At 40.3% G+C, this 214,998-nt stretch overlaps 2 protein-coding genes and 1 long non-coding RNA gene across 3 annotated transcripts in view; 1 reads left to right on the top strand and 2 right to left on the bottom strand.

The window, feature by feature from the left end:
* Positions 1–16,679: 16,679 nt before the first annotated feature.
* Positions 16,680–98,346, top strand: LOC141418925 (solute carrier family 5 member 4). Its single transcript, XM_074061441.1, has 15 exons — positions 16,680–16,841; positions 17,759–17,830; positions 19,399–19,503; positions 22,020–22,079; positions 26,791–26,895; positions 45,919–46,024; positions 46,510–46,590; positions 48,578–48,798; positions 74,347–74,482; positions 76,297–76,404; positions 77,035–77,185; positions 81,256–81,424; positions 83,132–83,347; positions 91,821–91,923; positions 98,008–98,346. Exons 1-15 carry the CDS (start codon positions 16,683–16,685, stop codon positions 98,220–98,222), a joined length of 2,007 nt encoding a protein of 668 aa, XP_073917542.1. The 5' UTR covers positions 16,680–16,682; the 3' UTR covers positions 98,223–98,346.
* Positions 98,347–116,596: 18,250 nt separating this feature from the next.
* Slc5a1 (solute carrier family 5 member 1) lies at positions 116,597–183,722 on the bottom strand. Its single transcript, XM_074061379.1, has 15 exons — positions 183,169–183,722; positions 176,799–176,870; positions 153,807–153,911; positions 152,649–152,708; positions 151,333–151,437; positions 140,610–140,715; positions 139,381–139,461; positions 137,931–138,151; positions 137,579–137,714; positions 135,501–135,608; positions 130,075–130,225; positions 126,569–126,737; positions 122,999–123,214; positions 121,406–121,514; positions 116,597–118,256 (listed from the first exon to the last, which is right to left on the bottom strand). Exons 1-15 carry the CDS (start codon positions 183,301–183,303, stop codon positions 118,039–118,041), a joined length of 1,992 nt encoding a protein of 663 aa, XP_073917480.1. The 5' UTR covers positions 183,304–183,722; the 3' UTR covers positions 116,597–118,038.
* Positions 183,723–206,753: 23,031 nt separating this feature from the next.
* Positions 206,754–214,998, bottom strand: part of LOC141418809 (uncharacterized) — an 8,381-nt gene continuing 136 nt past the window's right edge. The window contains exons 2-4 of the long non-coding RNA XR_012443457.1: positions 213,040–213,247; positions 208,089–208,172; positions 206,754–207,158 (exon numbers count right to left, since the gene is read on the bottom strand). This is a non-coding gene — a long non-coding RNA (uncharacterized lncRNA). The remainder of the gene's footprint in view (positions 207,159–208,088; positions 208,173–213,039; positions 213,248–214,998) is intronic.

Here is a 214,998-nt window from a genome sequence, read left to right as displayed (position 1 = left end):
ACCCATCAGAATAACAGTGGATTTCTCCATACAAACTAAAAGCAAGGAGAGCATGGAATGGTATATTCCAAACCCTGAAAGAAAACAACTGTCAACCTAGATTACTGAGTCCAGAAAAACTAACCTTCCATGAAGAGCAAAAATTTTCCATGACAAAAACTGAAGTAATTTCTGACCACCAAACCAGCATGGCCAAATATACTTAAAGGAATTCTACACAGAGAACAGGAAGTTAAACACAACCTGGAAAACAAAGGGGGGACCCCACTAGACAAGTCAATTAGCAAATGAGGAATAAGAAAAAAATAAGCATCACAAAAAACAAAGTGATAGGAAATACTGCATACATTTCAATATTAACACTGAATTCAATCATCTTGATTCTCCAACAGAAAGACAGAATAACAAGTTGGATTAAAAAGCTACACTTGAACGTTTGCTTCCTGCAAGAAAAGCATCTCACTGACAAAGAAAAAATATTGTCTTAGAGTGAGAGGGTTGATAAACATTTTTAAACAAATGGACTCTAAAAGCAGGCAGGAGTCACTATACTCATATCTTATAAAGTAGACTTCAAATCAAAATTAGAAGAGAAAAGAAGAAAGGAAGGTCACTTCATATTAATAAAAGGAACAATCTTTCAAGATTAAATAACAATTACTGATTGCTGGCTCCAAGATGGCGACTAGAGGGAGGAAGCAGATAGTACGAGCTAAAATCTGCTGAGATGCTGGAGACACATCTGGCAGGCAAAACTCCAGCACCCCCAAACCCTCAGCCTGCACATAGCTTCCCCATGCCATGATATACAGAGAAACCCGGAGGGCTCCCACACCACCAGATGTCATGTCCTAACCTTCTTTGGAGACACAGACCAACAGGTGAGCAAATAAGCAGCATGCAGTATTCCCACAGCCACCCCTGGGATAAACCAGCATAGCCCCCTGGACAGTCTGACCCCCATCCTGGGAAAAAAACTGAATAAAAAACAAGGAACTGAAAAAGACACATACCAAAAAGGGCAGGGAGACTTGAGCACTCTGGAGAAAGGGGGCGGGGCAGGCACCTGCATGAATTTTAAATTAATAAGTCTGCCAGAGAAGGTGGGATTGGCAGCTTCTCCCAGCGAGCTTTGGGTGGACCAGGCTTGCAACAGTGCCTAAAATGTAGGACGCCCTGCTGGACAGTGGGGGAAAGTCAGTTCCCCAGGCAAATGTTAAACAAAAAAGGCCTGCAACAGTAGCAGGCTGGTAGAACCCTACACCTGAGAAAAGGGGAGGGGAAGGTGCCCTGGAGAACTCTAACTAAACAAAGCCTGCTGGAGTAGGTGGGTGTGATGGCTCCCCACAGCGAATTTCAATAAATAAAGCCTGCAGCAGCAACCAGCAGGCAGTAGGTGGCAGGTGAGATGCATCTGAAACAGGGCAGATAGCAGTTCAAAAAGCTGTCTCCTGACCCAACCACAGTGCTACTGCTTAAATACCAACACCAGGACTGGATGCTGAAGGAATAACACTAAAACTATTAAGACTGAAACTTTACTGCACCTGAACCTGGGATTTTTTTCTCTTTTTTCTCTTTCTTTCTTCTTTTTTCTTTTTTCTGTCTCTCTAATGCTTGTTTAGTCCACTGTTGATTACTACACTATGTCTCCCTGTTAATTTCTTTGGCTGTCTAATGTTTTTTCTTTTTTCTTTTTTTTTCTTTGCTGTCTTTCTTCTCTTACCCTTCCATTCTATATATCATTATTTTTACTATTATAAGCTAGCTAATACTAAATTACACACTGTACAGGGACAGTAACAGCTCCAAGTGGAATGATGGGAAGACAGAAAAAGGATGGAAACAACATTCCCCCCAATAACAAATTAGTACAAGAACCAAAGGAAATGAATAAAACTGATACCCAGATCCAGACTCCAACAAAACAAAGAGAAACTATGCCAAAGAACCGAACAAAGCCCACAAGAACAATCTGAAAGAAGAAATCATGCAAGTAATCAATGAGAATTTCATAGACTTGATACTGGATATGATCAACCAAAATGTACAGGAGACAAGAAATTCCAAGACAATAAAAATAAAGAATATGACAAAGCACAAGAACAAATAAAAGAAACCATATAAGCCCTGTATAAACACAAAAGTGAAACAAAGAACACCATAAATAGAGAGATAAATGAACTCAGGATGAAAATCGACAGTATTAAAGAGGAAGTGACTCAAGATATGGAAAACCTCAGAAAAAATATGAAAAAGAAATACAAAACACAATGGAAGGCCACTCCAGCAGCCTAGAACAAGCAGAAGACAGAATCTCAAAACTCAAAGATAAAATGGTAATTAAAGGAAAAACTAAACTACTACTTAGACAATTCAAGACTTGTGAAAGGAATATGCAAGAACTCACCAACTCTATCAAAAGACCAATCTGAGAATCTTGGGCATTGAAGAAGGAGAAGAGGTGCAAGCAAAAGGAATTCATAATATATTCAACAAAATAATAACAGAATATTTCCCAAATCTAGAGAAAACTATGCCCACTCAGGTACAGGAAGCCTCCAGGACACCAAACAGACTTGACCAAAATAGATCTACACCATGACATATTATTGTTAAAACAACAGCACAGAGACTAGAGAAAGAATATTGAAGTCTGTAAGAGAGAAAAAACAAATAACATACAAAGGTAAACCCATCAAAATCACAGGAGACTTCTCAACAGAAGCATTAAAAGCAAGAAGATAATGGAATGAGGTCTTCCAAGCACTGAATGAAAATAACTTCAATCCTGGGATACTCTATCCAGCAAAACTATCATTCAAAATAGATGGAACAATAAAGTCTTCTATGATAAGCAGAAACTAAAACAATATATGACCACCAAGCCACCACTACAAAAGATTCTTCAAGGAATTCTGCACACAGAAAGTGAAAGCAAACAAAACTGTGAAAGGTCAGGCAGCACCAAACCACAGGAGAAGAAAAGGCAAGAAAGTAAAGAGCAACATTGATTCAGCTACACACAATCAAACACTTAATCAACACAGACAACTATGTGACAGGGATCACCACGTATTTATCAATACTAATACTGAATGTTAATAGACTAAATTCCCCCATAAAAAGACACCGATTGGAACTGGATTAAAAAGGAAGACCCAACAATCTGCTGTCTACAGGAGACCCACCTATCGACAGAAATAAGCACTGGCTGAGAGTGAAAGGCTGGAAGAAGATTTACCAAGCCAATAGTCCCTGAAAACAGGCAGGGGGTAGCAATACTTATTTTGGACAAAGCAGACTTCAAACTTACATTGATAAAACGAGAAAAGAAGGACACTCCACACTAATAAAAGGGGAAACACACCAAAAGGAAATAACAATTATCAACCTATATACACCCAACATCAACACACCCAATTTCATCATACATACTCTGAAGGACCTAAAAACATATATAAACACCAACACAGTGATAGTGGGAGATGTTAATACTCCCCTATCATCAATAGATAGGTCATCCGAACAAAATATCAATAAAGAAATCCAAGAATTCAATCACACCATAGATCAAGTGGATGTAGCTGATGTCTACAGAATATCTCAACCAACTTCTGCACAACATACATTCTTCTCAGAACCTTCTCCAAAATTGATCGTAAACCACTTGATCATCTCAATAGATGCAGAAAAAGCCTTTGATAAGATCCAACACCATTTCATGATAAAAGCTCTAAGAAAACTAGGAATAGAAGGAAAGTTCCTCAACATTATAAAAGATATATATGACAAACCTACAGCCAGCATTATACTTCATGGAGAAAAACGAAAACCATTCCCTCTAAAATCAGGAACGAGACAAGGATGCCCACTATCTCCACTCCTGTTCAACATAGTACTGGAATTCCTAGCCAAAGCAATTAGGCAAGAAGAAGGAATAAAAGGAATACAAATAAGTAAAGAAACTGTCAAAATATCCCTATTTGCAGACAACATGATCCTATACCTTAAAGACCCAAAAAACTCTACTCAGAAGCTTCTAGACATCATCAATAGCTACAGCAAGGTAGCAGGATATAAAATCTACATAGAAAATTCATTAGCATTTCTATACACTAACAATGAGCAAACGGAAATAGAATGTATGAAAACAATTCCATTTACAATAGCCTCAAAAAAAATCAAATACCTAGGTGTAAACCTAACAAAGATGTGAAAGAACTCTACAAGGAAAACTATACACTTCTGAAGAAAGAGATTGAGGAAGACTATAGAAAGTGGAGAGCTCTCCCATGCTCATGGATTGGTAGAATCAACATAGTAAAAATGTCTATACTCCCAAAAGTAATCTACATGTTTAATGCAATTCCCATCAAAATTCCAATGACATTCATTAAAGAGATTGAAAAATCTACCGTGAAATTTATATGGAAACACAAGAGGCCACGAATAGCCAAGGCAATACTCAGTCAAAGAACAATGCTGGAGGTATCACAATACCTGACTTCAAACTATATTACAAAGCAATAACAATAAAAACAGCATGGTACTGGCACAAAAACAACATGAAGACCAGTGGAACAGAATAGAGGACCCAGATATGAAGCCACACAACTATAACCAACCTGTCTTTGACAAAGGAGCTACAAATATACGATGGAGAAATAGCAGCCTCTTCAACAAAAACTGCTGGGAAAACTGGTTAGCAGTCTGCAAAAAACTGAAACTAGATCCATGTATATCACCCTATACCAACATTAACTCAAAATGGATCAAGGATCTTAATATCAGACCACAAACTCTAAATTTGATACAGGAAAGAGTAGGAAATACTCTGGAATTAATAGGTATAGGCAAGAACTTTCTCAATGGAACCCCAGCAGCACAGCAACTAAGAGATAGCATAGATAAATGGGACCTCATAAAGCTAAAAAGCTTCTGTTCATCAAAAGAAATGGTCTCTAAACTGAAGAGAACACCCACAGAGTGGGAGAAAATAGTTGCCAGCTACACATCAGACAAAGGACTGATAACCAGAATACATAGGGAACTTAAAAAACTAAATTCTCCCCAAACTAATGAACCAATAAAGAAATGGGCAAGTGAACTAAACAGAACTTTCTCAAAAGAAGAAATTCAAATGGCCAGAAAACACATGAAAAAATGCTCACCATCTCTAGCAATAAAGGAAATGCAAATTAAAACCACGCTAAGATTCCACCTCACCTCTGTTAGAATAGCCATCATCAGCAACACCACGAACAACAGGTGTTGGTGAGGATGCGGGGAAAAGGGAAACCTCTTACACTGTTGGTGGGAATGTAAACTAGTACAACTACTCTGGAAAAAAAATTTGGAGGCTACTTAAAAAGCTAGACATCAATCTACCATTTGATCCAGCAATACCACTCTTGGGGATATACCCAAAAGACTGTGACATAGGTTACTCCAGAGGCACCTGCACACCCATGTTCATTGTGGCACTATTCACAATAGCCAAGTTATAGAAACAGCCAAGATGCCCCACCACTGACGAATGGATTAAGAAAATGTGATATCTATACACAATGGAATTTTATGCAGCCATGAAGAAGAATGAAATATTATCATTCACAGGTAAATGGATGGAATTGGAGAACATCATTCTGAGTGAGGTTAGCCTGGCCCAAAAGACCAAAAATCGTATGTTCTCCCTCATATGTGGACATTATATCAAGGGCAAACACAACAATGGGATTGGACTTTGAGCACATGATAAAAGCTTTAGCACACAAGGGAGGGGTGAGGATAGGTAAGACACCTAAAAAACTAGCTAGCATTTGTTGCCCTTAACACAGAGAAACTAAAGCAGATACCTTAAAAGCAACTGTGGCCAATAGGAAAAGAGGACCAGCATCTAGAGAAAAGTTTAGATCAAAAAGAATTAACCTAGAAGGTAACACACATGCACAGGAAATTAATGTGAGTCAATGCCCTGTATAGCTATCCTTATCTCAACCAGAAAAAACTCTTGTTCCTTCCTATTATTGCTTATACTCTCTCTACAACAAAATTAGAAATAAGGGCAAAATAGTTTCTGCCGGGTATTGAGGGGTTGGGGGGAGAGGGAAGGGGCAGAGTGGGTGGTAAGGGAGGGGGTAGGAGCAGGGGGGAGAAATGACCCAAGCCTTGTATGCACATATGAATAATAAAACAATAAAAAAATAGAAATAATCCCATGCGTTTTATCTGACCACAATGCATTGAAACTAGAAATCAACAACAAAAACAGCAGTAAAAAACATGTAAGCAATTGAAAGCTGAACAACACATTGCTCAACACATTGAGCATCAATGAATGGGTCATTGATGAAATAAAAGAAGAAATTAAAAGGTTCCTGGAAATTAATTATAATGAAAACATGACCTACCAGAACATATGGGACACAGCAAAGGTAGTCCTGAGAGGAAAGTTTATAGCCATGAGGGCATATATTAAAAGGTCAGAGGGATCTCAAATCAATGACCTAATACTAAAGCTCAAACTCCTTGAAAAACGAGAACAAGAAAATCCCAAAATAAGCAGAAGGAAAGAAATAATTAAAATAAGAGCTGAAATTAATGAAATAGAAACAAAAAAAACTATACAAAGAATTAATGAAACAAAAAGCTGGTTCTTTGAAAAAATAAACCAGATTGACAGACCCCTGACAAACCTGACTAAAATGAGGAGAGAAAAAACCCAAATCAGTAAAATCAGAAAAACAAAAGAGGAGATAACAATAATCACCATGGAAATCATGGGAGACTACTTAGAGCCTATACTCTAATAAATTTGAAAATCTTGAAGAAATGGACAGATTTCTAGAAGCTTAAAACCACCCAAAACTGAACCAAGAAGATACTAATCACCTGAATAGATCTATAACACAAAAAGAAATTGAAGCAGCAATCAAGAGCCTCCCAAAAAGGAGAAGTCCAGGACCTAATGGATTCACTGCTGAATTCTATCAGACATTTAAAGAAGAACTAACAACAACCCTCCTTAAAAAGTTCCATGAAATTGAAGGCAAGGAGCCTTGCCTAACTTATTTTATGAAGCCAATATTACTCTCATCCCAAAATTAGATAAAAACAACTCCAAAAAGGAGAACTACAGGCCAATTTCCCTAATGAATATCAACACAAAAATCCTTAATAAACTAATGGCAAACCAAATCCAACAACACATTACCATGACCAAGTCGGCTTCATCCCTGAGATGCAGGGGTGTTTCAACATACACAAATCTACAAATGTAATACAGCACATCAATAGAAGCAAAGACAAAAACCACTTGATCATCTCAATAGATGCAGAAAAAACCTTTGACAAGATCCAACACCACTTCATGATAAAATCTCTAAGAAAACTACAAATAGAAGGAAAGTATCTCAACATTGTAAATGCTATATATGACAAACCTACAGCCAATATCATACTTAACAGTGAAAAAATGAAACCATTCCCCCTAAAATCAGGAATGACACAAGGGTGCCCACTATCCCCACTCCTATTCAACATAGTCCTGGAATTTCTAGCCAGAGAAATTAGGCAAGAAGAAGGAATAAAAGGCATATAAATAGGTAAAGAAAATGTCAAAATATCCTTATTTGCAGACAATATAATCCTATACCTTAAAGACTCAAAAACTCCTAAATACCATAAACACCTACAGCAAGGTGACAGGATACAAAATCAACTTACAAAAATCATTAGCTTAATATCAGACCCCAAACTCTTAAGTTGATACAAGAAAGAGTAGGAAATACTCTGGAGTTAGTAGGTATAGGCAAGAACTTTCTCAATGAAACCCCAGCAGAACAGCAACTAAGAGATAGCATAGATAAATGGGACCTCATAAAACTAAAAAGCTTCTGTTCATCAAAAGAAATGGTCTCTAAACTGAAGAGAACACCCACAGAGTGGGAGAAAATATTTGCCAACTATACATCAGACAAAGGACTGATAACCAGAATATACAGGGAACTTAAAAAACTAAATTCTCCCCAAACTAATGAACCAATAAAGAAATGGGCATGTGAACTAAACAGAACTTTCTCAAAAGAAGAAATACAAATGGCCAGAAAACACATGAAAAAATGCTCACCATCTCTAGCAATAAAGGAAATGCAAATTAAAACCACGCTAAGATTCCACCTCACCCCTGTTAGAATAGCCATCATCAGCAACACCACCAACAACAGGTGTTGGCGAGGATGCGGGGAAAAAGGAACCCTCTTACACTGTTGGTGGGAATGTAGACTAGTACAACCACTCTGGAAAAAAATTTGGAGGCTACTTAAAAAGCTGGACATCGATCTACCATTTGATCCAGCAATACCACTCTTGGGGATATACCCAAAAGACTGTGACATAGGTTACTCCAGAGGCACCTGCACATCCATGTTTATTGCGGCACTATTCACAATAGCCAAGTTATGGAAACAGCCAAGATGCCCCACCACTGATGAATGGATTAAGAAAATGTGGTATCTATACACAATGGAATTTTATGCAGCCATGAAGAAGAATGAAATGTTATCATTCTCTGGTAAATGGATGGAATTGGAGAACATCATTCTGAGTGAGGTTAGCCTGGCCCAAAAGACCAAAAATCGTATGATCTCCCTCATATGTGGACATTATATCAAGAGCAAACACAACAATGGGATTGGACTTTGAGCACATGATAAAAGCGAGAGCACACAAGGGAGGGGTGAGGAAAGGTAAGACACCTAAAAAATTAGCTAGCATTTGTTGCCCTTAACGCAAAGAAACTAAAGCAGATACCTTAAAGCAACTGAGGCCAATAGGAAAAGGGGACCAGGTACTAGAGAAAAGGTTAGATCAAAAAGAATTAACCTAGAAGGTAACACCCACGCACAGGAAATCAATGTGAGTCAATGCCCTGTATAGCTATCCTTATCTCAACCAGCAAAAACCCTTGTCCCTTCCTATTATTGCTTATACTCTCTTTACAACAAAATTAGAGATAAGGGCAAAATAGTTTCTGCTGGGTATTGGGGGGGGAGAGGGAGGGGGCGGAGTGGGTGGTAAGGGAGGGGGTGGGGGCAGGGGGAGAAATGAACCAAGCCTTGTATGCACATATGAATAATAAAAGAAAAATGAAAAAAAAAATCATTAGCTTTTCTATACACCAACAACAAACAATATATGGAGACAATTCCATTCACAGTAGCCTCAAAAAATCAAATACCTAGGAGTAAATTTAACAAAGGATGTGAATGACCTCTACAAGGAGAATTACAAACTCCTGAAGAAAGAGATCAAGGAAGACTACAGAGGATGGAAAGATCTCCCATGCTCATGGATCAGTAGACTCAACATAGTAAAAATGGCTATACTACCGAAAGCAATCTACATGTTTAATGCAATTCCCATCAAAACCCCAATGACCTTCATCAAAGAGATTGAAAAATCTACCCTAAAGTTCATTTGGAAACACAAAAGACCATGAATAACCAAAGCAATACTCAGCAAAAAGAGCACCAGTGAAGGTATCGCAACCACTGACTTCAAACTATATTGCAAAGGAATAGCAATAAAAACATCATGGTACTGGCACAAAAACAGACATGAAGACCAGTGGTACAGAACAGAGGACCCGAATATAATCCACACAACTATACCCACCTTATTTTTGACAAATTGCCAAAAATATATGATGGAGAAAAGACAGCCTCTTCAACAAATGTTGCAGGGAAAAGTGGTTATCAGTCTGCAAGAAACTGAAACTAGATCCATGTTTATCACCCTGTACTAGTATCAACTCAAAATGGATCAAGGACCTAAATATCAGACCTGAAACTCTGAAGTTACTACAGGTAAGAGCAGGAAACACTCTGGAACTAATAGGTATAGGTATGGACTTCCTCAATAGAACACCAGCAGCCCAACAACTAGAGAAAGAATGGACAAATGGGACTTCATAAAATTAAAAAGCTTCTGCACAACAAAAGAAATGGTCTCTAAACTAAAGAGATCACCCAGAGTGGGAGAAAATATTTGCCAGCCATACATCAGACAAGGGACTGATAACCAGAATATACAGGGAACTTAAGAAACTAAACTCCCAAAATTAATGAACCAATTAAAAAATGGGCAACTAAACTAAATAGAATTTTCTTTCTCAAAAGAAGAAATTCAAATGGCAAAAAGGCACATGAAAAAATGCTCACCATCTCTGGCCATAAAGGAAATGCAAATAAAATCCACACTAAGATTCCACCTCACTCCCATTAGAATAGCCATCATCAAAAACACCACCAACAACAAGTGTTGGCGAGGATGTGGGAAAAAAGGAACCCTAGTTCACTGCTGGTGGGAATGCAAGCTGGTGCAGCCACTCTGGAAAAAAATTTGGAGACTTCTTAAAGATCTAAACATAAACCTTCCATATGATACAGCAATACCACCCCTGGGGATATACCCAAAGGAATGTGACACAGGTTACTCCAGAGGCACCTGCACACCCATGTTTATTGCAGCACTATTCATAATAGCCAAGTATGGAAACAATCAAGATGCTGCACTATTGATGAATGGATCAAGAAAATGTACTTGTACACAATGGAATTTTACTCAGCCATGAAGAAGAATTAAATCTTATCAATTACAGGTAAATGGATGAAACTAGAGAACATCCTCCTGAGCGAGATCAGCCAGACTCAGAAGGCCAAAAATCAAATGTTCTCCCTCATATGCAGACTTAAGATCCAGGGAAAATGCAGCAATGTTGTTGGACTTGGATCACATGACAAGGGGAAAGCACATACGGGAGATGTAGGAATAGGTAGAAAACACAAAACATGAAAGCATTTAATGTCCCCACTCCAGAGGAACTAATACAGAAATCTTAAAGTGACAGAGGTATCACAAGAAGGGGAGCAGTAACCAGTGTAAAGATCAGTTAGAGATGAATCAACTTGGGTCATAACACATGTGTACACGAAAGCAATGCTACGAATATTTCTGTATAGCTATCCTTAACTCAATTACTAAAAACACTTTGTCTTCCTTATTATTCTTATGTCTTTTCTTCAACAAAACTAGTGATAAAGGTATAACAGGACCTGCCTGGAACTGAGGGGGTGAAGGGGGAGAGGGGCAGGAAGGAGGGAAGGGGAGAGAAATGACCCAAACAATGTATGCACATGTGACTAAATAAATAATTTCAAAAAGCCACCACTACAAAAGATTCTTCAAGGGATTCTGCACACAGAAAGTGAAAGCCAACAAAACCATGAAAGGACAGGCAGAACCAAACCACAGGAGAAGAAAAGGCAAGAAAGTAGAGAGTAACATCGATTTAGCTGCACACAATCAAACCTTCAAACAACTAAGACAACTAAATGACAGGAATCACCACACACCTATCAATATTAACACTCAATGTTAACAGACTTAATTCCCTCATTAAAAGACACCATTTGACAAACTGGATTAAAAAAGGAAGATCCAACAATTTGTTGCCTACAGGAGACCCATCTCACTGACAGAAACAAGCATTGGCTTAGGAAGAAAGGCTGGAAGAAGATTTACCAAGCCAATGGTCCCTGAAAACAGGCAGGGGTAGCAATACTTATCTCTGACAAAGTAGACTTCAAACCTACATTGATTAAATGAGATAAAGAAGGACATTCCATACTAATAAAAGGGGAAATACACCAAAAGGAAAACAATTATCACCCTACATGTACCCAATGTCAACGCACCCAATTTCATTAAACATACGCTGAAGGACCTAAAAACATATATAAAACTCCAACACAGTGGTAGTGGGAGACTTAAATACCTCCCCCATCACCAATAGATAGGTCATCCAACAAAAAATCAATAAAGAAATCTTAGATCTAAATCATACCATAGAGCAAATGGACCTAGTCAATACCTACAGAGCACTTCATCCAACTTCTACCCAATATGCATTCTTCTCAGCAGCCCATGGAACCTTCTCAAAATAGATCATATCCTAGGACACAAAGCAAGCCTCAGCAAATATAAGAAAACAGAAATAATACCATGCATTCTATCTGATCATAATGCATTAAAACTAGAACTCAACAACAAAGGTAATAGCAAAAAACATGCAAACAGTTGGAAATGGAACAACATATTACTCAATGATGAATGAAAATAAAAGAGGAAATTAAAAAGTTCCTGGAAGTCAATGAAAATGAAAACACAACCTACTGGAACCTATGGGACACAGCAAAGGCAGTCCTAAGAGGAAAGTTTATAGCCATGAGTGCATATATTAAAAAGACTGAAAGATCTCACATCAATGACCTAATGCTACATCTCAAACTCCTAGAAAAACAAGAACAAGCAAATTCCAAAACAAACAGAAGGAGAGAAATAATAAAAATAAGAGGTAAATTCAATGAAATAGAAACAAAAAAACTATACAAAGAATTAATGAAACAAAAAACTGGTTCTTTGACAAAATAAACAAGATTGACAGACCCCTAATAAACCTGACTAAAATGAGCAGAGAAAAAACCCAAATCAGTAGAATCAGGAATGCAAAAGGGGAGATAACAACAAACACCATGGAAGTCCAGGAAATCATCAGAGACTACTTTGAGAACCTATATTCAAATAAATTTGAAAATCTTGAAGAAATGGACAGATTTCTAGATTCTTATGATAATCCAAAACTGAACCAAGAGGACCTTAATCACCTGAATAGATCTATAACACAACATGAAATTGAAACAGCAATAAAGAGTCTCCCAAAAAAGAAAAGTCCTAGACCTGATGGATTCTCTGCTGAATTCTATCAAACATTTAGAAAAGAACTGATACCAACCCTCCTTAAACTGTTCCATGAAATAGAAGGGGAAGGAACACTGCCTAACTTATTATATGAAGCCAGTATTGCATTCATTCCAAAATCAGACTAGGGCAAAACAACAAAAAGTGAGTTGTTAATAACTTAGTTGCAAAAATTCTCAATAAAATACTAGCAAACCGATTCAACTACATATCAAAAAGATGCCAGGTGCTGATGGCTCACACCTATAATCCTAGCTACTCAGGAAACAGAAATCAGGAGGATTGAGATTAGAATCCAGTCCAGGGAAATAGTTTGGAGATGCTATCTCAAAAATACCCAACAGAAAAGGGGGCTGGCAGAGTGACTCAAGTGGTAGAGTGATTACCTAGCAAGCCAGAAGCCCTGAGTTCAAATACCAGTGCCACCAAAACAAAAAACCATTACACATGGTGATCAAGTCTGTTTCACTCCAAGGATTCAGGGATGGTTTGACATATGCAAATCAATAAATGTAATACAGCACATAAACAGAAGCAAGAACAAAATCACATATTTATCTCAATAGATGTAGGAAAAGCCTTCAAAAAAATTCAACATCCTTTCTTGATAAAAGCTCTGATGAAACTAGAAATAGAAGGAATGTACCTCAACATACTAAAAGCTATATTTGACAAACCTATAGTCACCATCATACTAAATGGGGAAAAACTGGAACCATTTTCTCTAAAGTCAAGAAGGAGGCAAGTGTGTCCACTTTCTCCCCTCTTATTCAACACAGTTTTGAAATTCCTAGCTGGAGTAATAAGACAAGAAGAAGAAATAAAAATTCAAATAAGAAAGGAAGGAGTCAAACTATCCCTATTTGCAGATGATATGATCTTATACCTAAAAGAACCCCAAAAACTCCACCAAAATTCTCCTAGACATAATAAATCCTTTCTGCAAAATAACAGGATACAAAAACAATATATAAAAATCAGTATTAGCTTTTCTACACACCAATAATGAACAGACTCATAAAGAATTTAGGAAAACATTTACATTTACAATAGCTTCCAAAAAATAAGATACCAAGGAATAAATGTTACAGAAGAAGTGAAAGACTTCTACAATGATAACTATAAACTATTGAAGAAAGAAACTGAAGAAGACATCAGAAGATGGAAAGATCTCCCATGCTCATGGATTGGCAGAAATAATATTGTGAAAATGGCTGTACTACCAAAAGCAATCTATATGTTTAATGCAATCACCATCAAAATCCCAAGGACACTCATCACAGAGATTGAAAAATCAACCCTAAAGCTCATATGGAAGCACAAAGACCACAAATACCCAAGGAAATGCTGAACAAAAAGAGAAATGAAGTCAGGTATCATAATATCTGACTTCAAACTACACTACAGAGCCATAGCAAAAAAAAGCATGGTATTGGCACAAAAACAGACACAAAGACTAATGGAACAGAATAGAAGACCGATGCAGCTATACCCACCTGATTTTTGACAAAGGCACCCAAAATGTATGATGGGGGAAAAGGCCTCTTCAACAAATGTTGCCTAGAAAACTGGGTATCTGCATGTAGAAAAATGAAACTAGATCCATAGCTTTCACGCTATACTATTATCAATTCAAAGTGGATCAAGGACCTTAATATAAGGCCAAAAACTCTGAAACTAGTGCAGGAAAGAGTAGAGAACACATTGGAACATATAGGCATAGGTAATAAGTTCCTAAATAGAACTCCAACGGCTCAACAGCTAAGAGAAAAATTTGACAAACAGGACTACATGAAACTAAAAGGCTTCTGCATAGAAAATGAAATGGTCATCAGATTGAGGAGACAGCCCACAGAACGGGAGAAAACCTTTTCCAGCTATACTCTTTTTGGTGGTACTGAATTTGAACTTAGGGCCTCCCATTTGCTAACGAGGAGCTTTACCACTCGAGTCACTACACCAGCCCTTATTTTTGTGTTGGACATTTTCGAGATAGAATCTCATGAAGTATTTACCCAGGACTGTCTCCACACCACAATCTTCCTAATCTCTGTCTCTTGATTAGTTAAGATTATAGGTGTGAGCAATCAGCCCAACTATACTGCTGACAAGTGATTAAATAGCCAGAATATACAGGGAACTCAAAAAAACTAAACTCCCAAGGAACCAATGGCCCAATGGAGAAATGGGCAAATGAACTGAACAGAGCTTTTTCAGAGAAACAAGAACAAATGACCAAAAAACACATGAAGAAATGTTCAATATCCCTGGCTATAAAGTAAATGCAAATCAAAACCACGTTAAGATTGTACCTCACTTCTGTTAAAATATCCATCTTCAAGAATAAAATAATAAATGTTGGAGAGGATGCAGAGGAAAGGGAACACTCTCACACACTGTTTTTTTTTTATTTCTTTTATTCATGCGCATACAATGTTTGGGTCATTTCTCCCCGCTTCCCCCCACCACCTCCCTTGCCCCCACTCCCTCCTTCTCACCCCCACCCCCTCCCTCATACACCGTTAATGGGAATGTAAATGAGTATAACCACTGTGGAAAACAGTATTGTAAGTCAGGTTACAATAAAGACACTTGCACACCCATGTTTATTGCAGCATTATTCAAAATAGACAAGTTATGAAAACAGCCCAGATGCCCTAAAACTGATGAATGGAATAAGAAAATGTGGTATTTATATACAATGGAGTTTTATTCCATTGTATATAGAATGAATGAAATTTTGTCATTTTCAGGTAAATGGATGGAACTGAAGAACATCATCTTAAGTGGAGCTAACCAGGTTCTGAAGGCCAAAAGTCAAATGTTTTCTCTCATATGTAGAAGACAGAGCCAATATAAATATAAGCATTATCATATACACATATAAATATATACAGAACATGTTTCCAAAAGAGGAGCTATTAGAAGAGACTAAGGGAGGAAGAAAAGAAAAAAGAATGGTAGAGTGAATAGTAATGAAACATCACATCTGTGAAGGAACAAGATTTTTAAAAATAGCACTAAAAACTGTTAAACAATACAGGATAAGGGGGAAAGGTAGAGAAGAGTAGTGGAGGGGTTAGACTGATTTAAACATAATGCATTTATAGGTAAAACACCAATGCAAAATCCCCACTGAACAATGAACAAACCCTTGAGCAATGAAGACAGGAATGTAAAGCAGGTCATGTTAAGTGGAGGGCACTGGTGGAAGGGGGAGAGTAAACAAAGAGGGTAAAGGAGGGTGAATATGACTGATGCGCTTTCTATACAAGTAGGACTTTGGAACATTGAAACCTGTTGGAATCACTTAAAGAAGGGGAATGAGGTAGGAGGGTGGAAGGCTGAAACAAATCAGGGCATAATACATGTACAAATGGAAATGTCACAATGAAAACCCCTGTATAACACCATATACTAATAAAAATGTTTTTCACAATGAATCCTCCCTTATAGAGAATGTATCCTAATAAAAATCAAATAAAAAAAGAATCCTACCTATTGTTTAAGGAACTATTATCCCGTGTCTCACCTGGCTCTTTCCTGGTCTCTCCACCTCTACACTTCTCCCATCTTTGCCTCCCTTCCTCTCTCTCTGGTCCTTACTTGAACTGGACAAATCTCCTTAGATTTCTACTCAGTGGTCATCCCACATTCTACCTTAAATTCTCACCCTCTCCCTGATTTTTGTGCTCTCCTGAAGCCAACACTGACCACTGGAGGGATGGAGTCTTGGGGCCTGGATTCACAGGAGAGGTTTAAAGTTCGACATACCAAGGAGCTGGCTCTGATATCTTGCTCCACCTTCCCCAGACTAATCATTAACCAAGTTCTTATATAAAGAAGGAGCCATCCTCAGGATGGGGACAGCACCACCTGCAGCCATGACCAGCACATTAAGCCCCAGCACCACCAATGGGACCCCAGAGCTGCCTGCATTGTCAGAGCGCATCAAAAATGCTGCTGACATCTCTGTCATTGTCATCTATTTTGTGGTGGTGATTGCTGTTGGGCTGTGGGTATGTGGGATCCCAGTGGACTTTCAGGGTGGGTACGAGGGTTGGGAGAAAGTTTTCTTTGGGTGGGAGAGGTGTGGCATGACAGACTGAGATGACATTACCAATTTTCACAAATGTCATTCTCTTTATCTGAACCATTTTCTTGTGTGTGACATAAATAATGCTTGTACTAAGTGAATTTGTTCTCCTAGCAACCTCACCATTTGAAAAGACAGGACTAGGAGCTACACTTGTTCTGTTTGGCATCTCCAGCACCTGGTATAATAAACAAAAATGTCATTTATTTCTTCCCATTGTTGTTTACTCACTTTCTGACTAAATGAGTTGAGTTCTTAAATAAGGCATACATTCTATTCGTTTCTTCTTTTTTAGTTTCAGCATGCAAATTTTCTTCCAAGGACAGCTTTAATCATTGTTTCCATAGATGGAAGTAAATAATGATTTTATGGAATATTACTTATTGAAGTCCTTCCAACCCTGAGATGTTACAAAACTGTCTTTGAAGTTCATTAAAATTTTATGCTGGGCATGAACCTAAACGGAGGAATATTGAGGAGGGAGGGAAAAGAGAGAGGGGAAAAATGAGAAGGTAATGGGAGATTGACGTACATTGTACATCTGGAAATGACATAATGGAATCCATTATTTTGTACAGTAAAAAAATGATGAGGAAGGAGTCAGGGGGTAAACTTGTTCAAAATACACTATTTGCAATATGGAATTTTCAGATGGAACCTCCTTGTACCATTAATGAATCCTAAATTTTAAAAATTAATACTCAATCACAATATCTAGGAAAACATGTCTCAGTAGGAGTACTAAAAAACTCACCAATGTCAGCACCCTGACCAAGTGGCCGAGAAAATTTGGGTGCGTCTGCTGTTGTCTGAACTTCATGTGTCTCCCTCTCTGCTCAGGCGATGCTGAAAACCAACCGAGGCACGGTTGGAGGCTTCTTCCTGGCTGGTCGAAATATAGCCTGGTGGCCGGTAAGTAGGCCAGAGTTTCCTGTAAAGAAATGTCCTGTGTGTTAAGTGTGAACAAAGGAAACACTGGAGATGTTGATTGTACCTGATGTACCTTGGTTGCTCACTTGCTGGGGGCTCTTTTGTAAATCCTTCATGATGGTGACCTTGATTTCAAAAAACTACAGAGTATCATGGATTGAGGGCAGGGTTAGTCTCACGTTTACAGACTCCCTAACTGAGCTCTACTCATGTGCTTTTCCTCAATAATCATGAGGATTTGGCCTTGGCTTCTTAACTCGCTCCACATGCTTGAGCTAATTGTGATTCCTCTTGTCTGGATCAGACTCTACTCTCTGCTCTCCTCCTTCCACGTTCAGCTTAGTTCCAGACCATAGCCATGCCCTGAGTGCCTCCCTAACTCTGATGCACTTATTGATGGCTAATTGTGTTTTCTGTAAGTATTAATGACGACCCTCCTGACTGTTGCCCTGTGGATATTCTCCTTTCTGATTTGTGATGTGTGGTCAACTATATTTCCATCATGGTAGTCTGTATCTTCTTCTTCTATGAACCTACAAAGCATCAGGATTTTGTTGGGAATAAGGGTGTATTTACCTTCTGGTTCATCTAAATGAAGTGAAATGGAGGTTGGAAAACAACCTGGCCAGGATGAATGGAGCAGACCAGTTGCAAGCTCAAAGTGGATTTTTATTTGGGGCATCCAATTAGACACTGCCTTCTGAGAACTATTTGTGAAACACACAAGTCTCAACCAATCCCAAAGCCACAAACTGTCTCCATCCCTCTCTTGGCCCCAAATATCTGAATAGAAAAAATGGTTTTACAGTGGGCTGTACAAGTAGATACAGATGAAATGCTGCAGGGCCTCACAGTCCAATTCTGTTCCCTCAGGACTGACTCTCATCCATGCCCATTCAGCAGAGTCTTAAGAACAGCAGGCAATGTGATAGAAAGGGAGATGGATGACAACAGGGTCCTATGGTTGGGAGCATAGAAAAGAATTTCCCTCCTCTTGACCCTTGTTTCTGATTCAAGGGTCAAGAGCTGAAAGGAGGTATGGCAGTTTGGGGCCAAAGATAGTCTCAACTCAGAGAATAGGTAAAAACACTAATGTTCCCCTAAGGCAAGTTCAAGTTTTTTCTGTAAATGGCCAAATTGTAAGTATTTTGGTGTTTATAGCCCAGAGAGTTTATTTCAACAACACAGCCCTATGACTTTAGCACCAAAAAAAAATGTTTATTGTCAATATGCAAAACCAATGAGCACAGCTGAGTTCCAATAAAAGTATTATATGCACTGAAATTTAAAGTTCATTTAGCTATACATTTTCACATTCCACAAAATATCATCCTTCTTTAGATTTTTTTAACCATTCAAAAACCTGAAAACTGCTCTTGGCTTATGGACCATACAAAAACTGATGACCGGCTAGATTTAGCCCATAAACCATAACTTGCTGACCCCTGCTCTGCTAAAGAGGGTTGTACCACCTCAAATATATCCATTTTCAAGAAGTCTGATTTGGACCTTTTAATTCTAACCATAGTCTCTTCTCTCTTTCTTTCCAGATTGGAGCCTCTCTCTTTGCCAGTAACATCAGCAGTGGCCATTTCGTGGGCCTGGCAGGGACAGGAGCAGCCTCGGGAATTGCAGTTGCAGCATTTGAGTCACATGTAAGAGACCTCAGGACTTTTTTTCTTTAAATCAAACACACATCCAGATATTTTAATCAAGCATATCCTAGGTTTTTCTGGGAGTCTGTGTCAGTCGTGTTCTTTGATTCTTATTTTCCCTTAGTCTACTTTTTGTTTGACTTTCAGCACCTCTGTATCCCCATCCTAACTGGATCATTCCAGTTACTATTATTACTGACTAGTGAGCATTTTCTCACGCTGTGATTTCTACCTGAGGTGTCATTTCTGCATGACTCAATCCTTGCTTTCACTTAACCTCTTTGACCATTTGAGCTCTCACCTTTACTCTCCTCTCTGAGCTACAAAACTATGTGCCCAGCCCTGAACTAGAAGCTCCACATGTGAGAAGCTCATGTTCTCTGGGAATACAAGCATGCACTAACAATAGGGTAGAAAGTACAAGGAAAGAAGTATCCACCAAGTATTGAGAGAGCTCAGAGGAGGCACATCCATCATAGAATGACGGGTAGGGATTGGCACACGTCAAGGGCGCCCGCGACCTGCGTGGGTGTGCTGCGGGAATCTAACCGAGAGAGGTGGGGAATGAGAAATAAGACACACAGACACACAGACATACAACCAAAAAGTGGGATCGGGAGGGCTACACGTTTCTGGTGGGAAACCAGAGCACCTACCTGAGCCAGAGTGTTTATTTTATAGGTCAGTACAAGGAAAGGACTCAGGTAAAAATCAAGCTTCAACAATTCTTTGATCTAAGGTAAAAGGAATGAGGTCTGGTGGGCTAATTTTCCTAAGGCTATACAAGCTTAATTACAACACATCTGTCCTGGAATCATCAAGGCACGCAGGACACCTTATCTAAGGTATTGATTAATCTGGCATCAGGGAGTCTCCAAAGAGTTCTGGTACTTTATCTACTTTTGCATCAGGGGGCTGGTATGAGGACACAGCAGGTTGTTTTCTTCAAGGAGATGCAGGAACAAAGGTCAAGACACCAGGTGCTGGGAGAAATATGGTAGGAGAGGCTTTGCAATCTCCTACTATGGGGAGACTGTGCAAGCTCCATTATTTCCCAGTCCAGGGTTCATGCCTGGTCCTCAACAAAGGGAACTTCCTGGTACTGATGCAGAAGGATAAGTAGAAATTGTCCAAGTGGGCTTGACCTAGAAAGTGACAGGAGGATAAGGAGTGAATTATTTAAGAGATAGTAGGCAGAATCTACAAGACCGTGACTGAGTTCCTAATTGTTCTACTATTATTTCCCCAGTATAATCTATATTGCCTTAATCAATGTCTAAGTTCTTTATGGACAGGGAATATGTCCTCTCTTGTACTCACACCACCTTATCACCTTTCACATGGCTGGGCATGTACTGAGAGTGTCATAAATAGTTCTTGAGTAGCCTGAGTTTTTCTGTTCTTTTATCTTTCCTAATGTTTTCATGTACATGTGTGTGCATTGCAATCAGAGGAAGATGTTTGTGTGGAAGAAAGTCGGATCACAGTGAGTTTAAACAGACCACCCCTAAATGGACTCAGGAAGTAACTGGCCTTGAGTCATCACAAAAGCTTTTTCCCTTCCCTTGTTGAAGATTGTTTTACTTCAGAAGTGTCAAGGACTCCTATACGCATCCAGCCAGAGGCCAGATATGTCCTATGGCCTGAGATTTGAACATGAACTTCAGAACTTCAGAATGCAGAGGTATGGATAGAAGCATGGACAGAATGACCTATAGCCTAATTAGTGTCATATCAGGATGCAGATAACCCTGCTGCTCTGCTTTTTGCCTTTGACCTTGGACGTCCTTAATCTCTACAAGGCTCAAGTTCCACCACAATAATACCTGTGCAGACTGTACCTGCCTCACTAGTTGTTACAGGGACAACATAAGTGATAAATGTGGAGGCTTTGTGTAACACTTGCATTTTAATACTGGATTATTTTATTATCATTATTATATTTGGCAAGACTTAAAGAGAGTGGAAACCTCTCTTTTTAATTTTACAGTGGGGTTTATTGTGATACTTCCATACAGGCATATAATGTATTCTGACCACATTCATACTCTGTGCTATTATGTCTTATCATCTTCCTCCCTATTTTTTATAATTTTAATGTTTCATTATTCTGTTTCCATACATGCATAAAAAGTACTTTGAGCATATTCACCAGCCATCACCCAAAATATTCTTCCCGTTCCTTTCTCATTGTCACCCATATATAATCTCTACCAATCAAGATTATTCCTTTTGGCAAAGGCTATATGATCTTACAGTAGTCCAACTGGAGTCACATCACTGTTGCCTTTTGACCATATCTTATCATAAATGTTTGGTCACATACTAAGCCCCAGAAAATAGTAGCTTCTGAATCATAGAAAGAGAGGAAAGCAAACCACAGTTTCTGGGGATCATAATTGTTGAATGAAACAGGAACTAACAAAACCTTTTTTTCTTTTCAGACTCAAAGGTCATGAAATGAGAAGGGCCACAAGTCAAACCCCTTTAACTTTACACTCCTTTGTTTCTTATAGGCCTTACTGCTACTGCTGTTTCTGGGGTGGTTCTTTGTCCCCATCTACATTAAGGCAGGGGTGAGTATCCACAGATATTCTGGGAAAATCCTTTAAGTGTATCTACCAGGCATTCATTTGTCCCACTCATCCTTTCTGTTCAATCAAGAAGCCTAGTTATTCAGCCCTCACCAATCCTATTGAAAAGAATATACAGGTGAAAAAGATAAAATCCCTTTCCCTTTCCCTATTGGAATTACCAGTGTATAATATGACTGCCACCAGGTGAGAAATTAGTAGTGACCCTGTATAAGGACCACTATGGTAAAGGTTAACCTGGCATAGAAACCCCGAGTCTGGTGTCATCCATTTGTCTTAAGAAAAGTTTCTCAGAGGTAATTTGACTTAAATCTTGAGAAATGAAGCTTGCTTTATAGATAGAGAAGTTGAATCATGCAGGGCCAGAAAAAAAATATATAGGGAAACTGAAAATCCTCATTTGTAATGTTTGGTAATCAGGTAAAATTATGATTAAAATAGAGAGTATATGGGGAAGGGGTTGTGGGAAGTAGAGATAAGTTCTTCAGGTGTACGTAAGATTCAATTATGAAAGGTTTATGTATATCCTAAATTTTAAAAGTGTGTCCTAAGGCTTGGGAGCATCGTGGCTCATGCCTGTAATCCCAGCTATGGAGATACAGGAAGATCAAGGTCTGAGGTCAACCACGGGAAAGTTAGCAAGACCCTGTATGAAAAACAAAGAAAAAAAAGGAAAAGGACTAGAAGCATGGCTTAAGTGGTGAAACACTTACCCACCAAGCACTAGGCCCTGAGTGCAATCCCCCATACCTAAAAAATTTTTTTTAAAAATTTCCTATACCCTCCTGGAAATGGGAAGTGTAGGGACTTCCAGGTGGTCAAGAATCATAATCTGATTTACAGGAGGGGGGGTTGGAGGTTTTTTGGAGGACAACAGACTTGAGACAAAGTTCACAGAATCCCTTGTTAGGTTCTAGAATGAAAACCAGAAGGAAAGGGAGATGATGTCTCTTGGTTGTCAGTGACAGGTGTGATTAGAGGTGAACACAGTGGAAAGGGAAGGCATTATGAGCAGCTCAAAGACTTTAAGCTTGATGTCTTGGATGCATGAGGACTCCATTAATGGAGCAGGGAACTCCAAAGGGCAGACAGATGACCAATGACAGAAGAACAATGAGCTAACATTGGAACTGGGTGCCTATAAGACACTAACATGGAGATACCCTGCAGGAAGTAGGAGAGTGAGGTGTACAGTTTGGTCAGGAGGGAGTTGTGGGCTGGAATTTTCAATGGAGATGTCTTTTTTTTTTCAGTAACATTATTTGAGCATCCAAGCTGTGCCAGTCACTGCACACAACATCATAGATGCCTTTGTGAGTGAGAAGCCATGGATCCATCACTTTAAAGATGGGAAACAAATAAATTTGACATCTCATGTGGAAGTGCTGTCCCATGCCATCCCAGGTGGCAATAGAAGAACTCCTAATCTAGTCAGGAATGCATCCCTAAGAAAGTGCCGTCTAAGTAGAGACTTGAGGAATGGGAAATGGTTAGCCAGTTTGGTAAAGATATACTATTCACTACCAAGAGTAGGGAATAGTATAAGCAAAACCCAGGATGAGAGAGTGAAGGACCCCGTGAACACCTGGAGTGGTTTAAAGGGGATGATATATAGGGATTGGGCTTGAAGCTGGAGGTTGTCAACAGCGATGGGGTTGAAGAAATGGACAAGAAGGTGATAAACCAAGTTAGTAGATGGCTGTGATCTATTCATGAGCCTGTCAATCTGAAATCTTATATTTTTCTTAATTCTTAATTAAGGTTCTTAATGGCTTTTAGTCCACTTTGTATTGCTATAATAAAATGCCTTTATTTTCTTTATAAAGAAAGCGGTCTATTTAGCTCACAATTCTGAAGGTTCAGAAGCACCAACAGCTGCTTAGCTCTAGCAAGGTCCCTTTTGGTGTATGGCACTACAGGGAAGTGACATATGCCCAAGAGAGAGGTCTCATGGCAATGAGAGAAAGCCAAAATGCTTGTAACAACCCACTCTCATAGTTTAATCCAATCTTGCAAGAGCAAGAACACACTCCCAGGAGAGTTAACTCACTTCCTCAAGAAAAACCTAATCACCCTCTCTTAAAGGACACACCATCACAATACCATGACACTACAGACCAAGCTTCCAGAAGTGCCCCTTTGGGAGACAAATAATATCCAAACCATCACAGGCTCATTTTTTCTTTATTGGTCTTTAGCGCCATACAACTGAGTTAATCTCACCCTTCATCACATAGCATAATGTTATTTGAAATCTGCCCAATGAAGACTAATTTTTTAAGAATATTTTGCTTTCCTTTCCCTTCTCTGCTTCCATTTACCTTCTTCTGACAAGACTCCACTTGAATGTGTGAGGTTACATTAAATAGTTAATTCTCCTTGAAACATATGGTGGTATTTTATGTATACATGCATATATAGATAAATTTTTAATTTACATAAATGCTATTTGGCTATAGAATTTATTCTGGGTGCTTTTCCCCCTGTTTGTATTTGTCTTTTAAAACTCCTCACTTACACATGTATATCCAGTTTTTTTTTCTGGATTCTGCTCATTCAGTCCCCTATTGATGGACACCTGGGTTCCCTGCCGCTCCCTAGCACTGCAAAAGGCAACATAAGGAAATTTTGGAGGAATGATAGAAACGAATTCTCCTGAATTTAAGTTTCTTAAGTGAATAATTTAAAAGCTAAATAAAAGTACTGTCGTGGCGAACAATCTTACCCTTTTATTTTTATAGAACTATATAAGAGTTTCTGTAATTCAGAGTTTCTTAACATCACCACTATTGACAATTTGAGTTAGAAATTCTTTGTTGTGAGATGCTGGTATGTGCATTGTAGGATGTTAGGCAACACCCCAGATATTGGGAGCACTAGTTACTTTTCAAATGTTGCCTGGTGAGGGATAAAATCACTCCCTATTAGAAACCATTGCTCCAGCATCATTTGTTCCAGGATTTCTGGGTTTGCATTTATATAAATGCACTAAGTGATGCCAGATTGCTATTGAGAATAGCCATACCCAGTTTCAATCTTGCCAATCATTGTTTCCACATCTTCATGATACTTTCTTGCAATGTAATTTTGTTGTTATAGTTTTGTTTTGTTTTGTTTTGTTTTTGTAGTTTTGAGACAAGGTCTCAATCTGTAACTCAGGCTGGCCTTGAATTTGTGATCTTTCTGCCTCTGCCTCCCAAATGCTAGGATTACAGGCATGTACCAACACTCCTGGCCCTTCTTTATAATTTTTGCAATCCCAACAGTTGTAGTATTTTTTAATTAAGGGCAGGATATACTATAGTTATCATGGCTCTACTTCAATCCAAATGTTCCCAACCAACTAGGGCACTATTCTGTCTCTCTGATCCTAGTTCCCACATTTATTCCTATTGGTGCTGGTGCTTAGACTATGGGTTGCTATGTCAGAGAGTAATTCCCGGGATGAGGGTGCTCAGAGGACAATCTTTCTGGCTATTACACAGAAGGTCACATTTGGATCATCCAGGGTCCCTTGTAGTTCCAGACTTGAACAAGTTCTACTGAAAGATTCTATCCTTGGTTCAATGACTCGTGACACAGACCTGTATATGTGTTCTTAGACATGACTTTCTATCTGTCCAGGTTTATTCACAATTGCTGGTCTATCAAGAGTTCCCCATCTTATTTTTTCGAAGAGAAATATAAATATTTATTAGCATCTTTTTATAGTGGAGACTAAACCATGAGCATAATCTACTCTGAAGAAATCAGAAAACCTTACTTCTTATATCATACGTTCCACAGCCAACCTCTTATTTCAGTAATGAAGACCACAGGTTTTCCTCTAAATAGAGAGTGAATGAAATGGTCTTCTTTTCAATAGGTGATTATATAAATACATATCCAAGTGTATTTTAGAATTTTTCAATTATTAATTCATTATGTGACTATAATTGTGGCTTGTTATTTACCAGGAATGCTATTTACTAGATCACAACATTACTGGCAAAAATAATTTTAAAAGTATTTGTTAAGTGTCTACCAGACATTTGGTTTGTAGGCATTTTTCATGCACCTTCACATCAAACCCACACTTTGAATGGGTGAAATACCATAGCAAAACCCCTTTGAACAGCAAATATACACTTCAAATGAAGAACAGGTATATTAAACAGGTTCTTTAGGGGGTGGATACTCTTCAGGGGAAGGTGAATGGAGAGAGTAAAGGGTAGTGAATATGGCCTATACACTTTATATACTTGTATGAAAATAGAACCATCAAACCTATTGCTGTTAAAATTGTTTTAAGTAGGGGGAAGGGAGATGAAGATGAATGAATTGTGGGTGAATCTGACCAAATTACATTGAAATCATATATGGACATATCACAATGAAACCATGCTATAAAACTAATATGTACTAATAAATATGTTTTTAAACCCCACTTTGGGAAAAGGGAAATTCAGAGACTGGAATTCTCCAAAGGTCACAATATGTAGGAAATATCAGAGCTACGAAGAGATTCCAAGATTGTCATTCTGCCTGTGGTCATTCCAGCCTTGCCACTCTACCAAGGAACCATGCCTTTCTCACATATTTACTCCCAGGGCGCCATATGCAATGCTTGACTGCCCATATGCATTAGTAAATGTTGGATAATCTGAATTGCTGGGCTCTGAAGGTGAATTCCTGTTGATGTCTGTCTCTGCAGGTGATGACCATGCCGGAATATCTCAAGAAGCGGTTTGGTGGAAAGCGACTCCAGATCTACCTCTCCATCATCTCCCTCTTCATCTGTGTGGCTTTGGGAATTTCAGTGAGTTCAGTGTTTTCTGGTATTATAGCTTCAAGAGGTTTTCTGAAGGGGTCAGAGTGCTAAGATCAGCATGTGTAGTCTGTCAATAGAATTAACATGTGGATTTCTTAAACTCCCTGAGGTCTATCAAATCCTAAAAGAGAAAGGGGGAGCTTTGAAGACCCTGAATTCATAGTAGACTTTCAAGTCATGGGAACCTTCAAAGTGTAAATTCACCCTCTGAGAGTCTTAAGGATATGAAAACATAGATACACGGAAGGGACAAAATGTCTCAATCATTCAAGTAATTATTATTACTTGAGTAAAGAGGAGGATTTTTCATGCCTTCTGCCTTTCCCACCACATATTAACTTACTTACACTTTCAGTATAGATTTTACTTACACAGATTCATACTCAGTCCAGATTTATATTTTCATTTTTAGTTTGATTATCAAGCCCTGAACCAAAAGGAAAATACTTTTTATTATTGTTCTGACTAGTCTTAAATTTGTCCTGTTTTATCTAACTGCCCCTGTAAAAAAGGTGACATAACATAAATAATTGCTAAAATAATTATTCCTTGGCGATAGTCAGTAATGAAAGAAGATAGGAATTTGAAGTTTCAGCAGCACATAAAGAAAATAGGGAAAGAGTAACTCATTTATCTTCACGAACTAGTGACTAATAAAATAATCTCCCCAAGTTTACAGTCCAGGCAGGTGTCTCAGTGTTCATGAGAGAAATCTGACCCTATGGCTCTTCTATTGAGCTGAGTCTTTGTTACACATAAACCAGCTAGCTGCTTAGATTAGATGCCATCAGCTTCCCTAACGCAATGTGAGCATTTTCCAGCACTACTGCAAATTGTTAGGCTCAGAATTAGGGTAATAAAGATTCTTGAGTGATGAGAGATCACCATAGAGCTAAGGAGATAAGCATTCTACACATGAAACAATTAGTCCCTTATGATGAGGCATGCAAATATAGTAAGACCCAGTCTGAAATAGAGTATATGCACAAGTGTGGCAGATGTTCTATGCAAACCCAGAAAAAGGGCTGGTACCTTCTGGATGGAATTAGAGGTGATGTTCATGAAGGAATCACTTAAACAGTCCCCAGGACAGGAAGGCTAGAAGAAGCAGAGGATTCCCTGGGTATCATGGGCTTTGTGCTCACATGTTTCCTGCCCCTCGCCCCCACAAGTGAATAGATTTTGCTAATCTAACTCTGACATCTACAGTTTCATGGTTCTAAAGAGCATAAATGTGCACTGAAGCAGGATGACAGCAGTTAAAGAAGCCACAGGAGTGGTGGCTTCATGGTGGTGGGGGACAGATGGAACATTGGCAAACTGGACGGCGGTGCAAGGAAACCAGGAAAATGTTTATGTTACCATGTAGGGTCTGTGGTCAGCTGGGAAAATAACACAGTAAGAGTCCATTCTTGCCTACAAGGTTTTGTTTTGCATAATATTAATAATGATTAAACTTAGATATGATTGTACACTTTTACACTCCGGTAACTGAATCTGTACTGGTTACTTATTAAGCAGATCATTACCAGGAAAGATTATTTTGTTCATGGGTTTTTAACCTCCAATAATACATATATTAAGAATTGGTTGTAAAACAAAATAAAAGTGGTTGTAGGCACAGTCTCTTAATCCTTACATGTTTCAGTTTATAGTACCTAAAAATACTGATATTCTTTTGCAAGTTGTAAAATCAAAAAATGAACATTGTTACAAACTACTTTCTTATCTATAACCTTCATTCTCATAGTAACAATTGTCCCTACAAAGTTCCCTATTATAATTCCCCCTTATCAGAAATATTGTGTCTTATTGTGAATGTAATTAATGCCAGTGAATTATACACTTAAATAGTTAAAATGGCAAATTCCGTGCCATCTATATTTTACAATAAAAAATCATTTACAATGTACAACATACATAGAATTTCAAAACCATTTGTTGAATGTCTTTGTACTACTATGTAATGGAAACAAAAAAATCAATGAATTTGTAATAAGATAATGTGTATTTTGTTTGTATACTAATGGATGGGACAACAAAAGTTAAAATGCTGTGATTCAATAATCTCCCCCTATGTAGATCAGTATGGATGAATACAGACAGATCCAGAAACGTATGAGTACAAACTTTCAAGGCAATGCTCTTTTTTTCTGAAATAGTGAATGATTTTTTTGTACATACCAATTTTCTCCAGTTTTAATGATAGTTACAATCCCAGAAAACCCCAATATGTAATGAAATTGCAAAAAGTACTTAATATAAGTAAAACTGAGTTGGATTCTAGAATAAGACAATCAATAACAGGTTTTTCACCAACACAAATTATCTGGAGGGAGGGAGAATAAAGAGCCAAGTCTTGTTTCAAAGCTTAGGATCAAAAAACAACTGCCTTCTGCTACACTCTTTCCCAATCCCAAGATCCACAAAGAAAAAAAAAAAACCTATTCCTGATTTTCCTGTGACTCTTAGAATTTGCTTTTGTTTTCCTAAAAGGCATGATTAACATGCTATTTCCCGGGGGGGGTTATTTTTATATGGATCCTAGAGGGATCTAAGTTGAAGGAGACAGATCAAAGTGGGGCCACCACAAGTTTGTGTGGAAAAAAAGACCAGGGAAACTGGGATCCAGGAAAAGCTAGGAGCATGGTCTTGCCCCTAGGTGGTGCCTCTGAAGGAGATGTTCTGTGCACACCCAGAAAAGGGGCTGGTCCCTTCTGGGTGGACTTGGAGGTAGTCTTCATGAAGGAGTCACTATACCTTCCTCTCTGAGTATTTTACCCTGGTCCTCTCAGTGAATGTTCCAACAATCCAATTATTTTTTTCCTTTTCAGTCACTTGTCCCCTCCTTGTTAGCAGAAATCTTCACTTCCTACATTTTTTTGAGACAGTGTCTCTCTAAGTTTTGTGGGCTGGCATGGAACTCACCATGTAGCCTAGGTTGGTCTTGAACTCACTATGTAGCTCATGCTGCCCTTGAACTCAAGATCCTCCTGCCTCAGCTTCCTGAGTTCTGAAATCACAAGCATGCACCACCATGTCAAGATCACTTCCTACTTTGTCTAGGAAATTTAAGCATGAATCACTCATTCCCCTTACTCAAAAAATCTCTTCACCCCACCACTCTGAGGACAAAATGTCTTCCTTTTAGTCACAGTCTTACTCCTCGTCTTCAGCCCGCCCTGATCCTGTCTCTTCTCCATGTTTACAGCTACCTGTTTCACTATTACTCCCACCATCTTTTACTTCCTCCATTCCATTAACTGCGACCCCTACCAGCATACACGAGTATCTTCCTTCCTTCAAATAACCATTGCTTTATTTTGTCTATCTAGTATTCTATTTTCAGCATTTCTGCCAACAGTTATGAAAAGTCATCTGCACAAACCGTCGTGTAGACATTTCTCATTTTCCGTTCACTCATTACCAGTCCTAGTAACTGATCCTCTAAGGGCTTCCAAGGCGTTCATAGTGGGATTACAGAGATGACATGTGAGCTACAGTAAACATTAGTGAGAGATCACCAAAGAAGAGTTAAGTCGGGCAGTGCAAGCTCAGTGTTGGGGCGTGGGTAGGGATTAGGTATGAACCACCTTACACACACAGGCACCCAAAGAAGTTCTTGCACATGGGCTCATTTAGATGTAGATGTGGGATGAAGGTCGGGCTAATCCAGATATGGGAATGACTTGGGCAAAGTCCCAGACTTAAAACTAAGCATGCTCTTTTGTTTTCAATTCTTAATCGAGTCAAAGCTGTCAGGTAGAGGGTGTCATGTTGTACGTGTCAATGTGGTTGCGCTGTTCACCAGAGATTTTACCTGTAGGCACTCTTTGTTCATAAGTACCTGGAAATTAGCACAAAGTAAGAAATCAGCATTTGGTAAACTGCCACCAGTGTTGGAATTTTAGCCCTACATAAATGTACAGAGAGACCCTGAGGTTGGTTTGGCCCAAACCTTTCGTTTTATAACTGATCAATCTAGCATTGTTATTGAAAATTACTGTCCTGCCTTTACATCATGAGTTAGTGACAAAGATATCACAGAACCCAGTTTTCCTGCCTGTAAGTATAGACTTCTTTATTTTTGCGGGTGGAGTATATACAGCATAAAAGTGTTCATAACATAAAGAAACAGGTCAGTGAATGATCACAAAATGATTACCCACATAATCAAAAGCCTCTTTTGTGATTCTCCCTTCTTCCCCCATATATTACTACCATCCTAATGTCTACTTTGCCTATTGAATTTTATATAAATGTAACCATGAGTGTACATTCTTTTGTTTCTTGCCTCTTTTGGTCAGCATTATATCTGGAAACTTCATTTTGCCGCAATTACTCATTTTCGTGACTGTAGAATATTATATTATATAACCATACCAAGTTTGTTTATTCATTCAGTGGGTGATTAACAAGAATATGGTTCTTTTTTGGCTATTTTGGATAATGTTACTATGAACATTTTGTGTCTCTTAGTGCCTTGGATCATGCATTTCTGTATGCTAAAGGAGCTTTATTGCTTGGTCATATGGAACCCATCTGTTTGACATTAATAGATAATACTGATCATGTCTTCAACATGTTTAAATTTATACTCCCACTAGCATGTTATAGTTCATCTTCCTTGTAGGACAGTCAACATTTGGTGTTGTCTGCTTTCTTTTAAACTTTGGCCATTCCTGTGAGTGAGTAACAATTTTTTGTGGCTCTAATGTGCATTTTTCATTTCTAATGGGGTTGAGCACCTTGACAGGTATTTATTGACCATTTGGTTATATTCTTGAGAAGGGTCTTTCAAGTATTTCTTTTTTCATTTTCATGTCATGCTCATTTTTTCTCTTTTTCTGCCATTCTTTTTTATTATTATTATTGTTGTGCTGGGAACACATTGCAACATTTACAAGAGTTCTTACACTATATCAAACATATCATAGTTAAATTTATGACTTTCATCATTCTCCTTTATTCCCACTCCCCCCATTCCTGTAATAGTTCCAAAAGGTCTCATTTTTCCATTTTCATGCGTGTGCACAGTATTTGCACCATTTTCATTTTTATTGAGTAAGTTTGTTCCTTTTTTATTCTTTGGTAGGTGGTTTTTACACATTTTGGGTATGGGCCCTTTGTGGGTTATATATGTTACAAATATCTTCTCCCAATAAGTAGCTTTCCTTTGAATGAACAGAAATTCTTAATTTAGATGTAGCCCATTCCAGCAATCCTTTATTTTATGTTTGGTGCTTTTCATATAAGAAATCTTTCCCTATCCTAACAGTAAAAAGAAATTCTACCCTAATAACCTCTGTTTTCTGTTCTTCCTTCTTTCTTTCTCTTATTCCCTTCCCTGTTCTTCCCAACAGGCCACTTACTTCCCCTTAATCTCCTTCTTTCTCTTCTCTTCCTCCTTCTCTCTCTCTCTCTCTCTCTCTCTCTCTCTCTCTCTCTCTCTCTCTCTCTCTCTGTCTCTGTCTCTCTCTCTCCCTCATACATGTTAACCCTTTGAGGTTTTTACACATATCACTACACTTTCACCCAAAATAATTAATGCAAAATTTCCTCTCATTTTAGCATTCATTTATGTTCTGCCTGATGTAATGATTTTTACCTGATCCTGATCCAGTCTTTACTATGGTCATTACAAATTATGGTTTTTCAAATTGAGCATACCTTTATATTCTTATTCCTAAAATTAGGGACAGTTTCTTGCAAAGCCACAATAGGATTATCTAGGAAAATCAACATTGGTGAAATAGTTTTATCTAATCAAATATTTAATTCCAGCTTTGTTATTGAACTAGTAAATATCCTTTTAGAATCTTTTTTTTTTGTTCTCTAACACACAATGTAATCCAGCATTAGGTATTACATTTAATACAAAATGTACTCCATTATTCTGGAATATTACTATCCCCTCTTCTTGTCCTTGATGACATGGATTTTTGTGGAGGGAGGTACTGATGGTTGAACTTAGGGCTTTGTGCTTGCTAAGCAGGTGCTCTGCCACTTGAGCCATGCCTCCGGTCCTCTTATTCGGGTTGTTTTTAAGACAGGGTCTTGCCTTTTGTCCAGGCTGGCCTGGACCATGGCCTTTCTTTTTTTTTTCTTTTATTATTCATATGTGCATACAAGGCTTGGGTCATTTCTCCCCCCTGCTCCTACCCCCTCCCTTACCACCCTCTCCATCCCCTCCCTCTCCCCCCCCCCACCCCCTCAATACCCAGGAGAATCTATTTTGCCCTTATTTCTCATTTTGTTGTAGAGAGAGTATAAGCAATAATAGGAAGGAACAAGGGTTTTTGCTGGTTGAGATAAGGATAGCTATACAGGGCATTGACTCACATTGATTTCCTGTGCGTGGGTGTTACCTTCTAGGTTAATTCTTTTTGATCTAACCTTTTCTCTAGTTCCTGGTCCCCTTTTCCTATTGGCCTCAGTTGCTTTTAAGCTATCTGCTTTAGTTTCTCTGCATTAAGGGCAACAAATGCTAGCTACTTTTTTAGGTGTCTTACCTATCCTCACCCCTCCCTTGTGTGCTCTCGCTTTTATCATGTGCTCAAAGTCCAATCCCCTTGTTGTGTTTGCCCTTGGTCTAATGTCCACATATGAGGGAGAACATACGATTTTTGGTCTTTCGGGCCAGGCTAACCTCACTGAGAATGATGTTCTCCAATTCCATCCATTTACCAGTGAATGATAACCTTTTGTTCTTCTTCATGTCTGCATAAAATTCCATTGTGTATAGATACCACATTTTCTTAATCCATTCGTCAGTGGTGGGGCATCTTGGCTGTTTCCATAACTTGGATATTATGAATAGTGCCGCAATAAACATGGGTGTGCAGGTGCCTCTGGAGTAACCTGTGTCACAGTCTTTTGGGTATATCCCCAAGAGTGGTATTGCTGGATCAAGTGGTAGATCAATGTCTAGCTTTTTAAGTAGCCTCCAAATTTTTTTCCAGAGTGGTTGTACTAGTTTACATTCCCACCAACAGTGTAAGAGGGTTCCTTTTTCCCCGCATCCTCACCAACACCTATTGGTGGTGGTGTTGCTGATGATGGCTATTCTAACAGGGGTGAGGTGGAATCTTAGCATGGTTTTAATTTGCATTTCCTTTATTGCTAGACATGGTGAGCATTTTTTCATGTGTTTTCTGGCCATTTGAATTTCTTCTTTTGAGAAAGTTCTGTTTAGTTCACTTGCCCATTTATTTATTGGTTCATTAGTTTTGGGAGAATTTTGTTTTTTAAGTTCCCTATATATTCTGGTTATCAGTCCTTTGTCTGATGTATAGTTGGCAAATATTTTCTCCCACTCTGTGGGTGTTCTTTTCAGTTTAGAAACCATTTCTTTTGATGAACAGAAGCTTTTTAGTTTTATGAAGTCCCTTTTATCTATGCTATCTCTTAGTTGCTGTGCTGCTAGAGTTGCATTGAGAAAGTTCTTGCCTATACCTACTAACTCCAGAGTATTTCCTACTCTTTCCTGTATCAACTTTAGAGTTTGTGGTCTGATATTAAGATCCTTGATCCATTTTGAGTTAATCTTGGTATAGGGTGATATACATGGATCTAGTTTCAGTTTTTTGCAGACTGCTAACCAGTTTTCCCAGCAGTTTTTGTTGAAGAGGCTGCTATTTCTCCATCGTATATTTTTAGCTCCTTTGTCAAAGACAAGTTGGTTATAGTTGTGTGGCTTCATATCTGGGTCCTCTATTCTGTTCCACTAGTCTTCATGTCTGTTTTTGTGCCAGTACCATGCTGTTTTTATTGCTACTGCTTTGTAATATAGTTTGAAATCAGGTATCGTGATAACTCCTGCATTGTTCTTTTGACTGAGTATTGCCTTGGCTGTTCATGGCCTCTTGTGTTTCCAGATAAATTTCATGGTAGATTTTTCGATCTCTTTAATGAACGTCATTGGAATTTTGATGGGAATTTCATTAAACATATAGATTACTTTTGGGAGTATAGACATTTTTACTATGTTGATTCTACCAATCCATGAGCATGGGAGATCTCTCCACTTTCTAAAGTCTTCCTCAATCTCTTTCTTCAGAAGTGTATAGTTTTCCTTGTAGAGGCCATTAACATCTTTTGTTACGTTTACACCTAGGTATTTGATTTTTTTTGAGGCTATTGTAAATGGAATTGTTTTCATACATTCTTTTTCCGTTTGCTCATTGTTAGTGTATAGAAACGCTAATGATTTTTCTATGTTGATTTTATATCCTGCTACCTTGCTATAGCTATTGATGATGTCTAGAAGCTTCTGAGTAGAGTTTTTTGGGTCTTTAAGGTATAGGATCATGTTGTCTGCAAATAGGGATATTTTGACAGTTTCTTTACCTATTGTATTCCTCTTATTCCTTCTTCTTGCCTAATTTCTCTGGCTAGGAATTCCAATACTATGTTGAATAGGAGTGGAGATAGTGGGCATCCTTGTCTGGTTCCTGATTTTAGAGGGAATGGTTTTAGTTTTTCTCCGTTAAGTATAATGCTGGCTGTAGGTTTGTCACATATAGCTTTTATAATGTTGAGGAACTTTCCTTCTATTCCTAGTTTTCTTAGAGCTTTTATCATGAAATGGTGTTGGATCTTATCAAAGGCTTTTTCTGCATCTATTGAGATGATCAAGTGGTTTTTGTCTTTGCTTCTGTTAATGTGGTTTATTACGTTTATTGATTTTCGTATGTTGAACCACCCCTGCATTCCTGAGATGAAGCCTACTAGTTCGAGGTGAATAATCTTTTTGATGTGTTGTTGAATTCGGTTTGCCATTATTTTGTTGAGGATTTTTGCATCAATGTTCCTTAAGGAGATTGGCCTATAGTTCTCCTTTTTGGAGGTGTCTTTGCCTGGTTTTGGGATAAGTGTAATACTGGCTTCATAAAATGTGTTTGGCAGTTTTCCTTCCCTTTCTATTTCATGGAACAGTTTAAGGAGGGTTGGTGTCAGTTCTTCTTTAAAGGTCTGATAGAATTCAGCAGAGAATCCATCAGGTCCTGGACTTTTCTTTTTGGGAAGACTCTTGATTGCTGCTTCAATTTCATTTTCTGTTATAGATCTATTCAGGTGATTAATTTCCTCTTGGTTCAGTTTTGGATGATCATATGTATCTAGAAATCTGTCCATTTCTTTTAGATTTTCAAATTTATTTGAATATAGGTTCTCAAAGTAGTCTCTGATGATTTCCTGGACTTCCATGGTGTTTGTTATCTCCCCTTTTGCATTCCTGATTCTACTAATTTGGGTTTTTTCTCTCCTCATTTTAGTCAGGTTTGCCAGGGGTCTATCGATCTTGTTTATTTTTTCAAAGAACCAACTTTTTGTTTCATTAATTCTTTGTATGTTTTTTTTGGTTTCTATTTCATTGATTTCAGCTCTTATTTTTATTATTTCTCTCCTTCTATTTGTTTTGGGATTTGCTTGTTCTTGTTTTTCTAGGAGTTTGAGATGTATCATTAGGTCATTGATTTGGGATCTTTCAGTCTTTTTAATATATGCACTCATGGCTATAAACTTTCATCTCAGGATTGCCTTAGTTGTGTCCCATAGGTTCTGGTAGGTTGTGTTTTCATTTTCATTGACTTCCAGGAACTTTTTAATTTCCTCTTTTATTTCATCAATGATCCATTCTTCATTAAGTAATGAGTTATTTAGTTTCCAGCTGTTTGCATGTTTTTTGTCTTTACTTTTGTTGTTAAGTTCTACTTTTACTGAATTGTGATCAGATAGTATGCACGGTATAATTTCTGTTTTCTTATATTTGCTGAGGCTTGCTTTGTGCCCTAGGATATGATCTGTTTTGGAGAAGGTTCCATGGGCTGCTGAGAAGAATGTATATTGTGTAGAGGTTGGATGAAATGTTCTGTAGACATCTACTAAGTCCATTTGATCTATTGCATATTTTAGATCTTGGATTTCTTTATTGATTTTTTGTTTGGATGACCTATCTATTGATGATAATGGGGTGTTAAAGTCTCCCACAACCACTGTGATGGCGTTTATATGTGCTTTTAGGTCTTTCAGGGTATGTTTGATGAAATTGGGTGCATTGACATTGGGTGCATATAGGTTGATAATTATTATTTCCTTTTGGTCTATTTCCCCTTTTATTAGTATGGAATGTGCTTCTTTATCTCGTTTGATCAATGTAGGTTTGAAGTCTACTTTGTCAGAGATAAGTATTGCTACTCCTGCCTGTTTTCGGGGGCCATTGGCTTGGTAAATCTTCTTTCAGCCTTTCATCCTTAGCCTATGCTTATTTCTGTCGGTGAGATGGGTCTCCTGTAAGCAACAAATTGTTGGATCTTCCTTTTTAATCCATTTCATTAAGTGGTGCCTTTTGATGGGGGAATTAAGTCCGTTAACATTAAGCGTTAGTACTGATAGGTATGTGGTGATTCCTGTCTCTCATTTAGTTGTCTTAGTTGTTTGAAGGTTTGATTGTGTGTACCTAAGTTGAGGTTACTCTCTACTGCCTTGCTTTTTCTTTTCCTTTGGTTTGGTGCTGCCTGTCTTTTCATGGTTAAGTTGGGTTTCACTTTCTGTGTGCAGAATCCCTTGAAGAATCCTTTGTAGTGGTCGCTTTGTGGTCACATATTGTTTTAGTTTCTGCTTATCATGGAAGACTTTTTTTGCTCCATCTATTTTGAATAGTAGTTTTGCTGGGTAGAGTATCCTTGGGTTGAAGTTATTTTCATTCAGTGCCCGGAAGATCTCACCCCACGCTCTTCTTTCTTTTAATGTTTCTGTTGAGAAGTCTGCTGTGATTTTGATGGGTTTACCTTTGTATGTTATTTGTTTTTTCTCTCTTACAGCCTTCAATATTCTTTCCCTAGTTTCTGAACTTGTTGTTTTAATGATGATATGTCGTGGGGTAGTTCTATTTTGATCTGGTCTGTTTGGTGCCCTGGAGGCCTCTTGCATCTGTATGGGAATATCTTTCTCTAGATTTGGGAAATTTTCCATTATTATTTTGTTGAATAGATTACGCATTCCCTTCACTTGCACCTCTTCTCCTTCTTTGGTGCCCAAGATTCTCAAGTTTGGTCTTTTGATGGAGTCGGTGAGTTCTTGCATTTTCTTTTCACAAGCCTTGAGTTGTTTAATTAATAGTTCGGTTTTTCCTTTAATTACCATTTCATCTTCATGTTCTGAGATTCTGTCTTCTGTTTGCTCTATTCTGCTGGATTGGCCTTCCATTTTGTTTTGGAGTTCTGTTTCATTCTTTTTTCTGAGGCTTTCCATATCCTGAGTGGTTTCCTCTTTAATGTTGTCTATTTTTGTCCTGAGTTCATTTATCTGTTTATTCATCGTGTTCTCTCTTTTACTTTGGTGTTTATACAGCGCTTCTATGGTTTCCTTTATTTCTTCTTTTGCTTTTTCAAATTCTGTATTTTTGTTGTCTTGGAATTTCTTGAGTGTCTCCTGTACATTTTGGTTGACCCTATCCAGTATCATCTCTATAAAATTCTCATTGAGTACTTGTAGTATGTCTTCTTTTAAATTATTCTTGTGGGCTTCATTGGGTCCTTTGGCATAGTTTATCTTCATTTTGTTGAAGTCTGGATCTGAGTTTCTGTTCTCTTCATTCCCCTCTGGTTCCTGTACTAATTTTTTACTGTGGGGAAACTGGTTTCCCTGTTTTTTCTGTCTTCTCTTCATTGTCTTTGGTGTTGTTACTGTCCCTGTACTGTGTGCAATTAAGTATTTTCTAGCTTGTAATAATAACAATGGTAATATTTAGAATGGAAGGGTGAGCTGAGATGGAAAGCAAGAAGTTAAAGAAATGGGAAAAACAAATACACAGACTGGAGGGAGAAAACAGAACAAGGTATCAGACAAGAAGATTTCAAAGGTATAAACAGGGAGCTTTAGTGTACTAATTGACAGTAAGCTGAACAGACATTAGAGAGACAGAGTGAGGATTGAAAATCAAAAATTTAAAAAAGGTAAGAATAAAAATAAAAAATAAGTAAATGAAAGAAAAATCTATTTATAAAAATGTATTAAAATAAAAAGAAAAAATAGAAAATTTTAAAAAACCAAAAAACCTCCAAGTTCAAATGCAAAGAAGTTTCAGTCTTAATAATTTGGGTGTCTTCTCCGTCTCCAGTCATGTAGATGGTGCCTCAGATGTTGTTCTGTAGTTGTCTCATCAAAGGGGACGCATAAAGTAGAATAAAACTACACTCACACACACACACACACACACACACACACACACACACACACACACTCACACACACACACACACAAAAAACCCCACCAAGTGTCCCAAGTTCAAATGCAATACAGTTTCAGTAAGTTTTTCAGCTTGCAGGTGTAATTCGGTTGTTCTCTCATCAAAGGTAGGGAGAAAAAGAAAGAAAAGAGTCTGGAGGCAGTTCTGAGAATGGTATCTGCAGCTGTGGCTTGCCTGCTTGCTACTGTCAACCTGCTGTTGCTGGAGGCATTATTTATGCAGATCTCTGGGGTGAGCTTAGCACTCACCTGGCCGTGCAGGCTTTGTTTGCTCAGATTTCTCCTGTGCATGAGCCTCTGCTACAGGCTTTCCCCTTTCCAAGCACTGGGAAAGGTGACACTGCACCCGCATTCTCAGTCCTGCGTGTTTATTTACAGTTCATGTGGGAGGTGGGTCTTCCCCCCCTCTCCTGTGGAGTTTTCCTCCCACCTCCACTTTCACAAGCTTTCCTGCTCCTGATTACTGGGCGGTGCTGCTGCTCCTGCCGGCTGCCATGTTTGTTTACAGCTCATGTGGGAAGTGGGTCTTCCCTCCTCTCCTGTGGAGTTTTCCTCCCTCTGCCACTCTCACAAGTTTCCCAGCTCCTGGTTACTGGGCACGCCCCACCCCCGCTCCCGCCAGAGGCTCTCCGGCCCGCCGGGCTTGTTTATTTACAGTCCTGGGAAGGATTCCCTTTCCCCAATCTTCGGTGCTCAGTGCACCCCACCCTCTTTCCTGTGTGTCTTTATTGCTCTTATTGCTTATTACTCAGTTTCTCTTTTTTCCCCTGGTGGGGGTCGGTCTGTACAGGGGCTATGCTGCTCTGGCCCAGGCTTGTCTGTGGGAGTACCTCGGTACTGCGAAGCTCACCTGGTCCGTATCTTCCCAAGCTGACTGGCGGCCCGGGGGCCCTCCTGGTTTCTCCGTTTAACATGAAGTAGAGATTCTCTGTGCTGGTTGGAAGTGTGGAGGGGTCAAAGTTATTCTCTTCTCAGTGATTATGCTTGCAAAGTGTGTCTCCAGCGTCTCTCCAAGTTTTCACCATGGTATTTCTATTTTACACTTCCTGTTGTAGTTGGACCACTATACCCATCTTTTTTCTGTTGAGATGGGTTTTCACAATCTTTTCATCCAGGCTGTTCTCAAACCATACTACTCTCTTTTTTTTAAATATTTTTATTGTGCTATGTGAGAGTACATTATGGCAATTTAAAAAGTTCTTACAACATATCATATATATCATACTTGAATATATATATTCACCCCTTCCACCATTCTCCTTTATCCCTCCTTCCCCCCCACTAAATTCACTATATTTAAAAGCTTTTTTGGTCTATACTTTTTTTTTATTCATATGTGCATACAAGGCTTGGTTCATTTCTCCCCCCTGCCCCCACCCCCTTCCTTACCACCCACTCCGCCCCCTCCCTCTCCCCCCCACCCCCTCAATACCTGGCAGAAACCATTTTGCCCTTATTTCTAATTTTGTTGTAGAGAGAGTATAAACCATAATAGGAAGGAACAAGGGTTTTTGCTGGTTGAGATAAGGATATCTATACAGGGCATTGACTCACATTAATTTCCTGTGCGTGTGTGTTGCCTTCTAGGTTAATTCTTTTTGATCTCACCTTTTTTCTAGTTCCTGGTCCCCTTTTCCTATTGGCCTCAGTTGCTTTTAAGGTATCTGCTTTAGTTTCTCTGCCTTAAGGGCAACAAATGTTAGCTAATTTTTTTAGGTGTCTTACCTATCCTCATCCCTCCCTTGTGTGCTAAAGCTTTTATCATGTGCTCATAGTCCAATCCCCTTGTTGTGTTTGCCCTTGATCTAATGTCCACATGTGAGGGAGAACATATGATCAAACCATACTATTCTCAATCTCAGCCTCCCAAATAGCTCAGATTAGAGGCATATGACACCAGCTCCTGGCAACACTGACATTTTTGAAGACCTGAGCTTTTCCTTTAACCTTCTTAATACAACAGTCTTTGTTTCTGGACTTGTCTTATGTTTCTGGTCTCATAGCTAGATTCAGGTTATATATCCTAGAATAATTCACATGGGATACTCAAATTATCCCATCTGGAGGCATTCACTGACCATCCATTCTCAATGGTGATATTAATTTTGATCAGTTGGCCAAAGGTTGTCCCAAATTCTCCACTGTATAATGAGTGGGATTTTCCTGGTAACTAATAAGGAGTCCATGGTAAAATACTTTCAGCTGCTCCAATATCCTGTTCCTCTGAAAAACTTCCCACCAGGTTTAGCATTCTTGGATGATTCTCAGTTTTCATTACAGTGATTAACAAGTAATGGCTTCCCAATTTCAGAACTCCCTCCATATTTACCAGCCGGCATTCCTCTACTGAGGGTGACATCCCCTCCCCTTCCATCTACCTATGTATCTATGATTAATATGAACTCATAAATTGCTATGTTTCCCTGGATTGCATAGGATTATTATATGTAATCATTTTGATGCTCATATTATATCAGAATTGACCAATGGGAGGGTCTCAAACTGTCTAAATAATGTGACATGTCTCCATAATTTTGTTAAGCTATTCCTTAAATTCTGGCATAATAAAATGTTCCAGACTCATCTTGTACTATCCCTGTGCCAATCCTGGAATTGTCCATTTTTAAGGAAGAACATTGTCTCCATTAATTAGAGAAAGGATTCAGAAACACAAATCTGAATTCTAAGGATGCTCATTGGGTTGTCTTTGTTTCTTGACTTTTCCAGAAGATATAATTGGAGAGCCTGTTAAATACATATATGCACACTCATACAAAAACATGCATAAAGATTTTGTGAAACTATACGTATAGATATTTTATGTCAGCAACTAATACTAATGCCTCCAAATACAATCACTTCTATAGGATAATTAATTTCTTTCCCAAGTTCTATATTTGTATGTTCCTTACCTTACAATTGAAAATCCTGACTCCCCAAGCCATAACACATATATTTGTTTGTTTAATCCTATGATATACTTAAATTAGTTTCAGAATTGTCTCACCCATACTGATAGAATAAATCAACCAAAAAAATCAGAATTTATTTATATTTTTTCTTTTGCTCCACCACAAGACTAACATAAATAGTTAAATATGGCATCCCTATTTTGCTCCATTTTTATTTCACTTCTAGAAATTACTCCTCACAGTAGATGCCTGTTCTGAAAGAGAGTCTTGATAGTTAGTTTTGAGAGTTCATTTGACCTCAATATTCTGGCTTCTTTCAGAACTTTAAAAAAAACTAGTGTAGTGGTTCACACCTATAGGCTTGGCTACTACTCTGGAATCACATGAGGAGTTCAAAGTCAACCTGAGCAACACAAGACATTATGGCCAAAAAAAAAGAGAACTTACAACAAATGTTTACACTCACCACTATTCATTAGAGCAAAACCTCTTTCAGTTTCAGCCGTAGATCTAAAACTAACCTACCGTTCCTCCCAGTGAGCACCTGCTGGGTATTTGGTGAAATCCAATTCTAAGGTCCTTCTGCAAAATTTTTGTTTCTCTCTACTTCCTGTCAGATCTTGATGGCATGTGAGTGTTGTGACCAAGGTTAATTTGTTCCCATGTCTTGCATGGAAAGATCTTGTCACCTAATATTTTGGTTTTGATATACTTGTTCTGTCTAATGTAGAGATTTAAAGTTCACAAACTATGCTACCACAACCATCTTTCCAGAATAATTTCTCTTGGGCTGAGAGTGTGGCTCAAGTAGTACAGCACTTGCCCAAAATTATTTCTGTATATGTCCAAGTGTGTTTAATATGATTTATTAAGTGAAATCCCATGACAGCAACATAACAAAGTAAAAAAGTATTTAACAGTTTGTGCCTTGGAGTCATAGTGCACAAAATTAAATTCAGTGTTTAATGCTTGCTATCTGGGTGATCTCAGAAAAATCCAGTTTGAGCCTCAGTTTCCTGAGATTCAAAGTGATCTTAATAACAATATCTACTTTATAAGCAGTTTAGGAAACTAGAGAACAGTTGGGATAAATTTTTTGTGTCTGTTTGTTTTGCATATTTTAACGTGTTCCATAATGATATTTTTGTACACATATAGAACATACTTTGACCATGTTCACCTCCCATTTCCTTTTCTTGTACCCCCTCCCATGTATCACTGGTCCCCTTCCTCTTCCAAAATTGTCTCCTTTGAACATTGATGTCTTCTTATGTTTTTTTTTATCTAGATTCCACATATTTGAGAAAACATGCTAGATTTGCCTTTCTGAGTTTCTGAGTCTGGTTTAATTCACTTAACATGATTATCTCCAGTTCCATCCATTTTCCAGCAAATGACAAAATTCTATTCTTCTTAATGACTGAGTAGAATTCCATTATAATATATACATTTTTTCTTTATTCATTCATCCATTAATGGCCACAAAGGCTGCTTCTATAATTTGACTATTGCGAATAGTGCTATGATAAACATGGGTATACAAATATCTCTAAAACAAGCTGATTTTAACTGTCTGGGGTATATATTCAGAAGAATGAATTCTCTTTGGGTTCATTCAGCTCTTTATTTGCATTGTCTTTTTATTCTTTCAGGGTTTATACATGTGCTCTTTAATTCCATTGACCTTTCTTATCATTGTTCTTTTGAGTTTGTTGTTTGAGATTTCATCTGCTTACTATTGTTCAGGCCATTTATTGTAGCATTGTTGACTTTTGGAGGAGACACATTGTCTTGTTTTTTCATATTGCTTGGCCAAGTTTTAGTTTCTCATGTCCTTTCCATTGATGCGTTTTCAATGTTTAGGCAAGACTATCTTTTGGTGTATTTTCTTGTCACTGGACTGGGAGATATGGCTCAGTAGTCAAACATTCAACCACAGTGGTCAGGACACTGGGTCTAACTTCTAGCTTAGCTTCAGAAGTATTCACAGTTGACAGACATGTACCATCAGGATACAGCAATCTAATAAAGCAATCTAATAAAGAACAACTGCCATCACTGCTCCATATCATCAGAAGAATAAAGTAAGAAATATATTACTTAGTGAACTAGGAAGACCTTAGTTAGTAAGGGTAGTAATGGGAAGAAGACAGGATGGATGATGTTAATGAATAGTACAAGATGTGTTGTAAGGCTGGAAGGGAAGGCAGCTAACGTTAATACAGGGGGCAGTAAGAAAGAGGCATGAGATAGGTAGAAAGTAAAAGATGTGTTGAAAAATAAAGGAGAAAGAGAATAGAAAAAGACAAACAAACATACAGAAAAGACCAGACAATATAACTTATTATAAATACCTGCTTAAAATAAAGACAACCAAAAAGGATTGTGGACAAAGGAATAGTGAGAGAAGAAAAATAAATGAGAAAACTACAGAAAGAGAAAGTAGAGATGGGCAGGGAGATAAGAAAATGAGGGAGAAAGTATAATTAAAATTGCATATTAAAAGATGGATGTTTTCAAACTCCAACACCACCCAGAAAAGGTGCATGTTATAGCTCATAGATAATAACATTAAAAAGTGGAAAGGAGACAAAGCAGAACTTAAAAGAACGTGATAGAGAACAAAAATGCACAAAAAAAATCAAAAAGACAAAAACAGAGTCAGTATTTTCTTTGTTGTGCTCCAGATCAGCTGTTTTGTTTTGTTTTTTAAGTCTGAACTGGTTGGTCCGGTAAGGGCTAGCCTGGTTTGGAGCCCTAGCTCAGTGCAAGAGTGGCCACTCAGAGTTCTGAGCTGGTTCCCCACATAGAAAAAGTAGATTTGAATTTCTGATTACAAGTTCCCAGGATGGTTTTGGAGTCAGGGCTATTAACCTCCCAGTACACCAAACACTCCCCACTTAACATATGGTTTCCTCTGTCAACCAGGCTCCTGACAACACACAGTCCATTGTTTTCTAGACTGGTGCCATTTGGTTCCAGGTCAGACTAGATTGCTGTGCTGTGCAGTGCTCTGGGTTTGCTGTCTTTCTTCATGGTCATACTGCATAGGTTAGTGCCAAGATTTTCTAGATGAAGCTGTGACTAGTGGCAGGGCTACTTCTCCTCAGGACTCTTTTGCTTTGCAGAGACTTCTGTAATGTGCTTTCCACCACATGGCCAGCCTGGTTAGGCCATAGATCTCTGCTACTTGTGGCTTCCCTCACCAGACTATCTCCCTACTACTTTTGGAGTCTATGCTGGGTCTACACCACCAGATCTTCACCTGCTAGCAAGCTCATGGAGTGCTGGTGGGATAAAATCTACTGTACCACCAGCACTGACTTCTTTAGCGGTTCTGCAGGGATTTTGGTGTGGGAATAGCTGCTTAATAAGGACTGTCTATGAGGAGAGATGCTGGGTGATGTCACTCATCTGCCATTTGTTGCCCCTCTAATTGTACTAATTTTTTAAAGTATAATATCATGGTAAAAAGCCTCATTGGAAAATAAGAAAGTTAATTTTAAGAAAATAGTTTTTATTCCATCATGGTCAAGGGGGCTTCACATGAGCAATTTCTCATCCCCTCTAAGCCTCATGGTACAGAAAAGGTTCTCAAGTCATGTCAACTCATTTAATAAGAGCCTCAGTTGAACAATGAGCTAATTACATGGAGATACAGAAGAGAGAGTGAAAACTGTTGTTTGAGGCTCCATGGAAGATCTTGCTATGGGAATATTTATGTGGAGTCTTCAAGGATGACTATGTGTCTATCAGGAAAAGAAGATTGTGGTGCATGTATGTGTAGAAGAAGAGAAAGCAAAGGCCCAAAATGCATGTCTCTTCCCCATCCTGATTGTTCCCTTTCTAGGCAGACATATTTTCTGGAGCCATATTCATAAAGCTGGCTTTGGGATTAGACCTGTACCTGGCCATGTTCATCCTCTTGGCTATCACCTCTGTGTATACCATCACTGGTAAGTTTACCCAATCATGCTGTCTTCTAATAATCCAGCCCACATAACACATAAATATAAGTAATCATGACTAAATCTAGTATTCAGTCAATGAAACTATCAAATGTTCCAACACTAGGGCCAAAAATGGTTTTGCTAGGTAACTAATGGTCGTGCACAGACAACTGTGCTAAATGGGGGGAATTGAAGGACTGTTAAGAGAAACTTTCATATTAATATTTGCCCTTTCTCCTACTTAGTATTTCTGAACTCATATAATGATGAAATCCACTACAACAGAACCTTTGAATCAGAACAAGGCAAGAGAAATAAGAGAGCCAATGAAAGACACAAATGTTGAGGAAATAATGATTCCAGGAGCTTTTGATATTTTTTTTTCTCCTGAGTTATTTAGATGGCTTGTGAGGAAGGAAAATCCAGACATGACAGCAGATAGATAAGTGTGCTTGGATAAAATGTCCTCATCCTTTTCCTTCTCTCCACAGGGGGCTTGGCCTCAGTGATTTACACAGACACCCTCCAGGCTATCATCATGGTGATTGGCTCTTTTATCCTCATGGCATTTGGTAAGTGGGGGCAGCTTGCACAGAGTTCTGGATGCTTGTTTCTGTCTGACTCCTCTTTAGTTCCTTCTCACAATTCTATTAAGTCATGTACATAATTCTTATCATTGAAATATCTTCCTGCCTTTATTCTTAATTTATTACCTTAGCATAAGGAAATGGGACAGAGTTTTATTTCCTTAAAAAAATATTGCTTAGGTAAATTATCTTGTTTAAAATTAATTTCTCTGTGTTCATAATGGACAAAATCAATACCATCTGGTTATAATTTTGCAGAAATATTGGCGCATTGGAGTCAAAGCACAAAAACCTTTGATTTATATAGATTTTTACAAAATGAAGAATTACTTATTAGGAAAAATTTAGATAACTGGATTTACCTAATTATGACTTTTGGGATGAAAAATCTATTAAAATAGTTTATTTAATCAATTGTTAGAATACACAGCATAGGTTGGATTTCCCTTAGTGACTCTCATTTACATTATCAGTTCATTCTCTTAAGTCATGCTGACAAGCAATATTGATAGATCTAATTAACAGCTTGTAAATTTTCATTTTCTTTTACTATGTTATTTATTTATCTTTGCATCAATAACCCATGGATGCAATAAAAGGACATAGGGTGGGAATAAATATCTCTTCCCTGTCCTGTAGCCACTATGTTCCATCCACTTAAGCTGCACTAAATACAGAAATCCTGAATACACATGCACCTAATCACCAAGCTTGACGTCATGAAGTAAAACTGAGTGATTTATAAACCCACAATGATAGTTGGTGATCTGAACACAATAGGATGCCATTAGCCACATGTGCCTATCAAATTAGATTCAATTCCGTTGCCTGGCCAATATCACTTCCAATATAAGGCCATATTGGACAGCACAAATTCAAACAACTCCATCACTGCAGAAAATTTCCATCGCACAGTGCTGCTCTAGAAGTAACTTCTAGAAACAACTCCTTGTGTGCGTTATTATTAGCTACCCAGAACTTCCATGCTCTTCTTGTTCATTGTTCTTTGGTTTCTGACCTTAATGGTGCACTCCCTCAAGGGTCTCTCTAAGCCTCACTTCTCCTATCCTTAGGATGAGGAGGGGGACTCTCTTATCTCTTATAGTCCCCCACATGTTTTGTTGTAAACCATATTTACCTGTAAACACAAATCCCTTGTATTGTCTATATCTTCCACTGGTCTTGTACACTCATTTTTGCACACAATCCCCAATACAATGTTTACCATATTGTATGTGCTTAAATTAAGTAATAGAGAAGTAAAGGAATGTCAACTCAACTCTGTAACTGTATGATATTCCAGTGAACCTACACTAAGAGGCCCCACATATCTGAGCTTATCTTTTTAAGATCAACTATAATTCTTGTGTACATATGACTAGCCATTCCAGTGGGCTAATCTCACTATTTTCCCTCATCACATCTAGCCTACTTCCTCCCATTTGTCTTCCTTATCTTTCCAATTTTTTTGTATCATAGTTGAATACAGTGTGGCACCATAAACTAGATTTTGAGTAAGGTCAGAACAGCCAGACTCTAGTCAGGAAGAGGAGCCATTGATTCCTGTTCCTCTCAAGAGTTGGGGTTTTAGCAATCCTAATTCCATTAGGATTGCTCAATTTGCTCACCATCAGGTTCCTCCCTGTTCTGGTTAGTCATGAAAAACAACATTATCAGTCTTTTAGCTAAAGTTTTATTTTTACCATAAAGCTAACCACTGAACCAAAAACTTTAAAGTACCATTTTTTTAAAAAAGTTAAAGAATATTTCCTTTATTTTTGCTATCATGACTGATGCCAAAGGAATTCAATAGAAAGACATGTATCATCGGAAAAGGTAACCAAAGGTTTGTCCAAACTAATGGGAACTTCTTGTGTATCACAAATTTCTTATTCACAATAAAGAATTCACCATAAACATTGACTGTCTTTGATTTCTGTAAGAGATTTCATTTTATGTGATGCCTTTTCAGCATTTTCTGAAGTTGGAGGCTATGAGAGCTTTACCGAGAAATACATGAACGCCATCCCATCAGTAGTGGAGGGGGACAACCTGACAATCAGCCCCAGCTGCTACACTCCTCAGGCAGACTCCTTCCACATTTTCCGAGATGCTGTCACTGGAGATATTCCATGGCCAGGAACCCTGTTTGGAATGACCATTACAGCTTTGTGGTACTGGTGCACAGATCAGGTGAGACAGAGAGAGAGAGAGAGAGAGAGGAATTTATATTGTTCTTTCTCACTTCATACAAAACCATCCAGTTTCTATTTCATACACACAAATATTTAAAGAGGCAAACACTTCTACAAGGCTTGTTATCAAAAATATCCACTTGGTACCCCAGTCTCTACCTATTTCATGTCCCTCAGAAGCAAACACTTTTGGCTTCTTCAGTTAAGTATTTTCGTATTTATTTCTATTCTCTGAATCCTTGTATTCAGTGTATGATCAACACAAGTGAACATCACCTTGGATCTCACTAAAATCAGCATTCTCAAAACCTGTTTATATACATTCAAACAGAATTTGCTCATTAACTTGATCCCAAAGTGATTCAAGTAACCTGTTGTGTTGCTCCCTCTTGGTTTTCAAAATTCAAGATCTTTCTTGTGGTTCCCCATGATGACAGATGAGGATCAGGTATATCAACTTTCCATCGTAAATTCACACAAGAATACTTGTGAGAGTACTTGGAGAGATGAGCACTCAGTGCCACCATTTTTGTGCCAATGTGACTATAATTCATCATTAAGCCACATGATATCCCCCAATTGACTGACTTTTCTTTATCTTCCTCATTTCCATGAAATTCTTTATTTTTATTATTCCTTTGTTGGAAGAATATCTTGCAAAGATTTTCTCCCATTCTGTAGGTTGTCTCATCACTCAGATAATTGTTTCCTTTGATGTGCAGAAGCTTTTTAATTTGATGCAATCCCATTTATCAATTCATTTTTTGCAGTGCTGGGGATGAAATCCAGGGCCTTCTGTATGCTAGGCAAGCACTGTACCACTGAGGTTCATTCCCAGCCTCCATTTGTCAATTCTTTTTTTCCCTTTATTCTTGTGCTGGGTGGGAATACATTGTGGCATTTACAAAAGTTCTTACAATATGTCAAATATATCATACTTGAATTCAAACCTTCTATTGCTCTTTATCCCCTCTGCCCCGATTCCTGGAATAGTTTCAACAGGTATCAATTTTGCATTTACATACATGTGTACACATTTTTGCACTGTATTCACCATCCAACCACCTTTCCCCACCACTTCCCCCCTCCTACTAGTACCAGCCCTCATCTCCTGGGCAGGACGTGTTCTGCCCTCCTGTTCTCTGATTTTGTAGATGAAAAAATGACATTTTTGCTTGTTTGGGTAAAGGTAGCTACACAGGGAGTTTCCTTGTGATATTTCCATATATATATGTACTATAACCCCAAATGGTTTGTCTACTCTAATTTTCTTCATTCTACATCAGTCCCTTTCTTATGGTGATTTCAGCCAGTTTAAGATTTCTATGTTCATTTCTGTACAGAGAGTATGTCAACTATACTCAAGCTCTTAGTTTCCTTCTTTTACACTACTCCTCCCATATGTAACCTCCCCTTAGTGTGACCAGTATTTCATGATATTGCTGCATTTGTAGTAGGTCTGTATTCCTCATGAGATAAAACATGCTTTTTTTGGCTTTCTGAGCCCGGTTAACTTCACTTAAGATGATGTTCTCCAATTCCATCCATTTACCTGCAAATGACAAAATTTCATCCTTCTCTATGGCTGAGTAAAATTCCATTGTGAATAAATACCACATTTTCTTAATCCCTTTGTCAGTAGCGGGGCATCTTGGCTGTTTCCATAACTTGGCTATTGTGAATAGTGCCGCAATAAACATGGGTGTACAGGTGCCTTTGTTGTAAGCTGAGTTACATTCCTATGGGAATATCCCTAGGAGTGGTATTGCTGGATCATATGGGAGATCTATTTTTCATTTTCTAAGAAGACTCCATATTGTTTTCCAAAGTGGTTATACTAGCTTGCATTCCCACCAGAAGTGTACAAGGGTTCCTTTTTTCCTTGCATCCTCTCCAACATTTGTTGTTGGTGGTATTGTTGATGGCAGCCATTCTAACAGGAGTAACATGGAATCTTAATGTGGTTTTTCATTTGCATTTTCTTTATGGCCAGGGATGGCTAACACTTTTCATGTGTTTTTGGCCATTTGGAGTTTTTCCTTTGAAAAGGCTCTGTTTAGTTCATTTGCCCATTTCTTCATTGGGTCATTGATTTTGGGGGGAATTTAGTTTTTTGAGCTCCGTACATATTCTGGTTATCAGTCGCTTGTCTGATAGCTGGCAAAGATTTTTTTCCCATTCTGGGAGTGGCCTCTTCAATTTAGAAATCATTTCTTATGTTTTGCAGAAGCTTTTTGATTTCATGTAGTTCCATTTATTAGTCCTTTCTCTTAGTTGCTGAGCCTCCTGAGTTCTACCTGAGGAAGTCTTTGTCTATGCCTGTTGCTTTTAGTATATTCCCTGATCTTTCCTGTACTAACTTCAAAGTTTCAGGTTTGATATTAATGTCCTTAATCCACTTTGAGTTGATACTTATACTTGTACAGGGTAACAAACATGGATCTAGTTTCAGTTTTCTGCAGGCAGATATCCAGTTTTCCCAGCAACACTTGTTGAAGAGGCCATCTTTTCAACATCATATGTTTTAGGGGCCTTTGTCAAAAATTAGGTAGGCATACTCTGTGAATTGATATCTAAGTCTCCTATTCTGTTCCACTAATCTTCATATCTGTTTTTGTGCCTGTTTTTACTGCTATGGTTCTGTAATGTAGTTTGAAGTCAGGTATTGTGATACCTCTAGCATTGCATTTTTTGCTCAGTATTGCCTTCGTTATTTGTGGTCTTTTGTGCTTCCAGATGAAATTTAGGGTAGATTCTTCAATCTTTGTGATAAATGTTATTGAGATTTTGATGGGAATTGCATTGAACATGTAGATTACTTTTGGTATTTTTGCCATTTTTACTATGTTGATTCTACCAGTGCATGAGCATGGGAGATCTTTCTATCTTCTGTACACTTCTTTGATTTCTTTCTCCAGTGGTTTGTAGTTTTCCTTGTACAGATCATTCACATCCTTTATTAAGTTTGTTCCTAGGTATTTGGTTTTCTTGAGGCTATTAGAAGTGGAATTTTTTCCTATATTTTTTCTCAATCTGTTCATTGTTAGTATACAGAGAAGCTACAGGTTTTTATAAATTGATTTTGTGTCCTGCTAATATGCTGAAGCTGTTTATGGTGTCTAGAAGATGTTTGCTGAAGTTTTTCAGGTCTTTTATGGATAAAATCATGTCATCTGTGAATAGGATAGTTTGACTTCTCCCTACCTATTTGTATTCCTTTAATTTCTTCTTCCTGCGCTATTACTCTGGTGAGGAATTCCAAGACTATGTTGAGTAAGAGTAAAGACAGTGGAAACCCTTGTCTCATTCCTGACTTTAGGGGAAATGGTTTTAGTTTATCCCCATTACATATAATATTGGCTATGGGCTTGTCATATATAGCCTTTATAATGTTGAGGTACATTACATCTATTCCTAGGTTCATCAGAGTTTTTATCATCTATTGAAATGATCAAGTGGCTTTTGTCTTTGCTTCTATTGATGTGCTGTATTACATTTATTGATTTGCGTATGTTGAACCACCCTGCATCCCTGGGATGAGCCAACTTGGTCATGGCATATGATCTTTCTGATATGCTGCTGGATTTGGTTTGCCATTATTTTATTGAACATTTTTGCATTGATGTTCATTAAGGAGATTAGCCTGTGATGCTTTTTTTGGATGTGTCTTTGTCCAGCTTTGAGATAAGAGTAATACTGGCTTCATAGAATGAGTTAGGCAATGTTCCTTCCCTTTCTATTTTGTGGAAAAGTTTAAGGAGAGTTGGTATTAGTTCTTCTTTAAAGGTCTGATAGAATTCAGCAGAGAATACATCAAGTCCCAGACTTTTCTTTCTTGGGCAATTCTTCACTGCTGCTTCAATTTTATTGCATGTTACAGCTCTGTTTAGGTAATTAATATCCTCTTTGTTCAGTTTTGAATGGTCATATATATCAAGAAATTTGTCCATTTCTTCTAGATTTTGTAATTTATTTGAATATAGATTGTCATAGTAGTCTTGGTGTTTGTTGTTATCACCCTCTTTTTGTTTCCGATTTTATTAATTTGGAAATTTCCCTCTTCATTTTAGTCAGATTTGCCAGGGGCTTGTCAATCTTCTTAATTTTTTTTCAAAGAACCAGCATTTGTTTCATTGTTTCTTTGTATGGTTTGGGTTTTTTTGTTTTTTGTTTTGTTTTGTTGGTCTTATTTCATTGATTTTAACCCTTATTTTTATTATTTCTTCTCGCTTGAGTTTAGCTTGTTGTTGTTTTTCTAGGAGTCTGAGATGCAGCATTAGATTTTCATTTGAGCTCTGTCTATGTTTTTAGTATACATACTCATGGCTATAAACTTTCCTCTAACGACTGCCTTCACTGACCCTTGAGTTGTTTTTGTATATTCTCTTCAAACCCCTCCATGAGTTCCTCTTTGATTCCCTTTTCGAAATCCCCTTATCAACATTGTACTGGGGTCAGCAACTGGGTATTCATTTCCTTCATTTCCCACTAAATCCTCTATTGAATTGTTAGTCATTTGAGGGATTATATTCCCCTGCCTTCTTCATGTCCCCATATTTGTATTTTGTTTTATGCTCCTGTGTTATTGATTGGCTCATTGGGAATTTTAATCTCCTGTTACCTTTCCCTTGACTTAATTACTATCCTGTAACTAGCTTAGTTGTTAGCTAGGTTGATGTGCTATTTCTGTTCCCTGACCTGGAGGTATAAATTAGCAATAACAAATTCACAGATTCAATGCCAGATCAGTTATTTACATACATAGAGAGAACCCATTGGTGATATTCTAAATAAACAGTGGGAATTGAAAGGATAATGATTGTTTGGTAGAGATAGATACTTAAGTAATTCAAAAGATGGTGTTGGGGATGTATAGAGGGGTAGATGGTGTCAGGGAGGAGGGTTGTGAGGTGTGGAGGCTGTAGGGTATTAGGACCCTAATGTATGTTAAGGTATAGTTCAGTTGTTGTGGGGGATGGTGCTTGGGTCAGGGATTGCAGAGAGTTAGGATACATGGAGGTAATTGTAGAGTTGGTACAGTACTATCTTAGCAAGTTGTGAGTGTGGAGGAGCAAGGGGCAGTGGGGTGAAAGGTATGGGGGAGACAAAGAGGGAAAGGTGAAGACAAAAGGAGAGAATGGAAGGAAAAGATAGAGAAAATAGTTGGGGGAGTAAAAGGAAAGTGGACCAAGAGAGTGCTAAGAAAATTGATATTTGGACAGAGAGGATGAGGGAGATCAGTAACAATGGATTGTAGCTTAAAAAAAGAAAGAGAGAATGAAGAGAATAAGAACAAAGATAAGAAAATAGTAGTACTAAAATTAAAAATACTAAATAAAAAAGAGGGGGAAAAGAAAATCAGTTCACTGAAAGCTCTGGGATTACTTTATTAGCATCAAATCCAAGTATTGAGATAGGTCATCCAAACAAAAACTCAATAAAGAAATCCTAGATCTAAATAATACCATAGATCAAATGGACCTAGCCAATGTCTATAGAATATTTCATCCAACTTCTGCACAATATACATTCTTCTCAGCAGCCCATGGAACCTTTTCCAAAATTGATCATATCTTAGGGCACAAAGCAAGCCTCAACAAATATAAGAAAATAGAAATTATACCATGCATTTTATCTGATTACAATGCATTAAAACTATAACTCAACAACAAAAATAATAGCAAAAAGCATGCAAACAGTTGGAAGCTGAACAACATATTGCTCAATGATCAATGGGTCATCAATGAAATAAAAGAGGAAATTAAAAAGTTCCTGGAAGTTAATGAAAGTGAAAATACAACCTACTGGAACCTATGGGACACAGCAAAGGCAGTCCTGAGAGGAAAGTTTATAGCCATAAGTGCATATATTAAAAGGACAGAGAAATCTCAAATCAATGACTTAATACTAAAGCTCAAACTCCTAGAAAAACAAGAACAAGCAAATCCCAAAACAAGAAGGAGAGAAATAATAAAAATAAGAGCTGAAGTCAATGAAATAGAAACAAAAAACCATACAAAGAATTAATGAAACAAAAAGCTGGTTCTTTGAAAAAAATAAACAAAAATGACAGCCCCCTGGCAACCCTGACTAAAATGAAGAGAGAAAAAACCCAAATCAGTAAAATCAGAAATGCAAGAGGAGAGATAACAACAAACACCATGGAAGTCCAGGAGATCATCAGAGACTACTTTGAGAACCTATATTCTTTTTTTTTTTTCATTTTTCTTTTATTAGTCATATGTGCATACAAGGCTTGGTTCATTTCTCCCCCCTGCCCCCACCCCCTCCCTTACCACCCACTCCACCCCCTCCCGCTCCCCCCCTCAATACCCAGCAGAAACTATTTTGCCCTTATCTCTAATTTTGTTGTAGAGAGAGTATAAGCAATAATAGGAAGGAACAAGGGGTTTTGCTGGTTGAGATAAGGATATCTATACAGGGCATTGACTCACATTGATTTCCTGTGCGTGGGTGTTACCTTCTAGGTTAAGAGAACCTATATTCTAATAAATTTGAAAATCTTGAAGAAATGGACAGATTTCTAGACACTTATGATCATCCAAAATTGAACCAAGAGGACATTAATCACCTGAATAGATCTATAACACAAAATGAAATTAAAGCAGCAATAAATAACCTCCCAAAAAACAAAAGTCCAGGACCTGATGGATACTCTGCTGAATTCCATCAGACCTTTAAAGAAGAACTAACACCAACCTTCCTTAAACTGTTCCATGAAATTTAAAGGGAAGGAACACTGCCTAACTCATTCTGTTAAGCCAGTATTAACTCATCCCAAAACCAGACAAAGACACCACCAAAAAGGAGAACTATAGGCCCATCTCCTTAATGAACATCAATGCAAAAATACTCAATAAAATAATGGCAAATTGAATTCAGCAACACATCAGAGAGATCATTCACCATAACCAAGTCAGCTTCATCCCAGGAATTCAGGGGTAGTTCAATGTACACAAATCTATAAATGTAATACAGCACATTAATAGAAGCAAAGACAAAAACAACTTGATCATCTCAACAGATGGAGAAAAAGCATTTGATAAGATTCAACACCACTTCATGATAAAAGCTATAAGAAAACTAGGAATAGAAGGGATGTACCTGAACATTGTAAAGTTTATATATGACAAACCTACAGCCAACATCATACTTAATGGTGAAAAACTGAAACCATTTCCCCTAAAATCAGAAACAAGACAAGGGTGCCCACTATCCCACTCCTATTCAACATAGTACTAGAATTCTTAGCCATAGCAATTAGGCAAGAAGAAGAAATAAAAGGAATACAAATAGGTAAAGAAAACGTAAAAATATCCCTATTTGCAGATGACATGATCCTATACCTTAAAAACCCAAAAAACTCTACCCAAAAACTCCGAGACACCATCAACAGCTACAGTAAGGTGGTAGGATATAAAATCAACTTACAAAAATCATTAGCTTTTCTATACACCAACAATGAACAAATTGAAAAAGAATATATGGAAACAATTGCATTTATAATAGCCTCAAAAAAATCAAATTCCTAGGAGTAAACTTAACAAAGGATGTGAACAACTTCTACAAAGAGAACTACAAACCCCTGAAGAACAAGATTGAGGAAGACTACAGAAAGTGGAGAGATCTCCCATGCTCATGGATTGGTAGAATCAACATAGTAAAAATGGCTATACTACCAAAAGTAATCTACATGTTTAATGCAATTCCCATCAAAATTCCAATGACATTCATCACAGAGATTGAAAAATCTACCCTGAAATTCATTTGGAAACACAAGAGACCATGAATAGCCAAGGCAATACTCAGCAAAAAGAGCAATGCTGGAGGTATCACAATACTTAACTTCAAACTATTTTACAAAGCAATAATGATAAAAACAGCATGGTACTGGCATAAAAACAGACATGAAGACAAGTGGGACAGAATAGAGGACCCAGATATGAAGCCACACAACTATACCCACCTTATTTTTGACAAACGTGCTAAAATATACGATGAAGAAAAGACAGCCTCTTCAACAAATGTTGTTCGGAAAAGTGGTTAGCCATCTGCAAAAAACTGAAACTAGATCCGTGTTTATCACCCTGTACTAGTATCAACTCAAAATGAATCAAAGACCTTAATATCAGACCCCAAACTCTAAAGTTGGTACAGGAAAGACTAGGAAACACTTTGAAAGTAATAGATACAGGCAATGACTTCCTCAATAGATCCCCGGCGGCTCAGCAATTAAGAGCAAGTGTAGACAAATGGGACTTCATAAGACTAAAAAGTTTCTGCACAACAAAAGAAATGGTCTCTAAACTGAAGAGACACCCACAGAGTGGGAGAAAATATTTGCCAGCTGTACATCAGAAAAAGGACTGATAACCAGAATATATAGGGAACACAAAAAACTAAACTCTCCCAAAATTAATGAACCAATAAAGAAATGGGCAACTGAATTAAACAGAACTTTTTCAAAAGAAGAAACTCAAATGGCCAAAAAACACATAAAAAATTCTCACCATCTCTAGCCATAAAGGAAATGCAAATCAAAACCACACTAAGATTCCACCTCACCCCTGTTAGAATAGCCATCATTAGAAACACCAACAACAGGTGTTGGCGAGGAAGTGGGAAAATAAGAACCTTTGAACACTGCTGGTGGGAATGCAAACTAGTGCAACCACTCTGGAAAAAAATTTGGGAGCTTCTTAAAAATCTAAACGTAGATCTGCCATATTGTCCCGTCCTGCAGGACACATCAGCGTGGGTAGCGAACCTAGAAGGGGAAGAATGAAGGGACAAGAGACACAAAGGAGACAGCAAGACAGGAGTTCTGATCAAGTTGCAAAATTTTATTGTTCACACAGGGGTATTTATGTGCTGAGGGAGTGAGGGGTATGACGAGGTGCAGGCTGGTTGGCTGGTTCTGCTATAGGGTGCCCGTTCGCGCCGGCGGCAAGGTAAACTCCCGGAAGAGAAGCAGGGATGGCGCCATCTTGTGCTGGAGATGGAGAAGTTGGGACAAACAACCGCAAAATGTTCCAGGGCAAGATCAAGACAGAATGGCTCACAAAGGGAGCCTTGTCTCCGACATTTCCCCCTTATTCTTATACAAACATGACCAGAATATGTCGGTTTATTGAGAGGGGATGACAGAGGCCCAGTTCCTCAGGGTGGAGATCATTTTTGCTTTGTAAGCAAGCGTCCTTGCTAAGTTCTCAAGAGAATCTCCTCGGCATGTTTTCTGAGGAGGCGGATTTTTTAGGAGCATGCCAACCGCCATGCACCAGGGCATGTCATACAGAGGTCTTGGGTCTGGGGATCCTATGATCCACCCTCCTGCAGTCTTACCTGCACCCTCGTTTAGAAAAGCCTTTATGATCACTCTCCCTGGGTGCTGCCTCCCCCAAGCAGAGGGGCCCAGTGGAGGAGGGCCCAATGGGCGATGAGTGGTCAAGAATGTTATATAAGAGGGGGTGGCAGAGAGAAAATTTGGAAACCCAGATGGAGCATTTAGCGAGTTTCTATTGAAAGGAAGGTCTCGGGAGCACGGTCTTCCATATCCAGGCGATGATAATGAACCTGTATAGGCTTAGAGGCTAAGGTGTTAATTTGTTCTTTAATGAATTGTATCAGCCTGTTTATAATGCAGGGCCCCATGATCACAATTAAAAGTAGACCTAGCAAGGGGCCTAATAGTGGAAGAAGGTAGGGTAGAATTCCATTAAGCCCAGTCCAGAGGGGGTTTTCAAATAGCTCCCTTCGTCTCTTTTCTAAATCTTCTTGAAGCTGTTTAATTTTGGTGCGTACTATGCCTGATTTATTGGCATAAAAGCAGCATCTTTCCCCTAAGGCCAAGCAGATACCTCCCTGGTTGGCTGTTAGCAGATCTAAGCCTCGCCTGTTCTGAAGGACCACTTCTGCCAGGGAGTCTATTTGGTCCTGTAAATCCTTAATGGTTCCAGATAGAGTTTGTACATCATCTATAAGTTGTTGAGATAGGCGACGGTAAGAGTGTATAGCCGTGCCTAAGCCAGCTGTACCTGTGCCTATAGCTGCTGTTATTCCAAGGCTGGCAAGGAGCGGTAAGGCTTGTATTGCCTGTTTATGTCTTTTAATTAAGGTGTCTAAGCTAGGAATGGGCAGTGGTTCATCTCCTGAGACAACAGTAATATCTGGGAGTAATAAGGCAACAACACAGCCACCAGTCCAATTTGCTGGAAGCCTGGGGAAGGCTGAGTTTCCTCCACACAAAAAAACTGTACCGTTGGGGGGACAAAGAGCTGGGGTGGGTGAGGAATAATTTAGAACTGATGAGCAATTTCCAAAAGAACTAACCCCAACGTCAATATCATAAGAATTATTTTGCATCCTGCCTTGAAGGCATACTGTAGGTGCATCCATAGGCTGTACTTTAAAGGGAAGTCCAGATTGGCAGGTATCCTGATTATTTACGGTGGAGTTAACAGGTATTGCCATGGGCATTATTGCTCCTGTGGTCATGCAAAGCCAGCAATCCTTAGCAAGGGTGGGGTTGGAAGTGTTAAGCAAGGAGAAGGTACTTCCCAAAATATCTAATGTATTGGGATCTAAATCTGGAATCTGAGATTTAGGCAACATTAAGGGGTGATATGTGAGTTCGGGGATTTGGGGTTTTAAAAGCTCGATTATTTGAAGATGTTTGACAGCATCCGTGGGTCCTCCACCATCAGAGACCCCTGTAGGAGGGCGGGAAGCCGTCTGCATAGCATTTTGCCCAATTTTAACAAGTTTTAAAGTACCATTATCAAAGGGTGCACTTTTGAGAATGTCATTAATCAAGTTCCAATAAGAAAAGGCGGTCACAGGGACCTTTTCGGGGACAAAAGATTCATAATAGTCTTTTAAACAGTCTCTGACCCGGAGCCATCTTTTACCATCAATGGTTCCTTCGAGAGGAAACCAAGGACATAAATCTCCTATGTAACAAAATAATGACCTCAAGTCTTTTTTCTTAACACGCACCCCTCGTGTCTTGAGGGCCTCCTTGAGGCCTGAAAGAAACAAATCATGTGACGACACTGCTTGTCCCAGGGTGGGTCACTCACCGTTCGCCGTCCTCACTCTCCTCCTGGATCTGTCTCTCGGTTGCGTTTGCCGAGGCGATCACGAACTCTGCTTAGGCCCAAGCCTTCCCGGAGGACGGTGTTCTCCCCGCAATCAAAGGAATAGTTACAGCCACGTTGGGCACCAGATGTCCCGTCCTGCAGGACACATCAGCGTGGGTAGCGAACCTAGAAGGGGAAGAATGAAGGGACAAGAGACACGAAGGAGACAGCAAGACAGGAGTTCTGATCAAGCTACAAAATTTTATTGTTCACACAGGGGTATTTATGTGCTGAGGGAGTGAGGGGTATGACGAGGTGCAGGCTGGTTGGCTGGTTCTGCTATAGGGTGCCTGTTCGCACCGGCGGCAAGGTAAACTCCCGGAAGAGAAGCAGGGACGGCGCCATCTTGTGCTGGAGATGGAGAAGTTGGGACAAACAACCACAAAATGTTCCAGGGCAAGGTCAAGACAGAATGGCTCACAAAAGGAGCCTTGTCTCCGACACCATATGATCCAGCAATCCCACTCCTGGGGATATACCCAAAGGAATGTGACACAGGTTACTCCAGAGGCACCTGCACACCCATGTTTATTGCAGCACTATTCACAATAGCCAAGTTATGGAAACAGCTAGGATGCCCCACTACTGACGAATGGATTAAGAAAATGTGGTATCTATACACAATGGAATTTTATGCAGCCACAAAGAATAACAAAATGTTATCATTCACTGGTAAATGGATGGAATTGGAGAACATCATCCTGAGCGAGCTTAGCCAGGCTAAGAAGACCAAAAATCATATGTTCTCCTGCATATGTGGACTTTAGATCTAAGGCAAACACAGCAATGTGATTGGACTTTGGTCCCATGATAAGGCGAGACCATATACGGGGATAGGTAAGAAACCCAAAAAACGTGATAGTATTTGATGTCCTCAATGCAGAGGAACTAATGCAGAAATTTTAAAGCCACAGAGGTCAATAGGAGAAGGGGATCAGGAACTAGAGAAAAGGTCAGTTCAAGAAGAATCAACTTAGAATGTAACACATTTGTACATGGAAGCAATGCTAGGAATCTCCCTGTATAGCTATCCTTATCTCAACTAGCAAAAATGCTTTGTCTTCCTTATTATTGTTTATACTCTCTCTTCAATGAAATAAAGATAAGGGCCAAACAGTTTCTGTCTGGAAGTGAGGGGGTAGGTGGGGAGAGAGAGGAGACTGGGGAGAAGAGAGAGAGGATGGGGGTAGGGTGGAGAAATGGCCCAAACATTGTATGCACATATGAATAAACAAAACAAATAAATGAATAAAGATATGCTGCTTTCAACAACAACAACAACAAAATCCAAGTATTGGCTCTTTTGACTGGGGTCTTCTCAGTGTCCCTGTCCCTCAAACTAAACTCAAAGTTGTTATGCTGGACTGTGTTGCAAGATTGATGTTGTCTCTCTTTGTTGGACAGCTTTGGGGTGAGTTGGCTTGGGGTGGTTGAACCCAGTGTTTACTTAGTGTGATATGCTGTCTGGTGCAGGCAGGATCTCTGCAGTGGTCTCACCAGGAGTCACTGGTCCCTCCAATGATCACTCACTATCAGATTCTCCAAGGTGGTGGGATATGTTTCTATTTTCACCAGGAGACAGCTGTGTTACCTTATAGCTGCTTTGGCTCTGGAAGCTCAGCCCTTCCCCCAATAAGGTAGGGGAACTCAGCATTGCCCCCATCCATAGTCCCCAAGTTAAGCTCAGTGATCCGCCCTTCCCCCACTCTTAGAGTTTGGCCAGGCATAACGCTCCACCAAGCCAGGCAGAGGTGAATTACATATTCACCATCTATGGCATTCAGTTTAGATGGGCGGAGAGGGGGAGGGGTGCAATCTGCCCATAAGCTGTTCTGGACTATGTGGTTCATTCCCTCCAGGGCGGGTTGTGAGTGTCGTTCACCTGTCAGGGTTGCAGATTCACTCTGACAGAGTTGGATCCAGGCCGGCAGGGTGTGTGTAGGCTGTGTCTGCATGATACAGGTCCAGTACATTGCGGAATCCAGTTCAGTTTGTTCCACAGTCTTCTGCTTTTTCCAAGAAAAACAAAAAGGGAAAACCAGCCAGTGGCTTTGCCCAAGGCAGACCAGCGGCTGTGCTGGTCCCAGCCTGCACCAGGACTTCCCTGGCTATTGTGTGCTACTGAAAGCAGTTTTAAGGGTCAGGCATTGAACTTTATGTTCACTCTGTGTTTGTGGTAATTTAGTTGGCTAAAAAGAATCAGAATTATCCAAATGTAGCTACCACAGTTCTGAAGTGTTTTTCTGAAATCAAGGAGCTCATGGTTTCTGCTTCCCTCTACTAGCCACCATCTTGGATCCCTCCATTTGTCAATTCTTGCTCCTATTTCCTGAGCTATTCGAGTACTATTCAAGAAATACACTGATATGATTTCCTTATATCTTCCTCTAGCAACTTCAAAGTTTCAGGTCTGATATTGAGCTCTTTGATCCATTTGCACTGATTTTTGTATAGGGTGAGAGACAAGGGTCTAATTTCAGTCTTGTACATATGGACTTCCTGTTTTCCCAGCACCATTTATTGAAGAATCTGCCTTTTCTCCAACAAATGTTCTTGGCATCTTTGTCAAGAATAAAATAGTTGTAACTGCATGGGCTTACTTCTGAGTTTTCTATTCTGTGTGTTGTTTTTTTGTGTCACTACCACACTGGTTTTGTTCCTATGGATCTATAATATAGTTTGAAATCAAGTATTGTGACATCTCCATCATTAGTCTCTTTGCTAGGATTGCTTTGGCTATTTGAGGTCTTTTGTGCTTCCATATGATTTTTATGGGTTTTTTTCTATTTCTGTGAAGAATATCATTGGAATTTTCATGAGTATTACATTGAATCTTTCAATAGTAGAGCCGTTTTTACACTATTAACTCTGCTGATCCATGAACATGGGAGCTCTTTCCATTTTTTATTCTCTTTCATTGGTGTTTTATAATTTTCATTGTAGATGACTTTCACCTCTTTGATTAGAGCTATTCCTAAGTATTTCATTTTGTTGAGGCTATTGTGAATGGAATAGTTTCCACGATTTCTTTTTCAGAAAGCTCATTTTGGTGAAAGCTATTAATTTTTGTATGTTGACTATGTACCCTGATACTTTGCTGGAAGTTTTTATCAGGTCTGAAAGTTTTCTGGTGGAATCTTTGTGGCCTTTTCAGTTTACAGTCATATCATCTTCAAATAAGAATAATTTGACTTCTTGCTTTACTACTTATATATCTTTTATTTCTTTCTCTTGCTTTATTGCTTTGGATAAGAATTCAAGAAGTATATTAAATAAGAGCAGAGAGAATAGACATTCGTGTCTCATTCCTGATTTTAGGGGAAATACTTTCAGCTTTTCCAAGTTTAGAACAATGTTAACTTCAGTTTGTCATGTATAACCTTTGTTATGTTGAGGTAAGTTCCTTCTTTTCCAAGTTTCTTCAGGGCTTTTATCATGAACAGAGATTAAATTTTTCTCAGGCTTTTTCTTCGTCTATTGAGAGAGTTATGTGATTTTTTACCCCAATTCTATTTATATGCTGTATTACATTTATTGATTTTTGTATATTGAACCATCCTTTCATTCCTAAAATGAAGCCAACGTGATGTTGGTGTTTGATCTTTTTAATGTGTTGTTGAATTTGGTTTGCAAGTTTTTATTAAGAATTTTTGCATCTATGTTAATCAAGGAACTTTCTTATAATTTTCTTTTTTATGTCTTGTTCAGGTTTGATATCAAGGTGATACTGGCATCATAGAATGGGTTTGGTAATGTTCCTTCCCTTTCTGTTTTATGGAATAGTTTGAGAAGTATTGGTGTTAGCTCTTCATCAAAGGCATGGTAGAACTTAGCAATAATCCATCTGGTCTTGGGCTCTTCTTTATAGGAAGACTATTATTATTTCACTCTCATTGCTCATTATAGGTCTCTATAAGCTATTTACATCCTCTTGGTTCAATTTTGGTAGGTCACATATTTCAACAAATCCACTCATTTCTTCTAATGATCATCTGAATTTTATTGCATCTGTTTTAATGTCCCCCTTTTCAAAATCTATAATTTTATTAATTTGAGTCTTCTCCCTCTTTCTTTTGATTGGGTTGACTAAAGTTTTACCAATCCATCTCAATCTTTTCAAAGAACTGACTCTTTGTTTCATTTGTTCTTCATATTGTCCTTTTAGTCTCTATTTCATTGCTTTCTGCCCCATATTTTAATTTTTTTCTGTCTAGTAGTTTAGGCATTTGCTTGATCTTGTTTTTCTAAAAGTTTAAGAAGCATCATTAGGCTATTTATTTGAAATCTCACTGATTTTTTAGGTGGTCCTGGGGTTTATATGCTGGATCTCATGCTTGCTAGGCAGGTGCTATGCCACTTGAACCACACCCCTGCCCCCCCACCCACTACTCCCGCTTCCAGGCAAAACCTGTTCCACTCTCTTGTTCTCTGATTTTGTTGAAGAGAAAACATAAGAGATAATAAGAAAGACATAGCATTTTTGCTAGTTTGAGATAAAGATAGCTAAACAGAGAGATTCCTAGCATTGCTTCCATGCACATGTGTACAGCAACCCACATTGGTTCATCTCTACCAGACCTCTTCACTACTTCCTAGTCCCCTTCCCATAGTGGCCTCTGCCAGTTTAAGATTACTTTATTCACTCCTCTACAGTGGGCATATCAACCACATTCAAGTTTTAGGTTTCCTTCCCTTTCCCTATTCCTTCCATGTGTGTTCTCCCCTCAGTGTGTGACCCATGTCCAATAATATTACTGCATTTGTTTTAGGTCTATAATCTGCATATGAGGAAGAACATATGATTTTTGGCCTCTGAGCCTGGCTAATTTTGCTTAAGGTGATGTTCACCAGTTCCATACATTTACTTGTGAATGACAAAATTTCATTCTTCTTTGTAGCTGAGTAAAATTCATTTGTGTATAAATGCCACATTTTCTTAATCCATCCATCAGTACTGGGGCACCTTGGCTATTTCTGTAGCTTGGCTATCGTGAATAGTGCCACAATAAACATGGGTGTGCAGGTGCCTTTATAGCAACCTGAGTCACATTCCTTTGGGTATATCACTACGAATGGTATTGATGGATCATAAGGCAGATCTATGCTTAGTTTTTTTAAGAAGCCTCCATATTGTTTTCCAAAGTATTGTGCTAGCTTACATTCCTAGGGATCCTTTGTCTCCACATCCTTGCCAACATTTTTTGGTGGTGGTGTTTTTGATGGTAGCTATTCTAACAGGAGTGAATAGTCCTTGCCTATACCTAATGCTTCCAGAGTATTCCCTGATTTTTCCTGTACTAACTGCAAGGTTTTGGGTCTTAATCCACTTTAAGTAATACTAGGACAGGGTGACAAACATGGATCTAGTTTCAGTTTTCTGCAGGCAGATAACCACTTCTCCCAGCAACATTTGTTGAAGAGGCTGTCTTTTTCTACATCACATATTTCTGGCGCTTTTGTCAAAAAGAAGGTGGGCATAGCTGTGTGGATTCATATCTGGACCTTCTACTCTGTTCCACTGGTCTTCATATCTGTTTTTGTGCCAGTACCATGCTGTTTTTATTGCTATGGCTCTGTAGTATAGTTTGAAGCCAGGTATCAAGATACCTCCAGTGTTGTTCATTTTGCTCAGTATTGCCTCGGCTGTTCACAGTCTTTTGTGTTTCCAAATGAACTTTAGGGTAGATTTTTCAATCTCTGTGATGAATGCCATCAGAATTTTGATGGGAATTTCATTGAACATGTAGATTACTTTTGGTAGTAAAGTCATTTTTACTATGTTGATTCTGCCAATCGATGAGCATGGGAGATCTTTCCACCTTCTGTAGTCTTCTTCTCTTTCTTTGTAGTTCTCCTTGTAGAGGTCTTTTACATCCTTTGTTAAGTTTATTCCTAGGAATTTGGTTTTTTTTCCCTGAGGCTATTGTAAATGGAATTGTTTTCCTATATTCTTTCTCAATTTATTCATTATTGGTGTATAGAGGCTACTGATTTTTTTAAGTTGATTTTGTATCCTGCTACATTGCTGAAGTTGTTTATGGTGTCTAGGATTTTTTTTGGCTGGAGTGTTTTTGGCCTTTGAGGTATAGGATCATGTTGTCTGTAAATAGAATACTTTGACTATTTCTTTACCTATTTGTATTCCTTTGATTTCTTCTGCCTTATTGCTCTAGCAAGGAATTTCAGGACTGTGTAGGATTGGAGTGGGGAGAATGGGCATCTTTGTCTCATTCCTGACTTTAGGGGAAATAGTTCAATTTTTCCCCATTAAGTATGATGTTGGCTAAAGGTTTGTCATATATAACCTTTATAATGTTGAAGTACATTCCTTCTATTCCTAGATTTTTTAGAGCTTTCATCATGAAATGGTGCTGAATCTTATCAAATGCTTTTTCTCCATCTGTTGAGATGATCAAGTGGGGGTTTTGTCTTTGCTTCTATTAAGGTACTGTATTACATTTATTGATTTGCATGTGTTGAACCATTCCTGCATCCTGATATGAAGCTGATTTTGTCATGGCAAATGTTCTGAAATGTTGTTGGATTCAGTTTGCCATTATTTTATTGAGGATATTTGCAGCAACATTCATTAAGGAGATTGGCCTGTAGTTCTCCATTTTGGAGGCGTCCTTGTCCAGTTTGGGGATCAGTGTAAACTGGCTTCATAGAATGAAGCCAGTGTGTGTTCCTTTCTTTTCGTGGAAAAGTTTAAGGAGTGTTGATATTAGTTCTTTAACAGTCTGGTAGAGTGCAGCAGAGAATCCATCAAGTCCTGGAATTTTATTTTTAGGGAGACTCTTCATTGCTGTTTCAATTTCATTACGTGTTATAGATCTGTTTAGGTGGTTAACATCCTCTCAGTTCAGTTTTGAATGGTCATAAGTATATAGAAATTTGCCCATTTCTTCAAGATTTTCAAATTTATTGGAATATAGGTTCTAAGAGTAATCTCTGATGATTCCCTGGATTTCCTTGGTGTTTGTTTTATCTCCCCTTTTTCATTTCTGATTTTACTGATTTGGGTCTTTTCCCTCCTCATTTTAGCCATTTTGCCAGGGGCTTGTCAATCTTGTTTGTTTTTCCAAAGAACCAGCATTTTGTTCTGTTGATTCATTATATTTTTTGGTCTCCATTTCATTAATATCAGCCCTTATTTTTATTATTTCTCTGTTCTGCTTGCTTTGGGTTTTAGTTGTTCTTGTTTTCTGAGGAGTTTGAGATGTAGCATTAGGTCATTTATTTGCAATCTGTCTGTTCTTTTAATATATGCAGTCATGGCTATAAACTTTCCTCTTAGGACTGATTTTGCTGTGTCCCATAGTTTCTGGTAGGTGGTGATTTCATTTTCATTAACTTCCAGGAACCTTTTGATTTTTCTCTCTTATTTCATCTATGATCATTGATTGTTGAGTAATGTGTTATTCAGCCTCCAATTATTTGCATATTATCTGCTGTTGTTTTTCTTGTTGAGTTCTACTTCTGTTGCATTGTGAGCAGATAGAATGCAGGGGGTTATTTCTGTTTTCTTAAATTTGCTGAGGCTTGCTTTGTGCCTCCCATTTGGGAGAAGGTTCCATGGGCTGCTGAGAAGAATGTACATTGTGCTGGTGTTGGGTGAAATATTCTGTAGACATCAACTAGGTCCATTTGATATATGGTGTCATTTAGTTCTAGGATTTCTTTGTTGATTTTTTGTTTGGATGACCTGTCTATTGGTGACAGATTGGTGGTAAAATCTTCCACTACCACTGTGTTGAAGTCTATATGAGCTTTTAAGTCCTTTAGCATATGTTTAATGAAATTGTCTGCACTGACATTGGGTGCATACAGGTTGATAATTGATATTTCCTTTTGATGTATTGCCCCTTTTATTGACATGAAGTGTCCTTCTTTGTCTCGCTTAACCAATGTAAGTTTGATGTCTACTTTGTCTCATATAAGTATTTCTACTCCTGCTTGTTTCGGGGGCCCATTGGCTTGGTAAATCTTCTTCCAGTCTTTCAGCCTTAGCCAGTATTTATTTCTGTCAATAAGATGGGTCTCTTGTAAACAACAGATTGCTGAATCTTCCTTTTTAATCCAGTTTGCCAAACAATGTCTTTTGACGGAGAAGTTAAGTCCATTGACTTTCAGCGTTAATATTAATAAGAATATGGTGATTCCTCCCATTTAGTTATTTTTGTTGTTTAAGGGTTTGTGTGCAGCCAAATCAGTGCTACTGTCTGATTCCTTGTCTTTTCTTCTCCTGTGGTTTGATACTTCCCATCCTCTTGTGGTTTTGTTTGTTTTCATCTTCTGTGTACAGAATTCCTTGTGGAATCTTCTGTAGTGGTGGCTTTGTGGTCATTTATTGTTTTAGTTTCTGTTTATAGTGAAGATTTTTATTGCCCCATCAATTTTGAATGATAGCTTTGCTGGGCTAAAAAAGCAAGTCCTTCTTTCTTTTAAGGTTTCCATTGAGAAATCTGCTGTTATTTTGATGGGTTAACCTTTATACATTATTTTGGTTTTTTGCTCTTACAGCCTTCAATATTCTTTCTCTATTCTCTGTGCTTTTTGTTGTAATGATAATATGCTGGGGGAGTTTCTATTTTGGTCAAGTCTGTTTGATGTTCTGGAGGCTTCCTGTTCCTGAATGGGCAAAACTTTCTCAAGAATTGGGAATTTTTCTGTTATTATTTTTTTGAATATATTACATATCCCTTTGACTTGCACCTCTTTTTCTTCAATACCTATAATTCTCAGATTTGGTCTTTTGATGGAGTCACTGGGTTCCTGCATATTCCTTTCACAGCTCTTGAATTGTTTGACTAAGATTTCTTCTGTGTTTTCTTTAATTTCTATTTTATATTTGAGCTCTGAGATTCTTTCACTTGTTCTAATCTGCTGGAGTTACCTTCCACTGTTTATTTTGTTTGACTAATTGGACTTTTCATTTCCAGGATTTCTGTTTGATTCTTTTTTCTAAGGCTTTCCATATTTTTGTTCAACTCCTCTTTTAAATGTTGTGTTGTCATCTTTAATTCATATATCTCTCTATTTATTGTGTCCTTTGTTTCACTTTGGTATTTGCTGAGGTCTGCTCTGAGTTCATTTATTTGTTTCTGTGTCTTCTTATGTTCTTTATTTTTGGTGTCTTGAAATCTCTTGAGTGTATCTTGTACATTCTGGTTAACCATGTCTAGAATCTTCTCCAGGAATTTCTCAGTGATTTCTTCCAAGATTTCCTCTTTAAGGGTTTTTTTTGTGGGCATCATTGGGCTCCTCAGTGATATTTATCATTGTTTCATTGGTGTCAGGAACTGGGTATCCATTTTCTTCATTTCCCATTGAACCCTGTACTGAATTATATTTTTTTGTTTATTTATTCACATGTACATACATTGTTTGGGTTATTTCTCCACCCTACCTCCCCACCCCCTCAGTTTCAGGCAGTAAAGATCAGTTAGAGTTTAATCAACATGGGTTGTAACACATGGGTACATGAAAGCAATAGTAGGAACCTTTCTGTATAATTATCCTTAACTAGCAAAAACACTTTGTCTTTCTTATGCACATGTCTTTTCTTCAACAAAATCAGTAATAAGGGCACAACAGGACCTGCCTGAATTATTTTTTTGAGGAGAGTGTTTTCCATGTCTTCTTCTTCCCATCACTCCACTTGGTGCTGTGCAACTATGTTCTTGAAAGGCTAGTTGTTGTTTTTAATTGCTTATTTTCTTTCCCTTGATTTAATTTTTTTAGTTGTAACTGACTTGGTTGTTAGCTAGGTTGATGTAGTCTTTCTATCTCTGGCCTGGATGTGTAATTTAACAATAACAATTTCACAGGCTTAATACCAGATCAGTTATTTCCATATTATTATAGAAAACCCCTTGGCGATGATATCTATAAGCAGTGGGAGTTGGGGGAGTAATGGCTATTAGGCTAGATATTGAAATTTGGGTAATTGGTAAAGGTGGCACTCAAAAGGGGAGTGGGAAACAGGGCAGGTGGATGGGGGAATATGTATGGGGTCTGCTGGGTTTTGTGGCCCTTGTGCATGTTGGGTGTATTTCTGTTGTAGTAGTGGAGGGTGTTTGTGTCAGGGATTGCAGAGGGTCAGGGTTGTATACAGTTGGTATAGGCCAGTCAGCAGGTGGTGAGTGTGTAGGAAGGAGGGGTACTGTGTTGATAGGTTGGAGGCAGGTAGGAAGGGAAACTGAAGATGGGGGAAAGAGTGAATGAGAAGGGACAGAAAGAATAGTTGGGAGGGAGAACAATTAATTGCAGCACAGGAAAAGGAGGGAAAGTGAAGGGGATAAGAGTAGGAATAAGAAAATAGTGATGATAAAGTTAATAATACAGAAAAAAAAACACACACACACACACACCAGGTACAGGAACAACAAAAAGTTCAAGTCTTTTAGTAAAAGTTCTGGAGTTATTCCTTAGGCATCCAATCCTGGTATTGCTGTCCAAGCAGGAGCTCTGAAGTGGTCTCACCAGGTGACTGGCTTATGAGTAGTATTTGGTTCCTTCTGTCCACAGAGTTAGTTGCAATTGGGAGGTGAGGTAAGTCTGCCAGTTGGTGCAGGGTTGTGAGAGCTGTTGTTGTTTTCACTAGGCAGCAGCCATGTTGCCCTTCAGCTGAAAATCTGTTTGGCCAGCTTCTCTCCCAACAAAATGGGGCAATTCAGTTTTGAATACTGCCTTCTGTTCTACAAGTTCAGCTCTGGGTTCCACCACCTGCCCTGCTTTGAGGTGCTCACTTGTCACCCTGCTCCAGCCTTTGTGCCTCTCTGGACCTCTGCTAGGTGCTAGTGGCTCCTCCAGAGAGATTGGCTTGTCACCCCACTCCCACCCATTCTCAGCCTTTTCTTTTTTTTTTTTTTTTTTTTTTCGCTTTTCCTGCATTCATTCACTGAGAGTTCAGCTCCTTGCCCCACTCCTGTTCTCTGGGGCAGGTTCAGCATTCCACTCCCACATCCCCTGTTGATGTTAGATTACAGTTTTCTGTTTATACTTTTCAGTTTTGTTGGGAGGTTCAGTCTGCCTGAGGGCTGCACTGGATTATGTTCCCGGATGGTGGGTAGGGGAGTTGCACATGGTGCATGATGGTCACCTGTTTTTCTGTAGATTCATGCAAGCAGCTTTGAAACTGGCTGGTGGGGAGAAATGGTGTGGTGTAGAAGACTTTCCATGGGTTAGGGGCCCAGGATGTTGCAGAATTTGATTCTGATTAATTCTCTGTCTTCTGCTTTTTGGAAGAAAAAGAAAAAAGAGAACGGACCAAGGGGCTTTTTCCCAGGGCAGGATACACCTTCCTGGCTGTCCTGTGTGGGATTTTTGCAACTATTAGGAGCAATTAAAGGCTGATTGCAGGGTCAGTCTTTGAATTTTATGTGCACCTAATGTGATGGTGGTTATTATTTTGACTGGAAGCAATCAGAATTACCCAAGTGTAGCTCTGATGTCTCAAGGTGGTTTCTGGAGTCACAGAGCTTAGGATTTCTGATTCCCTACCTTAACTGCCATCTTCCTGTCCTGGAAGCTCATTGTCTCAGGATTGATCAGGTGGAGCCCGGTTGGCCATTATCTCAGTCCTTGCTGTCCAAGGGTTCTGGAGAAGTTGTCACTGTCATCACTTGAGGAGAGCAATCTGGTTCCCCTGAGATGATTTTTCCTGCCCCAGGGTGCTGGCAATTACTCTAGTTCCAGGTGACTGCCCTCATTTTGGGGGCAGTCTGTCCTGCGAGGCCCACTGTTTCTTAGGGGTAGTTTCAGTTCCTTGTCATAAGATGTTATTGATCAGAACCCAAGATGATTATAAAGTGACTGGCTTAGAACAAAGATAGATATAAAATAGATGCAGGATGCCAAGTTTTTCTCCTGTTTTTAGGTAATTCATGAGCCCAAGCAAGGAGTCAGTGGTTTTTTTAGCAAAAGTAGTTTAAATATTTGTTACAATAGAAGTTAAATTTATTGTGAATTTTCATGTTTGAAAGTGTTCTCACTCTTACCATTTTTCTTCTGAACCCCACTATTAATGATACACCCAGTGTTATTCTTGATCCTTTGGATATGACTTCTTTTTCTCTCTAGCACCTTGCATTTCCTTTGTCCTCAGGCTTTTGAAAATTTACCACAATATACTGTTGTGTGAGTCTATTTTTGTCCCTTACAATAGGTAACTATGAGCCTGTTTAATCTGATAATTTATGCCTTGGATAATCTGGGAGGATTCTTTCTTTGATTGCTTCCAATTTGCTTTCATTGTTACTGTTTGGTTTGGTTTGGTTTTTACAAATAGTCTCAAATTGAGTGTAGTGGCACACAACTGTAATTCCAGTACTTGGGGAGCTGAGGTAGGTGTACCATGAGCTCAAGGCTAGTCTAGGCCACATAGAGAGATCCTGCCTCAAATAAAAAACAAACAAACAAAAAGACAGGGTCTCACTATATAACTCCAGCTGGCCTTGAACTCATGTTGCTCCTGCCTCCAGTTCCCAAGAGCTGGGATTACAGGTGTATGCCATCAGGCTCAGCTCTTGTGTTCATATCTTTTCTCCTCATTTTCCATCTCTTGGCCTTTTTGCTCTATTTTCTAGGTAGAATTCCTCAACTTTGTCTTCCAGTTTTTTTTTTATTTGTAAATTTGATGATGTTTTCATATTCTGTATAATCCTTTTTCTAGCATCCAGATTAGCTTTTTTTTTTCATTTTTCTTTTATTAGTCATATGTGCATACAAGGCTTGGTTCATTTCTCCCCCCTGCCCCCACCCCCTCCCTTACCACCCACTCCACCCCCTCCCGCTCCCCCCCTCAATACCCAGCAGAAACTATTTTGCCCTTATCTCTAATTTTGTTGTAGAGAGAGTATAAGCAATAATAGGAAGGAACAAGGGTTTTTGCTGGTTGAGATAAGGATAGCTATACAGGGCATTGACTCACATTGATTTCCTGTGCGTGGGTGTTACCTTCTAGGTTAATTCCTTTTGAGCTAACCTTTTCTCTAGTACCTGTTCCCCTTTTCCCATTGGCCTCAGTTGCTTTAAGATATCTGCTTTAGTTTCTCTGCGTTAAGGGCAACAAATGCTAGCTAGTTTTTTAGGTGTCTTACCTATCCTCACCCCTCCCTTTGTGATTTTTGAAGGTTTCTTCTTTCTGAATAATTTCTATTAATGTCAAGCTAATAATTTCACAATTTTTAGCCCATTTAAAATCAGTGGTCACATTTTTATTTTTCTTTATAAAATGAACTGGTTTTCTCAACACACCAATTCTACCAAAGAGTGCATCATTTCACCGTTGGCTTATGAAATTTTAGTATTTATACTGCATCTCTGATTCCATGGTTGCCTCCTACATGTGACCTTACACCCACCATAAAATCTGATACCTGCCTTTGCTAACTAGACTCCCTTCCTCTCCTGTGAATTATGTTGTCCCTCCAACCCTCTACTTCTAGTCCTCTGTCTAAAATTACTGTTTGCTTACCCCTGCACTAAGTGATATCAATGCCATTCCTAGTAGATAACTTCTCCAAAGAGAACGAAGCAGGGGAAATCATTCTTACTTTCTGACAAACCTTGGAAAGAAAAATATCAAAAGTTTATGGCATTGTGAGAGGCTGGGGATATAACTTAGTGGCAGAGTGCCTTCCTACCATCACAAGACCCTGGGCTTGATCCCCAGCACCACAAAAAAGAAAGAAAAGAAACATATAAGACAATATGGCATTATGTTAGAAATCCCTCTGCTAGAAAGTTCTTATCTAAGAGATTACATTGTTTGTGTAAGAATTATAAAATTATATGCATTCTTTTCCCCTTGACTATCATATTTGATTAACAACTAATGAAGTTTTCAAAACATTCTGAAGAAATCTAGATGAATGTCTTGGTGACCTATTCTGATGGATGCCTGACTATGTTTCCATAGCAACTGACCTAATAAGCAAAGGAGGTGATCCCTCATAGCAGTAGGAAGATTGTAATGACTCCTACTGTATTAAAAGCACAATTTAAACACACAATCTGGTAGCATCAGTAACAACAGATTTGTACCTGGAGGAACACACTCCTATTATTGCATTGCAGTGTGGGAACTGTAAATATATTTTAAATGTAGCTAATATGTATTGACTTCTAGGTACCAAGGGTCTTACATATGTCACCAATGTCCTGCAAGAAATGGCCCTACTTTACAGATGAGAAATCTGAGACTAACAGAGGTGAAATATAATACAAAAGGAGTAGTCATTCAAATCCTGATCTTACTCCAAGGACATTATTTTGCACTAGTCACATCACTTCTTATTATAATTAAACCCTGAAAAGAGATGCTCACCCTCTTTGAAATCATTTTCTGGTTGTTTCACCATTATGTAATGCTGTCCTGGCAGGTTATTGTGCAGCGCTGCCTGTCTGGCAAGAACATGAGTCACGTGAAGGCTGCCTGCATCATGTGCGGCTACCTGAAGATGCTGCCCATGTTCCTTATGGTGATGCCAGGGATGATCAGCCGTGTTCTCTATCCAGGCAAGCCATGAATCCATATCTTCCTTATTTATGCTTGAATTTTGAGAAGTATTTTCAAGTTTTTTTTTTTTTTGTCTTTTCTTTTTTGGTGCTGGGATCGAACCCAGGGCCTCACGCATGCTAGGCAAGCGCTGTACCACCGAGCTACATCCCAGCCCGTATTTTCAAGTTTTAATAAAACTTGATAAAATAGAAAAACCATTCTGGATGGAAATAAAAGAATTCCAGGCTGAGAGAACAGCTTGTGCAGAGGTCGAAGGCAAGAAAATTTGGCATATTTGATGCTATTTTCTTATCCCTTCTATGGTGTTTGTCTGTCTCTTGGCGGTCATTTGAAACTGTGAATCCTTTTTTTTTTTTCATTGCTACTTTAATTTAAGGAAGTCTAGAGAATATGATAGAAGGGCACTGGAGAATAAAGTAGAATTTTGCAAGTGTGAGTTGGGTGAACTGTGAAGGTTGAGTGTGGTGACATCTTTGACCAAGAAGGTGTCAGAGATCACTGACCCCTTGGGCTCTCTGAGACAGCTGGAAAACTGAATAGATTTCTTTCTGCTTTGGAATTTAGAGGTGTACATTAATTTCTGAGCCAACTGAGAGCAACTACTAATGTTGAAAATCTTCCTTAAAAATCAACTTTATTCTTTTGTTCCCTAAGTGCTATTTTAAGTTGAAATGTGCAAATGTGGTTTAAAGTGATATCTCTGTTGCAAGCAGCTGGATGGATGCTCTGAGACAGAAGATTAAGCCAACAATTTTAATAAATTTCTGCAAACTATAAAAAGAACCAACTGTATTTCTTTATTGTGCAAGTGAAGAAAATATAAGTAAATCTTTCTTGGATGATTAATCAAATTCATTTTTACTAGGACAATGTATCACATCTCACTGAATCCACTCTGTTTTCACAGTGGAGCATCAGTTTATTTCACTGAAATCTGGTGAAGATGAATTTCAAAGTTACTGCTGTCACTTCCTGTACAGTATTGTCTATAACAATAAAGAATAAATAAATATGCAATATTCAAGAATAGCCAAAAAATCATGTATACCTCCTTTATAGAAAACTGCATGAAAGAGGCTGAATATGATCTCAAAATTCAAAAACTGGAAAAATGCTGAGATTATTATGCTAAACTGTCAAAAGAAGCATACAAAATAATATCTCAGCAATTGCCATACTCATACCAAAAAAATCTATTGAAAATTATTAGAAAGGAATTACTTTAGAAAACTAATGTGCTAAGGTGTTATTATTCTTGATGACTATCATTTTTCTGGCCTGTTGTCATAATATTGTTTAAGCAACTACAAAGAAAGAAACCATCGAGGTATTCTGAAACTGCCCCTCAAAGGTGACATCATTCCTGATGTGACAGTCACACTGATATACCATCACTAGTGACACTTCTTGGCAGATGTAGGTGAAAACAGTACGTTGAATATGATAAGACACGACTGTCACTGTTGTTTTGTCTATGGAGTTCTGTGTTCTTGGGAGTATTTGTGTTTTTGTCATTTTTCTAGAGAGTGGGATTGGCTTCTTATATTTGCTCTAAAGCTTTAGTGGGTCCATATCCTAAGGGAGACTTCTGCCCCATGGATCAGTGCATGGAGAACTATGGGAATGAGATATTTAGGTCATGATCTGGTCAAAGAGAGACCAGATCTGTAACATCAAACTCAATCTCCAATTTCCAAGCAAATGTCTTTCAGTCCACCTATGATCTTACACCCAACCTCTGTTTCTAGTGGCTGTAGGTTGTTCCTGGTTGAGCCCTAATCACTGAACTCACCTCCACATATCTCCTCAGATATGGTGGCCTGTGTCGTACCTTCTGAATGTGTGAAACACTGTGGTGTTGATGTTGGATGTACTAACTATGCCTACCCAACAATGGTTTTGGAACTGATGCCTGCTGGTAAGTAAATGTCCATGCTCAGACAGCCTTGGAGGCCAGGTGTGTAGATCTACATTCATGAGACAGAAAATAAGCCACACATCTGAAATAACTAAATTATTATGTTGGTAAGGGGAGATCACTGCTATGGTGAACAGAAGCAGAGCAAGATGTAGATATTGGAACTGACCAGGTGGAAACTCACATGCACGTGGTCCTTCTCTGTTTTACCAAGTTCAGGGCCATTACTAATGGTCAGAGGGACATGGAGCATGGTTCAAAACTCTTGACTTTGCCCACCAAAGACTTCTTCAACAGAACCATTGATTGGTTTCTTCCTCTCCTAATCCCTGAGTCAAGACAGCCTCCACAAAGAATGATAGTTATGACATTGTTTCCTCTCTTCTTAAAAGTAGTTCCAGCAGATATCCTCTAAATTCATATTTGGGATTAAAATTCTGTACTGTCTTATCCTCAGATCACCAGGAAATATGCAAGAAACTCTATATGCTATTGTGTATTGATAGATATATGGTTGATCAGTGTTCCGGATAACACTTTTATCTTTGAATGGCTCTCTGGTTTAGTCTGGCCTAGATACACCATAACATCCAGCTCCTAACCAGTGCCTGCACCCTTTTTCTGCTCCAGGACTGCGAGGCCTGATGCTGTCAGTCATGTTGGCCTCTCTCATGAGCTCCATGACCTCCATCTTCAACAGCGCCAGCTCCCTCTTCACCATAGACCTCTATACAAAAATGCGGAAACGGGCATCAGAGAAAGAACTCCTGATAGCCGGAAGGTGAGGGAATCCTAATTTCTAACCAGAATTCCTCTAGCAAAGGAAGAGGAACCAGAATTACTCTGGAAAAAAGAGTTAAGCGTGAAGTAGACTTCCCATGTCTTTGACTTCAGCAAAAGTAATCTCAGAGTTCCACAATGGGAGAAGGGACATTAGAGGACATTTAATTCAACTTATCTCTTTCCACATCCAAAAACTACAAGTTAACTTACAAGTATGAGGCCATTCTTTTAAATTAAATAGTTGGTTTGACAGACTTTCAAATTACTATAATTTGAAACTTTGAATTTGAAACTTCTCACACTACCCTTTCCACTCAGATCTTCACAAATTATTAAACACCTACCTACTCTTATCAGAGTGCATGATAGGTTCGTGTTTTATCTCTAGAAGTTTTCATGAAGGTGACAGTAGATTAAGTCTTCCACACACTAACACAGATGAACTTATCAACTGTAGTCATGAAGAATTGGCCCATGTTAAAAAAAAATCAACTCAGAGAAGGAAATAATTCAAGAGATTTCTTAGAGAGTTATGTCAACCCAGGTGAACTTGAGTAGCCTAGGAAACTTGAAAGCACCAGGTGGAAAGAAGAAGAAAAATAGATTTTCAAAAGACTTCATTTTTCCTTTTCAAAATTTTCAAGTAGAGCCTATATTAACCAGGCATTCTGTAAAATGAGCTAAAGATTAAAGTACAACACATATACAGAAGACATTTAAAAGCCTAAGTGTACAGCTCAGTGATATGTCACAAAATGAGCACACATGTCATCAGTGACCAAATTAATGAAAAGTTGTCAGCACCCAGAACCTCCCTGGAATGATGACTTTTTTTCTTTTTATTTTTTTTTACATTCATGTCCCATCATCATCGTTATTACTATAATCATCATTTTAAGTCTAGATTCCACAAATGAGTGAAAACATGTAATATTTGGCTTTTGGGGCTTGGCTTATCTTGCTCAACATGACAGCATCCAGTTTCACCCATTTTCCTGCAAATGACTTAATTTCTTTTCTCTTTATGGCTGAGTAATGTTACATGGTATATGTATATGCAATGTTTTCTTTTTCCATTCATTGGTTGTCAGGCACCTCAGCTGACTCCATAGTTTGGCTATTGAGAACAGAGCTACATGAAACATAAGTGTGCAGGTTATATATTGATCTATACTCCTTCAGGTACATAACCAAGAGGAGTATGCAAGGCCATAAGGTAGGTCTGTTTAAAATTTTTTGAGGGCCCTCCATACTGTTTTCCATAGTGGCTGAACTAGTTTACATTACAATAGTATATGAGGGCTTCTTTTTTTCCCCCATATCCTCACCAGCATTTGTTTTTAGTTTCTTGATGGCTGCCATTCTGACTTGGGGTGAGATGGAATCTTGGTGTAGCCTTGCACATGCTAGGCAAGTCCCCTACCACTTGAATTCTGTCCCCCTCCCCGCCCCTCATCACTACCCTTTTGTTTGTGTTTTGTTTTTCAAATAGGGTCTTGATAACTTTGCTTGGGCTGGCCTCAAATTTGTCATCCTCCTTGCCTCTGCCTCCCAAGTACCTTAGATGACAAGTGTACACCACCACATTCAACTTAACCACTCTGAATTCTAATGTTATTAGTTTAGTCTTCCAGTTTCAGAATATTATAAATAGAATAACTAAGTACATGTTCTTTGATAATGGGTCTCTTTTGCTCGTGTTATTTTTGTGACAGTCAGTCATGTTGAGTGTATAAGTATAATTCATTTCATTTACTTCCTGCATAGTATTCCATTAGAGTAACATAACTAAATGTGTGTATTCTACTGTCCATCCCCGTCTTGCTTTGCTCTGTCTCTTGCTATGCATATTACTATCTGTTAGATTGCTATTTTGTGCATAGCCTCCATTCATTCTCAGTCTTTCCAAATTTAGTGGTTGTGATAAGAAGAAACATGGGGGAAAGTCTTGAAAAATAAGAAATTGATTATGGCTCTTGAAAAGTTCATCAGATTGATGGTGCTGATTCTAAAAGTGGGTATTGTGGTAAGATAATGAAGGCATCATTTCTCTCTCTACACTCTTTAATTACATTTTTACAAAGAATTTCATTTTGATAATTAAAATGTATTATTATTTACTTGTGGCATAGAACTTCAAGTTCATTTCAAGGCCTCACCATTAGGGAGAAGAGAAGCTGGGATCCCTTTCTTCTCCCCTTAGGATGGAGCCATCCACCAAGGCTTGCTCAGTATGTGAGAATAACATGTGGACCAAGTCCTCTGTGATTCCAGGCCAGAAGCAGTCTCATGCAGTACAAGTGCACTGTCTGTTGCATAGATGGTTGTTCATAGATGGTTGCTCCCAGCTTTCTCGTGAAATTTGTGTAAAGAGAAACTGGCCGTGTTTTTAAAGATTTTACTTTGCTGGTAACATTAACAATAGCTTTAGTAAATTAAACACTTGGGAGGGAAACCCAAAATGCCTCACCTGTCCAGATCTTGCTGTAGGAGCATTTCTATGCTAGAAAAAAGGGCTGGCTGACACTGAGGAAATTCAAGATATAGTTGTCCCCTTATATGATCTTGGACACAAATCCTCTTTAAGTCTTAATGACAAATTGATGACTGTTTCTTTTCCTCTCTTACTGAATGTCAACCATCTCCCAAAACACAAATCTGGGGGGAAACATATGCAGTTTTTTTTAATTTCTGCTGCATGAAATTTATGCCCTTCTAGGGAAGATAATAAATGTATGCTCTATCAGGTGAGAAGTCCTAAGAGGAAAAATAAAGCAAGATGAAAGGATGGCAGCAACTTAATATAGGTGCTCAGGAGATCCTCCTGAGGAGGTAGCATTTGATCAGAGCCCTGAAGGAAGTGTGAAAGTGAGCCTCAGGGCTCTGTAGGGAAGAAATAGTAAGTGCATTTCTTGGAGGTCATGGGTGTGGTTTTTGTTGACAGCAAAGGGTAAGGTTCACACATGAGAGCAAGTGAAAAAGTAAAAAGAAACAAGCTTAGAAAGGCAGACAGAAGCAAGGTTCTATAGGCACATTTGATCCATAAAAAGACTGGGTTTTATTCTTTTGTGTTTTGACGGTACTGGGGTTAGAACTCATGGCTTCACACTTGCAAGGCAGGTGCTCTACTGCTTCAGTCACTGGATTTTATTCTACATGTGCTAGAAAACTGCCGAAGTAATATGGGAGTTATATTATCTTCTTTCCAATGAAGATAACAATAATGATAGCGGGTGTGATTTATTGAATCCTTACTGTTTTAGGCAGCGTGCTAAGATTTATCACATCTCCTTGTTGGAGAGATTTTTGTGCAGTTTAATTGAAACATCTGTGCCTCAGTCTCCCATCTAAAAGCTTATTCCTCCCTCACCATCACTTCCATTATTTCAGATGATGTTCTTTTATTAACACCCTAGTAAATTATGTTTGGTCATTTATTCATACAACAAGCACAGAAGACACTGCAGTTTAGAAAAGTAAGCCATGCTCCCTGGACCCTAATGTGCTGTAATACAGTTTTACCACATGAGTATTTTTAACCAATCCTTACTATCTGCTGGACTACTGAAATAGAAAAATGTACAAATTAGTATTTCTTTTCAATTCACCCAGCATTCTGGGGGAAATGGAGGTTGATTAAATTCTTACCTATAAAAACTGACTTACTTTCTGTCAAGCTAGGAAAAAGAAAAATGGGAGCCTGCTTTCTTGCAAATCATGCAAATAATTAGGTGATTAATAAAACTAAGGTACTGTTTATTTCTAATTGATATATTATAGACATTTCACTAGGGAATTATTAACCCATAGCTGACATTTGAACTGTTTTATGAGTGGGCATTTAATCTCATCAGTGAAGCTTTTATGATCATTTTAGACAAGCAATTGCTTTGTTGGCATTGTACTAACAAATAACCATTGGATAGAGAACAGGTCCATGACAGGTCAAGGAGTTTGAGTTTGTTCTGAAACTAATGAAGAACACAAGCATAAATTCAAGAAATGAAGTGAAATGTAGGTACCTATAAGCTTTTGTTGAGCATTCAAATCGTTTTGTTTTCTTACTAGGCTATTTGTTGTTGTATTAACTATCATCAGCATCTTGTGGGTCCCATTAGTAGAGGTATCTCAGGGTGGACAACTAACCCATTATACAGAAGCAATCTCTAGCTACCTTGGACCTCCAATTGCAGCTGTCTTTGTGCTTGGCATCTTCTGTAAAAGAGTCAATGAGCAAGTAAGTGAAGTTTTCTCTCCGCTGGAGTGAGAATTTGTCTCTTTCTCTAGAGTAGCAAAATGCATTTTTCCTACCACACTTATGCAATTCAAATCCCATCTCAATTTCAGTTGTGGACATAATTCCTGATCTGTACCAAAGTATGAAGACACTTTACACTTATACTCTACATTCACAGTACAGTTTTTACATTTCCTTTTTTTGTTGTTTTTTTTTTCTTTTTTTTTGGTGGTACTGGAATTGAAGTTCAGGGTCTTGTGCTTACTAGGCAGGCACTCAACCACTTGAGCCATGCCTCCAGCCCTTTTTGCTTTGGGATTATCTATTAAATAGGGTCTCACATTTATTCCAGGGGCCAGCCTTGATTGCAATCATCCTATTTATGCTTTTCAAATAGCTGAGGTCACAGATATGCACCATCATGTCAAGTTTTTATTGGTTGAGATGGAGTCCTGCAAACATTTTGCCTGGGCTGGCCTCCAACCCTGATGCTTCTGATGTCTGCCTCCCAATTAGGTAGGATTACAGGCTGGAACCATTGCCCCTGGTCAGCCTTTACATTTCTTAGAAAATATGATGTACAGTGCTGAGGAACACAGCAAGTTTGTGAGACTGCCAGCATCCAATCATTGCTTAATAACATAGTGATTTGAAGCAAATAACTTCACTCTCTGTTTAATGAAAGTAAAAATAGTGCTTACCTGTTTGGGATTCTGTAAGAACTTAATGCAATTATATATATAGTGAGAGAGAGAGAAATATATATATTAAATGTTTTAAATATGTTTAAATATTTTAAATATATATATAAATCTACCACAAAAGTAAAGTTCAAAATGTCAATTGCTATTTAATCATGTACATTTAATCCCATAATTATTCCTAGATGTTAGACTTACTGTTATGATATTCAGATGCAGAGCAAGGTGCTGGTAGAGTGACCCAAGTGGTAGAGCACCTGCCTAGCAAACGTGAGGCCCAGAGTTCAAACTCCAGTACTGCCAAAAAAATAACAATAATAAGTAGCAGGTACAGAGTAGTTAATATCTATGTGCTTTCACCTGTTACTTCATTTTAATATGTTTGGCCTTATGACTCAGACTCGATATTCCTCCATCCAAAGTTCATGCTCTTGATCTCCAGGCAACATTCTTTTCCATTTTCTTTCTTCTTATTTTTTTGGTGGTGCTAGGGTTTGAGCTCAGGGTCTCCTGCTTGCTAGGCACACCCTCTACCCTTTGAACCATCCCCCAATCCCACAACACTGTTTTCCTAAGACCTAGCATCTTAACAGGAGAACAAGGAACTAATGTTTCCAGCCAATTTCTCAGGGAAAATAAATGTTCTCAATTGTCAAGGGCTTCATACAGCTCTCAAAACTGCATATCAGCTCTTCAAATTATGTAACACAGATCACTGGTCTATTGATCCTACAAAATAAATCATAAGTTTTTCATCTGACTATAAAATAAAAGTCAGGGGAAGCTTCAGCTTGGGTCAGTGTTGACAGTAGAGTCCTGGCATTGGGTAGCAGTGCAAAGGTATTTAAATTAGATTATTTGCAACTTTCAACGTTTAGGTAACCTTCTGCCTGGGTTATTTGTTGGTACTAAACTGAGAACTCAGGCAAGATGGTAATTATGACTTACCTGAATGGGCTTCCTGCATTTTCTAAACACTCTAATTTTGTCCTTGTTTCTTTTTCAGGGAGCATTCTGGGGTCTAATGGCTGGGCTCGTGATGGGCCTTATCCGTATGATTGCAGAGTTTTCATATGGAACAGGGAGTTGCTTGGCTGCCAGTAACTGTCCCAAGGTCATCTGTGGCGTACACTATCTGTACTTTGCCATCATTCTCTTTTCCGTGTGTTCATTGGTCATCCTGGGAGTTTCCCTCTTGACAAAACCCATTCCTGATGTTCATGTAAGTGATATGTAATAACTATATGCTCATTCTAAAATAAGTTATTTGCCTTCTAAAGTTGCAACTCGTATATAAGTCACAGGTCAATAGAATTGTTGCAATGCCAGAATCAGCACCCTAAGGGATTATCATCCAGTCACTCAAATAAATAACAATTTGCACTTAGCATATGTGAAGCAACAATGAATTAAGAAGTAACCGATTAGGGCATCCTACTTTGAAAACTCTGCAATGCCATTGAGAGGTGAATCTACACCATTGTTACAGAACCCCAGGAAGGAAATAATTAGTGTTACCCAAGAGACTGAGAAAGACTTTACAACACAGCTGTCATCTAGCCTGGAACTATTTGGGTTGAGTACAATTTCATATTCAGTATGAATGCTGGTACAGAGATTTTTTTATTTTATTAGCATATAATAGTTGTATGGGAGGTTAATTTTTAAAAGACTTAGTAACACAGTGGTCTAGAAACAGGACAAATAGAACAGTTGTATGAATTGTATGAATATTGAATGTTAAATGAATAAACACTAGAAAATATATAATTTCCAAACAAATAAATATTTTTCCAATAGAAATATCCAATTTTTATGATCAGTTTTTGGTAAGCATTTTGTCTGGAAGACCTGTGAGAACATTTATCTAATTTATGTTTACATTTTAATAATATACTATGAGGTTTGAACTTTCAGAGTAGGCTGATAAATATCAGTAGTCATTGCATAGACAATCATGAAACGTATGGTAAACCAAATCTAGCAGGGCAGTGATATTACACCCCCAGGATAACAATTTGGGGGAAGGTTAGAAATGGTTGGTCTGGGGCGGGGAGGTGTATACAATGTATACACATGTGAGTAAATGTAAAAATGATAAAATAAAAAAAGAAAGAAAGAAATGATTGGTTCAAGTTAAGACAGGAATTCAAGGAGTCCTAAGAAGAGACTTGTAATGATAAAAGTGGATTTCATACACAAAATGTATGAAAGAAGAGCTTACGAAGATATGATAAGAAATTTAGGTTTAGAAGGGTGAACATTTTTATGCCAACAAAAAATAAGAAAGCCAGTTACAAATTCTATTTAAAAATGTGTGGGAAAGTCATAAGAAAAATTTAAAGAGATTCCAAGATGGCGGCTAGAGGTAGGAAGCAGAAAGCGACCCTCCTATAGTGAAATCTTGGAGAGATGCTGGAGACACACTTTGCAGGCATAATCACTGAGAAAAGGCATAACTTTGACTCCTCCACATCTCCAGCCGGCGCAGAGAATCTCCACCTCACGTTAAACGGAGAACCGAGGAGGTCCCGGGGGCCGCCAGTGGCCGGCGCCCAGACGGCTTGGGAAAACACGGACCAGCTTACTGTCGATTAGTACACTAACACTCCCTGTTTATACCTTTGAAACTCTCTTGTCTGATACCTTGTTCGGCTTTCTCCCTCTTGTCTGTATATTTGTTTTCTCCTTTTCTTTAACTTCTTGCTTTCCATCTCAGCTCACCCTTCCATTCTAAATATTACCATTGTTATTATTAGAAGCTAGAAAATACTTAATTGCACATAGTACAGGGACAGTAACAACACCAAAGACAATGACGGGAAGACAGAAAAAATAGGGAAACCAGTTTCCCCACAGCAAAAAATTAGTACAGGAACCAGAGGGGAATGAAGAGAACAGAAACTCAGATCCAGACTTCAACAAAATGAAGATAAACTATGCCAAAGGACCCAACGAAGCCCACAAGAATAATTTAAAAGAAGACATTCTACAAGTACTCAATGAGAATTTTATAGAGATGATACTGGATAGGGTCAACCAAAATATACAGGAGACACTCAAGAAATTCCAAGACAACAAAAATAGAGAATTTGAAAAAGCAAAAGAAGAAATAAAGGAAACCATAGAAGCACTGTATAAACACCAAAGTGAAAGAGAGAACACAATGAATAAACGGATAAATGAACTCAGGACAAAAATAGACAACATTAAAGAGGAAAACTGCCAGGATATGGAAAACCTCAGAAAAAAGAACGAAACAGAACTGCAAAATAAAATGGAAGGCCAATCCAGCAGAATAGAACAAACAGAAGACAGAATCTCAGAACTTGAAGATGAAATGGTAATTAAAGGAAAAACCGAAGAACTATTAATTAAACAACTCAAGACCTGTGAAAAGAAAATGCAAGAACTCACTGACTCCATCAAAAGACAAACTTGAGAATCATGGGCACCAAAGAAGGAGAAGAGGTGCAAGTGAAGGGAATGCGTAATCTATTCAACAAAATAATAATGGAAAATTTCCCAAATCTAGAGAAAGATATTCCCATACAGATGCAAGAGGCCTCCAGGACACCAAACAGACCAGATCAAAATAGAACTACTCCACAACATATCATCATTAAAACAACAAATTCAGAAACTAAGGAAAGAATATTGAAGGCTGTAAGAGAGAAAAAACAAGTAAAATACAAAGGTAAACCCATCAAAATCACAGCAGACTTCTCAACAGAAACATTAAAAGCAAGAAGAGCGTGGGGTGAGATCTTCTGGGCACTGAATGAAAATAACTTCAACCCCAGGATACTCTACCCAGCAAAGCTATCATTCAAAATAGATGGAGCAAAAAAAGTCTTCCATGATAAGCAGAAACTAAAACAATATGTGACCACAAAGCCACCATTACAAAAGATTCTGCAAGGGATTCTGCACACAGAAAGTGACACCCAATTAACCATGAAAAGGCAGGCAGCACCAAACCACAGGAAAAGAAAAAGCAAGACAGTAGAGAGTAACATCAAGTTAGGTACACACAATCAAACCTTCAAACAACTAAGACAACTAAATGAGAGACAGGAATCACCACATACCTATCAGTACTAACGCTTAATGTTAATGGACTTAATTCACCCATCAAAAGACACCGTTTGACAAAATGGATTAAAAAAGAAGATCCAACAATTTGTTGCTTACAGGAGACTCATCTCACCAACAGAAATAAGCATAGGCTTAGGATGAAAGGCTGGAAGAAGATTTACCAAGTCAATGGCCCTCGAAAACAGGCAGGAGTAGCAGTACTTATCTCTGACAAAGTAGACTTCAAACTTACATTGATCAAACGAGATAAAGAAGGACATTCCATACTAATAAAAGAGGAAATAGACCAAAAGGAAATAATAATCATCAATCTGTATGCACCCAATGTCAACGCACCCAATTTCATCAAACATACCCTGAAAGACCTAAAAGCATATATAAACGCCAACACAGTGGTTGTGGGAGACTTTAACACCCCATTATCATCAATAGATAGGTCATCCAAACAAAAACTCAATAAAGAAATCCAAGATCTAAAATATGCAATAGATCAAATGGACCTAGTAGATGTCTACAGAACATTTCATCCAACCTCTACACAATATACATTCTTCTCAGCAGCCCATGGACCTTCTCCAAAATAGATCATATCCTAGGGCACAAAGCAAGCCTCAGCAAATATAAGAAAATAGAAATAATACCGTGCATACTATCTGACCACAATGCAGTAAAAGTAGAACTCAACAACAAAAGTAAAGACAAAAAACATGCAAACAGCTGGAAACTAAATAACTCATTACTTAATGAAGAATGGATCATCGATGCAATAAAAGAGGAAATTAAAAAGTTCCTGGAAGTCAATGAAAATGAAAACACAACCTACTGGAACCTATGGGACACAACTAAGGCAGTCTTGAGAGGAAAGTTTATAGCCATGAGTGCATATATTAAAAACATTGAAAGATCCCAAATCAAATACCTAATGATACATCTCAAACTCCTAGAAAAACAAGAACAAGCAAATCCCAAAACAAATGGAGAGAAATAATAAAAATAAGAGCTGAAATCAACGAAATAGAAACCAAAAAAACCATACAAAGAATTAATGAAACAAAAGTTGGTTCTTTGAAAAAATAAACAAGATCGATAGACCCCTGGCAAACCTGACTAAAATGAGGAGAGAAAAAACCCAAATTAGTAGAATCAGGAATGCAAAAGGGGAGATAACAACAAACACCATGGAAGTCCAGGAAATCATCAGAGACTACTTTGAGAACCTATATTCAAATAAATTTGAAAATCTTAAAGAAATGGACAGATTTCTAGATACATATGATCATCCAAAACTAACCAAGAGGAAATTAATCACCTGAATAGACCTATAACACAAAATGAAATTGAAGCACCAATCAAGAGTCTCCCCAAAAAGAAAAGTCCAGGACCTGATAGATTCTCTGCTGAATTCTATCAGACCTTTAAAGAAGAACTGACACCAACCCTCCTTAAACTGTTCCACGAAATAGAAAGGGAAGGAAAACTGCCAAACACATTTTATGAAGCCAGTATTACACTTATCCCAAAACCAGGCAAAGACACCTCCAAAAAGGAGAACTATAGGCCAATCTCCTTAATGAACATTGATGCAAAAATCCTCAACAAAATAATGGCAAACCGAATTCAACAACACATCAAAAAGATTATTCACCACGACCAAGTAGGCTTCATCCCAGGGATGCAGGGATGGTTCAACATACGAAAATCAATAAACGTAATAAACCACATTAACAGAAGCAAAGACAAAAACCACTTGATCATCTCAATAGTTGCAGAAAAAGCCTTTGATAAGATCCAACACCATTTCATGATAAAAGCTCTAAGAAAACTAGGAATAGAAGGAAAGTTCCTCAACATTATAAAAGCTATATATGACAAACCTACAGCCAGCATTATACTTAACGGAGAAAAACTGAAACCATTCCCTGTAAAATCAGGAACCAGACAAGGATGCCCACTATCTCCACTCCTATTCAACATAGTACTGGAATTCCTAGCCAGAGCAATTAGGCAAGAAGAAGGAATAAAAGGAATACAAATAGGTAAAGAAACTGTCAAAATATCCCTATTTGCAGACAACATGATCCTATACCTTAAAGACCCAAAAAACTCTACTCAGAAGCTTCTGGACATCATCAATAGCTATAGCAAGGTAGCAGGATATAAAAATCATTAGCATTTCTATACACTAACAATGAGCAAACGGAAAAAGAATGTATGAAAACAATTCCATTTACAATAGCCTCAAAAAAAATCAAATACCTAGGTGTAAACCTAATAAAAGATGTGAAAGACCTCTACAAGGAAAACTATACACTTCTGAAGAAAGAGATTGAGGAAGACTATAGAAAGTGGAGAGATCTCCCATGCTCATGGATTGGTAGAATCAACATAGTAAAAATGTCGATACTCCCAAAAGTAATCTACATGTTTAATGCAATTCCCATCAAAATTCCAATGACATTCATTAAAGAGATTGAAAAATCTACTGTTAAATTTATATGGAAACACAAGAGGCCATGAATAGCCAAGGCAATACTCAGTCAAAAGAACAATGCAGGAGGTATCACAATACCTGACTTCAAACTATATTACAAAGCAGTAACAATAAAAACAGCATGGTACTGGCACAAAAACAGACATGAAGACCAGTGGAACAGAATAGAGGACCCAGATATGAAGCCACACAACTATAACCAACTTATCTTTGACAAAGGAGCTAAAAATATACGATGGAGAAATAGCAGCCTCTTCAACAAAAACTGCTGGGAAAACTGGTTAGCAGTCTGCAAGAAACTGAAACTAGATCCATGTATATCACCCTATACCAAGATTAACTCAAAATGGATCAAGGATCTTAATATCAGACCACAAACTCTAAAGTTGATACAGGAAAGAGTAGGAAATACTCTGGAGTTAGTAGGTATAGGCAAGAACTTTCTCAACGGAACCCCAGCAGAACAGCAACTAAGAGATAGCATAGATAAATGGGACCTCATAAAGCTAAAAAGCTTCTGTTCATCAAAAGAAATGGTCTCTAAACTGAAGAGAACACCCACAGAGTGGGAGAAAATATTTGCCAACTATACATCAGACAAAGGACTGATAACCAGAATATACAGGGAACTTAAAAAACTAAATTCTCCCAAAACTAATGAACCAATAAAGAAATGGGCAAGTGAACTAAACAGAACTTTCTCAAAAGAAGAAATTCAAATGGCCAGAAAACACATGAAAAAATGCTCACCATCTCTAGCAATAAAGGAAATGCAAATTAAAACCATGCTAAGATTCCACCTCACCCCTGTTAGAACAGCCATCATCAGCAACACCACCAACAACAGGTGTTGGCAAGGATGCGGGGAAAAAGGAACCCTCTTACACTGTTGGTGGGAATGTAGACTAGTACAACCACTCTGGAAAAAAATTTGGAGGCTACTTAAAAACCTGGACATCGATCTACCATTTGATCCAGCAATACCACTCTTGGGGATATACCCAAAAGACTGTGACACAGGTTACTCCAGAGGCACCTGCACATCCATGTTTATTGCGGCACTATTCACAATAGCCAAGTTATGGAAACAGCCAAGATGCCCCACCACTGACGAATGGATTAAGAAAATGTGGTATCTATACACAATGGAATTTTATGCAGCCATGAAGAAGAACGAAATGTTATCATTCGCTGGTAAATGGATGGAATTGGAGAACATCATTCTGAGTGAGGTTAGCCTGGCCCAAAAAACCAAAAATCCTATGTTCTCCCTCATATGTGGACATTAGATCAAGGGCAAACACAACAAGGGGATTGGACTATGAGCACATGATAAAAGCGAGAGCACACAAGGGAGGGGTGAGGATAGGTAAGACACCTAAAAAACTAGCTAGCATTTGTTGCCCTTAACGCAGAGAAACTAAAGCAGATACCTTAAAGCAACTGAGGCCAATAGGAAAAGGGGAACAGGTACTAGAGAAAAGGTTAGATCAAAAAGAATTAACCTAGAAGGTAACACCCACGCACAGGAAATCAATGTGAGTCAATGCCCTGTATAGCTATCCTTATCTCAACCAGCAAAAACCCTTGTTCCTTCCTATTATTGCTTATACTCTCTCTACAACAAAATTAGAAATAAGGGCAAAATAGTTTTTGCTGGGTATTGAGGGGGGGAGAGGGAGGGGGTGGAGTGGGTGGTAAGGGAGGGGGTGGGGGCAGGGGGGAGAAATGAACCAAGCCTTGTATGCACATATGAATAATAAAAGAAAAATGAAAAAAAATAATAAGAAAAATTTAAATGAGGTTTGACTTGGAGAATATGATAGGTTATAATCCCATGGATACTTGGGACAGTTTCCTTATAGGAACAAGATCCTAGACTGGCACTTAATCCTTATGTCAGATCACATTTCTTGCATCTATGGGAGAAAAGTTATATGATAGTATATATGCTATGTATTTTCAAAATTTTTAATCAACAGAATGAAATATGGAAACTTTATTTACAAAAATCAACTAAAATTCTATAAAACTTCAAAGTTTAAAATAATGGCATAGCTAAAAGAAGTTTGTAGATAGGTTAGGAAATGGATGTATAAGGGTGTTAATGGCAATCAGAATTTAAGAATAGTACATACATACTATCTAAACATAATGGGTCCAGTTATAAAATTTAAGAAGATATTTTAAAAGTCAGCTACTTAGGAGGCAGCAACAGGAGGATCATGGTTTAAGGTCAGCCCAGACAAACGTCAGCAAGACCCTAAAAAGAAGGTATTTCTAAAGTGATAATGGTAACCACTAGTCACTGGAGGGTAGGGTGAGGAAGTAGAAGGGAGGACAGACAAGTGGAAGGGAGGTCAGGTAACAGGCTCCAAAAGACAGTGCATAGAAGTCACTCCTCATGTTCTACAGAACAGTATGACTATAGTTCACAGCATCTTTGCATACATTTTATAAAGAACTAGCGGAGAGGAGTTTAAAGGCTTCTGACCTAAAGAAATGGTCAATGCTTGAGGAGAAGGAAGTGCTAACCACCATGATGTGATCATTACACATTGTGTCCATGAATCAAATTACCACTCTAGACCCCTTGAATATGTACAGTTATTCTGTGTCAAGACTGGTATATTCGATACATTGTAAGGACCTTTGTAAATGCCACAAGGTACCCCTGCCCAGCACAACAACAAAGGAAAAAAATTTAAAAATTAAAAAAATGAATGCAAAGAAGTAATCACTAGACAGAGAATTAATTGAGTTGCTACTAGCTATTGCATGTTAAGGACAATGAATTATGGCAGGATAAAGTATTGATCAGACTTTTCTGAAATTATAAATCCAGAAGAAGGAGTTTTAGGAATGTTATTTGAATTTTTTAATTCTGCCAGAAAAATTAAAAGCTGAAATAATTTTAAAACTGTTAGTGTGCTTTGGTGGGAGAAAAAGAGACAGGAGAAAAGCTCCTTGTAGGAGATCCTCATATTATGACTTACACTCTTTTGTCACACTTGATTTCTTTAAATGATACAACAAAATGAAGTTACCATTCAATTACTGCAAACCTTTGCCTTTCATTAACATACCGTATGTGGTCTCTGGTCAGCTGCATCGCCTGTGCTGGGCTCTTCGGAACAGTAAAGAAGAACGAATTGATTTACATGCAGAAGACAGAGAGCAGGAAGAAGCTGATGATGGTGTTGAAGAAGGTAGTGTCCAACTTACATTTTGGTTTTCAGAGCTTGGTTTGGTGAAGGTTTCTTTTTACTGCCACTAAATCCAGCTTCTGCAAAACTCTTATATTTATGGCAAACTGGAACTTTAAGAACCGTACCATCCCAAGAGCATAGGCAACACACTACATTTTAAATCCACCCACTCACCTACCTGTACATCTGTCTACCCACCCATCACCACCAATCCAAAAAATACACAAGCTGCTGAAATGACAAACTGTTTCAAGCACTCCTTTCCTTAATCTTGATAGGTTGTGATCAAGCATCTAGACCCACCTCCTCTCCAACCTTATTTCTCACTGTTCTCTCCAGAACACCCTCCATTGCAGGAAAGCAGATCTCTTCACTTTTTTCACATACACCAAGCTTCCTAGGACATTTCTACTTCCTCTCCAAGAGAAGAAATGCCTATCCTTTGAAATTAAGTTCTAATCACCCTCCCTTTCTGAAAGTATCCATGACTTTTTGTTTGCCTAATATTTTTAAAACCACTGACAAGGTTTACAACTTCATAATATGTTGTGCTGAACTGTACACTATTGATTTTGTTTGTTTTGGTCTTCAAATTGGAAAGTTGATGCCTTCTACTCCCTTTGATTTCTTTATATCAATACTCATGAGTATAACTGGCCTATAATTTTCCTTTTTTGTACTTATTCTTTGTCTGGTTTGAGTACTGAAATCATAGTGTTTTATTAAAAAATGAAAAACATGAAGGTAAAACTAGTGGGAGGAGGCAGGGAATAAGGAAAGGGTGAATGAGGGTGAATATGGTGGATGCATTTTGTATTCATGTATGAAAAAAGAGCAATGAAACTTGTTGAAAGAAAAGGGAGGGGGGATAAGGGAGAGCTATATAAGGGTGAGTCTAATTAAGATACATATGTAAATGTCACAATGTATCCCCTTGGTACAGCTATTATATGCTAACAAGAACAGCATAGTGTTCTTAGAGGATGGATCCCAAAGTAACCCATTTTCCGTTTTATGAAACCATCCCAATAATGCTGGAATTATATCTCTGTTGAATTGGTATTTCAAGCCAATAATACCATTAGGATCTTTTTTTATTCATATGTGCATACAATCTCTGGATCATCTCTCCCTCCTTCCCCTACCCTCCCTCCTCCCTGTCCCCCCCACCTCCCACCTCCGAGCAGAAACTGTTTTGCCCTTATCTCTAATTTTGTTGAAGAGACAGTATAAACATTAGTAAGGAGGACCAAGGCTTTTTGCTACTTGAGGTAAGGATAGCTATACAGGAAGATTCCTCACATTGCTTTCCTGTATATATGTGCTACATTCTAAATTGATTTTCCTCGAACTAACCTTTTCTGTAGTTCCTGGTCCCCTTCTCCTATTGGCTTCTGTCGCTTTAAAGTTTCTGCATTAGTTTCTTGCACTGAGGACATCAAATGCTATCTAGTTTTTTGGGTGTCTTACCTATCCTCACCCCTCCCTTGTGTGCTCTCGCTTTTATCATGTGCTCAAAGTCCAATCCCCTTGTTGTGTTTGCCCTTGATCTAATGTCCACATATGAGGGAGAACATACGATTTTTGGTCTTCTTTTATAATGGAACTCTTCCCATTCATGAGGGCTCCACCCTCATGACAAGATCATTGACCAGGCCCACCTCCTATTACTATTGCATTGGTGATTAGGCTCAACAAATGAATTTAGAAGGACACAATCTTGTTTATTTTTTCAAAGAAACAGCTTTCTGTTTTGTTGATTCTTTGTATGGTTTTTTGGGGGGGGTCTCTAGTTCATTAATTTCTGCCTTTATTTTTATTATTTCTCTCCTGTTTGTTTTGGGTTTGGCTTGTTCTTGGTTTTTCTAGGAGTTTGAGATGTAGCATTAGGTCTTTTAGTTGAGATCTTTCTGTCCTTTTAATATATGCAGTCATGGCTATAAACTTTCCTCTTAGGACTGATTTTGCTGTGTCCCATAGTTTCTGGTAGGTGGTGATTTCATTTTCATTAACTTCCAGGAACCTTTTAATTTCCTCTTTTATTTCTACAATGACCCACTGATCATTGAGCAATGTGGTGTTCAACTTCCAATTGTTTGCATGTTTTTTATTGCTGTTTTTGTTGTTGAGTTCTAGTTTTAATGCGCTGTGCTCAGATACAATGCATGGGATTATTTCTGTTTTCTTAAATTTGCTGAGGCTTGCTTTGTGCCCAAGGATATGATCCATTTGGAAGAAGGTTCCATGGGCTGCTGAGAAGAATGTATATTCTGCAGATGTTGGATGAAATTTTCTGTAGCCATCAGCTAGGTCCATTTGATCTATGGTGTGATTTAGTTCCAAGATTTCTTTATTGATTTTTTGTGGTGATAGGGGGGTATTAAAGTCTCCCTCTACTACTGTGTTGAGTCTGTATGTACTTTTAAGTCCTTTAAAGTATATTTGATAAAATTGGGTGCATATAGGTTGACAATTGTTATTTCCCTTTGGTGTATTTCCCCTTTTAGTAGAATGGAATGTCCTTCTTTACCTCATTTGACCAATGTAGTTTGAAGTCTACTTTGCCTGAGATAAGTACTGCTACCCCTGCCTGTTTTCAGGGACCAATGGCTTGGCAAATCTTCTTCCAGCCTTTCACCCTAAGCCAGTGCTTGTTTCTGTCAATGAGATGGGTCTCCTGTAAACAACAGATTGTTGGATCTTTCTTTTTAATCCAGTTTGCCAAATGATGTCTTTTGATGGGGGAGTTGAGTCCGTTCACATTCAGTGTTAATATTGATAGGTATGTGGTGATTCCTGCCATTTAGTTGTTTTTGTTGTTTAAAGGTTCGATTGTGTGCAGCTGAATCAGTGCTACTCTCTGATTCCTTGTCTTTTCTTCTCCTATGGTTTGGTACTGCCTGTCCTCTCATGGTTTTGTTTGCTTTCATTTTGTATGTGAAGAATTCCTTAGACAATCTTTTGTAGTGATGGCTTGGTGGTTATATATTGTTTTAGTTTCTGCTTACCATGGAAGACTTTTATTGCTCCATCTATTTTGAATGATAGTTTTGCTGGATAGAGTATCCTAGGTTGAAGTTATTTTCATTCAGTGCTCAGAATACCTCACTCTATGCCCTTCTTGCTTTTAATGTTTCTGTTGAGAAATCTGTGGTGATTTTGATGGGTTTACCTCTATATGTTACTTTTTATTTCTCTTTTACAACCTTCAATATTCTTTCTCTAGTCTCTGTACTTGTTGTTTTAATGATATGTCATTGGGTAGTTCTATTTTGGTCAAGTCTGTTTGGGATTCTGCAGGCTTCCAGTACCTGAATGGGCATAGCTTTCTCTAGATTTGGGAAATTTTCTGTTATTATTTTATTGAACATATTATGGATCCCTTTTGCTTGGACCTCTTCTCCTTCTTCATTGCCCATAATTCTCAGGTTTGATCCTTTGATGGAGTCAGTGAGTTCTTGCATATTTCTTTCACAAGTCTTGAGTTGTTTGACTAACAGTTCTTCTGTTTTCCCTTTAATTTTTATTTTATCTTCAAGTCCTGAGATTCTGTGTTCCATTTGTTCTAGTCTGCTGGAGTGGTCTTCCACTGTGTTTTGTGCTTCTGTTTGATACTTTTTTCTGATATTTTCCATATCATGTGTCACTTCCTCTTTAATATTTTCTATTTTCATCTTTAATTCATTTATCTATTTATAGTGTTCTCTGTTTCACTTTGGTGTTTATTTAGAGATCCTATGAGTTCATTGATTCATTTCTGTGTCTTCTAGTATTCTTTATTTTTGGTGTCTTGAAATTTCTTGCATGTATCTTGTACATTTTGTTAACCATGTCTAATATTTTCTCCATGAAATTCTCAGTGATTACTTGCAGAATTTCTTCTTTGAGGGTGTTTTTGTGGGTATCACTGGATTCTTTGGTGCCATTTATCTTTGTTTTGTTGGAGTCAGGAACTGTGGATCCACTTTCTTCATTTTCCTCTGAATCCTGTATTAAATTACTTGAGGAGGAGAATGGTTTCCATCCCTTTTTCTTCTTCCCATCTCTCCACTTGGTACTGTGCAGCTATGTTCTTAATAGGCTAGTTGGTGGTTTTAGTCACCTATTTTCATTCCCTTGATTTAATTTTTGTTTTGTGGCTGTCTTGGGTTTTCAGCTAAGTTGGTGTGCTATTTCTGTCCCTGGTCTGGGTGTAATTTAGCAATAACTAATTCACAGGTTTAATACCACACCAGTAGTTTATATGTTATATAGAAGACCCCTTGGTGGTAATATCTATAAGTAGTGGGAGTTGGGGGTTAATGTCTATAAGGCTAACTATAGAAATTTGGGGAGTTGGATAGGGTGGCACTAAAGAGGAAGGCAGGAAATGGGGTGGGTGAGTGGGGGAAGCTGAGCAGGAGCTGCTCGTTTTTGTCATCCTTGTGTGTGTTTGGGTGTATTTCTATTGTTGTAGTAGAGGATGCTTGTGTCAAGGGTTGCAGGGGCTTGGGGTTGTGTAAAGTTAGTATAGTTGGGTGTCAGTGTGTGATGAGTGTGTAGGAGGAAGGGGTAGTCTGGTGACTGGTTGGAGGAGAATGGGAGGGGAAGAGAGAGGGCAGGGGGAGAGAGTGGGTGAGAAGAGGCAGGGGAGAACAAGTTACTGGGGAGGAGAGTAATGGATTTTAGCACAGGAGAAGGTGGGAGAGTGAAGAGGGTGAGAGTAGGGATGAGAAGATAATGATTGTAAAGTTGATAGTATAGAAGGAAAAAAGATAATATGAGTAGAAAACCTACAATAACAAAAACAAAAAAATCAACAGGAAAAAAAAACCAAACAAGCAAAGAAAAAACAAATAAGAAAAAAGAAAAGAAAAAGAAAAACACCAAGTTCAGGAACAACAGAATTTCAGTCTTAGTTCAAGTTCTGGAGTTACTCCTCCAGCATCCAGTCCTGGTATTGGCTTATAAGCAGAAGTTCTGATGTGGTGTCTCCAAGTGATTGGCTTGTGAGTAGTGTTTTTGTTTTTCTGTCTACCCATTGAATAAAATTGTGAGGTGAGGTAGCTTTGCCAAATCATGCAGGGTGGTCAGAGCTATTGATTTCCTCAGCTGATAGCTGTGTTACCCTTCAGCTGCAGCTGCTTGGTCAGCTCCTTCTCCAGTGAGGTGTGGCAATATAAGTTTGAATGCTGTCCTCAGGTCTAGGAGATTAGCTCTGTAGTCCACTAGTTGCCCTGCTTTGGAAGTGGCTTTCCGCTGTGCTTGCTTACTGGAATTTCCACACTGGGTGCTTATTTCTTTGCCCTGCCCCCTTTCTCTGGGGCAAGTTCATTATTCCATAAACCCCCTCTGTTGCCAGTGTGTTATGACAGTTTGCCGTTTGTTTTTCAGTTTTGGGAGACAGTTTGGCTTTTGGTGCTGCTCACTGGCTCAGAAGATGAGCTCTGTGATCTGCTACCTGCCCTGCTTTGGGGAGTGGCTTATCACTTCCCCACTGTCCACTTTCCTGCCAATCCAGTATTTGTTTACTGATAATTCACAATCAGATTAGCTCCTTGCCCCTCCGCCTTTCTCTGGTGCACTTTCAGTGTTCCTGCCCCCTCTGCTATTGTGCTAGATTACAGTTCACTGTTTGTTATTCAGGTTTTTTTTGTGGGGGTGTCAGTCTGCCCAGGGGCAGTGCTTGTTTATCCTGGGAGTGGCTGGGGGAATTCCACATGATGCATGGTGCTCACCTCTCTGTTCTGTCAAATGTCTCACAGGCAGGTTTGGAGCTGGCGGCAGCGGCGGCAGCCCCACCTTGCTGGCTGCGCAGCGGGTCACAGTTGTTAGGTGCAATTAAAGGCTGATTTGTGGGTCAGTTTTTTAATTTTTTCCTCCACCTAGTGTGATGGCAGTTATTATTTGGGCTAGAGGCAGTCATGGTTACCCAGGTGTGGCTTCAACTTCTCAGGGAGGTTTTGGAGTCATGGAGATTAGGCTTTCTGCTTCCTTACCCTAGTCACCATCTTGGATCCTCTGGTTATAAACATTCTTTACAGTCATCTGTAAAGGGGTTTCTGTTTCCTATCTTTTGTGATAACTTATTTTTCTTTGTTTCAGATAATCCTGAACAATCTCATGGATGTCTCAAGAGGACTTATGACTTATTCTGTGGTTTTCAAAAGACAGGACCTAAGTTGACCAAAGAAGAGAGAGCAGCCCAGAAAGAGAAACTCACAGACACATCAGAGAAACCCTTTTGGAGGACTGTTGTAAACGTCAATGCCATTGTCCTCCTATCTGTGGCAGTTTTTTTCTATGCTTACTTTGCTTGAACTCTGAATCACTGCAATATTGGTTTTGAAAGGATAATTTTATAATTCCCGTTTTATAACTTCATGTGTTGCAATGGGAAATTAGCAGTTGGTAATTTTATCTAATAAAGTGACTTCAAACTTGCTTTTTTGCTGTTGTTATTCCTTTGTGTCAATAAAAAAACAGAGGTGATAACTTACAAAGCTTGTAAAGTGATTCCCTATAAGTGTGTAAACTAGGCAAGTAGGTCCAAAATATTTTCCCAGCTTTATTAATGTATAACTAGCAAGCTAAAACTTGCATGTATTTAAGGTTGTACATGATGATTTGACATAAGCAAACATTGTGAAGTGATTAACACAATAAAGTTAATTAATACATCCATCACCTAACTTGATACCTTTTGGTATATGGAGAGAACACACAGAATCTATTCTCTCAGCAGATTTCAAGTACAAAACACATAATTATTAACCATAGTCACCATACTATATTAGGTCTCCAGAATCTTACAGCTGAAAATTTGTACCCTTTGACCAACATCTCCCCATTTCTCCCACCTCTTCACTTCCTGGCAACCACCCTTGTTTTAGTCTATTTTGTACTGCTATAATAGGATATATATCCAAGACTGGGAATTTATAAAGAATACAGGTTTGAGTTTTTCTTAATAGTTTTTTGCATGGTACTAGGATTTGAACTCAGGGCCTCATGCTTGCTAGACAGGTGCTCTACCACTTGAACCACTCCACCAGCCCTTTTTTGTGTTGGGTTTTTTCAAGATAAGGTCTCAAAAACTATTTGCCCAAGCTGGCTTCAAACCATGATCCTCCTGATCTCTGCCTCAAATAGCTAGGATTACAGGCATGAGACACCAGTGCCCAGTTGATAAACACACGGTCTTCACATGGAGCCAAGTGTCTGATTATCACATAGCACCCAGTGTCTTATTGGTAGTACTAGGGTTTGAACTCAGGGCTTTATGCTTGCTAAGCAGGTGGTCTACCACTTGAGCCACTCTTCTGATCTCTTAACAGTTCTTGAGTCTGCAAAGTCCAAGATGCAGGGTTAGCAACTTAGGGGGACCTTTTTGTTGCATCATTTCATGACACAGTGTGGAAAGTCAAGAGAACCTGAGAGAGGGAGTAAGGGGACAAAACTCATTCTTTTTTCAGGAACCCACTTCTGTGATAACATTAAATCATTAGTGAGGGAAGAGTCCTTGTGTTCTAACCACCTCTTTTTTTTAATTTTTATTTTATTCATATGTGCATACAATGTTTGGGTCATTTCTCCCCCCTTTCCCCCGCCCCCTCTCTTACCCTCCCCCCCGCTCCCTCCCTTACCCCCCCTTACCCCTCGCTACCCGGCAGAAACTATTCTTATTCTGCCCTGATCTCTAATTTTGTTGAAGAGAGTATAAGCAATAATAGGAAGGACCAAGGGTTTTTGCTAGTTGAGATAAGGATAGCTATACAGGGAGTCTAACCACCTCTTAAAGGTTCTACTTCTCCAAACTGTTGCATTGGCAAGTTAGTTTTCAACACATGAACTTTGGGGACCCATTCAATCATAGCATTCCACCACTGGCCCCCAAAATTCACAGGCAAAATACATTCATTCCATCCTGGTGGTGCCAAAAGTCTTAATTTTCCCCAGCATCAACTCAAAAGGAAAAAATTCAAGAAATGCAGGGTCTTATCTAAATATGATAAGGGTGAGACTCAAGACACGATTCATTCTGAGACAAATCCCCCCCAACTGTGAGCCTGTAAAATTAAATCAATTGTCTATTTCCAATACACAATGGTAGAGGAGGCATAGGGTAGACATTCCCATTCCAAAAGGGAGAAATAGGAAATAAGGAAGGGGTAAATAGCCCCTAGTAAGTCTAAAAGCCAAGAGGTAAGACAGTACTAAGTCTTAAGACACCAGATAATCTCCTGCGTCCTGGGCACACTGAGATAGGTATTGAGCTACTATGTCCACAGGCAACCCTACCTATAAGGCTCAGGAATACCTATATTCTATAAAAATACAATCATCAGTAGGAATCTATGTATAAAGGTGATTATTATAACATTATTTGTGAAGGTCAAAAATACCTGCCATGATTTGTTCTTGGAAACAAGTCACTAGGTCCAGCCTGCACTCAAGGGGAAGGAATTATGTGTGGGTATGAAGACAAGGGAGTATAGCTCATTGGGCTCCCTTAGAGACACAAACCACATTATTCAAAATAGCTTACAACTAGAAACTAACTAAAAGTCCATCAGTGTGCTAATGCCATCAACCAGTTAATGAATATGCATGGAATAGAATTCAAGCAATAATGGGTGAATCTCAAATCCCATATAAAAGAGTACAGTTCAATGATTTCAATTACATGACATTTGAGATGCGTCAAAACCAGTCTGCAGTGACAGTAATCAGAAGACTTGTCCATGGGGTATTGATTTAAAAACATTATGGTCTTTTTGCAAGGATGGAAATGCTCTAAATTCTTTTTTTATCTGGTACTTGGGATTGAACTCAGGGCCTCATACTTGCTAGGCAAATTCTTCACCACTTAGCTGCATTCCCTGCCTTTGGGGAATTTTAGGATGCGTGGGTTTTGACAGGGTCCTGTTTTGTAGCTCCGGCTGGTCTTATACTCATGGGTCATACTGTTTTAGCCTCCCATGTACTGGGATTATAAACATGACAAAATGCTCTAAATCTTGATTGGACTGTTGACTTTTGTATCTGTAATATATATTATCTATATATACATACATGTAATTGGTTTTAGCATATACATATGTACTATAAACATACATGTATGTAAATATTCATTGAATGCTACAGTTAAGATATATGAATTTCACAATCCATAAACTATCTCAATACAATTTTTAAAAAGCAAGAATTAATACATATACTATTCAGACAAACCAATAGACTTTCTATCAGAGGCCTTATCTAAAAAATAGAAGCTAAAACAATAATGACAATTGTGTCTTTTGATGTTTAAATGCATCATGTGTGTCTTAAACAAAAATGTTATTTTAGCTTTCTTTTTTTATACAATTTTTTATTCATTTATTCACATGTGCATACATTGTTTGGGCCATTACTCCCCCCTCCCCCCTGCTCCCTCCCTCTCCCCCCCTCACCGCCCTCACTTCCAGGCAGAATCTGTTCTGCTCTTATCTCTAATTTTCTTGAAGAGAAAACACAAGAAATAATAAGAAAGACAAAGCAGTTTTGCTAGTTGAGATAAGGATAGCTATACAGAGAGATTCCTAGCATCGATTTCATGTACAAGTGTGCTACAACCCAAGTTGATTCATCTCTAACTTACCTTTTCACTAGTTCCTGATGCCCTTCTCATATTGACCTCTGTCATTTTAAGGTTTCTGTATTAGCTTCTCTGCAGTGGGGACATCAAATACTTTCATGTTTTTGGTTTTCTACCTATCCCCATACCTCCCATGTGTGCTCTCCCCTTATCATGTGACCAAAGCCCAACCACATTGCTGTATTTGCCCTAGATCTAAAGTCTGCATATGAGGGAGAACATATGATTTTTGGTCTTCTGAGCCTGGCTAACCTCATTCAGAATCATGTTCTCCAATTCCATCCATTTACTTGCGAATGATAAGATTTCATTCTTCTTCATGGATGAGTAAAATTCCATTGTGTATAAATACCACATTTTCTTAATCCATTCATCAGTAGAGGGCATCCTGGCTGTTTCCATAAATTGCTATTGTGAATAGCACTGCAATAAACATGGGTGTGCAGGTGCCTCTGGAGTAACCTCTGTCACATTCCTTTGTGTATATCCCCAGGAGTGGGATTGCTGGATCATATGGTAGATCTATGTTTAGATTTTTAAGAAGCCTCCAAATTTTTTTCCAGAGTGGTTGTACTAGTTTACATTCCCACCAACAGTGCAAGAGGATTCCTTTTTCCTTGCATCCTCGCCAACACCTGTTGTTAGTGGTGTTTTTGATGATGGCTATTCTAACAGGGGTGAGGTGGAATCTTAGTGTAGTTTTAATTTGCATTTCCTTTATGGCCAGAGATGGTGAGCATTTTTTCATGTGTTTTTTTTTTTTTTTTTTGGCCATTTGAATTTCTTCTTTTGAGAAAGTTCTGTTTAGTTCAGTTGCCCATTTCTTTATTGGTTCATTAATTTTGGGAGAGTTTAGTTTCTTAAGTCCCCTGTATAATCTGGTTATCAGTCCTTTGTCTGATGTATAGTTGGCAAATATTTTCTCCCACTCTGTGGGTGTTCTCTTCAGTTTAGAGACCATTTCTTTTGTTGAGCAGAAGCTTTTTAGTTTTATGAAGTCCCATTTGTCTATACTTTCTCTTAGTTGCTGAGCTGCTGGGGTTCTATTGAGGAAGTCTTTGCCTATACCTATTACTTCTAGAGTGTTTCCTGCTCTTTCCTGTAATAACTTCAGAGTTTCAGGTCTGATATTAAGGTCTTTGATCCATTTTGAGTTGGTACTAGCACAGGGTGATAAACATGGATCTAGTTTCAGTTTCTTGCAGATGGATAACCACTTTTCCCAGCAACATTTGTTTAAAAGGCTGTCTTTTCTCCATCGTACATTTTTGGTGCCTTTGTCAAAAATAAGTTGGTTATAGTTGTGTAGATTCATATCCGGGTCCTCTATTCTGTGCCACTGGTCTTCATGTCTGTTTTTGTGCCAGTACCATGCTGTTTTTATTGCTATTGCTTTGTAATATAGTTTGAAGTCAGGTATTGTGATACCTCCAGCATTGCTCTTTTTGCTGAGTATTGCCTTGACTATTCATAGTCTCTTGTGTTTCCAAATGAACTTTAGAGTATATTTTTCAATCTCTGTGAGAATGTCTTTGGGATTTTGATGGGAATTTCATTGAACATGTAGATTGCTTTCTGTAGTGTAGCCATTTTTACTATGTTGATTCTACTAGTTCACAAGCATGGAGATCTTTCCACCTTCTGTAGTCTTCCTCAATCTCTTTATTCAGGGGGCAGAACAGGTCCTGTGTGGAGTGGGTGGTACCAGTGGAAGGGGGGAGGATGTGGAGAAAGGGTGTAGGATGGTGAACGAGTTGTAAACACTGTGTACACATGAATGTAAATGGAAAATGACACCTGTTGAAACTACTCCAGGAATAGGGGTAGGGAGATAAAGGAGAATGATAGAGGAGGTGAATTCAACAATATCTGATATATTATTGTAAGAATTCTTGTAAATTCCACAATTTACTCCCACCCAGCACAACAATAATAAATATGTGTATGTGTACATGTATCGCATTTGTTTGTGCACAAATGTGAACATGTGTGTGCATGTGCAGACAAATGTTGCTGCTATGTGATTCAGTGTTATATAAGGTGGGACAATATATAGAGTTAAAGATGAAAGTTTAAAAATCTTTTTTTAATGGGTAAGGAACAATTCCCTAGACAGAATAAAAGGTGTAGGAAATCCCAGACTGAGAGATTATGTAGCACATGTGAGGAACTGGAAGAGGTACCATGTGGCTGGAGCACAGGCAGCTAAGGGAGGATGCAAGAGGACAGAACTGGAGAGATGAGCGGGGATGTGACCTGCAGGGTCCCTTGAGCCAGGTCACAGTAGGGTTGAGAGTTAGCTTCAAGGGCAATGAGGAGTCCTTGGATCATCTTAAGCAGAAGACAATTATATCATTCTATATGTTTTTCTTCCATGTTTTCTATTAGGTCTTTATATATATGATAAATAGAGATAGATATAATGTTAGGTAGAGGTCCAACTTCATTCTTTTGCAAGTGGGTATTGGTTACCCCAAAACTATTTGTTGAAGATACTGTTCTTTTCCCCTTGATTGGTCTTGGCATCCTTATTGAGTATTAATTGATCATAGACATACAGGCTGGTTTTTAATTCTCAATTCTACTCCACTAATCTGCGTGTCTATACTTATGCTAGTAACACAGTCTCAATTGATGTAGCTTTGTAGTAAGTTTTAAATCAGGAAGTAACTATAACAAGACTGTTAGGCTATTGGTAGCCCTTTGAAATTCCATATGAATGTCAGGGTTGGCTTTTCAATTTCTGAAAAAAAGAAAGTCTGTTGGATTTTGTTCAATCTCTAAATGGCTTTGATAGTATTGACATAAAAGCAATGTTAAGTTTGTCTATCTGTGATCATGGGATGTCTTTCCATTGATTTAGGTCAACTTTAATTTCTTTCAACTTTTTTGCTGCTGTTGTTTACTATTTATTTTTGTTTGGGTGTTTGGCGTGTTGTTTGGATTTGGGTTTTGGTTTGGGAATTTGTTATTGTTGTGGTGTTGGAGATTGAATCTAGGCTCTTACACATTTTAAGCAAGCACTCTGCCACTGAGGTACACCCCAGGCCTCAACCATGTTTTATTGTTTATGGAATGCAAATTTTTCATCTCCTTTGTTACATTTAGTACTAGGGGTTTTTATGGGACCAGGGTTTGAACTCAGGCAGGGCTTTGTGCTTGCAAAGTAGGCGCTTACAAAGCAGATGCTCTACCACTTGAGCCATACCTCCAGTCCAGTACTCAGGTTTTTTTTTTATTCTTGCAGACACTATTGTAAGCTAAAGTACTTTTTAAATTTCTCTTTCAGACTGTTTATTACCTTATAGAAGCACAACTGATTTTTGTGTCATCATGTATCCTGAAAGTTTACTAAATTTATTTATTAGTTGTAGTAGCTTTCTTGTGAATTCTTTAAAATTTTCTATATCTAGGACTATGTCAAATGTGGTTGAAAATGGTTTTACAACTTCCCTTCTTGCTTTTATTGCTATGGCTAGATCTTTCAGTTCAGTGGTGACTAGAAGAAGTAAAAGTAGTAGTTCCTGATAGTGGGTTTTCAGTTGTTCATCCTTGAGTGTGACATTAGCTGTGGGGTTTCCATAAATACCCAATATCATGTTAGAGAACTTTCCTCCTGTTCCAGTGTTTGAGTGATTTTATTGTGGATTTTGTCCAATGCCTTTCTGCATCAGTTGTGATGACCATGTGGAATCTGAATTCAGTGACTGGCATGTATTATATTCATTGATTTTTTTTATACTGAGCCACTCTTGATTTCTTGGGATAAATCACAGTTTATCGTGATAAATATCCATTTTTATATGCTGTTGGATTCACTTTGCTAATATCTTGTTAAAGATTTTTACATCAATATGTAAGGTAAATGTGATCTATAATATTTTTGCTGTGATGACTTTTCCTGGCTTTGGTTTCAATGTAGAGCTGACCTTACAGAATGAGTTAGGAAGTGCCATTTCTTCTTCTGCTTGCTGATTGAGTTGGAAAGTGCTAGAGTGAATTCGTGTCTATGTTTGGTGGAATTCACCAGTGAGTCCATCTGATCCTGGGATTTTCTTTATTGGGAGAATTTGATTACTAATTCAATCTCTTGTCTCTATTTCATATTGAGTCAGGTTGGCAGTTTGTATGTTTCCAATAGTTTGTCCATTTCATTTAGTTTATCCAATTTGTTGGTATGCAACTGTCAATATGTCAAGTCAAGATTAATGTTTCCTCTTTAAACTCTACTTTTAGTTATGTCTCTTCTCCCTTTTTTCCTATCAATCGACCTAAAGGTTGGTCAACTTTTAATCTTTTCAAAGAACCAACTTTTGGTATTATTGATTCCTCTATAATTTTCCTAATCTCTATTTATACCTGATCTAATCTTTATTTTTTCTTTCTCCTTATAGCTTTGAGTTTATTTTGCTCTTCATTTTCTAGTTACTCAAAGAGCAAAGTTAGATTATTTATTTGATATATGTATACTTTTTAAGTTTAAGCAGATGTTTACAGCTATAAGCTTCCCTCTGAGCACTGTCTAAGCTCCATCCTTTAAGGTTTAATATGTTAAATATTCATCTTCACTCATTTGTAAGTATTTTCTAGTTTCCCTTGTGATTTAGTCTTTGACTCATTGCTTAAACAATGCATGTTGCTTAATTTTCACAAATTTATTAATTTTCAAGTTTAGCTGCTATTATTGATCTGTACTTTCATTCTATCATGACTGAAAAAGTACTTACTATGATTTCAATCTTTTTAAATTTATTGAAGCTTGTTTTGTGGTCTAATATTTAGTCAATCCTGGAAAATGTCCCATGTGCATGTGAGAATAATGTGTATTTGGCTATTGTTGAGTGGGTTGGACATATGTGTGCTCAGTCTAGATGGTTCAAGCTCTTTTCCTTGCTGACCTTCTGCCTAGTCATTCTAGAAAGTGTTGGGTTGAAATCTCCAACTATTATTGTAGAATTGTTGATCTCTCCCATTAAACCTACCAATATTTGCTTCATAGATGGTGGCAGTGTATTTGAAGAAAAATATCCTCCTGGGCACTGGGGCTCATATCTGTGATCCCAGCTACTCAGGTCATGGAGATAGGAGAATTATGGTTCAAGGGCAGTCAGAGCAAAACGTTTGTGAGACCCCATCTCAACCAATAAAAGGTGGATGTGGTGGCACACATCTGTCATACCAGCTACTGTGGGAAGCGTTAAATAGGAGGACCATGTTCCAGGCTGACCTGGGCACAAACACAAGAACCTATAAAAAAAACTATCAAAAAAATAGCAAAATCTCTGGGGTGTGGCTCAAGTGGGAGAGCACCTGCCCAGAAAGTGCAAAGCCCTGAGTTCAAACCCCAAGACCTCCAAAAAACTTCTGACATTTGTTTAAACAGTAAGACAGACTTGATGTGATATTATTTCCATAGGTGAAGGAATTGTGCAATGGTGTATAATAGCAGAAGAAAGATATTGGGCTCAACTCCAAACATGACAAGGGGAAATGAAGAGTTATAGCCAAGGAGTATAAGAACTAGTGGTTGTTGGATAGAAGATTACTAAGCAGGTAGAGGTGATTCTTCCAAAACTGAATCTTAACAGGATTCTTGCTGAAGTCAGGCCAAGGTAACCAGATAAGATATCTTCTAGGAAATGATATGATATGATGAAGATGACCATATATCAAAGATTATTTGGTAGTATGGAGAGGGATCCTGGCTAAATTAACAGGATTCTTGCTAAAATTAGTCAATGCAAAAATAAAAACAGAAGCTCTCATGAATGAGACTAGTGCCTATATACAATAGGACCAATGCTGCTTGCTTGGCCAATCCATCATGTTTGGACAAAGCAAAAATGTGTCATCTATGGAAAAGCAAGCCTTGTCAGATACTGAATCTGTTGTCACCTTGATCTTAGGCTTCCCAATCTCCAGAACTATAAGAAATGAACTTCTGCTGTATGTAAGCTATACAGCTTATGCTGTTTTGTAATAGAAACCCAAACAGACTAAGATAACTGGATATCTTTATGCAGATAGCTCTGAGTTATTGTCTAGTGTTCTTTTGTTTCAACCTAAAGGTCCCCTTTAGCACTGCTTACAGGGAAGGTTTAGTGGTAATAGAGTCTCTTGCCTTTTGTTTATCTGGGAAGGACTTAATTTCTCCCCTCATTTTGCCAGATGTTGAAGTCTTGCTCAAGAATTCTTTCATTCAGCACTTTAAATATTATCATCTTAATATCTTCTGGGATCCACAGTTTCTGACTAGAAATCTGCTATCAATCTTATTGAGGGTTCTTTGCGTGTGATGAGTCATTTCTTCTGCTACCTTCAAGATCTCATCTCTTTGTCTTTGGCACTCGATTGTTTAATTATGAGAGGCATAGGTGTGGGTCGTTGTGACTCTATCCTACTTGGAGTTCATTGAGTTTCTTAGATTTGTAGGTTTATGTGCTTCATCAAATTTGGGATGTTTTCAGCTGTTATCTTGTGAAAAATATACTTCTGGTCCTTTCTGGTTCTTCTCTCTCTCTCTCTCCCTCGTCCTTCCCTCTCTCTCTCTCTCTCCAGTAGAACTCCCTTAATATAATGTGTGTGTCTTTTCATTCAGAAGAGTCTCAGTGGTTCCTTGGGCTCTGTTTATGTTTCTTACGTTTCTTCATTCTCTTTTCTTTCTATTCCTGAGATTTGATCAGTTGAATTATCCCATCTTCAGTTTGCTGATTCATTCTTCTGCACCTCACTGAGTTGCTCTAGTGAATTTTTCATTTTGTCTGTTGTGCTTTTCAGTTCCGGAATTTCAGTTTGGTTCCTTCTCATTCTTCCTCTTCATCACCCTGCCTCCTTTTAGGATACATTTTAGGGTAATGCCTAGGTTTCTACTTCTAAGCTTCAGTTTTGTGAATTCTGCTACTTAGACCATCATTGAAGTGTTCTATTACAACAAGTCAATTTTCCCTTTGACTATATTTGGGTAGACAGAATAGTATAGCAGTTAAGAAATAGAACTCTGGAGTCAGATGCCTCAGTTAGAATATTTCCTGTTATTTCTTCAATCATCTAGTTCTTAATGGTCTGCTGATGACTCATCCATACTTCTTCTGATCTTTTCTCACTCATTCTTAGGGCCCATAAGCCTCTCCTGAAACTCTAACCCCAGTCTGTGCCCCATTCCACTCCTATGAGATCTATCACTGTTATTGACACACTCACACTACATATAATTAATATCTGTCTTTCCCACTAGAATGTGACTTTGTCAAAGCATTGAATCCTATACTTTGTTTCTTTGTATTTCCAAGGCTTATTAGCGCTGGGGGGCTTTACATGTTGGCCTGAACACAACTTTTAATAATTCAGGAAAAAGATGTATTAAAACTAGGCTGGGCATGGTGACACAAGCCTGTAATACTAGCAATTTGGGAGGCAGAGGTTCAGAGGCTCTTCATTCAAGGCCAGCCCACACTTTAAAAGTTCACAACAAATGACCTGTCATCCCAGCTACATGGGGAAGCACAAACAGGTCCAGGCTAGCCCAGGCATAAAGTGAGACCCTACCTCAAAACTAACCAACACAAAAAGGGCTGGTGAAGTGGCTCAAGTAGTAGGACACATGCCAAGCAAGCACAAGGCTCTAACTTCAACCCCTAGTACTGCCATATGTATATGTGTGTGTGCATCTGTATGTATGAAATCCAAAATGGTCAAGAATGTCCAGATTAAAATTAGTTCTAGACTAAAGATGGGATTCGAATAGGACATAGGGATATTCATGATGAGAGTAACTAGTTGAGGAAATGCTTGGAGTTGGTGGGTGAAAATGATTTTAAAAACTGCCCCAGTTCAGTGATGACACACTGAGATGATCTTGTGACTTTGAATGTCAGGCTACTTTAGCCCCTGTGGGGTGAATAATGAGAAACTAAAAATCTAAACCAAAAGCAAAGAAGGTATATCCTCAGACAATCATGTCTCAATATCAAATTGATTTAAAAGAGGCCACCTGTGATGTCACTTGCTCTCATTCATATGTTGCTTCAGCAGTGCTTTGAAGCAACCCCATTCCAGTTAACCCCACCCAGTCCTTGCTGTCAATGTTACTGGCAAAGAGAAATGCACCCTTCTGTAATCCAAAAGGAGAAGATACTGCTGTCAGAGTTTAAAAAGACTCAAGCCAGACTTTGAAACCCCATGCAAACTGACACCAATCCCCTACGCTTTCAGTGCAGATTAGGTTAGGTTGTTATTTCTCCTGGGACTATTTGCCTCTTTGACTTTCAACCATCTACTTCAAAAGCCAAATTCTTGCTCTTCTTACAAGAATCCTAGGAATAAGCCAGTTGAAATATTATAAAACCTAGAGCGCTCCCCATAAGTATGTACCTAATATCATATCCTAACCCTGCACTCAATTATGTGACCTTTGACTAATTCTGTAATCTTGTAGACATTCAGTTTTCTCATCACTAGATTGGAGGTAAAGCTTACTGCAGAATTTGTGTACTGAGAGAAAGAGAGCATGGGGGCACATTGTTTCATAATAAAATTAATCTCCTGCTGAAGATAGTGACTTAGTCTCTCTAAACTTGCTTTTCTGTTCTAGAAAAAGTCTACCTTTTCAGGATCAAGGTGACAGTTGAATGCAAATAGGAAAAAACCCTTTGTACAACTAGCATGAATAAAAGTTATTATTTCATTCACTATTCTTAAAAGTCACACTAGGTAGATTTTTACTACGATCACCTACAAGGAAGTTATTGCCTTAGCTGATTCACAACATAACAGGTTTTAGAAAGTAGTGAACAGTTATTTTTAAAAGAGATCACTACCTTTGGGGGAGAGACACACATAATGTACCAGGTACTATGCAAAGTACCACCACACAAAGGCCTGAAAATAATCCAGTGAGGCAGGTCCTTTTACTCACACTCTCCAGATAAGAAAAGGTCAGTTAAAAAGCATAAATACACTTCCCAGGGCTACACAGGAAATAAGATAAGGAGCCAAGATTTCAACCTGTTTTGTCAGACTCAAACGTCCATGCTCTCAACCATTACATAGGCCATTAATAATCTTAGTAGAGGTAGAAAAGGTACAGGGATAGCTTGGTAGTGAGCAAAGAGAGAAAATACACCAAGGTTCTACCAGCCAGCTAAAGTTACAATGGAATTTTTCATAAGCAGCAGGCAGGTGAATTGTTCCTCGACAAGTGGTCTTTCTCTTCTCAACTTGACCTTCATGGGCCACTTCCAATCTACTTAGAGTGGTCTTGGCTCAAAGAATAGCTTTGAAGGGGACTCAGCCCTAAACAGGACTTTTTTTTCAGAGAGAGAGAGAAAAAGAGAATGGGAAGAGGAAGAGTGTAAGTGAGGGAGAAAAAAGAGAGAGAGGAGAAAAGTCTGGTACACTCACTGGCAACCAGGCTATTTCTCACCATCCAGGAAGAAGCCCTCTGACTCCAGAGGCCTCATCATAGTGCTTGGGCTTCAAGTGCTAGCTATGGCAGTGCACCCTAGACATGGCCCTTTCCTTCTTTCATATAGGTTCTGAGATAATGCACATAATTTCAGGAGGTTCAAAGCTTGTACCAGAGTAGGAAAAATAGAAAATCAACCAAGGTTGGACCTCTCTTCCAGGACTGGGCTCTAGGGCCCTGATCTTAAAACCCTTAAAAAGGTTAGAATTAGAGTGTAAGATTAAGAGGCAAGGAGTGTAAAACTGTCAAAAAAAAAACAGCTTATGTGGGTTAACATCAATGATATGATGCTAAAAATATGCTCTCTGAAATCATAGACAGGATCTTTGCTATTTCAAATTGCGTCAGTACAAATGAAATGCCTGACTGGTGTCTGAAGGCATGGAGTCATGTGGGTTGCTGAAAGAGAAGCAAGCCTCAGTTTCCAGCTCAGGCACAGGTCCCATATTGATCTCAACTTTGAATTTCCAAGATAACAGGACCACTGTACCTGCTTCTCAGACCAAGATTAATATTAATCATTGTACTTGCACACTGCTGTAGTTTTTTTAAGTACCATTGTGTAAATTTTCCCTAAACTCCACCCTTTTTCAAAATCCTACAGCAATTCTGCCTCTGTTTGATGAGAAACTGGAAGTCTATTCAAATTTCTCCCTTGCACTAAAAATTGAATCATATGTAGCTTTGTGTCAACACAGGTGTGTTCCTGGTGGGGTACAGTTGATGATGGGTTTCGAGAGAGTTAAAAAGGAATGAAAAGTAAGGATAAAAACTGGCAACATAGGTTCACTGAGGTCATATGAATGAGCACTCAGAAGAGAAGAATGGAGACAAAGAGAGAAGAGAGAATGAAAGGGCCAAAAGAAAGGTAGAAACAGGTGGTTTTAAGAAAATGATACTGTAATTATGGACTACTTGCCTGTGTCATGGCATCCTATAAACCTTTAAGCTATCCTTGAAAAATAGAATGGATTTTTTTTCTAAGAATCTAAAGAATGTTGGGTAAGGAATGGTAAAGTCACACAAAGCCCTAGGGGAAGTCCCAGTTTGGGTCATAAGGAAGAAAGGAGTGAGGGGAAGGTAAAAGCCTAAGCCTTTCTTGAAGTTTCCATGAGAAAAGTAAGGCAGGGTAAGATTACATGGTTTAGGATTGGCTAGTTTGAATACCAGTGAGCTCTGAGCTATGGTAGTGGTCTCTAGTTGCCTGAATCTGGCAGTGGGTTGATTTAGGGCAGGGGAAATACCTTGGTGGGTGAGCGTTAGATAAGGAGGCTATTGAGGCTATAGACTTTGGGTTGGTTTGTTTGTATATGAAACATATGCACCCAGCCAAGCCCTTTGCTGTCTCTAAAAAAGGGCTAATCCTGGGAGAGGCAGTCTTTCTCCAAGTCTTTTTTTTTTTTTTTTTTGGCAGTACTGGGCTTTGAACTCAGGGCCTCATGCTTCTGGGCAGGCGCTCTACCACTTGAGCCACTCCACCAACCCTCCCCAAGACTTAAAGCCACCCCCCAAATATTAGATCATCAAGAACATAGAAAATAAAGAGAATACTGGCCCTGTGATGAACAGGTGTCAAGCAGATAAATACAAAATCCAAGGAAACACAGAATGGGATCTAACTCCTGCCTTATAGGCTGCATCTGTTTTCTAGAGCTGCCTTTACAAAGTACAAAAACCTGGTTGTCTTAAACAGCAGGAATTTTTTTGAAGTTCTAGAGACTAGAACTCATAGATCAAGGTGTCAGCAGGGTGAGTTCCTTCTGAGGACTCTTCTTATCTTGTAGGTGTCCATTTCTCCCTGTGTCTTCACATGGTCTTCCTTTTGCTTTCTGTGTCTTAAATCTCTTCTTATAAGGACACCAATTATATTGGGTTAGGACCCACACAGTGACTTCATTTTAACTTAATCACCTCAAAGACCCTAGACCCCAGTATAGTCAAAATCTGAGATACTGAGGGTTAGGACGCCAACAAATTAATTTTGAGAAGACTTGGATAGAGTTAAATATGCATCTTGTGGATTTACAAGCCAGGGTTCCTGTAGGAAAAAAAAATATCTGAAGTGGATGGCTCTTCAGCAAGAATGGAATCAAATTACAAGCTGATCCTATAAAGCCTGTGAGTGGGGCAAGGCAGGGTGGGGCAGAGCCTTTGATAGAATCATGATCGTGGGCTTCCCAACAATAACCAAAGTATTTGTTGTGCCCAGGACTCAGACACCTTGGGTTCCCAGTATAGCAGAAAATGGGGTGGAGCCCCAGAACTCTTTGTCCTTCTTTCTTCCTCTCTTTTTCTTTCTTTCACTCTACTACCTGAGCAGTGTCCCCAGCCCTACACTCCACACTCTGATTTGCACTTTTGCCAATCTGAAACATCTGGTGTTGTTTCAATGCTTTGGTTATTTGGTATGATCCAGGAGTGCAAGTCCATTCAAGAACATCTTTCCTCATGCTGGGAGTGAAGTAGGACCAGAAAGCATAAGTTATCCGCAACCCAAGAGTCTGGGTGGAACAACAGAAGCTGATCTGATGAAAAATATGGATTCCTATCCCTGTTTGGTCACCTAGATGAGCACTAGCAGTACAGACGCTAGAGAAAGACCTGCCTGAAACAAAGCAATCAACTTCCCTATGTCGTCATTCTTCATATGAACACAGAATAGAAATGCCTAGCTCAAAGATTTAAGTAACTTGACAGCATTTATTTATAGAACACTTATCAATATAAATAAATAGGTGCTCAATATATGTTGGTCTCCTCACTTGTCCACACCCCATCCCCATTCCAGGGTAAGGAACTGAAGAAGAAATATTGTATCACTCTTGAAAGGGTGCCCTGGGGAAAGAAGGACTGTCATCCCCTTGCCCATGACCACTAAGATCCTCACCTTTGGTAAGTCCTTGAATCTCCCTGAACTCTTCAAAGTATAATACAAACTTCACAGAATTATTTGTAAAGATTAGCTAAGGTCATTTGACATTGCTTAAAGGACATCCTCAGAGGATGCCCAATATGTGTTAGTGCTTTCTTTCCTCACTCCCTGCTTGCAAAAAATTCCACCTGTGAGACTGACTTTGAGGACCAGAATATACTATACAGAGTATCAGGATGGATGCCAAATACAAAACAAAAGGCAAACTGGTAAAGTCTCGGGTCTTGCCACAGAAAGACAAATACCAAATGATCCCACTCATTTATAAGTGGAAATCTAAGAAAATTAAATTCTGAAAGAAGTAGAGAGTAGAATGGTGGTTACTAGGAACTGGGCAAGGAAAGGATTCAGGAGATGTTGATCAAAGGAAGAAAAATTTCAGTTATACAGGTGGAGTAAGTTTAGGAAATCTTTTGTACAATACAGGACAATCCACGTGAAAAGTTATCAAGACCCCATCTGAATCAAGGAGCCAGGCATGGCGATTCAGGACTGTAATTCCCGACACACAAGAAGCATACATAGGAGGATTGTGGTCCATGGCCAACCCCGGGCAAAAATACTAGATTCTATCCAAAAAATAACTAAAAGTAAAAAGGGCTGAGGAAAGACGGGATACATGGCACAAGTGGCAGAGCGCCTGCCTAGCAAGCATGAGGACCTAAGCTCAAACCACAGTACCACCAAAAAAAAAAAAAAAAGTAGTTTCAAAGTGTGGTGTCCACACCAGTAGCATCAAAATCCATCTGGGCACTTGTCAGGCTCCATGCCAGATCTACTGAATCAGAAATGCTAGAGGTAAGTCCCAGCAATGTGCACTTAGATAAGCAATCCAGGAGATTCTGTCACAAGATACAGTTTGATGGCCACTGCTCTAAAAGCCCTTTGTCTGATTCGAAAATGCATGATCAGCGCTCATGTGAAAAGAAGACCCCTTAATCAGATGCATTTCTATATTTGCTTCCAATTCTCCAAGCACAGGATGAATTGTATTAAATTGGTGTCTTTGAGTGGCTTTTAGGACCACAAAAGCTGGCTGAGTTCGGGCAATGTAGGGCTCTGGAATAGAATTTATCTTCATCCCTGGAAGCCAATAAAACAATGACAGTCCCAATGACCTCATCCACACCTCCCTAACCCCAACCTACTAAGACAATGGCACTTTGCTCAAACAATTTCATGCCCCAAAAAGACAATCTAGAGGTTAGGTAACATTTTCTTGGGGTGATATTAGGGGAAATGTTAAGAGACCCCCTCTCCTCCAACCAAAGCACACACATGGTACTCTTCAAGGTTTGCTTTTGTGAAGCAGGACAAGAAAAAACAAGAAGTGCTGCATGTTTTAGGAGACAATGATTTCTGTGCTAGGAAAGAGCAGATTCCAGAAAGTTCCAAGGATAGAAATATCCCTATGTGAAGTCCAATGCCTGACTCAGCTACACGGAAGTAAGCAATGCTCCCAGGAAGGTCAAAGCCTCCAGGATCCACTTCATTCTACGTGGAAGGACAACTTGCCTTTTCATTTTGAGATTTTTCCTTTTTAAAATCATCTGTATTTTAAACAAACTTTATGGTCCCCAAAGTCACAACTTTTCAGTCTTATAGACTGAACATTAATAAGTCATCGTTCTGCCCCACGTATAATACCATCTTCAATTTGTGTAATAGAATAGCTCTTCCTGTATTCCTGAAATTATTCTAATACAATGTATCACTTCCTGGTTCCTGACTATCCAAGGGACTCAGTGTATTTGAATGAACACCTCATGCCTACTATAGATTTTGCAGTTGAAACTCATTTTCAAACTGATCAACATTTTTTGAGATGGGGTATGACTGTTTCCCAGGCTGATTTCAAACTCCTGGGTCCAAATGACCCCTGCCTTGGCCTCTTCAGTACCCAGGACCTCAGGCTACTGCCTGGCTTCAACTACATTTTCTTAATTGTTCAAGTTGCTACATTCCTTTCTCAACTATCTTGACCCATACCTTGTGCTAACCACAGTTATGTTGAGTTATTTGTGTATAATTTCTAGATGTTAGAGTATTTAATGTTTTTATTTTTATCAAAATAAGACACTTTCATTGATGGACTCTAATGCAGCTCAATGTAGCATCTCTATGCCATCTTTCATGGATGTCTCTCCATCCACTTTTCAATATAAACTCTTGATACCATGAGGTAGATAGATACTCTAAGCACCAAGGTCCCCATCTTTCAAAAAGAAAAATACACAATTTGGAGAAAATTATTTGCCATAATAAATCACTGGCAAAGTCAAAAACCAAATGCAAGACCATCTAGATGGTTTACACTGCCTGTCCCATCCTCTAGCTTTCAGTCCTCTCCTGATATCCTCTCAAAGCTCAAAACATACCACAAACTCTGCACAAGACCTAGTTGTCTGAGGAATGCTGGTTGTGTGAAATTCTCCACCTTTTCCTCTTTTCTGCCTATCTTAAAGAGAATGAGAAAGCACTTCAAATAATGTTGAGTTTCCTTCCTTCTCCAAGAGCTAGCCATCGCTTGACCTGTTGAGTCACTTCTATACCCAGGACCCACCCTCAGCTTTTTTTTCTAAGCTTGCCTAAAATCAGTCAATACTAGCATGCTGGTTTTCTAACTCCAATGGGATCATATTAAAATATAATTGAGATCTTGCAGGTAGAATTTTTTTAATTAATTCATCAAATTAAATTAAATGAGAAGTCAACAAGATATATACTCTTTTCAGCTAAAAGCACTGAACACTATCACCTGGATTGAGACCGTCTACCTGGGCCATTGTCAACGCATGGTTACCAGTCAAGACACCCGAAAAAGGAACAGCTGTGGTCACGTACACTCATGGGGAAGAGAAACGTGTCAATGTTTCTTGAAAGAGTGCAGCTGTATTGAGGTGACAGATGCCCCACCAGGTACATATTGTCTGTCATGTGACGTGGTATCAGCTTGAAAGTCCATATGTCTGACATCAGCAGCAGGAGGCAGAGTGACCACTAGAAAATGTATTCCAATTCATTATAGGCACCAGAGGGTATATTTTGTGCAACCACAGAGAAAAAAAGATTAAACCAGGTCCAGGCAAATCTTTATAAATAAATGCCTATATCATTCATTCATTTAGTCAGCAAACATCCCTGAGTCGCAAAGACATTACAGGCACAGAGAATGACAAACATGGGGAATGCACAATGGACATTTTTAAGAAGAACAGAAAATTTCCTAGACTCAAGATTTTCTGCTTTCTCCACTGGCCTGAAGCTGGGGCCTGAGACCCTGACTTTTGGGCAATTTCCTCCTTCCTGAGGCCTACACTTCAAATCAGTTTATCAGATGGATTATACTGGGAAAAAACTTGAGAAGGATGTGATAATGGGAGGAAGACTGAGCTTGGTGGCTCAAGCCTATAACCTTAGCTATTTCTGGAGGCAGAGATCAGGGGGATCACAGGTTGAGACCCAAGCCAAGAAAAGCTTATGAGATCCCCCATCCCAACCAATAAAAGCTGAACATGATTGTGCATGCCTGTCATACAAGCCGCATGGGAAGCATAAACAGGAAGATCACGATCTAAGCTGACTCAGGGAATAAAGTGAGACCTTAAATCAAAAATAATCAAAGCAAAAAGGCCTGGGGCATGGCTTAAGTGGTAGAGTGCCTGCCTAGCAAGGGTGAGGCCCTGAGTTCAAATTCTAGTACTGCTCCCACGCACAAAAAAGATGAAGAGGGAGAGTGGCATACCAAGAGAGAAACCAAATTCTAAAAATAATATTTAAGGATTATGGTGTGATGCACCTGAGACAGACTTACATCAGCCATCACAAGACTTCCGTTTCTGTCTCTTTCCAGATTTAACTGACTTAACTTTTCTTCTGCAGCTCTGATATATACAGGTGACTGTATCTCACTGGCTTCAAATACATAAGTTAACAGGAAAATAATGATTTTCCTCCAGCTAACCTATAATTGCACATATACATGTTTCTCCAACTGGGAAAAATTTACAACTAACTGGCTTACCATCAATACCACAGAACAGGACTAAAGAGAGGTAGAATAGATTCCAGTTTTGGTGAGTCTATAGGAAAAGGTAGAACTCAGGCAAAGTATGCATGGCAAAAGACAGCCACAGCCAGCAAGATGATGCCATTGATGTTGACTACCGTCCTCCACAAAGGCTTCTCAGAAGTGTCTGTCATCTTCATCTTCATTGCCGCCTCCTCTTCCTTGGTCAGCTTGGGTCCTTTGCCCTGGTCCAACCCACAAAACAGGTCATATGCCCGCCTGAAGAATCCTTTTCTCTCCTCAGGAACTTCTGTGTCCAGAGAAAAACATAAAAGGATTATTGAATATAAAAGAAAAAGAGACTAGAAAAAACTTCCAGGCACACCACGGAGTATCTACCATGTCTGTTTTCAGAAATGGGAGTGATATGCAATGTTCAAATGAACTTAAGTAGAAGACAAGGTTATTAGATGGACTCTGTAGCATCATAATCAACTAGCCTGAGTTTTATATCTCTATCAGGACCAATGCAAATGTATTTGGAAGAACAGCCAGATCAAATAATAGTTTCTGAGAGAGAAGTGTCCATGAAAGTCAGGGAGACCCACCTCTGAAATACAGAAACCCATATCTGATTGCTGCATCAGTGGAAGCCAATGAGGCTGGCATGACTCGGGAGAGAACTGGCTACATTTGTCAATCCTAAGACTCATATTAGACCCACCTAGAGGTAAGAGTCTGTATAACAGTTCCTGGTGCAGAGCAGCAGTAATCAACACTTCCTGAGTTTAAGATCTGCTGTTACATGTCAACATTGCTAAATCAAACCATCCATCTGGCCATGACACTCAAAGTGGGTGCCCTCCCGCCTTTGAGCCCAAGTGTGGCACTGGAAGTGGACAGATCTGGTTTAAAATTCCAACTCTGCCACTCAGTAGATATGAGATCAAGTCCACTGTGTTTTTCAGCACCATGTTTAGGGGCCACTGCTCTGCACATCCCAGTTTTTACAAATCATTGACTTTAAGAGTCAATAAAAGTCATAGACTTTTAGAACTGCACAGAACCTTAGTGATCCAGAACTAGGGCCAAATCCAGCTCTGTGGCCTTGTTGATTTACTTCATTATCTTTGGGTAGCTATAAAATTTGATAAATAATGCCTTCTTCATTGTATTAATGAAAATTTGATGAAAGACTTGATGATTTCACAAATGAGCACCCAGCACAGCACATAGTAGATGTCAGCCATGGTTAATCTCCCTCCATTCTCTCTCCCTCTTCTTTCACATGCCTAAGAGAGATAAACCTTTATGTCCCTCCCACCAGGCTCACTCTGCCAAAATAGAATGAGGAACGAGGGGTTAGGAATTGGGCTCACTGACTAGTTCAAGCGAGAAATACATGGTTATCTGGGTTATTAAAAAGTTGAGTGGCCTTGGGAAAGTCTCTAGGTCTCATTTTCCTCATCTGTAAAGCTGGAAGAATTATATTTTCTTTGTCTGCCATAAAAGGATGATGTGGTACAAAAATGAATCAATAAACTAGAGTCAGGTATTTATAATTAAAATGTGTTATGATCATGTCATTATTAATCTGAGGAGAGGAGGTAGCAGTGGTGATATGGGGATTGTGATGCAGCTGAAAGTCTTCCCCATGCTTCTGTTTCTCAGAGAAACACCCATACCCCTCAAAGGCACTGTGTCTATTCTGCTGAAAGGGAAGGGTGTTCAGTCTGATTTCACCATGGGTTCATCAAAAACCATCAGAATTCAAGTGCTACCATGAACTCTGGATGTCACAAGCTATTTCCCCAGGATTCCCCTCTGTAGTATTCCTGATAAATGCACACCTGCCCCCTATCCCCACCACACATCTCTTCCCAGACCACCTCAATTAGAAAATTCTTCCTTGAAATCAATCATGGTGTTGATAATTACGACCACGTCTTATGGCCAAGCAATTTCTCATCCCCAGTTTCTAGCAGTGCTATGAGATGTGAACCATTATTCAGAATACTCTTACATGAGGTCCCTGAAAATCCACTTTTAGAAAAATGGATTCATTTGCCCAGGGTAATAAGAAAATAAGTTGGGATTCAATCCTAGTTCTTCCTGATTCCAAATCCTACAGCTTACCTCTTCACTATCCTACCTCCTTAGTGAGTTAAAATTGGATAGGTTCAGGGCTGGAAATGTAACTCAGGGGTAGAATGCTTGCTTAGCATGTACAATGCCCTCGGTTTAATCCACCAGTTAGAGTCTGTCCTATGGTGAAAAACTAATCTGCACATTGTTAGTTATCAATACTCAAAATATTCTTCATCCATGTCCTTTTAAAATCTGTGATATCCTCACTCAATGTGGAGACATTTTTGGAGGTAGGAAAGGTAGGAGTCAGATTCACACCTGCCTGCTCCAGGGAAACAGAAAAAAAAATTGCCTAATTTTAGCACTATGGTCATCTGGCTATGGCTTGGGTGTTTCTCACTTGCAGTGACAAAAGTTTCAGAACTCAAAAGTCCTTACAGATCAAGAGCAGATTATTTCAGAGCTGGGACTACTCACAGTGTCTCTCTGTCCCTGATCCTCAATATGTGTGTGTTTATAAAATTAGGTGATACAATCAAATGATCTTTAGCATTTAATGAGTCTAGGCTTTTTTGAATCCCAATCTAGGGATCTATGACATTACCAATGGCCAGAGTCAGAACTTGTTTTGCTTTATCTGGTGCTGTATTTTAGAGGAAATGATGAGTCTTCTATCCCAGAGCCAAGTAAAGCACGTGAACTTGAGCTCCCATGCTTCTGCATGCCACACACATCCATTCTCCATGTGTGCACCTCTCCCATGGATGGAGAGGTGGATGGAAAAATTACAACACCAAAGCTGAAGAAAGCATTGACTTAAAGGGTAAGCCTTGAGATGGCATGATAGCTCAGTAGTAAAGCACTTGCTTAGCATACACTAGACCTAAGGTTCAATCCCCAGCACCACAAAAAAAAATTATAAAAGGAAAGTCTCTGAGCACTAAGCATCATCTTAGGCTTCTAGAGAAATTTGATTTTCTAAATCAAGAATCTCTGTCCCATACTCTCAGTGTCACTTGAACTGGACGTAGGTTTGTTTGTATTCATTGTCTGTACATCAGGAAAGCTCTAACAGTACCCCTAACTGTGCCCCCCTCAAATAAAGGGGAGCAGTAAGTTACTCATCTACTGATTCACTGGGCACTATAAAATATGAAGGGTGAGCACCTGGAATGATTTCGTACCTCCTTTCCCTCACCTTTTCCCAGGCCTCATAGTGAACTTCCCAAAACCCTTTTAGCCTTCTCTTCCCCCACTCTGCTCCTCACTGCCTCCCAGGTGAGAAATACAGGCTTTGAAGAAGGCATTTAGTGAAGGCTACAGTAAATTCTTGCTATTACAGGGGTAAATGTCTATGGATTGAGAAATCACCTATTTCAATGGTCTCCTTCACAGGCTCTTCCTGGATAACCTCGTCTTCTGCATCCAGGTCAATACGCTCCTCTTTGCTGTTACGTAGGCTCCAACACAGACGATGGAGCTGTGGAGAAAGCAGACAGGCTTAAAGAAAGTCCAATAGTGTCTTTGCAAGAGCAAAGACATATGCAACAAGAAAGCAAAAGGAATGTGGCCTTTCTGTACCAGCAAGAGCACAGATAACAGTTCCTGCCTACCTTGTTATCTCAAAATGTGTTGGGAACTTAGATGTAAATACACACATGTAAACACTAACCACTACAATATATGCATGTCCAGAGGCTAAGAGACCGCCTCGAGCACAGAAATGTTTGTTGAATAAATGAATTCTTGTTTCACATGAATAATTAACTTGTTCCTCTTAGCACTGAGAGGATAAAACAAAACTAGATAGCCTTTTGTCTACACTAGCAGTGTAAGATCATATTTTGGTACTATGTCATACTATGGAAATAAGAAACTCTGCATCATGAACCATATTAAAATAAGGTAGAGCTCACAGTTTCTACTCACATAGTCTAGGGTGTGAACCAGAAACCTGAAGAAATCTGAAAATCAGTACAATGTGTTCATCCCAACCATACTCTGTGGTGACTACCTTGATTTCTCTACTTCAAGAGTAAACACAGAACTAAATGTGTTTCAGGCTCCCATACTTTCAAAGACTGCGACACTGGGAAGCATTTGGTACAACACAAGGAAAGCCTGTCACAGATCAAGCCAAGAAACCAGGGGGTGAGTCTACACAGCTATAAAAGCAGGTTTTGTTTGATATTAAGGTTTGTCTGTGAGATTTAACAAGGATGAGGTCTCTTAGAGATTCCACAGGCCCTTGAAATTGTGTGTGCATGAGTAAAGTGTTAACAAAACCCTTCCTCTTTCTCTATGAATAAATATGACCTTAGGTAACTTTCTAGCTTAGGTCCCTTGGTAACCTTAAAAAGGTAGAATGTCATGGTGGGTTATAAGACTATATTGCTTAGGGTAAAATAATTTTTATTTGGATAGGTAAGGCTAGGAAAAAACCCTAAACCAATGGGAGAATCTTGAGCTAAAGAAGTGTACTTATAATTTTTAAATCAATTGGACATTGACACTGTGCTGTTTTGAATGCCCTCTCCAAAACTCGTGTTGAAACTGAGTTGCCATTGTGACAGTATTAAGAGGTAATTACTGATCTAATTAAAAGTAATTAAGATCTAATTACTTTTAGAAGTAATTGATCGTGAGAGCTCTGTCCTCATCAACCGGTTAACGTTTTATCATAGGAGCACTTTTCTGATAAAAAGATGAAGTTTGGCCCTTCCTCTCTCTCAGTCTCTGGACTGAAGCTTGTATTGTGAGAACTCCTGCTGAAGATATATGCTTGATAATGCTTATGAGCACACAGTGTTTCCTGCCCTGTATCCCTCTAAATGAAACCACTGGCAAGCATGAACCATATTAGACATGTAAGTGTGAGATGTCTAAACGAGCCAAGGCTAACCAAAGATGTCACTGCATGAATGTGAAAAAAGGGCAGGAAAGGTCTCCCAAATGGATACTCACATGTACATCTGGAATGGGTTTGGTGAGGAGGGAGATGACCAAGACGGTGATGAGAGTAATGACAAAGAGGATAATGGCAAAATACAAGTAGTGTACCCCACAGATAATCGTGGGACAGTTGCTGGGCTCCATGCAGCTTCCACTTCCATAGGCAAACTCAGTAATCATACGGGAAATCCCAATCAGAAATCCTAGGATCAGTCCCCAAAAGGCTCCCTGTGAAAGAAAACCAATGGTTGACTAATGTGAAATCCACAAAACAGGTGCACAGTTTAACATTTCCAGGAGCTTGGTGGAAGCTAAAGAATAAAGGAAAGAGAAAAAGTAGCTTCAGACCATCTGAAACCAGAATATCAAGTTCAAAATATGCCTGAGACTGTTAAATCAGGCTTCCAGTGGGCTTATTTTCTTCCAACAACATGGTTTCCTTGGGATCATAAAACAGTAGTCCATAATATAAGGAATAAAGTGTTAACACCAAACCTTAATCCCCAAAATTCCTTTTAACTTAAACCATAATTTGAGAGCTGGGGTGTAGTTCAGTAGTAGATAACTTGTCTAGCAAGTGTGAGGCCCTGGACTCAATCCGTACCACTGCAAAAATAATAAACCTCTCTACCTGCAGCTACTCTTACCACCAGCCTCTAGATTTACGCACATTCAGATATAAAATAATTACTCCTAAAGTGTTTTGTTTTCCTTAAAGATGTGGAAAAAGAAATTAAGTCTTTGGGGGACAAGGAGGGGAAGAATTTTTCCATACAAATATAAATAATCCTTTTTTACCCTACCTCAGCCAATTTAGTTTGAGAATACAAAATTATACTATATGTTTTGATGTTAAATTTGGGACTTGGCAAAAAAACAAGCAAAAAAGTAAAAGGAGGTCTACTGGCAAGGTGGAAAGGAAAGGAAAAAAGGGGAGATAAGAAAGAGTAAATAATAGAGCAGTGGACATGATCAAGTTACATTGCAGTCACATATGGAAATATCACATTGAAACCCCTTACTTTGTACAATTAATATATTCTGATCAAAGAACTGAGGTTTGTACTTAAGAAATAAAAGACTAAAAACATTAAGGGACTGTTTTTCAGGAAATTTTAAACCTTTTTCTTTCTACCCTCTTCTTACTTTTCTTCTTTCAGTCATTCCTTTCCTTCTTTCCTTCTCTCCTTCCTTCCTTCCCTCCCTCTCTCTTCTCTCCTATCCCTCTTCTTTCTCCCCTCTCCCTCTTTCTTCTATGATTTCTTTCTTTCCTTTAAATCAGCCCTCACTTAGAGGACCACATGTACTTTTAACAGCCACATGTAAAAAAGATCCACTGACCAATGAGAATGTGTTCTTAAAATGGTGACCACAAAGGATACTTCATGATTTTTTTCAAGTGCTGACCAGTCTCTTAGCTAGGCATTGGTTCTCATACACTTTATATTCCAAGTGTGTCAAATTACCACTTTTTTTTTCTTTAAGAAAGTCATGTATGTTCATATGCCAGGGTTTGTCCAAGTAGTTCTCTCTATCTGGGAGAGCATGGCTCTTCCTTTCCTGATAACTTTGTTCTAGTTCTATTCGGAACTAGGCAGGTGCACTCTTCTTGCTGTGGACCCACCTCCATGCCAGCACCAACCCCACAGTTATGTAATCACTCATTCACTTCTCTGTTTCTCCATCTGAACTAGGAGCTTGCCCAGGAAAGGAATCGAGTTTCACTCATTTTGAGTTGCTAGTGCCCAGCCCCATATCTGGCAACTAGAAGTATCTGTTAGGTGAATAAATGAATAAGGAAAAATGAAAAATAAGTTCCCATTCAACCCCCATACACTTATTCCTTCAAAAAAAAAATCTTGATTTTAGCTGGCATGAATTGCCAAGGCTTTCATTTGTTTCACAACAACATTTTATTCCTCTCATCTTTATCCTTAAGAGGCTCTTTGAAAATATCTGGTAGTCTTTGATCTTTTCCTCAAGACTTCAGTCATGCCTCAGAAACACAGCTCCTCAACCTTGGCACTGTGATATTTGGGCTGGCTAATTCTTTGGGAGTGTTGTCTTCTGTATTTTAGAAAGTTAAGCATTTTCCTGACTTCTACCTAGTAGACACCTACAGCATTATTTCAGTCATAAAAATCAAAAGTATTTAGACATAACTAAACATCCACTTTGAAGTGACAGAGGCAAAATCACCTACAGTTGAGAACTATTACAGTCTGTACCAATTTCTTAGCTGTATTATTCGAAAGCACTTGCCCATTGCTGACTTGTGTGGGCTTATGGCCTCTTGCAACACCAAGCTAGGCTTTTGAACACATTTTCTTAATTTGTATTTTAGAATCTCCCAGAGAACCATGTTTCTGCCAGTCCATACTGAAACTTATCCCAAGATGTATGTCTATGTCTCTAACCTGTCAAGATCACGTTCAGGTTTAATTCTGATCTCTCCAAGGTATTTATCTATGCACCCAGAAAACCTGAACTGTCTTTCTCATGGAAAGTGTTGAAAGAAGAAATGCATGTGCAATGATTTATGTACCTCAAAACTGGGCTACTCCATCAAGGTAGTTCCCTACCTGACAATAGCTAGTAGAGTATACATCTGTTTCTGTCCTATGGGGGAGAAAGGAAGTGTTTCCAATCAAAACCATGTCACCACTTACATATTGTTTCAGGCAATTGCCATATGGTCAGCACCTCCATTCTTTCCCAACCCTTCCTAGACAGCTAAGCAATATCCTGGTTGGACAGCACATCTATCCAAAGACATTGTTTTCATTGAGCTTCAAAACCTGCAAGGGCACCCTATTATTGATCCAAATTCTTTAAGCTACCTCTCAAAGGGGCTGCTCCTAATCTAACCTTGACCTGCAGGTCCTGACAAGGAAATCACTCACCTTATCCTTATCCTTCCGTTTCCACATTTGGGCAGAGATGGTGTCTCTCTACCTTGAATTCCCTCTCTTTCTTCTCCAACTTTAAATCCTTTCAATCCTACCTCCTCCCAGGAGCCTTTCCTGACAGTTTCAGCCCATGTTGACTAGTCCTTCTTAAATCCCTTACTACTTCCATTTTTTGCCTTACGTATTTTATGACTCACTTGCTATCTATGTTACTTTCTTTGCAGATAAATTTCTTGAGAATCAGGACTTTGTCCTTCACTGGGCCCTAAAAAGTGTTGCCTGGCAAGCCACGTTCACAGCAGAGTCATTGAATATAACCCATGCTAGGACTTTCTCTAGAGCTGCTCACCTACAAACTTCCTAAGGGAAGTTTGCAGTCAGGTCAGAATATAAGAGTAGATTTTTTTAAATGTACAGTATTAGTTGGAACACAATAGCAAAGATAATGTGGGAGAGTCAGAAAGAAAGCAAACCCAATACTAACTCTGAAGGAGTTCACTCCAGCTGAGAGCCCCATAGTGCCTTGAGGCATTCCCATACAAACCTTTAGGAATACATCCATTTCTGCTTAAGATCTCTGGGAAACAGAATACTTCTCACAGAGAATATATACACCCCTACAGGAACTTCTGTGGCAGACTGGTTTTTCTGGACATGGGAGAATGATACCTACTGGCTCATTGACTCTCTTGCAGAAAATAGCAAGCACAAAGACAGCTGCAATGGGTGGTCCCAAGTAACTGGTGATGGACTGGATGTAGTCAAAGAGCTGCCCACTTTGAGCTGACTGCACAATGGGCACCCAGGCGATGCTGATGCCAATCAGCAAGAGGATGAACAACCTGAAATCAAAGCACCACAATACACTGTCAATAAATAACGCTAATGGTGCATGTCTGTAATCCCAGCACTTCGGAGGCTAAGACAGGAGGACCACAAGTTTGAGATCAGGCTGGGCTACATAGCAAGTTCCAGGCCAGCCTGGACAACATAGAGAGACTCTATGTCACAAGAAGGCATAACAAAATGCACTTAAAGCTGTTGAATATCAGGCGGAAAGGGGAAAGGGTAAGGAAGAGTAATAGAAGATCTTAGACTGATGAAAGTTCAACGTAGTCACAGGTGAGAAACTATGGGGAAACCTATTTGAACAATGAATATACACTTAAAAATAAGGACAGGAAAGTAGAACAGGTTCTGTTAGGGTGTAGGTGTTAACAGGAGGAGAGAGGATGAATGAGAGGGTTACAGGACAGTGAATAGTCAATGTACTTTATATAGTTGTATGGAAAAAAAACACTGAAATGTGTTAAATTCATTTTAAGTAGGGAGGGAGGGAGCTGAGAGAGAATGACAGTGGGATGCACCTAACCGAGGTACATTGTAAACATATGTGGAAATGTCACAATGAAACCCCTTGTATAACTAATAAATGTCAATAAAAAATTTAATTTAAATTAAATTAAAAATAAGTAACATCACATGTATAAATGGATCACCGTGTATATATACACACATCACTAGCAAATATGTGTACATGTATACAATGATATACCTACTATAACCACAGGGAGGGAAAACAGCAGTGAATTCATTCTTCAGTCTTTTTTCTTCCCTGTTACACAATATCATCTATACCTACAGAAATACCATTTTTGCCTCTGAGTAAGTAAAACACACTTGACTTCCAATGATCAACTAAAAAAACAAGGGGAGTTGTTTAAGAAATTAAAAGATAATTGTGAAGTACATGGCATAATTGTGACTTTCAGTTGTCCCATATCAGTTGAATTTCTGTGCTCTTTTCATTGCATATGTGGTTCTATTATTCTTCAATAAAACCTTCATTTAAAAAAAACGGCATGGCTCAAGTGGCAGAGTAGCTACCTAGCAAGTACAAGGCCCTGAATTCAAACCCCAATATCAGGGGGAAAAAATCTTTATTTAAAGAAAGGGAAAAAAAAGTCACCAAAACCCAGACACTGCCATACAAAACTCCCACTTTGAGCGTAAAGTATAAGAACAAGGGCTCACTGAATGAATAGTAAAAGTTATTATCTCCTCCTTACTCCTCAATGAGAATTTATAAGTAAACACTCTAATTAGGAAGAACAGCTGATATTTTCATCTTTCTCTTCTGTTCTACTTCATGTGCTCAAAACACTGAAGATTCTCTTCCGATCACTTATTACTTATGTTCTTGATTTAATTACAAAGAAAGCTGTGATTCCCTTACTTCACATGTATTTAAGACAAAAGAATCTCAAACTGAATGTCCCAAAGCAGTGTTTCACATATTCTCCCTCTGAAATGCCCTTCCCACTACAGTCTAATTTACCCAAACCCTACACAGCAGCTCAGGTCCCTCCCCAGGGCCCTTCTGTACTACGGCATACCATGCTCATCTCTTTCTTATCTAAGTCCCTGGTTACTCCCACAGTCCACACAGCAGAGTCTGAAATTGTTGCATGCCTCTGTGAGTTTATCTATGGATGGCACAAGCCCTAGGGCAGTAGTTATAGGATATACAAAAATGTGAGACCCCACACAATCTTAGAGCCAGAGAGTTTGTTGCAAAGCAACAAAATGGTTTTCTTTCCCATTTTACAATTGAGTCTTATAAATAACAGGAAAATCCAGTAAGTGCCTTTCTAAAGAAAAACCAACCAAGGTAACAGTGCTACTTTCTATGGTGCAGAGTATTAGATTCTGGACTAGTGAGATATCTCCTTGGTTCAGCTGTCTTGTTGCCTGAAAGTGGCTGCCATTTTTCTTTTCCTTCCTCTTCCTTTTCTTGTTGATGAGGCCAATGAGGCAGCAGCCCAGATCTCTCCTGCATTCGTGAAGAACCTTTCCTACAGGTGACATCCCAGGGACTTGTTCCACCCGCTCCAAGGAGGCTGAGCTACCTTATTCTCCTGGGCAGATATAGCAGAGTTTCTATCTGTCCAGACCATCTTCTCCTGAATAATCATCCCAATGATATGATCCAGGATGTTCTCATGCTTTTGGTATCCTGTTATGCCTATTAGCCATTTGACAATCAAAACTGTGTGTAGAGAGTGCTGGGTGTGCTGATGGACACTTGTAATTTTAACACTCAAGAAGTAAAGACAGGGGATCATGAGTTCAAGACCAACCTGGACTATATAGTGCAACCCTGTCTCAAAAAAACAAGAGTTAGGGATGTAGCATTGCAAAAAAAAAAATGAATGCATATAGCTTCTAGTTTGGTGTTTCAGACTTCATAGAGCATATTCACAAGTGAAATCTCACTCAGCCTTCACAATGGGCCTGCAAAAATGTTGCATCAAGAAGTTGAGACAGCAGCACTACTGGACTTGGCTCACACACAAAGGGGAAACCACACACAGGAGGGATAGGGAAAGGGAAGAAAATCAAAACTTTGAAAGTGGTTCATGTGTTCACTGTAGAGGAACGAATAAAGTAATCTAAAACTGACAGAGGCCACTATGGGAAGGTGACCGGGAAGTAGTGAAGAGGTCTGGTAGAGATGGACCAATGTGGGTTGTAACACACACATGCATGAAAGCAATGCTAGGAATCTCCCTGTATAGCTAACTTGCTTTCAAATTAGCAAAAAATGCCATGTTTTTCTTATTACCTTTTATGTTTTTTCTTCAACAAAATCAGAGAACAAGAGGGTGGATCAGGTTCTGCCAGGAAAAAGGCAGTGGGGAGGTGGCCCAAATAATGTATACACATGTAAGTAAATACAAAAATGATAAAATAAAATAATAAAAAGGGAAAAAAAAGAAGCTGAGACATCAAAGGCATTTGGGCTTCAAGGAAAGCCAGTGTGGAGAGTTAAGAATGAGCACTGGAGTAGTATGAAGAGTCTTGGAAAAAGACTTAATCACCTACAGATTCTGGTCCAGGTTCTGCCACTGTCCAGGCTATCTGGGTTTAGGCACACTGAGCCTTATTTAATTGTTGGTAGCCTAAGGGTTAGAGCCCCTTTTAACTCCAGAGGGGCGTTGTTTGATAACCTCCAATTTGAAATTAAGTGCCACTGAAGGGAAAATATAATTAGCCACAGAGATCACTCCCATTCTCCCAGTCATTCCCCTATCTCGTCTAGTTTGAGGGGTAACACAGATGGAGCCTCTCTGATCATTCATCTTTCCACGGTACATGGCAGAGAGAAGCTGCATTTACCTTCCTGCAATCATGAGCTCTTTCTCAGATGCTCCCTTCCGGATCTTGGTGTAGACGTCCATGGTGAAGAGGGTGCTGGCGCTGTTGAAGATGGAGGTCAGGGAGCTCATGAGAGAGGCCATCATGACGGACAGCATCAGGCCTCGCAGCCCTGGAAGAAAAGGCAGTTCTGAGTGGAACATCCAGGACCTCAGCTCTTTAGGACTCAGAAAGTATGAGGATTCAAGGTTTGTCTTCTGAAACCATGCTGTTCTCCAATTTATCTCTCCAAAAAGAACAGAAATGGACTGTGGCTTGAAAGTATATTATAAGCTCACAGAAGATAAGAAAAATGCTAGAGACAAAACATATATTTATTTTTGCAATTAAATGATAATGATAAGGATGACATGATGGTGATGATGGTAATGGTGGTGATGGTGGTCCTGCTGGTGTTAGTGGTGGTAGTGATGGTGGTGGTGGTGATGGTGGTGATGGTGACAATGGTGGTGGTGGTGATGGTGATGGTGCTGTTGGTGGTAGTGAGGGTGGTGATGGTAATGGTGGTGATGGTGATGATGGTGGTGATGGTGGTGATGGTGGTGATGGTGGTGGTGGTGATGGTGATGATGGTGGTGATGTGATGGTGGTGATGGTGGTGATGGTGATGATGGTGGTGATGGTGGTGGTGGTGATGGTGATGTTGGTGATGGTGGTGATGGTCATGATGGTGGTGATGGTGGTAATGGTGGTGGTGATGGTGGTGATGGTGGTGGTGGTGGTGGTGATGGTGGTGATGCTGGTGGTGGTGATGGTGATGATGGTGGTGATGGTGATGATGGTGGTGATGGTGGTGGTGATGGTGATGGTGGTGATGGTGGTAATGGTGATAGTGGTGGTGATGGTGATGGTGGTGATGGAGATAGTGATGATGGTGGTGATGGTGGTGGTGGTGATGGTGGTGGTGATGGTGATGGTGGTGATGGTGGTAATGGTGATGGTGGTGGTGATGGTGATGATGGTGATGGTGGTTATGGTGGTGGTGGTGGTGGTGGTGATGGTGGTGGTGGTGATGGTGGTGATGGTGGTGGTGGTGATGGTGGTGGTGATGGTGATGGTGGTGGTGATGATGGTGATGGTGGTGGTGATGGTGGTGATGGTGGTGGTGGTGGTGGTGGTGATGGTGGTGGTGATGGTGGTGGTGGTGGTGGTGATGATGGTGATGGTGGTGGTGATGGTGGTGATGGTGGTGGTGGTGGTGGTGATGGTGGTGGTGGTGGTGGTGATGGTGGTGATGGTGGTGATGGTGGTGGTGGTGATGGTGGTGGTGGTGATGGTGGTGATGATGGTGGTGGTGGTGGTGATGGTATTAGTGGCTGTGGTGGTGGTAGCAGTGGTGGTGGTATGTACTCCCATTTGATGGGACTTTTCTAAGGTCTCTCATGATTATAGCAGAAAGATACTTAAACTAGAATAAAAAAGGTAAGATTCTCAAGAAAGTAAAAAGACTGTGAGGAAAATGTGCAAATCATATATCTGGTAAGGGCCTATTACACAGAGAATATTTTTTTAAAAAACTCCTATAACTCAATGATAAAAAGACAACCCAATTAAAAATGGCAAAAAAAATCCAAACCATTTCTCCAAAGATGTATAAATGGTCAATAATGTCATAAAAAGACAACATGACATCAAGGAAATTCAAATCAAAACCACAGTAATTGCTCCTTCACACCAACTATAATGTTAATCTTTTTTAAAAGACATACTATCAAGTGTAAGTGGAGAAATGAGGAGCCTCTTACATTGCTGATGGAAATGTAAAATGTCAAAGCCATATGGGAAAATGTCCAGTAGTTCTTCAAACAGTGAAGCATAGAGATGCTCCATGAGTTATCAATTCCACTCCTAGGGGTCTACCCAGGAGAAATAAAAATATTTGTAGCAAATATTTGAAACAAAAACATGTGCAGGTTTATCTATAGCAACCAAAAAGTAGAAACAACTCAAATGTCCATAAACTAATCAATGGATAAATAACTGATAAGTGGACTATCATGCAATGGAATATTCTTAATAAAAAAGAATGAAATAAAAATACATGCTACAACCTAGATGAACCTTGAAAACGTGCTAACTGAAAGAAACTAGAAACAAAAAACAAATATTATTATATGATTCTTTTTGTATGAAATGTCTAGAATAGCCAAATCTATAGAGAAAGTATATTTGTAGTTGCAGAGGACTGGGAAGTTGGGGTGAAACAGGGAATAACTATTCGTTTCTTTATTGGGTATAAGATTTTTGGTGGCATTGTGGTTTGAACTAAGTCTTGCACTAGGCAAGCACTCTAACCCTTGAGCCACACCTCCAGCCCTTTATGTGTTAGTTATTTTTTAGATAGGTTATCACACTTTTACCCAGTGCCTAGCCTTGGGCCATGATCTTCCTACCTACACCTCCCATGTAACTGGAATTACAGACATGAGCCACCATGCCTGGCCCCAGGTACAGGATTTCTTTATGGAGTGATGAAAATTTTCTGAAATTGACTTGTGATCCTGTCATTCCTTTAAATTTTATATCTGTAACTAACTTTATGGTCTCAACTCCAACCTTGCAAAATGAATTATAAATGCTACCACTCCTAATTGTCTTGTCATTTGCTGGGGAATGTTTGAAAGTGACTCCTCCTGTGTTTGTATAATGTAGATCACAGACTATTGCAGCTATAGAAGGAGTTTAAAGATTATCTAGTCCAACGCTCTCATTTTTCAGTTGATAAAAAAGGTTCATTTCAAGGAGTTAGTGAGTAGGGCCTTCAGCCTTACCTCTGTTATTTGTTCAGAGTTACTTTACAAGTTAAACTAGTATAGAACTCTCCCCTCTTTTCCATACTCTTTCCCTTAATCATTCAACAAATATTTATTGAACATAATTTTATAGCAGTCTAGGCAAGAAATAATGGTATATCAGAGAAGGATAAGCAGAAGTAAAAATAGAAATAGGAAGAGGAGTATAACACATTTAGGAGAGGCTAGGGATACTGTTCAGTGGCAGAATGCTTGCCCAGCATTTGAGAGACCCTGGGTTCCATTCCCAGAGCTGCATTTTTTTTAATTTTAAAGAGATATATAGAAGACAAAATGGACAGAGTTAGAAGTAGACTGTAGGGGATTACTTACTGGCTGAAAAAAGGAGGGTGAATCTGCAAATGGGACAAAAAGGAATTCTCAAGTGATTGAATGCCTGACTAGCAAGCACAGGGTCCTGAGTTCAAACCCCAGTACCACCAGAAAGGAGAAGGAGGAGGAGGAAGAGGAACAAGAAGAAGAAAATGGAGGAGGAGGAGGAGCAGGAGGAGGAGGAGGAGGAGGAGGAGGAGGAGGAGGAGGAGGAGAAGGAAAAGAAGAAGAAGAAGAAGAAGAAGAAGAAGAAGAAGAAGAAGAAGAAGAAGAAGAAGAAGAAGAAGAAGAAAAGAGAGAAGGAGGAGAGGAGATCATGCATGAAGTCTGTGGTTTAAAAAAATCCTCCCTCAAATTCCTCAACTCCAGCCTGAACCTAGTAAATCAAAGCCAAATGACAGACCAAGATGCTGTGTAGTCTGGGAAAAGTCACTTCCTCTCTGAGTGCCTTGGTTTCCTCAACTATAAAATGAGAAGTTTGACCAGATGGCCTCTAAGTTTCTTTTCAGTACTATCTTTTAGTTTATTTTAAATGTACATGATTAGTATTTATGAATATTTTATCTCCTGAGATCTCCTAACCTAACCAGACTTATAGACTTTGAACTACAATTGAGTTTTTTCTTCAATTAAAACATAAACTCAATCCCACATATCAACCCCAAAACTCTAGCTCTTCCAGAATGAAAATTAAGTACTCATTCAAGGGGGTGAGAAGCCCCCTTGAGTTCTATTCACCTATAGAAGTTGCAACTTCTATATAAGAAGTTGCAACTTCTTTCTTCTAGAACTAAAAATCTTGCCTTTTTCTCCATCTATTTCTTTGGAAGAGTCTAGAAGTCAATTCATTCTCCACATAAACCTTCCTTGAACTAAGGATGCTTGGTTCAGACCTGTTATATCTGTTGGAAAGCTTTATTTAATTATTAATTAATAAATTAAAATTATATTTGTTATAATATGATGTTTCAAAATATATATACATTGGGAGATGACTTAATTGAGCTAAACTAACATATCCATTGCCTTACATCTTTGTCATTTTTATGGTGAGAAAACTTAAAGTCAATCCTCAGCATTTTCAAGTATATACAGTACAATGTTGTTGACTAGAGTCACCCTACTGTACAATTGACCTCTTGAACTTATTCTCCTAGTTAATTAAAACTGTTTATCCACTACTCCAAGTTTACCCCAATACACACACTCACACACACACACACACACACACACACACACACACCCCTTTGACTCAGTCCCATCATTCTACTTTCTGCTTCTATGAGTCTTCTTTTTTCAGATTCTGAATTTAAGGAAAATCACGCAGAATTTGCTTTTCTGTGCCTTAATGTCCTCCAGATTCATCCATGTTGTCATAAATAAAAGGATCTCCTTCTCTTACAAAACAGAGTAGTATTCCCTTGTGTATATATGTCACATTTTTTATCCTTTCCACTGTTGAGAACTAACACTGATTTCATACCTTGGCGATTGTGAATAATGCTGCAATGAACCTGGAAGTGCAGTTACCTTGATATACTGATATTATTTCCTTTGGATATATACCCAATAAAGGGACTTCTGGATCATATGATAATTCTATTTTTTGCTTTTCCAGAAACCTCCATACTGTTTTCCATTATGACTGTTTTAATTCGAAGAGCTTTGAAAGATTTTCTAGAAGGACATCGAAAAGTCATGTTTTTCCCTAATGATAGAACCTTTCCATAAATCAGTGGCCATTTTATCCTCAGGTCTCACCTCTTGGAAAATGGAGCCATTCCCAACAACAGCCCCGCTCTTTAGCAAAATTTCCCGCACTCCAAGACAAGCTCCACTCCAATCAGGGACCCCTGCGCATGCACCAACCTCTTACCCTCCCTCTTCTATAAAAAGCCATGCCTGGCCCAGACTCGCTCTCTTCCTGTGCTATCTTTCCCAGGTCAGCCAGATGGCTCGTGCCTGTCATTAAACCCTGTCCTTGGACATGAGATTTTCTTGTGAGCAGCATTTTTACTAACACCTAAGAAATTGTCAGATCATCTCCTCTCCAAGCCTAACTGATGGGCAAGTCCAATGAAACCATAATCCTGGAGGTAAGTATAAAACCTAAAAACACTGCAATGAGGCTTTCCCTGTAGATCCCTCTGCCCCAGCCCAGAAATGGTTTTGCCCCAGATGGCACCCAGAAACCTAGGTAGAGCCTAAACCCAATCCACCTCCCAGTAAAGACCTCTCCAGCCTCCCAAGAAAGATCCTCACCATTAGGCATGAGTTCCACCACCAAGGTCGGGAAGGCGATGTTTGAACAACCAACCTTGGTGCCACAGTATTTCTCACATTCTGAGGGGACGACACAGGCAATTTTGTCTGGGGAGAAATGAAGAGTCATGTCAGCAAGAAGACATTGGGAAAATAGTTTCAAAGCTCACCTTCTTAAACCCAGGTTTCAACAAGACATTCTTGTCCACAGCCCTAAAATGGCACCACAAAGCTTCCAGCCAAGCCTTCTAGACTATGCTCCCGCCCTGCTGGCCCTGGTACATCTCCAGTCTCTGGCACAGAAGAACAGTTTCCTAGTCAGAGGAGGAAGGAAAACACAGAAGTACTCAAGGTAGGAAGGAAGGAAGTACAGTCCTGAAACTTTACCTCTGCTATCGCAGAGGTAATAGTCTTGTTTCCTTCTGAAAATCACAGTGATTTGTGACTCTTCATTTTTTTTTTTGGAGGGGCACAGGGGAAGGACTGGGGTTTTGAACTCAGAGCCTTACACTTGTGAGGCAAGTGCTCTATCTCTTGAGCCATGCCCCCAGCCCTTTTTACTTTAGTTATTTTTCAGATATGGTCTCATACTTTTTTGCCAGGGCCAACCTAGAAGTGTGGTTCTCCTACCTAGACCTCCTGCGTAGTTAGGATTACAGGAGTGAGCTACTGTACCTCACCTTGTGTCTCCCATTTTAAAGCTTACTTTAAGCAGCTCTTAGAGTCAAATGCCTAGATAACTGAGGAAATTGCCCCAGCAGCAAGACTATTGAGCACTACTTCTAAGGGCATGAGAAATCTGGGGTACAGATAAAAAAGAAACCCTGGGAAGAGAAAGGAACAAGATCTAGGGTCTTGGAGAAAATTCTAAAAACTTGTACAGACTTGAGATCAACAAATATTTGTTAAGTACTTACTACAAGTATATCTCATTTAGCGCTGTTCCACATAGCTCTGATTCATTATAGCACTATTTTGTAAATAAATGTGTATAATATCCATTGTAGTATGAACTAGGCAGTTAGCTATACAGTCATCCCCAGGAGTTCATGGGGAATTGGTTCCTAGACAGCCTTCCCCAGTGGATACCAACATTTAAAAAGATTCTCAAGTTCCTTATATATAGTAGTGTTTGCATATAACCTACACACATCTTCCTGTTTTCATTAAATCCTCTTCTTACTTATAATATCTAGTTACTAGCTACAACGACTAATTACTTATAATATCTAACATCATGTGATTTGTTATACTGTATTATTCAGGGAATGATGGCAAGCCAAACAAAAGTCTATGCATCTTCAATATAGAGGCGATTTTTTTTTTGAATATTTGTAATCTGTAGTTGGTTGGATCTGCAGCTGTGTAAGTCATGAATACAGAACGCTGACTGAGTAGCTAACTGACTAACTGAGCATTGTTCTTGTGACAGAAGAGCCAAAAAAACATGAAAGCACTACAAAGGCAGGCAGCCAATGACAACATGAAAGTGCCTCCAGATTGTCTCTTCTTTTCTGAGGCCACTCACCAAACTGCTGTTCTGTGGTGCTCTCCTTCTTTGAACCACTATTTCACATTTCAGGAAATAGTTTTGACTCATGAAGACTAACTAAATAATAACAATTGATAGCATGGAAATGGCACAAAAGGACCAAGGAAGACTATCACCCTAAATAGCAAAGCCCGAGACTTAGGACATCTTCAAATAGATGGTCCAAGAAAAAGAGTAGGGAGCAATTAGAGGTTGGGTGGGGTCTCTTGACATTAAAAATTGTGAGAGACATCACAGACACCACTACAGCCCTGGGTTAGGAAGGCAGAAGGAGCTACAGTTGAACAACCTAGAGGTGTATTATGACTTTAGGGGATTTTTAAAGTGAGAAAGCTATTCTCCGTGAAAGAAACCAGGGAAGACAACCCCAAAAGTTCTGTGCCCTCAACCTGCTCACGATCTGAGCAAAGGAGACGATGTTTGGCCATCATGACGAGCAGAGAAGAGTGTAGAAGAGAGGGAGCACGGACCTGACGGGTTTTAGGAGTGACTCAGGGTAGCCCGTGAGTCAAGCGAAAGGTGTTACCTGTATACAGAACACGACTGATCATCCCTGGCATCACCATAATGAACATGGGTAGCAGTTTCAGGTACCCGCAAAGAATGCAGCCACCCTTCACGTGAGACATGTTCTTGGCTGAGAGGCAGCGCTGCACAATGACCTGCCAGGGAAAGTCCCGTGAGGGAAGGACACAGCCTAGAGACCCTGTGACACCTCCCACTATCCCAGCTTCCCCATCCAGGTCATGGCCTGGGTCTCCCAAGTCATTAGGGCTCAGTGACCCATAGTGACCCATTGTGAGCCCTCCACTACACTTCTCAACCCCACGAGACTCAGACAGGAGTTCCCATCCAACCTGCCCATCCAGCTTGGGTACCTGATCTGTGCACCAGTACCACAGGGCAAGGATGCTCATCCCAAAGATGAGTCCAGGCCATGGGATGTCTCCCGTTATGGGATCTCGGAAGATGTGGAAGGAGTCAGCCCTCGGGGTATAGCATTTTTCCTCGATGGTGGTGTTTCCATAAGAAATCAAGCTTGGGATGGCTTTCATGTACTTTTCCATGAAGCCCTCATACCCTCCCACTTCACTGAAAGCTGAAAAACATTGTCACCAAAACAAACATTGTGAAACTTTCAACTCTATAGTGGTTTCTTTAGCAAGTACCTGAAAAGCAGAGAATTCTACCATTGGAGACAGCCCTCAACTGTGTGATCTTGGGTAATCTACCTTTCATTCTGGGCCTCTGATTTCTTATCCACAGAATGGGATTATTAACCTTGCCAAGCCCTCTTCAGGGCTACTTTGAGGTTTCAAAGCAATAACTTTGTGAAAAGTGTTCCGACCATAAATTTCTTCCACAAAAAAGAAGGTATGTTCTTTATTTAAAGAAACACTTTGGTTTTAGACCAGATGCAAAGACTCTTATTTTTAGCCTCACCCCTGTTGTTAAGCTATGGTCTTTGGAACTCAGAACACAGAGGTAGAGACACACAGTGACTTTGGGAGCCTGGACACGAACTTCCACTCCAGGTCCTAGCAGTGTAATGGGCAGACCAAGAATGGGTAAGGAACCAGGAACCCTCCACTTCTCAGCTGTGCATCTTTGAATAAGCCACTCTAGTCCCTGTCCTGCTGACCCTTGAGGCCTACTGGGCAGAACCAAATGAAAGTTCTTGGAAAACTGAAAGAGTGGGTAAGAGTCTTTGCACATCACCCAGAGAATCTTGGGCTCCTAAAAATAAAATGTATTTGCATATCCATTCCAAAGTTGTGCTTAGGATTTTTTAGACAATTAAAATTTCAAGAAATTGGGGGGAGGAGGGACTTTGAGTGGTGCAATTTTTTTAAATTGTGTCAAATAATATCACTGAAAGGAAAATTATCACCTACTATGAACAATTCATAACAGAGTGGCCATTTAATCCCAGCGTAGACAAGAAATAATCTAAGATTGAAATGACAATATTTGAATGTATTTACCATGGTGGATATTTAAGCAAAACATTTTTCCCAGTTTCTCTGCAGACAGAATACTAGATTATCACAGGCCACACTGGGGACCACTGACCCAAGCTAAAGAGAACAGCAGGGAATCCAGATGTTCTCTGAGCCAGCCCCAACCTCAGTACTCCAGGGGTGAGAGAGCTGCCCACACACACCCAAAATGATGGCCAGTCTTGCCTGAAGCACTGCCCTTGGGAAGACAGAGAGCACCCAAGATCACTGTCTGGGCTGGGGACAGGCAAAGAAACCAGATTTGCTTTTCTCTTCCTGGGGCCCCATACACCTGCCCCCACCCTTGAGGTGTCCTAGCCTCACTTACCAAACCCAGTTAGGATTAAAGATCCCACCAGCATGATGGCCGTCTGCAAGGTGTCCGTGTAAATCACAGCTGCCAGGCCCCCTAAGCAAGAAGACAACATGTCTCGGCTCATGTGGAAGGTGACATGTCTGCCTGCTTCCTTTTCTCACCCACACCCCTCTACCTCTTCTGAGAACCAGTCCCGTGTCTCCCTTAACCTGACACAGTATTGCGATGGTCTGTATTCCCAGCTTCCACTTTTCACAGAAACACTTCCATGGCCTTGGGGAAAGGAGAACATTTCTCTCTACTTGAATGGCAAGAATCTGATTCGACACTTTTAAGCTAGGAGGTCAGAGGAGATGGCTCCTCGGTGGTAAGAGGGACCATCTTCCAAATGAAGACAGAGAAGAACAAACAGCTGGCTGTCAGGGGCCTGGGGACATTACCAAATTAGCCACTTTTGTGTCCACTCTCCTTTTTTTTAAGTGACTTCTTGTCCTCAAAAATATGGGGCTCCAGGAGTGGGGCCAGTGGCTCAAGTGGTGGAGTGCCTGCTTAGCAAGTGTGAGGCCCCCTAATAATATATAATGCATATGGGTATATATAGGGCTCCAGTTGAGCATCAAGTTCCATTTCTGACCCTACCCTCCCAAACTAGGCAGAGTAACATGCTGGCAAAGGTGTCCCCAATTCTTATTCATCTTCTCTGGTCATCTCTTGGGTCATCCTCTAAAACCTCCTTGTAGGTATCCCTGTCTCCTTCCCTGTCGTGGCTCCCAGTTCCTGTCACATAAAACCCAAGGCCTCTGACTGATGGTGAAGCGTTAGGCCCCACACTGGCCCACCCCTTTACTTCTCAGTGACCACCCTCCTCCAGCCAAGCACATCTGCTGGCTGCATCCCATGTCATTGCCCTTTCCTGCCACCATTCCCTGCTCTCACTTAGTCCTGCACCTGGTATTTGTCTGATTGTCACAATTTAGCCAGTGGCTGCACAACTCCAAGAGCCAAGCTCCGCCTGAACTCCTGTAAGAAGTAGCCCTGGCTGTCCCAGTCAACTCTGAACCTATCAGAGACCATTCCTATGACTTGTAGTGGAGATTCAGCAAATACCCATTCTCAAGCTGTTTCTTACAGGTATCTGTGCTTCTCAAGAGGAGAAATCGTATCTCTTATTTCCCTTCATCCTTCAAAAGTACCTTCCCCTGAGCTGGGTTTGAGCTGCTGGTTCATCAGCATGGACTTACCTGTGATCGTATAAAGGGCAGTGATTGCTAGTAAGATAATGATAGCCAAGTATATATCTAGCCCCAATGCCAGATTGATGAAAATGGCCCCAGAGAAGATGTCTGCCTGGAAGGAGAGGAGAGGCAGAGTGAGAAAAGCCAGTCGGTCACAGGGTCTACACTCTATTCCTGAGTTACTAAGCAAGCTGTATTTAAGATGATAATTGTTATTCCATGAGAAAAAAAAAAGATTCCATTGTCAAAGAGATCTGTGAAGTGCTGGATTAGACAAAATTAAGCCAGTTTCCTTGCCACACAATTTATCTGAGCCTTTAATATACACCATGAACTGAAAATCCTTAGAAGGGGAACGTGGTACGCAATGCTTCACAAACTTATTTAATGATGAAACTCTTTTTTTTAACCAAGGAACAACCATTAACAGCTTAAAGTTCCTCTCAATCCACCTGCTGACTATTATTCTTAGCCATTATCCGTGGTTTTTAACACCTCAGTGTACACAGGTTTATCAGATCTGTTCCCAAAAGCCAAGTCTAAATACCGCAGGGTCCATGAGTGGGAAACCCCAACTCCTACCCAGAAGTGGAGAGAGACTTCAATAGCATTATAATTTTATCTCCCCATCCCACACAGAGTTCATCTTGACTCAAACACAGCTGAGCCCTCTTATATGGCAGGCTTGGTACTAGGTGGTTCTATCTAATTCTCTCATGCAGTTTTCAGGGAAATTGTTCTCAATTCACTCCTGAACTCACTAATTGATGAAATTCTTCCACCACCTCCCTTTCTTCTCCTCCCCACGTCATTCTGAACCTTCTTCTACTTGGCTGGATGATGCAGTTGCTAATATCACCCAGCAGAGAGCACTGAAGGTATCCAAAAATAAATTTTTGTGTCTTCTCCAAAATACCGCACTACCAGGAAAGGTAGCATTGAAGAATGAACATGGTGAATCTTTTCAAATCTTCAGTTGCAGAAGAAATTCGGCTTCCCCTAGATAAAATGTTGTGATTTTTTTATTGCATAAAATCTAAGCGCCTAGTCAGAACCCTAGTTTGGACCTCACAGTTGGACTCAGCTCTCTTGCATCTCCTTTGTATTCTCATCCCTACCCCTTGCCCCTTCCTCAACCCCACTGCAGCTCCTCAGAGCCCTCTGTGGTTCAGGTCACCATCATAGCCTCCTGTCCTTCCTCTATGGTGTGAATGTATCCTCCAAAAGTTCATGTGTTGGAAACTCAATCTCCAAATCCATATGTGAACAGTATTGGAAGTGGGGCCCTTGGGAAGTAACAAAAATTAGATGCCATCAGGAGGTCAGGACCCCCATAATGGGATTTTTTGGCTTTATAAAAAGCCAAGAGAGGGGCTGGAGGAGTGACTCAAGTGGTAGAGCACTTGCCTAGCAAGCAGGAGGCTCTGAGTTCAAACCCAAGTACTTCCAAAGAAGACAAGAGACCTGAGTTTGCAAGCTCCCTCTCATTATGTGAGACACTACAAGAAAGCCTTCATCAGATGTCAGGACCTATTCCCTTGGCCTTGGCAGTTCACAGAACTGTGAGAAATAAATCTCTGTTCTTTATAAATTACTCAATCTCAGGTATTTTCCTATAGCAACATAAAAGGAACTAAGATACCCTCCCATCGCCTGCCTCTATTGTACGGTCTAATAGCAACTCCACGCTTTGTGCTAATGTCTGCACTCTCCCTCAAGATAGGTCTTCTAAGGACCCCATGCCACAACTCCAGTCCTCCCAGACCTTCCTTGCAGATTTTCTCACCCCAGGAGACCTAACGTCATCACCATTTCCAGTGAAAGAGTATAGGCACAGCTAGGAGGAGAGATGGTGACTTCAAAAGAAAGACCCCACCTTCGGGGCTGGTGGTCAGAGAACCTGAATTTTTGATATAGGCCTGAGTGACCTTGGACAAAACATTTCACCTCTCCACTTATAAGTGTCTTCATCTTTAAAGCAACAATTCCTAACGCCAGTAGGTTTTGAGTTACAGTGACTGGAAGTAAGAAAGAGCTGCAGGGTCCCACCCAGGTCCTAAGAAATAGCTCCTACATATGCTAGACTTATTAAATGTAAAATGGAAACTTCTTCCTGACTTTGTTTCTGGGGCTACTTGAACTTATGCTGTCCCTCCCCTCCCATGTTGCTATATAGTCACACAAAGTTATCTAAATTAAATTAAAGGGGCTTCATTAGCCAGAGGCTGGTGGCTCGCAGCTATAATCCTAGCTACTTTGGGAGGCTCAGGTTGGGAGGACTGAAATTCAAGGCCAGCTTAGGCTAATAGACTGTAAGTCCCCATCTCGAAAATAACCAGAGCACAATGGTCTGGGGGTGTGGCTCAAGCAGTAGAGCACCTGCTTTGCAAGCAAAGAAGCCCTGATTTCAAACCCCAGTCCCACCAAAAAATAATAAAAGAGAAAAAAAAAGTAAAGGAGCCCCATTGCTTGATTTTAGCAGAATGCTGTTTAGTGCTATACACTTTTGATTTGGCAGATTAGCTAATAAATGTAAGTGAATTAGAAAAACATTCCGAGGCCACTACTAATTTAGAGTGAGTAATTTTTAGTGCTTTATGACAACACACCATGGTAGACTGTGACACTCTTGTTAATATTTGCCTTACTGTCATTAGTCACAAATAAGTAACACACGACTTCAAGATAATGCTGTAAATGGAGTCTATAAAGATTCCTTGGAAGTGATGAGCTAACACCAAGTCTTGTTTTTATGAGATTTTATTTGCGTTGGTGCAGACGAAGGATTCTAAGCAAACCTCCCTGGTGTACTGAAGAATCCAAGGACAAATTCTTCCTCTCATGAGTCATTCCTCATTTCAGAGATAAATTCTGCCCTCCAAACCTCAATGCCAGAACTAAGTTAATATAGGTGACTTCAGCCACTTTTGCCTGAGGGCTCTGGCACTAGTCTTTGATCCTCCCTGGTACCCCATCTTTTTTCCTGCTTAACTCCAGGTTTTTCTTTTATTTCAACCAGATAATTTTACAGTTCATAGGCTTTCCAATGAATGTATTGTTTTGACCTTTAAAACACCATTGAAAAGTTTTTTTAATTGCTTTTCTGAAATGTTTTCTACAGAGAGCAAAGTCTTCTTTTAACCAAAAATTGCTTTCATTTATTTTTAAAATAAAATAAATTTTTAAAAATAAAATCGCTTATGGCCAGGCAAGGTAGCTCATACATATAAGCCAGCTACTTAGGAGTACCTTTTCATTTCTTTCTTCCTTTTTTTTTTTTCATGGTGCTGGAAATTGAACATAGAGACTTGCACATGCTAGGTGAGAGCTCTACCTCTGAGCGAACACCCCCAGAATATTCTGATGAGCAAGGCATCTAGACCCGAGGATGTCTATATTAGAGAAGGTTATAATTACTTTTTCTCGTCCTAAGACTTTCTTAAATGCCTTGGCTACATTTTCCTGGCTGTTTCAAAGGTGGAACAGAAATTTTAAAACAACATATTGATTAATGGCCTATGGTTATATATACACACATATAATATAAAATTATAGACTAGAAAAACTATTTACCAAGTTCAAGACAGCATGTAGCTTTCAGGAAGAAGGGAACCAGAAGTAAAAGGGTGGAGAAAAGTTGTGCTTTGTTTCTTTTTAAAAATGATGAATTGTTTTGACAGCTATAAAATCTGAGAGAGATATATAAAGGTGCTTGCTATATTATTATTCCTTGTGTTTTTATATGTTTGAACTATTTCATTGCTTTTTTTTTTCATTTTAGAATACACTATCAGCCTTGATATAAAGGAGCTACCCTATAATCCTACAAGGTCATTTGTTTCACAAGTCATCCCAGATTGCTCCTTTCCTAAGCTACTATTAATTGTAAGGAAGAGAGAGAGAAAAGGGGGGAGAGAGAGAGAGAGAGAGAGCGCGAGAGAGAGAAGGGAAGAACAAAATAGAGGAAGGGAAGGAAGGAAGGGAGAGGGGGGAGGGAAGTGGGGAGGGAGACTTCTCCAATGCTGCTAAAGAAAAACCAACTTGAAGTGAAATAGAAAAGTATGCTCCCCTAGACCAGGGATGGGCAAACTTTGTCTGTAGAGTCAGGTAGGAAATGTTTTAGACTTTGAAAACCACACAATCTCTATCAAACTCTGCGGTTGAAGCATGAAAGCTACCATAGACAATGCATGGCATGGTTATGTTCCAATAAAACCTTATTTACACAAGCAGACAATAGATTGGATTTTTGCCTAAGGGCATTATTCCCATCACCCTGAAAGTTTGGATGAACAATCTCCATGAGAGTCTTGGGAAGCAATATAAAAATACAGACTGCAGTGGAAAACCTCTGTTTGAGTAACCGAGTCTCTGCTTGCAGTGAGTCCTGGGCAGGTTGCTTGGTCTCAGTTCAGGTGTTTTAAGATTCTGTGATTTTATATATGCATTTCCTGCCCATCCTGTCCTAACCAAGATGTATCTGAGCACCCAATAAATTCTGCCTGGCAATGAGTTTTCAGGTACAGATGCCTTATTACTCAAATTTCTCTTTCCATTTGTGACAATGAGTGACCCGTGTAATAAGCATTCAAACCTTAAGCAAAAGTCAAAGCTTTTATCTTTGCCCAAGGATCCAAAGTGTTCAGTGGAGTTGCTGTAAAAGTTTATTGCAGTCATGATCTGTGATCACTGCCCCAGGAAATATAAACAAAGACATTCAGTTATCACGTGTAAATCATAAAATCTGCGGCTTTATCTCAAGTGATTGTGCATATTTGAATAACATACACCATGCCAGGAAATCTTTCAGAACAAAATGCTTCTCAGAACTTGATAAGGCAGGAGCTCAAGAGGATCAATAAAATTTAGGAGTTCATGAAGTGGCAATCAGTGCTACCTCTCAGAACCCAATAGGACATGCCACGAGATGGTGACCACAGCCAAGGCTCCAGTCCACTAGTGCCCAATATTGTGGGCCATATCTGGGTCATCACTTACACACCTCCTGGATCCCTACACCCCCTCAAAACTCTCCTATCCAGACATGGATCTCACAAGGCCTTCCCTCCCCTCACAAACTATCCATGCACACACACACACATACACACACACACCCCAAAACTGGCTAATCTTTGTGTGCAGTATAAATTCCTTACTACCATACTGTTAATCAACAGTTCTTTCCTTTTACCCATGCATATCCATGAGCCCTGCACTCCTGCATATCAGGCTCCTAGCAAGTAGAGCTGACATCTGGGCAATTCTTTTTAAAAATTCATGGTCTCTCTCTTCAACAAAATTAGAGATAAGGGCAGAATAGTTTCTGCCGGGTAGCAAGGGGTAAGTGTGGGTAAGGGAGGGGCAAGGGAGGGGGCGGGGGGAAGTGGGGAGATATGACCCAAACATTGTATGCACATATGAATAAAATAAAAATTAAAAAAAAAAAGTCCCAGAATTTCAGGATGGAGACTGAGCCTAGGTTGTTGGATATTGTGAATAACAGTAATAAAACAGTAATGGTGACCATATATGTCTAATCATTATTATAGTGAACACCTACCATGTGCCAAACATTGCTTTAAGCTCTTTGCATATATTAATAAATGGTGTCCTCCTTAAAAAAAAAAAATTCATGGTCTATGACCCATGGCCAACCTAAAGCCAGCTAAATTTACAAGAACAAAGCTTTGCCTTTTTGCACAAATATCTCTCCTTCAGGTCCTTCATAAATCCAACACTTGGCTCTCTCTTCAGTCCTTTTTCTCAACAACTCATTTACAATGTGAGGTTCATTTAAACAGCTCTCAGTTTTCCTGGGACATTGACTTTTAATCTGGTCTGTACTGGAAGAATGTAAGACTGAGAAGACAGGAGGACCATAAAGACAAAAGATTTGGATTCAGTGTCAGAAACTCTGCACCTCATCCGTTCTGCTCCTGTTTCACTCCACAAAGTCCCTTTCCCTCTCTGGCCTTCAGTTTTCCCATCTGTAAAATGAAAGCATAGGATATAAGACGAGATGAGCTATCCCATCCCATCCCATCCTTCTATGTCTTCATCTTTATCTAGGTCCAATGCAGAACTGTGAGGCCACACACTTTGGGACGACAGAGAACCAGGTTCCACTCTCAGCTTTGCTATATTCTACCTGTGTGATTAGGACAGATTACCTAAGTTCTTCTGTGAGACTTAGTTTCTCTTCCATGAAGTAGAAAACAAAATAGAAATCCCTACCCAGTAGACTTCTGAGAACCAGAGCTAGTGTAAGTTAAACACCTATCAGAGACTAAATGGAAAAACTGTCAATAAGTAAAGGACAGCTTCATTTGCATTTGTTAAGGGATCATTGTTTGGGAAATGGTTGGAATGAGTATGACATCCACCAGGGCCTCCAGTAGGAATCCCCCAAAAATCAAGCAGAGAGGGAACAGCTTCACCATGTACAACTCAAGCATAAATTTGAGAAAAAGCTGACTCTGGAAAATGTGCCTCATCAGGACCTAGGCTGAAGGAGACTGCCCCTTGGCTACCTGGAAGCTCTCAAGTCCAAGAAGGATTAATCAGTAACCTGAAGAATAGGTGAGATGATAGGAAAGGCAGGAAGAGAGGTTGGGCACTTGTTTGTTTATATGACTGCCCCCATACCAGCTCCAAGGGGAAGACAATGCCCTTTGCATGGCAACGGCAGTCAACAGACTTTGGCCAGCTTGAACTGTGGAGTTGGAGAACACTTGACTCTGAGAAGAGAAAGCGTGGCACTCTTCTCTACTGACTCATTAAACACCTCACAAACTGAATTATGAGTCCCCTCACCAGCGTACTGTTCCTTCTAGTTTGACCTCCCCACCCTCTTCCTACATTCCTTTTTCTCTTCTTAAATCAGTGCCCTTCCCTCCCTTACTAAGCAGAAACCTGATTTCAACCCTCCTAGCATTTCCTAGCAGCCCAGGCTCTGCACATTGCTCTCTGGTGAAACAAGACTGAAAAGCCCAGGGTTTTCATCTTGTAACTAAAAATTAACCTTAAAAGAGAGGAGGAGAATGAAAAGGAGGCAGAATCACCTTCTTAGCAGAGAAAACACCAAGGCACTAGTCAGAAAGCTATCACAGGTTGAGGACAATAGCAATTCAAGTCAGGAAGCTGCATGAGGAGGGAAAATAATTCCTGGTTTTCTGTGTGTTGGTCCTAAAACAGCCCTACCAGCCTTATGGATGAGAGCATGTTCAAAACCATTCGTGGGGAAACACTGTCTCTTCAACAAATGGTGCTAGGAGAGCTAGATATCCATATACAAAAGAATGAAGCTGGATCCCTACCTCACACCATACACAAAAATTACCTGAATTGGATAAAGCCTTAGAAAGTAAGAGCTAAAACCATAAAAAGTCTCATGAGAAAACACAGGGGTAAATCTTCAAGGCCCTGAATTTGGCAATGCATTCTTAGAAATGACTCTAAAATCATGAGCAACAAAAGGCAAAATCAATAAATTCATCAAGATTTAAGACTTTTGTGTATCAAAGCACACTCTTAAGAACATGAAAAGGCAGCCTGAAGATGGGAGAAAGTTTTTCCAACTTATTTGATAAGGGTTTAGAATCCAGTATAAAGAACTTTTACAATTGAACAGCAAAAAGACAAACAACCTAATTGTTTTAAGTTAATTTATGTAAGTCAGGCTTACATATATAAACTATGAAAGGCTAGAGACTTATACAAATATATTTCCTTTAAAGAAAGAATAACCACAGACAATATGGAATTATTTGGAGCCTAATTCAAACAGACCAACTAGAAGAAAACATTTTTGAGACAATCAGGAAATTTTGAATATGGACATGGTATAAAATTAAGAAAACACTTTAAATTTTGTTAGATGTTTATAATAACACAATGGTTACAATTTCAAAAAGTCAAAGCTGCATGCTGAAGAATTTAAAGTAAAATGGCATAGCTCTGGGAGTTGATTTAGAATACTGCTGAAAAATTAGAAAGCAATAAATTAACTAAGAATGGCAAAATGTTGATAATTGTTGAAGTGATTGGCGTTAGGTGTTGTGCTGGATATGAGTTCTCATTATACTATTCTATCTCTGTTTGAACTTTTCCATAATAAAAAAATTACAAGGCTAGTCAAAAGAAATTGTTTGGGCTGGAGGTGTAGCTCAAGGAATAGAGCAATTGCCTAGCAAGCACAAGGCCCTGAGTTCAAACGCCAATACTGATTCCCCAAAAAATTACAAATGTTATTTAATATTGTTGTCTCAGTTAAATAAAAAGCACTAGCAATTGTTTTAGCACCTTGCTTATCTAGAGCAGAAAGACTCACTTCCAATCCAATTCAACTCAGATCTTAGCCAGGGCAGATCTTTTGTAAAATGCTAAGATTGGTCTAATTTTGGATGCTAGATGGGAGAGGACAAAAAAGAAGGGGAGGAGGGAACGAACCATAGCCAGTGAGATTCCTTGCAGCACTAGGGATTAAACTCAGGGCCAGCACTCTACCACTTGAGCCAAGTCCTCAGTCCTTTCTACTCTTTGTTTTTTGATAGGGGAGAGGTTAACTTTTCTGGGGCTGACCACCATCCTCCTAGCTTCATCTCCTGAGTAGCTGGAGTTACAGGGGTACATGACCACACCCAGCAAGATACCTTTTTTTATAGAGCAATGAGCACTTTATAACTGCTGGAAAGGTGAAAAGCTGGAGCCACCCCCCATGTGACCTCAGAAAACACCACTTCTGTCTCTGCCCCTCTGTGACCCAGAGAGCATCCCACAGAGGGTGCTGAGGGCTCTCACGCTTACATTTCAATAACACTTTATGTTTTCAAACAAATTCACTTGATCCTCACCACCACCCAGAGAGTTAGGCATCTAGCACATTCATGAAAAAGAGAGTTTATGCCATTCGTCTCCAGGTCACTTGCAAGTGAGCAGAGTGGGACAGACCAAGAGCCCAGCTTCCTTCAGTCATTCTCATAGTTTTCTTACCAAGGTTCTAATTTCTTTCTCTTATTTATTACCGCTCACATTTCCTTTTTTTCTTCACAGCTGTAACTTTATCAAACTGATAATCACCTTGGGGCTAGAAAAATGTCAACCACAACCTATAAGCAAGTTTTCATTACCTATCATTTTTTTTTTTTTTGGTGGGACTTGGGATTTGAGCTCAGGACTTTGCACTTGCAAAACAGGCACTCTACTTCTTGAGTCACACCTCCAGTCCATTTTGCTCTGGTTTTTGTGGAGATGGGGGGTCTCACAAGCTATTTGCCTGAGCTGACCTCGAATCCTGATCCTCCCAACTACCTCTCAAAGGTCCCACTGATTCCATCAATGACAAAGAACTTCATACAGTGAAAAGGACAGTGAGCTAAGATGCAGAGGCCTGGCTTCTACTCCTGATTTAAAACTGTGAGAAGTATTTTCCAGCCCCAAGATTTTCATTTCTCTGTTGCCATGATTTGAACATCTCCTTCAAAGTTCATGATGACACTTAATCCCCAAATTCATATGCCAATGGCATTTGTATGTGGGACATTTGGGTGGTAGTTAGGATTAGATAAAATCATCAGGGTGGAGCCCCATAGTGGGACTGGTTTCTTAAGAAGGAGGAGGAGGACGAGAAAGAGATCTGCTCTATCCTGCCATATCACGGTGCTTCCCAGCCTCCAGAATCATGGCTAAGTAAACCTCTATTCTTTTTCTTTCTTCCTTTCTTCCCTTCTCTATTTCTTCTTGGCAATACAGGGGGTTGAACTCATGGCTTCATGCTTGCTAGGCCAGGCACTCTACCATTTGAGTCATATCTCTAGTTGGTTATTTTTGCTCTGGTTATTTCGGGTCTCACTTTTTGCCCAGGCCAGCCTGGACCACAGTCCTATTTTAGGTTTAGCTGGGTGTGATCATTGAGATGGGGGGGCAGGGTTTCTCATGAACTTTTTTGCCCAGGTTATCCTGGAACCATGATCTTTGTATGAAAATAGAGCAATGAAATCTGTTGAAACTGATTTAAGAAGGGGGAGGGTGAATAAGAAGGAATGATGGAGGGGGGAATCTAACCAAGGATACATTATAAGCATACATGGAAATATCACAATGAAACACTACCGCCACCCCCGCAGTACAACTAATATATACTAATAAGAATGTTTTTAAAAGAACAGATTTTTACCAGGTGCAGTGGTTCCTACCTATAATCCTACGTACTAGGGAGGAAGAAATCAGGAGGATCACAGTTCAAAGCCAGACTGGCCAAACAGCAAAACTGCATCTCAACTTAAAAAAAAATGGGTGTGATGGTGTTTATCTGTCATCCCATCAAGAGACACAAAATAGGAGGATCACAGTCCAGGCTGGTCCTAGCATAAAAGCAAGACCCTATTCAAAAAAGCCAAAAGAGCTGGTGGTGTGGCTCAAGTGATAGAGCACCTGCCTAGCAAGTGCAAGGCCCTAAGTTCAAACCTAGTACTGAAAAAAAAAAAAACAGTTTTCATTGAACCTGCATAAACCTGCTATGTTTTCACTCTGTATTACAGTGAAGGACAAGGAATTCCGTTGACTATCACTGGCTCTTTGATGCATGAAATAGGACTTTAACCCTAAGTAGCAAGAAGGTTTAAGGGACTAAGTTCATAGGAACATATAGAGCTGCCTGTTGGTGGAGGCAGAAAATGAGAGGGCAGCCTCTGAGATAAACAGTGCCCAGCCCCCCCGTCAGTGTACTCACCGAGATCTTGGTGAAAATATAGAGCAACAGGGACAGAATGGAAAGGTAGACCTGGATCCTCTTGCCTCCAAACCTCTTCCTCAGATACTCTGGCATCGTCACCACCTACATGATGCAAGGGAAGTCACCACCAGCCAGAGTGACCAGGGGGCCCAGAGGGGTCAGAAAAATGGGATCCATCCTGGTGTCAGAGCCATAGACATGTGCTCAAGAATCGAGACCCTTTTTGGCTCAGGAAGTCTGCAAAGTGGCCAGATGGCTCTTGACCTTCAGCCAGTCGCACATTTCAATTCACATGAACTTATTTATTCCTCTGCAGGAGTAGCCAGGTGTTATCCCAACACATTAAAAAGTTCCCAATAAACACCAGGTTTGAATGAGCACATCACATGACTGTACATAACCAAGGAGATAGACCTTTTCCCTGGAGAAGGAGGGAATATATGAATAAATATATGTATGTGTGTGTGCATATGTGTGTGTATAGAAAGCTCGTACTGAAAACAAGGCAATAGTGACATTCTTCCATTTGGCCAAGCTGAATGTGACCTTCACCATATTCTGCACACAGGTAATGCCAAAAATTGTGGCTGTAGGCCTAACCAAATGTTCTTCCAGTTCCTATCTGCAAATCCCAACCACACTTCCAGTCTTGCTCTCTCCACCTTGAGCCTGTTGTTCTCTAGGATCAGACGTGTTGCCAGCAATCTGTGAGCCTCCAGAAGATGTAGAATCTGCACTGTGTTTCTCCCATATTTCTTTTAACTCCTAATGTATAAACCTACACATAGGAGGTGCTCATTGCATCTCACTGAGCAAGTGATACTAAAGCTGCCCCCATGTAAAATGTCAGAGAGACATAGTCAGGAGACACAACCATGCATTAGATAATTGAGTCCCAGGTGTGTGCTTATTAAACAAAAAAGGTTGATACACATAAATGAAGGGGAAATATAATCCTTTTTCTCAAGCTGTTTCCTTTCTAGGAGCAGAGGCCAGAGACAGTGGTATATCAAGAGCAAATGCTTTGTAGTGCAATTCAAGGCAAGACCCAGAGTGAGGATACAGGTTGCTTCAGAGGGGTCTGAGTGGATTGGGATTGCTTCGGGGGCCTTCCTAGAGGTAAGATTCATGAACCTGGACTGAAAAGAGCCAGAGGATCTGTTTCATATTCCTGCTGACAGTCAGAAACTGTTTTACAACCTTGCAGCTTTTCCCTGCCATTTATCCCATAAAGTGCCCCCCTCTGCCACCCCCAGGAGGATCAAGCTTATATTTTAGCCAGTAGGATATAGAAAAGCAGAGCAGATACTTACCCCAGACTTAATGTAAATGGGGACAAACACCCAGCCCAGCACAACCACCAAGATCAGGGCCTGAAAGTTAAAAAAAAAAAAAAAAAAGATAGTCAACGGCTATCAGGAGAAACTTTATCCCATCCCTGCTTACCTGAAGGACCCCTTCGCTGCTACAGAAAAAAATCACCCAGCATTTTCTTTTTTTGGGCTCGGAAGACAGTTCCCTAGGTGGCCACTGGAGATTGGAGGGGGCCTTGCTGCCAAATTAACTCATAGAAACCTCAGCTGGGCCACAGAAGAAGCTACTTCAGGACATTGGCCAATAACACCAAAACCCTGGGACTTTAGCCAGATCACTGAGTTCTTCCCCTGCTCTTCCCAGGCTTACAAAGAGTAAAATACCATATACAGAATAATAATAGTAATACTTAATAATAATAATAATAATAATAATAGAAATCTGGTGGTGAGCATTTCTAAACATCCAATATGGCTAAAAGGATACTGAGGGCTTGTCACCTTAACACCAAGAGGAAAGAATAGAAATGCTATTAGGTTACTTCTAGTAGTAATCTAGTAGTAATCTACTAACACCAGTAGGTCTTTCACGCTACTCCAGTGGAAAGGAAGCAGGGCCCTACCATCTATATCCCTCAGCAGGTCTAAGGGGTCCCCTAATATCCCAAGCTCCTCTAGACAGGGTGAACTGACTGTGCTCCATGTCTTGAAGGCTTTAGTCCTTAGTGTAGTGGGAAATGGTGGGACGTTCAAGAGGTGAGGCATAGTGGGAGGAACTTGGGATGTTGAGGACAAGCTCAGGGAAGTGACCAAAATATTTCTGCTGGGACTCCTTGGTAAGTTCTTGAGGGAGGGTTATTATAAAAGCCTGAGCCAGATCTCATGCAACCTCCCTGGCTTCCTGTTTGGGGTGACACGATCTGTTTCTCTCACACGTGCTCCTGCCACAGCCATCTGCAATGAGGTTATGCATCCAAGGGAACCCCTCACAAGATTCTACGCCATGCCATCTAGAATTTCAGCCTCCAAAGCTCTGAGCTAAATAAATCTCTTCTGTTGAAAAGTTAGCCTGCCTCTGTTCCTTCATTGTAGTGATGGAAAATGGACTAGTGCAGGTTTCTTCCACCTAGATGACACAGTGACTCAGATGTTACTCACATTAAATTCAAAGCCCCCCGTGGCAATGCCTGCAGCTGCTCCTGTTCCAGCCAGTCCCACGAAGTGGCCACTTCCAATGTTACTGGCAAAGAGAGAGGCTCCAATCTGGAAACACAAAAATAGAGTCAGGTGAGGACTCTATCCTTAACCAAGACTCTCAGGGTGAACCAAAGCAAGAAGAGACATGTCAGCCAAAAGAAAGACTTGAGAGCTGGGGGCATAGCTCAAGTGGTAAAGCACCTGCCTAGCAAGTATGAGACCCTGAGTTCAAATCTCCATACCACAAAAAAGGACATGAGAGAGCAGAGACCAGCTGGAAACTTGTAATCTGTCAGGGCCTCGAATTCACAAAGCAGATGTGGGGACTTGGGCAATAGTAAAGATGAAAAGGACAGGCTTGGAGAAGGAGCAGTGGAATGCATTTCCAAATCAGATAATATCTGTGAGTCTTTATAAGCTCAACACCCAATGCTCAAGAAGAGACAGAAAGCCCCATAGCCCACCAGGACTCCCCTAAAAGTCTCTTACAAAGCTGTCTGCTCATGGGGCCTAGCCTGGATCATTCATCTCCATATTTACCCACATGCCTGGTGGCCTAGAACATTTTCCAAGATGGCTTTTAGTAAATATAGAGAATGTTCTTGAAAGGAATCATTTAAAAGAAGCCCCTGAGCCTCAGTCACCTTGTCAAATAAAGAGGGACAGAGAGCTAACGATTTCTGAGCAGTTCCTTGCTGCTAAATTCTACAAACTCCCAAGAGGTAATATTAATAACAGTTCTCTAAATCCATATACCATTTTTACTTTATTACAAAGGTTCTAGAGAGTTCACAGAAGCATGCAAAAAACACCACATTTTTTTCAAGGATACACATGTGTCTAAAGACATAGATTAGAAGACATAATGGACGGATATATATTAAATACCCAAGAGTGGAAAGCTGGAAGGGAAAAGGGTAGTGGGACTGTGAATGGGAGTCAAAGAAAAAAAATACCAAATGAAGTAAGAGAGGGAGTCCTGAATTGTGCCAACAATTCAACTGCATCTGAGGTCCAAAAGAACTCCAAAGAGAACTAGAGTCTTTCTACACCCATAAGGAGGAAGCACAGCAGCTCGATAAATATTAAACAAGTAAAGGTACTTCTTAATTGACGATGTGGTTATGTCCCAATAAACCCCTCATGAGTTAAAACTATCTTTAAGTTGAAAATACATTTAATAACACCTACCCTAGCAAACATCACCGTTTAGCCTAGCTGACTTTAAAAGTGCTCACAGCACTTACAGTAGCCAATAGTTGAGCAAAATCATCTAACAAAGAGCCTATTTTATAGTAAAGAGTTGAATATTTCATGTCATTTATCGAGAACCATACTAAAAACAGAACGGTTGCATTAAGCTTTCACATAATTATAAAGTCAATTTTTTTAAATTGAACCATAGCAGGTTGGGGACCATCTGTAAAATTATTCTCATTTGAGCTAAGCAGATTGGAGGACACTTGTAGTTATTTTTTTAATGTCACTAAGATGTTCCAAATCTGAAACAAAATATGTATCTTCCACACACAAAAAAATAAATTGCTCCAAAAAGCTGTCCTAACTATACCAGCCCCTGTCCCCAACCCAAAGCAACTGGTGCTTAATGCCAAATGGTGAACCAATGGAGAGGGGGATCCCTGAGGCTCAGTCAACAAAAGAGATCAGAATGAGGAGGAGGAGACCGTGGTATAAGTGCATTCATTCATCAACCCAACCAATATCAACTTAGCATCTACTAAAAGTGTCTGAGACCCTGAGGATTTAGCTGCAAATAACACAGAAAAAAATCTCTATTCACAAGAAACTTGTATTCAAGAACCACACATATAACAAAACAGCAAAAAGAAGGATCGTAAAGTGGTAAGTGCTGTGAAGAAAATAAAGAGTAAGATAGGGTGATTACTTTGAAGAATCAGAAAAGGCCCCTCAGTGGAGGTGACCTTTAAGTTGAGATCTAGATAATACAAGTCACCCATACTGAGGTCAGAGCAAAAGCCTTCTAACAAGACAAAGACCACACCCTCCCCTAAGTGGGAAAAGCATGCATCATGGAGAAGCAGAAAGACCAGAGTGGCTGGAGTATGGTGGGCAAGGATGGTGATGGTGTGAGGCAACCTGGAAAATCAGAAGGGCCTGGATCATGGAGATGCTACTAAGTCAAGACAGGAAGAATGGGCTTTATTCCAAGTGTAATGAGAAGCCACGAGAGGTTTTTATGCACAGAAGGGACAGGATTGAATATGCTGTTAAGGATTATGCAAAGTAGCATAGACGGTATAATATTGGGGTAGGGGAGAAAATAGAGAAAGCAGGTGGGAGATTATCTCCACTTCTAGATAAGTAAGGATGGTGGCTTGGTCTAGGTTAGTAGCAGGTTAGACACAGACACATGGAGGAAGTTGGGATATGCTTTAAAAATGAAGTTCATAGGCTTTGAGGATGGATTTGATGAGGGAAAGAGTAAGTAAGCCACAGTAACTGGGTGGGCTCCATTCATGAAGAAGAGGAAACTGGGAGGGGGGCTGTTTAGAAGCACCCATTACTTTCTGCTCAAATCTTGATAGGGATGATCGACCATTTCAACCAAAATTGCCCTTCTTTTAATGCCCCTTATAATGGTTCAAATCTGGAACAAAATATATATTTCCCAAAAGACAGATTACTCCAAGAAACTGTCCTAACTATACCAGTCCACTGTCCTGACCCATTCTCTTTTCATTTATCACCTCTCACTTCATAAATTAAGAGGAATGCTGTACTATTAAGTACATAATTATCAGAAATAATTAACTGAATTAGATTAATCTTAAATTCAAGAAGTTCTCTGTAAGACTTTGGACTTTAAGACATCTCAGGCTGTCCTGAGACTCTCCCCTCACCATCTGAGAAGGGAACAGAATGGAGTCAGGCCAGCTTTGGGATAGTAGGTTAAGTTCATCTCTGTCAGGGATACTGCTTGGTCTCATTCTCAACTCCCTCCCTTTACTGCATGCCAGCATTCAATGATGTAACAAAACCTTGACTCTGTCCTCACAATGTCATTACCATTAGCACTTTCCACATCAGCCTTGTTTGCCTGTAATTATCTCCCGACCTTCTTCTGTGCAGACAGATCGTTCTTCCAGATGATCTCAAATCTCTCCCTCCTATCAGTCACGCCCACCCACTCCCAGACACAGCCAGTTACTCCCCCAAGCACAACTCCAGTCATGTCACTGTGCTATTCAGAGATCCTGCTGGATTCCACCCCTCCCATGGACCTGGCCAGCAGTCTTCCTGACAGTTCCAGGCTTAAAGGCCTAGTCCTAAGAATTCAGCAAGATTTTTTTTTTTTCTTGGTGTGACTGGGGTTTGAACTCAGGAGTTTGTGCTTGCAAAGCAAGCACTCTACTACTTGAGCCCCACCTCCAGTCCTCAGCAAGATTTCAAGGCAAAGTTTCCTCCAGTGTAAAGGCAGCATGAGCTTAAAAGTAGTCTAGTTGAAATGCTTTCTTGAACCTCTTACCATCTGGGTGCTCACACCTGGAAACTTTCCATCTTCTCTCAAGACAGAATTGTGCGAGTCAACTGAGATAATAAGGCAGTAATAACTGGCACTCAGCTGGCCCTGGTCAGCGTCCCTTTTCTCCCATGTCCTCCCAAGAGAGCAATTACTTCACCCTTAACAACAATTCATGAGAGCTACAGTGGACACTGTTTGGTACTAGAGTGTCCTCTTGAAAAATTCATATATTGACACCCAATATGACTGTATCTAGAGAAAAAGCCATTAGGTATATAATAAGATTAAATGAAGCTATAAGTGTGGGTCCTTATGACATGACAGGATTGGTGTCTTTATAAGAAGAGGAAGAGATACCAGAGTCCTCTTTCTCTCTCTCTCCCTGCACACACACCAAGAGGACATATGAAGACACAGCAAGAAGACATCTGTTTGCAAGCCAGGAAGAGAAGCCTCACCTGAAAACAACCCTCACAGCACCTTGATCTTGGACTTTCAGCCTCCAAAAGCGTATGAAAATAAATTTCTATGGTGTTTTTGTTACGGCAGCCCAAGGTGACTAAGTCAGGCACTGTCTCTCCATCACCTATGCTCCCCCGCCAGGTTTTCATACTGTTCCTCAACTTACTGGAGCTCACTAATGATGCTTTCATCACACAAAATTTCCCAAACACTCTCTGACCACTCACCCACACTCATGCCCATTTGAAAAATCACATCCCCTGTAGGGAGTGACCCAGTGACATGACTCATCATGCCCTTCTCTGTAATTTCCTCCCACTTTCCTTCTGAATTCAGGATTTTAGACTTTATCTAAAATTCCCCAGCTTGACCTTGCTTCTAAGTCACTTCTTTTCAAGACTTTGTCATCCCTTGATGGGATCAAAAAGCTATTTACACAATTTTGTTGCCAGTGTGCAAGAGGAGCAGGTCAGACCAAGTCCAGCAAGCTTGATGGCATGAAAACTGAGAAAATAGGATATCATTGCAAAATTTATGATCACATTTGACTGCCTGAATTTCCTGTCCTTCAAGGTTGGCAGAAGGAGGGATGACTAGGGAAATCATAGAATCTCCCAGAGTTGAACAAGTCCACAGAAGTCACAGCTTTGAGTTTATTCTGCAACACCTCCCAAGAGATTGTCAACTTTTGCATACATGCCTCTAGTGACAGAGAACTCTCTACCTTACAAGGCAGCTGGATCAATGGTAAACAACTCTAATTGTTTAAAAGTCTTTCCTTTCCTTGAGCTGATATTTACCCATGTTCTACTTCCATCTTGTGATACAGAACAAGTGTTCCACAAGTTCATCCAATATCTGAGAGCGGGAGTGGTGCCCTTCCCTCTTAAATATTCTCCAGGCTAAGCTTTCCCTTCTTATATGTATGCTCCTTATTGACCATAGACTTAAATCTCATTGCCCTTGTACTCTGCTGCCCTCAGTCCCATCCCTGTCCCCAAGTGGGCTTCGGACCCTAATGGATGACTCCAGACATGAGCCATCCAGAGTAAAGCAGGCTGCCCTTCTTTACTTCCGATCTGTTTTTAACATCATCTAGCTTCAAATCCCCTTTTATTTTTTTTTAAGAACATCAACATTTATTTAGTATGATAAAAAAAGAAATGGCATATGAACATATGCATCAAATCCCCTTTTAAACATGTCATTCATCCTTGGGATCTTGGCAGGAGTGAGAATCTGGGCCAGTCTCTCTAATTCCCATCACTGTTGAAGGATCAGCCTCTCAATTATTTCGACCATTTAACAAGAACAGTTCTCGTCTCATTGCAATTTGCAGTCCTAATGAGATCAATTTTTTTGCCTCAGTACAGTAGGTCTACCACTTAAATATTTTTCACTTCAACCCCCCACACACGTTTGGCACAATTTGGATGGTTTCCCATGAGCTTTCTTCAAAGGAAAACATAGGGCCAAATCATTTTCCCTACTACATTAGAAGTCAGAATCTAGTAGGGATTGCACCTATCTCCAGAACCCAAAGACAGACACTGCTCTATTTAATAATCACTCTTTCAGTGTTCAAAGAAGCCACAGAAATATGTTCCCAGAACCAGTGTTACTCACAGAGTTTTCTGTGAGCCAGGACCATCAGTGTCAACTGGGAGTTTTGAGAACTGAAAATCTACTAAGAACTAAATCTACTAAGAAAGAGTAATAAGCTCACCAGGTGATTCTTAAGCACAATGAAGTCTGAGAAACCTGCCCGAGACTGTATTGAAAATCCCCCCTTAATCTTGTTTTGATCTCTCTTGGGAAATGCAGTTCCTAGCTACACAATTAAAGTGCTAAGATCTGGAGGGAAAAGGCTTTCTCCAAAATCCCCTGCTCCACCTCCAGAATTTTAAAGGTCTGTTACTGTGGCATTTGTTCTACCTACGCAGAAATGCTATCACTTCAGCCACATGTCAATATATAGCGCAAAGACTGAAAGAAGCTTTGACCATCTCTCTCCTGAAACCTCAGAACTGACAGGCTCAAACTAGGACTTCCAGGATACCCTCATATCACAGAGAAAAGTTACTGAGAAATTTCAAATGGAAATCTACGGAAGCCACTCAAAGACTTTTTGAGAAATCCTTCTACAAACAATTTCACTCCTCAAGAGAAGAGATTAGAAGAGTTCACAGAAGGTGATTGTGGAGATCAGGCTGTGCCCTGATCCGAAGTCACTCTGTATTGTGTACAGCAGAAGCTCTAAATGGTTCCATTTTTATAAAACAGCAGTTTCATTTTGAGTGCAAATGCTGAGGCAGAATGACTCTATATATTGTTGGTACAAGTAAACAACCACCATCTCTCCAGTGCAAAGTAATAAACAAGTTATTTACATAAAGGAAAGATGGCCACTTACGACCTTAGCAAACTAAATCAGAAACAGATGGACACGTGGGTGGATCAAACCCACATCAGAAAAACCAGGCCCATGAATTTAGTGCACACATCCTACCAAAAAAGGATGCAACCCCTCACCTGGCTCATATAAAAGGAAGAACACCCAACAGTAGGGTTCAGTGGCTCACACTGACCCATCGTCAGGCCATCATCAAGGTCCTGACTCTGTCCCTGGGGCCTTAGCTCAGCTATATCTCCCTGTTTGATGTGACGCATTTGAATTTCCTGTCCATCCAAATCCCATAAGCCTGAAATCAGCTCTGTACCTTGAACCAGCACTGCATCTTGAACTAGCTCTATATTTTGACACCAGCACCCCTCAATGGCTCTGTGAATGGTTCCTTCCATTCCAGGTTAGCAGTATCTTATCAACTAACCACCTGCAGGGACTCTCTTTGCAGCTCTCTGTTCTGGCGTTCAGCAAGGCTTCCCTGAACCCTGTATCTGCTTTAACCTTTTCTTAGCTTTCTGTAGCTTTCTATTATTGTGAAGTGTAAATGTGTGACCTGTGAGTTAATATTTTGTAATTAAGATTGGAATAAAAGAAACTGTTTGCCAATTGGCTCATAGATATCAAGCAAAATCTTTAGTACTTGGCAAATTAAGCCAATGAAATTGACATAGCTTGTGAATTTATTGTCATTCAGTAAATTCTGATGATGTGGAAAGATACAAATGTCTATCTATTTTTGACACACCTCAGTAATGACTGTGATCCCAACCATCATAGAAAGATTAACCAGAGAGGACAACTCATCTGTATGTCTGCCATGGTGTGAAATTCATGAGAAGAATTACAGGCACTGGAGGTTTTTCCCAATTCCACCTGTCCTACCTTCTCCAACCACAGAAATCCTGCCATGTCCCCTACCTTCTGCTAAATCATACCAATTCAATCTTCTAGAAGTATTCTAGGCTTTCCTGTCTGCTCCCTTTGTTTAGGTTGTTTTCCTTTGCCCAGACTTCACTCTCCATCAAGCTCTGCCTTCCAAAACACTGCTCCAGTCTTCAAAATGAGGCTAGTCCCATCTGTCCACTGACACCATCCAGAACTGATCACTTCCTCTTCTGATCTCTATCCCACATGTTGTCTGTTCTACTATCTTGGTGATTCTCCTACGTTGACACAGTAGTCCCCACCACCACCTATTCAGTTTCACTTTCCAGGGTTTCAGTTATCCAAAGTTAACAATGGTCTTAAAACATTACATAGAAAATTCCAGAAACAAACAATCCATGTTTTGAACTGGACACCATTGTGAATAAAATGGAATGGAATCATGTGTCATCCTGTCCTGTTATAATCGAAGTTAAGAATCATTCCTTTGTCCAGTGTATCTTCACTGTATATGCTACCCCCCCATTAGTTATTTAGTAGCCATCTCAGTTATCAATCCATCTTCACAGTGTCACAGTGCTTGCATTCAAGCAACACTTATTTCCTTAATAATAGCCTCAACGTGGATAAAAGGAGTGATGCTGGCAATACCAGTATCCCAAAGAGGCTGCAAAGTACTTCCTATAAGGGAAAATGGTGAAAGCTCTTGATTCAATAAGGAAAGAGAACAAGTGTATGCTGAGGATACTAAGAGCTATCGTTAGAACAAATCTTTTATCTGTGAAGTTGTGAAGAAGGAAAAAGAAACTCATGTTAGTTTTGCTATTGCACCTCAAACTGCAAAAGTTACAGTCATAGTACATAAGTGCTTATTTAAAGCAGAAAAGACAATAAATGTGTGTACAAGAAAAAAATGATATACATGATCTATACATGCCTGAAACACCAAGCCAAGACCCCCTTGTATAATCAATTTACACTTTAAAAAGTGAAGGACAGGAAGGTAAACAGGTCCTATCCAGGGGTGGGTACCAGTGAGAGGCAGAAGGCATGAGGGGAGAGTGAAGGAGTGTGAAGATGGGGCATGTATCCATATTCATGTATGAAAATAGAACAGTGAAAGCTGTTGAAGTTGTTCTAAGAAGGGGGAGGAGGATGAGGGAGAACAGAGCAGGTGAATCCAATTAAAATATATTGTAAGCACTTATGTAAATGTCACAGTGTATCCCCCTATACAAGTATTATATGCTAATAAAAACACAACTGATTAAAAAAACAGTTTATAAAGAGTTTCGTACTAACTGAAGTTTGGAGCATTCACTGGGGGTTTGGGAACATGTCCCCAGAGATAAGGGGGGACAATTGTGACTGCTTCCACACATGAATGTGTTTCCCAAATGTCCTGTAGCTCCCAAAGAACACTTCGCCTCTACTTAGCATAGAATCCTTCCTTGTATGTGGCAAGGACTCAATAACGATCTCTGAGTGACTAAGTGATATCAAATCCTTGAATGCTCCTCTTGGGAAAACAATAGGAGCCCTGGTGACCAAGTTTCTTACAGCTGCAGCTGTTCCTACTGGCTGTATGGAGTTGCAACGTGCCAAAGGATCACTCTTTCTTAAGGAAGAAGCAAAAAACTTGGCCTAACCCAGATCCCAGAAGGAGAGCTGGGCGTCCTACAGCATACGAAATCTTCCTATGAGAGGTCATCCTGTAAGCTCAACATTAGGAAGAACATGTCCACAAAGGGGAGAGGAGTTGATCTTACCTGTTATATTCTTATCAAAGGAGCAAATTTTTTTTCAATGATAATACTTGATGCTGGGAAGCAAAATAGGCTCTCCCCTCTATTTCTGATATTTTTAATTCACAATTAAAAATTCTTCTCCTCCCACTATCTGATCCTTTTTTTTTTATTCTGTCTTAAGCAAATTATTAGGAATACAAAGAGTTATATAGAAGGATTTCCTTACTATGTTTATTTCCACACTATTTATAATACAGGAAACTTAGAAACAATGGAAGTCTCCAACAATAGGAATATTATTGCATAAATTAAGGCACATACTTGTGAAGGAATGCTATGCAGCTATTAAAATTATTTTTTAAATGGGCTGGGCACCAGTGGCTCACACCTATAATCCTAGCTACTGGCGGTGTGGCTCAAGCAGTGGAGTGCTTAGCAAGTGCAAAGCCCTGAGTTCAAATCACAATCACACCCAAAAAAATTATTACTAAAATGATAGTTTCGTAGAATTTGCTATGCTGTGGGGAGATACGTTCACGGTAAAAATGTCAAATTAAAAAATATCATACAAACCTGTACACCATATGATCCTCAAAATGTTTAAATGAACATACGTTCATATGTGTGCATGTGTATACATAAATTGATGGAAATATATTCAGATTTAACAGAGGCTATCTTTGGAAGATAAGATGAGTGCATTTTTTACTTTTGTTATACTTTTCCAATTTTTTTTCATGATGAAAAATCAGACCACATTTCTTTAAAACCCTGGACACTAAAGAACAATTTCCAGAGCTCTCTCGGACTCACTGGCAGAGCCTGACAATTGAGACAAAGCAGGCAGGCTAAGTTATGTGTCTGTGTTAGAAAAAGACATGAAAATGTCACCGAATGCATTGTAGTTACAGGATGTAGCTACAATTACATCTTATGTGACGTGAAAGAGAAAACAGACATCTTGGTCCAGCTCATCTGATGTTAGGGCTGGAATTACCTTGGAAATTACTAAGGTCAACCTTGTTATTTTCAAGTGAAAACAAAATTATAGCCCAGAGGAAGAAAGTGGTTCCACCTTATATATTACCTTTATCTTTATTTCCACACCTTCAGGAAAGTGACACACAAGCAGGACCACTAACTCAAGGGTCAAGAATTATGCAAGGAAAAAGACAAGGTCCCATGAGTGTCTTCCTAGCATCACCATCAAAGCCTGTCAATGTACCTGAAGAAGTACCTGAAGATTTCAAAGTAGTAGTAGAGAAGATTTTGAATGCTCCCAGCATAAAGAAATAATAAATGTCAAAAGCGATGAGTAGTCTAGTTACCCTGATCTGATCATTACGCATTGCATGTATGTGTATATTGAAATTCACACTATACCCCATCAATCTGTACAATGCTTCCATGTCAATTAAAAATTATCAAAATATAATTTTTACAAAGTACCCTGTATCAATGCTTAAAAGTACAATTAAATGGCACAGATATCTCTTTCTTCCTCTCCTCCTGAGTACACTGGGAGTCTCCCCACCTGGTTCTCATCTGGGATCCGCTCTAACAAACTGTGAGCTTGAACCAGTCATTTCACTGCTCTGAGTCTCAGTTTCCTCCACATTAAACCAAGGATAAAAATCCCTCTTAACCACCCCACAAGGGTGCTACTGGGTTTAGTGGGGTGTTTCTTTGGTTGCTTGGTTGTTGCTTGGTTTTGCAGTCACTAGGGTTTGAACTCAGGACCTTGTGATTGCTAGACAGGCACTCTACCACTCGAGCCACTCCACCAGCCCTGTGTTAATGAGTTCAAATGGAGTGACATGTGAGAAGCCTTTAGCAAAGTGTTGCCCCACAAAGGCATGCTATTCTGAAGAAATATTGATAAAGCTTTTACACAGCCTGAGTTTTTATAGCGAACCCTGAACTGCCAGAAAGAAACAGAGTTGTCATTTTCTCTTTGAGGGAAAGATAGTCACATAGCTCAAACGGAAAATGTTCTCAGCTGATTTCAGGAAACTGTTTCCTTTGTTAATAGGCCCAGAATTTCCAGAACTCTGGAGATGGTCCCCTGGTTCCTATGTGGTCCCCTTTAAGGGACATCAAGAGAAGCCAGGGCCACCTCTCCACCCCTTCTCTGGGATGTGCTAGACACCTTCATTGATCTATCCTCCCAAGAGTGATGCTCAAACTTGAGAACGCATCAGAAAATGAGATACGTGGTTAAATTTGTATTAATTTTTAGTACAAGTATGCCCCATGCAATATTTAGGATATACTTATATTACACATATGTTCCTTATTTGTATAAAATTCAGATTTAACTGAGCATCCTATATTTTTATTTACTAAATCTGGCAACCCTAATCAGAATCCTCTGGAAGATTTATTAAAACAGATTGCTGGGCTTCCTCTCTTCTCGTTTCTGATATAGCAGGTGTAGGTTAGGGCAAGAAAATTTGTGCTTTTAACAAGAGCCCAATGAGGTGCTGCTGGTCTGGGTACCACACCTGGAGTGCCCTACCCTGAGAGAATAAGAAAGAGAAAGAGGAAGACTAACTTTTACAGTGTCTCGAAGTGTTCAATGCCCACAATAGTTGTGTAAGGTTGGTAGTAGTCTCTTCTTTATTTTACAGGTAAGATTAAGGATCAGAGGAATGGAATGATTTGCCCAAGTTCCCAAAGAAAGATGGCTGAAATCCAGGAACCACAGAGAAAGACCTCAGCATCACATTAACTTCCTCCTTCTTCCAGGATATGCTCTCCTGAATTTCCCTGAAGGGGTGCAATGGAGTAAGACCATTCACTACCATCTCATAATGAACTCAGGAATAGCATATAGTGAGCTATATCACATTTTATTCCATGATTTATTCCTCCCTCACCCTCTCAGGCACTAGCCTTTAATCTGGGTTAGCATCTCTTTCCCCTTTCTTTTCAACAGGGGAAGTTTGGGAAGGTTTAACCTTTGATCCTTGCCATCTCTCAGGGATCACACTTCCTGGATTGGAACAGAAATGAGGTGGAGCTCAAATAGTCAGAATATTTTATTTCTTAGACTCTGGTAAATATTTAGACACAGCTTTGCTCCAGAGTCATCATAATCTTTATTTACTCTATGTCAATTCATGTCCCCAGAGACAATGGTTGTCTTTTAGTTATTACCTTCCCATATTATCTCTCCCTGCCCAAAGAACCAAAGGGATATGAAACCAGGAAACTACTGCCAAAACTGGTATTTTCCCAGTAGTTTTTGGAACAAAAAGCAGGTTAGGTCTTTTTATGGTAGGTAGAGGTCAAGGAGACTGGAGACCAATCCTCCCACCAATCTAGGTGGGCCTGTCTTTGCAATCATCAACCCAGCGCCTTTTGCTGAAAGGGCCTAGTCTAAAGGTGCTATATCTCCCTTCCATGCAGGTCCTTTTTAGTTCTTCAAACACCTCAAGCTCCTTCCTACCTCAGGGCCTTTGACAGTTCTGGGGAGGTTTGCTTAAATTATATATCTCCCCTCCCCTTCCCACAATCCTCACATGGCTGGCTCCTCCTTTTCCATTCTTCTGTGTCATTGGCATAATAATTCTACATACTTATGGGTTACAATGTGATAGTCCATACATGAAAATAATCGTGGTGATCGTCACAGGGGTAAAGGATAATAATCACAAGAAGAAGCCAGGGAACAGGTGCAGCACTATACCTGGTACATTTCGCCAAGCATCCTGATCCGCCCTTGTTCTGATGAAACTGCTGACTTTGATTAAGGCCACCTCTCCATATAGCAGCTAACAGTCCCCAGCAATGACCCCAACAGGGACAATCCCAACAGTAGAGGTTAGCCAGAGGTCTCATTTATATCTCATTACAGTCTAGGTTCATGCACACACCTGCCCTCAAACCACCATGTTGACTCTGAGAACACCTTATTAGGTAAACCTCATTCCTCTTAGAAATGACCTCCCTTTTCTCGGAAAACTCCACAATTCTGTACATATTCTTAACATGATCGTTAAGCTCTGTCCATAAAAGTGCCTAAGACTGAGTAGTTGAGGCACTTAACTTCTTGGTCAAACTGTCTACCACTAGTTTCTTCTGCAGGTGTATTATCACTTTGTGTTTGCTTCTGCTTTAATAAAATCTAGGCTTAAATGAATATACTCTGTTAAGTGTGTTCACCCTTGAAATGCTTTCTTTGACGAGACTAAGAACTTGTCACCCATCTCCTCTGACAATCAGACCAGGGTAACTAGAATATCCATATCTTAAACAGTTCTCATTTCTGACCGGTTCTTTCTGGTCTTTCAGGTCTTAATCTAAGTGCCCAAATCTCAGGAAGGTCCTCACTGACCTGCCATAGTAGGTTAAGGAAGACCCCTCTTCCCACATATCCACCCTTAACCCAAATCCATTTCCTTCTGAACACTTAATCATTATTCCTAATTTTACATGTATTTTGTAAAACCGTGAGTGACAAATATGGACGTGTAGGAGCACCCATCACAGAATCTGGCACGTAGTGTGGAATCAACACGTAACTATAGAATAAGAGAACAACAATATGGAAATGGATGAATAAGCAAATGGATGGATGACTGGATTCACAGCTATCAGAGGAAGACCTGGAGAAGAGATTCAAAACAATGGCAGTAAGCCAGGCTTGGTGGTGCATATCTATCAGCACTTAGGAAGCTGAGGCAGGAGAATTGCAAGTTCAAGGCCAGCCTGGGTTATTTGACAAGACCCTATCTAAAAAAATATGAAGATGATGGCAGCCAACCCTTAAGTAGTTCTAGCTATATATTGTCTCAATATATTTATAAGTACTAACTAATTTAATCTCCCAAATAACTCTTATTTTAGTCTCTATTTTTCAATTGAAGAAACAAGGGACAGAGGAACTCACCCAAGGCCACACAGGTGGGAATACATGGAGCTGGGCTTCAAACCAAGGAGACCAGCTCCACAGTCTATGCTCTTAATCATAAATTACCTCCCTAATATAAAGTTTACCCAAAAAAGGATCCATATGGCTGCAGCTGACTCACTTTGGCATACCCCACATACCAATGGTGGACAAGCCATACCCAGATAGATATCTAATGTGAATAATCCAAAGGCGTCATCTTAGCCAATAGTTTCAGCTCTCTTCAACCAACTGGAAATGGTGATTGCAATTTACCTTTTGCTTTCTCTGTCCACGGAAGTGCTAATCTGTTAAGAAATACTAGGAGAGCAGCCAGTGGGAAAAGAGAAGCCAGGAGCTTAGATACTAACTAGATGACTTACAGAAACCCGGCTACACACTGGTCAATTGATGCCTAGGAACACAAAGAATACATGGGGTAGGGAGTGGCTATGCATTAACCAAAGAAGGTCCAGAACTAGATATGGTAGAGCACACCTGTAACCCCAGAACTCAGGAGGCTGAGACAGAAGGATTTTGAGTTTGTGCAGAGCTTGGGCTCCACAGCAAGACCCTGTCTCAAGAAGGAGAAGGAGGAGGAGAAGATAAAGGAAGGTGCTCCTCAGAGGTGACTATGGTAAGAAGAAAATGGCTCCAGCCAAAAAAATATGGAAGATAAGCAGAGCATCAGTGGTAATCCTAGCTACTCAGGAGGCAAAGATTAGGAAGATCGAGGTTCGAAGCCAGTCTGGATGAATAGTACACAAGACACTATCTCAAAAAAAAAAAAAACCATCACAAAAAAAGGGCTGGTGGAATGGCTCAAAGTACAGGCCCTGAGTTCAAATCCCAGCACCTCAAAAAAATGGAGCATGGCAGGGAGAGGGAAAGGGGAAGAGCAGGATGAAGAAGAAGAAGAGAAGGGGAAGGAGAAGTAAGTGAAGAAGATAAAAGAAAATAAGAACAAGCAAGAAAAAGACAAGAGGCCGGGCTCAGTGGCTTATATCTGCAATCCCAGCTATTCAGGAGGCAGAGATCAGGAGGATTGTGGCTAAAGGTTTAAAAAGTTAGCGAGATTCCCTTTCAATCAATAAGCCCCCACATGGTGGCACACATCTGTCACCCTAGCTACACTGGAGGTCATAGGTAAGAGGATCACAGTGAGGTCAGCCCTGGGCAAAAAGTGAGACCCTAACTTAAAAATAACTAAACCAAAAAAGGGCTAGAAGAATGGTTCAAATGTTAGAGCACCTAGCAACCACAAGGCCCTGAGTTCAAATCCCAGGACTGCCAAATGAAAACAAAACAAAACAAAGAGGAAGACAGGAAATAGTTGGTATGGTAGAAGAAGAAACTGAGAAGAAGCAAAAAGAGGAGGAAAAGGAAGAAATGGAGGAAGAGAAGACAGGAACCAGGTTATTCAAGAGAAAGGCCAGAACTGGCACGATGAGCCAAAAACTCACTGAAAGGGAGATACGTATTTTTGGGATCTGCCAGGTTTGTAAACACTTGAGTCAAACTGAGAAAATCCAAATGGCCTGAGATATTGAGGAGACATGACCACACCAAACTTTACCAAGACACCCAGTGTGGGCTAAATTTAGGTAGTAATTAGGGCTCGACTTGCCTTTCTGGTTTTACTACCAGTAAAAAAAAAAAAAAAAAATTTTAAAGCAACAAAAATTTTTCTCTGTGCACAAGGACAGATATTTGGAGCACTGTGGTAGAAAGGTCCTGACATGGACCCTGCACCCAGCACTGAGGTCTCAGGTGACATCACCAAGGGGGATCCAGCATGAAGGTGTGGAGACTCTCCTGCCTCCTTTTTCTTTAATCCAGCCTGTATTTATCAAGTGCTTTCTTGCAGTACAAGGAATTGGAGTACATACTGTAAGAGATTTTTTTTAATTATGAGTCGAGTGTGGTGGTACATGTCTATAATCCCAGCACATGTCTATAATCCCAGCTTCACGGGAGTCTTAAGTAAGAGGATCATCATCAAAGGCTGGCCCTAGCAAAGATTTGAGACTGATCAGAAAAAAATAAACTAAAGCAAAAAGGGCTGGAGGCGTGGCTCAAGTTATAGAGTGCTTGCAGAGCAAGTACAAGATGCTGAGTTCAAACCTCGGTACTGCAAAAGAAATTTTTTTAAGTATAAGATCGGTCCTCATCAAATAAATAAAGGATAAATTCTTACTCCTTCCTAGGGCTTGCTCCTTGGTATCTTTTCTGCCTCTCCTGCATCCATCTGCCTAGTCCCCTGTCTCCCATTCTAATTCATGAGTTGTCTTATGTCTACCAGGTTCTTCCAGGATACCTTTTTTGGGCTCTCTGGTGACAAGATATGAGGCTGCACTTTGATTTGAATGTTAGGTTTTAGAGACTTAAAGAGAGTTTTCAAAGTTTGTGAAGCTGCCCTCCTCCTTCAGGGCTAATTTCCATCTGGGTCTCTGATCATCCTTAAGTGAAAAATGATCATGGTTTCTAGTCTAACCTTTAGACCATATCTATTAACCTCATGAATTGCTATCTCAAAGGACAAGCAGAAAAAGATCTAAATTACCAGAAGAACAGAGGGAATCCTAGCTCTGCCCTTATCTTTGTGTGTACTTGGGCAACCCATGGAGTTAGTCACCATCCTTACTGTACTGACCAAGCTAGATCACAGAGGCTTTCATCAGGTAAGTGATATGACAATCTTTCAAAAGGTTCCAATTGAAGAAAAGAACAAGAGATAAAACCGCAAGTTGACTAGCAGGCACTAAGATTGTGCATGCGTCCTCAAAACAACAAATCTGGCCCTCTGCCTGTTTTTGTAATAAAGTTTTATTGGAACACATGGAACACAGCCATACTTATTCATTTCTGCATTTTCTGTGGGTGTTTTCATGGTGTATCAGCAGAGTTGAGTAGTCATGATAGAGATGAAAGTATTTACTACTTGGCCTTTTCCAGAAAGCCCATCAGTCCTTGCCTTAAAACACTGATATGTGGCTTTCTGGTAATTCTCTAATTATAAGGGAAAGAAACAGATCCTGGCTGAAAGACATAATTTGGGGGAATTTTTTGGTGTCGTTTTGTTCTTCTTTGTTTCATTTTGAGACAGGGGCTCACCGTTTAGCCCAGGCTGGCCTCAAACTCTCAGTCCTCCTGCTTCAGGCTCCCCAGGGCTGAGATTATAGATGTGCACAACCACACCTGGTTCATTACTTCTTGAAGGTCCTTATTGAAGGACTTTCGATTAGTGTTCCCATACTCATACCTTGTGCTTGCTCCTTCCTCTGTGGAGTAGGCTCTTAGAATTTTAGTTCTGAAAGAGTCTTTGAGCTCCCTCATCTGACCGACTCACAATTCAGAGGCAATTCTAAGATTCAGAGCGGGTAATGAATCACTCAATGTCACAAAGTAGGCCAAGTCAAATCCTTTGGCTCCTTGTGTGGTTCCCATTCCTTGCCCTTCGGAACACTTGTTTCCAGGCCAAAGGGGGTTATCGAAGGGTTAGCTCAGCCCTGTTGTACCCAATGACAGGTATGACTCCCATGGAGTCAGCTCTGCCTATGCAAAAATGTGGGCAACCTCCTCTCCAAAACAACAGCCCTCCTCCAGACTGTGTAGCTGGGGCCTTTTTCTCAGTAATTTCTGTTGCTTGTAGCAAAAGAGTGGGGGATTTCCCTTTGAAGCTCAGCCCAAGAGCTTCCTGGCCTTTCTACTCTCCATTTTCCCACATCCCTGAAATAGTCATCCTAGCATAACACACAGGCAGCTGTTAGTTAAAGATGCCAAACCACAATGCCACAGAAAAGGGAATCCTGAGCTACCAACCCATCCACGATTACGTAAGCACCCCTTTATAGTTTCGTGTTACTCAGCCGACAGGGTTGGTATGCCACAGGCTCCTGGCTCCTATAATTTCAGCTCCAGAATCCTTGGCTCCACCCCTGTGATTGTCCCTCACTTCTGTTCAAGGAACTAACTATTTCCCTCTCCAGAACTTACTAACTTTTTAGGAACAGGGTCTTTTTCTAGAGTTCCTGGATTTTCACCTACAATGCATCATAACCCCTCTTTCCAAAGTCCCCTTAAGCCCCAAGAATTCAGGGAACCAGCCTCTCCCTGTGGAATCTCCATTCGGATGTCATGAGCTCTGATTTCACTGCTTTTCTTGCAGGTGACATCCAAGACCTTTCTTCTCAGGTCTCAAACCAAGGTCATCACAAGTCCTCCATTTTCCAAGTCCCCCAAGACTTCTGAAAGCTTCTCTGGCTTCCCACCTCTCCTATATTGAAAGCAACTGGGCTAAAGACAGAGGAGGGAGGAAGAGCCTCACTGGATGGTCTCTGCTAAAGCAGAGCTAACATTAAAAGAGACGTTAGCTCTGGAGAGTCACTGGCTCTGGGAGGGACTCCTTGGGCCAACACATTTGAGAATTCGTTATTCTGGATATGGACTTTATGGATCAATGTCAGACTTGAACTGACTGCATTTTGTTTCAAGAAAAATCGAGTATAGCTTTGATACTATTGAAAATATTTTTCATTTTTGGAGAGAAAGCTTTTAGAAGTATACTGCTGGGTACAGTGTCTCACTCCTGTAATCTCAGCTACTTGGGAGCCATCGATCAGTAAGATTTCATTTTAAGACCAGCCCTGCCAAATAGTTCTAGAGACCTCATCTCCAAAATAACCAGAGCAAAACAAACTGGAGGAGTGGCTCAAGCAGTAGGGCACCTGCTTTGCAAGTGTGAAGCTCTGAGTTCAAGTCCCAGTCCCGCTATATATTTTTTCTCTTGCCTGGACATGTTTCTTTTAATTCCTTCTTATGGATATGAATTGTTATGGTGTTTGTAAACCATTCTAGATTCTAAGTTTTAGAATGGAAATCACTGTGCTTATTTTTCTTCTAAACTTGCAGTCTTTCAAACTTTGTTGAGTCAGCAGAACCTTGTCAACAAATGAAATGTTGGCCAGAGTCCCCTTATATCAAATAAATAAAAACTGAGACTGGGATGGAGCTCACATGGTAGAATGCTTGCTTAGCATGTATGAGACCCTGGATTTGATCCCCAACACTGCAATAAATAAATAAAGTAAATAAAGTTGACTTATTGGGGAGTGGAGAGGAGGACAATCTCCAAAGCATTTCTGTAGAGCCCAAATGTTGTACAAACAGCCTAAAAATCATTACTTAGAATACAAACCAACTAATATTAAGATATAGCATGTAGCATAAAGAAAATGAGGCACTGACGCAACCCAGGTGAATAATTTGACATGATTTATGTATATATTTATACATTTATATTTTTATACCACTGCAAATCATTCATTCTTTTTGTTTTGTTTTGTTTTGTTTTGTTTTGTTTGTGGTGGGACTGGGATTTGAACTCAAGGCTTCATGCTTGCAAAGCAGACACTCTACCCCTTGATCCGTCCTTCCAGTCCCTCATCCATTCTTTTTAAAATGTGGTGAGTATGTACCTGGAATTAATGATTTGCAGTGGTATAAATGAATACATGTGTAAATGAGTTTGTTGAGTCACACGATCAACCTGAAAGTTAAATTAAAGGGAATCAGCAGCAATAGCTCCAGGTAGACTCTAGTTTCCATTCACTGCACTGAGCACTAGACAGATGTCAATCAGGAAAGTCGTCTTTGCACTCGTGGCCTTCCTTCCATTTCCTAGTAGTCCCACTTGGTAGCCACTGGTGGGCTCAATGTTGAGTGCTGTATCTGCATTATCTCTTGTGATTCTGATTTGTGGACAACTTTTGAAATCACTTATGTAATCTCACAAAGCCTTAGATGTAAACTATCATTGGGGGAACGAAAATCAAATTTCAGCCTCAACAAGGAAGCAGTGACTCCTGCACAAAAGAAGAATAATGCCATGTTTCTATGTAGGTTAGAATACTCTAATCCTGAATGGACATAAGGAAAACAACACCCATGGGAAACCCCACATAAACCACTGAACCCTACATGCTTGGGTAGAGCTAATCCTTCTCATCAACCAATCCTCAGCCCAAAGCCAGACTCAGGCACTACCAGGAAGGAAGACATCATTGCTGGTCAAGATGTAATGTGTTCCCAGACCTGGCTAACATGCAAAACTCCTGAGTGATTCTGCTCCCATGCTTCCTCCTTCATTGGCTTCACCAAGACCTACAGATTTCTGGAAGCTGAGACTTCACTCCCAATAAATCAGCCCTAAAAGTTTTCCTAAAGAGTTATAATTTCATCTTGACTACAGCCACTAGAAAGAAACATAGCTATCTAAAAGTGCAATGGCTTATTCTGAAGGTAGTGAGTTTCTTGTCATGGGGTGGGAAAGAGGTGGGAGGCTGGGTGCAAACTGAAGCCACATGAGCACTTGGAAGTCTTGCTAGAGGAGGCACTGAGGCATTAGATGGGGTAGGGGATGCACTGCTTTCAAAATAATCAAATTTCAAGGTCCTGTTTGGCTCTCAAATTTGGAGAATCTCAAGTCCATGGAGATTTCATGCAACTTTGCATCTGAAACCCGTAGGGTGGCCCTGTCCAATAGAACTTTCTATGATGATGGAGATGTTAAAGGTCTGCACTCTCCAACCTGGTGGCCACTGTCCACACATGGCTCTTAAGAACTTGAAATGTGCTTACTGGGCTGGTAGAGTGGCTCAAGTGGTAGAGCGCCTGCCCAGCAAGCATGAGGCCCTGAGTTCAAACCCCAGTACAAAAGAAATGTGGTTATGTGACATTTTTTTATTTTACTCTTAAATAGTCAATGTGACTAGTGGCTACCATGTCAAGACAGCACAGCTGTAGAGGGACCACCCCATCCTTGCCTTGAGGTTTGAGATCAGAGGTGACTCTTTAATGCCTGCTTTTTGGAGCATGACAGAACTGAAAGGAGGCATCTGAATATATGTGCCTCTACCCATCAAGGTGTAAAGACAGACCACCTTGAGGGACTCACCACAAAAATCAGCATCTACCCAGTATTCTGGGCCACCTTAAGAATAAAATATAAATGATTTTATGGTCCTATTTACATGTAGAATCGAAAAAAGTCAAAATAGCATATGTCTAAGAGACATTTTCCTGGATACAGATGAAGATCAACAGTAGACTATAAAACTAGGTGTCAGGATCTGTTGGGAAAAGAAGTGAAGGGTGGATAGGAAGATGCTTGTTAAAGGGTACAAAGTTTTAGTTAGGTTAAATAAATCCCAGAGGTCAACTCTCCAGCATGGTGACCACAGTAATAATGTTGTATTTTATACCTGAAAGTTGCTAAGCAATGAGATCTTTAGATGCTCTTACCAAAAATCACCAGTGGGTGATTAAGAATACTGACACCGACTTAAAAAACGAAGAACAGGACTGTAAAATAAGGGTGAGTACTGGGAGGAGGGGGAAGGTGGACGGAGGGGATAAAGGACGGTGAATATGGTCGATGTATATTATATACTTATATGAAATAGAACCATGAAACCTTTTGCAATTGTTTTGAGTAGAGGAGGGAGGGGACGAAGGACACAGATGGTGGGGGCGAACCTGGCCAATGCACAATGTGAGTGTATTCAGAAATGTCACAATGAATCACCCCATGCCACAAAAATGCTTTTTAAAAAGGTACAAGCATATATAAACATATATGTATGTATAGAAGCCTAATTCTAATCACTGCTCAACGTACACATTCATATATATCAATACATCATGGTTTACCCTGTAAATATATACAATTTTTTCTTGTCAAACAAAATTTAAGTAGGAATGCCCTTGGAGATAGCCGACGCAACTGTGAAAATGCTAGTTCTTAAGCTTTATCCCCAAAGGGTTGATCAACAGACCCAGTGCAGGATAAGGCATGATATCCTAGTCAGTTCTCTCTGGGCTATAAATATCGTGACAGTGACAGCCTTTGTTTTCTTACCTCTCTTCCTCCATCCCATTCACCACCGTCACTCTCTTCTCTTGTATGTCTCTGTCCTTGTCTCCATCCTTCACTCATTCATCTCACTTGTATCTTAAGCCCAAAGGTTTTTATAGGTTGGCTAGCTTATTCAACCAGTCACTACAGTGATAACTTTGGATCAAAATAGACATTGGACTGAACTGATAAAAGAGCCAGAGCCCTGTACTAATATGAAAGAAGGAACGTCTTACCTGTGCACCTAGGTACACATATCAGAGAAAACATCTTTCCTCTGTGTGTGTGTGTGTGTGTGTGTGTGTGTGTGTGTGTGCATATTAAATCCCAGGCCTCCCGCATGCTAGACAAGCACTCTACTAACTGAGTTACATCCCCATCCAAGAAAAAATGTCCTAAATATACAAAATATAAAATCCACCAAAAAGATAAGAAAACCTCATCCACAGAAAAGCTGCAACTGGAAACAGGAAGGGGTTCCTCCTTGGTCCATTCAGTATTTATCGAGGGCCTCCTGCATATAGGCACTGTAGAAAGCTCCAGAGGAGGTAGGATAAATAAAATCTCTATTTTGTGAGAAAGAGGTAGCAAAAAAGGAGCTGCCACTCCTTGACTTTCCACCTCGTAAGAGATCTTGGCTTCTACTAACACCTCTGGAAGGAGCACATTACCAATTCCATTTTATAGGTACAGAAGTGGAGGCTCAGATTTCTCCAAGGTCGCTTCAGTCTCTGTGTTCTTTTTGTTTCTCCACAGTTGTCACCTTGTACAGTCTTTTCCCTGACAAATTCCAAGCATTTTTATTATTTCTTAAAAGCTATTCCCTTAACAAAAGAGATTAAGAATGCTCGGAAGACCTAGTGAGCATAAGATCCATTATCAAGGATCTAGGTAAAAAAGGAAAAGCCACCACACCCAAAGCCAAGAAGAAAATGGCCTGGGAAATAAGTTTGTGAGGCCCCATCTCCAAAATAACCAGAGCAAAATGGACTGGAGGTGTGGCTCAAGAGAAGGAAGGAAGAGAGAAAGGGCTGAAGGGAGGGAGGGAGAGAAGGAAGGAGAGAAGGAGGGAGGGAAGAAGGGAAGAAGGGAGAGAGGGAAGGAAGGAAGGAAGAAAATAATTCAGAGAAAACTTACCGGCCACCACACCATACTTCGGCCTGCCAAGAAGAAACCTCCAACAGTTCCACGGTTGGTAGAAAACATAGCCTGTGAAAGAAAGGGTAAAAAGTTTAATAGAAAACTAGAAGAGTGAAACTTGTCAACCAAAAGGACACACCTCCTCACACACTGGCGTTTTGTTGTACCCATTCAGCTTTCTGAACCATTTTCACATCCCTTATTCCCCTGCAGCCCCAATACATTCAGATCCAGGAGGCAGGGACTTCCATGTGACACACAGGGAAACTGAGGCTCAGAAGGCTTAAAGAACTCGTGCTACAACTACTTCTGCAATTAGCTTACAGTATGGCTTCAAGCAAGTCACTCCACATGGATCTGTTTGCTTTTGTGTTAAACACAGAGAAACGGAATTTGCTATGACTTTCTTACAAGCACATTGAGAGCCTAATTAAATATCATACTTTTTAAAAAATACCTTATAGGGTTAAGTGTGGTGTACTTTCTTAAAAGCATATTGAGAGCCTAATCAGATATCATACCTTTAAAAAAATACTGTATAGGGTCAAGTGTGGTAACTCACACCTGTAATCTCAGCTACTCGGGAGGCAGATGCAGGAGGTTTGAGGCCAACCTAGGGCAAAGTTAGCAAGAACCTGTCTCAAAAACAAAACAAAAACAAAACAGCTGGGGACATGGTTCGAGCGGTACAACATTTGCCTAGCATGTATGAGGCCCTGAGTTTAATCCCCAGCACTGAAAAAAAAAAAAGTATTATGTGGCATGTGAGTTGTCATGTCTCAACATGGCTGTTATCAAAAAAATTTTAAATGTCAAAAGAATACAAAGGGTTTATACTATTACATAAAAGACCATCTGGTGAGTGCCACAGGAAAATCTTCACAGAGGGCAGCATATTAGCAACTCTGGAAGAAAGAGTGAAGTTTTCTTACAGAAAAGGGAGTGAGACCTCGGACCACAAGGACATGGGTCAGTGGTCTAGAGGTGGAACCGCTCCCAGTGTGGGGAAGGAGGAAGGAGAAACAGTGCTAGCAGGTGAAACTGTCTAAAGTGAGACAGAATGCAGGATCTCAAAAGCCAGGTGCCAGTGGCTCACTTCTGTAATCCCAGCTCCTTGGGAGGCTGAGATTGGGAGGATCATGGTTCGAGGATAGCCTAGGCAAATAGTTCTCAAGACCCCATCTCCAAAATAACCAAAGCAAAATGGACTGGAGGTGTGGCCCAAGCAGTAGAGCACCTGCTTTGTAACCATGAAGCCCTGAGTTCAAACTCAAGTCCCTTCAAAAAGAAAAACAATGCCAGGCTAAAAAGCGCAGGCTCTCTTTACAGTCGGGTTTAGAAGGGAACCAATTCCTTTCTTGGCTCCTCTGGAATTGCTGGCTCTGAGCCTGCAACTAATTCCTGGTCTAGCTGGGGCTCAATCCTAGGTCCAGTGCTCTAGCCCAAAATGGGAACAGTACCTCTGCCCCTGACCTCTGGTCCTCTTCCTCTTTCCTGTCTTTGTCACTGGCTTTCTCTTTGCACACAATTGCTAATCTTCCTGAAAATGTTCATGGATGATGGTGGGTTGGCCCTGCCAGTGGTGTTTGTGTTTTCATAGGTGACCACTGAGGGTAAAAGACATCACTGGTCCAAAAGAGTTAACTTCTGAAGGTGACATTTCAAGCACTTAACAAATGTGTCTGCCACAGAGGGAACATGGGTACATGCTCAGATTGCATCTGTATTGGATTTCATCCTTTAGGAAGCAGGGCCTTAGGCTTTACCCAGTCAACCAATGTGCACTTGTTAGACACCCTTGTGTGCTAGGCAGAACCATGGAAAACATGACAGCTCAAGTCTTTCTGGACTCCTGCAGGGTCCTCTCTCCTCCAGGACACACCTTGAAGACTCTTTACTGGTTTCCTTTAATGGAAATAATAAGATGAACAACAGACCTCAGAAGCAGAGAACATAGCAGAAGAAACGGGAGAAGAAATAGCCCCAGGGTGTCGGTCTGACTTTCCAATCTGTCACAGCTGTCCAGAGATTAGAGTGGGACCACTGGGGTGTATTCAAGTGAAGGATGCTCAAAATGTGCCAAAATGATTTAAAGACGTTGAAACAGTCAATGAACTTTAGGTGGGAGGTGAGGCTCAATCAGTAGAGGGCCTACCTAGCAAATGAGAAGCCCTGAGTTCAAATCCCAGTGCTGGCTCCCCCCCAAAAAAATCCTACGTACTTGGGAGGCAGAGATTCAGAGAAGTATTGGTTCTAGGCCACCCTAGGCAAAAAAGTTCTCAAGACACAATCTCAACCAAGGGCTGGGTACAGTGGCATGCATATTGTCATCCCCAGATATGTTGGGAAGCACAAATAGGAGCACTGTATCCAGGCCAGCCCAGAATAAAGTGAGACCTTACCTCAAAAATAACCAATACAAAAAGAACTGGCAGTGTGGCTCAAAATAAGCATAAGGCCCTGGGTGAAACCCCTAGTATTACCAAAATTTTCAAAAAAAAAAAATTCAGTTTAAGCCCTGTGGGGGGTTTTTTAATATGTAAAGAAAAAAGGGATTTAGCACCACTTGGACACTGTCACTTCAATACCATGGTAGGAAGACACTGGAGAGGGTGTTCCCAGAAAGGATAGTGGGATCAGAAGACTAGTGAAAAGAGTGTTGCCACTGGCATCAGATCTGGATTCTAATCCTAGCTCTGGTACCGATTCACCTGAATGACTTCTGGTCACCCTCTCTGATCCTTATTTGTAAAATGAAAAAGTGGGGACGGGTGGTGTGGCTCAAGTGGTAGAGAGTGCCTGCCTAGCAAGTTCAAATTCCAGTACCACCAAAAAAGGTATACTGGTGATTCTTGGCCCTGAATAAAAAACTAAAATTAAAAAAAAAAAGAAAAGTTGGACACTGGTGGTTCATATCTATAATTCTAGCTACCTGGGAGGCTGAGATTAGGAGGATGGAGATACAAGGCCAGCCCAGACAAATAGTGAAGGAAGGAAGGAAGGAAGGAAGGAAGAGGTTGGGCTCCCCCAGAGGTCATTCCAACACAGACATTCAATAATCCTATTAGCTCAAAGGCCACTCTAATACAGGCATGAGTGATTCCTGTTATTTGATTGGCCTAAATCTAAAGGACCTAACAGCAAACACTTCAGGTTTTGTGGGGCACATATGCTCTCTGGCACGTATTGTTTTTATAGTGAAAATGGTAGCAAAGTTTATTAGGAAATGTATACCCTTTCACAATAGCCAAGTTATGGAAACAACCAAGATGCCCCACCACTGACGAATGGATCAAGAAAATGTGGTATTTATACACAATGGAGTTTTACTCAGCCATGAAGAAGAACGAAATGTTATCATTCTCAAGTAAATGGATGGAACTGGAGAACATCATTCTGAGCGAGGTTAGCCAGGCTCAGAAGACCAAAAATCATATGTTCTCTCTTATATGCAGACTTTAAATCTAGGGCAAATACAGCAATGTTGTTGGACTTGGGTCACATGACAAGGGGAGACCACATATGGGAGGTATGGGGATAGGTAGGAAACCCAAAAACATGAAAGTATTTGATGTCCCCACTGCAAAGGAGCTAATACAGTGACCTTAAAGCAACAGAGGTCAACACGAGAAGAAGATCAGGAACCATGTAAAGATCAGTTAGCGATGAATCAACTTGGGGTGTAACACATTTGTACATGAAAGCAATGCTAGGAACCTCTCTGTATAGCTATCCTTTTCTCAGCTAGCAAAAACGCTTTGTCTTTCTTATTAGGCTTATGTTTTCTCTTCAATGTAATTAGAGATAAGAGCAGAACAGGTTCTGCCTGGAAGCAGGCGGGGGGGGGCAGAAATGACCCAAACAATGTATGCACATGTGAATAAATGAATTAAAAAAAAAAGAATACACTTTCAACAGACTGAAAGCCAGCGAGAACAACCCACATAGTCTTTTCATTTTACTTCTTGTTTGTTTGGTTTTGGAGGACTGGAGTTTGAACTCAAGGTTTCTCATTTGCAAAACAGGCGCTCTACCACTTGAGCTACTCCTCCAGTCCATTTTCCTCTGGTTAATTTAGAGGTGGGGTCTCTGGAACCTTTTTCCCAGGCTGGCCTCCAATCTTGATTCTCCTGATCTTCCAAGTAGCTAGGATTGCAGGCATGAGCCATCAGTGCCTGGCTCCTATTTTGTTTTATAACCCTTTTACAGTGTTTAAAAAAAAAAAAAAACCCTTTCTTAGCCCGTGGAACACATGAAAACAGACTGTGGATCAGATTTAGCCAGAGTTTTTAACAACCTTTAAGGGGGTTGTTGAGGGTTTGCAGAATAGCTCAATGAAATCCCCACCAAGAATAAAATCAGACAAACTGACGGAGTGGCTCAAGTGGTAGAGCACCTGCCTAGCAAGCATGAGGCTCTGAGTTCAAATCCCAGTACTGCCGAAAGAAAAGCATAAGATCAGAGACTCATGATGAAAGAAAAACACAATAAATATCAAAGAAGTACTTAGCCAAAGCCCAAATCTGACTGAATGAGGCAAAGTTGAAAGAATATAAAACCTAAGCAAATAATGTTGGGAACAGTAACGGTCCCAGAGGGGTGCAGGTCTGAGATGTGTTTTCTACATTGAGGAAGTGCAATGGGCAGCACCGAGTTCATAATGCCCACACTTAAATCACTCCTGATGCTTCAACAACAAAAGGAGGAGCGTTGGCTGGAAGAAATCCAGCACAGAAAATGATCGGGGCTCAGGGCACCAGCTAATGGGGAAAGCTTAAACGTACACAAATACTAGCAGGCTCATTAAGTAGCATTTAACAGGACAAGTGATACTGATTTACAGATATTCCAAAAGTGCAAACACCATAAAAAGAATGTAAGCACCTGCAGGCCTGGCAGTGCTCAAACGAGATTGGTTAAGAGAACTGAGATTTATCAGATTGCCAGGGGGATGGGCAATAATAGCAGAAGTAGCAGAGGATGGAGTCACATCTTGACTTGAGGCAGGCAGAGTGCTGGCGCTATGGAAAAGCAGGAGCCAGGACACCTGAGTTCCAGGAACAAGACCAACTCATTGCAAAATCTTAGGCAAATCACAGTCACATAGGGCTTCGACTTCCTGATAAAATCGGGATTGGCATTCCTGTCTTCCTGGTCTTGCGGCTTTCTGTGATGACATATTACCCAGCTGACTATTTTCGCTCATCTTTCTTAAAAGGACAAAAATTATTCATAGCCTGGATCAATAACAATAGGATATTTTTTTAAATTCATCTTGGTGGGTCTTCATAACATCCTTCTGGAGTTGTAAGAATAAACATGATTCTACCTGTTTTACAGTTGGGTAAATTGAGGCTGAGGGAAGTTAGCCTACACTGCTTCGTTCAAACCATGAGAAACACAGTACTAAAATATGAGTATCCTTGCTCCTAGTTAGACATTTTCCACTATGTCAAGGAAGCTGAGAATATTGAAAAAGAATCAGTCCCACTGCTCCAAGTGACACTGCAGGAGTCTTTCTGTTACATGCAGTTCTGTAATTCCTTTTAAAAAAAAAATCCACACTTCCTTTTATCCCTGAAAAAGCTCAGTGTCCATGGAAAGGCAACCACCTGCTGTCACAGCAGCCTCCCTCTGTCTGTCACTCTCCCCTCGGAGACAACCCTTGGAATATTTGCCCACTTTTTCTAGAGGTTGGGTGTGCCAAAGTCTCATAAAGGAACTTTCCAAGTTGCAGGCTGCTGAGAACAAGTTTCTCTGGTTTGGTGTGTCCCCAGAGTGCCAAGGAAGACATACATACTTTTCTTTCTCCCCAGCAGCTGGCCACCCTCTGCTCTTCCTCCTCCTGCTACTCCTACTCCACCCAGTTTCCCCATCCCTAATTTATCCCAGACCCTGGGCCAGCCTTCCCCAGGAGCCACTGGCCAGCCACCCTCCACTCCCTCCCCAAAAATTGCCAGAATCTCTGGCTTCCTCACTCCACACTGCTTCTCTCTTACCAGAAAACTGAGTAACCAAGAGGTAATCACCTACCAACGACCCTCCTGTTTTCCCCTAATCTCTGCAATGCTCTGCAGGCCTTTCCTGCTCAGGGGATCCCTCTTTGGTCTTCCTGGCAAACTCTCTTCTGCACCCCCTAACTTCTATTTATCCTTGCTTACTTCCCACCACTATTACCAGACCCTCACCGTGTGACCCCAGGACTCTTCTCCAGCGTCTCCAAGAAATCCCACTCCCCTCCATGGGCCCGTTAACCCACTCCCTCCTCTTGCAGCTTAGCAAGGCCATTGCCTCTTCGTGCGCCTCCCCTTTTTTTTCACCTGGTGGCTCTGACGCTTTCAGTCCCCATCCCAGGGCCCCCACCTACCCACAGTCCGACGGCCATCACCACGACGAAGTAGATGATGATGACAGAGATGTCGGCGGCATTGCGGATGCGCTCATAGGATGCTGGGGCTTCCTTGGTGGCCGTGGCCGTGGGGCCCCAGGTGCTACTGTCCATGGCGGTGGTGGCGCGCGTCTCTCCCGCGCGCCAGGCACGCTCAGTCCTTATACCGCCTCCTGGTTAATGATCAGCCCCGGGGGAGGGGACCCGCGACGGTGGGGCACAACGACAATAGCGCCCGGGTCCCTGCGCTGTACCGTCGGGGAGCAGCGATGAATGAGGAGGTGGCGTGACAGAGAGGTAAAGGCTGTTGTCCCACGAGCAGGGAGGGGCCGGCCAAGGAGTGGTGCCCGCTGGCACAAAGGACCCACATAGGACCGACACCCATGTCTTACCCGGTCCCTTCCTGGGTCACAAGGGCACTTGGGGCCAGGGACTTCGTTAGGGGCTGCTGCCGGTCACCTGCCACCTGCTTTGGGACCAGTCCCAGAATCTCTGTAATGTGGCTTCATCATGAGTAAAATGGGTACAGGAGAAGAAGTAAGCGAAGTTTTTTGGTCTATGTGAAGCACACAGGAGAGCCAGGTAGCTGCTGACTGTTCCTGAAGGGGGAAAAAAAATATTTCAACACAATCTCTTAGTTACTGGTATGGCCACTTGGTCATCTACACCCCTCCTCCTCCACAGCCTGCAGCCCCCAGGAGCACTTGTTACCCCCACTGTGAGGAGGAAGAAGCCGCAACCAGAAGGGAGACTCCAAGGTGACACCTCACGGTCTTTGGCTCTTCCATATCTGTGGGCTCTGCATTCAGAGAAAATAACCAACCACAGATGGAAAATATGCAGGAAAAATTTATATCTGTGCTAAATGTCTGCAGGCTTTTGTCTTGTCATTTATTCCTTAAACCATGCAGAATAACAGCTATCTGTGCTGTATAAAGTTTTATAAGTAGTGTATAGATTATTTAAAATATGCAGGAGGACAGGGCTGGTGGAGTGGCTCAAGTGGTAGAGCACCTGATCAGCAAGCGTGAGGCCCCGAGTTCAAACTCCAGTACTGCCAAAATAAATTAAAATATGCAGGAAGATGTGCACATGTTAAAGCAAATACTATCCCATTTTATATACAAGACTTGAATATGTGCAGATTTCCACAGGAATCCTGGAACCAATCTCCCTTAGATACCAAGAGATGACTGTAGTGTGGACCAAAAAGACCAGGCATGGTGTCACTTGCCATAATTCCAGCATCATGGGGGCAGCTGAAGCAGGAGGATCATGATTCGAGGCCAGTCTGGATACACAGCAAGACCCTGTCTCAAAAACAAAAATAAGTAAGTAAAAATTTAAAAAACAGGCCATGCACAAGGGAAAACACTAAAAGATCCCTTTGAAAAAGCTCATCAAATCCTAGCCCTTCCTGGGCACTAGGTCTGACCATCTTCAAAAAGAAACACATGTCTGAGTCACAAGTCCACACTTAAAACAGATGGCTGACTGAGGAGGCAGGACTTGCCCGAGGTCACAGAGTGAGCCAGTGGCAGGACTGGCCTAGCATCCCACCCCATTCTGAGGGAAAGTGAGGGAGATGTTCTCAGGGCCTGGAAACTGCAAAGCTCTAGGGGGAGGAAAGCAATGCAGGTGCAGGGAGTGGGTAGGACCCTCTTCTCCCTTGGGTCCTCTGTGCCCTCCACTAACAACCACCCACCTCCCAAATGGGAGCTCCATGTTCCTTTGCACCTGGCTGCCTCTCAGGTCTGTTTTCCCTCCTCCCTTACTTGGTTTTCCATTAAGAAAGTGCTTACTTAGATAGTGGCTATGTGGTCCTTCTGATTTCCCTCACTCATCCCCCACCCCAAGACTGCAAACTGGATATTCTATGTCTGACCCAGCATAATGCCTGCCAGGAAAGAATGAGAAATTTGGAGAAAACCAGAAGCGGAGATACAGATGCCTCTCAAGACTTGCAGCTCTGCAGCAAAAGGTAACAATTCGCCCTTCATTCGTGTTCATTCATTCATTCATTCATTCAGCAAAACTATTTCACTTGGCTCTGTGCCAGCAGAGTCCTTGCCCTCTCCTGACAGCCCATGAGCACCTCAGCTGGCTTCAGATGTACAGTGTCCACTTCTCATTGGCTAAACAGAGCTTCCTGGCAAGAGACTCCATGATGGATTGACCAAGAAAACATGCGCTCTTAACCGCACGATGTAACCAACAGGCTAGGGGTAGAGGCTTGGGTTTCAGAAAGTGGGGAGGCTGAAGAAGAGACTCACTTGGCTACTTTGAATCTCAGCTCAGCCACCAACCAGAAGCAGACCATGGACAGCTCACTTGACATCTGTGACCTTCCCTTTGCACATCCGAAATATGGCATAGACAACTAGGATTGCCTCAAATGTCAAGTGCAAAGGATCCTGGCTGACAATGAGATATCAGCATAGATGAGCTAGCATCATATCATCAGCTAGATGATATCATCAGCTGATATGATATCAGCTAGATATCAGCATAGATAGCTAGCATCTATCCATGGGCTAGCAGGATACCATGATTTCTTGTTCTCCCTGCCCTTTTCCTCCTGTGAGTTCAGCCACAGAAGGCCCAGGGAAGCAAGTTATTGATCAGTAGTCTGCTCATTTCCTGTGTCATTTCCATTAGCTCATTTCTATTAGCACAAACTCAAAGCCTTAAAGAGCAAAAGTGTATTTTCTTCCAGTTCCAGAAGACAGACTCTGAACTTAGTTTTTCTGCACTGAAATCAAGGGGCCTACAGGGTCACGTACCAGAGGTTCTAAGGGAAAATCCTTTCTGGCCTCTTATAGCTCCAGTAGCTTGTGCCACACCATTCCAAAGTCTGCCTCCAGACTTTATTCTTCAGATAGGGTCTTGCATTTTTGCCTGAGGTTGGCCTCCTATGTACAGCCTGGGATTACAGGCAAGCACCAGGCCCAGATTATTTGTCAAAATGGGATCTCACTGGTTTTTTTTCGTCCAGGTTAGCCTCAAACCTCAATCCTCCCAGTCTTCACCTCCGAGTAGCTGAGATTTCAGGTGTAAGCCACCACACCCAGCCTCGAATTCTTAATGTAATCATATCCGTAATGACCTTTTTCCTAATAAAGAAGCATTTACAAGACAGAAGCATGGCTCAAGTGGTAGAGCACCTGCCTAGCAAGTGTATGTGAGGCCCTAAATTAAATCACTAGTACCAAAAAGGAGAAGGAGGAGGAAGATGGAAGAGGATAAGGATGGAAGAGGAGGAGGAAGGTGGAAGGAGGAGGAGGATGGAGGGAGAAGGAGGATGAAGGAAGGAGGAGAAGGAGGAAGATGGAGGAGGAAGAGGAGAAGAAGGGTGGAGAAGGAGGAGGAGGAAAAGGATGGAGGAAGGAGGAGGAAGAGGAAAAGAAGAAGGCAGGAGGAGAAGGAGGAGGAGGATGGAGGAGGAGGAAGAGAAAGAAGAGAAAATGCATGTACAAGTTTGAAGAATTAGGGCTTGATTGAGAGGCCATTATTCAAGCTACAATTAGTGGTGGTCAAGGAGTCTGAAGATGGAAGGATTTGCTGGAGGAAGCAGGATTGGAGAAGCTTTCTTTTGGAGGTCAGGATGAGGGAAGTTACTGCTGGAAGGAGTGAGTCTAGGTCCAAGGATAAAAGTCAAAAGATTATCAGGTACAGAAGAGGTAAGGAGAACTGAGAAAGGCCAGGAAAGGGAGCTGGCTAGCCCCAAGGTATGGACACAGGGTGGGGGGGTTGTGAAAGGAGAAAAGTGGAAAGCAAGAAAGACAAATCACTCCTGACCCTCCCTCTAAACCTGAATTCCACAACAGGCTAACCGTCAGGGGGATCCATCAAAGGATCTGAGCCCCAGTTCAGTCCCTGACATGCTGGGTGCATTCTCTGAGCTTTAGATCTTTGGTGGAAACCCAAGTTGATCCATCAGGCTTGCTGAGTGCCTATCATGCATGTCAGCTTCTGGCTGGGACCTGAACCTAGTTTGCATGGTGGTGGGCTCTTGCTCTTTCTTCTAGATCCCAAATCCCAGACTGCCTTCAGAGCAGAGCCATGGGGCAAGAAGCCACAAGATACCCAGGCTACCTTCTACAGAGATCCTCACGGGACACTGCTTCAACCTAGTCCTTGGTCTAGGGCAGCAGGAAGAATGCATGGCTAGGAGTCAGGAGACTGGGTTCAGGTGCTGGTTCCTCTGCCAAGTGGCCTTAGGTGAGTCACTCCCCTCTCTGAAACTGTTTTCTCACCTCCCAAACCAGCAAAATTTGACCAGATAGTCTTAAGAAGAATCCTGGCATCAGTTCTGACTCTAGCCATGTTCCTGAAGCTCCCTTGACCCCAATCTCTTTTCTATTTATGGGGGGAAGCATCAACCCTGGATGGTTGTAGGTCAACCTTGCAAGTTTCATACTCTGCAACATCTGCCAGCCCCAGGGATAAGATTTTTCTAAGAGTCATCAGCATCTCTAAAAGCAGGAAGGGAGAACATGGCTATCACCCATAAAGTATCGAGCTCTACTCTGGATGCTTTTTGTCCAGTGACCTCAGCAGTGGCTATGTAGTCAGACATCCTGGTTGGAATTTGTTGTTCTTTTTGGCAGTACTGGGGTTTGAACTCAGGACCTTGTACTTGCAAGGCAGGCACTCTACCACTTGACCCATGGCCCCAGGCCTTTTTGCTTTAGGTATTTTTTTAATAGCATCTTACTATTTAAGCCCAGGCCAGCTGGGACCTGGATCCTCCTATTTCCCCCTCCCACATAGCTGGGATGACAGGTAGATGACAGCTATGTGCTCTACACCCAGCTTTTATTGGTTGAGATGGCATCTCCTGAAATTTTTTCCCAAGCTGACCTTGAACCATGATCCTCCAGATCTCCACCTCTCAATTAGCTAGGGTTATGGGTGTGAGCTACTGTGCCCAGCTCCTGGTTGGAATTCTGGCTCATCTTCTCATGAGGGAGGTACCCTCAGAACATGTTATCTTTGGGGAGGGCCTCATTTTTCTCACTTATAAAATGGAGACAAGAATATCTAAGAGGAATCACAAAACATATGGAAAATACTTCAGCATACTGACAAGGACATACTTAGTGTTCAATAAAATAATAAACTTTTGTCTTCTTCATCATGGCCACCTTAACTAGATTTAAAGATCAGGAGTCCTCAGCCAGGCCTCTGCCCTCAAACACCAGGACAGACATGAAAAAGAACACATGACCTGTGTTGTGACAACTTAAATTTCCACAATGACTTATTGTTTTTCCCTTGTGTGCATTAAGACTCAAGAGAGTTAAGTAACTTGTCCCAAGGTCCTTCAGCTGGTAAATGGCCAAGCTGACACTCAAATCCACTTACCTGTAACTGTTTATTAACTAATAGGAAGGGGAGGAGGAGGGGAGGAAGGGAGGGATAGAGGAGGGGAAAGGAGAGGAGGAGAAGGGAGGGGAGGGGAGAGGAGAGGAGGGGAGGAAATAGGGAGGGCAGGAGAAGGCAGGAGAGGGGGCAAATCAAGGAGAAGTGAGGTCTTAGTCCTGAGGCTATTCTCAAACCAGCTGCCCTATCATCCTCCCCCACACAACCCCAGCTTGGCACTTGCCTCCCCCTCCCCAATTGCCTATAGAGGTGAAGCATTTCAATGAGTCATTAATTATAATAAATGCAGGAAAAATTCAGCACCATTATAGGAATCTTCTTTCACCCTTGGTTTGCTTAAACCTCTTGGAGCATAGGACAGAGCGGGTGGAGCAGGAGGGCTCACTGCCAGCGAGACTGCTGGCAATCCAGCAGCTGTGAGATGAGACAGAGAGGCTGCTCCTAGCAGGAGGTAGCTCAGAGGCCTGCAGGCACAGGCTGAGGAACTCCACAAAGCTTTCCCTTTTACTACTCCACGTTGCCAATCCAACACCTATCAACCAACCTTCATTGAGGTTGGGATTCCAGGAACATTAAACCTACACTCAAACGTTCCTGGGCAACAGACATGAAAATCCATGCCTGCAATCCCAGCTACCTGAGAGGTGGAGGTCAGAACAACTGAAGTTCAAACAAAAAGCCCAGGCAAAAAGTTAGCAAGACCTCATCTCAACAAATAAACTAGACGAGGTGACACACATCTATATTCCCAGCTACACAGCAGGCCTAGATAGGAGAGCCTCAGCCAAGTCAGCCAAAAGAAAAAGTCAGGCAAAAAACGTGAGACCCTATCTAAAAATAGCTAAAGCAAAAAAAAAAAAAAAAGACTAGGAGTGTGGCTCAAGTGGTAGGGCACCTATCCAGCAAGCACAAGACCCTGAGTCAGTACCCCAGTACTGACAAAAACAAAATCTTGGTGATTCCACTTACATAAGGCAGGGAGCAAGGGGAGGGGAAATGGGGAGTTTTTGTTAATGGTTTTGTTTGTTTTTGTTTGTTTTGGCAGTGACACAGGGGGAGTCCAGGGCCTTGTGCCTGTTAAGCAAGTGCTCTACCTCTGAGCTACACCTCCAGCCCAGGAATCATTGCTTACTGGGTACTGAGTTTCAGGGTTTTTTAATGTAAATAAAATATTTATAAAACAATTCTACATTGCTTACCTTGCTTCTACCTACAAATGTTGCACATTAGTTTCTGCCTTGACATTTATATCATTCTGTACCTTGGTTTTATGTATGAATTCAGAAAGTGACAATTGACTCATTTATTTTGAGGTTAAAAGCAATCCTTAGAAATTTTTATGGCAGTATCATTGTGCCCAGGGGTCTTACTATCAAAACTTGTGGTGTATTCTGACATTCATTTGGAAGAGAGGCCTTTTCATACCCTAAAAACCCATATAAATAAGCCACATTCCAGTCTCTTCCCTTCAGTTCATGGCATTTGCTTGAGGAGAGCCCTACACGTTCAATGCAGAATCATTGTAAATTTCAAGGAAGGGAAGACTGTCATATTTTCAGATTTTTTATCCGTAGGAAGGCTAACCAGTGATTCCATTAAATTGTTATCTCAAACCGAGTTTCAGTCTTACAAGGCAAAAATGTGCAGAGATATTAGGTGGTGACGAGCAGCAATACAAGTTTAATAATACCTCTGAACAATACGCTTCACAATGGCTAACATAATAAATTTAATTTGATATCTATTGCATCACAGATAAGTTATAAGTAATATGTAAGTGTGTTACAAATAGCATGCCTAAGAGAACGACCTTGGGCAATGGTAAAACTCTTGAAGGTAACAGTAGGGTTGAGAAGTTACTGTGCCTTTAACAAATTCCATTTGAGCAGCAGCTTAAGCCCTAGGGGTGCAGAGTGTAGACCAACAGTTCTTCCTTGCGAGAGCTGAAAACCCACACATCTCATGGGTACTGCAGGGGGCTGGGGGAGAACACAGTCTTTGGGGTGATGAAAATGCCTTGGAGTTAGATAGAAGTGGAGGTCGCACGACACTGTGAATGCTAAGTGACAGTGGACCATGCACTTTAGGGGCTGGCAGAGTGGCTCAAGTGGTAGAGCACCTGCCTAGCAAGCAGAAGGCCCTAAATTCAAACCCCGCTGCAGCCAAATATATATATATACATCAAGAATTGTTCACTTTATTTTTTTATGGTTAATGTTACATTATGTGAATTTCACCTCATTTGAATGGATGAATAAGTAAATAGTGCACAAAGAACCTGGCCTGGAAATAGTAATTATTTCTCTCCAATTTGTTGACTGGTCCTAACATTTTAATGCTTTTTTTTTTTTTTTTTTGGTGAGACTGGAGTTTGACCTCAGGACTTCATGCTTGCAAAGTAGGCCCTCTACCACTTGAGCCACACCTCTGGTCAATTTTGCTCTATTTATTTTGGAGATAGGGTCTCTCGAAATATTTGCCCCATCCGGCCTCAAACCATGATCCTCCCAATCTCAGCCTCCCAAATAGCTAAGATTACAGTGTGAGCCACTGACACCCAACTGCTTTCTGCCTTTCATTCAGCTATTCAACCTGCCATTGGAATAGAATGAAAAGAGGAATTTGTTTCATCATCAAAAGAATGCTCTAGCCCACCTAAAAGCTGATCTCAATAATTGTAGACTGAGAAACTCGTTCATCCATTCAAGAAGCCACTCGGTGCCAGACACTGGGTTCATGAACTTGAATGACACACAGCTCTGCCTCAGGTCCTCCTGGTGTATCATGCTGTTCCCTGCGCATGGATGCTTTTCCCTCTACTTCTCACTGGGCTGGCTCTCACAATCCTTTGGTTTCAGTTTTAATTTCTCCCAGGAGGCTTCCTGACATGCACGCCATCCTTACCCTAAATGCTGTCTCAAGAGCTCTGTTTTCATCCTTCCTACATTTATCTCAAGTTTTAACTTACATAACTAAACACTTAATGTCTATAATGTCCCCTAAGCCACAAGCTTCATGAGGACATTGCCAGCGTCTCTTTGCCTTCCTGTGCCATGCGACAGTCTAAGCATGCTAGAATCCAACAGGGGAGTCAGTGAATCAGGGACTCCTGTCCTACCAGAAGCAAGTTCCCAATATCCATTAACTTCCTAAAACTATGAGGGTAAGTGACCCAAAGATAAGCTAAGAACCACCACCTACCGACTTTGACCACCCAGACTAAAACAACCCCACTCTTAACGCAGGTCGTGACTTTCACAATACTCGAAATACAAATATCTTGTTTCTTTGCCTTGTATCTGCCTTCCCCACCAGAAGCCAAGCTCTGGGAAGGCAAAGACTTCGTCTTTCTTATTTACTGCTCTGTCTCCAGTATCTAGTCCAGCACATAAGGCCTGGAGTTGGGGAAGCTCTATAAATACTCGCTCAGTACACAAATCTCACTGTGGGTTTCTTTCCATAGTAGTAAAATAAACATAGTATAAAATTTATCATCTTAACAATTGGTCAGCATACACTTCAGAAGCATTAAATGCGTTTATATTTTCATGTGACTCTGACCGCCATTTATCCACAGAAAACTTTTCATCTACAAAACTTTTTTTTTTTTTTTGAGACACTAAGGGTATCTCAAAAAACTAAGTTCAAAACTAAGGGTTGAACTCAGGGCTTCACACTTGCTAGGCAGGTGCTGTACTTCTGAACCATTCCACCAGCCATGTTTTGAAGGATCTCACTTTAAGGCTGTGCTGACCTAGTCCATAAGTCTCCTATTTGTGCTTCCCAGAGTAGCTGGGATGACAGGAACATAGCATCACATCCAGACCATTGCTTGAAATGGTGTCTTGAGAACTTTTGCCTGGGCTGGCCTCGAAATATGATCCTCCTAACCTCCACCTCCCAATGAGCTATGATTATGGTTGATTACAGCTATGATCGCAGGAGCTACCACATCTGGCCCGACTCAACTCTTTAGCTAAATCCTGTAGGCCAGTTCATACCAGATCTCAATATCCTGAAACCCTCCTCTCTCTGCTCCTTTCATTTCTACAAGCTTCTTTGGCATTCGGATCCATTCGCTGACAGCATTCTTTGCACTCAAGTTCATGAATTTCCATTCTTCCCATTTTTGCTGTTTTAACTGATGTTCTTCTAGTCATCCATATCTGGTACCTAACATGGTGTCACTCAGGCTGAATTACTTCCTTCTTTCTCAGGGTATCATTCTGGGAAATCCCAGTCTCCCTAGTCAGCAGCACCTTAAGTTCCAGTACACAATCCTTTTCCTGACATATGACAACCTTGATCATGGACGAGCATATAATTACTCATCTTTATAAATATTTCGAAACTTCTTTTAATTCAATACTACTACCATTGTTACAAGAATTATTAAAAACCTCCCACCCTCCCACTCCCAGTTTTCCCTGGCAACCACCATCCCACTTTCTTTCTCTATGATTTTGACTACACCAGGTACCTCAGAGACACGAAATCATATAGTAGTTGCTATTTTGTGATTGGTTATTTCACTTAGCCTAGTGTCCTCAAGGCTCATCCATATTATAACATCTGTCAGAATTTCCTTCATTTTCAAGGCTAAGCGGTATTTATTTTACATGTATATTGCATTCTGTTTATCTCTTTATTCATTTATGGATGCTTGGTTTGCTCCCACCTCTTGTGTATTGCTAATATGATATACGAGTATGCATTTTAATCTTTTTTGAAATAAATAATAGTCACAGGGGATGGGAGTGTAACTCAGTGGTAAAGTGTATACTTAGCATGAATGAGGCCCTGGATTCATCCCAAGAATAGAGAAAAAAGAAGAAGAATAGTCAAGAATGGGTGGGAATGAATAGATGCATGTGTGGATAATGAATGGATGGAGACAGATGGATGACGATGGATGGAGACTGATGGATGCATATGTGAATGGAGACTGATGGATGGATTATGAAGGATGGATAGATGAACAACAGTTGGAAGCACAGATACATGAAAGCACTCTGAACTGAGAGGAGAGCTAGGCCTACCTTGGCTATGACATTTTCTACCTGTATGACATTCCAGGGATCAGAGACACTGTGAGGTAATAAGGACTCCATTGTAACAATGGCAGTAGTATTGAGTCACATGGAGTTTTGAAATGTTTACAAAGATGAGTAACTCTGTGCCAGTTCATGATCAAGGCTGACATGAGTCAGTTAAAGGATTGCACACTAAAACTTAAGGTATTGCTGACTTGGGAGAATGGGATTTCCCAGAACCATACCCTGAGAAGAAGGAAGTAATTCAGGCTGAGTGAAACCACATTCAGTATCAAATATGGACGACCAGAAGAGCATCAGTTAAAAAAGCAAAAATGGGAAGAATGGAAATTCATGAACTTAAATCCAAAGAATGCTGTCGGTGAATGGATCCAAATGCCAAAGGAGCTTGTATACATGAAGGGAACAGAGAGAGGAGGTTTTAAGGGTGTGGAGTTCTGCTTTGAACTGGCCTACAGGATTTACTCACCCATAGCCTTACCATGCATAGCAACTGTAAGCACCAACCCCAAAAGAAAAAAGGAAAAAATAGATAAAGTTAGTTCACATAACAAGAAATGCAAGTGGCAACAAATATATTAAAAATCATCAATCCTTCCAATAAAATACAGGCAGTCAGGTATGGTGGTGCATGCCTGTAATCCCAGCACTCAGCAGACAGAGGCAGGAAGATCAAGAGTATAAAACCAGCCTGGGCTACAGAGTGAGCTTGAGGCCAGTCCAGGCTATATAGCGAAAGTCTGTCTCAATTAATTGACTAATTAATTAATTAAAATAATGCAAATTTAAATTACAATGAGATGTTTTTCATCTGCAAGACTAGAAAAGATTATAAACAAATTGATATGACATACTGACTCGTTCCTGGTGGAGCATAAGTCGGTAACACTTTTTTTTTAGTCTGTGAATTTAAAAAAAAAAAAAACAGTAAAAGTGAAAAACAAGGGCTGGCAGAGTGGCTCAAGTGGTAGAACACCTGCCTAGCAAGCGTCAGACCTTGAGTTCAAACCCCAGAACTACCAAAGCAAACAACAGCAAAAACAAAGAAAAACAGCAAGAAAACAATGTCATCCTGGCCTCTTGCAACATCTCTGCCAGGTCCCTGCAGCGGTGATGAGCGGTTTTCTAAGGCATCATGCCTCACTGGTGTTCCAGGAGGGTCGGAAGATCTGAGATCATTGTGAGGTCGGAGGAAGGAGCAGTCCAGTGGGTGGATCTTTCTGGAATGCTGAGTGAGGCCTGGCTGTCAGTGGGTGATGGGTCAGGCAAGCTGCTCACAGCTGCTCCTGGTGGGGTGGGGAGGCAGGGGGCCTCCCACAAAGGGCACTGGCTGTGGGTGGCTGAGTGCCAGGCAAACGCAACAAGGTGATGAGGCCTAATTGGTTCTACTTCTAACAGTAATTCAAGAACATCAAACAAAACTGTATCAAGAGGATGAGAAGATAAACCACATATTAGGAGAAAATGTCTGCAGAAGACATGTCCGACAGATGGCTACAAATCTGCAAAGAACTCATGGAAATGACCAATCTGCAAATTAACAACTGGATTAAGCAACGGGCAAAAGAGAGCTGTGGGTGTAGCTCAGAGGCGCAGCACTTGCCTAGCATGCATGAGGCCCTGGGTTCCATCCCCAGCAGAGAGAGAGAAAGAAAAGAAAGGAAACAGAGGGAGAGAGGAAGGGAGGGAGGAATCAGGCTAAAGATCTAAACAGCTCACCAGAGAAGATAAACGGATGACTATTAAGCATACAAAAACTCAACATCAGGTTATTAGGAAATTGTAAATTAAATCAGCAATGAGATATCACTACACACCTATTAAAATGACAAATCTAAGAACTCCTATTAGTCACTGGAAACACCAAATGCTGGTGAGGAGGTGGAACACCAGGAACTGGTTTACGGCTGGTGGGAACACAAAAAAATACAGCTACCTTAAAAGAAACTGTAGCCATTTCTTTTTTTGTTTGTTTATTTATTCATTTATTCATATGTGCATACATTGTTTGGGCCATTTCTCCCCCCTGCCCCCGACACTCTCTCTCCCTCGCTTGCTTCCAGGCAGAACTTGTTCTGCCCTCTTCTCCAATTTTGTTGAAGAGAAAACATAAGAGATAATAAGAAAGACATAGTGGTTCTGCTAGCTGAGATAAGGATAGCTATACAGAGAGATTCCTAGCATTGCTTCCATGCACAAGTGTACTACAACCCAAATTGATTCATTTCTACCAGACCTTTTCACTACTTCCAGGTCACCTTCCCATAGTGACCTCTGTCATTTTAAGATTTCTGCATTAGCTCCTCTGCAATGGAGACATCAAACACTTTCAAGTTTTGGGTTTCCTTCCTTTCTCTATTCTCCCCTTAGTGTGTGACCCAATAATATTACAGCATTTGTTCTAGATCTAAAGTCCTCATATGAGGGAGAACATGCAATTTTTGGTCTTCTGAGCCTGGCTAACTTCACTTAAGATGATGTTCTCCAGTTCCATCCATTTACTTGCAAATGACAAGATTTCCTTTTTCTCCATCTGTTACAAAGCCATACACAGTCTTACTACCTAATGCATGGTCCCAGCTATGTGACATTCTGAAAAAAACCAAAACCGGTAGAACACAAAGGATTTTTAGGACAGTGGGACTGTCTGTATGATAATGTAGCAGTGGATATACAGAATTATGCAATTGTTAAAACCCACAAAATACACTGCACCGAGAGTAGCCTAATGGTGGTGAATGCCTGTAATCCCAGCATAAGGGAGGCTGAGGTGGATGATCAAGAGCTCAAGGTAAGCGTGAGTTATATAAAGAGACTCTGACTCAAAAAAGTTTTCTTTAGACTATGGACTTTGGTTTATAATGAGATACAAATGTAGGATTATTAATTGTAACAAATGTTCCGCTTTGGTATGGGATGTTCACAGTGATTGTGTTTGGATCAGGGATGTACGGAAATTTTCTGTACTTTCTACTCCATCTTACCTAAAACTACTCTTTAAAAAAAAAAAAAAAAGGAAGTCCTGGCCAGGTGCCAATGGTTGACATCCATAATCCTAGCTACTTGAGAGGCAGAGATCAGGAGGATCTCGGTTTGAGGCCAGCCCAGGCAAACAGTTTGCAAGATCTCATCTCAAAAATACCCAACACCAAGAGGACTGGTGGAGTGGCTCAAGTGGTAGTGCCTAGTAAGCATGAAGTCCTGAGTTCAAACCCCAACACTACCCAAAAAAAGTCAATTTTTTTAAATTGTATCTGTACATGCCCTTTAACTCAACAATTTACTTCTAAGAATTTATGCTGTAGATAGGCACACATAAGGGCAAAATAAACTATATTCAAGTTTATTTAGTACAGGACTATTCATAATTTAAAAATCAGAAACAACATACATGTCTATTTGTAAAGCACTTTGGTGTATCCATTTAATGGAATAAGCACTCTGGAGCTATTTTAAAAAACAGAGAGCTCTTGTGTATTGACATAGAGTGATCGTAAAGATATTTTGTTAGATGCAAAAAGAAAGTATGGGCTGGAGGTGTGGCTCAAGCGGTAGAGCAACTGCCCATGTGAGGCCCTGAGTTCAAACCCCAGTACTGCCCAAATAAATAAATTAATGCAGAAGTATACAGAGCTAATGTTAGTATAAAATATGGGGGTGTGGAATCAGAATGTAATTGCATATTTGCTTATGTTGTCATTTAAAAATTTCTTGGATACACAAGAAACTGCCTAAATTGTCTCCAAGGAGAAAATTTGGATGACTGAGGTCTTTCTTTAGAAGTGAATCCTGTGAATATATGAATCACTTGATCAAAAGACTGTAGGAGAAATAAAAAGAGGAAAAGAGAAAGAAAAGGAGAAAGAACGATCTTTAGCAACCTTCTGACTGGACTTCACTGATTCACAATGGATCTGCCTGTCAATTCTAGGATCTCCCAGATAGCAAGATGCAAAGACACAGGAGTAAGCAAGTTAATGAGGAACTACCTTCCAGGTTATCAGAAAGACACTGAGGCCAAGGAGGAGACCAGGCCTCGGTCAAAGTCACACAGAGAGCTGGCGGGAGAGCTAGGGTTGCACCCCAGATCTGCAGGCGCCTGCTTGATTTTATTGCCTGCCTTTGACTTAAAGTACAGTGAAGGAAAGTGATTTATCAGGCAGTTGTACAATAGAAATCATTAGTGAAACACAAATGGCTTCACAATGTCCTCTCCGACATTGGTTCCTTATCTTTTTAAGCATTTTTGTTAGTATATGACAGTTAAACAGGGGGTTTCATTGTGACATTTCCATACATACACCCTGGTTTGGTTGATCCCCTCCATTTTTCTCCCTCTTCTCCCACTCCTATTCTTGAAATGACTTCAACAGGTTTCCAGGTTCAAAATTCATACGTGCCATTTCTAGTTGTCATTGTCACTGCCAGCATCGGAAAATCTGTCATTCATCCTCTGCCTATAGTTACTTAAGTCAGTATAATAAAAAAAGAATGATCTGATCTTCTATCCAAGTAAGATGAAATAAACCAAATCCGCTATTATGTGCTCCTGACCCTTAAGATTTTATTGAGTCTCCAATAGTATTTCCATAGTGGGGAAATCCTACCAGAAAGCAAGAAAAGGGAGGTGTCAATCTCACTACCTTGAACAGCCTGAGACTGAGCCAAATGTTTTAAGTTAACCTTGATCAAAGTTTTATACACACCCACACACACACACACACACACACAAATGGGTAATCTAATAAGGTCACTTTATTCATGGATTTATTACCTGTGGTTTTGACCAAGCCCAGTCAAAAAAATAATAATTTTAAAAATTTTTCAAGACAAGTGTGGTGGCTTATGCCTGTAATCCTGGCTATGGGAGGAGGAGATCAGGAAGATTGCAGTTCAAGGCCAGGCCAAGAGAAAAGCTTGCAAGGCTTCATCTCAATCAATAAAAGTTGGGTGTGGTGGTGTACCCCTGTCATCCTAACTACATGGAAAACATTAATAGGAGGATCCCAGTCCTGACTAGGCATAAATGCAAAACACTATTTGAAAAATACCTACAGCAAAAAGCACTCAGAGTATTACTCAATGGTAGAGCACCTGTCTAGCAAGCACAAGGCCCTGAGTTCAAATTCCAGTACCACCAAAAAGAAAAAGAAAAGAAAGAAATTTCAAGACCAGGCACAATAACTTAGCTACTAGGGAGGTGGAGGCCAGCCTGGGCAAAAAGTTATCGAGATCCCATCTCAACAAATAAGCAGTGATGGCATGTATCTATAATCCCAGCTACAGGGAGACATAGGAGGATTGTGGTCTGAGGCCAGTCCCTGGGCAAAAATGGGAGGCCCTACCTAAAAAATAACTAAAGCAAGAAAAGGCTGGGGGCATGGCTCAAGTGGTAGAGTACCTTCCTAGCAAGCGTGAGTCCCTGAGTTCAAATCCCAGTACTGCTAAAAAAAAAAAAAAGAAAATTTCAAAAACAAAAATTTTAAATTTGCTTACACATTACCCAGCTCAGTTGATACAGAGAAGCTCTCAGTCAGTCCTGTGTTATTGTCAATTGAGTTTAAATCAATCTGTGGTCTGCTGAGTGTTTGGAGTATTTAATTTTGTGAAAATGTGCCTCCCAAAAAGCAAGGTAAAAGTTATGGTAATCCTCCCAAACCAAAAAGGATACGTGATGTGTTTAATTTAAGTAATAAAGAAAAATTTTTAGATTTTTGGAAAGACAGTATGTCTTTAGCACAAGTTGGGTGACATTATAAGAAAAAATGAATCAAGCCTCCATAGTATTTGCAATAAAGAGCATGAAATAAGGTCTAGTTCTTGGTGACCAGTATTAATGAGTACCACAGTGACTTTTGTGGCAGTGGTGTAGCCTATTCCATGGGGTTTCCAGCTATGACTGCTCAGACCTACTGTATGCAAGGTATAGACAAATTTGAGTAATTTTAGCGTGCTGAATCCTGTATGTTCTGAGCACTGATGTTTTTTCCTCAACACCAGTCTCCTTGGAACCTGTAGACACCAAGGGCCTACTGTATACACTAATACACAAATATCATCACAAATATATACCCATACAGACACGTGGCACAAATATCAATCCTAACGCACAATATCAAAATCTGAGATGGAGAACCATCGATTCTCAAGTGGCTTCACTTAGAGAGGGTGAACCACCATGATCTCAAATGCAAAACCCTAAAATCTCTGTTTGGCTTTGGAGAAGGATGGTTGATGAACCTTTCAGCTTCAGTTTGGTTCTGATGGATAATGTGCGTTTCTTCTTGCTCCGAAAGAAATGCTGAGAAAAGAAGACAAAAAGAAAGAAAGAAAGAAAGAGAGAGAGAAAGAATGAAAGAAAGAAAGAAAGAAAAAGAAGGAGAGGAGTTGGTTCAAGGTTGTGCCTTAAAAGAGCAGAGAAACCAATTTTAACGTGGTCTTAGGCCATGGATCCAATCATAGAGCCTCAATTTTCATGGAAGCCACCACAACGCCCATTGCTCTGGTCTCCAGGCAACAGTTACCCAGGTTACAGTTTAATCCCATGTTTTGAATCATCCTGCTTACTTCCCACTTTCAGTCATTGAGGAAGCAACAGAGAAAAGCTTGGGAGAGCTCCCTTCTGTGCAAAGTGTACTCCAAAGCCATTGCTTCATGTGGAAGAACTATGATCGCTTCGGGGCAAAGGCCTGTTTAATGACAACTGTCAGTAACATTGTGATCACCATTCCACAACCTTGACAGAGGAGGAATGCTTGTGTCTTCCGGACCACAGGTTACTACTACCAAATGGCCTTGAAAGCTGACTCCTTCCATGCCTGATCATGGCATGTGCCAGGTTTAAGGTTTCCACAGTCGCTTAGAATCATAGACTCTCTCTGTTGAAAAGGGTTAGAGCATTGAATCCAGCGCCTTACTCTATAGGGAGAAAATTGCAACCCAAAGAGTAAACAGTGACTGGTCTCTGAGCAACTAATCCAATGTTCTTCCAAAACATTGTTCAAAACAAACTCTCAGAATTTCTTATAAAGTTTAAATGATCTCTGTCTGTAACCCAGCAATTCCACCCCTAATTTCTTAAGAGAAATGAAAACATACATCCATTAAAAATAACTTGCACACAAATGTTCAGAGCAGACTTATTCCTAACAGCCAGAAATGAGGTACAACTCAAATGTCCGTTCACAGGTAAGTGAATAAACAAAATGTGGGGTATCCACTCAGTGGAATGCCACTTACCATAAAACAGCATGCCACCAACACACATCATGTACAAACCTCAGAGATACTGAATTGAGAAAAGGACAAATGTAATTTATTTGTATTGATTTGTTATTGCTGTTATTGCATTTATTTGTGGCTCTACAGCAAAACTACTAATCCATGGAAATAGCAAATAGAAGGTAGTTTTCTAGGGCAAGAAAGGGGTAATGGACTGAAATGGGGTACATGAGAACTTTCCGGGGTGCTAGCAATATTCTATATCTTGATTGGGGTGGTGATTATACCATGGTGATTATACCAAATGTTGACAAATGGTCAACATTTGTCAAAACTCAGCAAACTGTTCACTTAAAACCTATGCATTTTATTGTAAGTTATACCTTAATAAAGTTGATTTTTTTTTTAATAAACCCTTGTATTTGCATTGCTTTTTTTTGTTACAGAGATTATTCTCACTTCTCACCTGTTAGAAAGAGGTAGGGGGATCACCCCGTCCCTCCTGGTTCTTGTTTTTGGAGGGGAGGGGACTGGGGTTTGAACTCAGGGCTTTGCACTTGTAAAGCAGGTGCTCTACTGCTTGAACCATTTTGCTCTGGTTATTTTGGAAATGGGGTCTTGAGAACTATTTGCCTGAGCTGACCTTGAGCCATGATCCAAGATTACAGGTGTGAGCCACCCATGCCTGTTCCCTCCTAGTTCCAGCTGGGTCTAGGAACCAAATTAATACAAGACAGAAGAGTGAGAAAAAAGCATACACATTTTATTAATTTTACATGTCCATGGGGACCTTCATAAGGAGATGAAGATATGAAGAAATGACCACAGCAAGACACTGTTATGCTTTTTGGACAAAGAACTATAAATTTGTGAAGAAACAGGGGCAGTAAATTTAGGCCTATTGAAGTACAAGTACAAGTGTCCAGCAATAAGGACTATTCTCTACCCCTGGCAAGAAGGAGGGGTCTCCTAAAGGAATCTTTACTTCTGCATGTAGGAAAAGCAGGGCAAATAACCCTTTCTGCAGCAGCAGTGCCTCCAATGTTTTTGGTTTAAAAGAACCGATATACCAAGTGGGCAGATTGACTTGACACATCTTCAACCCCGTCACATCCCCCAACCACTTTTACAACAACCCTGTGACACGAGGAAGACACCTCAGGGCATACTGTCTCCATTTTACAGGAGAGAAAACTGAGTCTGAGAGGCAGCAGCTTCAATCGCCTAGGGCAGACACTGGGAGTAGCTTTTTTTTTTTTCACAGTACTCACTGGGGTTTGAACTCAGGGCTAGACAGGCACTCTTACATTCTTACTCACCAGCTCTTAGGAGTATCTTTGTGGCACAAGACCTGGAAGGCAGGAAGCCCACCCTTCATTTGCCAGATAGACACATGGTGGCTCAGAGAAGCAGGGACAGTGAATCAGTGGCAGGATTGGGATGAGAACCCTGCATCCTCGGGTCCTGGCACCATGTGCTCCCCCTGCATGGAGGACCACCGAGCCTCCCCACTGCATCTTCAAAACCCTCTGCCTCTCTCAGCCCAGGGTCTGCTCCTGTTGCTCTGACTGCCCTCAGATGCAGTCCCTTGGGGACTCCTCAGACCCTTCTCTCAGCTTGTTCTCAAGGACTCCAGGGTTCTAATGAACTTGTCCACAGGATGGTTCCTTGAGAAACAGTTCTCACCATTATTCCACCCAAGGGTACCTGCCACCACCAAAAGAGTAAGACATTAGCAATCCTAAAAAAACAAGACTTCACCAGGCATGGGGGTGCATGACTGTAATCCCAACTACTCAGGAGACGGAAGCAAGAGGATCATGAGTTTGAGGCCAGCCTGGGCAAAGTTAGCAAGACCCTATCTCAAAAACAATTTTTTAAAAAGGAGGTGTGGGTAGACCTGAGGGTGTGGCTCAAATGGTGGAACAGCACAGAGCACTGGGTTCAGTCCAAAAGGGAAAAAAAAAAAGATAAAGGAATGTCTTCATAGTACTGAAAAAAAAATTTTTTTAATTCAGATTTTCCTATCTATGATTGTCATGTGCATAGAAGACCACTAATATCTAGTGTTGACAGGAGATAAAAATGAGTGTCCTTAGGTGTGATTAGTGGGTGTGTATGCTTGTATGACAATTTCACAGTAGCTATCAAAGTTTTAACACATACTCTCTGACCCAACAATTCCAACTTCTAGGTGTCTATCCTGTAGAACTATTCATGCCAGTGAGCAAAACGTATTCAATATTTATTATTCATTACAGTGGAAAAAAATTCATTACAGGGAAAAAAATCTCCCACTATATGAGATTGGTTAGAAAACAGAGTCCTAGATGGCTTTTTCATATAACAATACTTTGAGGAAAACTTTCTTTTATATGGACAACTGCCTCCTACCTTTCCAGGCCACTAGTATTCTCCAGGGTGTGCATGCATGAATGGGCCTCTGGCTGCCCACAGATGATCCGGTTTTGCAAGAGTGACAGCTCGCTCCCTCCCTCCTCTTCCACCTCTCTCTCTCTCTCTCTCTCTGTCTCTCTCTCTCTACTGGGTGCTGGTGGCAGCTCACTCCAGTAATCCTAGCTATCTGGGAGGCTGAGATTGGGAGAATTGAGGTTCGAGGCCAACCTAGGCAAATAGTTCACAAGAACCTCCCATCTCCAAAATAATCACAGCAAAATGGGCTGGAGGTGGTAGAGCACCTGCTTTGCAAGTGTGGAGCCCTGAGTTCAAATCCCAGTCCTACCAAAAAAAGAAAGAAGGAGTAACAGTTCTCTAAGAAAACAGTGAGTGAAAATAAATTTGAATTAAACTCTTGTGAACTGTACCAAACTGAAACATGGTCAGTATCAGATGGACAAGTGTTAAAATAAGTCTAATACTCATACAAAAAGTGACTAGCATCACTAATTATTAGGAAAATATGACTTGTAACCATAATTACTTACCTTTTCACATCTGCTAGGATGGCCAGTTATGTTCTAACGTAATACACATTGGTAAGGATGTAGTGAGATTAGAACCCTCGTATACTTGCCAGTGGGGCTTTCATTCTGGAAAACAGTACGGCAGTTTCTTAAACAATTAAAAATAGAATTACTGCTGGATGCTGGTGGCTCATGCCTATAATCCTAGCTAGTCAGGAAGCAGAGATGGGGGGATCACAGTTCAAAGCCAGCCTGGGCAAATAGTTCACAAGACCCTATCTCAAAAAAAAAAAAATCATGAGGGGATCACTGGATTCCGGGTCCCCCTGCATTCCCCAATATGCAGTCTTTCTCTTCTCTTTTCTACAAATAAATTCTCTACAAATAAAATCTTTCTGACCTCTGCAAAAAAAAAAAAATCATGACAATAGGGCTGGTGGAGTGGCTCAAGGTGTAGATTGTGAGCTCAAACCCCAGTACCATAAACTATGTATATATATATACACTATATAAACTACGTATGTGTATATATATATATATATATATATATATATATATATAATCACCATATGATCCAGAAATTCTACCTCTGGTTACATGTCCCAAAAGCACTGAAATCAGGCTCTCAAACAGATATTTTGTGTACCCATGTTCATTGCAGCAGTATTCACAATAGCCTAGAAGTGGAGAAAATCCAAATGCTACTGACAGGTGATAAATGGGGGAACAGAACGTGTTACAGATGGTCCCCCACCTACGATGGCTTCACTTACAGTTTCTCAACTTTGCGATGGTATGAAAGCGATACACATTCAGCAGAAAGCCTACTTTGAATTTTGGATTTTTATCTTTTACCAGGCTAGTGAGTTGCAGTATGGTGTAGCCTACTGTACTGCTGGGTGACAGCAGTGAGCCACAGCTCCTGGCCAGCCAGTCACGTGATCACCAGGGCAAACAACCCATACCCCACAGTGGACAGTGGTGCCAGAGTTTTCTGGATAGCTATATTCAAAACTTTATTATAAAATAAGGTTTGTGTTAGATTAGTTTGCCCAACCACAGGCTATGGCATGTGTTCTTAGGATATTTAAGTTAGGGTTAACTGGAGTGGTGATGCACCTCTGTAATCCCAGCACTCAGGAGGTGAAGGAAGGAGGAACTCAAATTCAAGGACAGCCTGGGCTACACATTGAGACCTTGTCCAATGAATGGGGCAAACTATGCTATGGTGCTTAATAGGTTTAGGTGTATGAAATGTAATCTCAATATACTTGAATTACAGGAAGTCTCTCAAGATCTAATCCCTGTGTAAGTTGAGGCACATCTGTATATCCATACATTGTAATATTATTCTGCCTTAAAAAAGGAAGAAAATTCTGATGCATATTACAGCAAGGAAGGAAGTCAAGGAAGTAAAGCTAAGTGAAACAAGCCAGATACAAAAGAAGAACAAATATTGTATGATTCCACTTAAGTGAGAGAGGAATAGGAAGTTATTGTTTAATAGGAAGATGAAAAACTTCTGCAGCATTGTGAACGTACTAATGCCATACAACTTTAAATTGTGTGTGTGTGTGTGTGTGTGTGTGTGTGTGTGTGTGTTCTACTACAATAAAAAAGAGTTCGGGGCCAGGTATGGTGGCTCATGCCTGTAATCCTAGCTACTCAGGAGACAGTGATCAGGAGAATCACAGTTTGAGATGAGTCCAGGCAACAAGTTAGCAAGACACTATCCCAATCAATGAGCCGGGCATGGTGGGTGTGCCTGTGATCTCAGCTATGCAGGAAGCACAGGTAGGAGGATCTCAGTCTGAGGCCAGTCCCAGATAAGAAAGAGAGATCATACCTGAAAAATAACTAAAGCAAAAAAGGGCTGGGAGTGTGGCTCAAGTGGTAGAGCACCTGCCTTCAAATGCAAGGAACTGAGTTCAAACCTCAGTGCAAAAAAAAAAAAACCAAGTGTATGTCCAAAGGCTCCTGTTGGAGGATGAGGAGAACGGGAGCAAAGGTTGGAGTAGAGACCCAGGACTGTGTGATCAATCAAAGACTTTAGACAACACCTAATCCAGCAGCAGGAATTCTTCCAGGAATTTAGCATAAGGCAGAAATACTGAGTTAGAAACCACGATTTTAGATGAAAGCCCTGAGCCTGCTACTACTTCCTTCTGCAAGTCACTTCAGCTCCCTGGGACTCAGTTTCCCCATGTGTCAAATAAGCAAGTCTTTACCCCATTCATCTTCATGTGAGGCTCAAAAGAAGGTTGGAAAATGTGGGCAGGTTCTTGGGGTGATCACACTTACAAGGGTGACTGTTAGGGCCCTAGCAGGGCGAGGGGAACTGTTGGCTTTTTTTTTTTTTTTTTTTTTTGGTCATTTTGAGGTTCTTGGCATCATGCGATCAGCCCCTCAGTCCCAGATTTCCAGCTGGGCCAGATTCACGCTCTGATGGGAGCCCGAATTCTTGATGCCTTGTGGGTGACTGGGGCGGGGGGACAAAGAAGAGATTCCCGGGAGATCTGCTCACTTTAGGTGCCTTGGCTCCTTCTCTGTGACTTTTAGAAAAGCTTAATGAACTTGAAACTTGCAGAGGTCACTGTCTGGAAAGAAGCACTCTAAAAGAAAAGTGTTAATCACGGAAGTTGGTAGAAGTAGGAAAGAAGAGGTGGCTTGGGTAGCCTGAAAAATCACTTTGGAGCCCCGTCCCATGGCCAGGCTTGAGAAACCAGAGTGCATGTAAGAGGGACCATCATTGGAAGCCTACAAAAAAAAGAAAAAATGCCTTCATGATCCGAAGGTGGAATCGTGGGTGCGTGCGCTCGTGGGTGTGTGTCTTAAAGGATGGCCACAGCCAGGACAAGTCCAAGGTGATGGGGAAAGGAGAGAAAGTATATAGCACTGTGGAACCAGTCTAGGGAAAAGGGTAAAGTTCGGGCCTTGTACCAAACCTTCTACCCCTTACACCAAGGCAATGGTTCTCTGAGGCCATCGGTAGAAGAAGAGTAAAAGAGATATGGTTACTCAGTCATTTGCTATCATTTATTGAGAACTGCCATAAGTGCTTGACAAACATTATCTTCTTAAACACCCCTGTGACATAAGTGGTGTTATCTCCAGTTTACAGATAAGGAAACAGACATTAAGTAACCTGACCAGGTGACATAACCAATGAACTAGAATTTGAACCCATTGGTCCTGTGTTGCTTAAAGATTTTATTTCTGGTTTTTTTGTTTGTTTGTTTGTTTTGGGGTTTTTTTTTGGCAGTACTGAGGTTTGAACTCAGGACCTCACGCTTGCTAGGCAGGCACTCTACTACTTGAGCCATTCCACCAGTTGAACCCATTGGTCGTAAGCGCAAATTAAAACCATGAGTCCAGAGAATGTGCCCTAGAGGAATAAAAGAACAGGAAAAAAAAATTAAAACCTCTGAGAAGAAACTCAGAGATCTGACTTCTAGTACCTGCTCCACCCAGACTCACTTTGTCACCTTGACAAGTCCCCTCCCGTATCCGAACCACTGCTCCCCTGTGGGATTATGTGTTTCTCAGAAACTCACTTCCACCAGTACCTTCCTGATTTCTTTTTTTTTTTTAATCTTGAAGTGTTACTAGCAGTACTCAACTTTCATTCATACTAACTGAATGATTGTGTATTTTTTTTTATGGTACTGGGGTTTGAACTCAGGGCCTCATGCTTGTTAGGTAGGCGTTCTACCACTTGAGCCACTCCACCAGCAAAACTCATTTTTATTTCTTTTGGGCTTTTTGTTTTTGTTTTGGTGGGACTGGGATTTGAACTCAGGGCCTCACACTTGGTAAGCAGGTGCTCTACCACTTGAGCCACTCCCCCAGCCCTCTTCCTGATTTCTTCACCCAAAGGCCTCCTTCATCTTCTCAGAGATCCTGATGTTATGCAATCACCCCCTCTTCTCACATTTCCAGCTGTGCCAGATTCAAGTTCTGACTGGAGCCCAAAGCCTTTCTGGCCTGTGGGTGGAGGGACTGCAAGGAGATTCTGGGGAGCTCTGCTCAGCTCAGGCCTTTTGTCTCTTTCTCTGTGACCTTTATCAAGGTTCAAAGCAGGAGGCTTATCACATAATGAGTTTGTACTTTCAGAGATCAAGGAAACACACTCCCCCTTCAGAAGGAACACAATTCCGGTGATAACCTAAGTCATGTCCATATCCTTCCCGTGAAAACACTTGCGTAAGGGAATGAGATACTGAATACTGCTATCAAAACTTCCTGATTCTACACGTGTAACAGCAATCACAGCTCCTCAGCTCCCTCACCCAGGATCCCAGAGCTGAATTCTCACCAAAGTCAGCTCGCCACCCTGAAGAAACCTGTTGGTCTCATTTCCAAATCTGCTTGCCTCAGTCACTGGGCCTCTTTTGAAGACCTAGAAATTGGGGGGGGAGGAGGGATGGGAGTGAGTGGTAAGAGTGAACTTGTTCAAAGTACACTGTACATAATGTACTGAATTCTCACAGTGAAATTCCCTCATATAGTTAATTTAATTCAAAAAGAAAAGAAAACGGTTTTAATCATCTTAAGTGAAGTCAGCCAGGTTCAGAAGGCCAAAAGTTCCACATTGTCGCTCACATGTGGAATATAGACCCAATACACATACAGCGATGTTATGACAAACAGGTCACACTAAGGGGAGGTCATACAGGAGAGGGGGAGAGTAAAAGAAGTTAAGAAGGTGAATATGGTTGATATTTTTGCTATACAAGAATGAATACAGAATTTTTAAGCCTGTTGAAACCACCATAAGCAGGCAACTAAGGCAGAAAAGAAGAAAAATAGAGGAGATGAACCAATTTGGTTATAATATATGTGTGTGTGTGTATATATATATATATATATATATATATATATATATATATATATAGAAATGTCACAAGGAAACTCCCTGTGTAGCGATCTTAAATAAACAAAAATATCGTTTTTTTCTTCTACAAAATCAGAGAACAGGAGGGCAGAACAGGTCCTGTCTGGGGGGTTGGTACCAGTGGGAGGGGAGAGGATGGGGAGAAAGGGTGTGGGAGGGTGAATATGGTCCAAATACTGTGCAGACATGTATACAAATGGAAAAATGAGACCTACTGAAACTGTTCCACGAATGGGGGGGTGGAATTAAGGAGACTAGTGGAGGGGGTAAATTCAAGTTTGATATATTGTAAGAATTTTTGCAAATACCATAATTCCACACACACACACCCAGCACAACAAAAAGAAAAAGGTTTCAATAAATGAAAAAAAAAATAGCTTGAATGCTAACCCTGGAAAGCCCACTAGAGCCAGCATATCTCATCCCCTGTCTTTCATAAATGTGACACTGAGGCCAAGTAAGGCCATGTGACACAGCTAGGACCAAAACTCAAGACTTTAAGCTGCTTCTTTGACACGTGACACCAGGTTCTGGACCCCACAGAATCTTCTTTTGATAGGCTTCTCCTAGTGTTTTCCTCATCACTGCCTCCAGAGCCCCCCACCCCTTCCCCAACCTGGCCACCTCATGTCTGCCTAGATTATTGCAACAGACTCTCAAGGTCTCCCTCCTCCCCTTCCTTCCTCCAGTCCATCCTGCACAATGTGCAGTGCCATTCTCTGACCCAAAATTGTCAAGAGCTCCCCACTCCTACCAAAGAAAACCCAAAGGCCTTAGCCTGGAATTCAAGACCCTCCACCATCTGCCAACCTGTCCCCCAGCCTCCACTCACAGATACTCCAAGTATCTGTGGCCTGTTTTCTCTCCTAGCGGGATCCACACTTTTCCAAAGGCAGAATACATGATGGACTGGTTTGTTTTCCATAGGCCCAGGATAGTACATTTTGCATTGGTTCATTCCTTTTCCATTCGTTAATAATTCACAGATTACAGACTTACGCGTGTATCCAAGTTCTACCACTTGCCTGTACCAAATTACTTAACCACTCTGAGATTCAGTTTTTCTCCTGTGCAAAATAATGATAACAATACCCTTTTTTTTCCCCAGAGTGCTAGGGATTAAACCCAGGTCTGAGGCATGCCAGGCAATCTACCTTTGAGCTGTATCCCCAGCCTCAACAATACCTATGAATGCACTGTAATGATTAATGAGATAACATATGGTATATGCTTGGCATCTAATAAGTGCATTTAGCTCATTATAACTAATAAGCCAATACTACTGAAATCAATAAACAAAGCTCAAATCACATGCTGGAATGGTGAAGAATTCCTGGGATATAGAAATATATAAAACTAAGTTAGGTACCAGTGGCTCATGCCTGTAATTCTAGCTACTTGGGAGACTGAGATTGGGAGGATCAAAGTTCAATGCCAACCTGGTCAAATAGTTCCTCAGACCCCATCGCCAAAATAACCAGAGCAAAATGGACTGGAGGTGGGGCTCACTCAGTAGAGTGCCTGCTTTGCAAGTGCAAAGTCCTGAGATCAAACCTCAGCCCCAAAAAAGAAAGAAAGAAAAAAAAGAAAATAAGGCTCACATCACTGAAGACTCAGATTGGTAGGGAGACAGAAAACAAGGAAGGAAACAAGTGAGTACGGGTGATAAATCCTGTGACAAACATATCTACATGGTACGTGGGAGAAATGGTATCCAGTGCTTGGAAGGCAGGAGGACAGAGAAAGCTCCCCAGAAGAGTGGCCTGAGCAGCATTTGGAAAGACCGTGATAATGACCCAGGGGGAAGCAGAAAACCAGGACAAATGGACAGCAGGCACAGCACAAGATGGAGATCCAATGTGCAAGTCAAAGCATCACCACACCCTGCAAACAGCTGCTGCTCAGTAAGTATTTCCTAAGTGAGAGGCAGTCAGGGATGGGAAGCAGAGAACCCTGGGATCCTCTACCATGGTCATGGGTGTGTGACCTGGACTATGCCTAACCCCTGCCTTGGGTTCAGTGCCCTCACAAGATCCATGAAACTGGCTCCAATTCCATGACTCTGAGGAATGGAAGGTAATACTGGGCCTTTGGGTTGTTCTCCTTCATTCCTCCAGCTCTGTCAGGGAGTGCATGTTTTTACTTGCTCAACTGAGAAGGAGTTTGGCCTTCAGAGGTTGGTGCCACCCTTCTCTGGTCGCACCTTCTCCAAAGCAAGAAACACTAATCACCTTGTGAGCATGATTACAGCCTCTCTCTGGGAAATCCAGACACTCATTTTCCTTTTCAGAGCTTGGGGGAGTAGGGGAGCCCAGATATTCTAGAGAGTTCCTATCCACAGAACACCTAGGGCAAAACAAGGATAATCACTGAATTCAGAGAAAAAAATAAGCAACTTCAGTGAGTGTAAAATTTTTTTCAGTGAGTATAAATTCGATTCATCTGATGAGAAGCAGATAAATTAGATTTAGAAATAATCATTTTGAAGGTACAAATACTAAATTGTATAAAGTAGCCAACTTTGCCAATTCAGTATTAAGTTAGCAGTTTTTTTTTTTAAATTGTTGTGCTTGGGATATGAAAATGAATGTTCCTCCAAAACCTCATATGTTCAAGGCTTGGTCCCTAAGGCAGTGTTCAAAGGTAGAGACTTACAGAAGTGTTTGGATCATGAGGATTTTGACCTAATCAATAGATTAACCCATTGGAAGATTCATAATTTGATATCATTATTGGAAGATGGTAGAAAATAGGAGGTGGGACTTAGTTGGAGGGATTAGATCACTGGGAGCAGTCCTTAAAAGGTATTGTTCTTTCTCTCTCTCTCTCTTTCTCTCTCTTTCTCTCTTTCTCTCTCCTTGACTGTCCACGCCCTTCCACCATGTTGTTTCTGCCTTGTTACTAGCCTAAAAGCAAGGGAGCCAGCCAACCATGGACGGAAACCTCTGAAACTATAAGCCAAAATAAATGTTTCCTGACTTAAGTTGTTTATGACAGGTATTCTGACACAGCCATGCAAAGTGACCAAGACACACAACACTCATTCTGCTGGATGCAAAAATTCCCCTGCATTATTAGTATCATGTAACCTGAAATCATATAACCAAAGGTCCGGTTCATCCTTTGCTCTTTTTGTTGTTCAGTGTCACATAGAACACTAGAGAGGAGGTGATAGGCCACGTGTGAACGACAAATACAAGGGAAGCTTCTCAAACGTCCAGCTGCCCAAGAAGGAAGTGAGGTGAAGATGGGGAGAGGGCAGGTGTATCAGTTTCCTATGCTGCTGTAATAAAATATCACAAGCTTAAGACTTCCTGGGGTCCTCACAGCCAGCCAAGATGACCTCACTCACACAGAAGTCTGCAAGAGGGTGGCCAGGCCTGGCTCTGATTGTATGGCATGCTGTGGAGACTTCAAGGGGTAACCCAGCTGAAGCAGAGACACTATGGTCCTGAATTCAGGGATCCCCTAATTGTTGTAGCTGAGGAAAAGACCAGAAGCTTAAGGAGACTCAGCTTGCTAGTCGCTGGTGGCTCACACCTGTAATCCTAGCTACTCAGAAGGCAGAGATCAGGAGGATCAGGGTTCAAAGCCAGCCCCAGGAAAATAGTGTTTGAGACGCTATCTCAAAAATACCCATCACAAAAAAAAAAAAAAAGAGCTGGTGGAGTGGCTCAAGGAAGGCCCTGAGTTCAAAGCCTAGTACCGCAAGAAAAAAAAGAAAGAAAATACCCAACACAAAAAAGGGCTGGCAAAGTGGCTCAAGCAGTAAAAGAGCCTGCCGAGCAAGTGTGAGGCCCTGAGTTAAACCCCAGTACCACCAAAAAAAGAAAAGAAAACTCAACTCATTGAAGCCACCCCAGCAACAAAAACAAACTCTGTGTTTGAAGACCCTGTGCTCAGTAAATGCACCAGCACAACGATGAAAGCTGAAAGCAGAGTACTGACCAGATTCCACATGACACAGACTCCAGAAGCTGTGAAAAGGAAGCCGTTTGCAAGAGGCAACCCTCTAAACAACCCCTACACCATCTTCCACCATGCACTGAAGAACCGTGAGCCTGTGATTGGGCTGGTACCTTTCCTTAAGAGTGGCCATCTCTACCAGGTCCCTGTGCCCCCAGCTGACGGACACTGCTGGGTCCTGGCCATGAGTGAATGAACACTGATGCCAGAGAAGGTGTTCCACCAGCTGTTGCAGGCTTTTCTCAACCAAGGCCTCATTATCAAGAGGAACTTGCCCAAGATGGCGGAGGCCAACCCCACCCTTGCCCACTGCTGCTGAGGGTAGAAGGAGAGTGGAGTTTCCAGGATGATCCCAGGGCCCTCTGTCACAAGAAACCATGTGAGTCACTGCCATGTTGAAAAATACCTGTAGGTTAGGGATGTAACTCCTTTTGAAGGGCAGGAAGACCTCACAAGAAGGATGGAGCAGCATTTTATTGCCAATTAATCCTTTCTTTGGAGCTAGAACTGGTTCTCCCTGCCCCACCTCCTGGTAATGAGGGAACACAGTGACGTGGGAATTTCCACCAAGAAACTCAGGTTCCAGGCTTCTAATCCTTCCGCTTGGTGTGGACCTTTGGGTGACATGAAAGGAAGAAGTTTTAGTATCAGAAAAGATCTATTAGAATATTCTCACCTTGAACTGGTGTAGTATGTGATAAAGGGCTACCATTCCTTAAAACCAACCTAAGGGAAGAAAAAGAAGAGGAGAGGACAGGGGAAGGAAGGGGAGAGAACTTTTCGCTTACGTAGCTTTTTTTAGCCTCCCTTTTTTCACTTAAATGCAATATGCTTTTTTTGTGTGTGGTCCTGGGACTTGAACTCAAGACCTACACCCTGAGCCACTCCACCAGCCTTTTGTGTGTGTGATGGGCTTTTTCAAGATAGGATCTCACAAGCTATTTGCCCAGGCTGGCTTTGAGCCATGATCCTTCTGATCTCTGCCTCCTGAGTAGCTGGGATTACAGGTGTGGGAGTGAGCCACCAGCACCCAGCTACTTAAATGCAATGTTTTCATGTATGTCTTTTCTTGGATTGATAATTTGTTTCTTTTGTGTGTGTGTGTGTGGTTCTTAGGGTTGAACTCAGAGCCTTGCACACTGTGCAGGCGCTCCCCCACTGGAGCCATGCCCCCCAGCCCACTGGTTATTTTATGCCCAGGCCACCCTGGATCATGATTCTCCTATTTACACTTCCAGCATACCTGGGATAACAGGCATGTACCACCATTCCCAACCTTTTACTGGTTGAGATGGGGTCTCACTAGCTTTTTGCCTGGAATGGCCTCAAACCATCATCCTCCTGATCTCTGCCTCTCAAGGAGGTAGGATTACAGTAGTGAGCCACTGTACCCCAAGACAACTTGTTTCTTATTATCATTGCATAATATTCCATTTGTATGAACATACTAGCTTATTGATCTCTTTGCCTATTGAAAGATGACATCTTAGCCAGGTACAGTGTCTGAGACTGATCCCAGGAAAAAAAACACAAGACCCTACCTGAAAAATAACTGAAACAAGAAGGGCTGAGGACATGGCTCAAATACTGGAGTGCCTGCCTACCAAGTGCAAAGCCTTGACTCCAAACCCTAGTACAGTCAAAAAACAGAGATGACATCATGGTTGGTTCCAACTTTAGCAATTATGAATAATTGCTATAGAAATTCATGTGTTGGTTTTTCAACTCATTAGGTTGTACAGGAGCACAATGGATGCCATGGGAAGACTATGTCTAGCTTTGTAAGAAACCACTGAGCTGTCATCCAAAGTGGCTGCACCATTTTGAGTCACCAGCCATGAAGAAGAAAGAGTCCCTGTAACTCCACACCCTCACTAGCATTTGGGATCGTCAGTGTCTAATTGATTTTTTTAATTGACACATAATATTTGTACATTTGTGAGGCACAATGTGATGTTTTGATTCACGTATCCATTAAGTAGTGATCAGTTCATCTTAAATTTCTGTCATTTCAATAAGACATTCAAATGCCTCTCTTATAACTGAGCCAGGTTAGAAGGCAAGGACAGGAAGTTACTGGAACTCTTAGGCACCATATAACTTAGCCCAGGGCGTTTCAGGTTAGACACACTCTCTCGGCTAAGTCTCTTTTCAACTGCAAATCCTCTGCTAACTGCAGAGCTGGCCAGAAAAAACTATGGAAAATTCTGACCCGTGAGAAGTTAGGATATCTGAGAATTAGCTTTAAGTGTGTGACCACAGTGATCCAGGTCCAGTCCAGATCTTTCCCTGCCTGCAGGTTATTGAAGATCTAAAATTGCCTTGAAACAAAGAGCTTGGCCCCTCTTTTTTTTTTTTCTTCATC

Source organism: Castor canadensis, chromosome 18 (genome assembly GCF_047511655.1).
Source record: "Castor canadensis chromosome 18, mCasCan1.hap1v2, whole genome shotgun sequence".
Classification (NCBI taxonomy): domain Eukaryota; kingdom Metazoa; phylum Chordata; class Mammalia; order Rodentia; family Castoridae; genus Castor; species Castor canadensis.
Note: the sequence above shows the minus strand (reverse complement) of the source record. Positions and strands in the feature narration are given on the sequence as shown.

Bases quoted from the DNA above. Each gene is read 5' to 3' on its own strand.
- LOC141418925 (XM_074061441.1), top strand. From the start codon at position 16,683: ATGGGGACAGCACCACCTGCAGCCATGACCAGCACATTAAGCCCCAGC. The intron at 16,842-17,758 runs GTATGTGGGATC...CTCTCTGCTCAG, and splicing joins TGATTGCTGTTGGGCTGTGG to GCGATGCTGAAAACCAACCG. The intron at 76,405-77,034 runs GTAAGTAAATGT...TTTCTGCTCCAG, and splicing joins TTTGGAACTGATGCCTGCTG to GACTGCGAGGCCTGATGCTG.
- Slc5a1 (XM_074061379.1), bottom strand. From the start codon at position 183,303: ATGGACAGTAGCACCTGGGGCCCCACGGCCACGGCCACCAAGGAAGCC. The intron at 139,462-140,609 runs GTAAGTCCATGC...CTTCTTGCTTAG, and splicing joins TGCCCTTTATACGATCACAG to GGGGCCTGGCAGCTGTGATT. The intron at 126,738-130,074 runs GTAAATGCAGCT...CTTTGATTTCAG, and splicing joins GAGCTCATGATTGCAGGAAG to GTTGTTCATCCTCTTGCTGA.